We start from the raw sequence: 287,626 nt of genomic DNA on the forward strand, positions 1-287,626 counted from the left end.
TCATAACCTGGTCCATTGATAGATATTAGAGGGTCCGTTTTATTGGGTGGGAAAAAATTACATCTTCATTTCAATATAATTGGCTTTCTTTGTAACCCTGTGTATTTTACTTTATGCATTTAAACACATTCTTCTGGGTTGGGGTCCATAAGCTTCACCAGACTGTCTCAGGGGTCCACGACCCAAAAAAGATGAAGAAGTCTTGGACTAGCTGACGTTATGGGCCCTTCAGCTCCATTCCTGTGATCCTATGAGGTCACTGGATGCTGTGGGGTATAAGAATTCCTTTGGCCCCATCTCTAATCTCTGACTTTTTCATCCCTCCATCCTCTCCCCAAACCCCACTCTCCTCATTTCTTCCCATCAGACAAGTTGCCCTGTCTCTGGGATTCTTCTTCACAGTGCCAGGTGGGATAAGAAGAGAGCCAATGCGTAACGATGACCCTTGGAAGGGAGGAGGTCCCTGAAGCTGAGGACTGTGGCATCTGGTACAGATCACACAATTTACTTTTGTTGTTTTTATTTATTTATTTAATAAGCAGCAATTGTACACGGACAGGTGGTCGGGAGGGCAACAAGTAGAGAAAAGGAGAGGAAGAGGATGGGGCAGTTATAGGTGTGAGGCAAAGGGTGGGAGGGAAGGCCGGAAGCCCCCAGCTGGCATGACCCCTTCTGCCCCCAGCAGTAGTTCTCCCTCAGTGGGGTGGACCTGAGGCCCTCCCAGACGGCCACTCTCAGGCCCTATGAAATGGTCGCCCTCCAACCTGGGGACGTCTGGCTGCTGACAGGAGAGGAGGGTCACTGAGGGGAAACCGTAGGCCTCTAGCACCGGGGGGCGGCCCACCCCAGGGGCTTCTGAGACAAGATCCACATCAGAGAAAGCGACCAGGGCCTGGGTGGAGTCGCAGGAGCTCTTCTCCAGCTCATCTGCAGCTCCATAAGCCAGGGGAGCAGGGAGCCCTCCCTGGGGGCGCAGGCGCTGCAGATCCTCCCTGAAGTGGGGGTTGAAGAGCAGGTAGAGGAGGGGGTTGAGGCAGGCGGGCAGGGGCAGCACCACAAGCAGGACAGACTTGACTGCCTCTGGGGTGACCGGGAAGAGGCTGAGCATGGAGGCAAAGCTGAGGAAGGCCACGGGACAGTAGAGGAGCCCGTCGGCGAAGATGAGCCAGGCCACGTGCCGCACCATGGCACAGTCCCACACAGCGTCCAAGTAGTCTCCCCGCGGCAGGTCACAGTACAGTTTGATGTAGGCCCCCGTGATGACGAGGAAGCAGAGGGAGTTCATCATGACCAAGGCCACAGAGAAGCCCAGGGCCGCTGGACGGCCCTCGGGAGGGGTGTAGGGCAGGCAAAGTGGGGAGGCCCCATACTCACCCACCGAGGCCAGGGGCAAGGCCGCCGCCAGCCCCGCCAGGACTAAGCAGCCCAGGGCACCAGCTCGGACACCGCCCAGTGAGGGGGACTTCCCATACACTCGGGCACAGGAAATGGAGATGCTGCACAGGACGGCGGCCAGAGTGAGCAGAAGCACAGAGGCCTCGGAGGCGAAGACGGCCAGGAAGCCTGTGGCCCGGCAGCCCAAGCCAGTCTCCCACCGGGCCCCGTACTGGGCAAACTGGCCATATGTCAGAGTGTCCACGCAGGCCAAGAGGCCGCAGGAAATGCCCGTCAGGGTGTTGGCACCAGCGATGGCTCCCACCACAAACTTGACAGGGGACAGAGGGGCAGGCCCCCCTGCGAAGATGGCCAGAAGGACCAACCCATTGCACAACACAGAGAGCAAGACGATGGCCCACACAGCCAGGCGGATCCCCCAGCTCTCCAACAGGTGTTCACACGGCTTGAAGGGGCCTGTGGGGAAAATCAAGCAAGCAGTCAACCTCTAGACCTAAGCCCTTTTATGCAGTCAGTCAGACATCCAATAAGCATTTATTAAGCACTTACTGTATGCTTAAGGCAGTCATTTAGTAGAAATAACTCCCAAGTACAACTCCCCTCTTTCTATAGATGTGCAGGGTACTGGGGGTAGGAGTCGGGGTGGACAACACTGAAGAAGAAGCTCCCAATATGATAGAGGAGAAACAACCCCTACCCACAGGCAGTTCCCAGTCTAAACTGGGAGAGACCCAGCTCCTTTCCTCCTAGTCTTCAGGGAGGAGAGAGAAGTCAGTCTCTGCCTTCAGATACACCTAAGGCTTAGGATCAGAGATCTGGAACTGGAAGGTACCTTAGAGGTCACTCCAGTCCATCCTCAAAATGAGGTTCTGTGAGATTAAATGACTCACCCAAAGACAAAGGTATTCAGAGGCAGGATTTGAACCCAGGTCCTCTCACTGCAAACACAGCATTGTATTTCATCCTGTACATCAGGATCAAATTAGACAATATCTGTAAAGCACTTAGCCCAGAGCCTGGCACACAGTAGGTGCTATATAAATGCTAGCTATCATTATCAATCATCATTGCTTCCACAGCCTCTTTTTACTGTACTCTGAGACTATGGAAGCTATTATAAAATAACAAATAGGATTTGGTTCTTCGACATCTCTTTTTTTCCTCCTTATGAACTGGGGCAAAGGTGGAAACTGAGGTAGCAGGGAGGTGAAACTTCCATTTGCTACAGGAGCCAGAAAGAACAGCTGTTTTTTTTCCTCTTCCATTAGGATACATGTACCACCCTCACACCAGCACTAGGAGGCGCTGTGCTGCCAAAACCTGAGAGCGTTGCTCCGTCTAAAGGCATGAGCAGAAACTTAACCTGGCAGGTGGACCAGGGGATAGTAGGGAGACGACCACATGGGGAGAAGGTTTAGGAAGCAACTTGGTCCTGAGGTGGCCGGCAAGGGGAAGCAGGCCACCGAGTTTAAGAAGAGAGCAAGAGTAGGGTGGGAAGATGGGTATGGGGTGGACGACAAGAGAGTGAAGGTGGCTTCTGGGACTTAAAAGATTATCGAGCAGTTCTGGCTCCAGACATCACAAGCTTGGCCTGGGTGGGGAACTGGCACTCTATTCCCAAGGATGGGGACCTTTTCTTTACTTTGAGCATCTTAAAAAATTGCAGTGGGCAGAGGTTGAGAAAAAATGGGCTTTAATTGCAGGAGGAATGATTTCGGGTCGATTTAAGGAGAATTAGAGATGCAGTACAGTGGTAAGCCCATTAGATTTGGAGATGGAAGCTAGGCTTGATTCCCAGGACTGCCATTTATTACCTGGGTAACCTTCTGTGGACCTCAGTCTTCTCATCTGTGAAAAGAGGGGACTTGTACTTGGGAGTTATTTGTACTAAATGACTGCCCTTCCAGGCTGGAATCCTTTGTTTCTATGTGTTACCCAGAGATCTTGTGGGGCCATCTCTGGAGAGCTTTAGGAAGGGAGATGACTGAACTCTTTCCAGGATGATTTGAATGTCATACAACATGAATGTAAGGGAATGGTCTTGATGACATTTTAAATGTTTCTTAAAAATTCCATGATTCTTTATGAGTTAAAACATAGACAAAGATTCTTGCCGTAGCCCACCTTCTGCAGGGGTCCTTCTTCCTTGATCCCCCAAGATGCCTTCAGATTGTCTTCCATCTTCTTTGTACATGTCTTGAATGTGCCTAATTATTTTCCTGTTAATCCTCCATTAAAATGGACGCTCCTAGAGGACAGGGGCTGTTTTTGCCTTCCTTTGCCTACCCCAGCACTTAGCACAGTGCCTGGCACATAGTATGTACTTGATATATATTTGACTGACCAAGAATATTGTATGAGTCTGTAGCTGACATTCCATCTCTTCCCAGTGGAGGGTCTTAAACTAAGAGAGCCCGAGTAATTATGAAAAAAAAATCACTTGGCTTCCCCTCCTAGACCAATGAAATTAGGACTCCTTCCAAAGCATAATCTCTGCTCATCTTGAGTGAGTAACCAGTGGTTTGTTAATCCAAAAGAGTCACTGTGGACTCTCTACCATTCTTCAAGGTAAGGGTTCAAGACACAACCTGATAAAAATGGACTACTTAACCTTTTGAGTGTTTTTTCTGGGAGACGCTTAGGAGAGGTATGAATAGATAAATAGATGTATATGTTTGTACATATATATTTATTTATATAATCAAATGCCCAGGAAAGCAAGTCTGACTAAGGCCACTCATTCAATCAACAAGCATTTATTAATGATTACAATGCTGCCAGGCACCGTATTATACCCTAGGAATAAAGAAAGGCAAAAATACAAAAATAGTCCCTGCCCTCAAAGACTTTGTACACTAATGGAGCTTATGTATGACATATTTACATGTAACATAATTACATATTAGGAACACACAATTTCCTTTCACCCCCTTTCCTACTACCATGACAAGTTTCTTGTCTCACCTGGGCTAGGACTGCACTGGATGCTTGCATGTGGCTTGGAGTCTTCCACCTCTAGCTGGAACTCATCCAGGTCAAGATCATCTGGGATAGGAAAGAAGACGGTGTATTAGAGCCCTAGGCTTTAGTATTAGTTGAACTTTTTCTCTTCATCCCTTTCAAACTCTGTTGCTTCAAACCCTATTTACTTCTACAAAGTCTTCTTGGATTAATTCCACTCAACACCTCTCACCCCAGGGACTCTAGCATCCCCAGCCCATTCCCCTCATTCATTTCTATCTTCAGGCATATCAACATCTCTCAATTAACTGAATTATTTATTTCCTTGGTTCTTTCCAATAAGTGTTAAGCCCAGACCAGTTTTATTCATCCTTTAGTATTTGCTTAGCCCTCCCTACCAATGACCCTTAATTCAATTCATCAAATGATTCTTCTTCCAAGACTTTCACTTTTGTCCCTCTTTTCTACCCCTCACATATGACCCACATTGGTTCAAGTGCTCACCATCTTTTGCCTGAGCTATAGTCCCCTAACTTGTCTTCCTTCTCCAGTCCATCCTTCACACTGCTGCCAAAATAATATTCTTAAGACAGACCTGACCAGGTTACTCCCCTTCTCACAAATATTCAGTGGCTCCCTATTGCCTCAAGAATGAAACATAAACTCCTCAACCTGGTATTCAAATTGTTCTACCACTTGGCTCTCAAAAAGTCTTAGGCTCTCAGTCTAGTCTTAGTTCATCTTACTTCTCTTGGGGTCCTCTCCATTCCAGCACAAATGGCCTAGTTGCTGGAGTGGAAACATACCATTCCCCACCTTCATGCCCTTATAGAGGTGGACCCCAATGGCTAGAGTTCACTCAGTTCTTACTGCTGCCTCTTAGAATTCCTAGCTTCCTTCAGAGCCCAGCTCAGGTAAAATTCCTAATCAGGATCTTTTCTTTTTATCTATATTTTTTTTAATTTTGGAGGCAATGGGGATTAAGTGATTTGCCCGGGGTCACATAGCTAGCTAGTAAGTGTCTGAGGCCAGCGTTGAGCTCATGTCGGCCTGACTCCAGGGCCGGTACTGTGTCCACTGAGTCACCTAACTGCCCCTAGCATCTTTCTTTACTCAACATTCACCTCCACTTCCATCCCCACTTGCTAGTTCTTGTTCCCTCTTGAAATGACTTGGGGTATAGATTTTGTATTTATTATTTATTTGAGGTCATATTGTAGACCAACAGGAGAACATACGCTCCCTGAAGGCAAAGACTCTAATTTCATTTATTTTTGTAATATTTTAATTTATTTTGTACATTACATTACATTTAATTTTTGTTTGTGTATTTGTATCCCCAGGGCCTACCACAGTGCTTTGCACAATTTCTGTTGTTGTTGTCTATGTCTAGGATCTCATTGATGTGGGAAACTTCCTCTGCCAGATTAAGCTAGTGATTTACAGTCTTAGAGTTGCCCAGGAACTGAGAGGTTAAGTGACTTCCAGAAATTTAAGTCTGCTTTTCAGAGGCAGGATTATCCACTCTGGCCTCTCTATTCACAATGACACTGCTGATAAAAATCATGATAATAATAATAGCTAGCATTTATACAAAGTGTCCCCAAAGCCTACATTCGGTCTGAAATCTTTAAAGCACCAAGGCTTTGAGGACACCTATTATCTCATTTTATTCTCACAACAACTCTACAAGGTGCATGTTATTATTATCTCCATTTTACAGATGGGAAAACTACAGTTGAAAGAGTGGTTGAGTGACTTGCCCAGGGTCACACAACTTGAAAGTGTCTGAGGCAAGATTTGAACTTGGTCTTCCCGACTCCAAGTCTGACATTGCACCACCTGGCTGCCTCTAGTTGAGAGGAAATGAGTAGACCAAACATTATCCACGAGATGTCCGTATTCCTCTCAATGAAGTATCTGAGCAAGTCTACACTATCCTTAGGGAGATGCTTACAGAATCCAAACAAAGATTCAGTGCTCTGTAATTTATCAAGGTGTCCAGGGAAATAATATCAGAAGTCACTGTGTCCCTTGGGAGAATAAAGTCTGCCTTTAAGAATGAAAGTGAACAGCAGCTAGGTGGCGGCTGTGGATAGAGAAGTCAGGAGGACCTGAGTTCTAATCCGACCTCAGACCAAACACTTGACACTTACTAGCTGTGTGGCCCTGAGCAAGTCACTTAACCCTAATTGCCTAAAAAAAAAAGAATGAAAGTGATGATGTCTGGATTTTGTGTTGGTCAGACCACATCTGGAGTATTTGACTCCAAGTGCTCCGTTTTTATAAGGACAAACTGGAGCGTATATAAAGGAGGGCTATCAGACTGATGAGGGGATTCAAGACCATGTCATGGAGGGGATGGCTGAGGGTGCTGGATGTTTAGCCTAGAAAAGAGAGGACTTGGGGGAGATGGGGTCCACTGTCTAAAAATATTTGAAGGGCTGCTGAGTGAAAGAAGGATCAGAATTTTTCTGTGTTGCTTCAGAGGGCCAAACCAGGACCACTGGCTGGCAGTTCTGGGGAGATAAACCTCAGCCCGGTCTAAGGAAGAGCTCAGGGTCACACAGCTAGTAAGTGTCAAGTGTCTGAGGTCAAATTTGAACTCAGGTCATCTTGACTCCAAGGCTGGAGCTCTATCCACTTTGCCACCTAAGGAAGAATTTTCTAACAATTCAAGCTGTCAGAAAATTTTAAATGCTATTTTGAAAAGTAGTGTTTTTTGTGTCACTGAGAGTGTCCATGCATAGGCTGGAGGGCCCTTTGTCAAGTGTGTTGTGGAGGGGACCTCTGCATTGGCCCCCATAGTCTTGAAACTTCCTTCCAACTCTGAAGACTCAGCATGAATTTAGGGGTAGGGTTATATTGAATAATATTGTCAACCAGTGTAAAATATGAGTAGGAAGATAAGTCCACTGCAAAACAAAATGCACTGTGTGTTTGAATATTTAAGAAAAGGGGATTTCAAACATCAGTAGCTGCAACTGCGGACTGTCTATGGCAGGGCCCCCTGCCCATCTGTGCAGAAAGTTGCAAGTGTTTGTCTTTGTCTCTCTAGCTGAGTCTCATGTCTCTGTTCTATGTAAGTGGGTCCAGTTACTCCCTCCCCCCACTTCTTCCCAAGCAGAAGGAGCTGGCTGGAGTTAGGGAAGAATTTTCGTCTATTTCTATGCCCTGGTCTCCTCTTCTGATCCGTCTATTAGTAATCCATTAAGAGATCCCCAAATTCTCTGCTTGTTGGGGAGTCAGGGAGGTGCAGGCAAAAGGCATGTCCTGAGTCCTTGCCCACCCTCATTTTTCCCTCTCATTTTTCTTTTCTTCCTCCCTGGCGCCCCCCCCCCCCTTGCAATCTTGCAATGGGCTCAGCATCCTTTGAAGCAAAAATGCATGAATGAAACACAAGAGAGCATAATGGACTTCTGCAGCTGGGAAAGTCACAGCCTAGGTGTTAAGTAGAAACTCCTCCAACAGGAAGGAAATCCAACCTGGCTGCATGACAGCTCTTGGCTCTTCTTCCAGAGACTCATTAGCTCTCCCAGGAAGCTCCAGGCCTTTGCCCCAGCTCCCATTACAGGCAGCAAGGAGCCCAGGAGCCTGAGCCCCCATTGTTCTACTACAGAACTTAGAACTGGTGGAAAGTTTCCCTCAGGGAAGGAAAGTTTCCACTCGTCTTTCCAGCCCCCTGAGGGAGTGTATACCAGACATCCGGAAAATCCTCCCGTGGACAGCCGTCTGCTGGGACTAGAGCCAGAGAGGCTGGGCCCCTGCCTGACAAGGGTCCTGCCCCCCTGCCTCCAACACTGCCCAAGGAGGAACTCTGAACTAACAGCAAAGGACATTTGAAAGTGCTTTCCACACCCTTCCTATCTCTGTCTCTCTCTGTCTCTGTCTCTCCTCTCCCCTCCTCTTCTCTCTCCTCTCTGTCTCCCCCTCTCTCAACAATCTTCATAATCATAAGTTATGCACCAGTACATCCTCTTCAATGAAAAGGCATTTGTTTCTCTTAAATCATCTTATCTCCCATTTATTCTGCCGAGCTTGATTTCTTTTTCTTTTTTTCTATCACAAAGAGAGGGGAGAGAGGTCCAAAAACAAAACAAAACAAAACTCAAGAGAAAAAGTACCATTTCCCCTCCCTCCCGAAGCTCCCTGCCACGCAGCATCACTTACCTCCCAAGGGGGAGCACTGTCTCAAGTCATTGAACAACCGGCTGAAAAAGGCCTGACTTTGATCTCAGAGACCAATCCATGAAAAGGTTCTGAACCATTCTCTTCTCCCAAGCTCCCTGGCCCCACCCAACATTTCCTTTCATCCCAACTACTCCAAAGGCAGAGTTCTAACTTGCCCTAAAAGGCTCTCACTGTGATCACCATCCATGGCATTATCACCATTATCTCCGGTAAGAATAGTCACCATGAAGTAAAGTCAACTCCAGACGATGCTTGATAAGGAATAGGAGGAAAGGGCACAAATCATCCCAAACAGCAAACAACTGGCTTTTTTCCCCCCTCCTATTTGGCTCTGCAATATATTGTATGAGATAAGGGCTTGTCGTTTGGGTTTTGTCCTTTTGGGAGAGGGAACAGGAAAGTAGATGTAATTTAATTCACTTGGCTCTGGCTGAGGCTATAATGAGTCTATTTTCCTTAAGTATGCAGACTAACAGTGGTGGGAATCCTGCCTGATATGGTGGGAAAGGCTGAAGGTTTGGAATCAGGGGATCTGGGTACAAATATTGGTTCTGCTATTAACTACCTGTGTGACTTTCCCTTGCCCTCTCTGGGCCAGTTTCCACATCTGTAAGATGAAAGAATTGGACTAGAGTAGGGTTAATTAACTTTTTTTTTTATATGATGGACCCCTTGGGTGCTCTGGGAAGCCTATGGACCTCTTCTCAGAATAATGTTTTAAATGCATAAAATAAAATACAGAGAACTACAAAAGAAATCAGTTAGATTGAAACACAGTTATCAAAATATTAAAGACTCTAGGTTAAGAATCCCTGAAGTAAATGGGTTTTTAAGGTCTCTTCTAGCTCTGAATGCTGCAAAACTGCTTTCAATGGAAGGCACCCTGGCATTCAGCACTGGCAGTAGCTAAGCCACACGTGGCTAACTGAGACCATCGTGTAGCTCTTCTCTTTTGGGGTAAGGAAGGGGAGCGGGCACTGTCCCCCAACAGGACACAGTCCAGTGATTCCTCTCCAGATTCTAGAGCAGCCTTCCCCAAATAGTCCTCTCTGGCAGGAGCCTCCCTCTCTTCCTTCAGCATATCCTCTGACTCATTCTCCTGCAGCACAAGTCCCATCTCCAGCTCCCCAGGTCACTCACAGTGGCTCTCTGTATGACTGCCAAGGAGACCTGGGGGCCTCTTCATGGCCTCTTCCTCATCCGTGTGACCGTCCTCAGCCTCCCACTGACCAGAAGCCTTGAAGTAGCCGGCACAGGTTCGATAAGCACAACACTGATAGGCATAGGGCACCTCCAGGACCCTGAGGAGGAAACAGTGAGGACCTTGGAAACACTTGGCCAAGTGTGGATCCAGTGACTTCTAGCCCAGGGACCCACTAGTCATCAGCCACCTCCAGTCTGATGATCTTCAGAGTGCCTTGCTCATGGTATGTGTTTAATAATTAGCCGTTGAACACCATAGGATCGATTGGAAGCTGAGCTCCCAGGCATTATGGGGTATTGACTTCCAACATAATAGAAAGAGTTCTGGGTTTGGAACTGAAGGAGCTGAGTGCAAAGCCCAGCTCTGCCACTACCAGTGTGACTTTGGGCGAGTTACTTCCCCTCTCTGGGACTCAAGTCTCTCATCTGTACAATAAAGGGTTGTACTACATGACCTCTAAGAACCCTTCCAATTCTGAATCAGCAAACCTGTGGATTTAGAAAGCTCAAAGGTCCTTCTGTTCCTCAAAGGTGAGGTAGGGAACAAGGAATGACTCTCCTTATTATCTATAGAAACAGGCCTAGAGGGGAGAAGTAATTTACCATTGGCAGCGCAAGGAAGAGGCCTCAGGAACTCTCACCACCCTACCCCCAGTCTAAAACTCCATCATGGTATTTGGGTAGGTTACAGATGGAGGGGCATAGAATTCTCTCAGCTCCCCTCTACCTTCTCTCTCAAGGGACCTTACCTCTCCATCCCTGCCCTCCTGGGCACCCCAGAACTGGACTTTGCAACCTCTGCAGGCAGCTTTGTTTGGCTTCACTGTGTAATCAGTGCCCTGAAGGTACCTCATTAATTTGTAGCAGACAAGACCTGGGCCACGCAGACTGCCCTACCCTGAATGGAAGAGGCCTGGATGTCATTAGCACTGAGGGACTGGCTTTCAGCATGTTTTCTACTCATCTGTTCCTGAGGCTCTCACTCTGATTCCAAGGACTCAGCCATGACCAGTGTGAGGATGGAAAGCATGAGAGCACAGAGCTGATGGGACATCAGGGAGGGCCCCCTGGGTTTCCCCTTTAGGGCAGCTCTGAGCCTCCCAACACCCAAGAGTGCTATCATCCCCGAGCTGGTAATCAATAGGCAGATGGTAAGGAGACAGGAAGGAGAAAAGGAGGGGAAAAGAGATGTATATGCAAGCCTTCAGTGGGTCTTAAGGAGAAATGATCGAGTACAATGAGCCTTTACCTACCCCATCCATCTCCTCCCATCTCATGCAGGCTCAACCAAGACCCAAGATGTGACAAAGATCACTTAATCACTTAACTTAATCACATAATTCTTCTAAGTTCCAGTTTCTTCACTTAAGAATAATGCTAATAGTATTTATACTACATACTTCATAGGGTTGAAACAGTATATAAATGTTATTAATATTTCCAAATAATATTTTACGTTTTCTCCAATTACATGTTAAAATAATTTTTTAACATTTTAAAAAAAGTTTTGAGTTCAAATTTTATCCCTTCCTCTCTCCTCCCCCTCCCCCTCACCCACATAGTAAGCAATCCAATATCGTTTATATATGTTCAATCATGTAAAACTAAATGTTATTAAAATTAATAACAAAAGGCATCTTTTTAGGCTCCTGTTATTCCCTATCCTCTCCAGGAAACTTCCAAACCCCAAAAAGGGGTGAGATGATAAAAGAAATCTGGACAGGAAGAAACTCCTTTAGAGTGGATTGTATCTAGTTGTAACAAGCTGTGTGACCTTGACCAAATCATTTTCCCCATATAGATAGGCCTCAGTTTGCTTGCTTGTAAAATGAACTAGATAACATCTAAGAAGCTTTTCAGCTCTGATGTTCTTTGACTCTTCGTGAGAATTCTGGCTGTCCTCGGTGGAAATTCCTGCCCTACTGGGAAAGAATCAGGGCCTCTCACCTCAGCTTGGGGAAACTGTCCTTGGAGAAGGCCTCAGAGAGGGACGGATTGCCTTTGAGCTTGAGATGTACCAGCCCGCTGAGCCCAGCCAGCGGGAGCGTGGCCAGCTGGTTGTTCGTCAGGTCCCTGTCACGGGCAGAAGGAAAGATAAGCATCATGATCAGATGCAAGACTGGGAGACAGCTGTGAAATGAGCCTGGGGAGGAGGGCTGTGCTGAGGGAGGGTTAGTGTGACCCCCCCCTGAAGTTAAATGCTGGGGAGAGGGCTTTGAAAATGGGAGTAAGGATTTACTCTGAGCTGTCTGCCGCCCTCACCAAAAGCCATTTAAAATGCCCCCAACCCTCCACAAAGGCTCAGTAGGGATTGAGGAGCCAGAGACTGAGAATAAGAGGTAGCTAAGGATCGGACAGAGAAGGCTGAAGGGCTTGGTGAATATGTCCTTCCCGAAGCTCCAGAATCCTTGGTCCTGGGGCATGTGGTTGTTTAGCTGATATAAGTCCCCTGTCCTCAGGGTCCAGAGACCCGTTGGAGGTTTCCCATCCTTCCCAGGAGAGCCCAAGCTAATTGGAACCACTCCTGGTGAATGTCTTCTTTTTTCCATCCCGTTGTCCTGGCTCTCGTCTTGCTTTTCTGTCAGAACAAGAGGTCACTGTCTGTGGTCTCATCGTAGGCCCTGATCTGAAGTCAATGGTCTGGGAATCCTTGTGCACTGCAGCCACTTTCAGAGGCGAACCAAGTTGAGAGCCAGGAACACCCATGTTATTGTACCAGAGAAACCCAGGGGGCCAAGGCTCCAAAGCAAACACGGCAACCACAGGCTGTGTCTGAGAGGCTGGCTGGAACCGTGGGAAGAGCCTGGGGGCCTGGGCTTTGGTCCTGCTGCCACCACTGACCTGTGGTGTGTGTGCCCTTGCACATGTTACCTCTCTAAACCTTAGCCCTTCACCTGCAGCAAGAAAGGATGGAATACCTACCGTGGCCACTTCACAGGGGGAGGGAAAGCACTTTGAAAAGTAGAAAACACCTTAAAACTCTGAGAGATTGCTATTGTGCCTGGTCCAGAAAGTCACTTCACCTCAGCCTGATAGGGCCTCCATTTGTAGGTGACCTCTAAGGTCCCTTCCATGAATAATGGATTATCTATGGAGGCAGGGTGGTACAGTGGAGAGGTCAGCCCTGGCTTCAGGAAGTACTGCCCCTGTCCCACAATGGCTAGATGATTCTGGTCAGTCCGTCAATAAACATTTATTAAGCGCCTACTATGTGCCCTGGGTTATGCCGTAAGTTTGCTGATCTGCAATATGGAGGGAATTTCCACACTGAGCTACCTACATAGATGAAGACCTGGGTCTAGATGAGTGAGTGAGACAGATAGAGATAGAGCCAGAGCCAGAGAGACAGAGTCAGAGAAAGAGAAAGAGAGAGAGAGAGAGAGAGAGAGAGAGAGAGAGAGAGAGAGAGAGAGAGAGAGAGAGAGAGAGAGAGAGAGAGAGAGAGAGAGAGAGAAGCAATATGGCATAGTGGGTAGAGTACTGGGTTTGGCAACAGGAAGATCTTGGTTCAAATCCTACCTGGGACCCTAATGACCTGTGTGATCTTAAGTAAGTTATTTAACCTCTCTGGGCCCTAGTTTTGTTGTCTATAAAGTAGGGGGGTTGAATTCAACTCTTTCTTGCTCTTTTATGAGGTGAATTCCTTACAAGTAGAAATCATTTCATTTCCTGTCTATTACATCTAGCACAGTGCGGGGCATATAGCATACTTAATAAGTGTTTGGGTGGGTTGATTGATCCTTCTTTAGAACTTAAAGCAGTTTACAATGCAAAATGAAGTTTGGTTTTATTAAAATGAAAATTGTATTATTCAAAATTCAAAAAATTAAATGTGATAAAGAAATATAAAGAATTATAATTTCAAATCACTCAGGGGATAAGTGATTAACATTTACACTTTTGAAATCATTAAAAATTAAAACTGCACTAAGACTTTTGGGACATGCTGTGTAATTAATTAAAAATATAACTTGCAGTGTTCACTTCAGCAGCACATATGCTAAAAAAAAATGCACCTTCCAAAAAAAATAATAATAACTTAAAGCAGTTTATCAGAATGATGGCCTCCAGTTGTCTCCCAAAATGGTATGCCTTAAGCTACCATCCCAACCAGTGGGTCTCTAGGGAGTGTCCCTCTTTGGGATGCTTTGACTGAGCTCCCACATAGGCAAAAATGTATCCATCTCTCAGAAGAAACTCAAGCAGGAGGAATCCTAAATGCATTAAGGGTTTTTTGGTGGGAGGAAGGCAGAGAAGGGTGAGAGAAGGCAGATGTTTACAATGAGGATTGGTACTGTGGAAACTTTGGAAAACAGTCACAGATATGTTCCCAGCTTCATAGAAGGGCATCCCACTATTCATCTTGCCTTGCTTCCTGTCAGAGGGGCTGTGCACATGAATGATTAGGCAAGGAGCTCTCCACTCTGTGATTCATGATCAAACATTTCCAAGTACTCCCTCCCTGGGGCATGCACCCCCCCCCCATTCCCTGGGTCTGATGGACCGTCTTTAAGTCTTAGCTTCTACCTTGGGGAACCAGAGAAAGGGGAAAGTTGGGTACTCACAACTTGACCAGGGAGTGGAGGGTTACAAAAGCTTCAGGGTGGATGAATCGGATGACATTCCAGCTCAAGTCCCTACAGCATCCAAAGGGAATAGTGGAGGTGAAGTTAGGAAAGGTATTGAAGCTGTTATCTATACTGCTGCTGACTTAGTTTCCCCATCCAATATTCTCGTGGTTCTTCATAAGACTAACTGCAGCCTTCTAAGGTAGGAAGGTATCACTTGGCCCCAGGTTCATATCTGGTCCCCCAAGGAACAGAAGAAGCAGTAGCTAGGCTCAAAGCCCCATAGACCCTGGGGTAATGGGCTGAGAAGTGGTTTGGGGAATCACCTATATTGCTAGCACAGGCCTGCAGTTCAGGAGCATGTGGGTGGGAGAATGTGTTAGGCAGTCTCTAATTGTCTCAGTCTCTAGAAGTAAGAGAAAGTATGTATGTATTACATGCTTATATATAGGTGTGCATATGCACAGATATGTCTATGGGTGTATATTGTACGTGTGTAGATTTTATCTAGCTATGCATGTCCCCATATATGTATTGAATGTCTATATATACATATGTGTACACATGTCTGTATAGAAATGAGTACATGTTTATGCATACATATATGTGTATATATATACACAGACATACCATCTGTATATAAGGATGTATATGTATATATACTTCGCATGTTTATATGGTATCAGTTTACAGGGGTGTGCATGCATACTTATACTATGCGTATGTACGCTTAGGGGGTGGGGTACAGTGACTTTCACCAGAAGCATATTACCCTTCCTGAGGGCTTCCCAGGACATCCTATAGTGCAACGAGGTATAGGGAACTATCTAGTACTCACAAGGCTGGAAGGGCACTCAGCTGGCTGAAGGTGTCAGCACCGATTTCCCACATCTGATTGTGCTGGAGGCCTCTGAGGCAGCAAGAGAAAATAGGGTGAGAAAAGAAAGGGGACAGTGGGGAGGCTCTGGCCCTGCTCCCCACTCCAAGAGGAGGGAGGAAGCTCCCCATTTCTCCTGGCATAGGAAGAAAGGGCCCAGCCCGAGGAAGTCACCAGGATTAAGTGGAGCAGATGGGTATCCGGTTGCCTTGGGTAAGTGGGTCAAGAAACAAAGCCACAAAACCACCAGTGTGGCCCAGAGGAATCGGCTTTCAGAGCTCCCACTGGGTCTGGATCCCAGCCCCATCCTTTCTTTGTCACTAGACCCTCCTGCTCCCTGGATGAGGCATCCTCCCCAGATACCTGAATCCATTAGGCCACCCCACCCACGATTAGATTGAAGTGGGAGTCCCTTGGATTAACTGACCCATTAAAATGCCCCCCTGGATCCGCAGCAATCTTTCCCACTTTCAAGGATTTGCTGTCTCTCCCCTCAAGTCCTTGGATCAGTAGTGTGATTCCTAGGCTCCTAGAATAATTGGATTCTACAGGCCAGTAGACAAATTGGGAGCCCCTTCACAGTCCTTGGACTCTAGGAAAGTTGTCTCCAAAGCGTGTTCCAGCCCTGGGGGGCTGTGGCCTGACCTCAAGGGAGCCGTGGTATGAGTCCATGGGATGTATAATCGCATCCGACCCTTCTCTAGAGAGCCAGTTTTGAGGCTGGTCTCATGACTGCACCTATTCTTCACCCATGACAGTCCAACATGCTTCCGCCTCGCCCCTTTCTACTTTGGTACAAGCTACCAGCCTTCCTTCTTCTGGACCAGGCTTTGCCCTTCTGGGAAGCTGTCCCACAAGCCACAGTAGCTGTATGGTTACCATTGGAAACATCCTGTCACCATCCCCATAGGCCTTTCCCCCTCAGCATACCCACCAGGAAAATAGAATACATTTTACTTATAAAGATACATGATCAAAAAGTTTGGAAACCGTCGTTCTACAGGAGGAGTGGCTGCCGCTGGGGAGAAGCATCCTGGTCTTGGATGAGAGAACGGAGCTGTCTCTGGGTTCTCTCTTCGCCTCTACTGGATCTACCCCATTCCTCCCTGAAAGCCAGGGGTCCTGAAGAACCCTCTGGATATGATATGCAGGGAGCCTCAGAAATGCTGGGGAATCTCCTTTCCTGGGAATTTTTAAGAACAGGATATACTTTCTCCTTCACAACCCCCCCTCTTCTCAAACCACACCCTGATGCTGATAGCCATATGGGACCGGGATGGTTCAGACCTGAATGGAAGCAGAGAGGGTAGAAAGGGTCAGGCCCAGAAACCCTGTCAGCCTGCAGGCCAACTTTGTGCTTACAGAGCCCAGAGACTAACTCCTAAAAAAGTTACATTTCTCAATGAAATTTCAGGCTGTTTCCTAGATTTGGCATGGCCCTCTTGTAACCCAGCCTTACAGAGCCATGTAGACACCCTCTCCCCAGCTTCTCCCCCTTCTCCCCACAACATTCCCCCATTTCTCTACCTATCTATGCAGAGGTGAGAATGATCCAAAGTTCAACTGCCAACCATGCTCCTCAGCAAAGTCTTCACCTCATTCTTCAGCTGATAGAGTAGCTCTTCCCTCTCACCTCATGCCCTTTTCTTGCATTTATATATTTCTGTTGATGCTATTTGTGTATTTGTCTTGCCCCCCTCATCCTAGCCATCCCCCTCAACCAAGCCATCAGATCGCGGGGGACAGGGACCATGCCTGCTCCTTACTCTGAATGCCAAGTGCCTCCTCCAGGACTCTGGACCCTGTGTATACCAAAATGCCTATGAAGGCAGTGACAACAATGATAATACCTCCCACTTTTGCAGGGCTTGAACAATTCTGAGAAACATAGAAATAGGTGACGTAAATCTCCCCTTAGCAAAAGGGCACTGCTAGATTCTGGCCCTTTTTGCCCTGTTCCTCCAGACAGGCTCTGGGAAGCCAGCTTGGATTGCCCAGCCTCCCTCCTTCTGACTCACATTTCTTCCAGTTTCTGACACCTGCGTAGGCTGGGCAGCTCCTCAATTTGATTATGAGAGAGTTCACTGCGGGGAGGAAGGAAAAAGCCAAGACAGGAGGTAAAGCAGCAGGCTGTGTGTATGGGGAGCAGTACTGGAGGGACAGGAAAAGTAGATCTGGGGGAAGGGCAGTGGAAGGGTACTGTCTCCTCTAGGCAGCAAGGAAGTCAGGAGGTCCCATGTTGGACATCAATTTCCTCCTTCACTTCTAGGAAGCTGACATGATTCTCCCACCCCTCTTACCTCTACCAAACCTGGATCCCTACAGCCTGGCCAGGAGAGAATCCAGCATGGAATTTCTCCTGTGAGACCTGGCCCAGCTTTATTGACTAGGGGCTGGGAAACACTGGATAAGGGGAGGGGATAGGGGCTGGAGAGAAGATCTGCATGTGGAGCAGAGGATGGAGAGGCACTGAGAAATGGAAGGAAAGAAACTAAGGGAACTAGTGGACAGAGGCAGGGACTACCCAGGGTGGGAGAAAATGAGCAGAATTAGCATTATGTCACCTGATGCAGATTTATGCACTTAATCATCTTTCCAATGAAGGGTTCTGGAGCCGTCTGCTCAGACATTTTTGGTAATAGGGAACCTAACCAAATGCCCTCAGAGCCAAAACCAGATTCGAGGAGAAAGCAAAACTCCCTTTGGCTTCAGAGCTAGCAGGGCTACACAAGTGTCCCTGGGGTGTCATGGGAGATTTATTTCCCTTGTATAAGTCCAGCTAAGAAGGAAAGTCCCTCTTTAGCAGATCTCAGCAGGGCCTCCATCAGGGGCACCATCTGACCTAGTGCGACAGGAGTAAGATGGGCATTTCTAAGGCCGCAGGGAAAAGAGGACTCTGAGGTCAGGGCTGGGGCAAGCCCAGGAGCTACTCACAGGACTCGGAGTCTGGGGAGCTGTTGGCACATCCCCAAGGGGAGCAGCCGGATGCCTGCCCTTGTCAGGGTCCTGGGGGGAGAAGACAAATGGTGTTGGCACCTACCCAGAGCCCATGACTCCCCATTTCCCTCCAACTTCACCCCACAGCTTCCTCTCTCTGGATTCCTGGGTCTGATGCTGATGTGGGAGGACAGAGCCAACAACAGAACCAGGCAAGAGGCAGCAAGAAAGAGACAAAAGTCTGGGGGTCTGGTTGGGGGGAGGAGAAAGTACAGACATCTTTGTTTGGGTGAGGGGTGGGAATGATCCAAAGTTTAGCTTCCAAGTTCTTTAAGAAAGTCTTCCCACCCATTCCTCAGCTGACAGAATAGTTTTCCCCTGTCTCTCATCTCATTCTCTTTTTCTGCTGATTGCATGTGTATATTTGTCTTGACTCCCCTCCCCCTTCCCCTCACTCCCCCACTGCTACTGAACTATTAGGCCACTTAGGACAGGGACCATGCAGGACTGGAGCAGGCTGGGGTGGGGAGTGGGGGCAGGAAGCCAGGCACCAGAGGACATAGAGGAGGGAGCATGCCATACTTTGGTCATATTGAATGGCCCCTGAATAGCCAGGAACCTCAGAGAACATTTACCCTTAGCCCTACCCTGTCTCAGGGTCTGGTCTTCCCCAAGAACAAAAGACAGATACACATCCTTGGCAGAGCCTTACTTCTCTGGGAGGGCAGTTGAGAGCATTGCTATCGAGCTCCACTGAAGGCCTTCTCATCCTGGAGCACCTCTCCACCCCTGAAACCCCCTCCCTTCATTGATGTATTCCTCCTAGAACCATCATGTGGAGCAAGGGCCCAGGCCCACCATCTTTCATTCCTTTCCTGGCTCTGCTTCTCATTCTCCAGACTTCATCAACATTTCCCCTCTTCCCCTTTGCCAACTCTCTTTTATGTACTGTCTTCTCCCATTAGAAAGCAAGTTCCTTGAGAGAAAGGACTGTTGAGGGGGCAGGGTTTGCTTGTATTTGTGTACCCGGTGCTTAGCACAGTACCTAGCATATAGTAGGCACTTAATAAATGCTCATTGACTTGGTTTGGCAAGGGGTGGGAGTCGATTTGGGAATCAGAACAGGGCTTGTTAAGAGGCAGGAAGAGGAAAAGCTTACATACATAGGAAGAGGAGAAGGTTACATACGTAGGGAGAGGGCAAGGTGGGGTAAAAAGTAGGGTTAGGTTGGAGAATGACTGTTGGCACAAGGGATGTTGTATATTCTAGCAGAGAACCAAGGCCAAGGAAATTGATGTCAGTTTCCCATTTGGGGAGCTTTCAAGTAGAAAACAGAACATAAGAAGCCTTCTCCAACCCTTCTTTCCTCTGTTAATTATTTCCTATTTATGCTATACATAACTTGCTTTGTATATATTTGTTTGTATGTTCTCTCCCCCATTAAGTTGTAAGCTTCTTTTTTTTTTTAAACTTGATTTTATTTTATTTTTTTTAGGCAATTGGGGTTAAGTGACTTGCCCAGGGTCACACAGCTAGTAAGTGTGTCAAGTGTTTGGTCTGAGGTCGGATTTGAACTCAGGTACTCCTGACTTCAGGGCCAGTGCTCTATCCACTGCGCCACCTAGCTGCCCAAAGTTGTAAGCTTCTTGAGGGCAGGGACTGTCTTTTTTCTCTTTCTGTGTCCCCTTAGGGCAGTACCTGGGTATGGTAGGTGCTTAATTAATGTGGATTGGTTTATTGATTAATTGAGAGAAGAGGCAGGACAGTCTTGTAGAAAGAGCTTGGAAATGGCCAGGTTTAGCCTCAACCCTATCATAGACAAGCTGGGTGACTGTGGACAAGTCCTTCCACCTTTCTGGGTCTTACTTTTCCCACCTGTATAACAGGGATCAGGCTTGCCATTCTTAACTTCATAAGGCTGTTGCAAGAAAAATAGAATCAATCATCAATCCATAAACATTTATTAAGTATCTACTATATGCCAGGCACTGTGCTAAGCAGTTGTAGAAGCAAAAGCCCTACAGAAATATGAAGAAGGCAGTCTGGCTAACCATCTGCTGCCTCTGGCACACGAGTTGCCCCATGGCTTTTGAGCAAAGCAAGTTGAAGGATCAGACTAGGAAAATTCATCAGATGTATTAAGTGAGAGAACAGGATGGAAGCCCTAGCCCCACATCCTGCCTTGTGTGGCCAACAGTGGCAAGCATCCAGAGAAGTCCTGAATGGCAAAAGGTGTAAGCGCCAGCCCATGGAGCCAAGCGTCACCAAGAAGGGACCTCTCCTCCAGCTCAGCTGGCTCCAGGCCCACCTGGATGACCAGAGTCAGGGCCAGAAGTCAGGGGCGTGTCAGCCAGGGAGGGACCAGACGAAGGCCAACTAGAAGGGAATGACTTCATCCAAGAATCCTAGATTTAGAGCCAAAGTTGGGAGGGGAGGGAATACAGCTACTCACAGGATCTCCAAGCTGGTGGTGCCTTTCAGATCAGGCAACTCCCTGATATCAGTTGCACCATTCAGTGACCTAGGAATGAAGAGCAGAAACCTCTAAGGAAATGGTTTTGGTGGGCTGGCAGGCAGGGGTCAAAGTGGGTTCTCTGATAAGGAGAGGGTTGAGAATCCTTCTTGTTAATCCCTCAGACCTTAGCCTTCTTCCTCCAGGGACCCACCTTCTAAGGTTCCCAAAGAACCTTCCTTCAATCTGTCCTAAACCAACCATAGCCAGTAGGGTTGGACCCAGAAACTCATCTGCAAGGGAAGCCCCACACAGCTGAACAAAATATATCCAGCTAGGGTCAGCCCACCCCACCCAGGATAGGAAAAAAGGGAACAAATAGGAGAAGAGAAAATGCTGGGGGAATTCCTATGCATTTTGACTAGGAAAAAAAGCTAAACAAAGCAACATGAAAACTGGATTTTTTTTTTAAAGTCAACAGCTCAGGTACTGCTGACCAAAAAGCTAGAATACTGGCACCAACAAAAATGGGCTCATATGGGAGGTCCTCCAGACATCTGGTACAAACAGGGGGTCCTGGGAACCCCGGGTACAAGTATTCATTGAAGCCAAGAAAGAATCAGATTTCCTTAGAACTGCTCTGAACTCTGTACCTCCCTGCCCAAGCTCTATCTACAACATTTAAATGGGAACTATGTATTCATTCATTCATTCATTCATGCAAAGAACACTTATTATAGACCTGGTAAGTATAGGATAACTGTACTAAGTGCTTGGGGGAATGCAAAGAAAAAGAGATATTGTCCAGGCCCTCAGGGAGCTTACAATCTAATATGGGAAGATAAGACATGCCCACAGAGAACTATAATGCAAACTGGAATATGGTAAATCCCTGTAAGAGAAAGATAAAGAGTTACGAGATTGATAATTGGAGAGCAAGTACTGTCTCATTTTTGTATGCCTCCGCATAGTACCTGGCTTATAGCAGACCTTATTAGGTGTCTGTTGATTAATTAAAGTAATTTATAGCAAGTAATTTATAAAAGAAGTCTAGAGTTTCATTTATTTTGTGATTCAAGTATCACCTGGAACCAAGAAGATCCAGTGTAAGATTTCATCAGGCTAATAAGTTTTCTGTAATTACGTGCAAGGTATATCCCCTTTCCTGATATAATAAAAACAACAACAAGAATGAACATCTATGTGTCAATTTGAGATTTGTAAAGCACTTTCTACCTGTTTGATCATCACAACAAGCTTGTGATGTAGCTGCTATCGTCGCCATTTTACTGATAAGGAAACTGAGGCTGGCAGAGATGAAGTGACTTGCCCAAGGTGACAGAGCTGGTAGTATGTCTGAAGAGAGATTTGAACCTAGGTCCTCCTGACTCCAAGTCCCACTCACTTATCTACTAAATTAAGCTGCATCTGCTATAAAATCACACTAAACATCTGCTTTAGGAGTACTGATCTTTTCCTTGAACCTGATATTCCTAGGGAATCATGCTCCTGACATGTAGAACAGATCTCCTGATTCCTGAACCTAGGAAGTCGGAATGATGGCGCACTGCCTGGAATTAATTATAAGTCTCTTTCCATGAGAAGTATGTGCCTCTGTCTCCCAAACCAAACCATAAACTCTTTAAGAGTAGGGGTGAGGTCTTATCCTTTTTTGCATCTCCCTCAGTATCGTCGTATATAGATTAGAAGCTCAATAGATGTTGGTGATGATTCTAATATGATGGACTAGGCCGTGTGGAGCAAAGACTTACAGAAGAAGTGGGAGCTGAGCTGGGTCTTAGGGAAAGGGTGTGGAAAAAGCCACGATGGGCTTTCTCTAGGATGCCTTCCCCTCAAAGGCTACCTAAGTCAGGAGAAGAAGATCAACTTTTTTCCGAGGACTCCAAATGATCATTGACTTTGGCCCCAAAGAAGCTATTTCTTGCCTGATTCCAATTCAACACATGGAACCAAGGAAGGGCTATATCTGTGCATCCTCTGTATAACCAGGAACATGCCAGTAAAGTTTTAACAACTGTGTCTCAGATAAAACCCCACCTATGCACAATACACTTTTAAGTTTAATCGGCATTATTAATATTTTATCTATCTCTTTCTTAAGTCTGGGCAATCAGTAAACCAATAAATCAAGCTCTGATTTGTAGCAGTTACTGATTTCTAAGGTATAAATGCTCATGATGAAAATTTAACAGCATTTCTGGTGACTGGTGAAAAGTAGTCCCAGCACACCCCTGTTACAACCCACCAGGAATAGCAAATCCTGAGCCTGCTCTAAGAACTACTAGGCTCTTGTTAATAATGATAGGAATAGTAACGATGAGGAGGAAGAGGAGGACACTGCTGATAACTAACTTACTAGGTATGGGTACTGTGCTAAGTACTTTAAAATTATTATCGCATTTGTTCCTCACAATGACCTGGGAGGTAAGTGCTACTATTATCCCCATTTTATAGGTAAGGAAACTGAGGCAAACAGACATTGTGACTTGCCTAGGGTTAATATAGTAAGCTATTTAGGCTTGCTGAATCTGGATTTGAACTCAGGTCTTCCTGACGCCAGGTCCAGTGCTCTCTCAACTGTACAACCTAGTGGCTCCACGTTGCCCAGTACCTTTCTTTATATGCTGTCATACAAGGACATACCATACATAACAAGGTTCTGATGACAACTGGTGAAAAATTCACTGAATGGACATATTTCCTGTTCTGGAAGACAGGAGGTCATTTCACCCCTTTTCAGATCTGGAGAAGCTCCAAAAGGTAGAGAGACTCTTGGGAATTCAAGACTTATCTTGGAATGGGATCTTACTAATTCTGCAAGGAAATTCTCCTGTCACCTAATCAACAGGACCTTTGTCAAGAAGAATAACAAAATCTTAGGGAAAGCAAAAGGGGGAGAGTGGAGATATGTCCTAGCTATCCCAGTTCACTTGGACCAACTTACAGCGTATGAAGCTTTGGCAGGTACTGAAAAGCTGACCGTCCCACAAACTGGATTGGGTTGTCATAAAAGTGGCTGGAATGAGAAGATTCAAAATCCCAGTTCAGCTATAGAGCCACACCAACTCCCCCCAAGCCCTTTTACCCAGGACTAACTTGGTTCTCCCAATTTTTTCTCCTACCAATCCAATGGGAAATGAGTTCAGAGAGACTGCGAGGACACAACCTTTCTTGTTGTTTCTTTTTGGGATCTCTGGAAAGGTAGTTCTACCCCGACCCCCACCCCACTTCCACTACCAGGAAAAAAAAAATCCCTGACTGCCCAGAAGAGTGCTGACCCTTACATAGTCTGCAGTAATGGGTTCCCCACAAATGCCTTCTCAGGAATGGCCTTGATGTTATTGTTATGGAAACCCCTAGGAGAGAATAAACCACAGACAGTGAAGAAATGAAAGAGAAAATTAGTACAATGAGAGAAATGGACAGTCCACTTAGCTTTGTGTTCCTGGAGCAGAGCACTACCTTTGGTGACCTTTTAAGGTCTCTTCCAGACTAAACTTATGAGTCTAAGATCCTATGACCTGTTTCTGAGCCTAAAGACCTGAAGTTCGAATCTTGCCAAAAGCTCTTCTTTGTGATAAACTAAGTACCTCTCCTTTTCCCTGAGGGGTATGTGAAGAGAAGGGTTCAAGTGCCTCAAAACTTAGGCTGTCTTTGAAGAACTTATAGGCAATGAGGACTTATCCAGAACTGGAGGCAAATGCTGAGTTCAGATTCCATATGTGGGGTTCTCTCTCCATCAGAGATCTGGGTATTTTTCAGGAAGCATGCATGAGTAAAAAAGAGTGCAAACATGGCATCAGGGCCACTATGGTTTAGGGGAACTGGGGAGGGATATTTTCTAATGATGATTAAAAAGACTGTCTGAGGACCCTTAAGTACATGCAACTTCATGAAGAAGAGTAAACCAGGTTAGGTTATCATTTGCATGTGTGATTATGGATAGATCTGTGGAAGAAATGAGGCCAGTGGTACCAAGGTAGCTCATTGCCTGAGCTTGGAGCCATCCAAAATGAGCTCCCCCAGCTTTCTTCTCTGACAACTGAAAATCTTTCTGTCCCTTCACCTTCCTTCTCTTCTGCTCATGTATCAATGGAAGAAATGTCCCTTTGGTTTTCTAAAACTAATCTCTTCACCAATACCTTTGATCTCTTCCCCCCACTTCATTCCTAGAGGGCCTTGCTCTATCACTCATGCCCTCTTTCTTCCCTCTTCAACTTCTCCCTCTTAATAGCTCCTTCCTCTCTGCCTGCAAATATGCTTGGTTATTTGCTCTCCTTAAAAACAAAACAAATTCTCTTCTCCATTGGCTTTGGTGATGTGACTCTCTCCAATTTTCCTTGTATGTCCATAACCAATTCTTTTCCATCTCCTTCAGAGACTTCTCTTCCCTTTTCTGCCCTCTAAATGCGTGTTCCCCCAGATACTATCCTGAGTTTACTCTGTCTACATGCATTCCTGGAGAGAGTTCATCAACTCCTATGGCTTACACTCTCATTTTAAGGCAACGACCTCAAAATCTTCATCTCCATCTTGTGTTACTCCCTTACCTTCTGTGGTACATTGCTACCTGGATGCCCTGACATTAGCTCAAATTCAAAATGTCTCTAAATGAAATAAAAGCTTATGGATTGGTTGGTTGTCTTATTTCCTGCCTCTCCTAAACCAGTTCTTCCTCTTGATTTCCCTATTTCTGCTAATAGAACCTTCTCGTCGTCATCCAGATTCATTTTTGACTCTTTCCTCTCCCTGGCAGCATGAAGCCCAGCTGTGGTGAGGGCCCTGAGGCAAAGACCACGCCATGTATCTGGGGGAAGAGGCAATCCAGGGCCAGGGAAGGCCAAGAATCATTTCTTTTGATGACAAACACAGTAGAAATGCTTCAAGCCAGGCTAATGAGGTCTGTGAGTACTTATTCTTAAGCTTCAAGGGAAGAGAGGCAACTTTAAAGGAATGTATATGGGGAGGGGATGAAGAAGACTCCTAAACAGGAGCTCCCTCTGCCTATGTCCCAAACCCTCTGAGACAGCTGACCTCTCTCCTAAGAACAGAAGACCCATGGAAACCTACAGAGGCTCTTACAATTCCTGGAGTCTGCCAAGGGTCCGGATGGCCACAGGGAACTCCAGCAACTCATTATAATTCAGGTCTCTGGAAGGCAAAAGCAGAGCAGTTATTAGAGGGCAGGCTTAGCAGGGCATGTTAGGGTTCTGGAGAAATGGAAACTTGGCTCCGGGTTCAACCAGAGAGATGGGTTTTTCAACCTTGAGGATCCAGCTGCCAACGTCTGGAAACAAATTTTAAAATATTCACACTCCATCCTGCTCCCCAAATCACCAGGCGTGCATTTTTTTTCCCTGTAAAGAGAGACCATCTGGGGGGAGAGGGAATTCACTGAGAGAAGCTAACTTCACCCCAAACGGCCCTGAAATCAGAGGCTAGACTCCAGCAGACATTGTCCTATTCCTGGAGATGGAAAAATGGGGAAGGGGTTGGCGGCAGTCTTTCATTTCAATGCCCTGTCTCCAGGTCGACCATGTCAGGAAGAACCATTGCTCCTGCTAGAAGTTTCTCTTGGCATTCTCAGCCTGTGCTGTGGTCCTATTATAGAAAGTGACCATGTTGCAGGTAAGATTTACATTTGCCTTTATCTGTGTGAAATTCCTGTCGTTTCTCAGTGTCCTTAATCTATGACCCTTTTTGCTCAGGTCCCTACCCTGATGTCTTCTCAGTAGTTAGAATGCTCAACCTCTTGTCCTTCTTTCCCTTTTCCTACCCAGAATCCAGCCCCAAAGCTCCCGCCCCTCACCCAGTTCTTCCGGCAGAAGACAATGAGTCAGAGGTCCCCAGTGAAGTCCAGGCGCTCGGAGGGGGCTCTCAGGAGTGAGTAATGAATGGCGAGAGGAGGAGGAGGGTCAGCGCCAGTGGCTGTCTAGAGCCCCTCAGGATGACACCATTCTTCACCTTCTCAGGTCGACCTCCTAAAGCCACACCCACCCTGATGACTCAAAAAAGGCTAGAGCATTGGGACCACGTGGAGGCCCTTTAATTACAGGGCACCTTAGCAGGTTCTGTGGGTATAAATACCATGTTAACACAGCGATAATGACAGACTCCTCCAGATTGCTGGGTCATTACATTTAATAGTCCTGCAGGTAATTCGTGGCAACCCTGCACCAGGGCTGAGAGATTCCAGACAAGAATTTGACAGCCAGCCAAGGCTGTATCATTGTCCCCTAACTCCCTCCTCACTAATTAACTTATTACCCATAAGAGTCCCTCCCATTCATGGATACCCATTGCATAACCCCTTCTACTCCCTTGTTCTTTACTGAGACCAGCTCCTTGCTTCGTTATATTTCTGAACTTAATTTCCAAGCTGAATATTTCATGGTCTGAGAAGGGGAAGGGACATCATACAGCAGACGATGGTGGGTTCGTAGAATGTCAGAGCTAGAAGGGACTTTTGAGGTCATCCTATTCAACTTACTCATTTCACCTATGTAGAAATTAAGACCTAGAAAAGCCAAACGACTGCCCCAAAGTCACACCAGCTATAAGAACAGATTCTCTAACTGGGAAATAAATTCACTGTCTTTTCTATTACCTCATGCTGACCCTGAGCCTCAGGAAAGGAGCTCTTATTGCAGCAGGGTGATTAATATTAGACAACAGAAAAGGACTTTTCACACTACCACAGGTGGCTGGAGACTAGACTGGGTTATTGGGTTACAGGGTGGGGAAGATGAGGAGGAACAGGAAATCCCTTTTCTTAGACATCGGTATGCTTTGAGTTGAGAGCAGTTGAACCTGGAGACAGAGGCATGGGGAAGGAGAGCATTACTGGTGGTCAGGGACCTGGAATGAAGATCTGCTTTGCTCATTGTGTGGTAAGAGCAAGTTAATTCAGTTCTCTGAGCCTCAAGTGTCTGGCCCCCTTCAGAATGGGTATAACAACTCTTGTTCTCTGCAATAAGTTCATGGATTTGTTGTAAGGAAAGTGCTTTATAAAGAATTGTGTAAATGTCAATGATTATTATGGTCCTTTCTCTGAAATTCTGTGATTCGTTGATTCCTAAGTCTTCAGGTAAATCCCACCTAATAGCAACTTCCGGAGAGACTTTGGCAAAGATGGCTGTTCATGATTTTCCCCTAAGAATGATGATAGACAGGACAAAAAGGACCAAAATTGCTAGAGATTCTCCCAAGAAAATTAAAGCTCACTCCAAAAGACAATGAATGAATGGAAGAAGAGCTGGTACAAGGGGAAAAATATGAAGAAAAGTGATTGCCCCCAAATAGCCTGGCAATCTAAATAAATTCAAAAAATGCTTAGTTAAATTCACAGACGACAGATTCATAATTTATAATGGGAATGTAAGATATTTTGGAAGAGTTGTCTCTAAATTGTTGAAACTGACCTCAAAGAGACAACCATGTCCTCTGGCAACCTGTGCTCTGGCACCTCTATGGTGATAGAACCCAGTATGGAGGGGCCATAGGACTGACTCTCTGGGGCAAGGCTGATGTTCCTTTTTCTTAATCATTTCATTTGATCCTTGCTGCAATAACCAAACTAGATAATTCCCTCACTTTCCTTTGTTGTTATTGTTCAGTTATTTTCGGTCATGTCCAACTCTTGGGGTTTTCTTGGCAAAGATACTGCAGTGGTTTGCTGTTTCCTTCTCCAGTCCATTTTACAGATGAGAAAACTGAGACAAACAAAGCTAAGTGACTTGCCCAGGGTCACACAGTTAGTAAGTGTCTGAGGACAGATTTGAATTCAGGAAGATGAATCTTCTTGACTCCAGGGCTGGCACTCTATCCACTGCGCCACCCAGCTGTCCTTCCTAAGCAGGCGCTTTTCCAGTAGTAACCTTATAGATTAGCGGGGAGGGAAAAGATTGAAAAAACAACTTAGCAGAAAGTTGGGATGGACAAAGAGCACATAGTGGAAGGATGTTTGTACATATAGTTAAGAAACTTAGAGAATGGAAATTATCTGCAAAGAATTACACTGGCTGTCCCTCATTCCTAGAATACACTCCCTCCTTACCTAGGCCTCATAATACCCTTCCTTTCCTTTATGAAGCATCTCAGCACCACCAACTACCTGCAGCAGCTGATCCCCACACCTGTCAGTGCCTTCCCTCCTAGGCTACCTTCTATTTTATTCTCTTTGTTTATTCTCTTTGTATTTATTCTGTATACACTTTTATAGGTATTTGTTGTCTCCTCCTTTAGACTCGAGAATAGGGACTATTTTATGTTTTGTATTTGTACCTCTTGCATCCTGTTTGGCACATAGTAGGTGCTTAATAAATGTCTGTTGATTGATTGATTGAATTGCAGACTGCAAACAAATGAGATAGCCTGAATTAGCCCATCCAAATATCTACACTGGTTCAATGCCCTGGGTAATCTTGAAAACTCTCCTTACCTTGATGTTGTATAGGCATAGCTTCAGATTAAGCTGGTTTCTCCAGGCAGCATTTCCTAAGACAGATCCCTATCTTTGCTTAACGGTTCTCCCCTATCTCTCTACCCAGCCAGAGTAGACCCTCCCAAGCACAGAGTCATAGGTAAGAGCAAACAGTTCCTTTCCAGGGAGAACACTCAGTGGAAGCTGCTTGGAATACCACCAGAGACACCTGGACTCCTCTGGTTGATAGCGTTGGCTTAATAGAGCTGCTCCTCTTGGGAAAAAACTGAAACACAGTACGGGAAGCTGCTGGGGGAATGTCCCCTCCTGGCAGATGGTGCGGCTGCTTGCCTCCCTTCCAGAATGTTTTACAATGTCCTGAACGCCAACTGGAAAACTGATTCACCATTTTATAGTCTATTATCTTTAATAGCCCAGAATCAACCCAAAGATGTCGAAGTTAATTGTTCTGCTCAGTTCCCAAGAGTTCAGTGAAAACAGGAAAAGGTCCAAGCAAGGAGAATCTGGCCATAGAGAGAAACCAACCTTCTGACTCCCTGCACAAAACACAGCCTGCATCTTATGTCCACGTGCTGCTAGCCCTTTACACTGTGTTTGGGGCCATTTAGCCTCATATACAATCAAAATGATTCTTAAGCCTATGTGTTACAAAGACAATCAGAGGATGTGTTCAAAGTACATTCTGAGACTCACTTAAAGCAAAGAAACTCACACCCCCTATGCAGAAACTGGTTGTGTATGTGGGGCAGCTAGGGTGGTACAATGGATAGAGCACTGTCCCCATAGTCAAGAGGACTTGAGTTCAAATCTGGCCTCAGATACATATACTAGCTGTATGACCCCGGGCAAATCCTGATTGGAGAGAGAGAGAGAGAGAGAGAGAGAGAGAGAGAGAGAGAGAGAGAGAGAGAGAGAGAGAGAGAGAGAGAGAGAGATTGTTGTGGTCCAGACGTGTGATTCCATTGGAATTAAGGAATTAACCCTTGGTGAGGAAACTCCTACTTGTAATGAAGATTGCCAACTATTCTTTACCTAACAGCCTTAGAAAGTTGCCTGATACACTGAGAAGTTAATTGACTTGCAGAAGGTCACACAACCAAAGGGTGATAAAAAATGGGGCTGGAATGCAGGGCTTCCTGAGTCCAAGACCAGCTCTCTATTCCTGGCCACTCTCTGCAGAACCTAATTATCTTGAAGTCCCGTGGAGTATGTGTAGATATTCAGAGAGTCACAGAATGTCAGAGTTGGAAAGGGCTTCTGTCCAACTCCCTCAGCATATACAGCAAGTTGATGGGAGAAGCATGATTAGAATCCAGGTCCTCTGAATTATTTCATTGCATCATGTAGAATTTCCTTTCTTCACTTCTTAATTGGAGACTTGGCTGGCTATGAATTGAGAGGAATTCATGGTAGAATATGAAGGGGGATGAACGTTTAAATAAGTTCATAAGCAAGGGAGCTGTGAAGGGAAGATGGTGGAATAATGGGAATTAAGATGTAGCTCATTCTGTTTGTATTTCAGAATCAAGTACATAATTAAGGTTTGAGGTTGTTAGTCTTATTTATGGGCATGTAGGTGGCACCGTTGCACCTGGAGTCAAGAAGACTTATCTCTGTAAGTTCAAATCTGGCCTCAGACAATTACTAGGTGTGTGACTGTCGGCACGTCACCCTGTTTACCTCAGTTTCCTCATCTGTAAAATGAGCTGGAGAAGGAAATGGCAAACCACTCCAGTATTTCTGCCAAGAAAACCTCAAATGGAGTTGTGAAGAGTCGGACACGACTGAAATGTCCGAACAAGAAGAAGTCTTATTTTGGTGTTATTCATAGCTCTTCTCCCCACTTATGTAAAAAAGCAGAAATTCATGCATATATTGGGTTTTCAGATGCAGCAAGGAACAACAGTTATGAAATTCATTACCTAGCCATCTGTTTGCGCTATTATTCTCATGGCTGATTACTTGTTTTGTGCCTTGGTTAGTGGTATCAGTACTAGAATATATAGGGCAAGTTGAGTTTCCTAGTGTGACTTACAAAACTTGCTGTTGAGTCATTTCAGTTGTGTCTGACTCTTCATGGCCCCGTTTAGGGTTTTCTTGTCAAAGATACTAGAGTGGTTTGCCACTCCCTTCTCCAGCTCATTTTACAGGTAAGGAAATTGAGGCAAATAGGGTTAAGTGACTTGCCCAGGGTCACACAGCTAGTAAGTATCTGAGGCCAGATTTGAACTCATAAAGATAACTTTTTCTGACTCTGGCTTGGTGCTTTATCCACTGTATCACCTAATTGCCCTCTTGCAAAACTTAAGATACTCCCATAGACTTGTGAATAGATTAGAATATTAATATTTGTTTGAAAATAAGTAATTAAGAAACAATTAGCTTTAAGAATGAAAATGTAAGCAAAACAATTTATTAATTTACTAATAGAGCTTCTCTGTTGTAGACAGATAGGAATATGTCTTGCACCTGGGGTTTCCTCATTCAGACCATATGCTCTTGCCAAACCTAGAACAAAAACTATGACAGGCAGCTTTAAACAAACTCCAAAATGGTCTACGCAGGGATGATTCATTGATAAGGATAGTAATTAATAATATTTTTACTAGTTTAAAATTGAGACCCAAAGTTCCACTTTCCTTTTATTCTCCTGTGTGCTGCTTTGCTAACATCTGTCAGATAACAAGGCCGTTAACTGCTACTCTACCTCAAACATGGATTTAGAAACATAGATTCTTAGAATGGAAGATGGTGTTGTTCATTATTTTTGAAGAGGATCAGTGACATCACAGGGCGATGTCTTGACTTGTGCATGAATTGGATTTAAGTGAGGCAGAGTTGCACAAAGTCATCAGCCTCACTATCTCTTCCAGAGTCATCAAAAGTCAAGATAACTCAGATTGCAGTGGATGACCTTGGCATCTTTGACATCTGACCAAGTTGTAAGTGCTCCACAGCAACTTCTTCAGCTGCCTTCGTGGCCGTTGGAACAAATTGTTCTCATCCACCCATTCTGCCAGGGGAAGTCTTCACATGCTTGTGGTAGACATCCCCCTAAGAAGGAAATGGCAAACCACTCCAGTATCTTTGCCAAGAAAACCCCCAATGGGGTCATGAAGAGTCGGACACGACTGAAATGACTGCACAACAACAACAATAAACTCATTGACAGGTTTGGGACCGGTTGGTTACCCCCTGGTTTAGCTCATCTGCCGAGATGATTTATCGGGATTACAGGCTCATAGATCAACAGCTGGCAAAGACCTCAGAGGCCAAACAGTTCAGTGCCCTCATTTTATAGATGAGGAAACCCGAGGTTCATGGAAGTTAAGTGATTTGCCCAGGGCTATACAGGGAGTAAGTATCTGAGGCAGGATTTGAACCCAGGTCTTCTCACCCCAGCGCTATTGCTCTTTCCTTAGAGGTCATTTTGTCCACTTACTTTCCCAGGACAGAAAAAAACTTTCTCTACAACAACACCCCTAACAGGCAACCACTCAGGCTCCGTCTCAACATTCCATCTGCAATATTTGCTCCCTTTACAAGGTTGTCATTCAACTGCTGGACAGTTCTAGCTATTACAAATACTCTTGATGTGGAGCTAAACGGAGGAAGCCTAGTCCAGAGTATAGGGAGCTGGCCTCAGAGTCAGTTAGATCTGGGTTCAAATTCCGTGTGCGCCTAGGAAGGTCACTTAGTCCCTCAATGCACCTGGTCACCTCTCTCAAACTTCACACTGCAGAGCCGATGCCTATGTGCATTGGAATTCCTTAATGGGTTCACTCGAGTTCATTCTCTAGGAAATCACAGGTCTGATGAAAAACCCAAAACTGGAAATCTGCCTTCCCTTAAATTCCAATATTGATCTTAATTCTCTTTTCAGCGGGAAACACAGAATGAATTTATTTCTTCTTCTACATGACAACCAGTCAAAGGATCCAGCTTTGAGCCTTAGAAAACCCACTCAGCTTTCTAGGCGTCAGCGTCTTTTCAGAATTGTTTCAGGGGACCTTTGTCTTCATTCCTAGAGATTTCACCTTGTGCTAGATTCTAATTTTTCCTGTGCTCTACTTCACAAGGCTGTTGTGAAGAAAGAGCTTTGTAAACCTCAAAGCACTTGTAAATGTGAGTTATTGTAATAATGGCAGACATTTATGTGTTGCCTCCAGGGCTGCAGCGGGCTTCAGATACACTATCTCATTTAATCTTTACTTTGGTGAGGTAGCTATTTATTAGCCCCATTTCATAGATAAGGTAAATAAATCTAAGAAGTGAAGTGACCTGATTAGAGTCACACAGCTAATCGTTGTCTAAGGCAGAATGTAAACCCAGGTCTTCCTTACTCCAAATTCAACATTCTATCCATTACTGTTGTCATTTAGTCGTTTTTTGTTTTTTTCAGTTATGTTCAACTCTTTGTAACCTGCCTGGAGCGTAGTAAGCACTATATAAATGTTTTTGTTTAGTCATTTCAGTTGTGTCCAACTCTTCTCATTTATTTATTTATTGATTGATTGATTCATTCATTTATTTATTTATTTATTTATTTATTTATATTTTTGGCGTTGGGCAATGGGGTTAAGTGACTTGCCCAGGGTCACACAACTAGTAAGTGTTATAGGGCTGAGGCCAGATTTGAACTCAGGTCCTCCTGAATCCAGGGCTGGTGCTCTATCCTCTGCGCTACCTAGCTGCCCCTGTGTCCAACTCTTCTTGACCCCATTTGGGGTTTTCTTGGCAGAGATACTGGAGTGGTTTGCCATTTCCTTCTCCAGCTCATTTTACAGATGAGGGTCACACAGCTAATAAGTATCTGAGGCTAGATTTGAAGTCAGGAAGATGAATCTTCCTGACTCCAGGCCTGGCACTCTATCCACTGCACCACTTAGCCCCCTTACTATCTATTACTAGTGGTTCTCAAGGTTTTGGGACCGCTTTATAGAGGATTCTCCAAAAAAATTTTTGTTTCTGTCAGTTATCTCTATCAGTGCTTACCACATTAGAAATGAAGACATCTTACTATTATTACAAAAATGTTTTTTAAATCACAGATCTTCTCAAATGGTATTGGAAACCCTGGACCACACTTTGAGAATTACTGCATTACACCATGTCTGACTCCCACCCTCAGCCTCAAAGCCCTTTGATCTTCTAGTTCCTCACCCTTTGGATTTCATGATCTATTGTACCTGTCCCCTTTCTTCTGTTGCTAGCAGTGTTTCTAGGGGCCTGGTTCCAGCACCCATCCCCTTTCCCTTCTACTCCCTGACTCCCTGCACTCCAGACCACAAGAATGTATTTGCTAGCATTTACTTAAAAGGAGAAAAGGGAAAATACAAATTTTCAAATATGGCCACCATAATTGGACATTAGATGAGGTCTGATCAGTGCAGAATACAATGGGACTATTACCTTCCTTGAGTTGAACATTGCTTTGCTACAAATGTAGCATAGGTTTGCTTTGTTTTATTTGTTAGTAATCTTGACACAGGGGCAGCTAGGTAGAGCAGTGGATGGGAGTCTTGCCCTGGATCTGGAAGACCTGAGTTCAAATCTAGCCTCAGATACTTACTAGCTGTGTGATCCTGGACAAGTCACTTAACCTCTATTTGCCTCAGTTCCTCATCTGTAAAATGGGGACACAATGGAGAAGGAAATGGCAAACAAATTCACTATCTTTGCCAAGAAAACCCCATTGACTTGTAGGGTGTCACATAGAGTTGGATGCAAATGCACAACAATTGCCTCATTATGTTGCTAGTTCATATTGAGTTTGCAATCAACTAAAACCTTCATACTTCTAAAATATGACCTGCTGTTATATGTTCGTGGTAGCATTCAATTTGAACAAAATCGGAGTAAGCAATGTCTTCTCTGTCTTATAGTTGTGCAATTGATTGTTTCATCCCAAGTGCAGAATTTTATATTTTCCTGTCTCTGCTAACCTGAATGACCTTCAGTCTAGCAAGGGTAGAACAAACATGAGTAAGTGAATAGAAACCCAAGAGAAAGACAATCACTAAGAGAAAAGAGAAAGATGCTTATTAAATTCCATCTTATTTATTTTGGTCCATAGTTCCTACCTGTGGAAATCCCTTTGGGTCTTTATTCTGACATCTAATGTACCACCTATTCCTCCTAGCTTCATGTCCTCTGAAAATCTCACAAGCTTGCCAGTAGTATTTCTATTTGAGACAGTAATAAAAATGTTGAGCAGGTAAGGACAGGGCCCTGTAGCATACTAGGAACTTCTTCCCTACCCCCCAGGTTAGCATCAATCTTTTATTAATCAACACTTATTCTCAGTCAGCTTTGAGTCACCCAGCTTAGGCTTCTTCATCTTTTTTACAAGTTTATCATTAGAAACTTTCGTGAAATTCCTTGATGAAATCAAGTTACATCATGTTTACAGCATTCCCCACTTTATTTCTTTTCATTGCCCCATCTAAAAAGGAAATGAGATTAATTTGGCATGTTTTTTTTTTCTTAGTGCATTTATGCTTGTTCATAATGGTTACCATGATTAAGCCATCTTGGGGTTCAATATAGAATTTATTGGTCTGTAGTTTCCAGGACCCACCTTTGTTCTACTTTTGAAAATCATTACAATCTTTGCTTTCCTTCAGTCTAACAGGCAACTCTAGCATTCTGCATGATTTCTCCCAGGTCACCAAGAGTGGCTCCACGAACTTCTCTTAACACTGGGATCAGGGCCTGAAGACTCAGTGCAATCAGATGTTTTCTTATTATTTCTTCATCTTTCTCATAGGTTCCTATTCTCTCTTACTCATATTTGTTCCGGCCTTTCTAGACTAAAGATCATTCAAGTTGATAGAGGAGAAAGAAGGAAAGTATGAGTTGAGTAGTTGTGTTTTCTCTGTCATCTGTTCCTTGTTGTGATGATCAAATAAGATAATAATTGGAAAGTGCTTAGCACAGTGCCTGGCACACAATAGGTGCTATATAATAATGTTATTTTTTAACAGCATTTGGAAGTGCTCAAAAATGTTGACTATAGCAACCCATCCTTACTCATTCTGTGTTATTATTGTCCCTATCTTCCCATAAAATAACCATAGAGAATCCATTTGTAAGGTACTGCCCATGTGTTATGTGAATATTTTGGTTGCTGAAGGGGACAAAAAGAAAGAACATTTGCGTAAGAATGCTGATAAAATCAGCTTGAGAAGAAACACAAACTCTAAGAGAGAAATGCTTGGGAAGAGACTGGACTAAAAGGACTGTTTGAAGGCGGAACACCGACTAATTTAAAGATAGTGGCAGTGCATTGTGGTTTTTTAGCTCATTGACACACGAATGTTTTCAGAATTTTGAAGGTTATAACTGAGAAATTATAAATCAAATAACTGTTGAGGCCTATGGGACAGTTATATAAGGATTGTTGGCAACATACCTGACAGAAAAAAAATTCACATCATAAGTTAAAGATGGACCACTGTTTATGAGGAAGCTCTGATCTGAGGCATAAAAAGGCAGAAGAAAAGGAGATGACCAGAGGAAGACAGAAGTTGATCTCAGTCTAATTCTTTTGTTTTTCAGAGAAGGATGCAGGTCCAACGATTTGCCCAAAGTGACTTTCAGATCACAAACTGCCAAACCAGAATTCAAACCAGGTCCTCTGACTCCTGATCCAGTATCCATTCCACTACCCTCATTGCGAGACAGTGTGATGCAGTGGGAGGTGCCTTGGCCTTGTAGTCAGAAGATTTGATTTGATCCCAGGCTTCGTTAATTACTCCCTCAGACCTTAGACGAAGGATCAGAGCCAAGAGTGGGGAATCTGAGGCCTGGAGGCCACCTGTGGCCCTCTAAGTCCTCAAGTGCAGCCCTTTGACTGAATCCAAACATCCTTCTAAATCTCAGTTTTCCACATCTCTAAAATAGAGATAATAAAATTTGGATGAAGACATAGGTGGCATACTTAAGGAATTTGCACCTCATGCCAAGATAATAGGAACAGCTAGTCCATTGGATGACAGAGCCATGATTCAAAAAGATCTTGACAGGCTAGAACAATGGAGTTTAATAATACTTCAATGGAGCTGTGATCTTATTTCATAATTACTCCTTCCAACAGTGTATATCACAACCCACTGATACCTTCTCATTTTGTGTCATTCATGTCCATGTCCTCTTGCAAATCCTCTACAGGGAACAGTATGTTAAGGGTTTTCCTCTAGGTTTCTTGAAGGGCTCAACTCTTTTGAGTGATTATGGCTCTTGTTTAAAGACTCTACAATGTTTAAGGTGTAACTGGTGCAATTAACACAATTGTCATCTGATCAAATCAAATGGAAATAACATATATGAAATGCTCTGCAAACTTTAAAAAACTATAGTCCTGAAAATAGGAGCAAAAGGAAGATCTCTCCATCTATAGGGAATGCCTGTTCCATTTGGATTCTACACTGGACTTTCACCACAACGGTGGCAAACAACTTTGACAAGCATAGTCTCCCTGTTTTATGCCTCACTGGATAGTAATAATCAGAATATTGCAAAACCAAGTATCTTTGTGTTGCTTCTAGCAAGAAATCTTTAAAGATTTTAATTCATGAACAATAAAATACTATTTTAAGAAAAGATCTTAATTAATGGACCGGAGACGCCTTGCTGCATTTCACTCTACCCAAGCAAATGCTTTTTAAATAGTTAACAAAAGCAAGCTCTTTGGGGCTCTTATAGTTTCTCAACGCTTCAGTCAATTAAGCAGTCATAAAAACGTAGACTGCTCTGGAATGTCATTTGCAAAAGCTCACCTGAATCTGTTAAGATGAAATTTAATAGAGATAAAATAGTAAGTTCTACATGTTTTTTTTTTAAATCAATCTCCAAGTACAAAATGGAGGAAGCATTGGCTAGGCAGTATTTCCTGAGAAAAAGATCTGGGAATTTTAGTGGACTACAAGCTTAATATGAGTCGATACAAAAAGTTTTGGGTTTTTTTGTTTATTTTTCTTTTCTTTTTTTTTAGACTGGATCTCCTTATTATACCCAGACTGGAAATATAGTAGCCACTCAAAGACCCATTCCCATTACTGAGCAGCTTGGAAGCTTTGAGTGGCTCCATTTCTGACCTGAGTTAGTTCCACCCTTCTGTGGCCCCCAAGCTCTCAGAGGCTAACCATATTGGTGCCCAACTTGACTAACTGTAGCTCAGAGTTCCAGAGCTTAAGTGACCCACCAAGCTCAGCTTCCTTAATATCAGGGATTATAGGTATGGACGCTGCTGTTGTTCCATTGTTTTTCAGTCACGTCCAACTCTTTGTGACCCCATTTGCAGTTTTCTTGGCAAAGATACTGGAATGGTTTGCCATTTCCGTCTCTAGCTCATTTTACAGATGAGGAAACTGAGGCAAGCAAGGTGAAGTGAAGTGTCTGAAGTTGAATTTGAACTCAGGTCCTCCTGACTCCAGGTCCAGCACCCTATCCACTTTGCCATCTAGCTGTGCCTACGGGCCGCTACTCCCAGTATATACCAAAAGCTATACTGGCACTGAAAGAGGCATGGCTATCAGAATGAGAAAAGTTCCTCTAAACTTCATCTTCCACGGTGGTTAGATTATACATGAAATACTGTGTCCAGTTCTGAAGGCCACATTTTACACAGCTTATTAGAGGAGAGTAACCAGGACAGTAGAATACTCCCCACTCCATGCCATGCCATACCAGAATCAGATGAAAGAACTGGGGATGTTTAATTTGGGGAAGAGAAGTCTTGATGACCATCCTGAAGTATTTGAAGGGCTGCCCTTTGGAACAGGAATTAGACATGTTTGCTCAGTCCCAGAGGACAGAGCCAGGAATACTCTGCAGGAGCTGCAGAGATTTAGGTCTCTTCAGGGAGGTGGCTTAAGCGAAGGAAAACTTCCTAACAATTAGTGCTGTCTCAAAGCTTGAGGACAGGGAGTGCTTTTTCACTGACATTCTTTAAGCAGAGTGTGGATAATCTAACCAGGTATTTAATAAAGACAGTCCCTGGTCAGGTTTGGGCTACATTAGCAGATCTTGAAATTCTATGAATTTTCTTTTACTACCCAATTCACAAGGTGATGGCAAGGCTCAAATGAGATAATGGTTGAAAAGGGCTCTTAACAATAAAAGTATTATATGAGGTGAGCTATTATTAAGTACTAAATTTAGTACTAAACAAGTACTTAAAAAGTACTAAATAAAATATTATTATTAAATACTAAATTATTAAGTACTAAATTAAATACCATTATTATTAAGTATTAAATTTGTGGTAAGGAAGCAATGATAAGGAGACAACTCTGGGTGTTATGGCTGGCTGATCTCCCCCCTCCCCCCAGTCGGGAATGCTTTCTCTCCTCTGCTCTGACTACTGACCTCCCTGGCTTCTTTTAAATCCCAGCTGAAATCCTACTTTCTATAGCAAGGCTTCCCCAACCCCTCTGAACTCCAGTGCCTTCCCTCTATTGATTATTTCTTATTTCTCCAGCACATAGTTTGCTTTGTCCATATTTGTTTGTATGGCATCTCCCCTATTAGATTGTAAGCTCCTTGAAGGCAGGGACTGACTTTTGATTCTTGTATCCCCAGCACTTAGTACAGTGCCTGGCATGTTGTAAACGCTCAATAAATGTTTATTGATTGATTAAGACTGTAGCTGCAGGGCCCCCTTCACAACATCAATACAATCTGCCTTGAAGCCAGAGCAAGAAGCTTGGTTTGGATCCATCCATATCTCTGTCATAGTCTTGTAATGAAAAAGCTCCCTGGGGTAGATTAGCACCAAGTGTTGTAAAATATCCCCCAACACACAGGGTAGGGCAAGAGGAGACTATGGAATTCAGGAATTCTACAAAGAGTGGACTCCCAAAGCCAGTAAGAACTTACCTGCTGGGACAAACAGGTGAGGATGGAAGAAGAGAAGCAGACTATAGAGTGTAGAACTTTAGAGTTGGAAGGCTCTCTAGAGTTCGTCTAAACCAGCCTCCTCATTTTACAGATGAGAAGAAAACTGAAGCACTGAGAATTTCAGAGACTTGTCCAAGGTCACAAATGGCAGTCTTGGAACTAGCTCTGATGCCCTGACTCCCATTCCAGTAGGCTCCTAGAGGGGCTGGACCATTTTTTGCCTTTGCATCCCTAGTATCTAGCAGCATGGAGTTGTGGGTAGGTAGCAAGTTGACCTTGAAGCCAAGAAGACCTGAGTTCAAATCCTATCTTTGACATATCACTAGCTGTGTGACCCTGAAAAAAATTACTTAGCCTCTAAAGGTGATTGATTGATTGATCAAGGATGCAAGCAGATCTTTAAGTCTGTAAATTGCATTGGTAGTAGGAGGTTTCCAATGACAACATAATCAAAGGTCCACTCCCTACCTTATTGCACCATGCCTTTGAGTGTCTTGAAGAAACAAAAATATGGGTATAGACAATGCTCTTGTGAAGAGTGCAGCCAAATAAGGCAGGAAATAAATTGTCATTTAAAAAATACATTTCCTTAGGGCTGCACCTGAGGGAACTGTCCCTAGCTACCTCTTCCCTCCCTCTCAGTCCCATTTCCTCTTGTCTCTGAACCAGCATGATGGGATGCCTTTGAGGTCAGAGAGTTAATACCGAAAGCTGCAGACCCTCTGGCCAGTAGGGGAGGATGGGATAATGGCATTGCAGGGGTGACCTTGGCTCCCCCTGGCGCCAGCAGGATGAGAAAGAGAATGTCAAAACAACTGTAACTATTAATAACTCGTCATGGTCACCAAGCAGAAGGCAAACTCAATGGGTGGCTCAATTTTCTGCCTGTTAAAAGTCATTAGCGGTTCCTTGAGGGAAGCCAGGAAAAAAAAGCCTTTATATGAAACAATAAATTCCTCCATAGGCCACAAAAACCCCACAAATTTGCAGCTAATAAAGCCACAAAGGCATGATGATTAGGAACTGGAGGGGAAACAGTTTCTCATGATTACAGTCTCAGCAGAGGGCTAGATCCTAGAGGCAGCATGGTCTACAAGCTAGGGGACTTGGGTTCTAATCCTGGCTCTCCTACAAGCTATATGACCTTGGATAACAGTTGCATATTCTACGTCCCAAACATGTTTGTTTGTAAATTGAGGGTTCAAATAACAAATTTGGATTTTAGTGTTGTTCAATCGTGTCCAACTCTTCATGACCCCATTTTGGGATTTTCCTAGCAAAGACACTGCAGTGGTTTGCCATTTCCTTCTCCAGCTCATTTTACAGATGAGGAAACTGAGGCAAAGAAGGTTAAGGGAGTTGCACAGAGTGACACAGCCAGAAAGTGTCTGAGGCTGGATTTGAACTCAGGAAGATGAGTCTTGCTGACTCCAAGCTGTGTTCTCTATCCACTGCACCACCTACCTGCCTTACTAATAAGAAGACTTGCAGTTGAAACCTCCTACATGTGTTGTCTTTCCTCCAATTAGAACATAAGCTCCTTGAGCGCAGGATACATCTTACTTTTTTCTATTTGTAACATTTGTATCTCTAGCACTTACATAGTGCTTCACATATGTAATAAATATTTCATGATGTTTTTATTCATTCATAAGACATAATCTCAGATGGTTATGACATTATAATACTGTGGCATGTGTATTACAGATCAGATTACAGATATTTACAGTTAAATACAGATAATTAATATATCCAGTTTGGAAATAAATGTAAACACTCCATGGGATAGAAATAAATTTTCAGAAATTGTAATGGAAATATATTATAGAAGGCACTATCTTAATTAGATGGCTAAATATTTTTTTAACTTAGTCAGCTTTAACATACACACACTACCAAAAGCTGACAATCAACAAAGAGAAAAATATTCATTTAACGGGTACCTCACCTATACAGTAAAGCATGAATAAAGGCAGCTAGGTGGCACTGTAATGGATAGAGTGCTGGGCTTGGAGTCAGGAAGACTCATCTTCCTGAGTTCAAAACTAGCCTCAGACACTTACTAGCTATGTGACCCTGGGCAAGTTACTTCACCCTTTTTGCCTCAGTTTCCTCATCTGTAAAATGAGTTAGAGAAGGAAATGGCAAACCACTCCAGTGTCTTTGCCAAGAAAACCCAAATCAGGTCACAAAGAGTTGGACATGACCCAATAACAACAACAAAAGCATGAATAAGAAGTGTCGTGGTATAGTGGATAGACAGTTGGCCTTGGAGTCAGGAAGACTTGACCCATACTGGGTGTGGTCAAGACACTCAGCCTCTCAATGCTCAATACTCTCAAGGCAACTCTATGACTATTCATTGCAAAGAAAGTGCCAACCGACGTGGGTAGAAGGAATTCCCTAATCCACGAATTCACTATACAAATTAAATCACAGGGTCAGTTCCCATCCCAGACCACAGATGTGATGGAATGGAAAGAGCTTTGCACCAAGAGACAGGAGACTCGGCTTCTACTCCCTAGTCTGCATTCCTCAGGAAATGGTTAAGAAGATAAATGAGGTAAGAGATGTGACTGCAGTTGAGAAAGACAAAAAAAGGGGGAGGGTTATTTTTAAAGTTCATTACAAATACAAATGGTTATTAGCTGCCTATTAACTTGATTCCTGGAGTAGGCCACCCTTCACTTAAAGTGAGAAGAGGAACACCAGAAGATTAGACCACAGTCAGAGGGCCTGGACTCCACTCCCAACACTGCCTGTGTGATCTTGGGAAAAATCACTTAAACTCTCTTGGTCTTACTTTTTTCCTTCTGTAAAAGAAGATTCTATTTAGGAAAAACAACAAAGAGTAGGAAATACATCTGTAGAGACATCTGTAGAAGGAACTTTGCAATTTCCGATCCTAAGGGCCTATGATCTATTTTCTAGGAGACCCTGTCTGTCCTACCATGCTTAGCCTCACCATCTTGTGACATCACAAAGGGTACCACCAATTAGGATGCCCATCTTGGTGACCTGGTCTTGTAGGGATCTACTTGGTTTATTGGGTTGAGAGCTATTCGGGTTTCTGTTAGAAGAGTGTGGATCAGGTCAATTGTGCTTCACTTAAGAAGTCTGTACATTATTCCTTTCTCTTAGGTTATTTTCCCCTCTACATCCAATGGAGCTGCTGGCAGGGAGGAAGGGGTGGTGGGAGGGGGATGGATGGGACAGAAAGTGCTCTCAAGGAATTGGGGGGAAAGAGAATATTTTCCCCCTTTTCCTTGGAGAGCAAAATATTGAAGCATAAAAAGTCGGGAGAGAGATTGACCTCTTCAGTGTGAATATGGGGCCAAGGGTTCAGTGTTGGTGAGTAAATATTTAGAGGAAGGGTGGAGGACAGTAGGTGATGAGGTTCAGGCACTGAGAGGGATGGAAGAGAACATAATTCTCTTCACAATTCTGATTCCCCATCTATAAAGTGGGTTCAGTACCTGAGCTCTCTGGAATAGTCTGAGAGTGGATAGTCTGAAAGCCCCAGATAAAAGGAGTAATTGGTGGTACAGTGGATAGAGTACCCAGCCTGGAGTCAGGAAGACTCCTGTTACTGAGTTCAAATCCAGCCTCAGACACTTACTAGCTGTGTGATCCTGGGCAAATCACTTTACTCTGTTTGCCTCAGTTTCCTCATCTGTAAAATAAGCTGGAGAAGGAAATGGCAAACCACTCCAATATCTCCACCAAGAAAACCCCAAAATGGGGTTACAAAGAGTTGGACATGACCAAACAAGAGCAACAAAGCTGACTAGCACCATGACAGCTCTGTAATTAAACTTGCACCAGCTCCAGCAATCTGCGGGTCCTCACACTCATTGCTAGAGGGTTCTGGGGGCAGACAGTAAGGGAGAAATCAGCTGAATTTGCATAAGGTGAAGCCTACTGGGATCAATAGTCCTGAGAGAAGGGAATGTTCCCATCACAGCCATTGAGTTTCATGGAAATGGATCACTGGGTGAAGAGCATGGTATTTGTGTCATGGGAGAAGGCTTCACATGGAATGTACATTATCATATTATAAGACAGCATTCTATAAATGCCTGCGCAGCCATTATTTTTTTCCCAGTGCCCTCACACAAAAACTGCTCCCAATTTAGAAAGAGAGCTGGGGCCAGGCTTCCTCTGTTCTCACTGGGGCTGTGGGTTCACTCTTTAAGCAGGGATGGCCCCGTTGCCAATGTGGTTCCAACTGGGCTGGATTTGTTTAACAAGGCTATAACAAGGCCCTCTGACCCGGGAAGAACGTTGATTAGATAGATGTGCGCCACTGCTGTGTGGACATCATCCCAGACGTCAAGTTGAGAAACGGACATCAAATTTCCAACCCTGAGGTGGGCCCTTTGGAATGGAGGTGGGATGAACAGGGCTGGGGATTATGTTCTGACCTTTTTGTCCTGATCTCAGCATTAGACAGTCTTGGGAAAAGCCAACATTATTGAGCAATAGCACTGTTTGGCAGGAAAGGTTAACCCAAGACCATTTCGTTAATTCCCCTACTTCTGTACACAGTGTAAATAGTAATTGTTTCTGTTCTGGCCAGAAACCCCGAGGGTCTTCCCCTCCCAGATGGCTTTTTTTTTTTTGCCTAGGCAAACTAGGCTATCTTTTGCCTCATTTCTTACCTAGCCTTAAATCATTGAATGGGTGTTGCCTCAGACAAACTGAGACCTGGGAAAGACCTTAGCTTAAGAAGGCCAAGGTCTCCCCCTGCATCTGGAACCATCTCCAGCTCTCCTGACCTACGTCTTGGCTCTGGACTCCAATGATTCTGGAGGAGACAGTGAGGCTGATGACTTTGCACAGCTTTGCCCCACTTAAATCCAATTCACTTGCAAGTCAAGACATCATCGTCATGATGTCATTGGTCCTCTTTCAGAATGAAACAACACAATTCTCCCCACTCAGACAAATTGGGAGTTGGGGCAGAGCCCACAGAGTCCTTGCTAGACTAGAGCTTCCTGGAAGGAGGACTCTAGTATCTTTACCGCCCTCTCTAGTGTTTCCCAATGTAGGTTACTGAGAAGTCACGAGTCTAACCTAATAGTTATCAAACACTCATTTATTTAATACTTAGTAAGTATTTGTAGCTGTGTGATCCTGGGCAACTCACTTAACCTTGCTTGCCTCAGTTTCCTCATCTGCAAAATGAGCTGGAGAAGGAAATGGCAAACCACTCCAGTATCTTTGCCAAGAAAACCCCAAATGGGGTCACAAAGAGTCGGACACGACCAGACAACAGCAACCAAGCTGACATACAGCCAAAAGTTGTATACAGAGGACTGTGCTAGGTATAGGGGAAGATTTAGATGAAAGATGAACTTACCCTCTGGGAACTAAAGCCAAGTAGGTAGATAAGACACAAACACATATGACTGTCATATACAATATTACATAATAAGTGCATGTAGGCAAGAAGGCCACAGATGTCATATTGGGAGAAAAAAACATTAGACTTACCAATAATCAATCAATCAACGAGTATTAATTAACCATTGGCTATATGCCAGCCACTTTGCTAGGTGCTAGGGATACAAGTACAAAGAATTAAACAATCCCTGTATCTGATGAGCTTACATTCCAATGGGGTAGGCAAACATATGTAAAAATAAACAGCACAAATACAATTAAATATAAAATATAATAACTGATAAATATTAAAAGGCAGGAAACCAGGTTCTTATTCTCCATTCCACCACTGATTAACTGTGTAATCTAGAACAAGTCATTTAACATGTCTAGGTCTCAGTTTCCTCATGTAGAGGCAGCTAGGTGGCTCAGTGGAGTCAGGGCTTGGAGTCAGGAAGACCTGAGTTCAAATCCACCCTCAGCTACTTCAGGCTGTGTGACCCTGGTCAAGTCATTTAACCTCTGTTTTTTTCTCTTTCCTCACCTATAAAATGGGGATCATAATACCACCTATCTCCCAGGGTTGACATGAGGATCAAATGAGGACCAAAATTTATAAAGAGCTTAGCACCATGCCTAGAACATAGCAGATGCTATATAAATGCTATTATTATTTTTAGTAATATTTTATATTTCCCAATTAAACAGACAATTTTTAAGTTCATTTTAATATTTTGAGTTCCAAATTCTCTCTCTGCCTCTGCTTTTCCCCCTCCTTAAGATGATAAGTAATTTGACATAGATTATACATGTGTAATCATAAATGCCATTATTATTAATTTTGTCTGCCTTGAGGCAGGGGGCTGGACCAATTGATCTCTTAGGATCCCTTCCAGCAGATCTATACGATTCTATGTTCTTTGCCTACAAGCTTGCATCTTGTGGATGAGCTAGCTGCTTTCCCAAAGTGTCAAAAGTGAGGGGAAGGTGCAAACAGCTGGAATTAGCATTGTCTTCTGCTTTTGTCAAGAGCAGAGCCAGACTGGCATCCTTTTGCCTCCTCACTGCTCTCTCCTCTTTCCATCTCCTGTTTTTCTCATTGGTCTTCTGGAGGACCTTCTCTATAACCCCCACCCTTCCCCAGAAGAAATGGAGGTGGGTGTCCTTCCAAGGGCTATCCAGGAAGGGATAGGAGTGAAGAGGGAGAGATAACATCTAGTGATTTTTTTCAGTTCCTTTCAAAAATTTGGCAATTTTTGAATCTGACAATTATTAATCATCTACTGTGTGCAGAACTGTGTGCAGGGTAGAGGCCGAGATAGACTTTAAAAAAACTTAGATAAGATATGGTAGCTGCCCTCATGAAGCTTACCATCTCACAGCTAGGTCCTTGAGTGAGCTCAAATGAGCTTCCTCCCCTCAGATGAAAGGAAAGTCCTGTTTTCTGTCTGATCACCACCTTTCTAGGCTCATTTCTCAAACTGAACAGGTCCTAACCCTGTTTCAGGCTGAGAGAGGAGGTGAAATTTTCCCCTGGGCCAATGACTGGCACAGATTTCTTGGGACGGACTGGAATGATTCTGGGGAGAAATAACTGCTCATTCCCTAGCCCCACAGCTAGGAAGCGCACCAGGGCTTTCTCTCTAGGGTCAGTATCCTTAAGTGGAGAATTGTGTTCCTGTCTAAGATACTTTGGGGAATCAATGCTGTTTCTATTGTCAGAGGAACATAAGAAACATTAGTGTGCTTAGCCCCAGTTGGAAGGTGGGTGGGGGTGGGCATATGTGTCTGTGTGGTATGTATGGTGTTATACGTGGGTGTCCTTTGAATGAAGCAGTATGTGGTATGCATGTGTCTGTGGTATGTGTGTGGTATGTGTTTCTGGGAGTCTGTGTGTGTTGGGTGTGTATGGTTTGTGGAGGAGGGTGGTGGTTGAGTGTATGTATGCATGTGAGGGGTGTGTGCATAAGCAGAGGACCCCTTCCAGCCTCCTCCTAGGAGCCAGTGAAGGCACCCACCAGCTATTCCACCTCAGGGTGGGTGCCTTCACTGGCTCCTAGGAGGAGGCTGGAAGGGAAGCCAAACCGCAGCTTGGGCCTCAGGGGTTTGATCTGCCCCTCTTAGAGTTGGGGTGAGAGATGTGTGAGTAGTAGAGATGTTAGAGCCGGGCCCAGAGGAGAAGCAAAGACATGCTCATGTGAAAGGTTTCAGGAGGGATAACTGAAGGCAGGGAGAGGGGAGAGAAAGGGAGAAACAAAGAGAGAGAAGGAGAAAGGGAGGAAGGAAGAGAGAAGGAGAAATAGAGTGAGAGGGAAAGGGAGAGGGAGAGAAGGGAGGGAGGCAAGGAGAGAGGGAAAGAGAGAAAAGAGAGAAAAAGGGAGAGAGGGAGGGAGAGAGAGACAGACAGAGAGGGGGGAGGGAGGGAGAGACAGAGACAGAGAGATGGGGGGGGAGGGAGAATGAATTGAGGTTAATTGGGCAACAATTAAAAAGTGTGAACATTGTTTCTGCTCCCTTGGCACATCTGCTAGGGTTGCTGAGGGCCCCAGCAAATGCCCCAAGCAACCTGGAAAAAGGAGCAAACTTTCCCTTTTTTCTTAGAGATCAAAAGCACTGAAGCCTCAAAAGCTAGGAGAGTGATTGGCCCCTTAAGTCAGTGTGGGTTGGGGTGGAGATGTGGGGAGGGTAGGTTTAGTGAGGGTTATGGACTGAAAGATTTAGAGGAAGGATGGAAGAGATGATGAGGTTCAGGATCAGGGATGGGGGAGAATGCCATTCTTCTCATGGAGCCTCTACTTCCCCATCTGAAAAGTGGGTTCAGTACTTGAGCTTTGTGGGAGGGAGAGGAGAGAGGAAAAACAGAGAGAGAAGGAAAGAGAGAGGGGAGAGAAGGGAGGGAGGGAGGGACAGAGACAGAGAGACAGACAGAGAGAGGGGGAGGGAGGGAGAGAGAAGGAGAAATAGAGGGAGAAGGAAAGAGACAGGGAGAGAAGGGAGGGAGGGTGGACTCATCTGAGAGCCCCAGATGAAAGGAATAGTGGGGTGATTGCTCTGTAATTAAACTAGCACCAGACAACTAGAAGCAGCAATCTAGAGGCTAATTGGGAGAGATTAGGCAGTGGGCCCCAGATGTTAAGAAACAGCTGCTGCGGGGGGCTTTCTGAAGTTGCTGTCCCTCATCCAATATATGGCCCGCCTCCTTCCCCTCCCCCCTCTTCCCACCCCCCCCACCCCCCATCCTCAGGACAGCAGAGAAATTGGGATAGGGATCCTTCCTGCTTGTCTAATGTCAAGTGGTCCCTAAACACTTCATTCCAAGGAATTCTGTTCTGAGAGACAGGGTGGCTACTGGACTGCTGAGGGAATGGAAACCCAAGAACTTTGGCAAGGTACCCCAGGAAATGAAGAGCTCTGATGCTGTTCCCCTGACCCTTGCCTCATTTTCGTCTGCTGCCCTGGGCCCACTCAGTCCTAAAGGCTCCGGGATGGAAGAAGATATAGGTAGTGCCTCTTCTGCCTCTCCAGCTTTGGGCTGAGCTTCCGAGAGCTGAGAGAATCACAGGATTTCTAGGTGGAAAGGACCTTGGAGGTCAGCGACCACATTCCCCTCACTTTTCAGATGAGGATGCTGAGACCTGGAGAGATGGAGTGAATTCTTTAAAGTCACACTTCTAAGCAAGGAGCAACACTGGAATTACGACTAAGGTGTTATGACTCCAACGCCATCTTGACTCTCCTGGGTTTCCGTGCTCAGGGCTTGTCCCGACCGCTCAGGAAAGGGGCACAGGGAATTTGGTCTCAACCTCCTACTTCTTCCTTTCCCTATCACCCCAGGCAGAGATGAAGTACAGAACAGGCCTGGCCAAAATAAAACTCCCCTGACTTGTTGAAGCTTGTCTTTCAGCCTTCACTGTTTCCAATCCCTGAAAAACCTTCATTTCACAAGTATGAGAGCAACTCAATTTTACGTCTTAGGTGGAGGATGCTGACCTCCTCCACTCTAGGTTGAAGGAATGACTATTGTTCTGAGTCTCTGTCCAGCGTTAGGACACTCCAGGCGGGGGAGCCTAGGGCTCTCTCCTCTTCCCCTCTCTCTAGCAGGAGAGGTCTAGTTGTGGGGTGGTATGCAGACTCCCACAGGGGAACAAACAAGAGAGCCAGATGAGGTGGGGGAGCTGCTCCAAGAAACCCCACCACTTCTTTTAAGTATGACAAGCCCAGCCTGGTCTCATGGGGTTGGCGGACAACCAGAAGAAAGGATAGGAAGACCTTAAATGAATTCCATGCAAATGATGTGCAAATAATACAGTTATTTTAAGAGTCAACAGCTTAGGCCCTTTTTATAGCACTGAATGGGCCATCTTTCATTCAGCACTTTACCTTTTCTCTTAGCATCAGCATGGTTATTCCTCCCCCACCACCAGCAGCCACGCCGAGTCAAACAACTCTTCCCAGGCTGGAAAACTGTATTATTGACTGGTCCCTCTCTCCATTCTCTCCAGACAGATAATCCCAATTCCTGTAGCTTCTCCTTGCCAGTCCCTTTCTTTGGTAGAAATAGTTTCCATTATTTCAGTTGGCTTCTGCTGGAACTGGGAATAACCCTGGTGTACCATGCTTCCCTACTGCCAGGCTATCTGGAGATGGCCTCCGAGAGATAGCAATGGCAAAGATGTTGGGAAGCTTTTGGGCTCAATGAATGGAGCCCAGTGCTAACTCAGTTCAACTTGCTCCTCACTTTCTTCACTCCCCCCCTCCCCACCCCCGCCCAACATGGGCTGGAGCCCAGCCTCTGCCCAGGCACTCACAGTGTCTCCAGATTGTGCAGTCCCTCAAAACTGTTGGTACCCAAATGCTGGATTTGATTGTTGTGAAGATGCCTATAAATAGGAAGGGAAAAAGAGGTGTCAACATGAAGTGTGAAGTTCCATTTGCCTAGGGGAAGGAACAGAGAATAGAAAAGGCTGGGAAAATGGTATGATGGACATATCCATAACCCTTCCTCTATCTGTACCAAACAGGAGGGGTCCTTAAACAGGAGATGGCAGAGGTGGTAGAGAGGAGAGGGGTTATGAGTAGTTAAAGATAACCTTCCCCCAGACACCAAGACAGAAGACTTTGTGATTTTTTCCATGGGCCCATCCGATGGAGGGATTTTCTTGAAAGTGACAGCCTTATAGGTTGGGCTGACAATGCACTTCCACCTTAAAAAAGGAGAAGAGACTCTGACCCAGGCCCCTCCCACATTTGTCCATTTAGAAAGCTGAGATGCTAGATAGAATACAACCTAAGGTTCCCTCTATGGAGGCCTGCTCTCTCTAGCCACCAGCCTGCCCTGCTCAGTACCCGTGGCATCCAATGTCAAGGATTATGAACGTGAAACTACAGAACAATTCAAGACAGTCTATAGTTAAGTGCTGAGCTATGTGGGACAGACTGTAAGTTCTGTAGGAATTCAGGGAAGCAGGAGATCAGTGCTTGGAGCAAACCTTCTGGAAATGAGCCTTGATATGTACAAGCCCAAAGGGAGAAAGGAAGATCATTAATCTAGGCAGACAGTGCTAGCTCTTTCTCTCTGTCGATTATCTCCTGTTTATCCTGATTACAGCCTGTCTACACACAGTTATTTGCATGTCATCTCCTCCATTAGATTGTCAGATCCTTAAGAGCACGGACTGTCTTTTACTACTGCATCCTAGTGCTCAGCACAGTGCCTGGCACATAGTAGGTGTTTCATAAGTGTCTACTTGTGAAAGCTGAAGCATCAGCTTGAGGATAAGAGGCAGAAAATTATACAAAAAAGGTGGCAGTGGTCTGAGTTTGGTTTTTTTGACTAAGATAGTAGACGAGACTGCAAACTTTGCTCATTCCTGAAAGAAGGTCTTGATAGAGAGAGGCCAGCCTCATTCTGCGCCAGCACTGTGACAAAGGACATGAGTGGCACCTTCTGCCTACAGAACCCTGCATGTGGACACTGGAGAAGGCTGGGGACAGAGGTAGTTCAGAGGAAGGGGGGGAAATGGTTTCTGTCTTTGGGGAATTCTCAGTCCAATAAGGAACCAAGAGCTTAGTAGGGAGGCAGTTTCTGGCCTTCCAGTTGGGGAACCAGTCACATATATAGCCTCTTTTCACTTTGGCCTCTCTGAAGAACTAATGATCCCCCTCTTCTTCAACCTCCTCATTTAGCTTTCAAGACACTGAAATGTTCTAGGTTGTTCTTAACACTGTCATCACAATGGACAGCAGCTCATAGGAACGTAGATTTAGATGGAAAAGGGCTTCAGAAATCATATATGTCCAACTCCCACATTTTACAGAGAAGGAAATGGAGGCCCAGAGAGGCAGTATGGTGTATGGAAAGAGCACTGACTTTGGACGCAGAGAACCTCAGTTCAAATTCTGGCTCTGCCAGTTACTAACTGTGCAACATTGACTGTACCACCGAAACCCCTCTGGGTCTCAGTTTTCTCATCTATAAAATATAAGTTAGACTGAATGGTCCCTAAAGTTCCTCTCAGTTCTGAATCTATGGTCCTATGATCTTCTCCCGCGTACCTAACCATTCCTTTGCTGGTGCCTCTTCTTTCTCTAGCTGTCTACATGAGAGTGTCCCCAAAGGTTCTGTCCTTAATCCTCTCCTCCCCACTGTCTACACTCCTTCTGTTTGTCTATTCATAACTTCAACTCTTCCTTCTAAGAGGATGACTTAGGAATCTATAGTCCATTCCGGACCTTTTATCCACAGTACAGCCCTGTCTTCTTCATCTCTTTAGAGGACATGGTGGCTCCACTCAGATCTTCCTTCATTATCTCAAGTTCAGTGTGTCCAAAACTTAACTCCCCATTTCCCAAAGTGATATCAGTTCCACAATGCCACTTCTTTTTCTCTAGTGTAGAGGTTCTGGCCTCATCAACTATGCTCCTCAGATTATCTGTCTCTCAAATGGGCCCAAGATCCAGCCATCACTCCCCGGCCCTGACCCAGTCCTGGGCTTGCTCACAAACATTGGCTTTTCTGAGTCAGGCACCACCAGAAGTGTGCGGTCATTGGAAAGAGCCACTAATGGCAGTGCTCTGGGGCCATGTTCCTTCAGCAATTAGCATGTGTGGGAAAGCAATTACCCATGACCTCCAAGCCCTTAGTAATTGCTCTATGAACTTACCAATCACTCAGAGCAATTAGTTGGAAACTAATTTGTACTCTAAAGTTCCCATTGAGAAGGCAAAATTAATCCTGAGTCCCCAATTCCTGCCAGGAATGCTATCTCCCAGGTAATTACTCTGACAGGCTTTGCCATGTAATTAGGAAGGATGACTTTGCATTGCTTCTTTAGGCTTGGTAAGTAAAGAAGATGAATTTGCCAGATCTCCAGGATGGAGCCTTGAAAAAGCCTCATTTCTCACTCAAACATTGTTTGGATGTAGAGAGAAAGAATTCTTCCTTCACCATAAAGCCTCATTTTGAGGCACCTAGGTGATACAGTGGGTAAAACATGGGGCCTGGAGTCAAGAAGATCTGAGTTCAAATCCAGCCTCAGATTCTTAATAGCTGTGTTAGTCACTTACCCAATCTCAGTTTCCTCAACTGTAAATTAGGGATAATAACAATACCTACTTTCCAAGGTTGTTGTGAGGATTAAATTACATAATATTTATAAAGTGTTTAGCACAATGCCTGACCCATAGTGGGGCTATTGTTCAATTGTTTTAGTCATGTCCAATTCTTTGTGACCCTGTGGACCTCCGTCCATTGGGTTTTCTTGTCAAAGATACCAGAGTGGTTTGCCATTTCCTTCTCCAGTGGCAGACAGAGATTAAGTGACTTGCCCAAGGTGACATAGCTAGAAAGTTTCTGAGGCTGGATCCACTAAGCTATCTAGCTGCTCATAGTAGGGTTAGCACTTAATAAACGCTTATTTCCTACCTTCCTTCCTTCCATAGAAGAGATTTCATAGTTCATCTACACATCCCAGGTAGGAATTTACCCTACACACACACACACACACACACACACACACACACACACACACACACACACACACTAGAGAAGTATCAGGTTTCATTTTTTAACTTATGCCCAGATCAGTTTAGTGTGATTATTCTTTCTCCTCAGTAACTGAATTAGACTCTGGCAGCCAAATGTTAGTGTAATGCTATCCTTCTGCTTGGGTAACTCTTGTCTTTCAAGGAGCTCAAAGCATTTAAAAAACTTTCCTTTCATTTGTCCTCATAAAACAAAACAAAACCAAAAAAAAAAAAACTCCCCATAAAACCTCTCATTTGTCTTCACAAAAATCTGGAGGTAGATCAAGAAGGTGATGGTTCTCATCATTTAACTGAGGGGAAACTGAGTCTCATACAGCTTAATTGACTTACCCAAGGTGCCATGATGCAATAGTTGAGCTAAATACTAGTTCCCTGAATGAGCTAGAACCCAGAAGTCTGTTGCCTGGCCAAAATCATAACTACAATTTAGAACAGAGGTTCTTAACCTGGAATCCGTGGGCTTTCAAAAAAATTCTTTTGAATAAAATATATAATATAATATTGTCTATAATATAATAGATTTCAATAAATATTTATTATATATTATTATAAATATGTAAATATTAAACACAAATAAAAATAACCATATTTCCATTTCCTTTGTTATCCTATATATTTTATTTTGTGCATTTTAAAACCTCATTCTGAAAAAGGGGGAATAAGCATTTCCGGTCTGCCAAAGGGCCCATGACACAAAAAGGGTTAAGAATTCCTGTTCTATGGCAAACTCACATGCCCTAGCTCAAGAATAGTTCTCCAGGGTACTAGGAGGGAAAGGAGTTACTTACAACACCACAAGGCTGGTGAGATTCTGGAAGGCATAGTCGGGAATGAAGCCGATTTGATTGAGGGCCAAGGTCATGGCCTGCAGGGAGCGAAGGTTGTTGAGAGCCCTGATGGGGATCTCTGTGAGGGCGTTGTCATCTAGCCACAGATGGCGGAGGGAGGAGAGCCCCTCGAAACTTCTCTCGGGGACCACAGAGATGAGGTTGGCATCCAGACGCCTGAAAGGAACAGAGTGGAACAGCATGAGTAAAACTCAAATTCATGGTAGCATGCAGTAGCTAGCAGGTCCAGCTCTGGGTCTGACCAGTTGGATAAACCCAGTTTATGACCCCAGGAACTTCCAACCTAAGGCAGACAAATAGCAGAATATCAGAGACAAGAAACTCATCTCCCAGGCTGAGGATGCTGCCTGCTGTAACAACTATCACCTCATGATGTATGAACTGAAAGTATCCTCATCTCTGCCCAGCAGCCTCTATCTGGGGACTTGAGAAAAATGAGCAAAGACTACGTGAGGGTGAGGGAGAAGAGGGAGAAGAGAAAATAACAGAGTAGGAAAAAAAAAAAGCATGTTCCAAAAATCAAGGAGCGTCTGTTAAGTACCTACTATGTGCCAGGCATTGTATCAAGTGCTAGGGATACAAAGAAAGGGGGGGGGAAGTCCCTGCTCTGAAGGAGCTCACAGGCAAATGGGGAAGACAGTTTGCAAATAACTATGTGCAAACGAGATAGAGACCGCGCTTAGCTAGAGGTGATCTCTGATGGATGCTAGCATGAAGGAAGGTCAGGAAAGGCTTCTTGCTCAGAAGGCAGGGAAAGTGGGATGGGCTACCTGTTACAGGTCTTCAGCTGAAAGGCTGAATGACCCATTTTTTGGTGAATTCTTTTTCAGGCAAAGGTTGGACTAGATGGCCCCTTCCAATTCTGAATACAGGCAACTCGGTGGTGCAATGGATAGAATGCATGTCCCCAGAGTCAGGAAGACCTGTATTCAAATCCAGCCTCAGACACTTACTAGCTGTGTGACTCTGGACAAGTTGTTTAACCTCAGTTTGCTTCAATTTCCTCATCTGTAAAATGGGGATAATAATAACACTTACCTCCCAGGGTTATTGTAAAGAACAAATGAGATAATAATTGTAAAGCACTTAGGACAGTGCTTGGCACATAGTAAATGCTATATGAAGTTAACTGTTAATGTTACTACTACTAGCTGTGTGACCCTGGGAAAGTCACTTAAACTGTCTGCTTCAGTTTTGTCCTGTGTAAAAGGATGGTGCTAACAGTACCTACCCCTCAGTAGGTAAGAATCAAATGAGATAATAACTATAAAATGCTTAGCTCATAGCTTCTGACTGGCACATAGTAAGCACTATATAAATGTTTTTATTCAATCATGTCAGGCGTGTCCAACTCTTTAGGACCCCATCTGGGGTTTTCTTGGCAGAGATACCATCTAATATATAAATGTTAGCTATTATGTAGCTAGGCAGCTAGGTGGTACAAAGGATAGAGTGACAGGCCTGGGGTCAGCTAGACTCATCTTCCTGAGTCTATCTAACCACTTACTAGTGGGGTGACCCTGGGAAGGTCACTTAACCTTGTTTGCCTCAGTTTCCTCATCTATAAAATGAGCTAGAGAAATAAGTGATAAACCACTTCAGTATCTTTGCCAAGAAAATCCCAAATGGGGTCACGAAGAGTAGGATACAACTGAATAACAATTATTATGATGATATTCTGTGATCCCAAGAGGGAGTGGGTGAGAGGGAAACATCAGACATTTGTCCCCCAACTGTCCTGTTCCCTGAATCCAGTGAGTGTGGGATAACGGATGGGAAGACTGATTGTAGTAGATTGATGAGAAGTTCCTTAGTGACAAAGGCTGTAAAGATGCTCCATTTTTCAGATAACATTATGCTGATTCCATTAGGCCCTGAAATGATCCAGGGCTTACTAAATGCAATTCACAGTCACTCGAAGGTGTTGGCCAAGCAGTGTACACAGGGAAAACCAAGTAGAAGAAGAATCCACATTACTCAGGGTATGGCATGCAGATAGATGGACAGCTTACAGAGTTATTCCATCAGTACTTCTCTCTTGGATAGATGAATAACAATCTGGGTGCATAATCGACTAGGATTAAGAGGTCAGGCTAGATCAAATTGGGAAGACTGCACAGGACTTTAAAAAAAAATCCCAAGCAACTCAATGATACAAAAGCTTATCCTTTCAACACCAATATTCTCCTACTGGTTTATAATTTGGCTATGAGCCATGAAACACCATGTCTTGGAAGACTCATGCGTAGTGGACTGTAGTCAGCTTTTGCACGTTATGGGTGATGACTTGAATGCCAAAAGTAGTATGAATGACAACATCTATGGCATGTGAGATCAGAGAAGGAAGTGGGCTAACATATGTCGAAGGTGAAAGATTACAGATGGGAAGTTCTGATGCTAAGCTGGCATTCACAAAACAGTAAATGAATCAGAGTAAAAACTTCAGTGAGTGAATTGAGTGGAATAAAGTGGACAAGAATCACACTGGAAACAAGGATGTGGGTGACCTACAACTCACACCAATGAAAGGAATTCCCTCATTGATGAGATCTCAAATCCATTGAAGTGTAGGAGGCTTAAAGCCTGTGAGGCTTGTGTCTGGCCAAATGAGCCCTAAAGATTGTGTGTGTGTGTTGTGAAGATTTTTGTGATCTAATTCTCCCGCTCACAGATCACAGAGTAGCCACCAGGAAGCCTAAGGGCAGATCTCTGTCAGCTTAGAGTAGAGGGTGAAGCAGGCATAGAGAAGAGAGGGTGAAAAATTTAAGAGGACCATTTCTCCTCCCTGGTGTGGCTGTTCCACTTCCAAGATGCAATTGTTCCTAAAGAGTTGAGAGGTTGGACTACCTTGAGGCAATGGGGATGGTTAATCAGTTGGCTGAATATTCAAATGTAACCTTCTTGAGGGCAGGGGCTGTTTTGTCATTTCTATATTTGTATTCCCAGCACCTAGTGCAGCAATGGAGATACAAAGTTATAGGCTTGCTATTGTAGTTTTTCAGTTGTGTCTGACTCTTCATGACCCCATTTGGGGTTTTCTTGGCAAAGATACTGGAATGGTTTGCCATTGCCTTCTCCAGTTCATTTTACAGATGGGGAAACTGAGGCAAACAGAGTTAAGTGACTTGCCCAAGGTCACACAAGCTAGTAAATGTGTGAGGCCAGATTTGAACTCACGAAGATGAGTCTTTCTGCCTCCAGACCCAGCACTCTACCCTCTTTGCCACCTGGCTGCTAGAAATAACCATTTGTTGAATTGAACTGAACTGAACTCAGCTGAAGAACCAGTGTCACCAGACCAAGGTCTCCAGTGGCAGCACCTGGGAAGTCACCAGTACCAGAAGATGAGCACAGACAGTCATCAGGCATCCTGAGCTATTGTTCTGTCTACGCGGAATTTCATCCCACCCATACTGTCACCATAGTTTCAGAAGCAAGAACTGAGCAGTGTCATTCAACAAAATATACTCCTTTTTGACAGTCCATCCTGAAAGGCAATAAAATATGGCATTATCCTGGAAAATATAGGACATACGCTTGCTATATCTATAATCTGGCCTGGTGGCCTGCAGGTGACTCCCCAAAATTCACACTTACAACTCTCTCCATCCCCTGAGTCAAGTATAACAACAGTCATAATAGTCAGCATTTATATGTAGCGTTAATTAAGGTTTACACATTGCCTAGTTTGATTCTCACTTACATCCACCCAGAAAAGTAGTTGCTATTATTATCCCTGTTTTATAGATGAGAAGACTGAGATTTAAGAGGTTAGAGTGCAAATTTCCTAAAAAGCCCTTAGGTATATGTCCCCTGGCCCCTTGGGAACATCTTGCCTCAGCTTCAGCTCACTACCAGGGGCCTAGACTCCTTTCTTTTATTTATTTATTTGTTTATCTATTTATTCATTCATTCATTCATTCAATAACTCATTTATTTATTTATTTGGGGTGGGGTGGGGTGGGGGGAGGTGAGCCAGCCTCCCTGGAGCAGAGAGGCTTGCTGTCTTTGGCTAAAAGCTCCTCCCTGCAGGCAGGAGAGTCTATCCAGACAGAATCTCACTTGGCAGGAAAGAGAGAACAACTATGCCAATTAAAGCTTGAAAAAAAAAAGTCAGCAGCCCCCAACAGCTCTTCTCTTTCTTCCGAGTGGGCTCCTGCTCCTTAAGTGGTTCCTGATTATGATTCCTACCTGTGGTAATTGGGCAGATTTACAGGGACCCCACAGGCCAGTGCTGGCTTGCTCAGGCCCCAGGGAAGCATTTTAACCTCTGTTCTGCCAGACTCCTCCTTCATGATTCCTTAGCGTGGGCCTGAGAGAGGGAGAGAGGGAGGGAGGGAGCAAGCTCTGGATATGGGGGCCCCTCTATCCCCGCTCAGCCCCAAGGCGTAGCTTGCCATCATAGTGCCTAGCCACATAAAGGCTGCCGCATTAACCAAGAAAGGCAGGCAATGTGGGGGCCACTTTGTTAGAGAGGAACTCTTCCCAAAGCTCAAATGAGGAACTGGGAAGGGCAAACTGAAGCAGAAGGGATTTTTGACTAGACAGTAAGAAGAAGAAACTTAGTGAGTATGAGCAAGAGAAAGAAGGAAGGAAGCCTCTGCCAGGCACCTCACAAATACTATCTCATTTAATCCTTACGACAACCTTATGAGATAGGTGCCGTTATTACCCCATTTTATAGTTGAGGAAACTGAGGTTAAGTGACTTTCCCAAGGTTACACAGCTAGTGTCTGAGGTCAGATTTGAACTCAATTCTTCCTGTCTCCAGGCTCAGTGCTTTTTCTACTTTGAAAACTAGTAGTGAAAACTCCATACCCTAAGATATTTGAGGAAGGTTTAGACAGTCCTCTCCAAGAAATCTGGCTTGCTCAGGCCCCGGGAAGCATTTTAACCTCTGTTCTGCCAGACTCCTCCTTCATGATTCCTTAGCGTGGGCCTGAGGGAGGGAGGGAGGGAGGGAGATCTGCTTAGAGACAGGGGGACAGAACTCATAGCTTCTTGAGGTCTTCCAATCTTTGATGAGTTCTTCCTTCTGCTCTTTTAAAAATGTATTATACCATTTATTATAGCACCATTCCCCCCCAACCCCGAATTGTAAATCTGTACTGTTAGATGTTGATTGGCCTACCAAAGCTATCAACTATCTTTATGTCAGTCATAAGAATGATAAAAATAACAATAATAGAAATATTGAATAGAGTGCCAGGCCTGGAGCCAGAAAGAGTTTAAATCCCAGCCTCAGACACTTACTAGGTGTGTGATCCTGGGCAAGTCACTTAACCTGCTTGCCTCAGTTTCCTCTTATGTAACATGAGCTGGAGAATGAAATAACAAACCACTTCTGGTACTTTTGCTAAGAAAACTCCAAATGGGATTGTGAGGAATTGGGTACAACTGAAAAACAACTCCATAACATAACACTTTAGCATGTGTTATTCTGTGTGAGTCTTGTTAGAAACTAGTAAATTAGTTAGTGAAATAATTATTCCCCATGTGCAGATGGGGAATATTGACAATATGGAACTACATTGAAGAGGCTCAGTGACTAGGCAAAGTCATACTTCTACTTTACACATCCTATGCCAGGGTGCTTCCAGAGGGGAAAATTTCATCCATATATGTTTAACTTTGAAATGGGGAAGGAAAAAGATCTCACACTCATAATAAACCACCATCTGAATCAGTCATAGTGTACTGTCTCATAGTGTATTGTAGGATAAAAGTCCAGTGGAGACAAATAAGAATGTATCAAGGAGGAGTTATACCATTGTCCTTTTACTATTTTCAGCCAGAATTTTGCCATGGGCTCCATAATTGAAAGAAGGCAATGTGGCCTGAATAAGTCAGAAGTACATGACTGGGGGCAGCTAGGTGGCGCAGTGGATAGAGCATCGACCCTGAATTCAGGAGGACCTGAGTTCAATTTTGGCCTCAGACATGTAACACTTACTAGCTGTGTGACCCTGGGCAAGTCACTTAACCCCAATCGCCTAAAAAAAAAAAGTACATGACTGAAAAATGGAAAAATGAAAAGGGATCTGTTCTCCAACCTGTCATCCACCGGGCACTTCTCATCAATCTGTTAAATGAGTCACATTTCATAACAAGGTATCCTAAGACCTCCCCAGACTCTATACTATCCCGCTTTGTTCTCTGACTGGCCTCTACCAATCCTCTGGGATGAATAAGGAGTATGAGTGGCCATGATGTCATGAAGGTGGAAATTCTGAACACCAATGATGCCCCCAGTCCTTCACCAGAGCAAAGATAACTGAACTGAGCACAGGTTAGCAAGAATGATCAATTACAACAGGAAGCTGCCCGATGGAATGCTTCAGCCCACCATTGACCAGCTTGGGAAACTCCTCCTTGGCCTGGCCCTTTCCTCACTAACATCTCCCAGTTCAGTGGCTTCCCCAGCAGAAGCCTCAGAGTGATGCAACATCTTGCCTCTGCCACCCCTGCTTTGACTAAAACGAATTATGGGATTGCTTCTTGGCAGTTGCCCTTGGCAAGTTTTGTGCCAATTGTCCCCCTGGGTGAGGGTTGCTACCTACAGAGATAAAGCTGATTTCAGAGGGTGAATGAGAATCAGGCTGGTACAAGAGGTTTGCAGTCAGAGGACCTGGTTTGACTCTGGCTCTGCTACCAGTTACCTGCTGGACCTTCGTGCAGTTACTTCCCTTCTTTCTGCCTCACCTATAAAATGGGTAGGGAGGACTGTGAAGATTCCTTTGGACTCTAAATCCTTTGATCCCATGAAACTAAGACACAGGTAGGGGAAGGGACCAACCCATGGTTCCATGGTCAGGGGACGAGCTAACCTCACTTGGGTCGTGGGTCCAGTCTCCTTTCTCTCCCCACACCACTGGCCTTGCTCTCTTTCTTTCCATGGCTCCTCAATACTTGGACCTCCCAGGCTCTAGGAGTTGGACCCAGAATTGCAGCCCGTTCCTCCCCCTCACCATATTTCCCAATACAAGAAAAAGAAGTTATGGAGTACTTGGGAGGGAAACTGCTTATTGGCTTAGGTGAGGTGGGGGTAGGTAGGAGGGAAGGGTGAGGAAGGAGGGAAATGGTGAAACTGGAAAATAGCAGCCAGAGTTAAAATGGTTGGGTTTTTTTCTTTTTTTGGGGGGGGGTGGTGAGGGAGTGAAAGAATCCAGGTAAAAGCCGTTGGTTGCCTGAAGGGACCAACAGCTCTGACCCAGTGTCTGCCAGGTGGAGAGACAGCTCCTGGCAGACAGCACGCTGGCACCTGCAAATCAGGAGTGAATCCTGAGGGCCTTCTAAAAGGGGCAGAAAGGCCCCCTTCTCCCACCCTGCACCTCTGCCTTCCATAGCAAAGTCCAGCTCCCAGCACTGAAGCTGCTAAGGTTTCCAGGGAGGTGCTTAGGAGGTGGGAGGCATCTTGTCCAGAGCTCATGGGATTTAAAGTTGGAAGGCACCTGAAAGCTCACCTAATCCAAGTCCCTCATTTTACGGAGGAGGAAAATGCTGCTTCGCTTACCTGAGATCACACAGGTAGCAAGAGGCAGTGCTGGGATTTGAACCCAGGTCCTTCCACTGACTGCAAATCCTGGACTCTTGCCACGACATGACAACAAATCCTTCCTGTCTCTTTTAATGGAATGAACCAGCAGATTCTCACTTTTTCCCAGCCTTCCTACCAAATACCAACATTCACATATAAGCCTTGGAATAACATAGCTTCACTCTTTTAAGTCTTGAACCCTGGGGGTCATACACCCCCAGCAGTGGCTAGACCTGAACCCAGATTGTTTTTACTTTAAAATTTAATTATTTTTAATTAGCAAGCCTTTATTTTCTCTCAGTCCCAACTCTCCTTCCCCACTGAGGAAAAAGAAAAAAGACAAACAAAACAAAATCACATATTGATGATGTTCAAAAATGTATGTCTCATTCTGTATCTTGAGACAATCACATCTCTGCTCAACCTAGGTCATCCTGAATATAAAACCCTATGGTACAATGCCTAATGATAATAAGGATTTCTTATTTTCATATAGCGCTTTTCAGTTCCCAAAGTGCTTTCATCTATATCATCCCATTCAATCCCTATAACTTCATAAGGTACATAGGACAAAGTCATTCTCATTTTAAATATTAGGGAACTCAACTCATTGAAATCAAAACCAGCAAAATATTCTTATGTTTTTCCTATAGCATATAGGTGATCTTCACCTGGGGCGCATCCCTCCCACTGGTCATGCTGCAGGGGAGAGAGTCATTGGCAGTAGAGTTGAAAAGAAGTTTAGGCCTCATTCATTTACTATTAGTCAAGATTGATTACTGTATTTGTTCATTCAACAAAGATTCATTAAGCCCTTCCTTTGTTCAGAACACTGTGATGACCACTGGGAAAGACCAACATTTTAGGTAAAAGATATGGTCTCTTCCTTAGATTTAAAGTCCAGTCCCCTCATTTTACCAATGAAGAAACTGAGGCCCAGAGAAGTAACTTGTTTAAGGTCCTGCAGCATGTAGAAAGGAGAAATAAAGGAATTGAGAAGATGCCAAACAGACAAAACACACCTACTTCACAGATTTGCCAAGGCAGAGAGAAAGAACCAGTATTTTGGGGCAGATAGAGGGCTGGCCTTAAGGACCAGCGAGAGAACTGGTAGGATGTGGTTTAAATGGGCCTCTCGATGCCTCAGATGGCACTGTAAGACCACAAGCTTCAGAAGAGTTGGTGATTCTTTGTTGGTGGACCGAGCATCTACACTGGGGGTTCTCTATAACGAAGAAATCATGGCTCTGAACCAGAACAGCAAAGAAAACAGTAATGTCCAGAGTTAGGGGGATGAGGCAGCAAGAAGACAGAATCATTAGAGAGCTGGGCCTGGAGTCAGGAACACCTTAGTTCAAATCTGGCCTCAGACTAGCTGTGTGAGCTCAGGCAAATCCCTCAATCTCTGCCTGCCTCAGGTTTCTGAACTCTAAAATGGGGAGAATAATACACCTACCTCCCAGGATTGCTGTAAGGATCAAACATGATAATAATTGCAAAGCACTTAGCATAGTGCCTGGCACATAGCAAGTTCTATATAAACGTTAGCTATGATGATGATGATGATGATGATGATGATGATGTCTGACTGCACTGTCCCCAGGTGAGACCATAACTATATTCTGGAACCCCCATTCTAGAAAGAATATGTATCAATTGGAGATGTTCCAGATTAGGATGACCAGGAAGGAAAAAACTTTGAGTTCATACCATATGAGGACTGATTAAAGGGGGAAAGAGAAGGGAACAAGCATTTACTAAGCACCTACTCGTACTTAGTACCATCACTGTACTAAGTGATTTTTTTAAACAAATATTATCTTGCTTGATCCTCACAACAACTGTGGGAGGTCGGTGCTATTAATATCCCCATTTTAAAGTTAAGGAAACAGAGGCAGGCAGAGGCTGAGACTTGCCCAGAAAGTAGGAACGTTTTATCTGGAGAAAGCAAGATTTTGTGGGGACAGGGACGTGAAAAGTGTCTTCAAATATCTGAGGGTCATTCGTATGGGAAAAATGATGATCATTATTTTGCTTGGCCCCAAAGGGCAGACAGAGCTAAGAGCAGTCATGGACAGGATTTACAAAGAGGCAGATTTAAACTTCATGTCAGGAGACACTTCCTAAAATTAGAGCTGCCCAAAAGTCACGCTATGCCCCAAGGACGCAATGGACTTCCTTCGTTTTTTCGTTGTTCAGTTGTTTCAGTTGTCTCTGACTTGTCATGACCCCATCTTGGCAGAGACACTGGAGTTTCTTTCTCCAGTTCATTTTACAAATGAGGAAACTGAGACAAAAAGGGTTAAGTGACTTGCCCAGGGTCACACAGCTAGCAAGTGTCTGAGGCTAGATTGATCTCATGAAGATGAGCCTTCCTGACTCCAGGTCCAGTGTTCTATCCACTGCACCAGCTAGCTGCACCTTCCTTCACTAGAGTCTTCAATAAAACCTGGATGACTACTATTTTGGTATGCTGTAGAACATATGATTTGATGCTTAGAGAAGTCAGCCTCTGAGGTCCCTTCTGACTGATATCTGTGATGCCAGGACCGCATATGTGTACACACGTATGAGGAAAAATCCCTCACCATCGTTAGGAACGACATTGGGGAATGAATCCATTGGTGCTTTCCCCGGAGGGTCAGAAATTTGTGACGCCTCCCAGGTGGAACCTTGATGAAGTAGAGAGTGAATGGCACCTGAAAACAAACATAGGCCTCCTGAGCTGGGTGCGAGGAGCTGAGGAAGGGGGAAGGAACAGAACATTCTTTTAAAAATAGCTCGTCGTCTACATCATCCTCTATGTTTACAAAATGCTCCACGTCCATTGTTTCATACACTGACTGGGGAAAGAGTTCAGATTATAGGCAGAAAGAGGGCCACACTAGGATTTCCCCAAGGTGACAGGAAGAGTCTTGTTGCATGAGAGTGGAGCTAATCATGACTGAATGAAGGCTACCCCAGGATACGATTCCAGGGCTCTGTTCCCTGTCCATGCTGGGTTCTGCAACTTGGTTTTTGCCATACTGGCAACATTTCACAAATTGGCTAAACAACCCCCAAAACCTTAAGAGCTCTATTTACAAAGAACAGCTTTCTTTCCCTTGGCCTTGTTTATCTTCAGACAACTCAGCAAAGCCTCCTCATTTCTATCCCTTTCTTGGAACTGAAGGCCTATTTTGTGTTTGCACGTGAGTGTGTGTGTGTGTGTGTGTGTGTGTGTGTGTGTGTGTGTGTGTGTGTGTGGAGGTGGGGCTGAGGGAAACTGAGGTACCCTCCCATCTTGATCGCCATTGCTTTGTTTTAGCCCAACTCCCCTGAAGGGAAGCAATTCTTTAATAATCAGAACTCATCCTTGAAAAAAAAACCCAAGGATTTTTCCTTCCTTCCCATCCTAAGGCTGAATTCTGGGTGGCAGTTTAAGCAGAGGATGACATCATCTTGAATAATAACAATAGCTGGTATTTATATAACCCTGTAAGTTCTATAAAATGCTTTATATACATTAGTTCCTTTGATCCTCAAAATGATCCTGTGAGGTAGGTACTATAGGTTTTATTACCTCCATTTTACAGATGGGGAAACTGAGGATCACAGAGGTCAAGTGTTCTTGCCCAGGGTCAAATGTAGGGTGTTAGAGGGGAGAATTGATAAATATTTGATAAATAAAATATAAATTGTATAAATAGTATGTATAAAACGCTTCATAAACATGAAAGCACCTTATAAGTGCTATCAATTGTTATTAGCATGTTATTCATACTTGTTTTCATGTAGATGTGTGGCCTTGGGCAAGTTCCTTTATGGAGCCTAGTACCCTGAATGTGGCAGAGGCTCAATAAATGTTCGAGACTTTATTCAGAGTAGTATGGTAGAAAGAACACTGGACTTGGAGTAAGAGAACTGGGTTTCAATTCTGGCTCTGGGGGCAGCTAAGTGGCACAGTGGAGAGAGTACTGGCCCTGGAGTCAGGAGGACTTGAGTTCAAATCCAGCCTGGGACACTTATTAGCTATGTGACCCTGGGCAAGTCATTTAACCCTTATTGCCTTCCCTGCCCCCTCCCCCCCCAAAAAAAACTCTGGCTCTGCCCCTTAAGTTTTTCTGTGATCTTGGGTAACTTGCTTTACCTCCCTACACCTTGGTTTCCTCATTTGTCAAATGAAGGAGTTTGGTCTAAATTATTTCCAAAATCCCTTCCAGATCTAAAATCTATGGTCCTAAGATCTACAGTCCTTCCAAGGCCTGCTTCCTCTTCTATAAAACAAGAAGATAAGACTAGAGAATAATAATGAGCACTGGTATAGCTCTTGAAAATTTGCTAAATACTTTACATGTTAACTCATTTGATCCTCACACAATCCTGGGAGGTAGGGGCTATTACTGTCCCCATTTTACAGATGAGGAAACTGAAGCAGGCAGAGGCAAAGCTAGTAAGTCTCTGAGGTAGGATTTGAACCCAGCTCTTTCTGATTCCAATTCTATGCTCTATCTACTGTGCCATCCAGCTGTGTCTAAGAACTCTTTATAGTGGGACAGCTGGGTGATGCAGTGCATAGAGCTCGGGCCTTGAAGTCAGGAGGACCTGAGTTCAAATCCAACCTCAGACACTTGACACTTACTAGCTGTGTGATCCTGGGCAAGTCACGTCACTTAAACCCGATTGCCTCACCAAAAAAAAAAAAAGAACTCTTACAGCACTAACATTCCGTAGTTCTACATCCTCTTTAAATGGTCTTTGGTCTATGTGCTGTCACCCACCCATTAGACTGGTTGTTCTCTTAGTAGGGCTAACCGTGTAAGTTTGCGGTTTGATTGAAGATGGTCAAGGCAGGAAGTCCTTCTTACTGTTCAGTCATGTCTGACTCTTCGTGACCCCATTGGGGTTTTCTTGGCAGAGATACTGGAGTGGTTTGCCATTTCCTTCTCCAGCTCATTTTACAGATGAGGAAACTGAGGCAAACAGGATTAAGTGACTTGCCCAGGGACACAAGACTAGTAAGTGTCTGAGGCCACATTTGAACTCAGATCCTCCTGACTCCAGTACCTGTGCTCTATCCACTGTGCCACCTAGCTGCTCTACACACACACACACACACACACACACACACACACACACACAAACAATCTGTCAAGGTGCCTGCAGTTCCACCATTGTTGCTTTTTCCTTTGGATCTGAAGACTTGAAGTCCTCAAGAGTCCCCCATTAAAATGCTAATATTTCGGGGAATCATTTTTAGCTACTTTGATAGATTCTTCCCTCTGGCTTCCATGGCATCATCCCCCTTCCCCCTTACCACCACCACTCCCAATGGGACAAGAATCTTGCCTAGAGATTGGGAGCAGGAGATCAGTCAAGCACAAACTAGTCAATAAGACTGGATGCTCCTTGAGGGCAGGAAATGTAGTCCTCCCTAAGACTTGGAACTCCCTAATGGCAGGATGGAATTTCCTCCTTTTCCTGGCCCTGGTGTAGTAGAAAGTGTGCCAGATTTGTAGTCATATGACTTGGGTTCAAATCCTAAGACTTCCACTTACTACCTGTCTTACTTTGGACAAGGCACTTAATGCCTCTGATGGGGCTGAATGGGATGGCCACTAAGGTTTATTCTAGCTCTAACTTTGTGATTTCTGGCTCTAGCTAAGAGCTCTGCCCACAGAGAACACTCAGTTTACTGAATAACTGAATCACAGGTGTGTCCAGCAGAGGGGAGCTAGGCAAAGGCTTTGGAAGCTGCAGGATTTGCTGAATCCTGTTCAATGAAAGACTTCTATAGTGTTAAAGCAGGAAGGAGTTTATAAGATCAAAGATTTGTAGGATTACAGATCCCAGAGCTGCAAGGAACCTCAGAAGTCATCAAGTCCAAATGTCTCATTTTACAGTCGAAGAAACAGGTTCAGAAAGGTATTGTTCAAGGTCAGAAAGGTCATAAGAGTTTTAATGGATCTCAGAGGTCATCTAGTCCAGGACTTAAACTTTTTCCACTTGCAACCCTGCATTTTGGCAACGTTTGTTGGCATTGAGTGGCATGATGGCAGGAGTAGTGCAAAGTGCACATGCTTTGTGTTCAGAACAAGGCTGCAGTGAAGTTGCGTGACGTAACACGGGCAAAGGATGCCAGAAACACCTCAAATTCCTTACACATTTGATTTTTAATTAATTTTTGGTCTTTGCGCATTCAGAAACCTTTTACTGTTGCCAAATTTTTCATGACCCCACATGGGGTTGCAACCCACAGTTTAAGAAGTGCTGACCTAGTCCAACCCCTTCATTTTACAGATGAGCAAACTGCAGTCCAGAGAGAATAGATGATCACTATACAATGAGTTTGGGATAAAAACTGGAATGTGAACCAAAGACTGTCAATTCCCTTAGGACCAGCTTTCCAGGGTTCCACAGAGGACAAAGCCTTCTCTCTGTGTATCTGTGTGTCTCTATGTCTCGGTTCTCTGGGTCCCTCTCCAAACTAGCACACGCTTCTCTGGCACTGACCTTTAGTTCGTCCAGCTTCTTCAAATGCTCATCCCACTCCAGAGTCAACATCTGGGACCTATTGCTGAAGTCCCAGCTGTGTCTTACCACATCTGGAACCCATCATTAGACTCCTCTCCTGGGAAGGATGTAAAATAAATCATGCAAGGTCCTCATTGCCGGGCTGGAGGACCAGAGCTCAGGGTCTCCTAGACAAACTATTCCATGCTTTCAGAAAGCATGTTATAGGTACTACATTCTGGGCTTCACAAAAAAAAAAGTGGTTTATGTGGCCAGGGATTGAAAGTCCAGTTTCAAGTGTGAGTACAAGTGTGAAAAGCAGATTAGTTAGCTCTTGTAATCCATATTCAAACTGAGAAAAATCTACCTCTTAATGGCCTTGTGGAACAGATCATGTAACTCCTCTGGGCTTTCCTCATTTGTAAGGGAATCAGACTGGATCAGTGGTGTCAGAAATGCAACCTATGGGCCACATGTGGGCAGCAACATTCACCAATGAGGCCAGAACCAGATTAAAATGTCATCAGGAAATATTTAACAAAATAGATGAAAACACAACAAAACATAGATAATGTTAATAGGCAGTTTTCTAAGTCAACATACAGCCCATGGGCATCTTTATGTACAGTTTAGTGGCTCCTGTTTCTATCTGAGTTTGACACTGCTGGCTTCTAAATCTAGTCTTCTGAACTCTACGTGGGACAATGTTTGTTCTGTTCTCATTCCCGTCTTACCTTCCTTCTTTCTTCCTAGAGACAGGAGATGATCTTAAATTGTCAGGGGAAAGTGATTTCATTAGGTATGATTTATGCCACCTAATAAGGTCCTTCCCCTCTCCCTGTCAGCTTTTCAACAGATCAAAGGTGGGATATTAAAATGCAGGCAATTGCAACTAGGTCTCCAGGCTATGCTAATTCACAAACAACCCTTCTCCCCTCCATCTGTCAGAAGAATTAATGTGTGTGCAAAAGCCCAGTGAGGCAGAGAAAGGTCTTCCTTTGTCTACATCAAAGGCCCAATACCTGAACACTCGTCCAAGCTATTTCTTGTGTTTTAATCGGTGGCAATATATAAAAATAATTATCCGCCCTGTGGGAAAAGGCTAAGTATGTGTAGTCTTTATGAGCTTCCCCTTGAGACCCAGATCTGATGATTTGGGAAGGTGGCCAACTGAGTGGGTAATGATCCAGGAATCCTGAGGTGGGGGAAGGGGACTGTAACAGGTCATATTTTCCACCCCCCAGCTTTAAGTGTTTGGGGGAACTGTGGAGAGTTTCTATTTGGATCCCAAATATTGAAAGCATTTCTGGGGTACCCCTACTCACACCAGTCTGACCTGGACTACCACAGCAGCTGGAGTTGGGACTGTGGCTGCTCTGGGCCTGGACTTCTGCCCCTGGCCAAGGATGACTGTGGTTGGAGGAGAAGGAGGCAGTTTGGGGGTTTTCCCAATCCGCCTCTTGGGAGAGAGAATCAAAATGAGGAGGTTTGGGAAATGGGAAGTGACATTCCAATGTCATTAAAATGCCAAGATGTTGGCACTGTGCCCCTTGTCCTAGTAAACATTTTGGTGTTAGGCATCAGGTTGAAAGACGTTACATGTAACTTATTCAATACCTGTCAGGAGCCCTGGAAAAAAAAAAAAAGTCCATGGGAGAGGGTTCAAGGGAAGAGAACAAAGTGGGAGAAGGTGAGGTGAATTTACTATGTCTGAACTGCTATCTCTGACCCACCTTCTCAGCACTAGATGAGACTTCCCAGTCTTGACCTGACTCTTCTCCATCCCAAGTTGCTTCCAGGGGTCCCCAGAATTAACCTGGGCCCTTGGTAAGCTTCAACTTGGTAGGACAGATGCCTTCTTACCTGGACTTTGATGTTAGATTCCCTACTAGCCCTCCCATAGGCCTTTGCTATCTCCTACCTACAAAAAGAGGTGAGACTTTGTTACTTCTATTTTGAATCTGCCCACTCCCCAACCTTCTGGTTTAATAATATACTCCCAAATCAATTCTCAACACCTCAGCTTTGGCATAAAGGCTTACTCTTCCCTGGTAATTCCTCTCCTAAAACCCCTACTATCTCAACAAAGTAATTTTACAGGACTCTCCCATGTTGTTTCCTTCTGGGCCAATATGTGCATCCCCCTCCTTCCTTGACCCTAAATATATGATCTTCACACTCCCACCTTTTTGCCTTTCCTTCAGGTTATTTCCTCCATCATGAGATGCCTTTCTCCTTTCTTTATTCCCAAACCCTGTCCTTCCCCTCTTCCAGAACATACTTAAAACTCCAAAACTCCCTTTTTCCAAAGAGGCTTTCCAAACTACCCCCACTTAGCTCTGACCAGTTTTTCAGTTCTGTAATTAAGACTTGTCAGTCAAATGATTAAGGAATATTGACTGACCTTGTACTATGTGGTCAGCCCTATGCTATGTGCTGTGCGGCTAAAATAGTACTGGAGAAAGGCCAATGGACGAGGAGAGTGGGTGTGAGACTGGCCCCAGAACTTGTCCGAATACTTATGGGGAATGCAGCTACAGAAGCATGTGCTGTGTTCAGAAGGATTGGACTAGATAAAAGGGGCAAGTGGAGTAACACCACATGCCTAGAAGATGCATTCGTTGGAAGATGGTGGACAACATCTGGGTGACAGTCAATGGAGAGAGAAACAGAAGGAATCTCGTGGTGGAAATATACTATGGACCACCAGAATAGAAGGATGCAATGGATGATCATTTCAGGAAATAATAATAGCTAGCATTTACATAGCCCTTTAAGGCTTATATATCTATATAAGGCTTATATATCTATATCTATATCTATATCTATATCTATATCTATATCTATATCTATATCTATATCTATATCTATATCTATATCTATATCTATATACACACACACACACACACACACACACATACATATATGGCTTATATATATGTATGTGTGTGTGTGTGTATACACTTTCTATATATAAGGTGGCCCAAAAGCTTTAGTGTAGTTTTAAGTTTTAATAGTTTAAAATTGTTAAGGCTTTTGAAACACCCTATATCATCTTATTGATCCCCACACAACCAGCGAAGTAGGTGCTATTATTATTATCCCATTTTACAGATGAGGAAATTGAGACTGAGGTCGGTTAAGTGACTCACTCAAGATAACACACAGGCTGGATTCAGCTTGTACTGGCTTAGGAAAACCAGTTGTTAAATTTTCCTTGTGAGCAATCAGCAAATGCTACAAACCAGGGTTAAATTTATTGTTTTGTTGATTGACTTAAGCAAGTGATGGAGAAAATGTTAATAATGAATATTAAGCCTAAAGTATGTCAGGCATACAAGTATGTGTATTTGGGGCTTCTTCCTTCCTTCGTTCCTTTCTTCCTTTCTCCCTCCCTCTCTCTGTCTCTCTGTCTCTCTCTCTCTCTTTCATCTCTCTGTGTCTCTGTCTGTTTCTCTCTCTTTCTCTCTTTCTTTTTCTTTCTTTTCCAGAGAGACAGTTGTTAATCATTTTTCATTGTCAATCACTTACAGCTAGCTAGTAAGTGTTCAAAGCAGGATTTGAACTCAGGTCTTCCTGATTCCAGGTCTTCCTTCCACACATGAAGATCTTATATAGTGATGGCAGACATCTCCTGAACTATTCAGACATCTCCTGAAGCCTTCTCTGCTCCAAGTAGAGCAGCAGATAAATTCCTGACTTACTTTAATGATCATTTTATTCTTTAAAATATGGAGGCAGCAGCAAGAGGAACTGGTATTCTGGACCTGATTCTGTGACAATGCTCCCCAATAAGAAAGAAACATTTATCAAAAATATAAGGGAGAGGGATGTTGAGAGGAAGCGATAGCTCCAGCTTTGAGTTAAGTGATAGATAAAGAGGGCACAGCTAAGCCCGCCCATCCAAAATTTGAGGAGAGTTGATGTCTGAAAGTTCAGAGAGAGAAGAGGCAGGGTCCCATGGCCTAAAACTCTTCAGATGAGGTTACACTAAGAATTTCAAAATGCTGATGGCACAAGCACCAATAATTGTGAAGAAAGTGAATAGGGGCATTATGTCAAAGAGACTGATCTGGAACTACAGAGAACTCACCAACGAGCCCAGAGGTTTCAAATGCGCATGCAGAGTGTAGAAGGAAGAGTGGATGAATGAGCAGCCACAGCCTTATACGAACAGAGCCAAGAGCCTGAAAACTCAGAATACATTGTGGTTGATGTTGTAAAGTGAATGATTCTCCCCCTTTTTCACGTGAGAAAAATGAGGATTCCAGAAACCAAGAGATTTGCTCAAGGTCACACCGATTGTAACCCAGATCTAGAAACAAAGTCATCCGACGCTAAGACCTTTGTTTTCCCCACTATAACTGCTGTTTCCCTACCAATGTGGCCTACATATCCATTGCCACTTAAATCCTATAAACTACAATACAGGTGCTACAAAAAGGGTAGCTAGGTGGTGCAGTGGATAGAGCACTGAGACAGGAGTCAGGGAGACCTCAGTTCAAATCTGGCCTCAGACACTTTCTAGCTGTGTGACCCTGGGCAAGTCACTTAACCCTCTTAACCATCTTTGCTTCAATTTCCTCATCTGTAAAATGAGCTGGAGAAGGGAATGACAAAACACTCTAGTATCTTTGCCAAGAAAACACCAAATAGGGTCATGAAGAGTTGGACACAACTGAAAACAACTGAACAACAAATACAAAAAGGGCAGCTTTTGTTGAAGCTGTGTTGGGGAAAAGAGAAAGATCAAATAAAGGATTGAAACACCCTGTGTTGATGGAGCCATGATAACAGACGACAGAGAGAAGATAGAGCTACTCAACATTTTTTTCGGCTTTTTTTTTTCTAATGAGAAAGATCTTTGCCCTGGCAAAGACAGAACAAAATGAGTAACTGGGAGTGAAAAATGAAGGTAAGTGAGGAGATGATCAAAAGGCACCTAGCTTCCCTCAATGAGGCTCCTTAACTACAACTTACAGTTCCTGAAAGGATTTGTGGTTAGGATTATTTAACCACTGTCTTTGATCTTTGAAAAATCTGGGCAATGTGTCATTGGCCTGAAGATAGGAAAATGTCCCAATTTTCCAAAAATGTAAGACAATAGAATTCTTCAGGCTATAGGCCAATGAGATTGATTTTTATTCCTTGCAAAATTTTAGAAAGTGTTATTAAAGAGATGGCTAATGAGTGCTTAGAACGGAAAGCAGTGATCACTAAGAGCCACTACGGGTTTATCAAGAAATGAGGTTGACCTCATTTCCTTTTTTTGTTAGGATTACCAGACTGCTAGATCACCAGGATGAAATAAATACAGTATAGTTAAATTTTGCCAAGACTTTGTAAAAGCCTCTCATCATATTATTGTGGACATTTTAAAAACATGTAAGCTAGATGACAAAGGTAACTGGGTGACATAGTGAAGAGAGCATGTGGCTTGGAAATGGGAAAGACCTGAGTTCAAATCCTGTCTTGGATACTTACTAATTGTATGATGCTGGCCAAATCACTTAACCTCTCAGACTCAGATTCCTTATGTGTAGAATAAGGATAAAAGGCAGCTAGGTGGTACAGTAGAGAGAGCATTGGGCTTGGAGTAAAGGAAGACATCTTCATGAGTTCAAATCCTGCCTCAGACACTTATTAGCTACGTGACCTGGCAAGAGTGACTACTTAACCCTGTTTGCCTCAGTTTCCTCATCTGCAAAAATGAGCTGGAGAAGGAAATGGCAAAACACTCCAGTATCTTTGCCAGGAAAACCCCAAAAGAGTCAGGCACAATTGAAAAATTACTCAATAACAAAAACTTCATAGAGTTGTTGTCAGGACTAAATGAGATAATATGTACATAATTGTTAGCTATTATTAATACAGTTTGGTAGATTTGGAATTAGTTGAAAGCTTGGACCCGAAGAGAAATGACTACTGGATTAACATTAACTTGGAGACTTACCTCTAATAAAATCCCAGGAATATGCAATCAACCATGTTCTGCTCAACATTTTTATCAATTACTTGGATCTAATAGTATGCTTACCAGATCAGAAGGTGACACAAAGCTGGGAGAGAGAGCTAATGCATTGGATTACATAGACAGGATCCAAAAGGATCTTGAAAGGCTAGGATGATGAGCTAATTCTAATATGATGAAGTTTAGTCAAGATGAATATAAAATCTTATACTTATAAAATCTTATACTAAGGCTCAAAAAACCAACTTTACAATGAGAGGATATAGTAAGGCAGTAGCTTGTGGATTGCAAGCTCAATATAAGAAGGAATGTGGCATGTCAGCCAAAGGCTAATTAAATCTTAGGCTGCATTAAGAGTCATCATGTCCAAAAGTAGGGAGGTGATGGTCCCATTATGCTCTGCCCATATCTGGAGTTTTCAGTGTCACATTTCGGGAAAGACATTTTGAAGCTGAGCAGATACAGAGTGACCAGGCTGGTAAGGAAACTTAAACCCATGACATAGCAGAATCTTTGAAAGAATTGGACATTTTTGACCTGAAGAAATGAATATTTAGAGTTAGTAAGTGATGATAGCTGTCTTTAGACATCTCAAAGGAATTAGATAAGGGATAAGGGATTAGATTTGTACTTCTCAGCCCAAGAAGGCAATGCTGGGAGCAACAGGTGGAAATTTCAAGGAAGCAAATTTTTACTTGATTGAAGGAAAATTTTCCTAACAAGCAGAGTTCTCCCCAAAACTCAGGATGGATAGTGGCTTTCCACCACTGCCGGTGGCCCAGTGGATAGAGCATGGCGCTTAGAATCAGGAAGACTCACTTTCATGAGTTCAAATCTAGTCTCAGACACTTACTAGCTGTGTGACCCTGGACAAGTCAATTAACCCTGTTTGCCTCAGTTTCCTCATCTGTAAACTAAACTGGAGAAGGAAATGGCAAACCACTCCAACTCTCTGCCAAGAAAACCCCAAATGGGGTCATGAAGAGTCAGACACAACTGAAATGACTGAACAACAACAAAAGTCACTGGAGTCCTTTGAGTAGAGATTGGATGACTGTTTCTGAGAGATGTTCAGTTACGTGTAAGACTAACTGACCTCCAGGGACCCTTTCAGCTTTGAGATTCTGTGATTTTGTGAGTCAGAAAATAGGGATTAGGGGATCTATACTGATAGCCAAGGCCAAGTCCAGTGCTGAAAAGGCTTCATGAACCCAAAAGGCTGGGTGATTTCATGGGGAGGACAAAGGTCTCTTCCTGCTACTAGGGATAGGGGAGGGAGGGAGGGAGAGGGACACAGGATGTGCCTTTGGGGAACACAAGCTAAAGCCCCACAGTGAGGGACAAGTTCTCACCCTTCAACTTGGAAAACAGAAAACAGCCAAAAGATCCTAGGTCCACTTCTCAGGCAGCATAAAGAATTGGGGGGACCCTTCCCTTTAGTGGAATCTGTCTTTTTTTCATGACAGAGTCAACTAGAGTCAACTCTCCATTCCCAGTACTGAGTTAGGAGCAGAAATAATCAAACCCTATTGGAGATAATAATTCAAATTATAATAAATAGACAGACTTTATGTAGAGCTTCAACATTTGCAAAGAGCTTTATTTATTATTTCATTTGATCCTCATAATAAACTTATGAGGTATGTCTGTTATTATTATTCCCATTTTACAGATGAGGAAATTGAAGCTAAGAGCAGTTGTGACTTGCCCAGGATGACGCAGTTTGTAAGTATCTAAGACAGGATTTGAACTCAGGTATTCCTGACTTCAATGTCATCTGGCTGCCCAATACAACTAAATCAAATAAAGTAATAGAATATTAATACTAAATTGGTACATTAAAATGTTGATAATAAAATATCAATAAAATAAACAAACATAATTTCCCTTTTTGGTTCTTGATTGTATTACATGGATTTGGGGATTTTATCTTTTTGTTTGTTTATCCAATAGCAAATTCACCTTCCTCCTTACATTTTACTGGGGCAGCTGCATAAATCAGTGCAGTCTTTAAATACACACTGACTACATGATGGAAAGAACACCAGCCCTGCGACCTCCGTTTAAAACTCACCGATGATATTTACTGCTTACATGCCTCTGAGCAAGTGTTTTAATGTCTCCCTGCCTCAGTTTCCTTATCTTCCTTATCTAGTCTGACAGGATCAGACTAGATGGCCCCTCAGGTCCCTATCAGCTCTCAATCTATTTCTCTCTATGTGTTGCATGCACCAAGGACACATACATGCGCATCCCTTCAATAAGCAAACATGCCAATTCCCTCAGTGTCTCCGGGCTTCCACTACCCATTGCAGATGAGAGTACGAATGTCTCTTTTCTCCTCCCTTCCTATCGCTGCCCACTCCAGTGTGTAGGTACTGTTCAGGCCCCTTCTTAGCTTCCACAGACCAGGTGGCAAGTCTCCTAGGGCTGAGTGCCCTTCAGAGCCTTCTCCACCCTGAATGGCTCCAGGTGGTTCAATTGCAAACAAGCCGCAGAAGCGGATAAGCCCAGATGTTTGGCTGTCTAGAGGATCCCGAAATAGCCCTCAGTGGGAGGACCCTAAACACAAGGTGAGCTTCTCTGGGAGAGGCAGAGCATATAGATGGGGGAGGGGAGAGGGAGGAAGGAAGGAAGGCAATGCTTGAGAACTAAAGCGTTTGGTGGCTATGCCCTGGTTTTTTGCCCTAATTCCTTTCTGAAGATGCCTTTGAAAGTCCCCAGAGAGCATATCAAGTGACCAAATTCCACAATCTGCTGAGCGCCTAAGGTCTTCCCCTGCCTCTGTATGAGCCTGACCCTTACCCAAATCAGACAGATAAAGGAATCTTTTCCTTCTCTTTAGTGTCTATGAAGGAGAGGGATAGTGGCTCAGCCCCTCCCCAACCCCAGTTACTCTTAGGGAGCAGGCTTTGATGTTAGAGTCCAGAGATGGAGCCTCAGAGGGACAGGGGATACAGGATATCTTGCCAATTCCTCCTTCAAAACAATATTTGAAGATTAGCCAACCCAAAATGTTTTTAAAGGAGATCTCCCTTTGGGGGTGCTCTGGACTGGAAGTCAGGAAACCTGGGTTCTTTTTCCAGCTATTTCCACCAATTAGCTGTGCACCTTATTCTATTTCCTTCCTTTCTCTAGACTCCAGTTTTCTTGTCTGTAAAATAAGGGAGTTGGATTAAGCCATTTCCAAGGTCCCTTCTAGCCCTAACCTTCATGGGCCCAATGGTCCCTAGAGAGTAGCCATCAGCCAGCCAGGCTCCAGCTGTCCCTTAAGAGCCTGAGGTCGAACCTGCTCCTTGCCCAGGCCTGTAGGACCATTCTATACTTCAGTGAATGTGCTGGCAGCAACTGGTGCTCTCAACTGGTGGAAAATTACTTGTAGACATGAAAAAAAAAATCCGCCTCCACTCTTTCAGACCTGGCTTTCCTTTCCTTGAGACTGGCAGAGGAGCTGGAAATGACGTGAAGGAAGGTGAGGGGGGCTCTGCTTATGCCCGCTGGGGAGGTCTTGGCAAAGCCATTTTCTTTTATGCACACATGCTACCTTTACTTTCCTCCTTCTCTCTCTCTATCAGGTCCCTCCCCTTCCCTTTCTATCTTCTCTCCTCTCCATTCTTTTCCTTTCAATGGCTTTGAAGCTAAGGAATCTTAGGTGTTTTGATTTTCCCTTAGAAAAAGTCAGAAATACGGGGCAGCTAGGTGGTGCTGTGGATAGAGCTCCAGCCTTGGAGTCAGGAGGACCTGCGTTGAAATCTGACCTCAGGTACTTGACGCTAGCTGTGTGACCTTGGACAAGTCACTTAATCCCACTGCCTAGCCAAAAAGAAAAAAAAAGCAAGAAAAAAGTCAGAGATGCCTTGGACTAAGGTTATCTCATTCATTCCCTTACCTCATCTAAACCATCCCAGACAAGTGGAGGTTTCCTCAAAGAAGATTATCTGTCCTGGCTCCGACGCTCAAATGGTTTGTGACACTGAGCAAATCATTTTATGTTTCCTCAACTGTAAACTGGGCATAACAATATTTGCATTATAAGTAAGATCTTTTATGCCCCTTCCCCTCTTTTTAATCAGCCCTTTATCATTTGTATAATGAATCAATAAACATTTATTAAGCACCTACTATGTGCCAAGCCCTGGATAAGTATGCGTAGTGATTTCTAAGGGTGAGTGATCAAAATTGTCTCTAATATGTGCATGGAATTATCTTTTTATCATACAAATTAGAAAAAAAGTAGTTAAAATATTGTCTTGGGACCTTAGGACAATCTCTCAAGAACAGATTAGATAATATGGCTCAGTTTTACAGGGCTGTTATGAGGAAAGAGCTTTGTAAATCTCAAAGTGCTATAGAAATGTGAAAAGCCAAATGGATCTATATTTACTCACCCCTGAACTTTGTATTTAATCTCCCACCTCCATGCTTTTGCACAGGCTGTTTATCTCCTGTGTCTGGAACACATTCCCTCCTCGCCTCCAGTTCTCAGATTTATTTCTCCCCTTAAGGTTATAGACACACAATGTTCAATTTGCCTACTTTTAAAAATCTCAAATGAGAAATATAAAACTTAATTCAGTAAATACTAAAAATAATAAAAGGCCACTTAGTGCAACCCCCTCACTTTACAGATGAGGAAACTGAGGTTCAGAAAATTGAAGCAACTTGTCCTAGGGCATACAGGTAGAAAACGTCAGGTCTTACATGTGGTATTCCCTCAGTAAAATGTAGTCGCGTTGAGGGCAGGTGTTTTCCCCCACTTTGCCTCTGTATTCCTAATACCTGTCTCAGTATAGGGGCTTAATAAATGCTTGTTGGATAGGAAAGAATTGGAATTAAAGTATTGCCATAGGAGTGAGCCTCTTTCCAATGGAGATCACCTGTTCTAGTCCTTCCCCACATCAACACATCAGATCTACCAAGGTCCCTCCGGCTGCAACAGAAACTTGATTCTTCTGTGTAAAGTGCAGTCATACCAAACACGATGGATAGGGGCAGAATCTGGACTTCTGATTTAATTTATATAGGGAACTCCCAAATGGACAAACTCCCTCTACTAATGCAGGTCATCACCTTCTCTGAAAGTCTAGAAGAATTGTCTAGAGTACTGGGAAGTAAGGTCTAGGGTCACATAGCTAGTATCTGTCAAATGGGACTTGAACACAGAGCTTCTTGGTTCTGAAGGCAATATCTCTATCTACCACACCTTACTTCCTCTTAGGATTGGACAAGAACAGGCCAGGAGAGTAGAGGTGGAAGAAAGAAGGACCTAGTAGGCGAATGCTACGTTGATGTCCTCACTTTGGATAAAGGCTCATAGGCAAGTCCGATCTGGACCTCAGTTTCCTTACCAGTAATAGGAGAGGTTTGGAGTAGACTGTCTCCCCAGGGGCTAGGGTCCTTTTGGATCCATGGAAGTAGCAGGAGCTTTGGGTGAGGCTCAGTGAGGCTGCTGGACCCAGTGAGAGACTGAGGAGAGGTGGACAATGGAAATGGAGGCTGTGTGGGATGGATGTTGAGGTGTACAGTCCCCCCTAGGCAATACAGAGGTCTCCCCACTTTCCAGATGGCTTATTTAAGGGGAGTTGGGGGAAGTGGGAAGAGACTTACCAGCAGCGACCTGACCACCCTAGAGTAGAGCAGAGGAGTCTGAGGTGTCAGAGTAGGAGGAAGGATGAGTTCCACTGTGCTGTTATAATCTGGGGCTGCTGTTCTTATAATGGAGTGGATACTCCATGTAGAATCCAAAGGCTACTGGGCTGGAGTTCTGTAGGGTCCAGCCACCTGCTTCCAGGCAGGTCAACATCCAAAACATTTTTAAGATCTCCTGGAGATATAGAAAGGGGCTTCTAGGAACAGAGAACTTTTCTTTGGGGATATCCTAAGAGCCAGCTGGGGGCAGACCTGGAGGGGCTACATTGCTCCCCATGTCCATTTTTCAAAAATTCAGGCCTGCTGCTGCTGTTAATTAAATAAGTTAAATTAATAATAAATGTTTTAAAATAAAATAAAAGCCCTTGTGTAGGGCTTTTATAGTATCTAAAGACTTTCACTTGCACCACTTCATTTAGTCTCACAGTAGTGTAGTGGTGTGAGGGGCTGAGGTACCCATAGGGGGTGGGAAAGGCAGGGAAGATTCTAGGTAGCACAGTAGATAGTGTACTGGTCTTGGAATCAGGAAGACCTGAATTCAAATTCCTACTCAGATACTTACTAGCTACAAGACCCTGGGCAAATCACTTAACCTGTGTGCCTCAATTTCCTCATCTGTAAAATGAGGATAATAATAGCACACACCTCCCACAGCTGTAGTGAGGCTCAAATTAGATAACAATTGTAAAGTGCTTAGCAAACCTTAAAGTGCTATAGAAAAGGGAGCTATTATTATATTGTCGTTGATCAGTCGTGCCCAACTCTTCATGACCCATGGGGTTTTCTTGGCAAAGATACTGGAGTGGTTTGTCATTTCCTTCTTTGGTGGATTAAGGCAAACAGAGGTTAAGTGATTTGCCCAGGGTCACACAGCTAGTAAGTGTCTGAGGCTGGATTTGAACTCAGGTCTTCTTAACTCCAGGCCCAGCACTCTATCCACGGAACCGTCTACCTGCCCTAATTATTATTATATTATCGTCCCTATGTTACAGATTAGGAAACTGAGACAATCCTAATGAAAAGGCCCAGACTGAATGGGATCTTTAAAATGAAAACACAGGCGTCAAGAGAAATATTGAAGGGTAAATAGATTTGATCAGATGGGAAGATCTATATGAGAAAACAAATTGACAAAGAGAAGTGCTTCCTTAGCCACTCAAAAGGCTTAACCATGTGGCAGGGTTGTGTCTAGAATTCCGGCCCTCCCCACTATAGCCCACGGCTTATCACAGCTTCTAGCTACCCCACAGACTGTTGGACACTTGTCTTAATGTCTTCCAGGATCATAGAATCTGACCTTCCTGGTGATGAGAAGTCTCTCTCTCTCTCTCTCTCTCTCTCTCTCTCTCTCTCTCTCTCTCTCTCTCTCTCTCTCTCTCTCTCTCTCTCTCTGTATTTCTCTCTTCTCTCTCTCCTCTGTCTCTCTCTGTTTCTCTCTGTCTCTATCTCTCTCTCTCTGTCTCTCACATACACACACACACACAGGGTCACCACCTCCTCTAGGAAATTTCCTTGTTTCACTCTACTTGGCTGTGAACAGTTCACTCTGCATCCTTTCAGTATTTGTGTGTGGACTGCTCTACATTCATTTGTGCTAGGGAGTCACTGTCTTATAACCTTGTCTCATGTACAAATGCACAAGTGAGTGCATCCTATTTCTCCCCAAAGAGTAGAAACTCCATGAAGGCAAGGATTGTGTTTCCTCTATCATAAAGCTCTTAGGTGGAACCTTAGATGAAATCTAGTCCAATCTCTTCATTTTATAGATGAAGAAACTAAAGATGGTGAAAAAAAAGATGAAATGACTTACCTAAAGTCACACAGATAAGTGGTGGAACTAGAATATGAACCTGGGTCGTCAGATTCTAAGTTAACCTATTCTTTCTGCTGAATTGCACTTTCACAGCAGGATTGAAGCTCCCCAGCAAGCTGTGGTTTCCACATCAGATAGAGTTTTCTGAAGGGCAAGCCCCCAGCCTAGCTCATCAGACTGGAGGACTCTGAGGTCAGGAACTCTGTCTGTCTGTCTGTCTGTCTGTCTGTCTGTCTGTCTGTCTGTCTGTCTGTCTCTCTCTCTCTCTCTCTCTCTCTCTGTGTGTGTGTGTGTGTGTGTGTGTGTGTGTGTGTGTATGTGTGTCTCTGTCTCTGTCCTCTCTCTCTCATTGGGACATTGGGACTGTCTCTACTATCAGACTGGGAATTCCTGGAGAAGGGACTACGTCTTTTCTTCTTGGATCTCCAGCATCCCTGAGACAGGGCCACACACACTGGGTAGCTCAGGAGTTCATTGGCAGGTGGCGGTGGGGAATGGAGGTTTGGGAACTGCCTTTCATCTTTCCCCAGGTGGTAGCCCTACCCTTTGGCTCTGCATCTGGGCACAGCTGCCCATGTGGGCCCAAAGGACTACTGTGGCATGGTGGCCAAATCAGAGCTTGTTAGCTCCCTACATACCCAGCCCCAGGGCCCTCCTACCTTGCTCAGGCCCAGACCTGTTGGGGCTTCATGGGACTCCAGGGGTGGGGGAGGAGGGTAGCTCAACTACAGAAGAGTAATCTGGAACTGGGGGCCTATTCTGAGCCTTGGAACCAAGGACAGCCTGGGTAAGGGTTAAGGAAAAAGCTGAAGAGGCCTCCATATCTGTGCTGGGGTGTCTCCAGTGAGAACAAGTCAACACTCTGCTCCTGGGTGGCCTGGTCTCTACCAACAACCTCCCAGACCAACGGCCAGAGCCGAAACAGACACCCATTTGGGTATGTGAGCTCTGGCCCACTGTGGACACTTTCTTGGCATCTCAAAGAAACCAAATTACCCTGTGTACTGGTTCCCACCCGCTGCAGGGGGCTGCCCTCATGCCTGCTGGGCCCCAGAAGGAGCTGCTGCCCCAACCATATGTAGTAATCAACTCCCGGAACCCTGGGGTGATCCAAATAAAGTAGCCTATAATCATGGAGTCCAAAATAGCCCTGCTGGGGAGGACAGCCCGCTACCCCGCCACCTCCCAAATCCATCCCCCGCCAGGGGCCCCTTTCTCCAGCCCCAAAACATCACTGGGGCTTCAGGACCAGTCTCAGGGGTTGATGGATGCAGGCTAGCAAGCCAGTTAGATAGCACCTACCACTCCCACCAGGTCACCTTCAAAGCCCTGGTACAGAACAGGACAGCCAGAGTATTTCAGGCACAGACACCAGAGGCCCAAGGCACTGGGCAGAGTATCCAGGAACTCAGACCCTTGTTCCTTCCTACCCCCTCACCCCTAAAGAAAAGTATGAACAAGGAAGATTTCCTCCAGGGCCCTTAGGAGATGAGATACTCAACTGTGGTCTGGGGGAGAACGGTGCCTATAGGCAGCTTCCCTTGCCTACCACCTTCAGACATCTCTCCAATTGTCCCTCTAACTTCTTCTCTGTTTCTCAACTCCCCAGGGTCAGGGAAATGGTCTTGTTCATCTTAGTAAAGTGCTCTACACAACTCCCCCTCCCAGCTTCTGGTGAATCCCCTTTCCAAATTAATAATAATTATAATAACTAGCATTCAAAATCACTTTAAGTTTTGAACAGCATTTTACAAATATTGTTTCATTTTATCCTCACAATCCTATGAGGCAGGTGCCGTTATCCCAATTTTACAGATAAGGCAGATAGAGGTCAAGTATGCCCACAGTCACATAGCTAGTTAAGTGTCTGAGGCAGGATCTGAACTCAGGTCTTCTTGATGTCCAGGACTCTATCCATTACACCACCTAGCTATCTCATACTTAATTTTGTATATTGTATATCCTTATAAGCATGTGTTATCTACCTTGACAGAATGTAAGTTCTTTGAGGGAAAAGGACTGTTTCATTTTTGTCTTTATATTCCTAGCCCTTAGCACAAGATTTGGAGCATGGTAGGTGCCTAATAAATGCATGTTGATTAATAGTAGGTATGTAGAAAAGAGCTCTGCTTTTATAACAGAATCTTAGAACTGGAAGGAACACCAGCCTTGAGGACAAGGACTATCTGCTTGTATTTGTATACCTAGCACTTAGCACAGTGCCTGGCATACTGTAGGTGTTTAATAAATGCTTGTTGACTGAATGACCGATGTCAGAGGTCAATGAGTTCAAATCATTCTTGAACAGGACTCATTTCTACAACACCTCCAATAAATGTTATCCATTCTCTGTTGGAAAACCTCTAATAAGGGGGGAAATCCACTACCTTTAGAGGCAGCCTCTTCCAATTTTGGAAACATGCCTTCGTCCTCACCAGAAGTCTATAAGCCAAAGAAGGCTGACCAATTATTGGGGATAGTCTTAAGAAACATCAAGAAATGTTTGTTGAACTAAGCCTATAGTAACCAGGCTTAGTCTTATCTTAAGTTGGGCTCTCCGTGTTTCACTTTCCTGGAAGGATGGTATTCTATCTGGGGTCCATTCCTTTCTCTCCTTCCAGGGCTCCTTCCAGGTGTCTTGTGGTTCTTCAGTCCCCATCTCCCTACAGAGCCAGAAGAACCCCTCTTCCTTCTTTCTCCTCTAAGGAGGTCATCTCTTGCTGGGCTCTTTAAACTCCTGTTCTGAGGGATTCTCCAGGGAATCAACTTTGAAGATTTTCTAAAGTTTCCTGATCCCCTCAGATTTCTCTTGTTATCTTCAGGGTCTCCAGCTGGGCACTTCACATAGCAGGAAGGCAGTGGTGTAGTAGATGGCACTGGACTGCCAGGACATCTGGGATGGATCCAGGTGACCAGAGAGACAAGTCAGTTCCATCTCTAACAAGCCATGTGACCTCAGACTTAAACTATCAGTTTCCTTTCTCCATAATGGGGCTAATGAATGTTCTACCTTTCAGGGATTCTGGAAAGATAAAATAGCTAGTTGATGGACTGGTGCTATTAGAAATGTTTTTTTTTAAGTGTCATTTGTAATAGATTACTATTCAGGCTTCCTTGCACCTTCAATATGGAAGGGGGTTGGGGCTTCTGGAGGTTCTGATCAATATTGGAGGTTCTCTCTGTATTCATTCCAATAGTCTGACCCCCTCTTTGCCTCCCCCTACCCCCCAGGGTGGGTTTATGAGGGTCCAGGAAGAGCCAGGATGCTCAGAAGTCACATCTTGTTCCTAGAAACTCACAGATCTAACATATTACCTTAGCATCCCCCCACTCTTAGCCAATAGAATTTGGAGCTTGGACTATAGAAAGCAGCTGATTCCCACTCAGTCTCCTTGGGAATCCTCTTGTGGTGATGAAATTTCCTGGGTTTGAAGGTAAGGGTCTAACTGCCTCTCTCCCTTTTGAAGGAGTCAGTGTTCCCCAACTTCCAGACTTCCAACTGGGAAGCAGATGGAAACCCCTCTGCCTCCCTCCGGGGATAAGACCTACTTCCTATGGACTTCCAGTCCCCAGCTTTACAAAATCACCAAGACAGGCCCCTGGCATGACTCGGTCTTTATCACCAAGTTCTAATTTCCTACCTCATCCCTCTTCATTGCATTCCTAGGTGGCCAGAAAGAGGATGGGCTCAGATAGGACTTTTCCCATTGTACAGAGGAGAAACGAAGGCACAGAGTGATTAAGTTGTCTGTCAAAGGTCACACAGTAAGATGGAGAAAGGTTAGTGCTACTACTATTACCTTGAGTTTTTAGGGGGTCATAAGGTCACAGGATCATAGACTTGAAGCCTGGAAGGGAGCTTAAAGTTCATTAAGTCCCACCCTCTCATTTTCCAAACAAGGAAACTGAGGCTAAGAAAAGTTAAATCACTTCCCCAAGGTCATACAAGTAAGTGGCAGAGCCAGAATTTGACCCAAAAGCTTGTGACAACTAGATAGTGCAGTGGACCAGAGTTCAAACCCAGCTTTAGACACTTACGAGCTGGGTTACTCTGTGCAAGTCACTTAACCTCTACCTACCTCAGTTTCTTCTTCTGTAAAATGGGCATAATAATAGCACTTACCACACGGCATTGTTGTGAGGATAAAATGAGATATTTGTAAAGAGCTTTGCAAATCTTAAAGCATTATTGAAATGTTAGTTGCTCATGACTAATGTGGAAATATGTTTAATATGATTGTACACGTATAACCTATATCAGATTGCTTGCTGTCTTAGGGATGGGGGAGGGAGAAAAAAATTGGAACTCAAAAATCTTATAAGAGTGAATGTTTACATGTAATTGGAAAAAATAAAATACTATTAAGTATGGGGAAAATAAATGTTTGTTGTTGGTGTGATTACTGACTACTATCATCACCCTGCCTTCCAGCTCCTTCCCACTGCAAATCCAACATGGTGTCCCCAAAGGCCATTATTCTCTCAGTCTCTGTATCTGTGTCTGGCTTTCTCTCTCTGTCTTTTTCTCCCTCCACCCCCACAGACATCCCCCAGGTCTTTCCTCTCAGCATCCAATGCCCAGTGTGTTTCAGATTTGCCATTTGGGGTGAGGACAGAGGGGAGAACTGGGGATTCTAACTCTGGTTTTGCACTGGAAGCCCTAGCTGTTCTCCATTAATTCCTCCAGCAGGGCAGAATATTTGCTGGATGTATGTGGTTGTCCTTTGCAATGATGCATTCCCCCTTCAAAGTGCTCTGGATTGCTCTGTTTTGCTGGTTTCCCCCCAATTCTGCCACTGTTTTTTCCAATTCCTTTCCTGAGACTTTCTGGCTTGGCTATTCCACAACTACCACCCTTCCCCTCCCCCTGACCCCAGCCCCAAGTATCTGCTTTGAGTTTCCTTGGAGTTCTTACTCCTCTTTTCCACATGGTCTTTCTCCCCGCCTTTCCTCCCACCCTCAGCCTGACCCCCTCTATCCAATTCCTGTTTGTCCTCCCTTGTTCTGCTGAGTTCTCCTGGTTTCTCTCGGCCTGAGCTCAGCTCTGGCTTTTGACTGGTATTGCTGCTACCAGAAGACATGTGTGCTCTAGGGAGAAGGACCAGGGCATCGTGAGAAGCAGGGCAATATAATAAATAAACCTCTGGACCTGGAGTCAGCAAGACCTGGGTTCAAAACAATTTCTAGGCTATATGACCCCTGGCAAATTACTTATTTCTCTGTGCCTTGTTTTTTTCATCAGTAAGGTAAAGAGTTTGGGCTTGATGGCTTCTAAAGTACCTTTTAGGGGCAGCTAGGTGGTGTAGTGGATAGAGTGCCTGGCCTGGAGTCAGGAAGACGAGTTCAAATCTAGCCTCAGACACTTACTAGTTGTATGATCCTGAGCAAGTCACTTAACCCTGTTTGCCTCAGTCTCCTCATCTGTAAAATGAGCTGGAGAGAAAATGGCAAGCCACTCCAGTATCTTTGCCAAGAAAACCCCATATGAGGTCGCAAAAAGTAGGACAGGACTGAAACAACTGAACAACAAGGTACCTTCCAGCATTAAATCAATGATCTGCCAGTCCAGGTGCTAACCCAAACAAGCTGGAAGCAATATCAGACTGGGACCAAGGACGCTTGTCATTCAGTGGCCATTTCCCACCTCCCCCACCATCTTCACTTTTTCTCTGCACTGAATCCTGACTGCTGATTTTACTTCTTCTCTGGGATGATGGGAATAGAAATCTAGAATACTGAAACTAGGAGTGTTCTCAGGGATAGATGAGTCCAGGACCATTACATTACAGGTGAGGACACCAAGTCATTTGCCTGAGGTCATGCAGCTAAGAAGTGTGCTAGATGAATCCATTCTCTCCAACTGGATTGGAGGGAGAGTCCCAGTGTCCTCCATTCTCTTCCTCCCATATACAACTAAACATATGGTTGGAATACTAACGTCTTTAGACAACTGCCTGAGTCCATGTCTTACTCTGACCTTCCTTCGGCCTAAAACTACCTGTTCCTCTTGCCATGTTGTTATCAAGACCCAACTCCTACCAGAGGCCACTGGGATATGGACTTCATAACTGGAAGGAACCTTGGAGCTCATGGAATCCAACTCCCTCAGGAGTAAGTAAGTGCCTTGCCCAAGGACGTAGGTTACAAGGCTGGGTAGTTGGGCATGTGGCCAGGAACCTGTAGAGTGACTTAGATCCTTTGGGGAGTGAGGAAAGGGAGGGGGTAGCAAAAGTGGTAGCCTAGCCCCATATACTCCGCTTAATGGTCTGGCCTTTGGGGAACATGACTGATTTGTTCTGGCAGACTGCCTCATTCTAGTAGGTAACCAAGACGTTTATGTTAAATGTCTTCTCTGTCTCTCAGTTTCCATGGTGTCACACGACTAAGGGCCTGGGTTGGAAGAAAATTGTAACTCATAGGTGGACCATCAAGTGAGGATCTAGAAAGGAGGAATAAAGGTCACCCCTATTGCCTACAAAAGGGTACCGGTAGGATCATAGGATAATAATGGCTAGCAGTCATATAGCACTTTCATGGTTACAAAGCACTCTATAAATAGTATCTCATTTTATCCTCGCAACAACCCTGAAAGGTAGATGCTATTATTGTTCCCATTTTACGATGGGGAAACTGAGGCAGACAATGGTTAAGTGACTTGCTCAAGGTCACACAGCTACATGTCTGAGGCTGGATTGGAACTCAGGTGTTCCTGACTCCAATTCAGGGCAATGAGAGCAATCACCTAGCTGCCTGGAAGAGACCTTAGAGGCCATCTACCTCCTTTTACAGATTAGTAAACTGAGGCCCAGAGTAGTGAAGTGCTTTGCTCAGGGTCGTGCAGCTAGTGGGTGTCAGAGGCAGGATCTGAACCCATGTTTTCTTGGCTCCGAGATGAGCACTGTACCCATTATATCATGGTGCCCCTCACATCTCAGTCAGGGCAATGGGAGCAATCATATTCCATCCATCTGCCTGTCTGCAGGCCTCCTGAGTGTGATCCCTTTCCCTCTGCCCCTCCTTCCCAACTCCTCCCCTGCCAAATCTTACCTCACCTCTGAGTTAAATAAACAGCAATTCAATCTCTGTGCTCTCTGGCATGGGGGACAAGAGGGAAGAGTCCCTCGGGGGAACACATCCTATCTCTGCCCAGCCCAGCCCTGACTAGGGGCCTTTTTGGGAATGGGTAAGGTAGGAGGGAGGGAAGTAGGCGGAGTGGGGGGGAGGCTAATTATTTCATTTTCACATCAACAACTAGCAGCTAATGAGGGTTCCAGCACCTCTGTGAGGTCTGGCCCTGACCCAATGAGAGAGTGGGAGGGAGAGAAGCCACAATTCTCTGCTCCACCTATGGGTTCTCATCTACCAGGAAGCTGTAGAGCAGCTCCCTTTGGATGAGGGGAGAAGGCGGGGGAGATTCTCAGAAAACCATTTAGCATTTTGTTTGAAGCTGTCCCCACCTCAGCCTGAGGTAGAGCTGGGCACAGAAGGTTCCTCGAAGGCAGCAGCTCCAGGAATTCCAATGGTTCCTGGAGCACGAGCTGGTGGTGGAAAAGAAAGGCCCTTTGCTCTGGGGGTGAAGCCAGGGACGAAGGATGCCTGAGAGCCTTCCACAGGCCATGCTGACTTTGGGCCGTTTCTCCCACCTCCCAACCCCTTCTTTCCCTCTGCAGCCTGTGGGTCAGAGCAAGGATTTCAGGGTGCTGGGTGCAGTCCAAATGAAAGAAGCAGATGTAGAAACCTAAGCAGTTAAGGCTGAGGAAATTGTAGATAGTGGAGCCATCCAATGGGGAGAAGGGAAGACCAGGGCCAGCTGATTGCAGCGGTGAAGTCCCAGGAAAGCTGCCGGACAGAAAAAGGCCGTTTGCTACTTCCGCGGAGACCAGAAAAAGATCAAGTGGGGCGACATTGCAATGTGAAGGATTTGAGCTAGTGGCCTGGCAGGGTTATCTTCCAAGACAGCCCCCCAGTTCCTCAACAATAGCCTGGGGGATTTAACAGTTGGTCAGTAAACATTTTTTAACAGCCTACTGTGTGCCAGGCACTATGCTAACACACTGGGAATACAAGAAGAGGTGAAAGAGGGGTTGAGATTGAGAGTGAGGACAAGTGGAGCAGCATCTCTCAGTGAGACGATCAGAAAAAAGTGGAAAGACATAGTAGGAAAAGTGATGATTTGGGGAGTCAGAGAACCTGGGTTCGAATCCTGGATCTTGTACTTAGTAGCCATGTGACCTTGGGTAAGTCTCTTCTCTCTGGACCTCAGTTCCCTTCTCTGTAAAGTGCAGGAATTGTCTAGATGATGTAAGGTCTGTTTTAAGTCTAAAGAACAGACACCCCATTAGCACCCTGATCACCACTGCCAACAACAACCCACTAAGCTGAATGAGGACCATTCATTCCCTAAGGCAGGGGGAGAGCTAAAGTCTTGAAACACAGATCATTTCCTCCTGCCTGGCAGACCCCTCTTAGGTGGTGCAGTGGATAGCACTGGCCCTGAAGTCAGGAGGACCTGAGTTCAAATCCGGTCTCAGACACATGACCCTTACTAGCTGGGTGACCCTGGGCAAGTCACTTAACCCCAATTGCCTTAAAAAAAAAAGTCTTCCCTTGGCCTTAGCTACTCTTTCCCACCTGAGACAATGCCTCAGTCCTCCTCCATTCCAGGCTCACTCAGCTGGGGTAACACCGCTACTCTATAACTGGCTAACCCATTTATCACTGTCTTTAAAGTTAGAAAAAGGTCTCAGACATCATCAAGTCCTCCCTTCACCTGTAAGGAAACTGTGGAACACAGAAAGGAAAGTGACTTGCCCAAGGTCACACATATAGTAATGCTTTCCTAGTACTTTAAGATTTGTAAAAGACTTTTCATACATTATCTCATTTGATCCTCCCTGTGAGGTGTTGTTATTGTTATTGAGTTGCGTCCGACTCTCTATGACCCCATCTGGGGTTTTCTTAGCAGAGATACTAGAGTGTTTTGCCATTTCCTTCTATAGCTCATTTTACAGATGAGGAAACTGAGGCAAACAGGGTTAAATGACTTGCCCAAGGTTTCATAGCTAGTAAGTGTCTGAGGCTGGATTTGAACTCAAGAAGATGAGTCTTCCTGACTCCAGGCCCAGTACTCTTTCCACTGTTGCCACCCAGCTGCCCACAGCTACCTGGGAGGTAGATTTTATTATTATTTCCATACTATACATTGGGAAACTGATACAAAAGAGAAGATGACTTGCTGGGGGTCATACAAGCTAGTAAGTTTCTGATGTCAAATTTGAACTCAGGTCTTCCTGACTCTCAGTCCATCCTTGTACCTATTAAGCCAGGCTGCTTCAGAGCTGTGGGATGCTGATACTACAACGACTCCAGATTCTTTCCAAAGAACTAGTGAGTCCTTCCTACAACTGAGCTGGTCCAAGGCCTTACAAGTTAGGATAAGTCCTGAGTTTAAGTATTATTCTCCCATCTCCCTCCCCATCAAGAAGGGAAAACAGAATAGCCCAGACCCTTGTCTGCTCCCCAGAAAGCCAGCTCTGCATGCCATGCCCAATCCTGTGTCAGACACATACCCTGTCCTAATGAGGGGTGGTAGTTCTAGAATTCTGGGGATGTTACCAAGATCCCAGGCTCTAAACAACTGATGACATTACGTTGTGCACGAACAAGGGTGGTGAGGGCTGAGGTGGTGAACGGGGTGGTGTTATTGGCTAGTGACTCAGAGCTGGCTGGCGGAACATACTGAGGGCATGAGAGAAGAGAAGTCAAAGGCACCATGTCTAGAAAAGAAGGAAGCATCAGCAATTGGGACAGTTCATAGCATCATCGGTTGAGAGCTGGAAGGGACCTCAGAGTTGACCTCCTCATTTTATAGATGAGGAAAATGAGACCAAGACAGTAACTTGTCCTAAGTCCCAGCGGTAGCAAGTGGCAGATCTGAGTTTCCAACTGAAGTCTTCTGCCTTCAAATCCAGCCTAGACACAAGCCAGTTTCAGGTCGAATTGAGAATCTAGGTCAAGGACTCTTAACCTTTTTCTACCCTGAACCCTTCTGGTAGTCTGGTGAAACCTATGGACCCTTTCCCAGAACAATTATTTTAAATGCAGAAGATAAAATACAAAGGATTACAAAGGGAACCAATATAGTTATTAAAATTCTTAACCCCAGAATTTTAGAATAAAAGTTGGAGAGTGTGGCATAGACACATCCAGAAACATGAAGTCCATGCCTATAAAACACCAGCCTTACCTTCTGCCAGTTTGGAGCTTCCATAGCTGGACAGGGTCAGCTATGCATATTATCCCAGGGCCCCAGCAGCAGCCACACAGAGAAAAAGCCCTTTCTTTTGGCCTCACAGGATTCTTAGCCCTAAAGAACAGGTAAGAACAATCTCTGCTTTCCTAGCATTCTTGCCCAGGGTCTGAGTTAGGACCTTGGGTTAGCAAGCATCCTCACAGAGGGAGAACTGGGCTTACCACACATTCTGTACGCCTCAATTTCCTTTGCTCTGAATACTAGGGATTCCTTTGTAGGGGTATGCTGGAGCAAGCTCACAGGCAATTGTGAAATTTTCAATGTAAGTGTTTATACCTCAAAAACTGGCAAATGCGACAAGTCGGGGCATGATTTATTATTTTGTTGATTGTCTAGAAGATTTAAGAAAGTGGAGAAAATGTTAAAAATGCAGTTTAAAAGTGTGTTGTGGTACTTTTCCCCCCATGGAGCCTGTTGTTAAACATTTACCAGCACACTACTGCCTTTAATTTAAATTCCCTGCTAGAGAATAAATTCCTAGAGAATACTAGTAAATTGACGTGACTCTTGCGTGTCATTCCATTCTGACTCAAATGCCCCCAAATCTTCTCTTGTCCCTGCTAATCTGGCCTGGTTCCTCTCTCCTCTCACACTTCAGGCCCAATAGGGTCTGCACAGGAATTGGCCCAACCTGGAAAAATGATGGGTTGGGCTTATTCCAGACTACACTGAATGGAGCTTCAATGGGAGGAAGGGGGAAGGGGAAAGAAAGGAGGATGATTTCAAGGTTTCCGTGGATGAAAAAAGGGGCCAGTTAAGGACAGAGTGAAAGTGCCCTCCTGGTGCAGAGGGTAACCCAATGTCTCCTCCACACACATGAGGAAGGAGACAAGGCAGGGGCACATCCAGAGCTCTCAGCCCAGACCCAGGGGGTGGGTAGGGAGGAGGGAGGGCAGACTTAGCTGAGCAAACAGTGAGTCCTGGTTCTTCCTTGAGGCAGCAGTCTTGCCCCACCCCACCCAACCCCCCTAAACTCCCCTGTACCCCCAGGCTCCCATGGCAGACTGCTGGCTCAGACCGGAGCCTCTGCTCTGGTGGCCCCACATCAGGAGGTCCCATTCCCACAGTCCTCCAGGGGGTTTCATACCTTCCCCAAAAGACACCACACACACACACACACACACACACACACACACACACACACACACACACAGTGCCACACTCACTGAGAATAACCCCACTCCCCACTGAAACCAAAGCTAGGAGCAGCACGTGGTGGGGGGTGAGGGGAAGAAGAAAGAGGAGGAAGAAAAGGAGGGGGGCCCAAAAGGCTGCAACAAAGGCAAAGCCTGTGACTCAGGCCTGGGGAAGCTGACGGCCCCAGGAGACCGAGTCTGCAGAACTCTGAGTGTCGGCACACTAATGACTTACAGAGACTGGAGGTTGGGCAGCTCCCACAATGCCTCGGCAGGGATTCTACTCAGCTGGTTATTCTGCAGCATCCTATAATTAGAACAGAAAAGGGTCTTTAACACACACATACATGGTGCATGGCACCATGGGGTTCTCCTTCCCAGGCCAGGTCCTTTCTGTCTCTTCCTAGGGGCCACAAGGAAGCCTCAGGCCTGGCTCCCCTTCCTCATTAGCTGAAAGACAATAAGGCAGAAAGATTAGCTACAGCATAATGAGGTTAAGAGGGGCCAGCGGTGTGGCTGCAGAAAGGCAGACAGTCTCTCCCACTGTGTAGCTCTGTAAAGGATATCTGGGCCCCAGGTTGCAGTTGGAGTTGGGTGCTTAGGAACAGGAAAGATATTCTATAAGTCGGGCTGGGCTAAGGACCAGCACTCCTAAAGTCTTGCCTCAGTTTGACCTGGAAGAAGAGAGACAGATCTCGATTCTCTTCAGCAAGACTTAACTTCCCCATTGGTAAAACTGAGAGAAAGAGGTTTTTTTCTAGGGAGTTAGTAGAGGTGAGACCCCTGGGTGAAAGATTCCTTTTGGGAGACCTTCAGTCACTGCTGCTGAAAGAGGTCTCTGGGTGCAGATCCCTGTAAAAGGCATGGGAGATAAGGGAAGGAATGACACAGAGAAAGGTGGAAACTTCTACCCTCAGGGTAGACGTTATCTAGTTAAGGGGACCAGATAATTGGATGAAATTAATATTTTAGGGCAATGAGAGTAAGGTGGTATAGCGCAAGCAGAAGATGTAAGGTGAATATGAAATAGTCCTTTGAGATTGGGTTTCTTCCTAAAAGACCAGCTAAGGGAAGAGTAAGAAGAAGCGGTGGTTGAGAAAATGGATTGAGAGATACCTCCAAGAAAGTCAAGGCTGGAGGGAGAGAGATCATAGACCCCAGAATATTTACAGCAACACTTTTTGTCTTAACAAAGAACTGGGCGGAGCCAAGATGGCGGAGTGAAAGCAGTGACTTGCTTGAGCTCTCCTCCAAACCCTTCCAAATACTCATTAAAAATGGCTCTAAACAAATTCTGAAGCAGCAGAACCCACAAAAAGACAGAGTGAAACAAATTTCCAGCCCAAGACAACCTGGAAGATTGATCAGAAAGGTGTATCGCGCCAGGCTGGGAGGCATCGAGGTGTGGGCGCGCAGGCCGCAGCGAACCTGGAGCAGGCCTCAGAGGACTGAATCTCAGGCAGCTGTGGCAATTTCCAGACTCCTCAATCCACAAATGCCAAAGACAACTTAGAAGGTCAGTGGGAAAAGTCTGTTTCTGTCAGTGCTGAGACAGGAAGTTGCGGTTTCAGCTCCACTCCCCAAGAGCGTGGCGTGGCGGGGGGGGGGCAGCTGCTTCCCGAGCTTCTGGCCCACAGACTGAGGGGGAATCCAGTGGCTGATCAGAGAGGGACTGCAGGGATCTCTTTGCCAGTGCTGAGGCAGGAATCTCTTGCTTTGCCCCTGTTTGGATCTGGGTCACAGTTCTGGGTGGTGGTCCTGGGGTGAGGAAGAGCACTGGCATGGTGGAGCTTGTAGTGGCTGTAGAGAGGAACCCCTCCTCACAGTTACAAGACAGAAAGGAAGTACTTGTGGTCACAGGCCAGGAAAGGAGTAAACACCTGCCCCTTATCATACTACCTTGGAAGAACTGAAAATTTACAGGTCCCTACAAGTATCTCTGAAAACAGCTATACAAACCCCTGAAGCTTGGGACAGTACATTCTCCACATTGGAAGCAGACTCTTACCTTAACAAAGAGTTTAAAACTCAAGTAATTGGCTGGGATCATGAGCAAGCAGTGCAAAAAGAGTCAGACATAGAATCTTACTTTGGTGAAAAAGAAGATCAAAATATACAACCAGAAGAAGACAACAAAGTCAAAGCTCCTACATCCAAAGCCTCCAAGAAAAATATGAATCAGTCCCAGGCCTTGGAAGAGCTCAAAAGGGATTTTGAGAAGCAAGTAAGGGAAGTAGAGGAAAAACTGAGAGTGATGCAAGAAAATCACAAAAAACAAGTCAACAGCTTGCTAAAGGAGACCCAAAAAAATACTGAAGAAAATAACACCTTAAAAAATAGCCTAACCCAAATGGCAAAAGAGGTCCAAAAAGCCAATGAGGAGAAGAATGCCCTAAAAAGAAAAATTGGCCAAATGGAAAAGGAAGTCCAAAAGATTACTGAAGAAAATACTTCCTTAAAAATTAGAATAGAGCAATTGGAAGATAGTGACTTTATGAGAAATCACAACACAGTAGAACAAATCCAAAAGAATGAAAAATTAGAAAACAATGTGAAATATCTCATTGGAAAAACAACTGACCTGGAAAATAGATCCAGGAGAGAGAATTTAAAAATTATTGGACTATCTGAAAGCCATGATCAAAAAAAGAGCCTAGACATCATCTTTCAAGAAATTATCAAGGAAAACTGCCCTGATATATTAGAACCAGAGGGCAAAATAGAAATTGAAAGAATCCACAGATCTCCTCCTGAAAGAGATCCCCAAAGGAAAACTCCTAGGAATATTGTAGCCAAATTCCAGAGTTCCCAGGTCAAGGAGAAAATATTACAAGCTGCCAGAAGGAAACAATTCAAGTACTGTGGAAACACAATCAGGATAACACAAGATTTAGCAGCTTCTACATTAAAGGACAGCAGGGCATGGAATATAATATTCTGGAGGGCAAAGGAGATAGGATTACAACCAAGAATCACCTACCCAGCAAAACTGAGTATAATCCTTCAGGGGAAAAAATGGTCATTCAGTGAAATAGAGGACTTTCAAGCATTCTTGATGAAAAGACCAGAGCTGAATAGAAAATTTGACTTTCAAATACAGGACTCAAGTGGAACATGAAGAGGTAAACAGGAAAGAGAAATCATAAGAGACTTATTAAGATTGAACTGTTTACATTCCTGCATGGAAAGATGATATTTATAACTCATGAGACCTTTGTCAGTATTAGGGTAGTTGGAGGAAAAAAATTATATGTATGTATATGTAGATAGATAGATAGAGGGCACAGGGTGAGTTGAAGATTAAGGGGTCATATCTGGAGAATAAAATTAAGGGATGAGAGAGGATTATACTCGGAGAAGAAGAAAGGGAGAGGTAGAATGGGGTAAATTATCTCACAAAAAAAAAACAAGAAAAGTCTCTTACAGTGGGGGAAAGGGGAAGGTGAGAGGAATGAGTGAATCTTATTCTCATAGGATTTGGCTTAAGGAGGGAATAACAACACATTCAATTGGGTATGGAAATCTGTCTTACCCTACAGGAAAATAGGGGAGAAGGGGACAAGAGAGCAGGGGGATGATAGAGAGGAGGGCAGATTGGGAAAGGGAGTAATCAGAAGTAAATACTTCTGAGGAGGAACAGGTCTAAAGAAAGAATAGAATAAATGGGAGGGCAAGATAGGATTAAGGGGAATAGAGTTAGTTTTTCACAACATGTCTACTATGGACGTGTTTTGCATAACTGCACATGTACAACCTATATTGAGTTGCTTGCCTTTTCAATGAGGGTGGGTAGGGAGGGAGGAAGAAAGAAAATTTGAAACCTAAAGTTTAAAAACATATGTTTAAAAAAATGTTTTCACATGCTACTGGGAAATAAGAAATACAGGAAATGGGGTACAGAAGTCTATCTTGCCCTACAGGAAAATAGAAGGAAAAGGGGATAAGAGAAGGGGAGAGAGACAGAAGAGAGGACAGACTAGGGGAAGGGATATTCAGAATGCATGCCATCTTGGGGTGGGAGGAGGGGGGAGATGGGGTATAAATTTGGAATTCAAAAACTTGTAGGAGTGAATGTTGAAAGCTAAAAATAAATAAATTTATATTAAAAAGAAAAAGAAAAAAAGAAAACAAAGAACTGGATGCAAATTGGGTGCCTGTCAGTTTGGGAATGTCAGGACAAATTGTGCTATGTAAGTATAATGGAATATTATTGTTCCATAAGAAAAGACAAATATGAAGAACTCAGAGAAACTTGGAAAGATTTGTATGAATTGATGCACAGAGAGATAAGCAGAAGAAAAAGATAATCTACATGACCACAATAACGTGAGGAAAACAACATGGAAAGATATCAGAACTCTGATCAATGCAGTAACTGAAAGTGACTTCAGAGGACTGAGTACAGTAAGCCTTCCTCTTCTCTGCAAAATAAGGCATTATGGTGTCTGACTGACCTAGCCAATGGGCTGGCTTGTTTTGCTCAGCTGGGCTCATTTGTTACAAAGGTGGCTTCCATTGGGAATGAATGGGGTGGAGTCATGGGAAATGGCAGTGATGTGATAAAGAAAAAAAGCATCAATTAAACATTTGTTTCTTCAGAAAATTTTAAAAGAAAGTGAGCCAAAAAAGAGAGGGAAACTGGGCCTATCACTCCCCCAAGGATATATAGGGAATCGAGGAAGCTCAAAGTTGGAAGGGACCTTGGAGGTCATTGAGGACAACTTGTATTTGGACAGGAATCCCATCTAGAAGATCCCTCACAAGGGGTCATCTGGTTTCCACTTGAAGATCTCCCAGGAGAGTAAACTCCTAAAGTAGATCATTCTACATTTAGACAATTCTAATTATTAGGAAGTCTTTCTCATATCCAGCCAAAACATGTCTCTCTTCACCTCCCACCCATTGCCTTTGGTTTCTGTCTTCTTGGGCCAAACAGAACAAATTGAATCCCTCTATCCCATGACAGCCCTCTAAATATTTGAAGATGGCAATCACGTTCCTCTTATGTCTATCTTTTTTTGTAGGCTGAACACTCCCATTCCTTCCAATGATCTTTATAGCCCTAGTCTCCATCCCTACCACCATCTTGGTCACTCTCTCCTGGACACATTCCATCATATCAATGCCTTTTTTCAAATGTGGCACCAAGAACTGGATACAGTACTCTAGATGTGGTCTGACCAAGGCAGAGAGAGGGCAGTAGAGGTATCATCTTCCTTGTTCTGTACACTTATCATGCAGCCTAAGATTACTTAGGCTTTTGTGGCTGCCATGTCACATGATTAACTTGCTTTGGGTTTGTAGTCTAGGCTGGAATTTTTTTTTTGGACAAACTGCTGCCTAGCCATGCCTTCCTCCATTCTGTATTTATAAAATTGATTTTTTAAAAAATTTCACATGTAGAATTTTATATCCCTGATAAATTTCATCTTACCAGTCAAGTCAACAAGAATTTATTAAGCACCTCCTATGTGCCTGGCACTGTGCTAACTGCTGGGGATTCAAAGAAAGGCAAAAACAGTCCTTGCCCTCCAGGAGTTTACAATCTAATGGGATGGTTGGAAGGAAAGACACAACATATAAACAACTATATACAAACAAGATATATACATGATAATTTGGAGATATTCTCAGACTAGGCACAAAACAAGCCGTATTTAATAGTCGTAGTTTCACATAAAATTGTCCTTTTCTGTTCATTGATATGATGGAAATGTTGGTGTGTTGATGTTAGTTCATATTTTTAAAGGAAAAAATTTTAAATAGAATGTAAGCTCCTTGGGCTCAGCACTGTTTTCATTTTTGCCTTTTTATCCTCAGTGCTCAGGATGCTTCCTAGCACATACTTCCTAGATGGAACTGCTGTTGAGTCATGTTAGCTGTGTTCGATTCTTTGTGACCCTGTTTGGACTTTTCTTGGAAAGGACATTGACAAGACACAGAAGGTAACCAGAATGATGAGGGGAAATGAAACCATATCATTTATAGGAGGGAATTTTGGAGGGTTGGCCCCCAAAACAGAAGACTTAAGAGGGATATGACAATTGTCTTCCAATGTTGAAGAACTGTCACATAGGAGAGGGATTAAGTTACTTTGTTTGGTTATCAATGACAGATTTAGAATCCATGCATAAAAATTACGGGGAGACAGATTTTTGGCTCAGTGTAAAGAAAAATTAAAGCACAGCTAGGTGGTGAAGTGGGTAGAGTGCTGGGCCTGAAATCAGGAAGATGCCTCTTCCTGACTTCAAATCCAGCCTCAGACACTTACTTGCTGTGTGACCCTGGGCAAGTGACTTAATCCTGTTTGCCTCAGTTTCCTCATCTATAAAATGAGTGGAGAAGGAAATGGCAAATCACTCCAGTATCTTTGCCAAGATGAGGTCATGGAGAGTTGGACACAAATGAAAAATGACTGAACAACAAAGGGAAAAGTCCCTTAGAACATACATATGTTCAGAATCTGTGATATTGTCAGCATAGAGCACTCCCACCATCTACACAAGTGTCAATCCCTCATTGGAGCCTTCCATCCACCTATCATCCTCTATTCCTTCTGTCCTTTGTGGCCGAATCTCCTAGAAAAAGCCAGCTACAATAGATGCCTCCAGGGCAGCTAAGTGGCAGAGTAGATAGAGCTCTGGTTTTGGAGTCAGGAAGACCTGAGTTCAAATCTGACCTCAGACACATGACACTTACTAGCTGTGTGACCCTGAGCAAGTCACTTAACCCCAATTGCCTTGCCAAAGAACAGGAAAAAAAAAATAGAAGCCTGCCACTTCCTCTTCTCTCTCTCTCTCTTCTTAACCCCTTACAATCCAGCTTCCACCCTCACCATTCCACTAAAACTGCTCTCTCCAAGCCACCAATGATCTCTTAATAGCCAGATACAATGGCCTTTCCTCAGTCCCCATTCTCTTCAACCTCTCTGCAGCTTTTGACACTATTGGTCACCCTCTCCTGCCCCACTAACTTGGTAGGGAACAAGTCTTGGACTTGAGGTCATGAGAGATGACCTCTGTCATACCCCTAGAGCACCGCAGCACAGCGTCTGCCACATAGTGGACAGTTAATCAATACTGGTGTGATTGAACTGAGCTTGACTCTTAATTCAGAAATTTACTAGCTGTGCAACCACGGGCACCTCTCTGAGCCTCAGTTTCCCCATCTCTAAAATAGGGATAATAGCACCTGTATTGCCTTCCTCAGAGTGTTTTAATCAATGTGCTAAAAAAAGGCTGAGCTATCATTATTTCTTATACAGCAAACTGTGGCAAATGCCTGAGAAAGCAGGGATTATCTACCAGGACCCACCTGTTATTTAAGAAAGAAGTGCAGGTGAGGCAGCTAGGTGGCATAGTGTATAAAGCGCCGGCCCTGGATTCAGGAGGACCTGAGCTCAAACCCAACCTCAGACACGTAATACTTACTAGCTGTGTGACCCTGGGCAAGTCACTTAACCCCATTGCCTAGCCAAAAAAAAAAAAGTGCAGGGGAGTAAATGAAGTAGTGAGATGGTGTCTTTAAAGTTCTATGTAAACCCTAACATGCTGTTTTCGTTGTTATCTCTATCACTTTTCTCATGTGGCAGTTGTTAAAATTTGAAGACAATTGTCATATCCCTGCTAAATCTACTTTTTGGGGGGACTAAACCTCCAAAATTCCTTCATATAAATGATAGGCTTTCATTTCCCTTCATCATTCTGGTTTCATTTCTATGGCCTTATTCCATCTTGTCAAGTCCCTTCTAAAAAGCGGTGCTCACATTTGAACACACTACTCCAGATCTGATTTGACCGGAGCAAACATCACAATGTGATGACCACCTCTCTCCTTCTGTTTTCTATTAATACAGCCTAGATTGTACTTAGAGCAACACAGAGGAAGCCCTAATGTGACACTTGATTGTATGTGCCCCTTCTCCTCATTCCTCTAGCTAGGTGACACAGTGGATAGGGCACTGGGCCTGGAGTCAGGAAGACTTGAGTTCAAATCCAGCCTCAGACACTTACTGGTTGTGTGACCCTGGGCAAATCACTAAACCTCTGTCCACCTCAGGTTCCTCAGCTGTAAAGGGGGGATCATACTAGCATCTACTCCCCAGAGTGTTGAGGATCAAATGAGATATTTGTAAAGTGCTTAACACAATAACTGGCATATAGCAGGTGCTTAATAAATTCTTATTCTCTTCCCCCTTCCTTCTACCATACACCCGAATGGAGAACAAGCTCCAGAAATGAACTGATGCACTCCCCAACCCTGCCAATAGACCGGAAACATTGCTTAAACAGATCCTCATTGAGGTTTGGAAAAATAATTCTATTTCCTTCTCCTATCACTGCTGTAGGACCAGGAGCAAGAAGGCCCCAGAGGTCCATCTCCACATGAGACATGGGCATGCCCAGAGAAACCCAGGTTACACTTGGCAGGAGCAGCCAAAGAGCAGATGAGGTGAGACTGGGTCAAACAAACCAACTCTGCACCCTTGTCAGCTCGGCCATCTAAGCTTCATACCTACTCTAGTGTGATAAAACTCCCTCCTTAATTACCTCAATTAATTAAGATAAATTAATTACATTAATTAAGCCAAATGCCTAAATAATGGTCTATTTATACAATGGGATATTATGGAGCCACAAAATATGGAACCTACAAAGAAATACGGAAAGACATATATGAAAGTGATACAAAATGGACTCCACACAGACACACTGACTAAAGCTATATTGTCAAGCATAGAAGAAAACAAAGAAGGAAGGAAAACAGGGCCAGAGCGAGGCCTGGAAGGGAGCCCAGAACAAAAACATCTTATTTGTTTGTTTCTTGTTTGTAGATTCTTTTACTTCTGCCTTTTTAATGGCCGGGAGGATTCTAGTGAGATTATTGCCCTTTGTTTTATATGTTTATAATTATGTTTTGTGGAATTATTTTATAGATAATAGAGCTTATAATTTTTAAAAGACCCAACTTTTTAAAAAATTCACCTAGATAAAGAACAAAACAAGAGGAGATTAGTGGACTAGAATGCTCTGAAAAACTGTAAAGATCCTTTAGTGACCCCAAATTTGTCCTAGAAACAAAGGCCCATCTTTTTAATATCAATATGCCAGTACTGTTGTATGACAGCAGAGATATACAACACAACAGCCTTGGAGGAATGGAAAATGAGCATCACACAGAAGGCCACAGAGAAGCACAGGGTGGGTGTGAGCTGGATGCCACAAAGACCTTTGAGGGAGAACAGAAATAAAAGGTATTATCAAGAAAATGTACAATGAAAAAGGGAAATGGTTGGTTGTGTGGCCAGAGAGAGGGATGCCAGGTGGAGTGTTCCACTGGTCCCCTTGCAACATCAGGGGAAAAGGAGGAAAGCCTCCAGCACATTGCGTGGACCGCCTTCAGCAAAACCTATGGGAGGACATGGACAAGAGAGGCACAAATGAGTAAGCATGGATGGGTTCTAGGGAACAAGGTTACAATCTGAAAAATTGGAGGGGGTTTGTTCATGAAAGTAAGTAAGAGTATTATATAGGGTGCTCCGAAAGTCTTAGTGCAGTTTTAAGATTTAAGAAGCCACACTAAGACTTTTGGGACACCTAGTGTATATTTCTAGCCACCAGGTCACATCTAGCCAGATACTCAGTAGGTGCTAAATTTTTTGCCCCTCCCCTGCAGTGGCCCTGTAGTTTCTATCATTTCTTTGCACAATCTGCATCCATCACTAAGTACGGGCTCCTTAAAAATGACTCTTGTGTAATTTCTGGTTGTGATGAGCTGGTGCTAAATTGCCATCCCAAACTCCATTTCCATAAACAAATCCACATGACTCAGATATTTGTTTGCTGCTGACCTATTGATGTATTGTTGGCTGAGTTCATGTGAACATCTCCCACAGAGACATTTGGGTTCCTCTCTTGAATCTTGGAAATTTCAGAGGCTCCATTTGGGCTCCATTTGACAGATCCAATGGTGTGTGCCTTTACCACTGTTCAATGAAGTGATGTATGCTTGTTTCAAAAGTATTTCTACAGATTTTTTTAAAAAACCATTTATCATGTAGTCTGACAATATCTATCAATCTTCTTCCTCTTTTTTTGATGACAAAGTGTTTGTCTTTCTGAGGAGGAGGAGCCCTGGATTTCATTAATAGTTATACATTTTTTTTGTTAGAGTATTTTCCAGGTCTGTTATGCTCCATTTTATATTTCTGAAAGAGTTCATTAAGACTGATACTGCCTAAATTTCAATTACCTTGATTGTGTTCTTCCTACTGAACTTTGGCTTCAGGACACCTATAAGTCTCTTAACGTATTCAACCATGCTAATATAGAAATATGCTTTGCATGACTTCATATGTATAATAAGTATCATATTGCTTGCCTTCTCAGTGGGTGTGGATGAGTTGGAGGGAGGGAAAGAATTTGGAACTCAAAAAAAATTTTTTAAATAAAGCAAATAAATAAATAAATAAATAGGTGATTAGGTTGTTTTTTTTTTTTAAAAAGAAACCATATCCAGCCATGGCTTTCTCCTTGATAGACTTATGCTCAGTGTCTCTTGCTCAGAGGAGACCAAGGTATTTGTAAGTATTGTCTTCATCCATTGGTTAATTTGATGTCCAGATTCATGCTCAAAGCCATTGGTTTCTATGTTTCCTTGGCGCACATTGAAAATTTTATACTTGAGTGCAAATGACATTTTGATATAATTGGAAAAACACTCCATGCTTGTTCTAAAGTATTTTTTACACTTTCTGTCAAATATTGTAGGAGGATACATTTGTTCATAATGGCTGTATCAAATATCAGTTTTTACAAATTGCTTTGATATAGTTGGCAAACTGGATTCATGCCAAGAAACTCAACAGGGACTTTCTGAAGTTCCAGTATAAGTATTCTCGTCTCCTTTTTAAAATCACTTGAAACATTTTTGTCATATTTCATTATTAGATATAATTTTTGAGGGGCAGCTACATGGCGCAGTGGATAGAGCACTGGCCCTGAATTCAGGAAGACTTGAGTTCAAATCCTGCCTCAGACACATAACACTTACTAGCTGTGTGACCCTGGGCAAGTCACTTAACCCCATTGCCTAGCAAAAAAAAAAAAGATGCAATTTTTGTGCTTTTGTTATGTTTCGTTATTAGATACAATTTCTGGAGCTCACATTAAGTGAAGAGTTTCTATAACCTCAAGTTCTTCAACTCTTCATATTTTAATAGCTGCTTTATTTCAACAAATCTAGGTTTAGGAATAAAGTTATTATCTCTGCACTCGCCAGCAATACGTTGTTGTATGACTTAGAGTGGAGATGAACCACTTTGGTGAAAAGCAAGCATGAAGCCCTTATCTATAACTGGTAACATCTGTTTCCGATTTTGTTATGATATAACACTAGAACAATATGAAGGTATTCCTGTCTTCAGCCCATTTCACACACCTTTACAATTTGTTGGCCTTAGGAGTCAGTGCCACCTGGACTGAAGTATTTTCAGCAAGTGGGACATCTATCTTTCTGGTTTCTTCTGGTGTATTTTGCCTTCTGATGAGTACAAAGGAGTGCCACTTCACTTTGCTATCTTCTGTGTCAATATGATCATTGTGATTGTTTTGAAGAGAGCCAGGCCAAAAATCTAGATCTCCTCATCTTGGACCCTTAGGGGCAGTTGCATCACACTGACTGAGGTGCTGACCTAATCAGCGATGTCACCAGAGCCTAATTCACCAGCATTTCAGGATTCCTTCCAGGCTTCCACATCTACCATAAAGGATTCACAACCCATGAAGCCTCCACTGTATATCTCCTTAAATAGCTAGAATTCCCCATTTTGCCTGTCTCTCCCTCATAGAACAGATTAATAACAATTAGTAGTAGTAGTAGTAATATTTCATCTGAGCTCTCCATAACTGCAATGAAAATTTAAAATGTCACATGGAATGAGGTCTGAATACTAGGAATAAAGGAGCTAAGTCCAGAGCTGGTTCCGAGTCGGTTTTTCCCCACCTTCCAGATCCCTGTCAAGTATCTACTTCCTTGCTCCTAAAAATCTAGTACTGGATGGAAATGGAATTGGTTTGAGTTGCCTTAGAAAGGATAGGAGGCTTTAAATCCTGTATCCTCAAGTTCATAGATGGGGATTCTCTATCCCATTTTTCTGTCTAGGTCTCCTCCATACCATCCCTAGCCTCCTGACCCCGAGGTCACGCTGGGAAGGCAAACAGGAAAGCTGCAGAAGGCTGAGGTCCCTACTGTTCTTCCCCCTTCCTTCTCCCATACATTCCAGGAAAATACAATCAATGTATGATTCCACTCCGTAATCCTTTGGCTACATAACCCACTGCCTCATGAGGAGCAACCACCTGCCAATGAGAGACTTAAGAATGGTAGAATGGCATCAGTGGAATGGGGATGTCTCAGGGCACCATGCCTGGGTATCTGTCACCTGTTTACCTTTCACAGGGTTGTCAGATTGAGAAAGTATTAGCCATGTTGAGGATGGAGCCTTCAGGTGTCCTCAAGAAGGGGGGGAGCTCTAGAGTTAGTGTTTCCCTAGAGAAAGGTTATCCTTTGGTAAGCATCTTAGCCCATAGGGTGAGGCATTAATATGAAGATAGAATAAGTCAGAAAATCCAACAGGAGAAAGGAGCAGGAGCCTGGAAGCATACCCCAGAGCCCAAGGCAGAGCTAGAGGAAGAGCTCTGGACGTAAGAAGGATGAGGAAGGAACTTCTGTTTCTTTGGGAATATTGCATTCTGTTCCAGGGGAGGGGTGTGTAATACACAGGGCAGTTGGTAGGGGTTAAGCAAGGGTTAATGGCCTAGTACCCTAGAGATAGGAAGCAGCTAGGTGGCTCAGTGGATAGGGCACTGGGCCTGGAGTCAGGAACACCCTGAGTTCAAATCCAGACTTAGAAACTTACTGGCTGTGCGACCTTGGGCAAGTCACTTAACCTGTTTGCCTTAATCCACTGGAGAAAGAAATAGTAAACCACTCCAATATCTTTGCCAAGTAAACCCCATGGACAATATGGTCCATGGGGTCACAAAGAGTCAGACACAACTGAATGACTGAACACATACACATTATAGATAGCTACAGCTGTTCATTGCGCAAGGATGGGGAGGAGCCAGGCAGAAGCAAATCCCTAGAACATTACTGCACACAATGGTGGTCAGAAGTGGGACCCAGAAAGAGCTGAGCTGCCACCCAAGGAAGGCGGCTGACAGCTGCAGGCTGCGGCACTGTCGGCATCATTTCACAGAAGTCAGCATCGATGAGGGGTCTGGGAAGCCAACGAGAGATGCTGATCAAAACGGAGAGGCCAAGTCTAGGTATGGAAAGCAAGCCTAAAGCAACGTTTCACTGAATGACGCTTTCTGATGGAAGGCTGGCTGTGCTCCTTCTGCTTCCTCTAAAAATGATGCTGCCACCTGGGCTGGTGTCAGCACAGGGGGAGGAGAGGAAGGCATGCAGGAATCTGACCAGTGGCGTGGTCATAGTGTGGTAGACAGAGGGTGAGACTTGGCCTGCTTTCAGATCCCAGCCCTGACACTTACTGGCTGTGTGGCCACAGGAAACTCACTTGCTATTTCTGAGCCTCGGTTTCCTCATCTGTGAAATGGGGATAATAAATAAATAAATAAATACGCAAACAAATAAATAAATAAACACGCAAACAAACAAATAAATAAATAAATATGAAGCGGTACATGAATCAACTGTAAGATACAACTTAGAATGATGAAAACTAAGCACTGCGTAATTAGAATGATCAAACTTATCCCCAAAAAAGAGAAGAAAAAAGGTACCTCCCTCTCACCTTTGTAGAAGTGGAGACCTATGGTTATAGAACAATGGCACATACCATCAGTCTCTATTAATTGCTTTTGTTTTGTTCTTTTTTCTTCTTTGTTCCAAGGAATGGCTCCTTAGAGAGGGGCCTCAGTTTCCTCAATTGTAAAATAGGGGTAATAATAGCACCTACCTCCCAGGTTGTTGGGAGGATAAAATGAGATAATAAGCACAGTATTCGGTATGCAGCAGGTGCTTAATAAATGCTTGTTTCTTTCCTTCCTATAAAAAGAAAAGATATTCACATGGTGAAATGGATTTCTGATCTTATCAATCTTTCAGATCTCTGACCCATCCACAACTGCCATTGTTGTGTATACTTCATCCATCTCCATTCAAAAGCTCATCACAAGGGGGTCCACCCAACATGCTGGAAACCCTCCTCACTTGCTCTCAACCCTGGGAGAGGCTCAGGAGAGCAATTCTGGTTGGCGGTCCTCATCCCTCTTTCTTTCACACACTTATAGATCCTCAGTGGTTACAGGTTACAACCTGATTCCCATCAGTTGCCACCCATAGGGTACGTGAACCAGCCTCAATGAAAGAATGAGGAGCTCTGAGGAAGAGACAGGAGAGGGGATGTCCCAGGCAAACCACTGCTTCCACAGTGACCACTACCCCTCCTCGGACCCCAGTGGAGACAGCTCAGGACCTCGAATCCAAGAGCCCCAGACCAGCTTCCTGAAGCCATCAACCAGGGACTTAACCTTTCAGAAGATGTGACCTGGTAGCTGTTTCTGTGGGTGCTGCAGGCCCTGCCTTCTCAGCAGCTATAGCCACCAAGGACCTGGATAAGACACTGGCACTGTCAAATGTTTCAGCATCAGAAATGGACATGGTTTTAAACGATGCTTTAAAAGACGCATTAGTTAGCCACTGCACCCTAAGGACCATGGGACCTGTGCATCTGACTTACACCTGAAACGTCCTCTGTGTTACCTCCCCCATTAGAAATGCGAGCTCCCTGAGGGCAGGACTCGCTTTTCTATTTGTATCCCCAGCACCTAAAACAGTGCTTGGAACATGGTAAATGCTCCATAAGCGGGTTTTTTTTTTTTCATTCATTCACCGACCTGCCATGTGACTCTCTATTGCCTTCTGGGTGATGATCATCTTTAGCTCTTTGGAGTCAATGAATGTTTTTCCAGCTCTCATTACCATATGGCAACACCAACAAAATATATGTGTTAGAAATATGGGCCTTCACTGTTTTGGAAAACTTGGAGTCAGCTAGGTGGTACAACGCATAGAGGACCAAGCCTGAAGTCAGGAAGACCTATCTTCCTGAGCCCAAATCTGACCTCAGACACTTCCTAGATGTGTGACCCTGGGCAAGTCATTTAACCCTGTTTGCTTCAGTTTCCTCATCTGTAAAATGAGCTGGAGAAGGAAATTGCAGACCACTCCAGTATCTCTGCCAAGAAAATCCCAAAAGAAGTCAGGAAGAGCCATACATGAGTAAAATGACTAAACAACAAGAAAGCATTGAGGATAGGGGACTCTTTCCTTTCACCCAAGAGGCAGTGTGGTTCAGTCACAAGAGCAATGACTCTGGAGTCAATGGGCCTAGGTTTGAAGCCTACTTTTTACATTTGGTACCTGTGTGAACTCAGGCAAGAATGCTAATACTAATAAGAGCTAGTTTGTATATAGCACCTATTGTGTGCCAGGCACTGTACTAAGGGATTTATAAATATCACCTCATTTGGTCCTCCACAATAACCCTGGGAGGTAGGTGCTAGCTAGTATGATCCTCATTTTACAGTTGAGTAAACTGAGGCAAACTGAGGTTAAGTGACTTGCCCAAGGTCACACAGCTAATAAGTGTCTGAGGCCAGATTTGAACTCAGGTCTTCCCAAGTTCATATCCTTCCTATTTCAGGCCCACTGTCCAGTGGGCATGAAAGTTTATCCTTATGTCTCACCTCCATTTTTGACTCTTCAGGACCTCAGAGGCATTTAGATAGGGTGAGTATGGGATCTCCATTTCTAAAGAGTTTAAGCAAGAGAATAAATTTCCTTATCCCACTCCCTAATCCTTCTAGGTTGGATTAAAGGGAATCCCTGGAGACAGAGGGGGTAAAACAGGTTGGGCTGTAGAGGGCCTGGCAAACCCTGGAAAGGATGGGATGTAGGATCATGGGATTGGCCCCAGAGAGCCAAATTCCACCGGGATGCTTGAACTAGAGCTCCCACCCCAAACCTCGCCCGGCCCCACGGCTCCTTCAACCAAGAGCTCTGCTTAGGGAACGGGGGTAGGCGGGCAGGCTGCGGTTTTGCTCAGTGCCTTTGATTTATTGCCTAATTCAGGCGAAGAAGAAAGGCAGCTCATCTCTAAGCTGGAGATTTAGGGAAGAGACTCGAGCCTCACATCTTCTAAAAGCCCAGCCAACAGAGCCCCACTCTCTAATCCCGGGGTGCAGGCCTCAGCCTGCCACCAACCCTCGCCAACCCTCCAGTTTGCACTGCTGCGGTTGGGTTCGAAATGTCCCCCCCAGGCATTGAATGTTTATTGGGAGGGAGACAGAGACAGAGAGAAGCAGTAGACCGAAGGGGAGAAGAGGTTACATTCTCTTTAAACAGACACACTGAGGATCAGACAGTGTTCCAGAGGCAGAGAGAAGTCTCAAATCAGAAAGTGGAAGACTAACAATGACTGAGGGGCAAATACAGAGAGAGAAAGGACTGGGTCGTGTGGGAGGAGATTGAGAACAGAGACAGGGAGAAACTGAGGGCGAGTGATGATCAAGAGTGAGCCTCGGGAGCAGAGAGATATCCAGACACAGAAAGAGAAAGACTAGAAGACAGAAACAATGAAAGCAAAAGAGATAGAGATTGAATCTGATAGAAACGGATATTGATGGAAACACATCAAGAAAGAGAGGGTGGGCTGTGGAAGTGGTCAGTGGCACAGGGCGCTGAACACAGAGGTAGAAGATTCTAAAGCTGGGAACCGTGGAGAGGGCAGGAGAAGGGAACAGACACCACTGCGGGAGAGACCTAAGGACTCCTCCTCCTTTTTGGTGATCACTCCCCAAGATCCTCAGTGTCCTGGCAGAATTCTACCCTGGAGGATAACTTCTCCCTCCTCAGAGAGCTCTGTCACCGGAGACGTGAGGCCGTGCCGCCATCTTTCATATTTGCCTGCCACAAGAACTTTGAGATTGGGACAGGCTTATAGGCAGTCTGAGCAGAGCATTCAATGTAACAATAAAAATTTGATTGCTCTATATAAAGCACCAAAGAGAGAAGAGAAAACAAAACCAGTTCCTGCCCTCAAGGAACTTATTTTTTTTACTAGGGGCATACAACATGTTGAAGAGATGAAGAAATGCAAAATCATTTGAGGAAGGAGAGAGGACTGATAACCAGGGGGATCAGGAGAGGGTTCATGTAGAACAGAGGGTCTTAACCTAGTCCATGAATAGATTTCAGAGACTCTATATTTGTTTAGTATCTTGATAAGTGAGTTAATTAAAAATTAATTTCTTTTGCAATCCTGTGTATTTTATTTTATGCATTTAAAATATTATTCTGAGATAGGGTCTTTAGGCTTTAGGACATTTCCAAAGGGATACAAAAAAACTGTTAAGAGCCCCTGATATAGGAGGTAGCAGCCAAGCTGAGCCTTGAAGGAAGTGATATGAATTCTAAGAGCTGGAGATGAGAAGGGAGTGTGCTCCAGGCATGAGTAGGGATAGTTTATGCAAAGACATTGAGATGGAATACCAAGTAGGGCTATTTGGCAGGAATGTAGAATGTGTGAAGTAGATTAATGTGAAATAAATTGGGAAATGTTGGGAAACCAGATCATGAAGTGCTTTAAATGCCAGAGTAAAAAGTTTGTATTCTACTGAAAATTTTTGAGAAGGGAAGTGATATGGTTAGATTTTAGGAAGATTGCTTTGACATGTGTGTGAAGGATGAATTGCACAGGGGAGAAACTCGAAGAAGGGAGACCAATTAGGAAGCTAATTCCGACAGTCCAGTTTGGAAATGATGACAGCCTGAACTAAGAGAGAATGGGGAGGTATGCATGTAGTAGAATGGACAAAATTTAGCAACAAATTGAATGTAGAGAAAAAGGAAGAGCGACAGAAAAAGAGAGAAGGAGAAGTAGAGGGGGAAGGGGACGGAGAAGGAAAAAGGGGAGAGGAAGATAAAGGAGTGAGAAGGGGAGAGGGAAAAATTTTCAGCTTACAGGCTGGAATAGAAAGAGATGGTCTCTTGATTTTTCAGTATCTAAAATCGGTCATCAGATCAGTTGCAAGGAAAAACCAGACGGAATCACTGTGGCTGGGAAATACGAATGTTCTATGTCTCCTACTAAAAAATAACACCTACAATGAAAGGTGAAAGTAACTTGGATGACCAAGGCAAGAGAGGAGAAGCGTAAGAGGAAACAAACAGGCTTTTTTCAAGACTCTGAAAGGACATGATTGATTATACTAAGAATGAGAACCCAACAAACTTCCTCTCCTTTTGACGATAGAACCAGGGTAATTGGGCTAAAATTATAGTTAGAAACATTGAGGTTAGACCTCAGATGGAAGAAAGAAAGAAGGAAAAACAAGCCAGATTTCTTCTGTTCAGAAACATTCTTAGCTTCTCTTTAGAGGGGAGGGGAACGAGGTATAATTGAGAGAATCCAGGTTTGTTTCTGGGCTCAGCACTGATACACGTGAGAAGATACAGGTGCAAAGACGGTCCCCGATATGAAAGGACTTATCTCCTTTAACTAGCAATACCACTACTTAGCATGTAACGTAAGGGAAAGAAAAATAGTGGAGAAAGGTTCCCAGATACACAGAAATATTTTTAGCAGTCTTTTTTTTTTTGGAAGTGGGAAAGAACTGGAAGGAAAGTGAGTTCTTAGTGCTTGAGGAACGGCTGGACAAATAACAGTATATGAATGTGTAAGGGGTGGGGCCATGATTAGGGCAATCACTGATCTGTTGATCAATTCCCAATCAATGTTAGGAGAGCATCAGGGCTTCCAACTTCTGAACAGGAACATTATTGACTGAATGTATAGGGAGTATGGAAGAGCCTTTATTTTGGCTCTCAGAGAAAAAGGGTTTTCTATTTAAAGGATTATAAGGTGTGATCAATTGCCTGAAGGCACTTGAGGGGTACTTCCTAAATCAGAGGTATTTAACCTTTTTAGAGTCTCAGATCCCTTGGGCAGTCTAGTGAAGCTATGGACCTCTTCTCAGAATCATGTTGGGTTTTGTTTTTGGTTATATTGTATTCTTATTATTACTGAAAGATGCTAAATTTGTATTAGAGGCTTCTGAAAATAAAGATGTAATTTTTCCTATCCAAGTTCACTGACCCCCCAGAAAACTATTCTTGGATTGTAAGTTAAGGACCCCCATCACAAAAGAATGTGACCACGGCCACTATTTCATTCTGATTGGATTTCAGAAACTAGGGCTGCCTCCTATTGAGTGAGTGACTGAGAGCCAACCACTCTGCCTTGTGTGATTTGTTGGTCAATCTCCCTCTTTCTGTGTATCTTCAGGACTTCCTCTTTGCCTTTTCTCTTTGCACCTACTTCTCTGGTAATGCAGTGGGGAGGAGGGGGAAGGAAAGAGGGTGTCTTCCTTCCCACAACTCCAGAAGCAGTTGATGTTGCTTTGTGATAGAAAGACAAGGCATTGGTAGACATATGCTTCGCATATGACCTGAGAAGGGAGCTCTGTTCTGAACCCTGACCTCTGTCTCTGAGCAAAGCAGATTTTGAATTCTAAAGAAGCATTTTCACTGGTGTTCCCATGCCTGGAATTCTCTTCCTCCTCATCTCCATCTCCTGTTTCCCTGGCTTCCTTCAAGTCCAAACTAAAAATCCATCTTCTATGGGCATCCTTTCTTGGTCCACTTTAATGCTACTGCTTTCCCTCTACTGATTATCTCCAATTTAGCCTGTATATATCTTCTTTGCGCATGGTTGCTTTCATGTTATCTCCACCATTGGATTATAAGCTCCTTGAGAGAAGAGACTGTCTTTTACCTCTTTATATCCCTCGCACTTAGCACAGCGCCTGGCACATAGCTGGTGCTCAATAAATGCTTATGACTGATGGAGCATGATCTAGCCTTCTAGCCAGGAAAGGAAAAGAAGATTTCTTGGCAGTGACAGTTTGGGGAATTGTCTCATGGGTATCCCCAACTCCAGAGCTCTGGAATTAGATTTTCTAGAGAGATTTCCTGAAGCAGTGTGCTCCTTGGAGCAAAAAGGAAATATTCCTTTTTGTATAATGTCCTACTTGAAGAGCCAGTGAACAACTTAAAGATGTAGCAGATCTGGCAGAAAGAAGATTCCTTTTTCAGTAGCCCCCAAAGTATGTTTAATTTCCAGTGAAGTCTAAGCACTATGGATTGGGAAGGGACCCTGTAAGACAGAGAGATTTCACCAGAATTTTAGGGTATTGCTCTGATAATAATCCTGAGTTTAATTCCCTTCTAGCGGAGCTACCACGTGATTTGAGTGGATTTCTTATCTGTTCACAGGTTCTCTCCGGTTTTTCATGCCTTTTGCATTTTCTATGGAGGCTGAATCAAAGGCTTTTCCATACTCTGTATGTATTCACCAAGTTCCTGTCCAGAAGCTGGGAGCCCTATTGCTCTCATTTGGGGAAACCAAGATGTGTCATATTTAGATACGTTTCTGAAGTACTCCAGGCAAAGGCATTATATCAAGGAAAGAAAATGACCCTCATGGATCATCCCTCAAGACCAGACCCTGTCCACATGAGCCTAGAATGCTTGAGTAGGCTGAGCCACAGATTACACATGTAAGAATGTCTTCAAGAAATGATAGGAAGAATTCTGAGAACTTGGAAAGACTTGTAGGAACTGGTGTAGATTGAAGTAAGCAGGACCAGGAAAGCAATTTACACAGTGACCACAATAATGCAAGGGAAAACAACACTACAAGACTTCATAGCTCTGCCCAGTCATGACTTCAAAGGTCTGATGGTGAAGCACACTTCCCTCTTCTCAGCAGATAGGTGCTGTAGAATAAGAAATACCTTTTCAGACATGATGACCGTGTTGACTTGTTTTGCTTAACTCTCTTTGTTACAAGGGAGAGTTCTGCTGGGGTGTTGGGGTGGGAGAGGAAAAGCGCAATGAACATGTATAAATATTTTTTTAAGACCTGACATTTAAAAAAAAAACTTCATTTACAAAAATTCAAGCTTCTTCAAAAATGTCAGATCATCATTCATGTTTGCTACTCTATACTCTCAAGCTGATTTGAATGCTAAAAGTGAGGAAGACACAGTCAAGGTCATGTATAATGGGAAAAGGAGGTGGGTCATTGTCCTGAGATATTGAAAGAGGAGGAAGCTGTCATCAAGTGGGCTGAATCTTCTATGGTTAACTTACAGAAAGACGGAATCAGTGGAGTAACAAGAAAGAGGATTCTTCCCTTTACCAAGGAAGGTATTGGAATATCAAGCTCTCCTAATGCACCAAAATACTAATTTATAGCTTATTAACAACCTGAATGACAATCCCTTGTCGTATGCACCCCTTATCTACGTATATGCTTATTCTTCTAGTAGACTGTAAACTCCTTTTTAAAATTATTTTTTGCAGTGCAAGGATCTAAGACATTTCCAAAGGTCTCATGATGGAAAATGCTATCCACATTCAAAGAAAGAACTATGAAGTTTGAATGCAGATCGAAGCATACTGTTTATTATTTTTTTCTTCTGTTTTGCTTTGTTCCCTCTTTCTTGGGGTTCCTCCTATTGATTCTAATTCTTCCTTACAACATCACTAATGTGAAAATATGTTTAATAGGAAAAATTTTTTTAAATTATTTTTTCTCTTTAAAAAAGCACAACCCTTTTTAAACTGTTCTCTTTATTCCCAAAAATGCCTCTTCTCCTCCCCTCCTCTGACAACCATCTCTTGTAACAAAGAATTTTTAAAAACAAAAGGAAAAAGAAAACGGTCCCTCAAAACTGTCCAACCCATCAATGAATCTGACAGTATATGCACTGTTCCATACCCATAGCTCCCAACTTTTCCAGTGAACAGAAGGAGGACATATTTTCATCTTTTCTTAGACCAGGCTTGGTAGAACATTATTTCCTTAAAGGTGAGGATTCTTTCTTGGCACATGACAAAGTAGAATCAGAGAAATTCAAATATTTGGCATCTCTGCCAATTAAGAGTCAAACAAAAATAAGGACTAAGAAACTCTGTAACAGGGAAGTAAGCAAAGGGGAAACTCAGATTTGGGAACACTGTTGGCTTTTGATACCGAAGTTCCACCTGTGGCTTGTTCAGGAACACTTGTCTGTGTATAATATGACATACACCTATACTTACAAGATTTTCAGGCTGTAGAGACCAGAAAATGCTTGTCCTGGGATGTGGGAGAGGTGATTTCCAGACAGACGACTGTAAAACAGAAGGAAAGAGAATATGAAGGGTTACCTGGAGGGAGGGGTGGGTTTTGTCAGTAATTACATTCAATTCTCAATTACATGGGAAAGGATTACAGTCTTGGATTACCCACAGCATCCTATCCCTGACTACTCAGCCTGGTTCTAAGATACTGACATGATCAAGAAAGGAAGCAGTGAGGGATCCAGGATCTGGGACAGACAAACAGCGATAGACACAGAAAGAGACAGACAGAGAGTGAGTATATATGTTAGGTATGTGGGTTTCCCCTATTGCATTCCCAAAGCCAATATGTGTATATGTGTGCAAGTAAGTGGGGGAGTATGTGTGCGTCCCGTGGCATTACAAAACCAAACATGGTAAACTCCATTTATCCAGAGGTCTTGGGGAAATGGGCTGTTCTAGTCAATTTAACATTCTGACTCACTGAGAGTTAGCATACTCACCATACAGGGAGTGCCAATTTTCAAAGAATACCAAGGAAAAGGCACTCAATGTGAAAACTACATTAAATATGATTGAATATTTAATGATTCAGAAGGAATTTATTGATCTTGCAGAACCTCTGAGAGATTACTGTGACCACAGAATAATAGACTGTTAGAACTGGAAGAGCCTCTAGAGATTGAGAAATCTAAACCCTGCATTTTGCAGTGGGGTAAACTGAGGCCTGGAGGGGGGAAATGGCTTGCCTAAGTAAATTCTTACTGCTTTAAAAGGTAGAGTTAATTTTTAAGTTGTTTTACTAATAATCATTGATAATAGCATCTTTCTTTTTATATTTATCATGAAAATTTTTTCCTACTGACCTTGTGGTTTCACTGATGTAGGAGGGTATAAGCGAGGAACTTCCTCTACCAACATAGACTGATACATTATCAGAAATTTTTTTTGGGGGGGTGATGCAATTGGGGTTAAGTGACTTGTCCAGAGTCACACAGCCAACATGCAGCAGAAGTGAGACTTAGAAACCATATTGGTGGGGAGAGGGGAGCTATATTGGGGAAAATGTAATCTGGTTATCTGAGTGCTCAGATGTAAAGATTCTGAATAAATGGGAATTTGATATAAAAGTGACCTTTGGAGGAACCATAGCTTAGGATCAACTCAGTTTAATAATTTTATTAACCAACTACTCTGTGCAGAACACTGGGCTAGGTGCCTAAAGAGACACAAAATGTAGATGGCACGTTCCTTGCTCTTCTTAGGATTCATTGAATCCCCACTCAGGCATTTAATAAATGACTGCTATTGGGTTGATTGAATGAATGAATGAATGAATGAATGAATGAATGAATAATATAGAAAATGAGGCCTTCTGCTATTCCCTATGTCATATTCTTTAGTCTTGCTTTCTCCAATTAGTTAAACATATTTTGTAATGAGAATGTAAGGTAAGTTACAGAAAGACTACTATTTTAGCTGTAAGTTGGACTAATGACCACTGGGGTGGCTTCCATTGTTATAGTTCTGTGATTCCATAAGCCTTATCTCTAATTATAATAATAGTTATTATTATAATTAATGATTATGACAATAATAAATAGCATTTATATAGCACCTACTATATGCCAGGCACTGTGTTAAGTGCTTTATAAATATTATCTGATTTTACTTTCACAACAACCCTGAGAGATAGGTGCTATTATAATCCCCATTTTTACAGATGAGGAAACTGACGCAAACATTGCTGCTCATTTTTGTTCACCACCCCAAAACGTCCTCTTACCATCTCACATCTTCATGACTTCCTTTAAGATAGCGGCTTGACTGTTCTCTTTAAGAGGTACAGTGAGAAAGTGCTGAAACTAGAGTTATAGACCTGACAACCAATCCCTTGCTCTGACACTTAGTACCTATGTGACCTTGGTCAAGGTGCTTAAACTCTTTGGGTCTTGGTTTCCTCAGCTACAAAATGAGGAGGTTGGAATATATGACTTATAAGGACCATCCTCGAAAATATGACTTATAAGGACCATCCTAGAATATATGACTTATAAGGACCATCCTAGAATATGACTTATAAGGACTATCCTAGTTTTAGAGTTTTAATAATACGACGTGATGCCTTCACTAGAAAACCCCCAGCCACACTCTTTTATCCTAAATCTCCTCTAATTCAACTCAACAAACACTTAATAAACAACTAGTATATACAAGGTATTGAGCTAGTTGGTGGGGAAGACTCTTGCCTATAAGGAAAGGACGTTCCACCAAGCCTGGTCTAAGAAAAGATGAAAATATGTCCTCCCTTCATTGGAAAAGTGGGGGGTTGTGGGCATATAATTTTACATATACTGTCAGATTTCCTGATGGGCTGAATAGTTTTGAGAGGCTATTTTTTTTTCTTTTTTGCTCTTTTTATTCTTTATTGTAAAAGATGTCTGTCAGGGTAGGGGGAAAAGATTATATTTGGAGATGAAGGGAACATATTTAAAAAGGGAATTAAAGGAGGAAAATTATTTTTAAAAGAGCTTATAGTCTACTAGGAGGATAAACATGCACACAGATAATTATGTAGCACAAAACATATATACAAAATAAACACAAGGTCATTTCTGGAGAGAGTACTAATAACTGGGGGAATCAGGAAAGGCTTCCTGTAAGAGGTGAGATGTGAGCTCATTCTCAAAGAGAGCTAGAGCATCTGAGAAGCAGAGAGGAGGAAGGGGAGCACTTCAAACACGAGAAATAGGCAGCCTGTGCAAAGACAGTATGGGAAGATCAGATGTCATGCACGAGTAAATGAAGCATTCCAATGGAGTTAGAAGGCAGAGCACACAAGGAGAAAGCACAGAAAATGAGTCTGGAAAGACAGGTTGGAGCCAGATTATGAAGTGGTTGGAAGGCCAAAAGGACAAGTTTGTATTTTATCCTAGAGATGTCAGGGAGGACCTGGAGCTTTCTGAGTATGGGAGTGTCTTGGTCTGCGCTGTTCTCTTTAGGAATATCCCTTTGGCTGCTATGGAGAGGACTGGTTGGAGGGAGGGGATTAGAAGCCGGGAGCCCAACTAAGAGTCTGCTACAATTGGCTGGGCAAAAAAAAAAAAGAAAGAAAGAAAGAAAGAAAAGAAAAAGAAACGTTAAAAAAAAAGGGGGGGGCAGCTAGGTGGCACAGTGGATAGAGCATTGGCCCTGGATTCAGGAGGACCTGAATTCAAATCCGACCTCAGACACATAACACTTACTAGCTGTGTGACCCTGGGCAAGTCACTTAACCCCATTGCCTAGGCCCCCCCCCCAAAAAAAGAAAGAAATATTACAATAGTCTGGGCAAAAGATGGCAAATGCCTAACGTGCCATCACCAGCGATGAAGAGAAGAACGGGAATGCTAGAAAAGTGGGTGTGGAATAGACAAGGGACACCTGAAATTAATCATCTGTGCTTTAACGTTCACTGGCTTATTTCTCAATGTCAAAATTATTTTCCAGCTATTTCCCTCTTGTAGGTAGGATAATCCCCTCTTCAAGTGGATTATCATAGAATTTCAGAACTGGAATAGACCTCAAAAACTGAGTCCATCCGATGCCCCAAGAAGACTCCTACTACAACCTGTTAAGCTGTCACCCACACTTAAATTAAAGACTCCACCCACTACCTCCTGAGGCACACCAATGCATGACAAGGGCACTTGAATGAAAGACTCTAATGTAGGGATAAGGGCAGCTGGGTGGCTCAGTGGAGAAAGCTCCAGGCCTGGAGTCAGGAAAAGCTAAGTTCAAAATAGCCTCGGACACTTACCAGCTGTGTGACCCTGGACAAGTCACTTAACCCTGTTTGCCTCAGTTTTCTTATCTGTAAAATGAGCTGGAGAAGGAAATGGCAACCACTCTAATTTCTTTGCCAAGAAAACCCCCAAAGGGTCACAAAGGGACATGACTGAAAATGACTAAAACAACAAGAGGGATACAAATTCTAACGTTGCAGGATAATATGCCACTTTCTCTTGAAGAATATGGATAATATATTTTTTAATAAAAATACTATGTCTTAGCATTAATAATAATAGCTGACATTTATAGAGAATTTTAATGTTTACAAAGCATTCTATATAAGTTATCTCATCTGATCCTCACAACAGCCCTGAGAAATAGGTGCTATTATTATCCCCATTTTACAGATGAGGAAACCAAGGCAGACAGTGGTTATGTGATTTTCCTAGGATTAAACAGATTTGAACTCATGTCTTCTTGACTCCAAAATCAAATGAAATCATTTGTAAATGCACAGCACAGTGCCTGGCACATAGTAGGCACTTAATAAATGCTTGTTCAGTTCTCTTCCCCCTTCTAATTCCCAGCTTTATCCACTGTGGCTCCTAGCTGAATGAAGGAACATATTCAGTCACCAGTATCATCTGCATTTCCTTTCTCTCCCAGCTCCTTCCCCCTCTTTCCTCTTGGCTGGGAATCCCTAGCTCAGATCCCCCTCCTGGAGGAAGCCCAGAGCTAGCTCCCCAAGGATGCCCTCTGCCAGGTCATAGTCCTCGGCCTCCCACTTCACCAGGCTTTACCTGCCTCCAGCCCACCCTCATCCCCAGCCATGGCAAAGAGTGGCTTGTACTCACAGCTCCTCCAGAAAGCGCAGGTGAAGGAAGAGGCCAGGCTGGAGCTCAGTGAGGTTGTTCATGCTCAGATCCCTAGGAGGAAAGCAAGAAAGCACAGGGAAGTGAGATCATTACTGCCATGGTCATTGTTGCTGTCTAGTCCACAACCCTGTGCCCAGAGGTCATCTCCAAACTCATGCAACCAGCATTCTAGCCCCCTTGATGGCCTCCTCAGATTCCTGCCCCTGGCTGCTGACTGGTAAGTTTTCATCTGATTTTGCCAAGTCCCAGGCCTACCATGCCTCTTCTTTGGCATTTCCAGGCTTCCTCAATTGCTTCCCCTCTCCTCCCTTCCAATTCTTCTCTCCCAGGAGTGGTCTTCTATTAGAATGTAAGCTTCCTGAGGGTGGGGACTGTCTTGGTTATTCGTATTTGTATCCCCATCGCTTAGCCCAGTGGGTGACCCTTGGTGAGCACTTAATCAATGCTTTTTTATTCATTCGTTCAGAGAGCCACAACAGGAGTTCCCATAACAAATATCACTACCTCAAATACTCGATGCCAGTTGGGTATTCCAAGCTATATGTCTTTTAGAAGCCAAAATGGACTGAGAGGCAGGACATCTTGAACTCATTTTTATGTTTTCTCCCTTTGAGGCTTCGCCCTCTCTGTGCCTCAATTTCCCCATATTCCTTTTATCCCATCTGCCTCAGGGTCATAGAAGAATAAGATCTTAGAGCTGGAAGAGTCCGTGGAGATCATCTTAGTCAAAATCCTCATTCTACAGAGAAAGAAGCTGAAGCTTAGAAAGGCCAAGCTATTGACCCAAGGTCACACAGCTAGTTGGTAGCACAATCAGAACTAGAACCCAGATCTCCAACACTTTCCCCCCACCCCACTGCTGTGCACTTGTGATGCTGATTGAGACTGGGACAGCAGAGGCATCTGAATTCCTTAAAAGGAAACGGACTAGAGAAACCAAAGATTACTCTGCTGTCCAGCACATATTCCTGTAAAAGACATGACTATTAGGGGCAAATTTCCAGACTAATCACTCTAACAGCTTTTTTTTAAGGGGGCTTTTTATCTAGAATACTCCAAGGGCCAGAGGATAGGGGTGAAGGAAGACTATTGGCTTCAGAAGTCATTCAAGCCTACCCCTTTCTCCTTCTAGGTTTTTCTGTGTCTCTATTTTATTAATGTTTATCAAAGCAGAGGTCCTGAATCTCCCCTCTTCCCAACCTCCAGAGAGCTCAGGGCAAATTATTCAGAGATGAATAATCTGAGAACCAGCTTCCATAGCAGGCTCCCAACTGAAATCACTCTGCCTTGGCTGTCTTATCTAAGATGGCAAACTGCCCCAGTCTGTGTGGCTCTTTCAGTGCCACCTTCCCTTTGACAAGCCCTATATGTGCTAAAATAACAATCCAAGAATCATAGATCTAAAGTTGGAAGGACCTCAGACCTCTGAGGCCAGCCACTTCAACCCTCTCACTTTACACATGAGGAAACTGGAGCCTAAAGAGATAAAGTGACTTGCCCTGAGGTCACATAGACAGTAAGTATCAGAGGCCAGATTCATACCCAGGTCCGCTGACTGCAGAGCCAGTACTCTTTCCCCTCTAGGCCCCTGCTTACCTCTCCCAGTTAGTACGATTCCAGAAGGAAGTTTTCAGAGTAAAAAAAAAAAATGCAGGTGACAGAAGAAGGTAGATGGGAGGGTCTGGGAAAAGAGTGGTCTTTCCAATGTTCTGAGTCCCCTAGGGATATGGGGGCTCACATTTGCTTACAGTCTGTGTTGATCTGTGAGCTGCATCTTCACATAAACCAGAATCAGGAGAGTGGGGCAATTTATGGGTATGAGGTAAGGGATGAGCAGCTTTTTTCTGTGTGCATTGTCATGTGTTCATCAACATTACAAGAGCCTTTAGATGCCTCCCAGCTTGAGCTCTGTTCTAGACCAACACATGGTCCCTGCCCTCAGTGAATTTAGAATCCAAGTCAGATACCCTAATGTGATTGGCCATACACGGGATGCAAGGACAGTACTTAACATGAGCAATAAAGGCATTTATATCTTAAAACAATCAAGTGTTCCTCCTATAAGGAGGAGCACATTTTTTAGGGATGGAAAGCTAAGGAGGTCACCATAGGAGTGCCATTCAACTCAAGAAACATTTCTTAAGCACCTAGTATAGGTGACAGAGAAGAAACTAAACAATTCCTGTCCTCAAGGAGCTTACATTCTCCAGAAGAAGGTTCAATAGATACACATACAGGTAGATATAACACAAAGTATGTAGTTACGGGAGCAAAGAAGAAATGCAGACACATGCATTAGGAATATCTGAAGGGGGAGGGAACATTTTTAGCTTGGGTAGATCAGGAGAGGCACCTAAGCTCAGCCTTAGAGGAAGACTGGGATCCTGAAAGGTGCTGATGATGAGGAGGGTATCAACCTATGAGGACTTCATGGAAGAGGTAGGATTTCAAGCTCTGCTTGATTTAGGAAATAGAGCACCTGGGAACAGTGGGTGGGTAATTGGGAGAAGGGAAAGAAAGTGTCGCACAAGAATGCCCACTGGTATTCTCCCTGGCAGAATTCTCCCTAGAGGAACAATCGGTGAGTGCCTATAATGACACATCTGGACACCCCTTAGCATCACACATGGAAGTGCCAAAGTCCCATGTACATATAGGAAGGGTATTTGATCTGTGTTTTTGTGTCTGAACTATGTGTCAGCGGTTGTTTGTCCGTGAACACCTGGGTGTGCAACTGATGTTTGTGTCTGTGCGTGTGCCTGACACATTTGGCTACCACGAAACCCTGTTTCAAGCTCCCAACAGCTGTTGCCCACCCTTTATAGCTCCCACCCACCTCCCCCGGGGGACAGATGTGAGACCAGTCCAGACCACCACTATACTGGTCTCCTCAGCATGTCTTGAATTTGCCTCCCTTCCCCAGAAATCCACTTTCGCTGGTGAATCCTGGCCTTGTCCTTTTCCCCAAGAACCCCCACATAACGTTTATTTTTGCTGCTCTCAAAGGCAGGCTGGAGTTAGTCTAGGGCGGGGGGTAGGGGAGAGAAGGGAGAGAATGCATTCTGGAGCTCAGCTCTGATCTATAAAAAGACTGTTTAGTCTCAAATGTTTTATCTTTGATAAGGCCTGGGCTCGATCTCAATGGTCTTTAAAGTAGGCATTCCAGGTCTGGGCAGGTTCGATCAAGAAAATCTGAACGCTGAAGTCCAAACACTCCTTTGTCTGAAATTCTCTCTCCTCAACAGGAACAAGATGGCCATCTTTGGGGCAAGATGGGGCCCCATTCTGGGAATCAGAGCATGTTTGAGCTGGAAAGCAACCTTGGAAATTATCTAATCCAAACCCCTCAGCATATAAATAAGAAACTAAGGCTTAGATTGTTTTAAGTGACTTGTCCAAGGTCACACAACAAATTAATTCTTGAGCCAGAACTAAGACCCATATTTCTTATTTCACAGTGGCTGCCTCTTTCCATGACTTCAACAAGAACAAGTCACATTTATGGGGGGCATGGGGGGACTGCACTCAAATCCCACCTCAGATACTAGCTGGCTGTGTGAAGCTGAGCAAATCATTTAACTCTTTGAGCCTCAGTTTTCTTATCTGCAAAATAGGGATAATAACTGCTTTGCCAGTCAGTGTGGCATGGTGAGTTGAGAAATAGCCCTGGAAGAAGACCTAGATTCCAGTTTGACCTCCACCACATGCTAACTTCAGGATCTTGGGAAAGTCATTTAACCTCAGTGGCACTGTCTAAGACTGAGTTACAGAGCAAGGGTTAGTCAATATTGGTAGGTGGAATTGTTTCGTCTCAGAAATCTCAGGTCAGATTTTTTTTTTAAAATGCTCCAAGGGTTGCTTCAAGGATTGAATGAGATATGTACAGGCCAGTGATTATTACCAGCAAATTTCATACAGCTGGAATTTGAACAAGTGGGGTGGAGAATAAGCATTTATTAAGCACCTACTATGTGCCAGGCACTGTGCTAAGTGTTTTATAAATATTAAACCAAGAGATACTATCTCATTTGATCTTCACAACAACCTTGGGAGGTAGGTGCTAGTATGATCCTCTTATTTTACAGATAAGGAAGACAGAGGTTAAGTGACTTGCCCAGGGTCATAAAGCTAGTAAACATCTAAAGCCTGTGATTTGAACTTAGGTCTTCGTGACTCCCGGTCCAGCGCAGCTTCTAGATGTTGTGACTGTATCACCTGTACTATACCCCCACTACACACACACACACACACACACACACACACACACACACACTGCCCCTAGAAGGGAAGCAGAAAGAGAAGGAAACAGGAGTACTACCAAGCTTTTGAGACCGGTCAACCCGAGCGGGTGTTCAGATTCAGCCCAGGTACAGCTCAAGTGTAAGGATGAACAGGGCAGACTCTGTGGGGCCGGGGAAGGGAGGGGGCTGGAGTGGTGGGACTACTGGAATTCAGGTTTGCAAGATGGAAAGCCTGGGGTCTTTTCTGTCTCCTCCCCCCCCCCCAGAGTCCCCCTCTCCCCGACGGGGAGATTGGAGGTGCTGCGAAAACGATTATTTCTAAATATTTACCCTGAACATTTCTCAACTTGTACACACAGGCACAGGAACCGGAGTTCAAGGGGAACGTGGGGCATGTGACTCAGGGTTCATAACTCACCTGTCCCTCCAGGGGCTGCTTCCTAAGCTTTGAAGTCGCGCCCCTTTCACAAACCCCGCTTTTACCTTCCTGATTAGCACGCTCATTGTTTTTTTTCAAAGAGGGGGAGCAGGGAGAGTAGATGGTGCTTCTCTTTCCTCCCCCCCATCCCCATCCTTTTCGCCCCCCTCCCGCAGCCCTTCAGATCCTGTGCTAAGACAACATGCTGGGCTCAGTGTCTATAAGGGGAGGAGCAGGGGAGAATGGATTTCAAATGGGGGAGGGGGCAGGGGTGAAGTCCCATTCTGCCCCGGCTATTTCACAAAAGGATAGGATGGGGGTTGGGGTTGCGGTTAAGGCTAAGGCTAAGGGGAGAGGGGAGGGGACGGTGGGGAGGGCTAGGAATGAAGGCTTCAAAGCGGAGATCCTCAAAGCTGAAGCCCTACAGTGCACCCTCACACACACACACACACACACACACACACACACACACACGCCGTCCCCTTTCCTCACTTCCTTCGGAACATAATTAGGACTGTGGGCACCCGGAGAGAGGGCTGTGTCGGCGAGCAGGGAGCTAGGAAGTCCTAAAGTATGGGGCTTTCCTTCTGGAAGTCTTGCTGGTGATTTTCATCCTTGTCAGATTGTATCGGATCAGAAGCCTTAGGATCGAATCCCACCTTTGCTCCTTATTTATTACCCAGCCCTGACAACTCTTCTGGGGTTTCAGTTTCTTCATTCTGTTAAAGTGAGAGAGTTGCATTAGAGAGGGTTTCTTAGGGTCCCTTTCATCTCTGAGTCCTATGACCCTAACTAGGGTCACTGTGAAGAGGGTAGACTGAGACAAACATTTCTGGCTCGTGGGTGTGCAGGGGATGTAGCAGAAAGAGAACGCAGAGGTCATCCGAGAGAGGCAGTGTCCTGTAGTGGAAGGAAGGCATTCCGGCCCCTGTTTATGGTGTCTAAATCTGGAAGAGACCACCTAGTCCAACCCCCTCAAAATATATAAAATATAACAGGGCAAAGGGATTTGCCTAAAGGGAGTAATTAGCAGAGGCAGGATTTGAACCCAGACCTTCTGACTACAAACCCAGTATTCTTTCTACACTCTTCCAGCTCTCAATCTTATGATCAGCTCACCTAATATCCCTATTTTCCAGATGAGGAAAATGAGAGTAGTAACTGGTAAAGCTCAGTCCTTGACTCCCAGGGTAACCTTCTTTCCATTCCACCAAGCTACCTTTATGTACATCTATGTCCATCGATGTATTTGCGTTTTGTATCTATCCATGTGGATATTCATGTGGGTCTATGTGTATAGTGGAGGTCTTCAAGCAAAGACTGGATGAGCCTTTGTATGTTTCCAGCCAGATGTCTTCTGAGGTCCTTCCTAACCTTCCTTGAAGCAGCCTACTCAAAATCTCCCCCTGCCACCTCCACACATGTCAAATGCTCCCCATTCTTAAAGAACAAAAACCTTCAGCCAGCCACACCATTCCCTCCAGTTATCGTCCTCCTGCCTGTGACTCTTACAACCTGTGACCTTGGCCATATCACTATTGATTACCTAGACTTAAGAAAGGGTTTACAATGCAGATTAAATGAAAAAAAATGCACCTACTTTTTTTTTCAGTGAGGCAATCGGGGTTAAGTGACTTGCCCAGGGTCACACAGCTAAGTAAGTGTCAAGTGTTCCATTTTTCTTAAGGTTTTGTTAAACATTTCCTAGTGCACCCCTACATCCATTCCCTTCTCTCTAGTCACACCACAATTGACCTCCCCCAGGACCTTATCACCTCAAGGCTCAATTCAATCACTACTTCCTTCAAAAAACCTTTCCTGACTCCTCCAAGTGTTAGATGACCCCCTCCACAAAAATTACTTTACATTTTTCATGTATCTGCTGTATTTACTTAGGTGTAAATGTGTCATATCCTCCAATAAAATGTACGCTGGGAACTAGCTCACATTTATCTTCACATGCCCAGAAAGCTAGCTCAATGCTTAGCACACAGTAGGTACTTAAATGCTTATTATTGACACATTAAATTGACTTATTATTGACTAATACAAAAAGGAAAACTGAAGCTTGGAGCCAGTAGCCACCATAACCAGTGCCAGGACTCCAGGGTTGGAACTGGGGGCATGGGACCTTCTACCAGACACCTTCCTTGTCTGGGCTAGATTTAGGTCTCACTTTTGGTGTATTTCCTAGTGAAAGAAAAGAGGAAATCTGAGAAGAATGTAGAATAAGAATTACTAGATGAGAGGGACAGTGACCAGAAGAAACCCAGGGAGATAGAGGTCTTTTAAGACCTGATTCCAAAATACACTAGAAAATGATTAGGCTGTTTCTAGAGAACTGAAACTCTAGGACCAGTGGCATTCCTGAGTCCTTGACTGGAGTGTATTTCTGAGCAAAATTCAATTCAATGAGCATTTATTATCATCTCTCTATGTCTGCCAGTCAATAAGCATTTAGCTCCTACTAGGACCTAAGGCACTGAGCTAAGCACTGGGTATACAAAGAAAGGCAAAAGACAATCTCTCTACTCCAGGAGTTCAGAATCTAAGGGGAGAGAAAACATGGAAACTAATATATACAAACAAGCTACAAGTGGGATAAAGAGAAAAGAAACGACAGAGAGAAGGCTAGAATTAAGAGGGTTTGGAAAAGGCAAGGCCTGCCAGGGACACAAAGGCAAGGCAAGAGTGACATTATCTATGACCTCTTCCATGAATGGGGGACATTCGACTTGGGTGGGGGAGGAGGGAAAGACAACATGTGCAGAGAGAAGCAAATACAAGGTAACTTGAGGAGGGTGCCCTGACAACTGGGGGGATCAGGAAAGGCTTTGCCTAGAAGTTGGCACCTGAGCAGAGCCTTAAAAGAAGCTAGGAATTCTAAGAGATGGAAGGGAGAAGGAAATTCCAGGATGCATTCCAAAACCAATTCAGTCCCTCCTCTCTAGTACATAGGCCCCCACCCCAGTTCCTGGGGCAATTTAAAATTGTTTTCAATTGAGGAATGGGGGAGAGGAAGGAGTTCAGACCTCTGTGCCTCAATTCACCTCGGACAGTTGCCACACATTGGCCACACCTTCAACATAAGCCTGGCTACTCAAGGTCAGTCCCTACAAGGCCTGTCTCAAACCTAATTTAAGACCATCTTTTTTCTTTCTTTTTTTTTTCCAGCAGTTTCTAGAGCACCAAAATCTTCCCCAGAAGAGACCAGAGCCACACAACTCAGCACAGTCAGCCACAGTCAGGAAAGGGGCCTGGAAGGCTGGCAGGAGAGGAGGGGAAGGGAAGGGAGGGGAGTGGAGGGGAGGGGAGGGGCAGCCCCCAGGCACAGGAAGGAGAAGTTTCTGGCTGCATGTTAGGAAAATGTTCTCAGGGCTTCAGTCCTGTGAAGCAACAGACCACCCAAGGGAGCTGGGCGAGGCCATGTCACCATAGCAGTGGGGAACAGGTTTGATAAGAGTGAGGATGCTGGGGGTGGGGGGTTGGGGGGTGGTTTGGGAACACTGGAGTACCACAGAACTGAGACCTCTCTGGGGAAGTCCCGGGGAGGCTGGGCCTGGGAGTCTCTCTAAGAAGTCAGTCTAGTTCTTGAGCCCATTAGGAAATCTTTTTTTTGTGTGTGCTCCTTTACAGAGGGGAAGAAAGCCACAGTGGCCTGGGCCTCCATCTAGCCTGCATTAGGGTAGTTATCTCACTGTGATCTGGGGGAGACAAACAAGAGGCTTTTAAGGCAAGAGGAAATCTGACACTGAAGAAAGGTAGGCCCATCTCTTGTCTCTCCCCACTCTGGGTTCAGTTTGTTCATCACTGACTGCAGTCAGGAAGAGACCTGATCTGCATTCAGAGACAGTCTCCACTGTTCATCTCCCGTGACACCCTGCTTTCAGGCATAACTTCACTCTGTCCAAACAGAAGGGGGAGGGGGAGACAGGGGTGGAGGGGGGGAGCAGGAAATCTCCCCTATTCTTAAAGATCTCCTTTGAAGAATCCCTCAGAGACATGAAGATGATCCCAAGGTCTTCCTTGCCTCAGCTTTCTTTTGCCAGTCCCTACGCCTCCTTGGAGGAGGGCCTGGTAGATTGCAATGAAAACCTTCTGCAGCTATCAGCTCCTCTCTGTGTGGGCATGGGTGAGGCTGGACCCACCACACTGGGCAACAGTGTGGGGGAGGAGACGGAGCAGGAGGGCTCCATGTGCACATGGTAAGAGATCTGAGCTCCGACTGCGATTGCGTAGACTAAAGATGCTTCCTTTTCCCCAGAGGACAGAATCAGTATTACATGACGCCGGGAGGTTAGATGAAGGGAGATTAGATAGGAGAGAGGATTAATAGACACTCAACAGAGTCTTGTTAAATCAAAGGACTTAAGAGCTGGAAAGGACACCACATTTTAAGCCCCAAAAGGTAATAAATTGGAGAAGTAAATAAAGATCAGAGAGTGTTATATTTGAACTTGCATTCACCCCTCCCCTTATATGTATAGGAGCCCAACCTTCTAAGCCCAAGATTGAGAACTGGAGAAAAGAAGCCTGCAGAGGGATTGTGTGGCCTGGCTTTGCCCCGAGTTCCTCTATCCCTGGCAATCAATCTACTTCTACTGCAGGGAAACCACATCAGCCTCATTACCTGTGGCATAGCCATAACCCAATTACACATGAGGGTTGGTCCATGGGACACGTTTTTTCCCCCCTTCATGTTTCTCTGCTTGTTTCTTCACTAATTTTGTATTTAGTGTCTTGGAACCTTGGTGGTGTTTTTAATTTGAATTGATCAAGGAATCAGACTTCTTTTTTTTCCGGAATCTGTTTTGTTTGGTAATTATACATTAGTATAATTATTTTCCAGCAGGGCAGTTGTGAATCCTATTAGCATATCTTTTGTCCTTAATTTAATCTATTTTGCTTTGGTTATTTTGCCTCAGAAGAGGATTTTACCTTTCCATTCTGGAAATCACATTTTGTGTTGCGTTTTTATCTCACAGTGAGCAATTTTTTTTTAGGCAAAGAAAATTTTATTTCATTTTCTGATTGTATACTAGAATCGTTCTTCCAATGGTTACTCCAGAGAGTCCAGTTTATTTTCAATATTATAGTTTTTTATATTTCTTTTATTTTCTGGAAGTTTAGAGAGCTTATCCAAACTAGCTTGGCTTCATACCTTACCTGAAGTTAACATGAAACTCTTGTCATGCATTGTGTCTGTGGCTGAATTTCATTAATGTGCTAGATGTTTATGAGTCAGTTTTGAATGCCTACTGTATGAATAGCTTTTCCCTATAAATTGATACATGAAAAAGTTATTGAGACTCTGTTCATGGTTTTGAGTTTCTAAGTGTTGCTTTGAAATTTTGTTATGCACAATAGGTTAATTTACTATAATCCTGCACGTTTATTGTTTGCATTAATGTTTTAGTATTGATATTGCTACGCAGGGTACAATCTCTAAGAAAAGACAGATATGGCAGAATTTGAGTTCCATTGGCAAGCATTTACAATTGAAAAACTGGAAGTCTCCTGGTATTAGGGTTACATTTTCACCTTAAGAATGGAAATATCTTGGGGCAGCTAAGTGGTGTGGTAGATAGGGCACCGGCCCTGGAGTCAGGAGGTCCTGAGTTCAAATCCTGCCTCAGACACATAACACTCACTTAGCTGTGTAACTCTGGGCCAGTCACTTTTAACCTCAATTGCTTCACCAAAAAAAAAAAAAAAGAATGGAGATATCTTAAAGATATGTATGCAGAAATGTGAAAGGTTTAGAAGTGTTCAATTAAGGCCACAAATCAGGAAGTTTTTCTAATTCTATTATTCAGTTGTGTCTGACTCTCCATGACCCTACTTGGGATTTTCTTGAAAAAGATACAAGAATATTTTGCCATTTTCTTCTCCAGCTCATTTTACAGATGAGGAAATTGAGGCAAATAGGGTTAAGTGACTTGCCCAGGATCACCCAGCTAGTAAGTGTCCGAGGTCTGATTTGAACTCAGGAAGATGAATCTTCCTGACTCCAGACCTGGCACTGTATTCACTGTACCACCTAGCTGTCCTTTCTAGTTCTACCTGAGAGTTTTGACCATGGATACATATATATATATATATATATATATATATATATATATATATATATATATATATGTAGAGAGAAATATAGAGATATAGATAGATGGATAGATAGATATAAGGAACTAACAGTAGGCGGTTGCTCCTGAGAGGAAGAACTACTGAAAGGGTAGAAGGCCTTCCTACATCAAGACTAAAAGTCACAGTCAAGGCTAGAAGGAGCACTTAACCTGTAAAGAGAGCTGAAGTCTTGCCCCTTGTGGTAGACAAATACTGTAGACCAAAAGTTGGCATCTTCTCTGGAAAAGAGCCATGTCTGCCAGGAAAACAGTGTTGGGTGGGTTTGTTTGAAAAGCCTAGAGACTCAGTATAGGGAGGCAAGATGTTACAAGAATCATATTCAAACTTTATTGATACTGCCATTCAGCATAAAGAGGAAAACCTACTGGCATTACCCTCATATCAGATGATCTCCTTCAGAGATCAGGGCAGAGAGGAGCAGTAGAACCAGAGAAGCCTGCAGCAACACACCAAGGTAGAAAACAACCCTGATCTGCCTAAGATTATCAGATGCAGAAAACCACAGAGAGACACATTATGTGAGGTAAAAGAGTTATTTCTGAGCATGGAACAGCTACCTTCTGATAAGGTGGGCTAGGGCTCTGAATACTGGACTTGGAACCAAAAGTAAGGCTGGTCCACTAGGTCATGGGTTCAAGATGCCCTGGATTGTCTATTAAACAGCCAGTGGTTTTCAGTTCTGGATCTGTGGAGTGGATGCTATCAGATTCTGTGTCTGAGGAAGACAAAGACAAGGCTGCTTGCATCTGTCCAGTTGGATTTGACCAGTTTGAACACATGTCCGAAGGCATCCTGGATGTATCAACTACTTTCCAACAGCTGATGGAGAAAGTCATTGGTGGTATGAACTATCTGGAGGTACTGATGTACCTTTACAACGTCATTGTCTTTGGAAGGATATTGGAAGAATATAAAAAAAAAGAATAATGAAAGTTAGATTGACTTGGGGAAGCTGGTCTGAAATTGCCAATTGACAAGTGCCAATTCTTCAACTTTGTTGGCCACAAGAGGCAGAGCTAAGATGACGGAGAAAAGGCAGGGACTTTCCTGAGCTCTCCCAAAGTCCCCTCTAAACGACTATAAAATAATGCCTCAAAACAAATTCTAGAGTAGCAGAACCCACAGAAGGACAGGGTGAAACAATTTTCCAGCTCAAGACAACTTAGAAGGTCAATAGGAAGGTCTGTTTCACTGGGGTGAGAGTAGAGCACAATGCAGAGCAGGTGGTAAACCAGAAGCAGACTTTGGGGGCAACTAAATCTGCAATAGCAGCTTCTGGAGCTCTCAGCCCACAGATGGTAAGGGGGTCAGACCCTCCTCACAATTCCAGGGCAGAAAAGAGTGCTTATGGTCATTCACAGACCAAAGCACAGACCAGGAGAGCAGGGATCACACCTCTCTTTAGAGCATACCACCTTGGAAGACCTGAAAACTTACAGGTCTCCAGAATTAGCTCTGAAAACAGCAGCATGAAAAACCTGAAGCCTGGGACAATGCCCCCTCTATCCCAGGAGCAGAGCCCAACTCTGACATAAAGTTAAAAGTCAAATATGTTAGCCACATCATATCCCAACAAGGTGTGAGCACAGATCTGGAAAACAGAAGCCCTCTGAAGTAGCTACACCCACATGGTCTTAGAGATTTAAGATCTTTTCAGAGATCTGATGGTTATTATCATAAAAATTTTAAGAACTATGTGGCTATTGAAACATACTTTTCCACATTTTCTTTTTCTTTTTTTTTCCTGTGTTTTCTTTTACAACATGGCTAATATGGAAACATGTTTTGCATGACTTCACATGTATGATCAATCTATTGCTTGTCTTCTCAAGGGGTGGGGAAGGGGCTAGAGGGAAAACATTTGGAACTCAAATCTTTCAAAAATGAATGTTAAAATTTTTTTGATGTGATTGGGAAATATTTAATAAAATAAACCAAAAATATATTTTAAAAAGATTTCTTGGGGGAAAAAAAGAATTGTGTCACTATTGCTAATGACCTTTTTCATGCATATGTGACTGAAGAGATGCAGAACCAAAAATGTATGAAAGGCAAAACTGTCTTAAAAACCTACAAAGCCTTTTGGAGATAGATGAATAGACAAATAGAAAAAGCCTTCAGACATTTAATCAACTACCTTATCCATACCATGAGGCTGCCTTACGTAGAACCAAGCAAATCTTTTGTTCTCCACATGGATACCAGCATGGAAGATTTCAGAGCTTTATTATCCCAAGAGAGCTATGCTGAGACAATGACAGAAGTGGGAGCTGTGCAATGGAGTGTGGTGTTAGATGCTGATGGATCCAAGGCCTGGAATAAAGAAGCAACTAGTGCAACCCAAGGCATACTGCCCAATAGCCACAAGTATCTTATATGATGACTTTAAACATATGAGTCAAGAAAGGACCACAGAGCAGGTCAGAAACAGGTTTTACCAGCCCAAGATGGCAGCAGATATCACCAAGAAGTGTGTCACGGGTGCCAATGTATATAAAACAAAGCATTACCAACTCATGCTGCGTTGTTAGAAGTTAAGAGTACTAGCAAGCCTTTGCATTGTTTTGTATTGAAATTTTATCTCTGGAAGGAGAGAGTAAAAATGGAAGTCATATCTTAGTAGCAACAGATGGTTTCACCAAGTGTGCATAAGCAGCATACTCAACCAGAAAATAAAATGCATCCATGGTTGCTAATGTGTCATGACAAAAGGATTTTTCAGTCTATAGATTCTTTGACAGGATCCCCTCTGACAAAGGTAGAGACTTTGAGAACAGAAGGAAACATTGGCTTTGGCAGAGATTAAAAAGTCAAGAACTACACCTTACCATCCACAAAGAGATCCACAGCCTGAGTGTTTCAACCACAAGCCATTGAACATGTTGGGACCTCTCCAGCCAGAAGAAAAACCTCCACGTAGACATGTGTCATTTCTAGTTCATGTATACAGTTGCACCATGAATAATGCTACATTCTTTAAATTATACTTGCTCATGTTTGGGTGGGAGCCCAAACTCATGCTTTGGATTTCCAGGTGAAGGAAAGGATACAAATAACCATACTCACTACATCTTCTGGTTGGGAGACAGCTTAAAGAAGCCTATCCATTAGCCATGGCTTTACTTCAGAACAACTGTGATAAAAACAAAAGATGATATAATGCTAGGGTACATCGTTAACACTCCTGACAAGGACAGAGAGAGTTCTATTTAGCAACCTTGGAATTCACACGTTAGCTGACTGATAGAAAGTTAACCTACACAAAATTATAGAGAGCCTAGGCAACATGCCTGTTTACAGAATAGCTCCAAAGAGTATAGAAGACCTTATCAAGATCATCCACCATAACTACTTATTGCCCATTTTTGTTCAGTCATTTCAGTCGTATCTGATTCTTTGTGACCCCATTTGGGGTGTTCTTGGCAAAGCTACTGGAGTGGTTTGCCATTTTCTTCTCCAGCTCATTTTACAGATGAGGAAACTGAGGAAAACAGGGTTAAGTGACTTGCCCAGGTAAGTGTCTGAAGCTGGATTTGAACTCAGGAAGATAAGTCTTCCTGACTCTAGAGCCAGCACTCTATCCACTGCATCACCTAGTTGCCTATACTTATTGCTCATACAAGAGTTAATTGTACTTTCCAATGAGCAAGTGGTGAGAAAGGATGGACATTTACTTTGTCGGATATTGAGCAAAAGAGGTCATCTACTAGTACAAAGACTAAACCAGATATGGGTGTAAATAGTGATGTTTCCTATAAAGGACACTACATGTACTATTATAGGACAAGAGAATTAAATCTAAAGAAAACTCCTCTCTTGACTAGAGCTATGAAGGCTCCTAAGCTACGGACATGACCCTCAGATTACAAAAATATTGACAGCCACCGTGCTCTTGTTGTAAGTAGGCATATGGAAACTTATTTATGATGATAGTGACGGACTACATATACCATGTACTATCTCAAATATAGGAGGGAGCAGAGAGGTCAACAAGTGACAAAGAGAATTAGATCCTTCCAAGTAGTCACTAGACCAGTACTTCTCAAAGTGTGATCCACAGAACCCTGGGGGATTCCCAAGACCTGTTCAGGGAATCCACGAAATCAAAACTATTTTCATAATAATACTGAGAGATGATTTGTCTACTAAAATATTCCTCCCTTTTCCAACTACATTTCTGTGTAAGGCCAAATGTTCTTCATATACTTCAACTAAAACAACATATCACAACAGAGTGAATGCAGAAGAAGATAGGAGAATCTAGCTGTCTTCTTTTAAAACAGACATTAAAAAGACTTGCAAAATTATATAAAACAACACCACTCGTTCCATTAATTTTTTGTTTTAAAAATACAGCTATATTTCTCTTTTTAAAAAATGTTACTTGTATTGATATGTAAACTTTGATATTGTTATTTTAGATGAATTAATAGATATTTCAAAATTTTAGAAGGAAGGAAAGAAAAGAAAAGGAGGGAGGGAGGAAGGAAGCTAGGAAGGAAGGGAGAAAAGAAGAAAGGGAGAGAGGGAGGAAGGAAAGAAGGAAGAAAGGAAGGGAAGGAAGGAGGGAGGGAGGGAGGAGGAAAGAAAGAAAGAGGGGAGGGGAGAGAGAGGGAGAGAAGGAAGGAAGGAAGGAGAGAAGGGAGGGAGGAAGAAAGGAAGGAAAAAGATTAGACAAGAGGAATAGGAAGAGAGGAAAGAAAGGAAGAGGAGACTTAAGAGAGAAGGGACTTTCCAAAGGGAAGAAGGAACTTTCCAAACGTAAAAGGTTTTTTTAATCCCTGAATCAAGTGACTCAGGGAAATTTGCCTGAAGGCTGGGAATGGACCGACCACAGGAAGGAAGGTCCTTTCTGATCAGAAATGCCAGACTTTGGGAAATTATCCTTTGGAGCCACAGGAAGCAATTTCAGGTAAAGGGCCAACCCCTGCTCCACCTATGCCTTTTCATTTGGAAAAGAGGAAATGTGGAGACCAAGTTGTGCCAAGGGTGTGGTTGGCGTGACCATAGCGATGAGCTAAGGTGGGGAGTAAGTGCAGGGATCAGGGACTCCATTCTGAAGCAAGGGAGCAGTCGTGCAGGCTCTGAACCCCAGTGGGACCCCTGCCTAAGGGACAGATAGACTAATGGGGCTATTTCAGGCTGTTCCTGCATGAAACTATTTGATTCTGAGAGGATTGGGAGGGTGGGCAGGATTTGACCTGTGGTATGTCTGAAACCCACAGTCATGAGCTATTTATTATGAGAGGGTGCTGCTGTGTACATGGTACTCTCTGTTTTCCCCCGCTGAGGGATTATTTATGACACTCCAAGGACAGATATCAGGAAGGAAAAAGGGTCCTCCCCGTGTGAGCTGTCGCTTTGCCCGTGTCTGGGGCTTGGCTAGGGTTTCACAAAAGCCAAGTGTGGCAGAGAGATTGCGTAACGTGTGTCTCGATCCCTTTTCCATGCCTCTCTCTCCCTTGCCAAGCCCTGCCACCCACAGGCAGAGAAATTAAAGAGATCCAGGCCTCTTGGGTCCTACCTCCTGGGCCTCGGCTTCAGCAATAGTCAGGGTGGAGCCCTGCCAAGCGAGTGGGGCAAAGTCTGCAGGAAGGTTTGCAGCCCACAGTGAACCTGGACTAGGAGGAGACATCGGTCTTCCTAGCCTCTCCCCAACAGAGAACAATCTCCTGGCTCACCTTGTTCCCCCCATTCTGAGCTCCCAGCTGGAGTGCCCTTTCCTAACTAGACTGGGAGAGCCGGAAGAGACCTCAGACATCGCCTTATGTAACCCTTTCATCTTACAGAGGAGGAAACTGAGGCCCAGAGAAGGAGAGTGAATGGCCTTCTGTTGCATAGCTAGCAAACAGCAGAACTGAAATTCAAACCCAGCAGGGAAAGCACTGGATTTGGCATTAGAAGACCTGGGTTCAGATCCTAGCTGGACCTCTTATGATCTGTGTGACCTTGGGAAAATCACTCCATCTCTCATGGCCTTGGTTTTTTCATCACTAAAATGGAACAATTGAACCAGATGACCTCTAAAACTACTTCCAGCTCTCAATTTCAATGATTCTATGTCCAATGACCTTTCTACTACACCCTGCTGTACCTTGCCAAATCCCATCTATCAGGGCTCAGGTCAAATCCAGCTGATTTATTAAACTTTCCCTGGCTCTTTAGCCCATGGTGGTCTGTCTCCTCTCTAAACTCTCATCACCTCTTGTTAAAGAATGGAGCATACTTGTGAATGTTTGGGAAGAAGGAATAATTGGAGAGCAATTAATATTTCTCCTTGAGTTATTCATTCATTAGGCATTGATTAGTGATCACACATAGGTATGTGAATGGTCTGCCAAGACCTGGTTAGATGTTGATAGCCACTTCTGATTGACTAATTAATGATAACATGAATTTAAAAATAAACCAGTAAGTTAAACCCAGATATCAGGAGGCTGACTTGGTTCCTCACTGAAAGACTTTGGGGAGCCACTATCCTAGGGCTGGACTCAGAGATGGAGCAAGCATTTTGACAGCATACCATGAGTAATAAGTTTCAGGGGAAAACTAGCCTTCAGCCATACACTGGGCAGATATTTTAAACTCTCATTTAAAAAAAAAAAAGATTGTGTACTAGCATCATTTGTTTTTATATCACCTACATTTTTTTTTGGTGAGGCAATCGGGGTTAAGTGACTTGCCCAGGGTCACACAGCTAGTAAGTGTCAACTATCTGCTCTGAGACGGCATTTGAACTCAGGTCCTCCCAACTCCAGGGCTGGTGCTCTATCCAATGTGCCACCTAGCTGCCCCTGATCTCTGTATTATTCCACACCTCACAGTCTGCCCCCTCCTCAAAGGGAAGGAAGTACCCTCTCATATCTTTTCTTTGAGGCCAAGCATTGTCATTATAATTTCAGGTCATATAGCATCTGTCTTTCCTTTAAAATTGCCATTCTAAAACCCATCTTGACTCAGATTTGTGGAAGGACAAGGCTAGGAAAAGATAAATGTAGCCTGTGGCAGCAATGTGGAAGAATATCAGATCTAGAGTTAGGAAGACCTGGGTTTGAGTTCTGATTCTGCCCCTTATTAGTCGTGTGACCTCTTTATGCCTCAATTTCTACATCTCTAAGACAGGGAAAATATTTTAAAATATTTTTAAAATTTAGTATCTACTTCACAGGATTGTTATGAGGAAAGTACTTTGTAAATCTTAAGGGACTTTTTTTTTTATTAAGCACCTACTCTGTTCAAGGCACTGTTCTAGAGACTAGGGATAGAAAAACAAAATGAAAAATAGTCTCTGCCCTTAAAGAGCTTACATTCTAAGGGAAGAATAAATAAATCAGGCAAATATTTACATGAAAATATGAGGATGAAAAGAGCCTCCCTAAATAGGCTGGGGGCTCCCTGAGGGGTAAGTACTATACCTCCTCAATCACATTAAAAATGCCTAAAGTCAGATTGTACGCCTTCCCCATCCTCAGGGAACTCCTTAAGGATAAGACCTCTACTTCCTCTTTCCTCTGCTTCTGCCCACTTAATTTGCCAGAACCTGAGACAGGATTCTGCCATTTGGGTTGATCTGTCCATAAAAGTGACTGACCTTCCTAGTATAGTGAAAGAGTACTGGACTTTGAGCCAGAAGACCCGGATTCAAATTATGGCTCTCTCCCTTACCAATTGTAAGTCACTTTACAGCTCTAAAGCTCAGGTTCCTTAGCTGTAAATAAAGGATAATGATATTTGTACTACCAACCTTGGGATTAAGAAAGGAAAGAAACCAGAGCCTTGTCATTTACACAAAAGTTTCATCATGCCTGTACATCATAAAGGCTTTTGTTAAAGAGGATAACTGGAATTCACTAGACATGGGGAGCATTAAATAACATTTTTTTTAAAAAAATGAAACTGACTATCTATTAACAGTCAGGAAATGATTGCTTACAGATGTGATAGTCATTTCGGAATCAGCTGTCTGTGTGCAGTCAGATCATCGACTGGTAGAACAAAGGTCAAAGTAAACACCACATTGGAAGAAAGGATAGAGAGGAGAAGACACGACATGTGATTACAGCTGCTCCAGTCCCACCTGTTTAAACAAGCTATCAGCTGAAAAAAAAAAGGAAAAAGGGACAAAAGTAAAGACAGTGGCTCTTTCGCTATTTCTTAGTGCAGAGTAGTCACCGCAGTGACGATGGTTAAAGCGTCCAGAAACTGACTCAGCCAGCAAATTGTCAATCTCTGTGCCAACGGCCGAGGCACAGCAGCTGAGGGCAACATCATTTTGGTGTTCGGGTTCACTTGCAAAATAGAAATAACAACAACAGAGGAGAAAATGAGACTGGAGAGAACTGGAAATTAAATGTGTGATCCACAAAAGCATTTATAGATAAACTCTGAAGAACAACAAGCAGAGATGAAATGAAACACATAGGTCAGGGTCTTTGATGGTGGTCTGTTTCACTAGTAACAGTACCTGCCAGCCAACATGTTTGTATGTTACTAGTCTCGGTACCCAATGTACTAGACTGGGAGCCTCCTAGATATTGGATAGTACTGGTACATTGGAGAGTAGCCAACGTACCGACTGGGAGCCTATTAGACTGTATCCTAATAGATTGTAAGCTCTATGAGGGCAATAACTACATCTTATCTGAAATGTGTATTCCTACTAAGGAATTAACACAGTGCTCTGTACACAGTAGGTGTTTAATACATGTTTAAGTGAGTTGCATGTAAATAGCAATGGAACTTGCGAGGTAGTTGGCAAAGTCACTGGATCTGACCAAAGACACAGAAGAAATCTATGTCAGAGATGGCGCAGTTTTAAAGGCACTTGGGGATCAATTTTGAAGTTATTTAATGGATCAGAAGATTCCAAAAAGAAAGGAAAAGATTAGAAATTACTTCTACCGTGCTAAAAAAAAAGTTTAAATGCAACTAAGAAGACATTAAACTACTGATCCCTATAAAATTCTTGAGTGTCCTTGGGAATCCTTGGTGAAAACTATCAGAAGCTACCAGCCTGGCTTTCCCAAATGGCTTTCTACAGGAGACCACATTTTGGTCACACACTCGATTAAGAGTTACAGAAAACATGTCATCTCACTCTGCGCTTATTCACTGATTTAAAAAAAAAATGAAAATGAAGCTTTGAAAACTCTTCTCAGACAAAACATCTTCCATTCATCTATTTAAATTATATGACTATGACAAATGCTAAACTACTAAGTATTGACATCAATACTTCAAGGACCCACACTTTTGTTGGTGTGGGTATTCTGTCTAGGGAGGCAGATGAAAAGCTCCCTATGGTTTAGTAAAAAGTCTTCAAAAGTCAGTATGGCAGAGAAACTCATCGCCCTATGGTCAATCTGGCAATGATCTTATCTGAATTTAGCCAGGCAGACCCTCCCATAAGAAAGACACAATCTGTCTCCCAGCCTGTACTTGAAGCCTTTCTGGCTCCAGAGAATTTGCCCCAGCTTCCACTTTGCCATTGCAGAGGACTTAACATCAAAGAGGGCTGTGAAACAGAGAGACATTCACCTCAATTGTTCACCAGTGTCATGAATAGGGCTCTTCATAAAGTTCAAACAAAAGAATTCTGTATTGATGACAAGGTTCTACTATTTGAGATGACATTGCATTGATTGCAGTGAGCCCTAGAACACTACAGATCTTTCTCATGGAATCCACAGCAATGACAAAGAGATTGGTTTAACTAACCATCTACACCAGAAAAAGCAAGCGGATGAAAACATACTGCTCAGATTATGACATGAAGTTGGATGGCCAACCCATTGAATTACGTGTGTGTGTGTGTGTGTGTGTATACACACAGAGTATACAGGCATATGTGTGTGTGCTTTAGGAAAACGAAATGGAAAATTAGCTGGGCCCAATATTTAGTAAAAAAAAAAAAGAGCTCAGATGATTGCATTTGCGGAATATCACAGTATTTTGAGTTATACCAAACTTCCCTGTGCTGTAAATGCCCAACTTTTTCACTTCAGTATTCTCCTAAGATTGCTCTGCAGATAGAAATCATGGAACACTGTAATCTCCAAAGAATCAAAATTATAAGTAATCCAAAAGTGCAATGGAAAAACACATGGTGGGCACAAGGAGGCGTTAGCAAGTTACCGCCGATGACTTCATTGCCAGGAGAAGCGTGAAGGACACTGAGGGCGTGGAGAGCTGGAAAAGGAAGCGTGCCGTGTGCTGGTCATGTAGCAAGAGGGAGAGAGAACAAATACTCAGCCTGACTGCTGTGGCCTGGTGTAATGGAAAGAGTTAGGAGTTTCCAAGTCTTAGAGTCAGGAGACTTGGGTTCAAATCCCAACTCTGATTCTCAGTTGTGTACTTCTAAGCCAATCACTTAGCCTTCTTCTGTAAAATAGAAATAATGCTCTTCCTACCTGCTGTGTGAAGAAATCATCTTATAAACTCCAAGGAACTACATAAAATGTTAATTACAGATCCTATCAACAGAACCTCAGGGAAGGCTCTGAGCGAGTTGGGTGCATCACCTTTGGAAGGTCTATGGAAAGACACAGACAAGATGAGACTACGAGGAGGGGCTGTGCTTTTCACCCATAGAAGGAAAACTGATGAGATCACAGATCCCTTAAATGCATCAAAGCGCCTACTTCCCTCACGGGTTGTTGCAAGGATAGCTCTTTGTGAACTGCAAAGCATTATGTAAACATGAGCTATTATTATTATTATTATTACAGCCAGAAATCCACCCTCCCTCTGCCTTCCCAGCCCAAGGAGGGGAGCTGGAAGGAGACAGGTGGGGCAGGTGAGGACATCCAGAGAAAGCGGAGGAGCCCAGAAAGTAGGATCTTCGCTTTGTGCTGAGATCACAGCATCCGCTGTGCTCTTTGTTTAGGTGAAGCTCCTACTCCTGCGGTCTTTACTTTACTGGATAAACAGACAGACAGGAAGGGGTGTGTCCAAGGGAGAAAGCTGGGGGGATGGGGAAAGGGCCTTTTTCCTGCAGGGTTCCTCTCTTACCTCACTGAGTGGCTCATGCCTACTGTCCTGGCTGGCTGGTCTCCCTCTCCTGTCTGTATGCCCCTCTTCTCCCTTCATTTCTCTTCTCTTTCTAGCCCCAGTTTCTAGATTTGGAAAAAACAAATTAACCCTAACATACCAAGCTACAAAGGCCCACCCATCAAGGCAGCCTACCAGAACATCCCAACCAGTCATTTCTTTTCCAGATTGGGCTAGCCCATTTGACCATCCTGGGCTGAATCTGGAATTTCCTTGAACGTCCTATGAAAATTATAGGCAAGGTCACATGCAAAACCAGAGACCACGTTGTCCCCTCTGCCCCCAGTGGAATTATGGAATATTAAAGTTATGAGAGGAGTCTAGAATGTTCTCTCATTTTAGGGATGAGTAAACTGAATCTCAGAGCTAAGGCAACTTGTTCCATGTTTGATCTGACAGCTACAACACAAAGCACCTATCCCTTTCTCCTTTCTCCTCCTCTTACTCCTATGCCATCCCTTCTCCTCAGTCTCTTGCTCAATAGGAGGACAAAGGTAAAAAGGAGCAGAAGATGGCGGCAGAGACTTAGAGAGCAATTATGGGGAAATTAAGCTCCATTCCAGGGGTGTTCCCCATCCATTGCACCATCTTCAGGTTCTCTTCACCCATAGGCTTCCCAAGGAATAATACCCCCCTTGATATATACCTCTGTATACATGTACACAGACACATACATATACACAAACGCACACACTCGCACAGACACATACACACACACACACTCCAGGTTCCTATCACCTCATCACTGCTGTAATATCCCCTCCCTGAGCACTGGAGCTGATTAACTAGTACCTGCTACCTTTGTAACAACACCAACATCTATCAGTATTCTAGAGATAGAGATTATCTCTGTTCTAGAGATAAAGACTAGACTTGTGATTGAATTCATTCATTCCTCATCTCTCCCAGACAAGGAAACTCCTTCCACCAATGCAGGTTGGCACCTTCTCTGCAACATGAAATCTTAAGAGAGTTGTCCAGAGCACTTGAGAAGTAAAGTTATTTGTGTAGCTGAAAGGAATTCAAGATTGCCCACTTCATGAAAAAAATCTCCACCTGGAACCTGGAAGGCAATAATAATTAATAATAATAATAAGTATTTTACAATGCTTACTATGTGCCAGGCCCCGTGCTAAGCGTTGTATAATTATTATCTCATTTGATCAACACAAGCTGCTACCCCACATGACTTCTGTTGTAATTCAGTTAAGTGTAGTCAGGTGGCATAGTGGGCAGGATGCTGGACTTAGAGTCAGGAAGGCCTGAGTTCGAATCTTGCATTGGACCCTGACTAGTTGTGTGACTAGGGATAAGTCTCTGTGACTCAGTTTTCTTATCTGTAAAATGAGTATAATAGAACAGGGTTTCTATGAGGAGCAAAGTGAGATATAATTTATGTAAAGTGTGTGCTGTGTTGGGTAGCTAGGTACAGCAGATAGAGCACTGGGCCTGGAGTCAGGAAGACTCATCTTCCTGAGTTCAAATCTGGCCTCAGACCCTTACTAAATGTGTGATCCTGGGCAAGCCACCTCAATTTTGCCTCAGTTTACTCATTTGTAAAATGAGCTGGAGAAGGAAATGGCAAACCATTCCAGTATCTTTGCCAAGAAAACCCCATATGGGGTCATGAAGAGTCAGACAAGACTGAAAAACAAGTGTGCTATGTAAATGTTTATTATTATTATTATTTTTATTATTATAGCTCCAGGCCCTTTTCTCCCCCTGAACTGGTACTGGGATTACAATAAACCCGTGGATGAGAGGTCATTCTGGCCATCTTCTTCCCCAGGCAGGACTCAGCCTCCTCTCACTTGCCTGCCTCATCAAAGGCCCCTCCTTCTTGGGTAACAAATGCCAATCACCTTCAGTCTCCATCAGAAAGTTCCTTCTGATGTTTAACATCCTTTATGCTGCATGCAGTAAGACTGAGATTACCAGAGGAGCCAGAAACTTGAGGTCAGAGACTAGATACTCAACTGAGATAGAAAACAGGAGCCCCAGCCTTTCTGCACTGCTGGGCTAATGTATAGGGCGTAGAACTGGTTTGGAGAATATGATTTCTTTCTGGGAACCCAGTGGACCTGAGTTGTGACCCCAAAGGTTGGCATGAATGCCAGTCAGATCTCGGCCATTTCCAGTCCTGGCCTGCATCTGGGACAACAGTGTAGCTTGGGAGCCCCTGGTGGGCAGAAGGGGAGCCTGTCTGGGTTTCTGATTGGCTGGAAAAGGACTGGGGAGAAGGGAACAGGAGGGGAGGGAGTACTGGGTCAGTCCCAGGACTGATGAGGCAGCAGCTGCAGCCTCTGGCGCCTCCAAGTGACCACCTGCTGTGCCACTGATCTCCCCATCTTTTGATCTCCTGATCTTCTGATCTTCAGCCAGTGTCCATAAGCCAAAGGCCAAGCATTCATGCCCCCGATGGCCCTCTCCAGGGAATCACTCAAGACTTGAACCAAGTCCCCATTCTCTCCTGAGAGGTTTTTGGTGTTTTGAGAGTCATTCTGTCCTGCATTAAACCTGGAACCAGGATAAACACACAATCCCTGGCAGTTGCTTAGTGGGGAGCACATTGAAGCCTCTCTCCTGCCTGGAGGCCATGAAGCATAGTCAGGAGCCTGGACAGCAAACACTTTGCCCAGAGCTCAGTTGGAATCTTCACATGGCACCTTTGATTACAGGTGTCTCTATGCATATAGCTCACGTGGAAGGAGGGAGGGAGAAAGGAAGGAAAGAAGGAAGGGAAGGAGGGAGAAAAGAAGAAAAGAAGGAAGGGAAGGAGAAAAGAAGCATTTATTAAGCACCTACTATGTGCCAGGCGTTGCACTAAGTGCTTTATAAATATCTCATTTGACAGTAGGCACTAGAAGGGACAGAGAGCCAAGGAGGGAAAACAGACAAAGAAGAAGATGTGGTTCTCAGTCTCAAGGAGCTCCCATTGATGAGAGAGAACCACAGGAATTAGACACAAGGGAGAAAAACAAGTTCAAACGAATATGACTGGGCAGAGCGAAAGATATACATATGAGCAAAAACACTACATGGATTGAATGGCTCAGGACAGGTGAAGATTTCCTGTAGCAAGTGAAGACTGAACTGGACCAGGGAGAGTTGGTTTTGCCTAGGATGTAGGAAAACATCAGAACTAGAGGGAAACGAGCTGTAGTTTCAGAGTCTGAGTTGGTGGGGGGGGGAGAATGTAATTGATAAGGGGCCTTGACAGTCTGGATAGAGAACCTCTTGGAAAAGCCTAGACTATGAGTGAAGGAAATCTGGGATGGTCCCTGGTCCATCCTCTCTCTTAGCCGGATCACCAGTGGGAAGGGAAATAGTTCTTGAGAGCCCCTGCCTAGCACTTAGCCCAAGTACATGTTGCTTCTCTTTTCCTCCACTAATGGTCACCGTCCCTCAGCCTGACATGGCTGGTGCCAAGCTGAGCTAGAACCAGAACCCCTGATGTGACCTCAGATGTAACTCTGAATAAGAATCTGGTTGAGGACACCAGAGATCCTGAGTCACCTAGAAAGGTTAAAGGAACAGAGTCCAGAAAAGTGAAACAGAATATCTGGGAGAGAGCTTCATGAGGAGGGCAGGAGTCAGCTGCTGCAAAACGAGGATTAGACCTGAAATAAAGAGACTAGAGGCTAAACTTTGCTATTAATTTACGTTGTGACCGGGGCAAATCGCTGTATCTCTGAGCCTTCATTTTCTTATCTCTAAAATGAAGGGATTGGATTTGAAGATTGGAATGGTCCTTTTTATTCTAATAGGATTCCATGACATCCATTCCAGCCAGAACAAGAGGGAAAACTCTTGACTCTGTACACAAGAGATTCTATTTAGACACCAGGCAGAACTTCCCAGTGATGAGAAATCAGAACAAAGTTCTAGAAGTTGTGACATCTGGAATTAACTTAGCCCCCACCTGAGCTTAGCAGGGAGGCAGGTGACTGGGCAAGATGATTTCAAGAGGGCCCCCTCAGACAGTAGAGTATATAGCAGAAAGAACTGGGAGTCCAGAAAATTGGGACCCCCTCCCCCCTTATTGATTAATTAGAGCATTGTATCACCTTTTTGGGCCTGTTTCCTCACCTGTAAAGTTAGTGGATCAAGTGACTTTTTAGAATGGATATTCAGTGATTAGCTCTAATCATAATTCTGGCAACCTAAACTTCTAAACCCAGGCCCTCTGAGGAAACTCTTCACCCTCAGGTCAAGCAGTTAGATCTGTAGGTTTCAAGAACTTTCAATTCATGGCAGGGCTGGGGTGGGGGGGAGGTTCAGCATTCAGAGAATTAACCCAAGTATTTTACCCACCCACTTCCTCAAGACTTGTCTCTGTGAAGATGAATAAGTGACTCTCAATAGATCTAGCATATCTCCATTTCCCCTGGGGAATACAGACCTCTTACCCCCCCACTTCCCTGATCTTGTGCCAGTCTGGCCCATTAGGGCTAATGCTTTCTGGCAGGTCCGGGCCAGGCAGGCAGAGAGAGGAGAGGAGCACCCTGGGCTTCTGCATTCAGGAACAGGGATCAGGCATGGAAGTGAGAGCTGGCGGAGCGTCGGCTGGCAGGGGGGAGGTGGGCATTCCTCATTCCGCCTACTGCACATAGTTAATGGGGGGCCTTGTTCTGGACTGGGCATGGAGCCCTTTGGAGGTGCTGGAGGGGGACAGGCTATGGAGATGAGAGGGGATGGGCACTGCCCTGGGAATCTGTGTCCGCCTGGCCCTAAGGTCCCCAGAGTCCCACTAAGAGCCCACTTGGAATCCAGAAGACGTGACACCATGGCATCCTTTTCTTTAGGGGGTACACGATAGTTGCCTTTAGGTATTTGAAAGACTGTCACGTGGAAAGGCCCCCAAAGAGCTGACCAGAGAGCAATGGGTGGAATTTTCAGAGAGACAAATTTAGGCTTGGTGCGTGGAAAAATTTCTTAACATTGAGAGCTATGCCAAAGCAAAATAGGCTGACTCAGGAGGAAGCGCAGCCCCTTTCCCTGGAATCCAGATGGCCACTTGTCTGCTTGAGGGAAAGGGGAGGCCTGTGCAGACACAGGTTAGAATAAATGGCCTCTGAGGTTCTCTTCCACACATGTTTCCGTGATTCTGTGGACTTTCTCTTCAGTCCTGGGTTTCTTGGGATCTTCAAGCCCAAAACCAAATCCTTGTCACCTTTTTTCCTTTAACATTCCATTGTTGTCCATGGACAAATATATTTAAAGAGGACACTTACGTCCTGAACAGTTAGCCTCAAAGTTACCCAGCAAGTCAGGGGCAGGGGAAGAATTCCAACTCAATGGCTCCATATTCCAAGTCTATTGAAGGACAAGGATGGAGGAAAAGGGGAAAGGGAGGATGGGACATGAAACCAAGGACCTGACTCATATGGCATCTTAAAGGGACCTAAAAGTGCAGACGCTAGCCCTGGCTTTCCTTTAGTGTACAACAGATACCCTTCGAGCTCTAATGCTGATTTGGGGGACAGGGGATAAGTTGCCAGGAGGCCAAAGCTGTTTCTCAGGAGCTCCAAAGGTCCTGAACTGGCATAGATTGAGGGCAGTAAAACCCAGAGAGGAAAGTCTGTGCTGGCTGAGGCTGGTGGGAGAAGCAGGTGGGATGTGACCAGAATTCTAAGCTCTATTTAGAGGCAACTCCATGATGTAATTCATAGAGGGCTGCAGACGGAGACAAGAAGACCTGAGTTTGAATCCTGCCTCACTTACTTGCCGGCGCAACTGAACTTGCTCCGTGCCTCAGTTTTGTCTTTTTTTTTCTCCGTTTTTCTCTAGAGAAAATAATAACACCGACCTCCCTGGGTTGTTGTGAGGATTAGATGAGACACCCTGCATGCACACCTGCCCCTAGGGCCTAACCTTCCCTGCTCAGGATTCTCCCTTGTTACTGACTAGTGAGATACCTTTGATAACCCTGGTCTTAGCAAGGGCTCCATCCACCCCGTCTTCCTGGCCTGGCCTCCATTGGCGCCATCTGGGTCCATGCCTGGACATGCAGTTGTAAGCCTAGAAAATTCTCAAATCCACTGACCCCTTCAGCAGCTTGAGTACCCATCCCACCCTACCCTAGATCCAGATGAGCTCATTCTCCCTCTTCCCATGGGCTGCCAATCAGCTCCGATGCTCCCAACACAAGTCAGAGGAGGGAAGAGTTGGCTTCTTTTTAAGCCCAATGCCTAGTTTCTTGTTCAGCTCATTGCCTGGTTTCTCTTTAAGCCCCAACGCAGGCAGCACTGTCGAAGAACAGAGCTTTCCTCCTCCCTCCCTGAATTCCACTATCTCCCAGTTCAACAGTTACCAGATCCGTGTCTCTGTCAATGGGGAGAGGGCAGGGGAGGGACAGAGGGTCCTGGGAGAGAGGAGATAGCCACTTCAAAGTCTCTCCTTTTCTCTGTCAGAGCCCCAAGGGGCAGGAGGAGGGACAACAGGTTTCTCTTGGCTCCAGCGGGTTCTGAATTGGGGACTGTTCCTGGCCACCCAAAGGAGGGAGTGTGTGTGTGTTTTCTGATGTCAGGGTGGGCCCCCACAGGGTCTCTGGCCCTGTTCTTCTTCTTCACTTTTGTCCTGAACAATAGCTGTCTTGCTTTCTCCCCTTATCCCTGCAACACAAAGGGAGGGGATCAGCTTACATCTCTTCCTGCTAAATGCTCACAATTCTTGGACACTTGATCCTCTCCCACCCTCAACCCCCGACACACACTCCAATGGGAGACTGCCCCAGATTTGGAGGAGACCTGGGGCAGGGAGAGAACAGATTCCCAGCAAGATAGGGTGAAGCAGAGGCACCACCATGGCTCGCTACCCTGTCCTCTGCCATGCCTACCTGTGTAATCTCAGGTAATCCAATTAGCTTCCCTGGACCTCAGTTCTTTCCTCTGGAAAATGGGGTGATGGCAGACTACTATGGCCACTATACTCCCATAACCTCTCCATTGGACTACCACAGTGGATAGAGCTGGGCTCAGAGTCAGGACAATCTCTGTTCAAATCCTGCCTCAGAAAACACTTTCTAGCTGTGTAACTTCGGGCAAGTCACTGAACCTCTCTGTTTGCGTCACTTAGCTCATCTATAAAGTGGGGATAATAATAGCACCTGCCTCCTAGATTGGTGTGAAACTCAAATGAGTAAACACTGTAAAGTGTTTAGCATAGTGCCTGGCACACAGTAGGCACTATGTAAATGCTTACTCCCTTCCTTTCCCTCTGCTGAAATAACCTTCTCTTCCATATTCAATCTTCCACTCAGATTGTTTCACAGCATGTTTTCCACTATGCCACAAGCCTAACTGATAACCCTAAAGCAAGGAGCCAACCATGCCACTCCCTCCCTCAATAAACATCAATGACTTCCGATTATCTTAGACACAAATACGAACTCCTTGGCTTGGTTTTTGAAGCCCTTTTCTTCCTGGCTCCAACCACCTTTCTGGGCTTATTTATTACTCCCCCTCTATTCACCCTATGGTCAGCCAAAATGTGTTTCTCCTTGTTTCTCCCACTCAACATATCAACTCTTATTTCTCTGCCTTTGCCCTGGCTTTCCCCTGTGCCTGGAATGCCCCCGCCTCCTCATTTCTGCCCCCTTAGGATCCCTAGTTTCCTTTTTTTTTTTTTAGGCAATTGGGGTTAAGTGACTTGCCCAGGGTCACACAGCTAGTCAGTGTCAAATGTTTGGTCTGAGGTCGGATTTGAACTCAGGTCCTCCTGACTTCAGGGCTGGTGCTCTAGCTACTGTGCCACCTAGCTGCCCCCCCCAGTTTCCTTTTAAACTCAGCTTGTGCACCATCTCCTATGAGAGGCCTTTCCTGACCCCTCCTCCCAGCTGCTAGCACCTACCCCTCAACCTCAACTTATATTCATTGTTCACATGTGTGTATTATGTATGTGTGCGTACATATGCTTAAATATACTTATATGTCTACAGAATGTAAGCTTCTTGAGGTCAGGAGCTGTTTCCTTTTTGCCTTTGTTTCCCCAGAACCTAACACAGTACTGGTACATAGTAGATACATAATAAATGCTTGTTCATTGACTAAAAGGCTGAGACTCAGAGTGGCCCTTTTATATTATCTATAAGCATCCCCTATAAGCAAAGTCCTGGGCTAGGCACTAGATGTAGGTAAGGGGGAAGGAAGAGCCCTAGTTCCTGCCCCAAGGAGTTGCCAGTCTAAAGAAGAAGAAGAATGATGATGACATTTCTATACCATTTCCAGGTGTATAGCAGAAGATGGGATATGTCTCCAGGATACAGATATTGAAACATAGAAGAATAGACACTTGACCTTGATTTCATTACTAGGGAGAACCTCCCTCCCTTTACTAATGTAGTTTGGCACCTTATCAACAATCGTATTCATCTTTGAGAGTTGCCAGTGAGAGGTTAAGTTACTTGTGGAAGATCCCATAGCCAGTGTATGTCCAAAGCCAGATGAGCCCAGATGGTCCCTGCTTCAAGGACAGGTCTCTGTTGTCTACACCACTCTTCTAAAAGTAATAAAACCAAGTAGAAGCTGTTTGAACTTTTCAAAGGGCTTTTCTAGATGTTATCGCACTTGACCTCCCCAAAAGCTCCAGGAGGTAAGCAGAGCAGAGATTATGGGTATTATCCCTACTTGACAAGTGTGGGAACTGAGGCACTCCCTTAGTCAGATGAAGCTGGGTGCACAAGGGATGAAGAATTGGGAGTAATAATATTGATGGGTTCTATAAAGTCTTTCTAGAAGAAAGATCTTCAGTGCCGCTGACCTTGTCTCCTATTACCAAGGTGAAATTGGAGCTTAATTTAGGGGAGTTTCTAACCCCCATTTTTCAGAAAGAGGGGAAATAGGATCTAGGTTACAGGGTCCCCAGCTCATTGTGTGACCCTTGGATGATCAGGGTTATTTTATCCCACCCCTCCCCATTTCCAAGCAGGCCACTACCCACCATGGGCACATAGGAACATTGCCCAATAGGGGTGACAGGTGATGGGTGACCAGATCCTCGGGGTCAGGCTACAAAGCTGCCCTTCTCCCCCTGGAGCTCTGCCCTCCTGTTGCAATGACTTCCAGCCTAAGAACCACATCTAAATCCCTGGCATTCTCACAAAGACTCTCATCATTCCCTCAGCCCGGACGCTCTCAAGAACGCCCCCCCCACCCCCACCTACTGACAAAAGCAAATAAGCAACTGGGGATGGGAATGGGAAATTAGGACACCAAGATCCTGCTCTCAGCAAGGATCTTCATTATTTGGAAGAGGAACAGCTCCTCTTCAAACCTCAGTTTCTTCCATTGTCTTTCCAAAGCATTCCCAAAGGTGATGTCATCACAGATTATCAAGAAAGGAGCAGAGCTGTTTGTGTGAGAAGTGTAAGAGACCCAGTATCATTCTAATTTCTGGGCCTTGACTCAGAGCATTGTAAGAGCAGCTTGGAGCAGGGAGTAGAGAGCTGGCCCGAGAGCCGGGAAGTCTTGGGTTCTAATCTCACCTCTCTCATATACCATCACACACGTATTCTGTCATCTGACTACTCCTCAGCTATGTCTATACATATCTGTAATAGTTTTTATTCTTCTTGCCTCCTCAATGGGTGGGGGAAGGGGAGAGAATGAGGAATTGAAAATGAAATAAAATTGATTTTTTTTAAAAGACTATACATCTATATCTGTTTGCCATCTCAGGGAGGGGGGTGGGGAGGGAAGGACAGGGGAATAGAATTTGGAACTCAAAATATTTTTTTAAATGTTTAAAAATATTTTAACGTGTAATTGTGGGGGAAATATATACATTAAAAATTATACAACGCAGAGCGGGTAGTGACCTACATTGATGGACAGAGGTTCCTCATGTGGGAGTTCCTTATGCCAATGAAATCACAGATCTAGTCCCCATTCCTAATACCTGGACCTCCTACTTCAAGCAACAAGAGGCCGAGGGTCACAGTGGAAAGAGTGTCAACATTAAAGTCAGGAACACAGGGGGTTTAAGCCCTGCCTCCAACACATCCTGGCTGGGGGACCCTGGCAAGTCATTTACTTTCTCATCACTCTTACCCAGAGGTGCCCAACACAGGCCACCATGCTCCTGAGTGGGCCCTGAACTAAATAAAGATGTGATTGGGACATATTCAACAAAATAAATAAAAATTAGATAGAACATGGAAAATATTACATTTTAAAACTAAGTTCATAATGCAATTAAACAATTCTGTAATGCTATAAGTTGCAAGGCAGATGGTGACTTTCATTAGTAGAAGGAGGCATTTCACCTGGCAGTTCCCTATGCCAATGAAAACTCAAGTGTAGCCCTGATCTCTACTCACAGCTTACTTACAACTGGACTAATCCCTCCCCTTAGCTAAGCCAAATCAATGAACGTTTTATTAAGCACCTACTATGTATGTATTAGGTGCATAATAAATGTTGATTGACTGATTGATGTGTCAGGCACCGTAGAGAGGAGTGAGACATAAGAAGACTGGAAAGACAAGAAGAGATCAGATTATGAAGTGCTTTAAATGCCAAATAGAAGATTTCATAAAAGATCCTGGAAATAGTAGGGATCCACTGAAGTTTATTGAATGGGTGGGAGGAGGGGATGACAAGGTCAGACCTGCCCTTTAGGAAGATCACTTTGACAGCTGAGTGGACAGTAATAGGGAAGGTGGGAAGAAGGGAGGAAATAACCAGTTCAGTCTTAGACACATTGAGTTAAAGATGTCTACAGGACATCCAGTTCAAAATGTCTGGTAGGCAGTTGGAGATGTGAGCCTGGAGGTCAGGAGAGAGGGCTGGACCAGTAGATCTGAGCCATCTGCATTAGCCTAAGTCCAGTGCATAGCTCCTTTCTGAAGCCTTCCCTGCCTGCTCCACCCCTCTCCCTTTCTGAGTGTCCATTGCACTTGTCTCTGTCTCTCACGAGGCACTAAGGACATCCTGCCCAGAAGGATCTCTTCTCATCCACCCAACTAGACAAGAAGCTGTTTGAGAGCAGCTTTGTAAGAACCCATTCTTGTGTTTTTCCTCCAGCACTTTACAATGATCTTTGGTTACTTAATAAACATTTTTGGACATTGTTGATTCTCTCTTCTCATGAGGTTCCCCAGGCACAATTCCCCTGTTTCCCCTCTATATAGAAGGAGGAGGAGGAGGAGGAAGAAAAGCTGACAAGGAAGAAAAAGAAGAGGAAGAAGGAGGAGGAGGAGGAGAAGCTGACGAGGAAGAAGATGAGGAAGAAGAAGAAGAATATGAGGAAGAAGAAGAAAAGGAAGATGTGGAAGGAGGAGGAGGAGGAAGAAGAAGAGAAGGAAGATGAGAAAGAAGAAGGAGAAAAAGAAGAAAAGGAAGATGAGGAAGAAGGAGGAGGAGAAGAAGGAAGAAGAGGAAGAAGAAGCCGCCTTTATATAGCACTTCAAGTTTGCAAAGCAGTTTACATGTTCTCTTATATCCTCACAACAACCCTGTGAAGTTGGTGCTATTCTTATCCTTATTTTACAAATTGGAAAACTGAGGCTGGAGGAAATTAAGTGACTTACTCAGAAACACATAGCTAGTGTCTGAGGCAGGATATAAATTCAGGTTTTCCTGCCTCCATGTCTCATGTTCTATCCATTGTGCCTCCTAACTGCCCAGATTTTTCTTCCCTTCAGCACTACATCCCTACTTGTTCGAAGCCTGCGGAGGACCTCCCTCAGCCTCCCCTACCTGCTGTTTAGAGGGCTGGAGGGCAGAGTACCAAACTGCTTCCAATGCCTTCCAATGCCTGGACTTTCAGCTTACCCCACTTTACATCTGCTGCTCTGCCAGAGTTCAGTTCCACAAAACAAGATACCTTGTACTGGCCACCCCCTGGTTTCCCACTTACCCTCTGCTCTCCTGCCTCCTTTTGTGTGTTGTCTCCCTCCATTAGATTGTAAGCTTCTTGAAGGCAGGGACTGTTTTTTTTTAATTAATTGTATCCCCAGAGCTTAGCACAGTTCCTGGCACACAGTAGGTGCTTAATAAATGTTTACTGGATTACAGGACAAGCTGAAGTCATAGAGGTACAAAGGCAGACACATGATGGATCTTCTCCCCATACTCCCCCCCCTCAATTTGGATTCAGGCTCTAGTATGGTACCCTAACTAAGATACCTATAATCCTTTGGAGGAGCTTAGAATTCTTGTGGCTTTGGCCTGAGTATGGCAGAGTAAGGGTTAATCGAGGTTATGGACACTAGGACACTACTAATGTGGCATATATCTAGTGGGAGGGACCTGGCCAGCTCTTCTGGGGCAAAGGGAAGCAAACGTAGCTGACCTTGGAGTCTGGGGCTGAACCTACCTGGTAGCAGCCTTATTAGTATCCTGGGAGTACCTCAAGAAGAGTGGGATAGGATTGCAGCCCGTGATCAGAGAATAAGACAATTAGATCTCAAAAAGGACCTCATTTCCCTCATTTTACACATGGGAAAATTGAGGCCAAGAGAGTTTAAGTGACTTTTCCAGGTAAGAAGCAGGATTTGGAGGCAGCTAGGTAGTGCAGTGAATAGAGCACCGGCCCTGAAGTCAGAAGGACCTGAGCTCAAATCCGGCCTCAGACACTATAATACTCAGTAGCTGTGTGACTCACAGTCACTTAACCCCAGTTGCCTCACAAAAAAAAAAAGCAGGATTTAAACTCATGTCTCCTGATTCCAGAGCCAGCATGCATCCTGTTATACCACAATGCCTCGCCTATGGCTCTAGGCCTCAGCTCTGTGTCTAAAGGCTGGTCACAAAGGGTACTTGTCTTCAATGGGCTAGAGAGAAATCAGGCCATAGGATGGGCGAAAAGGAGACTCCTTGTCTTTCCCAAAGACTGCCTCCTCCAGGCAGCCCTAAGGAAAAGATGGAAAAGATGGTAAAAAGCGGGTGAAGGGGCTGGGAGCGGGAACATGAAAGGAAGCCTCATTTCTGTAGGTGCCCTGTCCCTGAGCAGCTGGCCCCAGCCCCTGCCTGTTGCTCAGGTTGGCATAGCTCTGGGGGGAGGGGCAATGTGCCAACCTCTGAAAGCTCTCCCCCGCCTGCCATGCCCTCTCACCGCTTCCAAAATAACTCTCTTCTCACTGACCAAGTTTGGCTTCTCTGGTGTTTTTCTCCTCCTGGGGCCCAGGCTTTCATGTCTAGAGGACAGAGAGGAGAAGACTAAACCATGGGAGGGGAACGGGCATCACACGCCCCCTTTTCGTTAAAGTGGGTGCAACTGGAAAATGCTTTTTCAGAAAATGGTCAAAAAATTTTTGGCAACTGCCTCCTCCTCCTCTCAGATTCAAATTCTTTATTCTTTGTATCTTCCTTGAGGAACCCAAAGCACTCAAGTATGCCTTGTCCTCGTCCTCCTGATCCCCAGCCTACTTCTCCCCATACAGAGAGGGTGAGTAATTGTCCCAAGGTCACACAGCCTTAGAGGGCAGGATTTAGAGGAAGACACTGCCCTCTGGAGGTACTACAACATGAAAGAGACAGGAGCTATGGGTGACACTCAAAGTCCAGGATGTGGGGGAGGGGTGTCCCACAATCCTCAGGATTTCCATTTTTTTGAGAAGAGCTGAATTCTACAAATATATGCATTGACATAGAATGCCAGACTTTTACAGGCTGAAGAACGTCTCCTTTCCAAAAGGCAAGGAAAAGTCTTTCCCAGTGCCAACCCTGACTCCATGTATTCAGGCATGATCAGGTGGAAGGTAGGGGAAGAGACAGGAAGAAAATAAGTTTTTCCCTTATCTCAGCATCCCTAAACCTGGGAAACTCTGATGCAGAGCCCTCCTGAAAGTCTTCTGTCCAGTGAGCCAAAGGGTTAATGGGAGGGTGGGAGGGATCAATGCCTCCCCCCCCCCCGAAGGGAGTTAGAAGATGCATCAGCCCCCCTCTTGAAGAGAAGAGATCTCTCCAACCCATCCCTAACACACCTCTCAGGAAACAGAAGGGGGATGCTGAGGAGGCAGAGTTCAGAGCAGGGGTGGGGGGTGGGGGGTGTCCCAGAAAAGTTGGCTTCTAAACCTGGACTCTTGCTCATTTTTTCTTTCATCTCTGTTCCCTCTGGAGAGCATGTCTACCCCACCCCCACCCACCTTTGGGGTAGACAAGCTGTGAGCACCAACCAGGAGAGGAAAAGGGCCAATGCCAAAATAAAGATGCCAACCTGGGGACAGGGGGATAGGGGGAGAGAGGGGAGGGAAGCTGGGCCTCAAAGTTGAAAGCTCATAGGATAGTGGAGGAAGGGGCCTGGGGTGGGGATGTGGGGAATGGGGGGGGCAACTTTGTTCTGAACCAAGCTTTCTTCTCCTCCGCCAGCCACACCCCACCCAACCGCACCCCATGCCTGATGCCAGAACCAACCAAGAAATTTCCTTTTTCTCTTGCCTAGGGCTTTGTTCCCTGCTTTTCCTTTGAACTAGGGTGTTGGCTCCTCCTCACCCCCCTCCCCAAACCTCCTCCACTCCTAACCCTCCCCTGGGGTCTGCCCTCTGATGAGCCCGAGCCCCCAGGCTTTGCTTTGGAGTGAGGCTGGCACAGGAGATACCCCCCAGGGACCCCATTTCTTGGAATAACTCTCCCCCTTGTTTGCTCCTTCTCTTCAGAGCCCCTAAATGTCTCTGACTAGCTGCTCCCTCAATTCCCCTGATAGGCTTTTCTGAGACACTGTCCAGCCAATGGGGGTGTAGGGAGCAAGGCCCGGGGCAAACATCTAACCTTAGGGATAGATCAGAGGATCATAGCATGTTAGATCAGGAAGAGACCTTGGAAAATATCTGATGCAACCCATTGATTTTTATAGAGGGGGAAATTAAGACTCGGAGTGGTTTACTCAAGGTCACACAAGTTATAAGCAGCAAACTGGGAATCAGAGTGGCTCTGGGTATGGTTTGTCCCATATTCATTTACACTTGACTAGACATCCTTTCCTATGGGAGAGGGAGGAGTCCTCCTTCAGGCAGGGAAGGTTTCCCCTTCAGACTGGAAGTTCCCTGAGGGATTGTGTCTTCGCCTCCTGTATCCCACAGAGCATCTAGGACAGGGCTCCAGGGGTGCTCAGGGCACCCTCAGGGCAGGACTGAGGAGGTAGGCTGAGGAGAGTGACATTTTTCTCCTGCCTGGGAAGCTGACTCCAAGGTCAGGGATATCCAACTGAAAGTGTGTTTGGAGAAGGAAGAGATAGAGGTAAACTTGTCCTTCTACTGCCAATGCTCAGCACAGAGCCTGGCACACAGTAGGCCCTGCATGAATACTTGGTGATTAAGTGATTGAACTTCCCAGACTTTAGGACTACTTACTCTGCACATGCCCTAGCACCGAGGACAGGGCTCTACTTACTGGGGTGGGGAAGAAATGCCCATCTTCAGAAATGTTATCCTGCTAGAGAATGGAGCATTCAGAGGGGATGCAAAATGAGAAGCTAATGGTTTGTGGAGATCTAAGCTCCATCTTTCCAATCCAGATGAAACAGGACAGACGGTGTCATATGTATTGGGCGTGAGTGGCAAAGTTCAGGTTAGACACAAGGAAGAACTTCCTAACTCTTAAGAAGGATTCTTATCTCTGAAAAAAATGTTCAGAGGAGATGCTATAGCATCTCTTCCTCTCAAGGTCTTGACAAGTAGGAGAAAACCTCTTCCCTGTAGGCTGGGTTAAGTATGGCTAGAAAAAAAATAATCCCCTCAAAGTCGAACTTGATATGGAATGATATGGTCCTCCAAGGGTTATGGAGATACTTCTCCTAAAGGTTCTACAAAGGTCATCCAGTTTGTTTTATTTCATCATAAAATATATATTCCGTGAGATGAGAAATAAAAGATTCCCCTACACACATACACGTAAATATCTTTCCCTGCCAACATCAATTCTGGGAAGAACACTGGATCTGGAGTCAGAAAACTGGAATTACGTCCATACAATGACACTTGACTAGCCTCTCTTGACTACGGGCAAGTCACCTCCTAATGGAGGGACTCTGCCCATGAGCAACTTGGGTTTCCTCATCTACGACATGGTAATAATCATGCTTACACTGAGAGGCAAAGGGGTATAGTAGATGAAGGGTCAAGATGACTTGGGTTCAAGTCCTGCTTCTGGGAATTGATACATAAAGGCTATGTAATCCTGGGCAAGTGACTTAACCTTTTTGTGTTCTAAGCAACTCTAGCACTACAAGTTACAGAGGCGCTGATCCGCTCTGGTAGAAAGAATTTCCTCACCTGGAAGTCCCCCATGTCAGTGAGATCATAGATTCAGTTCTTCTCCATACCTACTTCAGAGGTTTCTTGCGAAGTTAGCACTTTGTCAACCCTGAAATGCTATTTTCAATGCCTCAATGATCAGGGACTGAACTTCCTTATCAAAAATGCTTCCTCTAGTGTTTCGCCTTCTTCAAGATCTTCAAGGACCTATAAGCCCATAATTATTTTATCAAGTATGGACTAAAATAAATGCCCCACAACTCATTCCTCATAGAGCTTCTCTCTCTCCAGAAGAGATCTCTGAAGTCACCAAATTCAACCTTCTCATTTAACAGAGAGAGGTTAGGATTGGACAATCCAGTAACTTGTCCAGGGCTATATAGGTGATTGGTGGCTGAGGCTGCATTCAAAGCCAGATCCTTTGACCCTGGAGCCAACCCTCTCTCCACATCAAACTGCCTCTCCCTGGTTCAATTCACTTAGCATTCATTCAGCCCTACTCTTATGCCAAGGTGGCTGTTCCACCCATCCTTTGATGCCCCTACTGTGTACAGAACAGACACCTTAACCAATCAAAAAGCATTTATTAAGCACCTACTCTGTGCCAAGCACTGTGCTGGGCACAGGAAACACAAACACAGCAGATGAAACAATGCCTCCTCATAGCAGTGGTCTTTATCTTTGAGAGCTAGAAATTTAAGAGACGTAGTGTTGTGTCTTTGAAGAATCAGGAAATGACGTGTGGGACATTGCGGGGGAATCTACCATCAGCTTATGGATAATCACAGTCACAAGTCACAGCCTTTTTGGTCTTCAGTTTTCTCATCTGGAGTAAACTGTCTCTAAGATTCCTAACAGCTCTAAAAAATCAAAGTGTAACCGAACAAGAGGAAATGGATTGAAATAACAGCAAGAATTTAAAAGACATTAGAAGAATTTCCCAACAAGGAGGTCCATTAGTTACCTTCCAGGGGCAAGGAACCTTCTGCCTCGAGGCCACATGTGGCCTTGTAGATCCTTGAGTGCGGCCTTTTGACTGAGTCCATGTTTTTCAGAACAAATCCTTTTACTAAGTTCGGATTCAATCAAAGGGACACACTTGAGGACCTAGTGGGCCACATGTGGCCTCGAGGCTGCAAGCTCCCCACCCCTTTGGGTTTATTCCAAATGCGAGAGCTAAACAGGGAGGATGGAAACCAGCACTTACTAAGCTACTTTTGTGTGCCAGGCACCACGCAAAGCACTTTACAAATATTACCCCATTTGATCCTCACAACAACCCTGGGAGGTAGGTGCTTTCATTATCTCCATTTTGCAGTTAAAGGAACTGAAGCAGACAGTGGTTAAGTGACTCATTCAGGGTCATACAGCTCAGTAAGTATCTGAGGGTGGATTTGAACTCAGGTCTTCTTGACTCCAGGCCCAGAGCTTTATCTACTGTGTAACCTCACTTCCTTTAAGTCTAGAAGTCTCCCCTGTATACCATTTAGAAAAGGCTAAAACACATCTTTCTCTACCCCTACACCAAATCTGATGCTGTTGCATCTATGTAAGTGATGCTTGGGGAAGGACCATTTGATTTAGAGTCAAAAGACCTAGGTTCAAATCCCAGCTCTGCCACTGAGGGACCTTTGATATGTCATTTCACCTTCAACTTTTTCTTTTTTTAAATTGAGGAATTGGACAGGAGAAGCTAACATCACTTCCAACTCCAGACTGCTCAAGTCCTTCAACAAAACTAAACTATCCCCTCTGCATCCTGCCCTGTTCCCCACCACCACCAACAGGCTGTTATTTGTTCATCTGGCGAGGGCTGAAACAAAGAAGGGTCCTATTCTCCAAACCTGATACCTCCAAGCAAGCCCAAGCAGGGACAGAGAAGACATGTAGCGATAATTCTGTGTCCCCTTTCTCTCCCAGATTCTGAGGGTTCCTGTTAAATTCCAGGCACTGTCTTGGAATCTGTCATCTCTTTGGGAGAGAATTTCTTTACTCTATGATCCAGACTGGAGCTAGCTGAGATAATCTGTCCTGAAACTTCAAGTCAACAGGGACCAGTCAGGAAAAAAGATCAAGGAAAACCAGTTTCCCCGAGCACTGAGGACTAACATCATTTGGAAGGTTTAGGGAGTTGGTAGAAAAAAAGCATCCCAGTGATCCCTAGTCCCTAAGTAGAAGTGTTGGCCTTTCCATTCCCGGTGTTCTTAATAAGAAGGAGTCACCTGGTCCCTGCCCATGTGGGTTAAGTTGGATTCCTTGGAGGAGGGTAATGATCAAATGGAGCTCTAGGAGAGAGAAGGGGCAGAATGCCAGAAGCCCTCAAAGAAAGGTGCTAGAGGCCTGGCATGGGTGGCTAGCAACCCAACTAGCTTCTGCCCTGAACCCAGGACCTTTGAGAGATCTCAAAGCCTGCAATTCTCAGGCTGGAGAAGTTGGGGGTCAGGGGGCTTTCTAAATCTCTCCCCAAAAAGACTGGGAGGCAATGGATAGGTTTACTCCTCCCTGGAGACTGGCTCTGATCATCTCCCCTGCTGTCCAACTTCTAGGAATTGCTCAGCATGGGCACCTCAGCTCCACTGACCTTTCAAAAGCCCTGGGGACCAAAGCAATCTGGAAGTAGGAGGAAGCATCTCTTTTTGTCAGAGGATCAGAGATCTAGAGCGCAAAGATCATCTAGTCCAGTCCCCTTATTTTACAGGAAATTGAGATCCATAGTAGTGAGGTGATTTGCCTGATGTCATACTACAGGTAAGTCTCAGAGGTAGAATTTGAATTCAGCTCTTCTGACTCTAATGCCTGTGCTCTTTCCACTATACCATGGCATTTATTCTACTAGCCACCTCCTGCATCAGCCAGGAGGAACTATGGAGGAAGCTGACACCCACACCCCAATACCAGACCTACCCAAATCTTAACCAGTCTTCCCAAGAGTCTTTTTCTCTCAACGCCTTGGACTTTCCCAATTTTACCTGCTGTGGAAGGAGTCTGCTAGAGCTCTCTGGAAAGGAGACGAGGATCATTTCCCCAGGACTTCGGAAAGAGTGTAGAGTGGAGAATAGACATCTAGCCATTCGCTCCTACAATATCCTGGCCCCATTACTGGACAAAGCCAATCTTTCCCCCTTCTGTACTTACCACTAAGAACCAGAGCCACGGGCAGGGAGGCTTGGGGGCAAAGCCCCTTTTCTCTCCAGGTTGTAGGGTACTTTGCAGTTGGGCTGAGGTGAGTTACCCTTAGCAGGCTCTCCTTCACATCCCCCTCTTCCACAGGCTATCTCACCCCAACTCAGATGCTAAAAATGGTTCTCTGGTTTTCAACCTCGTTGTCTGGCCACAAATTAGTGTCTCTGAGGAGGCCTCCCCCCTGGGACACAACTGCAGAGAGGCCCTTGGGAGAAGAAGGAGGACCAGGGTCAGAGGGTGCCCTGAGGGCCCCTCTACCAAGGAAACAGGGATTGAGTAACCCTAGTGCCCTGGGTTAGCTCCATAAAGTCTGTCTCCTTGCCCTGGACAACTGAACAGATTACCTTGCCCTTCACTCATCAGACTCCCACCCCATTCAAGACAAGCAGCCTTGCCCTAAGTTACCTCTCTATCTCTTCCCCCTCAAACCTTGTGCTCAAGAAATGAAAATAGTGGCTCAGTCACTATTCATGCCCCTCCAGACCAGAGTCCTGGGTCCTCTTGGCAGCTACAGCAATGCTGCTTTCCCTGATATCCAGTTCCCACTCTGCTCCAACCTCCTCATTTCATAGAAAGAAAAAACAAAAGCCAGAGAAATGAGGTGACTTGCCCAGGGTCCCCCAGGTAGTAAGCATTAGGGATGGGAATTGAACCCTGGATCAGAGCTCTTTCTATTACATTGCGCTATCCTCTCCGGAGAGGGAGCTCATGGGATCCAGGTGCAGGACCATTACTCTGAACCTTAGCCAACTGGAAAAATCAAAATTTAGGAGCGCAAGGACACCTTGTTTTTGCTAGCTTAAGCTTTGCCAAACTTGAGAAGCCAGCTGGATTCCCAACGTACATCTGAATCTCTCCCAGCAGGAGTAGAGAATTCTGCTGGGATTCAACAAGTAGCTTGGAGAGAGAGGATAGAGTGGGGGATGCCTCAGTGAGGATGCCCCAGGGCGCACCCCTAGGACAGAGGGGACATCGCGGAGTCCTTGCCCCAGGCACCGAGAGCAAGCGACTGCCTGGCAGTGCCCCTAGGGCAGGAGTGGCGGAGCCAAAGAAGAAAGGAAGGAAATGAGAGCCCAATACTCACAGGTACGCCGTCAGAGGGTTCAGGTTCCCAGGCACCGTGGAAAGTCCCACCTCGGAGCAGTCTGCCGACAGCATGATGCCGTCTTCTTCACAGTGGCACGGCGCCGGGCAGGCAGGCGCTGGCCCCAGCTGGGGGGCCCCTCCGTAGCACACGACAGCATAGAGGCACACAGCCCAGAGCGGGGCCAGGGTGGGCATCTTGGCGCCCGGCAGGTTGAAGGGCACCTGGCGGGCACGGCGGGCAAAGCTCCCTTGCCCTTTCCCTCTCCAGAGCCCAGCCAGCCTTCGGACCCTGGGCGGTCTCTCTCCCTGTCGCAACAGGAGCAGCCCCGGGCTCGGCGACAGCAGCGGAGGCAGCGGCTGTTCGGAGGGCGCAGCGCGTGGGGACGGCGCAGTCAGAGAGGGGCAGGCATTGCTGAGTGATCTTCGTTTCTGGAGTTTCACGGGTTGGGCTTGCCAAGGGAGAGAGACACAGGCGGAGGAGGAGTCAAGGAAAGTTTCTACGCTCTGGCTCGCTCATCTCTCCCTCCTTCCTTTCTAGCTGGCAGGAATTTCATTCAAGAAAAAAAAAAACACGAGAAAGAAAACCAAGGGAAACTCAGGAAACCGAGTCTAAGCGACCTGCACTTGTTTGTAGACAGTCATCCAGGGATGGGAGGGGCAGAGCGCGGACCTCAGCCAGGAAGATGGGGTGCAGCCTATTGGAGGGGCAAGGGCTGATTGGAAGGGGGGGCTCGGTGAGGGGGCCATTGGGCACCCTGGCGCAGGATGTTAAGGTTTAGACCTGGAAGAGACATGGAGGAAAACCGGGACTTTGGGCGAACTTCTCCTCCTCTGTAGTGTAAAATGTAGGGGTGCTTCCCAGCTGTAGGGCTGTGATCATATGGACCGACTTTGTCTTAGCTCACATCTAGCTCTTCTCCACCGTGCCTAGCAAGGTGCTCTCAGCACACAGTAGGTATGTACAAATAAAGATTGCCTGCCTTGTATCCGAATGAAGTCCATTTTACGGAAGAGGAAACTCAAGCCCAGAGAGAGGTGTGACTGTGTGAGGATCACACAGGTAAGGCCAGAGTTGGAATCCAAGTTCTCAGACTCCAAATTCATCGAACTGGAGAGGAAGGGAGAATGTTCTCCTGACACTGTAGGGATGGGGAGCCCTGAAAGGGGTCACTTCTCTTCTAATCCTGTTTAATCCTTTGTAAAATGGGTGGTTTGGGGAGCGAGAGATGTTTGTACACTGAAAAAAAAATAGATTTTTGTACATTGAAAAAAATAAAATGAAGTGGAAACAAAAAGTGAATGAGTTGGCCTAGATGATCCCTTCAGTCCTTCCCACTTTTAGCATTCTAAACTTGTGGCAGATGCTGCAGTTTTCACAGGGGCTGTAGCTGGCCAAGACCAGAACCCCTCTCATAAAGGAGATACCCTTGATGCCAAATACTGGATTTAGATCCAGAGATAATTTAATCCAATTCTTTCCTTTTACAGGTGAGAAAACTGAGGTCCTGAGTGGGGAAGCAACTTCCCATATGTCACACAGAAAATGGCAGAGGGGATTTGAACCCGGAGCTTCTTCTGTTGTACCTTAGTGCCTTCCCTCATGACACCAAAGGAAGCAGTCGTAGAATCATAGGTTTGGAACACGAAAGGACCTCAGAAGTCATCTCATTTAGTTCAATTATTTTACAGATGATGAAACTGTGGCCCAGAAGGGTTGAGTGACTTAAGATAGGATGAGTAGTAAGTAGCAGAGCCAGGATTTGAATCCAGGTCCTCTGACTCCAGATCTGGGGTTCCAGTGAATTGAGGCATTGACTCTATGGTGCAGCTTTTCAAAACATTTACACATTCCCTTTTTCCCCATCCTCTGAGAAATGGAAGATCCCTTCCTGTTGCTACTTCTGGGCTACACTTTATATCCCCCTTCCCCACCACCCTGTGCCACTATTCTACTTCCCCAGGAGAGGAAAGGAAAGAAACAATCATTTATTAAGCACCTATTATTGCAATTTGGTCATATCTGACTCTTCATGACCCCTTTTTTTAAGTTTTCTTGGCAAAGATACTGGAGTGGTTTGCCGTTTCCTTCTCTAGCTCATTTTACACATGAAGAAACTGAGGAAAATAGGGTGAAATGACTTACTGAAGTGACTTACTCAGGATTACATAGTTAGCAAGTGTTTGAGACCAGATTTGAACTCAGAAGGATGAGTCTTCCTGACTCCAGGAAGACTGCACCATCAAGTGCACCGTCTAGCACCTACTATGTGCTTAAAGACATAGAGAGACCCCTTCCTTGTTCCTGGAGAATCCTAAATTCATTGGGCTCAGGGTGTTGGGAGAAGGTTAGGGAGAAGCAAGCAGGGTGGAATGTCAGTTAGCTTGGGCAGACTGAGCTGAGTTAAACTCCAAAAAACAACAAAAACAAAACAAAATAAAACAAAACAAAAAACAAAACAAAACAAAAAAGCTGATTGAGCTCCACCTAGGGGCTTAGGTCTTCCCCTACAACCTGGTTTGAAGACTTACGGAATCTCCATTTTTTTTCAGAGAGCTGCTGAGGGATTTCTGTAAGGGAAGCAAGGAGAAGCCTGGGTCTCTGACTCCTAAGTTCTCTTCTCAGTTCAACCACAGGAAGCCTTTTCCACCTCCTCCTCCTTTTCAGGGGCTATGTGACCCTCTGAGGCCCAGTTGATGGGATTGAGAGGAAAAAGGGGAGATTGGTAAATGTCCTCACTTTCCAATGTTGTTAGGCTCATCCTCAGTGCTGAGGTGGGACCTGGGGAGAAAGCCCAAATTCCAACATACTCAGCAGTAGAGTGAACAAACAGTATCTTTTACATTACCCATGTTGCAGCCCAGACTTTCTATCTCACCAACCTCCTTTGTCTCCATCCTCTGGGAAATAGATCCTACCTTCTTCCCACATCTCTAGGACACACTCTCCCACCCCACTGCCATCTCCCCCACCACCCTGTGCAATCATTCATTCTACTTCCCAGGGGAGGGAAGAAAGGGAACTAGCATTTATTAAGCACCTACTACGTACCAGGCACTATGCTAAGCTGTTGATCCTCAGAACAACCCTTGGGGAGGTAAGGGCCATGACTACTCTTATTTTACAGTTAAGGAACCTCAGGCAGACAGAGATTAGGTGACATCCAGGGTTACACGGTTAAGTAAGTGTCTGAGGTTGGGTTTGAACTCTGGACTTCCTTACTCCAGGCCCAGCTCCATTGTTCCCCTGCCTTCCAGGTAAAAGGGAGAATAGGCAAGAGGAACAACTCAGAGTTTCTATTACAGGATCTTAGAGCTAGAAGAGACCTTACAGGTCATTGAGTTCAGCCACCTCATTTTATAGATAAGAAAACTGAGGCACAAAGAGCCACTCAACTAATAAGTATCCAAGGCAGGATTCCTAGCCAGGTCTTCACGATTCCAAGTCCAATATTCCATATACCATGTTGCCTATTGAATGCTGTCTGACTCAGCCTCCAGAGTTCCAACCCAGAACTCTAGGAAGAGGGAGTTGGAAAGCCTAGCCAAGGAAGGACTGGGAAGCAGAGAAGCTGACCCTGCATGCCCAGGGAGATCTGTAGACTACACTGGATAGTTCTCAGTTTATTATGGGGTTACCCTCACCACCCCAGATTCCTAACCAATCCACTATATGAAGACTAAGGGACTTCAGTATACGTATTGACTTCTTCAATCACCCTAACTATTCAGTTCCTCAATCTACTAATTTCTCATGACCTACTCCTCCACCCCACCCCAGACATATGCAAAGATAATCACATCCTTTATCTTGCTCTCACCCACAAATGCACCACCTCCATGTCCAGGAATTCTAAAAACCCCTTTATCAGACTGTAATCTCCTAAATTTCCACCTCTCCCTCTGCCTTCCCATACCAAACTCTACTTTTCATCCACATTGCAGCCTCCAATCCCTCAATCCCTCAGTTTACTTTCAGGCTGTTATTGTCACACCAGCCATTTTCTTGTCTTTTCCCCATCTTGACCCTCTGGTGAACCAGTTCAACACTAAAATGTCATCTTCTCTTAAGCCCTTGGTCCCCTTATATCTGTAATTGCGCCTTGCCAAACCTCAGCCTTGGATCACTCCCATCATCCATTGCCTTCCCTTCTACACAAGTGCTGAAAAAAGGTGAAGAAAATCACACAACCTTTCTGACTGGGTCCACTATGAATTTACTTTACATAACCTCAACTGGGCCCTTGATATTGCTAGGTAATCCTATATATCTCCCTTATCAACACACTATCTATCCCACTGTCCACAGTAGGTCTTCAAACTTTTTCATTCCAGATTGAAGATCCACACTGAAGGTCTACAGAACTGTTGTGCTGACCTCATTGTTGTATGCCTGTGAAACCTGGATAGTAAACCAGTGCCATGCCAGGAAACTGAATTGCTTCCATTTGAATTGTCTTAGGAAGATTCTGAAGACCACCTGACAGGATAAAAGACCAGGTCCTTTCTTGAACTAAACTGCCAAGCATTCAAACTCCAGTGCAGAGAGTACAGCTCCAAAGGGCTGGCCACGTTGTTCAAATGCCAAACTCACCCTTGCCAAAAAGACTACTTTATGGAGAACTCACACATGGTAGTCAGAAAAGGCGATACAAGGACACTCTCAAGGTCTTTCTTAAGAACTTTGGAATTGTGTGACATGGGAGACACTGGCACATGATCTCCCAGCATGGCATGCCCTTATCAGAGAAAGTGTTGTCTGTGCTCTATGATGGAAGCAGAATTGAAGTAGCTCAAAAGAACTTTGAGATGCACAAACTTAGAGAATCCATCCCAGATGTTCACATGGACTATTTCTGCCCAACCTGTGGCAGAGCACTCCGGGCTGGTATTGGTCTGATCAGCCACAGTCGGACACACTGTAACTTGACTCTAACATAGTGATGTCATTTTGGTCCTCTTGGAGAACCAAAAACCATCCAGCCATCCTTTTCTCCCTAGGTTTTTGGAACACCACTCTCTCCTAGTTCTTCTCCTATCTGACTGCTTCTTTTCAGTCTCCTTGTCTGGATCCTCATCCAGATTGTGCTAACCATAGGTGTTCCACAGGGCTCTCTCTGAGCCCTGTTCTCTTCTCTCTATATATGACTTCACTTGATGATTTCATCAACTATGGATTTAATGCTTATGAGTCTCAAATCTACCTATCCAGTCCTAAACTCTCTGCTGACCTCCAATCTGGCATCTCCAACTGCCTTTCGGACATCTCAAACTGGATGTTTAATAGACATCTTAAACTCAACTTGTCCAAAACTGATCTCCTCTTTCTCCTTAAACCCTCCCCCTTCCAAATTTCCCTTTTACCATTGAGGATACCACCATCCTTCCAGTCTCAGGATCACAACTTAATCGTCATCTGACTCCTCATTTTCTCACTCCCGTATCCTATCTGGGTTGCCAAGGCCTATTGATTTCACCTTTGCAACATCTCTCAAACATATCACCTTCTTTCCTCTGACACTACTACCACTCTGGTACAAGTCCTCATTATCTTATGCCTAGATTATCGCAATAGCCTGCTGGTGGGTCTACCTGCCTAGTCTCTCCCCACTCCGATCCATCCTCCATTCAGTCACCAGTCATTTTCCTAAAGTGCAGGTCTGACCATGTCACCCCCCCCCCACTCAGTAAACCTCAGTAGCTGCCCTTCACCTCCAAGATCAAATACAAAATCCTCGATTTGTCATTCAAAGCCCTTTATAACCTAACCCTGCCACTCCCAGCTTTCCAGTCTTCTTACCTCTCATACCCGGCCATCTCCAGTCATCCTGATCTGTATCTGGCCACTGGACCCAGCTGGCTCCGGAGGAGAAAGTGAGGCTGTTGACTTTGCACAGCCCTGCCTCACTGTAATCCAATTCATTTGCAAGTCATGGTATCATCTCTCTGATATCATGGTCGTCTTCAAGAATAAAGGACAAACGGCAAGAAACAAACAAACCTCTTATCCCCACTGTGTACATCCTTTTCAATGCAGTGATGCTGGCTGCTCCGAGAGTAAGACACTCCATCTCTCTGCTCCAGACGTTTTCTCTGCCTGTCCCCCATGCTTGGAATTCTCTCCCCACTCTTGTCTGCCTCCTGCCTTCCCTGGCTTCCTTCACATCTCTACTAAAATCTGACCTTCTACAAGAAGGAACAACCCCTGTAAATTCTACTACCTTCCCTCTGTGTAGATTAGTTTCTGTTTAATCTGCATATAGCTTGTTTTGTATCTATTTCTTTGCTTGTGTCTCCCTATTAGATTGTAAGCTCCTTGAGGGCAGAGATTGTCTTTTGCCTCTTTCCATATCCCCAGCACTTAGCACAGTGTCTGGCTATAGAGTAGATCAGGCCTGCACAACCCATACATAGCCTGTGGGTATACCAAAGGATTTCAGACGGCCTGTGAAAAATGTAGAGGATGCTTTCCTCTAGATATTTCTAGGGCCACCCGAAATCCCTTAGGCTACCACAGGTTGTGCAGGCCTGTAGTAGGTGCTTAATGCTTGTTGACTGACTGATTTCAATGTCCTGAGAATTGTGTGGGTTTTTTCTCCTCATTCAGTCTCCCTGCCAATATGCAGGCAGACTAGGGTCTTGGTCTCACAAGCATGAATCTGTTCTGTGCTCCTTTGAAGGAGTCCTACATCCTCTCCCTTGACCCCTAATCCCTAGATCCTTTGTCCTATGTCAGCATCTCTACCCACCCCCAGCAGGCTGAGAAACAGGAAAGCCATGATGTAACCTTGCCTCTGTTTTCTCTGTCTCTCTGCTGGGCTTTCTGGTTGGACCAGATACCCTCTGAGGTCTCCTTCCAGCTCTGAATCTATGATTCTGTAATGCCCTTTCCTCTCAAAGCTGTCACTTCCAGCCAGTCCAACTCGTGTGTGCCCAGCCCTGTTCTTGGTGCTATAGGGGGTCCCAAAGCAACATAAGGCCTGCTCCCTGCCATCAAGGAGCTCATAGTCAATAAGACATAGGTCTCCACACCCTCTCCCCCTCCTCCCTTCCCAACACTAGCTCTAAGAGCAATAATCAAATCAATCCTTCCAGTCCGAGAAAGTACATTGGCTCCAATCTCCATTCTCTCTGGCTTTCCTGTCCAGAACATTTGTCCCTGGCCATCCCACCCTAAGCATGTGTTGCCATCTCATTAAATTGTAAACTTCTTGAGGCAAAGACTGCTCTGCTTTCTTGAATTCATGTCCCCAGCCCTTAGCAACAGTGCCTGGAGCACAGTGATTAATAAATTCATTTCCATTCATTTTTTCAATTAGACAGCCAGAATAGTTTATCCATAGCATGCCGCAGATTGAAACCCTTTACCCTTCATACGCTTCTGTGTGATATCCTGATGTCCAGTCTTTCAGACCCCATTGTGGAAACACACGCAGACCTACTCAAATTCTAGTGTGTCCTAAACTCTCTCTTCCCTCACCTCCCAATTTCCTTATCTTTCTCTTTCCCCTTCTGCCTCAGTTTCCAATCCTTTCCCTTTCCAGAATCCTCTCTCTTAGCTCCTGTTGCTGAGGGTGACAAAGGAGGGCAGGTGCCAAGAGAATGTGGCCAGCGTGGCCTGATCTCCATCCTCCCATAGGAGCAGCCAAGCCTCTACCTCCTAACCTCGCACCACAGCACAAGACTCTCCCCCTCCCACCCAGGCTCTCCTAGCAGGGAACAGAGAGTCCAGATGAGTGATTCTGGCTGTGGGTGGTCCCCAATGATGTCGGCGGGAAGATGAGGCAAATTGCATTGTCTCTACCCCTGGTAACATCTGTGGAGAGGAGAAAGAGGGATACCCCATTCCACAAGGAGGGTACTCCCCTCTGCTCCCGCTGGGATACACCTAGCCTAAAGGAAACACTGAGGACTGAGAAACCAGGGGTCTGGGATCTTGGGCAAATGGGGCAAATGAGAAATTCAGGAAGCTAAGAGCAGAAGGATGGGAATACAGGTGACTGAGACTGAGGGATGGGTGAAACTGGAGGAATAGAGGGAGATGGGGAAAGGGAGAGGGAGAGGGAGCAGCTTTCCTACAGAATAAATGGGGACCAAACAGGGAGAGAGATGGGGACTCAATGAGGAGCAAATTACCATGTTCAGCCCTTAGAGAAAGGTGGGGAGTTGAGGCATGTAGACACCTCCAAGGGTGTGCCTGCTGGAGTCTGCTCAGACTAGCTTCTGAGAACCAATTGTTAAATTGTCAGAAATCCACTTCAAATCAGGGTTTGATTTATTGTTTTGTTGTCAAACACATGGCTTGTAGGTGGAGTGAGGCCCAAACCAGATTACACTGTAATTGGAGCAGTGGGTAAAGCCTTGGAGTCAAAAGGACCTGAGTTTAAATGTGACCTTAGACACTTGACACTGGTTGTGTGATCCTGGGCATGTCACTTAACCCCGATTGCCTCACCAAAAAAAAAAAAAAGGATATGGTACATAATAAACTGTAATTGGAAAATATTTAACAAAATAAAGATACCAGAGAACATATATAATGTTAATCTCTGGTTTTCTAAGTCCATCTGCAGCCTTCATGGATCCTTGTATATTTAAGTTCAGTGCTCTCATTTCTATTAGAGTTCGGTACCTCTGGTCTAGACTTAATTAATAATAATGTTAACGATACAGAAGAAATTTTAAAAGTATATCCTGCTTTTTCTGAGAGATGATTGGTAAACATTTACCAGTACACTCCTGAAGCTTCCTCTAACCTCAGAAAGAGAATTAGATTTGGAGTCTAAACCTAGCAGGGCTACTCACTACCTGAGTCACCTTTAGGCAAAGTGTTTCCCTTCTCTGAGCCCCAAATTCCTTACCTGTAAAAATGAGAGGAATGGTGTCAAATTTAAATAGAACTGGATCTCTGGTAATCATATTGACTTGGAAAGCCAAAAATTAACATTATCTATGCTGTATTGGATGGGCAGCTAAGCAGTGCAGTGCACCGGGCTTAGAATCGGGAAGATGCATCTTCATGAGTTCAAATCTGGCTTTAGACACTTACTAGCTGTGTGACCTTGGGTAAGTCATTTCACCCTGTTTGCTCAGTTTCCTCACCTGCAAAATGAGCTAGTGAAGGAAATGGCTAGCCACTCCAGTGTTTCTGCCAAGAAAACCCCAAAAGGGCTCATGAAGAATCAGATAGGACTAAAACGGTGGAACAGCAGCTGCATGTTGTATTGCATTTTAATTTATTTCATTAAAACATTTCCCAATTACATTTTAATCTGGTTTGGGTTGCACTAGGGAGTTTTGCAAGTAGAGAGTTTGATACCTCTGGTCTAAATGATCTCAAAAGTCCCTCCCAGGTCTGTAACTTATGATCTTATTAAAGACTGGGAGACCAAAGCACTAGGCTGTAGGAATTTATGGGAAAGTAGGAGATTAACTGATTGGGGGCTAAGGCAGTGGGGGATTGGGAAGAGAATAAGAATTCATATAATGACTACTACATGCCAGGCAACTGAGTACTTACAAAGAAAAAAAAAATCTCATTTGAGCCTCATAACAACTCTGTGAGATAGGTGCTATTATTATCTCCATTTTATAGTTGAGGAAACTAAAGCGAACAGAGGTTAAGTGACTTATCCAGGGTCACACAGCTAGAGATGTCTGAGACTGGATTTGAACTCAGGTCCTCCTGACTCCCCAGGGCTCTTTACCCACTGTACCACCAGCTGTGTCTGGGAGTTAGAGCAATGTGCTAACACCTGGAGTTAGAACAATGACCATTACTTGCTTTGTATTTTTGACACCGTCATTGCTTGAATTTCTAGATCTCAGACCAAGCCTGTGTTTGAAACTGAACTCTTGAATACTTGTTATTGGATTCTTGGATTTATCATTAATAATTATTAGTAATTGATTAATTGGAACTTGTTAATTGCAGACAGATGTCAGTAATATGTGAGATAAGCATCATATGAACACTGGGGACTAAGGAAATGGTGGGGGGGTGGGGAGAGGAACAGGGCTAAGAGGCTAGGGCGTAGGGAAGCCTGCTTGAGGTACTAGAATCTGGGCTGCCCCCCCCCCCCGAGAAAGAACTGGTATGGCAGGAGGAGAAATGTGCTTCACCAGCTGGTTTGGGGGTCAACAGGTTAGGACAGGGCCCAAGTCCATCTCTAAGAGTCACAACATCCGCCTTCCCACACCAAGTGACAACAGACCATTAGAATAGATAATCCCTAATAAAAAAACAATTCAATAGATAATCCCAATGTCGCCCTTCAGGGAGAGATGTGTCACAGGAACACTAGACAGCTGCATCTCAGTGGCCTGGGTCAGAGGTCTCGCAGACACACCCTAGCAATTACACAGAGAGATGTCATAACGGAGACACATCCCTAGACAGATAGCGCCCTGGCCCACTATAGTTGGGAGCCCACAAACACAAGGCACTGACAGGATTCAAACATGGCATATGCCACTAACAGGTAACAAGAGAGACAAAGGCCTCAGAGACGGGAACAGAAAGTCTAGCTGAGCCCTCAGGAGGAGCGCTGGCCCGTCGTTCGGAAGCTGTTCCATAGACGGACATCACAATCACACTTCATACGTGCTAACATTTAAATAACCGAGGACTCTACTGGTACGAGTAAAATGTCAAGAGCATTTGAGGAAGGCCCCAGTATATTAGATGGAACACCACACGCGCGCGCGCACACACACACACACACACACACACACACACACACACACAGAGAGGAGGATTTACAAGAGGTCAAGGACCAGGTTGGGCAGGTATGGGCAGTTTCAATCTGAATCAGTAGAAGTCAGTTAGAAGTCAACACACATCTTTGAGATTGTAGATCCACTGAATATTAAAATATTAAATCACACTTGTCTCATAGAAGGCCATACTATTTTTTATTATTGTTATATATCTTCAAGTAGCCACTAATTCTTCCCTTCAGCAACCCCATTTGGAATCTCCGATTTCCCCAGCCCTCCCCAGCTCCCTGCCATTCCCCTTCACTCAGAAATAAGAATGAAGCATAAGGAACCCTTCCTATTCTCTTTTCACTCGACTACTTCCTGGCTCTGACCCTTCTTCTAACCCTAGTGTGGGCTAAGAGGGGAGTTGAAGAGAAGATGACAGAATACACCCAGTCTTAGTTTTTGATCATCTATGTTTATTTGCAGAGGCCCACGATTTCATAGTCCTGTCCTGGAGACTGGACATGGAGACCACCCCCACAGCGGGGGAGCAGGCCAGGCCCCTGAGACTCATCCGCACTGGCCAAGCCAAGTTCAATCTGAATCCAAAGCAGAAGGGCTCCAAGACTCTTTAGCTCCTGGGCAGCTGCACCCCTTCCCTTAGGCTAGCTCATTGGCCAGGGCACTGCCCACACAGCTGTAGAGGTAAATGTACTGATCCTAGGGGGGAAGGGAGAGGGCAAAGAGCCTGAGCAGGAACTGTGTCTAGGTGGGCAAAGCCCAGGGTCAGAGGAAGAACTCGGGGGCTATCAGTTTCTTAATTTGCAAAATGAAAGGGGTTGGGCTATGATTTTTAAAACCCCTTTCTTATCTTTAAGGCTCTATCAGGTCTTCCCCAGAAGCGTCTGTCTCCAAAGGCACCCAGCAGAAGAGGAGCAGAGGCGGTCAGCAACGCCACCTGGTGCCCACACTCAGCTGCTGGTACGGCTCTTGCCCTTACCCACATCCCAGAGACGGTGCCCGCCCACTCCCACCTCTCACCAGCGTCGGCGTCATAGAGCCACAGGCCCGTGCCAACTGCAGGACCACGCCAAAGATGTCCACCGAGCCCCAGAACTTTGCCTGCTCCAGCAGCCTCTCCACAGCCAAGAAAATCCCCAGCTGGACCCTTCCTGAGCTGCGATGGGGGTGCGGGGGCAGGAGAGGGAGGACAGGAAGCCATTGATCCGGACACCTGAACTGGGCTCTCACCTGGGTTCAAATACCCAGTGCCTGACACATAGTAGGCTCTTACTAAATGCTTGATTGACTAATATCCCTCTGAGGCAGGCGAGTAAGGACTGCCTTAGGACAGGCCTTAGCACATAGGAAGGACTTGACAAACACTTGTCAATGGATAGGTGAGAAGGGGACACTGGGTACATGGGACCCGCTTAAGAGATGACAATAATTGAGGCCCTGAGAGGGTAAGGGGATTTGTCCCAGGTCAGGAAGAAGACCTACCATCTCCCTTCCCACCCTTCCCCCATACACCCTGTTGTTTCTCTTTGGTACCTGGAGTAAACAAGTATTGTTTTTGGCTTCTTTCTGTTGACCTGTGGGTAGCACTGATCCACAGCTGCCAGGAAGGACAACAGGACCTGGGCTGGAGGCTCTTGCCCACTTTCCCAGCTTGGGAACTGTAGCAGTCGCACCCCGAGTTCCTTTTCTTTCTTTTCCTGGGGACCCAAGGGAGTGGGGCAGGGGGGGAAGGCAGAATGTGATGGGCCACACCATCAACTAGAGGCCTCTCCTTCCTTCCCTCCTTCCCCACTGTGGGTAATTCCAGAAGAGCAAGTTTGGGAGCCAGATCTGGGCTGCCTCCTCCTCCTGGATCCCCCAGGTTGATCCTCACTTCATCCCCATTGTTCAGGTACTTACATGTTTGATGTTCAGATGAAGACAAAACCATCCTGCCATGTCACTCTGTACCACACAGCGGACAGTCAACGTCTTGGTGCAGATGGGCTGCTCCAACGCCGGGCACCATTCCTGCATATATAGTGCCACCCCAGTGCCCACTCATGGGGTTGCCTAATGCCTGCTACCCCGGCCCCTGCTAACCTGGGTCCCTTGCCCCCAACCTCCACCACGGTACCACCCTTCCTTCTGCTTTCCCCACCAAGCCCCTCACCTCATTCTGAGTATCCAGAGGGCGCAAGGAGACTAGAACATGGGCACCATGCTTCCACACCAACTGCCAGAACTCTTCTGCCTTTGCAGGACCTGCCAGTGCTACTTGGTCTGGGATGGAAGATTTCCCCTGTGGGAGAAGCTGACTGAGGCTATTCCTGGCACTCCCAAGAAACTGCCAATCTTATACCAAGGTACCTCAACAACCTTGGGTACCCCTGCCTCCCCACCCCCAATCATGAACCCTGAAAATGCAACATAGGAGCAAGGAAGGAGGAGAGAGGAAAGGGGGCAAGGGTCAAGAGCGAGGGAAGACACAGGGCAACATCTCACTGGAAAGAACCAGGGCTGAAGAGAGTCAGTGGGACTCTGCTCCACTCTCCTATGCTCATCTGTGAAGAAGAAGGAGAAATGATGGTTAGGAGCCTGTAACTCCCCAAGCTCACTGAGGCAGGGAGAACTCAACCAAGCCAAGTCAATGCGGCATCAGAAAGAGACAAGGCCTGAATTCATACCCAGCTTTCCTATTTACTAACTATGTGACTTCACTCAAACAAGTCACTTTGCTTCCTCAGCCTCAGTTTCCTTATCTATAAAATAAAAATCATACAGTCTGTACTCCTTCAGTGCTTTCCCCCAATACTTCATCGTAGTGTGTAAAGTGACCCTCAGTTCTCACAGTGCTGATGGGAACCTGGTCCTTGGTCCTACCAAACTGGGAATGCTCACCTTCGAGCATGGATCTGGGAGGCGTTTTGTCATCTGATGACCAAGTCCAGCTAACAAGAATAGATTTTACAAAGAAACGATGGAAACTGTGCTATCATTCCAGGTTGCAAAATTGAGCACCTACACCTATAATACCTAGAAAGAGGCAATCTAAGTGGCCAGAATTACACACCAGAAACTTGCTATCCTTCATGAACTAATAGACACCAAACCTCATACAACAGGCCCAAACTTCAAAATATCTTTGAGATCTCACCTCATGCTGTGTCAGACTCTTTGTGACCCTCTATGGGCTTTTCTTGGCAAGGGCACTGGAGTGGTTTGCCATTTCCTTCTCCAGTAGTTTAAGGCAAACAGAGACACATGGGTAGTCTGAGGCTGAATTTGAACTCAGGTCTTCCTGACTGCAGGCCCAGTGCTCTATCCACTGAGCCTTCTATCTGCCTCAGTCTCACCCCTGGAGCATCATGACAGACAAAACTGCTCCCCACAACCTCCTGAATAACATGGACGCACAAGAACGCAGACATACTGAATGCACCTAGTCTCCTATTGATGGGAGAGGAAAAGCTCTCCAAACACAGAAATCTGGCTGAAGTCAAGAGCCTGTGGGAAAGAAACCAAGGCCATGTCAGTCCAGTCACCCTGTCCCCACTAGAACTGTCTCCGAGATGCTTTCAGTGAGTCCCCAGAAGATGAATGTATATCCCCAAACTTATTCAGTTACAAAAAACAACCATTCCTCCCCCTGTAAAGTAACCTGGCAAACATTAAACACAAAATGGTAAGGTAGCGATCTGTCCCAGGATTACTCTGAGTGAACTACATCAAATATAACATAAGAAGACAACAATAACAATAATAATGGACATTTATATTTCAAGTTTGCAAAGAGCTTTAAATAAGTTGTTCCCTTCGAACTTCACAATATCCCTGTGAGGTAGGTACTTACTGTAGGCATTTCTGATCCCATTTTACAGATGAGGAAACAGAGGCTTTAAAAGTCTAAAGTGGTTGGATATGGTGGTACATGCCTTAATCCCTGCTACTAGAAGAGGCTGAGGCTGATGGACTGCTTGAGTTACAATTAGTTAAGCCAATTGAGTATCAGCATGAAGTCTGGCACCAGAACAATAAGTAACATGGGAACAGGGAGCCAACAGGTGATTTAAGGAGGGGCAAATCAGCAGAGGTTGGAAATGCGGGTGTGAACGCTTCCAGGCTGATCAGCGTTGGGGGCAAGCCTGTGAGCAGCTGCTATACTTCCAGACAGGGAAGGAGGGAAAGCAGGAGGAAGGGAATGAAGGGAGGAAAGGGAGGAAGGAGGGAGGAAGGAGGGAGGAAGGAGGAGGAAGGAAGGAAGGAAGGAAGGAAGGAAGGAAGGAAGGAAGGAAGGAAGGAAGGAAGGAAGGAAGGAAGGAAGCAAGGGAAGAAGGGAGGAAGGGAGGGAGGGAGGGAGGAAGGAAGGAAGGAAGGGAGGAAGGAAGGAAGGAAGGAAGGAAGGAAGGAAGGAAGGAAGGAAGGAAGGAAGGAAGGAAGGAAGGGAAGAAGGGAGGAAGGGAGGGAGGGAGGGAGGAAGGGAGGGAGGGAGGGAGGAAGGGAGGAAGAAAGAGAGAGAGAGAGGGATGGAGAAAGGAAGACAGGTTGGCTCAATGTGGAAGAAGCTAATCACCAGTGGATTGGCTATCTAGTGATAAACATTTTTGGCCAAAATGATTCACGTCCCTGGAGAAGGTTGTTATCTGTATTAGTAGAGAAAATACCCACATAGATGAAATCTCAGGCCTTGTGCTGAGAGGATCAAAAAAGATAACATATGTAAGAGAGTTTATGAAGTGTAAAGAGCTGTATAAGTGAGAGATGTTATCATTAAGAAAGTCCTGCAGCTAGGTGGCATGGTGGATAGAATGCCAGGCCTGGAGTAAGGAAGACCTGAGTTCAAATGTGACCTCAGAGGCTTACTAGCTGTATGACCCTGAATAAGTCAGTTCATGCTGTTTGCCTCAGTTTCCTCATGTGTAAAATGAGTTAAAGAAGGGAATGGCAAACCACTCCAGTATCTTCACCAAGCAAACCCCAATTGGGGGGCAGCTAGGTGGCTCAGTGGATAGAGCACCGGCCGTGGAATCAGGAGGATCTGAGTTAAAATCTGATCTCAGACCAGACACCTCTTGACATTTCCTAGCTGTGTGACTCTAGGCAAGTCACTTAGCCCCAAATGGTTCAAAAAAAGAAAAGAAAAAAAAACTGCTAATGGGGTCACAAAGAGTCAGATATGACTGAAACAATTCAACAACAACAAATCTGTTTAACTCTGTCTGTCTTCTGGCTCCAGAGTTCTGTTCTCAGCCAACCTAGCTCAAGGATCATGCTTAGTGTAGGAAGTCAGGCTGGTCCTTCCCTTAAGTAAAGCTTGGCTCTTTCCCCTTTAGCTAAGCTCACAGAATGTTAGAGGTAGAAAGGGTCTTCAGTCATCTCTAGTACAATGTCTTCATTCCACAGATGAGGAAACTGAGACTCAGCATGAAGTAACTCTAACTCAGTTCAACGGACTGCACTGACTTACCACACCCAGTCCCATTTTTTTTAGCCCCATGTCTCCTTTGCGATGGTTCCTGCCCCAGCTAAAGGAACAAACTGCCTTTCTGCAAGGGGGGGAATCAAAATTGATGCCCCGCCCACCCAGTAACATAGGGCATCCCCCACCCAACTCCTGCAGCTAGCTGGTAAAGGGCAGGCCTCAGAGTATTTGAAGCTGAGGTTAAACTGATACCTCACTAGAGTCCGATGAATACATTCCAATTCTCCAGGCCCAGTTGATGGTGCCTCTCCCAGTTCCCTGGGGTCTCAAAGTCAGGAATCATTTTCAGATGGGTTCTCCACCCCTGGTTTATACAGAAGGGAACGATCCCCTCTTGGCTAGCACTTTATAGCCACACTAATAACACGAACAGTTCACACCCTGCAATCAGGGATGGGTCCCCTTTTCTCAGAAGCATAACCCCTTTGACTCACAGGGAAGGAGAAGGGAGAAGGTACTGCCCACCGGATGTCGGGCTTTACCCTGGTCCTTGATGGCTTCCAGAAGGAGCTGGGGAGAAAGGCAAAGGGCACAGGCTCATGTCGCCAATGGCACCATAACCACCAACACGGATGGATAGTAAGAGATGCTCTTGGGGAATGGCACCAGCATGTGGCTGAGGGAGGGCCAGGGATACCCAAATCTCACTTCATATTCCCTTAGGAAGCCAGCGTTGGAGTTGGCCAACTTCTTGGCATGCTTCTGTGAGAAGTTCTTCACATTGATGGGCCGGGAGCTAGGGGAAGAGGGGAATACAGTAAGATGCTGGCTAGGGCCACTTTGCCTTCAGCAGGGCAGCCCAATGGAGGAACAGAGTGGGAAGCTTCCTCTGTCCCAGCACCCCCCTGGGCACCTCCCCCTCAGCCAGAGAGCGCTAGGAGAAGAAGAAGGGTCAGCACTTACACAAGAGACCCAGCTGGCTCCTCCATAATCTTCTCCAGCAGACAGCTGTGCAGAAAGATGTACTGGGCCTGGTGACAGGAGAGTCCAAGCTAGTGATTTTCCAGGTGGGACAATTAGCAGGGTTGGGGGGAGGGAGAACCTCAGGGAGAGGGAGAAGGGAATTGGGCACATCCTCGGTGACCTACGGAAATCTGAATGTTAGATCTGGAAGGAACTTTAGGGACCTGCTGGTCTGTGCAAAGAGTCTAGAATTAAAGGCCCCGGGCCCAAAGCTAACTTCAGCCAAATCACTTAACCCCCCTGCACTTTAGTTTTAGGGGGGAAGATGGACTTAGCTGGCTTCTGAGATCCTTTCCAGCTCTATATCTCTGATCCTACAAATGTCAATGTTTTACAAATGAGGAAACTGAGGTCCAAAGCCACAAGGCTGGTAATCAGGGGTAGGATTAGAATGTGGGCCTTCTAACTCCTGGGGTTTTTATGTCCTGAGGACTATAATGAGCCTTTGTAGAACCAGGCCTAACATATTAGATGCTTATTAGACCCATATTAGACACTTAGTAAATATTTGGAAAGCCTCCTGACAGAAAGGTGATAGACTCAAGGTGCACATTAAGACAATTTTTTGGACGCAACCAACAGGGGGACTTGTTTTACTTGTCTATGTGTATTTGTTACGAGGGTTTCATTTTTCTTTTTCTTCAAGGAAGGAAAGGTAGGAAAAAGATATAATGGATTTTTGCTAATTTGAAAAAAATAGTATTTAATTTTTTTTAATATTGGAAAATTATTGAAAGTTACCAGTAAATAAAATAAAATCAGATGATTCTGCCCACCTCAAAATTCACTAAGACTTTCCTGGGGTGATCACTTGAGCACCCTCAAGCCTGTCCACTGCAGCAGCCATTTGCCTTTCCTCTCCCCCCACCCTCCCTCTGCCTCCTTCCCTCAGCAGCCCAGGCTCACCAGGGTTTGGATCATGAGGGGCCGACTTTGCCGCAGGGTATACACCGTGTGCAACACATCCACCATCTGTTCCTCTTGTAGCTGTTGTAGGAGCCGAACCAGGGCCACAAAAGTGCCAGTTCGGCCCACACCGGCGCTGAGGGGAGTCCCAGGTGAGCAGAGCCCCAATCCCTCCTCAGGGCCCCAGGCCTCTAGTGGCCTGCCCAATGGGCTGGCCTAGTCTGACTTAACAGGAGGTAAGAGGGGCAAAGGGGGCAAATAGGAAAAGGGCACTGGGAGGAGAAGAATGGAGGCCAGGGTAAGGACAGGGAATACGGGTCTTATTTGGCTTTGTACAACTCCTCCCATACACACATACAACGTTCACTCAAACACACAGCACCTACCACGGTGTCCAAAGTATAATAGGAGAAAGAAATTTGTAGAATGATTGGTGGGGGGACAGTGGGGATGAAGGGCAGAAAGAGGCAGGGATGCTATAATAAGGGCTGGGGACTAGAGGAAGTGGGGTGGGAAGTGAGGAGGCACTGGGGAGGAGAGCTGGGGACCTGGAGATGCTAGGGTCGTAGGTAGGGACTGGGAAGACATATGGTGAGGAGGGGACCTTGGAGAGCCACTGAGGGAGATCAGGGATGGTGACAAGGAGGCTGATCTGGGCGAAGGACAGAAGTGAATATGCCTCCATAGGCCTCCAGCCTCTTCCCATCAGAGGCAGCTCCTCTTCTTCCCGTCACTCACCTGCAGTGCACCAAGGTGGGTGCCGTGCTAGGTGCAGCCTGAATTCGCTCCTGTACCAACTCTGCAAAGCTGACCAAAGAACTGGGGGCCTCAGGAACACCATGGTCTGGCCAGGCTAAGAACTGCAGCTGCTCGATCCTGCGTTCCTGCTCCTGGGAGCCCTGAGCAGGTGGGGGGGATGGCTCTTTCTTTTTCCTACTGCTCCCCAGGGAAAGGTTGAAACCTGAACTTGGCCTGAGTTGGAAGCCGAGGTGAAACCTGCCTCTCACTGAGGGTAGGGCCAGGCTTGGGCCATTCACCTAAACTTGGGAAGCCTTCAGCCACTGGCTGTCTCCAGGCTAATTCCCCTGCCCATAAAGATGAGGAGACAAAGGCAGAGCATCTGGAAAGGGTGAATGAGTCTCCCTCAATGCCCTTCCTAAATACTGATCATCAGAGCTGAGATTCGCAGGATGGGGATGGGACTTGGGGCAGGGGGCAAAGCAGACAGATGCCAAAGGCACAATATTCAGGGAAGGACAATCATGGGCATTTCTCTTTTACATATATTTTAAATGACAGAAAATTCTGCTCTTTGGTAGTTCTTTATTTTACATAATGTGTATTATACTGAGGTCTCAAAGTCTATAGTGAACAGTAATCAATCCATAATGAGCACAATTTTCAAACCTGTCCAAGCCCATAGAAATGTCTTCTCTCAGCTCTGTTTTTCAAATTTCACCTCTTCCAAGAAATGTTCCCTAATTCCACCCAATTTCATTCGTTTTATTTACCCTCCCTCACTTGGTTATTGTAAGGATCAAAAGAGACATGATATGCAAAATGGTACACAGATGGCTGCCACAATGTTCGTTGGCTAATAACTCCAAACTTGGAGTCAGAAAGATCTGAGTTCAAATCCAACCATTAGCTGTGTGACCCTGGACAAATCACTTAACTTTGGTCTGTCTCAGTTTCCTATCTGTAATATGGGAATAGGGGCAGCTAGGTGGCACAGTAGATAGAGCTCTGGCCTTGGAGTCAGGAGGACTTGAGCTGAAATATGGCCGTAGACACTTGATACTTAGCAGCTGTGTGACCCTGGGCAAGTCACTTAACCCCCATTGCCTCACCAAAAAAAAAAAAGGCAAAAAATAAAAATAAGATGTGAATAATAACACCTACTTCACCAGATTGTTGTGCGAATCAAATACACAAAATCTTTTGTTATTGTTCAGTCATTTTAGTCATGTCCAACTCTTCATGACCCCATTTGAGGTTTTCTTAGTAAAGATATTAGAGTGGTTTGCCTTTCTTTCTCTAGCTCATTTTACAGATGAGGAAACTGAGGCAAACAGAGTTAAGTGACTTGCCTAGGGTCACACAGCTAGTAAGTGTCTGAGGTCAGATTTGAACTCAGGCTTCCTGACTCCAGGCCTAGCACTCCATCTGCTACTCCACCTAGCTGCCCCAAATCTTAGGGCTAGATAAATGCTAGCTATTTTTATTGTTTTGCAAACCTTAAAGCTAAAGATAAATGCTAGCTATTATTATTATTATTAATAACAATAAATATTTTGCAAAAAACTTCAGGTGATGACTATTATTATTATAGTGCTTTTCAAACCTTGAGGTGCTAGACAAATATGAGGGAGGAGGCAAGAGGAGAAAGCAGATGAGGAAGAAGAGTACCATCCCCCATCCCCATCCTACCCCTGCCAAGGTCTGGCACATGCACCTCCTGTACTGAAAAGGATGGTCTTTTGTGAAGTGTATGTGAGTAAACTGAGTATGTCCAGTTGAATTATTCCTTTTTCTGGGCATAAGGCTCGACTAAAATATCTTTTAGGAGAGTTTCCCCCTTTCTTCCTTCGGGAGGAAAAAGTGCTTCCTGGGTGCCAGGCACTGTGAGGGACGGATGCTAGAACTGAAAACCAAGATACTGAGGCAATGAGAAAAGAGGGATGGAGGTGGGAGGTGGGAGCAGTGACTAAGCATCTGGTAGTTAGTTCACTAAACCCAGGGTGCCAGGGGGCTTAGGGACCAAGAAGTTCAGGAATCTCAGGGCTTCTCCTTGGGCTTTAGAGCTCAGTTTGGCTTTGAGACCAAAAGAAGAAAATATGGGGTCAAGGGCCAGTCCCCTAGACCTATTCCAATAACGATCCTTTACATCTTTCCCCAGGAGACAGGGAACTCCCCGAGAGCAAGCTCTGTGTTTCTTCTTCCTTTGACTTCCGGTCCACTCTAGCACCTATCCTATTCGACATTCACCACAGGTCTTGGAAAGCTTCTGTGTGCAGTACCCAGAGAGCGCCAAGACTCTGGGAAGAGGGGTGTCTCTAAAAATAGCATATAATTTATTTAATCGTAATTCCTTAAAGCTTGTAAAGCACTTTACACGTGTTATCTCATTTGAACCTCACAACAGTCTTGTGAGGTAGGTACTATTGTTATCCCCTTTTTACAGAGGAGGAGACTGATTTTGTGAGAGATTGACTAGCCCAGGATCACACAGCTAGTATGTGTTTGAGGCAGGTTCTGAACTCAGGTCTTCCTGATTCTTGGTTTAATTTTTTATCCAGTGTCAAAATTCAGAGAAGAAAATGAGGTCAAATGGGGCCTCCGTGCTCCTCCTGCTCCCCTCCCAGGGATGTAAGGGGCATACATAAAGCAGCAAGGTGCTTTGAGATCCTCAAAAGGAGGGGACCCCTTATTATTCTACTCGTAATTAGTCCCCTCCTCCCTCACACACAACCCTGCCCTGGGGGACACTCACATGTTGCACCTGGAATTCCCTGCATGTCCAGTCTTCTCCTTTCTCCTCTGCCACGAGGCGGACGATGATCTGGCCATAAGTGACCGGTTTGGAGTCTACTGGCCAGTAATGCTCACACAGGACCTAGGAAACAAAGGAGACATGAAGGAGGAGGAAAAACTGAAGGATGGCAGTAAGGACCCAATCACTCCCCACCTATCACCCTTCCTCCAATCTCCCAGATCTCTATCACTCTTGCCAAAAAGGACTAGCCCTCCACCCCTTTGCCCACGCTGTGCCTTCTCCCTAAAAGGCCCTTCCTCATCTCTTTTCACCTATCAAACATCTATGACCAAAGATTCATCCCAGAAGTGGTCCTAGAAAACCAAGTGGCCCATATCCATGATTTTACTGATGAGGAAACTGAGGTTAAGTGATTTTAAGTAATCTGACCATACAGTCACACAACATCACAGACAGGAAGGAGCAGGGCTGATCTCCCAATTGCCAAATCCAGTGGCCTTTTCTAAATTTTCATCCTTCTTGACCTCTTGGTAGCCTTTGGCATGTTGGTCCCCCTCTTCTGCTGCATACTCTCTCCTCCCTGGGTTTTCGTGACACTCCTGTATTCTATTTCTCCTTCTACCTACCCAACTTCTCCTTCTCCGTTTCCTTTGCTGGATCTTCATCCAGGTCAAGCCCATTAATTCTGGGTACTCCCCAAAGATCTGTCCTGGGTCCTCTCTTCTTCTCTTTCTATGACATCTTGATTAGTGATATCGTTGGATGCCATAGGTTGAATAATCACTTCTACATAGACGATTCCTACTCAGACTATACAGACAAGCTAACTGCTCTCTGCTCCAGTCTCGTATTGCCAACTACCTAGAAGATATCTCAAACTTAACGTGTCCAAAACAGGATTTAGTCTTCCCAAAATAACCCTCCCCTCTTCCAAACATCCCTCTTATGGGGAAGGAACCACCATCTTCCCAGTTAGCCAGACTCACAAACTTGGGTGTCATTCTCAACTCCTCACCTGTACTCTCCCCAGATACCCAATCTTTTGCCAAATCTTGCATTTCTACCTTCACAACATTGCTCCTATGTGCCCCCTTCTCTCCTTCAACACTGCCACCACCCTGATGCAGCTCCTCATCAACTCCTTCCTGGACTGTCACAACAGCCTGCAACTCTCCTTATCTCCACTCAGCTGCCAAAGGGATTTTCTTAAAGTACAGTTCTGACCATGCCATTCCCCTACTCAATAAATACCAAATTAACTCCCTATTACCTCTAGGATCAAGTAGAAAATCCTCTGTTTGGCTTTTAAAGCCCTTCACAACCTGTACCTTTCCTATTTTTCCAGTCTTTCCTCCATGTACTGGACAATCCATTCACATACTTGCCCTTGCTGGGCCATCACACTTCATCTTCCTCCTCTCTGCCTTTTTACTAGTCATTCCCAAGCCTGCAATGCTCTCTCTGTCTCTCCTCTCCTCTGCCTACTGACTTCCCTGGCTTCCTTCAAGACTCAGCTCAAATCCCACTTTCTGTAGGAGGCCTTTCCCAGCTCCCCTGGCCAGTGCTCCACTGCTGGGACCTTCCATTTTTCTGGATAGATCTGGCACATTCAAGTTTTTGTATGTTGTTTACCACATTAGAACATGAGCTCACTGGGGGCAGGAACTGTGTTTTTGCCTTTCTTTCTATCCCCAGGGCTTAGCACAGTGCCTAGTACATAGTACACCCTTAATGAATGTCTGTTGCCTTGTCTGACTGGGATTCAAATTCAGGTCCCCTGACTCCATATCCAGAGTTTTTCTCACTGTAAAATCCTACTCATCCAAGGCGTCATCTAACAGCTCTTCCACATAAGGACTGGTTAAAAGAATCAGGAGTGTTTGGTATGGAGACTGGGAAACTTGAGGGACTCGAAACATGACTTTTCAACACTGTTGACTAAGTGAGAGGCAGCTTAGTAAGTGAGGCAAGAGACCTGGGTTCTACCATTGACTAGCTGGGTGGTCTAAGAAAAGCCATTTCGTGTCTCTGGTTCTCAGTTTACTCCTCTAAAATGGTGGGAGAAGGGGGAAATTAAATGGTCTCTAAGGCCACTTCTGACTTTGACATTCTAGGATTCTAAGAATGAATCAAGCTATTCCCTTAGTCACTCTCTCTATACCGATCCTCTATTTCTCCCTCCCTGTCTGCCTTCTCTGCCCCTTTTGTGCCCAAAAGTAGAGATGATGTGGATAAAAAGAACATGGGGAGAGGTAAAAGGGGGTGGCTGGAGAGCATCAATCTGGAAATGAGGATCTCTGGGACCTACTTCCAGACTTTCTGGGAAGCTTCAGGGAAGACCTTGTCCTTCTTTGAGCCTCAGTCTTTCCATTCCATGAAGTGGGGAGACTTGCCCCACGTCCCTGTCTCCTCTACCCTGGCCATAGGGAAGTCCTGTGGAGAAGGACTTCCATCCACAGGCATGATATATAGGTCAGGCTTATTAAGAGAAAGGTATCTGTGCTGACACCCAGTGGTAATTTCAGGCAACTACAAGGTATGCCTACTTACCCGCCCATTCTCCATGCCCACAGTCAACATGACGATTGTGTGGACCTGCTGCTCCCACACCAACCGCCAGAAATCTTCCATTGTCTTCTTGAGTGGGCCCTGAGTGGCAATGAACTCCTGTGGTCGGGTATAACCCTGAGGGGAGAGGACAGAGCCGCATGAACACAGGCAAGGGGGTATAAATGCCATCCTTATGGTGAACCCCCCATAAATACAACATGGACATCCCCACGTGGATCCCCCAATAGCATTTATGTATATGTGTGTGTGAATATGTGAAGACATGAATATATAGATATATGTATGTGTATGCATATACATACATACAAATGCATGTATGTATATAACCACAAGGCTCAAACCTGGAAGGCTGGCTTCATAGACACCCACATACATACTTTCATTTATATCCCATTGGGACAGAATGGGCATCATTCATGATAGGGTAATAGCAAGGACAGGAACACCCCACAGATAATCAGAGTACAAATATGTGACACCAGGACATGCATATAAATAATATAGGCAGACATAGGAATATGCCACATGGATAAAAATATTCAATTGAATATAGGCAACCAAATCACACAATCCACAAATTCCCATAAGCAGAGAAGCCTATCTCAACAAAGACAAGTCCATCAGGCATGCTGCAGGGACAGGAGCCCTCACAGATGGACCTGCCACACAGGCAGACGGACAGAAAGCGCTAACCGGGATGAAGTTGGCATTGATGTAGTCAGAATGAGGCTCATCATCCAGAAAAGTCAGCCTCACTCGAGAATGATCATCTAAGGGGGCAAATTTTGGACATTTAGTGATAGGATAATGAGCCCACCCACTTCACCCCTTTGCCATCCTCAACTTCAGATGCCATCCCAAGCCTTTTAGCCGCTCCCCCTTGAGCACTTCTAACTCCTGCCTGGCACTCACAGGGAAGCACATGTGGGTAGCGATTCTTGATGGCATTAGCAGGGTTCTCTGCCTCCACTTTGGGCAGCTCCTTGCCAACTTCCTTTAGCTCCTATGGATAACAGGTGGTCAATGAGCTGAACCAGGCATTGCCTTACCTTATCCTTCAGAAAAGGGTTGTGGGGAAGGAGGGGGTGAGCCTGTCCTCCCACCTGGGACTGTGAGCTGTCATGAGGCTCTGAGCAGAGTAGGGGCCTTACCTCAAACTCCCGGAAGAAATCATAATGGGAATTGACTTTCTTGGCCTCATAGCTCTGTCGGAAGTTCTGCCTGAGAATTGGCCGGTGGATGTTCCTGAGGGCAGGGGGAATCAGTCAGTCAACCACATGGCTACCCTGCAAGGGCCTATCCTGGACACTAGGAGAAGATTAGAATCCTAAATAAGGAAACTACTTGGTCCCTGTTGTTAGGGCACTCCCAATCTTGTGGGGAAGGAGTAAAGGAGAGGAGAAAAGGAAGAAGGGGAAGGAAGGAGGAAAGGAGGGAGGGAGGGACGGAGGGAGGGAGGGAAGAAGGGAAAGGAAGAAGGAAGGAGAGAACAAAAGAAGGAAGGAGAGAAGGAAGAAAGGATGGGAGGAGAGAAGGAAGGAAGGGAGGGATGAATGGAGAGGAGGAAGGAAGGAAAGAAGGAAGGAAAGAAGGATTTATTAAGCACTTACTATGTGCCAGGAACTATGCTAAGCACTTTAAAAATATATCTCATTTGAGCCTCACAACAATCCTAGGAGGTAGGTGCTATTATAATCACCATTTTACAGTTGAGGAAACTGAGGTAGGCAGAAGTTAAGTGACTTTCACTCAAGGCCACATAACTCTGGACTCTAGTCTGAAGTCAAATTTGAACTCATGTCTCTCTGACTTCAGGCCCAGTGCTCTAACCATTATACTATCTAGCTGTTTAAGGGAAGAGTTCTTGATCAAACCAGAGATAGGGAGGATCACAGGAGATAAATTAGGCAGTCTTGATTACTTAAAATAGAAAAAAAATTTTAACAAAATCAAGAAAGTAAAAATTAAAAGTACTCTGTTAATTAGGAAATCCTTTGCATCAAATTTCTCTGATAAAGGTCTTATATTCAAGATACTGAAAGAATTGATTCAGATCTATAAGAACAAGAATCATTCTCCAGTAGATGAATGGTCAAAGGATATGAACAAGCATTTCTCAACAGAAGAAATGCAAGTTTTAAAGAACCATATAAAAATGCTCTAAATCATTAATAAAAGAGCTGCAAATTAAAACAACTCTGAAGATCCCCCTCTTGCCCATCAGATTGACAAAGATGATGAAAAAAGAAAATAGTTTTCGGAGAGCACATGGGAGGGTAGGTGCTAATGGGTAGGACCATTTCAAAACTATAATCAAGAAATCACTCAACTGTGATACCCTTAGACCCAGTGACACCACTACTAGGAATATAGCCCAAAGAGATCAAAGAAAGAGGGAAAGGATCTATACACAAAAAACATTCATTAGGAGGACTTTTTATTGTAGAAAAATACTGGAAATTAAAGGAGTGACTATTAATTGGGGGATGGTTGGACAAAGAATGGTATGTGAATGTAATGGAATATTATTGTATTATAAGACATGACTAAAGGGATGGATTTAGAGAAATCTGGGGAAACTTACATGAACTAATGCAGAGGGGAGTGAGCAGAATCAGGAGAACAATTTACATGACTATGATATTGTAAAGAGAAACAACTTTAAGACAAGAACTCTGAAGACTTTAAGATTTAAGAGCTGTGCTCAATCCAGTGACTAAGAGTGATTTCAGAAGAGAGAAGACAAAGCAAGCTACCCACCTCTTGACAGAAAAGCGATGGACCCAAGGTACAGAATGAGACACATATTTTCAAATACGGGCCAGTCTATGGATTTGTTTTGCTTGTCAATGTTAACTTTTACAACAGAGAGCTTTTTCTGGAGGGGGAAGGGAGAAGACTTATGGGAGGGGAGAAGGGTTAATGATAATGATGCTAAAAAAGAAAAAGAGTGGGTCAATGAAACATTTTCTTCATGCACAAAAGAACAGAAGTTCAGAGAGAGAGACACAAACAAGCAGGACAGCTTTAGAACTAATGTGCTATTTTAAATAAGTTTCATGTAAAAGACATTCACAGTTACACATACAACCCTCTTTCTATTCTTTACATAGGGGAATAAATGTTCCTATTTGTCGATGTTTGTCAAGTTTATGACAAGAAATTAAAATTAAAATCCAGAAAAAATGCCCAAGAACTTCCCTAAGTCAAGGATGGGTATAGTTTGATGAGGTCTACATCACAAAAGATGCAAGAGAACCACTTGGATTTTGAGTTAAAAGAGCTGCCAAAAATCCTCTCTTCAAAGGTGGGGCAAGCAAACTCAAAGCTGAAGACCAGAAGATGGCAACGGAGAGCAGTAATCATTCAGGAGGGACGTCTAGCTGGATGGATGGGATCCCTTGAGGATATTAAGCGGCCTCCTGGAATTGAATTGTGAATTGCCCTAAGCACTTGTATCCAGTGGCCATCTGGGTTCTTCTACCCATGTTCAATAATGTGACGGAGGATATGCTTCCATGTGTATGGGAGGAGTCTTTCTTATCTCTTATCTTGCCCTGCTGTTTGATGAAATAAATGTCTTTTCCTTTGCATTAATGTGTTTTCTTCTGTCCTACCAAACATTTTTGTCCTACTTGTATTGAATTGGCAGTCCACCAAAGCCCTCAATCATTTTCAGATAAATTGCCATTGAATTTGTGAAGTTGTTTTTTTGAACCTAAGTAGAAGACTTTACCTTTCTCTCTTTTACATTTCACCTTATTCAATTCAGCCCAAGATCTTTGGGGATCTTTAAACTCTAACATCTAACATATTAATTATCTCTCCCAACTTTGTGTCATCCACAAATGAGATGAGGATCTCTCGTATGCCTTTCTCCAAGTCACTGATGGAAAGACTAAACAAGCAGGAAAAGGTCTAATACAGATCCATGGTGAACTCCACGGTGGTTCTTCTAAGTTGACGTGGAATTCCTAATGACTGCTCTTTGAGTGTGAATATTCAATCAGTTATGAATCCATCCAAAAGTGGTGTGGATAGAGCACTGGACTTGTCATTGGGAAAGATCTGAATTCAAATCCCAACTCTGGTTCTTCCTAGTTATATGACCACAGGCTAGTCATGTAATTACTCTGAGTCTCCTCATCTATCAAATGAGGAGATTGGACTCAACGACCTCTAAGGTCTCTTTCAGCTCTGAAGCTGTGATCCTGTGGTCTATCTCACATCTCTTCATCTTCTCCATAAGAATTAAATAAGATACTTCATCCATCCAGGCAGGCTTATCTGGAAATCTCAGCCTCACCCAGGGAGCAGGGGACCAGGAAATAACACTTACGTTTGGGTGTAGGGTGTCATCTCTTGGGAGAAATAATTCTTTTCTGCCCTAAAAAAGGAAGTCAGCTGAGAAAAGACCAGACAGCTGGAGTAACACCCACCCCACTAAAGGAGATTTCATTCTTCTTCAACCACCTGATCCCAACACCCATCACCAAGTCCTCGATCTCTGGAACTACAGTTGGAGTCCATGGGGAGCCCCTCTACCCGTCTCCCCTTCCGCACCCTCTGCCGCAAGGCCTACCTTTTAACCCGCATACGTCTGCAGCACAGCAGGCCTAGCACGGCACCCAGGGTAAAGAGGCAACCTGATACAATGCCTGATGCTACCAGGAGTGGCATCGATGCCCCTGAGACACTGGCCCGAGGCTCTGGGGAGGATGAAGGAAAGGATGAAGCTGCCTAAGATGGTATACTCAGCCAACCACCAAAATCAAGGCATTTTCAGCTAGCTCACCCTGAGGGCGACCCCAAGTCCTCCTATCTGAGTCATGCGAACACCTGAGGCTCAGAAACTTTTAAACTAATAAGCAGCCTACCCCACCAGCTCCAGATACTAAGATTCCTTTCTGTCTTCCTCTCTACAATGGAGGCCAGACGGCATCCTGAATGGAGCTCAAGAGCTCACTTCTGTCCTGTCCTCAACTCGTGAATATACGCCCTCTCCTTCACTGGCAACCAACCATGAGATAAATAACAGGGTAAACAGTCTCATCTGAGCCAGGGATTCTAGAACACTCAGAGACCATGAAATACTCAGACCTGGAGGAATACGGAGAGAGTGACCATAGTCATGGGATCATTAGGTGATAGATTTTGAGCTGGAATAGACCTTCAAGGTCATAGAGTCCAAGCCCCCACCACCATCACCATTTTACCATTTTGAGGATGAGGAAACTAAGCCACATAGAGGTTAAGTGACTTGCAAGATTTGAAACCTGGCCTTCCTGATCTTTCCCTCTCTTTAAGCTATTAGAGTTTAAAACTATATTAAGACTTTTTTGTGTATAATATATATTATATACAATAAAACATATAATATACTAGTCTCTCTTCCCCTCCCTCCCTTCTTCCCTCATTCCCCTCCTTTTCTCCCTCCATTCATTCTCTCTCCCTCTATTTTTCTCACTCCTTCCATTCACTCTTTTGTCTGTCTCTCTGTATCTCCCTTTTGCTCTTTCGCCTTCCTCAACTTTACCTCTTTTTCTTTCTCCCTCTATTCATTCTCTTATCTGTCTGTCTGTCTCTCTCTTCCTCCCTTCCTTTTTACCCTTTCATCTATGTAATAATACATATTGGTAGTAAACATATGTGGGAAATGCTCGTCCTAGCCTCTAACCTCAATCTTATACTCTCGTGCTAGAAATGAGCCACATAAGGAGAATCTACAAATGCCCGCCTTCCCTCCCTCTCCTAGTTGTCAAATGCAGCTGTAACAGATAAGATGTTCTCACCTCCTGCTTACCTGAGAAGGCTGTAAAGGAGACAGTAGGATTGACCGAGTCTGAGCTGGTAAAGGCTGCAACACTGAACCTGGGGATTCATTCAGGGTTCAAGGGGAGAGTATGAATTACCCAACCAGGAGACTCTGAACTAGAAGATAACTGAGCACTTGGGATTTCCCAGGGCCATGGGATGCCACCTGTCCTCTGCTTTCTTGGGTCAGGCTCCCCCTAACTTTTTTTCCATCATCTCTTCCCAGGAGGGCAGGAGCAGCTGGCAAACTTCCAGAGGCCAAAGAACAGGCAGACCTGTGTTGTTTGTGAATCAGCCCAACCTAATCGGCTGAACCAGGCTCTCTCCATGACCGCCCAGCCCCTTCCGCATCAGCCCTCACCTATATTGGGCATCTGGCTTGAGTTTCCCATTGCAGGTTTGCTGGGTTTGGCCACAATCCTCAGTGCCCACAGGCACTGTCCAAGAGCGAGGCATTGCCCAGGGGCCTGGGCGGAAGGGGGAGGGCAGCAAGACAGCCAAATAAGAATCAAGTCCTCTGTAGTAATGGTCATACCAGGTGTGGGAGATGGCTTCCTGGGATGGCTGTATCACTGGGAAACGGGAAAGTAGGAAGAAAGAGGGCGTCAAGGAAATGCATAGGAACACTGACGACTTTCCATAAAGGGGTTGTTTTCCTCTCCACAGACCCTCTCCTCCTTACCTTTCCTTTTTCAACCTATTACCTCCTCTCCCCCAAAGGAAACTCCCCGTGCTATGTCTAAGAGCACACAAGCATGTGGCTAGACTGATCACCTCTACGAGTTCAGACCCTCTCCTTCAACCTATATCTCACGTTCTTTCCCATAGCTATGTCCACATTTCTTTAGTACTTGTGCTTTGAGGTTCCTCAGCCTAGTACAAGCCTGCTAATACCCACCATTGAACGCTAAGTCTAAATACGGACTTGCCTGGTCTTGGGGTAGTCCCCTCCTTCCGTCCTGCATGTCCCTGCCTCGGGATCACAGTCCCACCGACCCTACCCCACCCCGGAAAGCTAGACAACATCTCCAGGGCTCCACCTCATGCGCAGACACTCACATGAGGCATTGGTGGTGGCAATAACACCATACCATTGGATCCGTCCGTTATCCTCACCAAACATGTCCCGTGTGATCACCACCCCAGCACCTGCCGCAGACTCCAAGTGAGGGGCAGCTGCCATCTCCGGGGGGTGCCAGGCTAAGGGCCGAAGTGGGAAATGGTCAAGACCCGACCTCAAGAGAGGGGGAAGGGTACAGAATAATAACACCAAGAGAGTGCCTAACTTGGAAACTGTTGGCAACGGTCTTAAAAGCTGGATCTTAAGACAAAAGGTGGACAGCCTGTGGAAGGAATTTGAGCTCACAGGCCCTACAGATATAAGGGACCTTCAAAATCTAGATCAGAATTTGTTTTGTTTGACTATACATGTTTGTAATAGGGCTTTTGTTTTTCTTGTTTTCTCAAGGGGGGGTGGGGGAAGGAAAGGAGGAAGTGGGCAGAAGAGGTGGATTTTCATTTGAAAATAAAATAAAATTTAATTTTTTAAAAAATCTGGGGGCAGCTTGGTGGCACAGTGGATAGAGCAGCAGCCCTGAAGTCAGGAGGACCTGAGTTCAAATCCAGCCTCAGACCCAAACACTCGACACTTGCTAGCTGTGTGACCCTGGACAAGTCACTTAACCCCAATTGCCTAAAAAAAAAAATCTAGACCACGCTAATATGGAAATATGTTTTGCACAACTTCACATGTATAATTAATATCAAATTGCTTGCCTTCTCAAGGAGGAGGGAGGGGTGGAAGAGAGGGAAGGAGAGAATTTGGAACTCAAAATTTTTTAAAATGAATGTTAAATTTATAACATGTAATTGGGAAGTAAATGAAATAAATAAAAATATATTAAAAAGAAAAAAATCTAGCCCATGCTCCTAATTTTACAGATGAGGAAAAGGAGGTCTAGGGAGGCTGTAGTAAAGCAGGTGACAATCAAAATAGCTGGTAGCCAAACCTCTGACTCCAAAGCCAACACTCTTTCTGCTATACCAACCACACAAGAGCCCAGAAGGAGGGCCAGGGAGAAGACAGTAATACCTAGTCCCTAGAATTTCCATCCTGCATGGGACAAGTGACTCCAAAGTTCCCTTTCCGCCCATTGGTTTCTACGATGATGTTCAGTGGCCTGGCACTGGGAGGGGGGAGAGAGAGGGAGTCTGGATTGTGCAGGCAATGTGTGCCTACCTTCTGGAGAAGTGGTACACAGCACAGTGACCGTCTGACTCCATAGCCCATTTCTCCCCAGCAAGGTGAGACTAAGGCGGTAAGAAGCAGCAGGTGTCAAGCCAGGGAGCCGGAGAGCATTCTGGGAGGTGTTGGCACTGAAGACGGGTTGTGCTTTCCCCCCAGTCCCCAGCTGCTCTGCCACTACCAGACAGGTACCTGCTTCTCCTACAGGTACTGTCCAGTTCAGTGCCAGGTGGGTGGCCTCGGATTGGCACTGCACATCTTCCACTGGCCTGGGCTCTGTAGGGATCAGATGTTCATCATCTTATGGCCACTGATGCCTAAGTAGCATCCCCCAAAGAACTAACTGGATGTCCACATGCAGGTGGGTGATAGATCTTCCCATCAAAAGGAATAGAGAGATTAAATAACTGTTACCACATCGAAGGATGCATCCCACAAAGAGAAAGAAATTCTAAATTGGGCATCACTGCCTACCTTGAAGAGCACAGAGGGCAATGCCAGTCTGAGAGGCATTAGCATGAACCTGTATAGGGCATCTGTGCTAACTCGGACTCAGCTGCCCCTGCCCAGCTGCCAAGATACACAACCTACCAATGAGCAGCACTATTGGACTGGTAGAAGCTTGGAGAGGCCCAGCTTGACACAGCACGGAGAAGAAGAAGGTATGCCCAGGAGTCAGGCCCCTTAGGATGAAGCGGGCTTGGCCCAGGGACACAGGTTGCCTGTGGAATAACTGTCCAGACTCTAAGAGCTGGGCCTGGCATTCCTCCTGCCCCCTTGGGACAGCAGCCCAAGTCAAAGCCACCATGGCACTGGCCCCTTGCATGGTCACTGACAGCTCTTTGGGCACCAGTGGGGCTGTGGGCAGAGAGAGAGAGAGAGAGAGCAGGTCACCCAAACATGTCATGGTACCAGGTCCTCCCCTGAGAACTCCAATGTCCACTGCAGCCTCTAGCTCCCTCCAGCCCTAGGGGACCTTAGAAAGACAAGCAAGAAAGAGAAACAAAGGCACAACTAATTTTGAGATGAGACTAAGGCATCCTATCCCCGTCTCAGCCACCCTTTTCTAACCCAGACTGGAAGTACTTGTAGTGGTCACTTCCCACACTAGACCAGAGATATGGACAAATACTTAGGCAGAGAGGAATGACCCAGGGGGCCCTTTGGGCACAGCAAGACCCACATGCTATTGCCTTCTCTCAGAACGTCTTCCATCTACTTTGTTTATATCTTGTTGTCTTCCCCCTTAGAATGTAAGGTTCTTGAGGGCAGGGACTGTCTTTGTGGTTTCCCTTCTTAGTATCCTTAGCACACTGCCTAGCATAGAGTAAGTGCTTAATAAATGCTTGTTGACTTGGCTTGACGTGGTTCCCCTCCTCCCCTTCGTAATCTCTGATTCCTTCCACTCACGGGTCCAGCTGGTGACGTTGGCTGCTGCAGAATGGTGGGGCCCAGCTAAAGAGACAATCTCCACCCAGTACTTGGTGCCTGGAGTCAGACTGGAAAAACTGATATTGTTCACCTCAGGTCCCACAGCCCTGGTGCTCACTGTAGTGCCTTCCTGGCGAAGGGTGACTCGGTGGCCATCCAGGCTCCCAGAGGCCTGATCCCAGGACACACGTAGCCTGGTTGGGTCCTCACTGGTCACATTTACCATGGCTGGGGCCAAGGGAACTGTGGAGAGAGCAGAATGGGGGCAGAGGCCACAGAGAGCAGGGAAGGAGACTGAAGTTGTAAGCCATGATCTTAGAGCCCCTTCACAAAAGCCTACCCCTCCTCCCCAATCCTCAAAAAAAAATCGGCTTAAGGTCAGAAGAAACTTGAGCAAAGAGAGTGATCGGCAGGCCTGTTGTTCTTCTTGTCACATCATGGCTAGAACTAGATTAAGCAGGGCTCAGAAAAGCTGCTCAGGGATGAGATTCAGGTTGGGTCCAGAAAGGGACAAGAGTCCCGGTGGGGCTGAAGGACAGTCTCTGCTCTCCTGTTCCCTACTTGGCCATAGGAATGCATATATGTGTGTATATATATGTATATGTGTATGTGTGTGTATATATAGTATACTCAAAGTCTTGCTGTAGCAGTCTAAGTTGGGTTAGGAACCATCTGACTTAGAACCGGGGAAATGGACTGAACGACCTCTGAAATCCCCCACCAGCTCTAAAATTCTATGATACTCTCTCCATCTCCTCAATGCCTCTCTGCCATCACAATAAGCATCACTCTCCACTTCCCAACATACCCCAGAATGAGTGGTCTAGAAACATAGCTACTCACGAGTCCATGAAGTGAGGTTGGGAGCCCAGGCCTGGTAAGGCCCCCCAATGCCACCAGCCCTCAAAGTGTAAGCTGTTCCTGGCTCCAACCCCCAGAAGGTGTAGTTGGTGACATTTCCCATGAGGATAACACGGTGAGTGGCATTGCCCAATGGCAGCTGGTACAAAGTAAGCTCAAAGCTCTGTGCTCCACTTGGTTTCCAGGACGCAAGTAGGGCTGAGACCTCGGGACTGCCCACATTGAAGAGAGTCAGGTTTACTGGTGCCTCAGGATCTAGGAAATAACCAGTGTGGTAAGCATCCATGGGCAATGCCCTGCAATAGGAATGATGCAGCATGTCCAGGAAGCCCCACAGGGACTCTTGCAGATGGCAAAGAAGGTATAGGAAGGTGTAGGAATTCAAGTAGTTAGGATGGGGGTGTGGTACCCAGGGGATTAGAAAGAATGCTGGACAGTGGATAGGGCACCTGCCCTGAAGTCAGGAGGGCCTGAGTTCAAATCCGGCCTCAGACCAAACACTTGACACTTACTAGCTGTGTGACCCTGAGCAAGTCACTTAACCCCAATTGCCTAAAAATAAAAAAATAAAAATAAAAAAAGAATGCTGGATTAGGGATGGGAAGCTGGGGTGGGAAGGATAGGGGCACCCGAGTTCACTCACATGTCCAGGCTGTGGCATTTATAACGTCACTCTCATCTACACCCCGCAGGGCCACCAGTTGTACCATGAACTCCACGCCTCGGGGTAGCCGGGACCAGGAGAAGCTCTGAATATCAGAAGAGAGTGCTTCTTTTCCCTTCAGTCCCAGAGGTGCTAGGTGGTACAGCCATAACCGGTAGCCATCCAAGGACCCAGGAGGTGGGCTCCAGTGGGCAGTCAGGGTAGAAGGTTTGCCTTCACTTCCCAGGCTCAGGTTGGCAGGGGTAGCAGGAACTACAGACACAGAGAAGGAGCAGTTACAGAATGCCTCCTTACCATCACCACTATTACAGAGCATACAGAAAGCCAGGAAATAAAGCAAGCACACTAGACATCATATAGTAGAAGCCAGGACAATGAAGAGCTAGGAACTCACATGTGCAAGTATGTGCCTTCTGGGTGGTAGAATTAAGGTGCCCAGCCCAGGCCCAAACTGACACGAGGAAGCAGGAACCAGGGGTGAGGCCCGTAAGAGTCAGACTAGTTTGCTTGCTGCCCACACTGAGGAAGCCTAGAGTCTTCTGGGTCCCTTTTTCCTGCCAGGAAGCCCTGTACCCATCCCTCCTTCCTTCTGGAGATACCCATCGGACATCCAGGCTGGAGGTGCTGCCCCTGCTTGCGACTTCCAGTGACTGTGGAGCCCAGGGCCCTGCGAGGATGTAAGACCTAATGATGAAGACTGGACATATCTACTGGCCATATAACCACTGAGATCTCTCGCTCTGCACATCTCAGGGAGTGACTGCCTGGGTTCCTGATCTCTGTCCTCCCACAACACAGCGTGACTGAGCAACCACCCTTCCTTACCCACAGATGCCACCATGATCCATCCCATTATGCCACCCTTCCCTCTGACACTACCTTATCCTGATACTCACAGGTATGCCCCACCATGCTCTGAGCGGTGACCCCTGAGGGTAAGATAATATCGACTCGGTATTGGGCACCTGGCACCAGCCCTCGGAAAGTGACGTGGGTGGCATTGGGCAACACAGAAACGTTGGCAATGACATCTGGGGAGCCCTCGGCATAGAGCAGTACCCTGCGGCCTGGCTCCCTTGATGCCTGCAGTCCGGCTAACTGGAGAACCCCAGGCTGGGGCCTGGCCTTGGAATCTGGAAAGGCTGCGGTAAGGAAACAGCCCCAGGCAGAGTTAAGATGGAGAAAAGGAGTAGGCTGTGTGTAGTGCCAGCCAAGCCAAGCTGTGGCTAGCTACGAAATTCAGGATAAGATCTCTTCGCTCTGTCAAGTTCCTATGCTTTGGTATTTGGCTTCGTTTCACTTTCCCCTCAGCTACTCACTAAAGCCCTTTCTGGGGGAAAAACATCTTTGTCTCTGCTGAACTAAGGGAAAAAGAAGGCTTGTCTATACCTTGGCCAGAACAGCAAATAACAGCTCATGCTTGCATAGCATTTTCATGGTTATAACAACCTGACTTCATGAGTTGTTTTATCCCTATTTCACAGATGATGAAATTGAGTTTTAGATGAAGTGATCTGCTCAAAGTCACACAGCTAAGTGGGACTAAGAGTTATAACTAGAACCCAAATCTGCTCACCCCCAAACCGATGGCTCTTTGTACTATGCCATGCTGCCTGAGGGTATCACACAGGAAATACAAAGACATGCCTGGGAAAAAAGCAGGCCAGATGGTTCCTTGATAATTTACTGGCACTGAATCCCAGACTGTCTGGGTTAGGGCTTCCTGTCCCTCCCTGGCTCTCCTGGTATACCTGGATGTCACCAAAACAACTTACCTAAGTGAACAGCCAAAACCCCTCCACCCCTCATCCAACGTGGGCAAAGTTGGGTTTAAAAAAACAATAAAACTTTACCAAATCAAAACCTTTTCTAATCCTCTCAGTTGTTAGTACTCTCTTCGGCCTTAAAATAACTTGATTTTTCTTATCTGTGAACATTTCATTTCTGTCCCTTCCTCCCCATCAACAGAATGTAAGTTCCCTGAAGACAGGGAACTTCCTCCTTCCAATCTTTGTCTCCCTGACACCTAGAGGAGGGCACTGAAGATAGGAGATATTAAATAAACATGTTGAATTGAATTGACATACTAATAAGGAGTAAGGAAATGAATACATAACCCTAGAGAATTAAGTACAAGGGTAGAACTGTTCATTGGTTAACTCTGGTCTGGTTGTCTCCCCTGGGGACAAAGCCCCTTCTCTTTTTAACCCTTGCTCCCCAATGTCTTCCCCTCCCAATGGGGGCAAAGAGAAGTGACAGCTTGGAATGAGTTGTCTGCTCTCTCCTGTGGGTCTAAGGCAAAAATTATGGGCTAATTTTCCCAATCAACTCTTTCTGAAAGTTATTTGACAAATTAAAGATTGAGGGACCAACAGGGATAATAATAATAACAATTACACACACACACACACACACGCACAGGGTTTCACAGTCTACAAGGGTTTCCTGACAAGCCTATGAGATGAGTAGCACAAATATTATAATATCCATTTTATAGATGAGGAAACTGAGACTGGCTAGTGAGCTAAGTCATCTTATTTTATAGATGAAAAAGCAAGTACTTTTTGACTTAGTAAAGAACTGGAAACAAAAAGAATGCCCATCAACTGAGGAATGGCTAATTAAATTGTGCTATATAAATGTAATGGATAATAGTGTCTGGTAAGAAATTAATATGGGGGGCAGCAAGGTGGCACAGTGGATAGAGCTCCAGATTTAGAGTCAGGAGGACCTGAGTTCAAATCCAGCCTCAGACACTGGACACTTACTAGCCATGTGACTTTGGGCAAGTCACTTAACCTTGATTGTCTAGAAGGAAAGAAAGAAAGAAAGAAAGAAAGAAAGAAAGAAAGAAAGAAAGAAAGAAAGAAAGAAAGAAAGAAAGAAAGAAAGAAAGAAAGAAAGAAAGAAAGAAAGAAAGAAAGAAAGAAAGAAAGAAAGAAAGAAAGAAAGAAAGAAAGAAAGGAATGAATATGAAGAATTCAGATTGGCAGAGGAAAACTTATATGAACCGATGAAGAATGAAGCAAGCAGAACCAGAAAATCAACATCAGTGTCTATGAGTAGCACAAATGGAAACAATGACAACATAAAGAAACAAACAATGTTGCATAATTCTAATGGCCAAATCTGGCCCAAAAAAGAGATGAGAAAATGTAGGTCCTCCCTTTCTTCACAGAGGTGGGGGACTATGGGTGTGGATCAGTGTATGTGCTATCAGATTAGAGTGATTTGTTGTTGAATTTTGGTGAACTGTTCACTTCCCTCTTTTTTTATTCTTTTGTTAAAAGGGAAGAGGGGAGGAATATATTTGGAAATGAAGGGGATGTAAAAAAGAAATATCAAATTTTTTTAAAAGAGAGGCAATATGATATAGCAGAAAAGATACTGGCTTGGAGTCATGAAGACCAGAGTTCAAATCCTGTCTCACACAATCACTAATTCGAGAGTCACTATGCTCTCAACCAACTCCCTAGGACTTATCTTCTAAGTCACAGTCTGGCTGGGTTCTGAATCAGTGAAGAAAATTTCTGCACTGCTGTTCCCCACATTGACTAAGAAATCTTTTGTGCACAGATGATGAAACTGAGATTAGCCAGTGACAGAATGTGAACCCAGGTCTTCTGGCTCCAAGTGCATGAGCTCTTTGCTTTATGCCACGCTCCCTCTAGATAGTTGGGAGGAGGGAACACAGAGGATGGAGTACTTGATCTGGAGTCAGGAAGACCTGAGTTCAAATCCAACCTCAGGCACTTCCTGTCTGCCTCAGTTTCTTCATCTGTAAAATGGGGATCATAACAACACCTACTTCCGAGGGTTGTCATGAGGATCAAACAAGATAATACTTTGACACTACGCCTGGCATACAGCATGGGTTTGGTAAATTCCTTTCCCTTCCCCCACCCCTCCCCTCTAGGCATTTAATACACAAAGATTTGAACTGTCATACTTTCATATCTAACAAGAGACATGTATCGTTCAATCCAATCTGGGGCGCTGGTTCTATCAGAACGGTGAAAAGCTCAGGTAAGATGATCCAGGGTTCAACTAAGTGTTACCCTCTTCCTTCCTGGAGGAACCTGGTAGGTTATAGCCTTCCCGTCCATAAATGCCCCACAGGCATAGACCAAGAGCAGGGGCGGGGAACCTGCAGCCTTAAAGGCCAAGTGTGGCCCTCTAGGTCCTCAAGTGCAGCCCTTTCACTGAATCCAAACTTCACAGAACAAATCCCCTTAATAAAAGGATTTGTTCTGTAAAACTTGGACTCAGTCAAAAGGCCATACCCGAGGACCTAAATGGCCGCATGTGGCCTCAAGGCTGCAGGCTTTTCACCCCTGGCCAAGAGGATCCCAGGGACTGGAGACCCAAGAGGCCATGGATAGCCCTAGATAGTAATGCTGATGCCCATGAGCAGTGCCTGGAAAGAAATCATGCCTCAACCTCTACCCTCTACCTTGTGCCCACGTGCATAAACTTACACTCTAGCCAGGCATCAGCCTGAGCTGAGGCACCGTGGGGTCCGGCTAGGGCTGTGAGTTCCAAAGTGTAGTGGCCAGCAGGAAGAGGGCCTGGGAAGGTGGTGTTGAGAGCCTCAGGTCCCAAGGTACTGTTCCTCTCAACCTGCCCACTCAGCCGTAACAGGTAGCCATCCAGGTGCCCTGGCCCTGCCTGCCAGCTTGCCGAGAGCCCAGGGGGCCAAGGAGTCAGCAGCAAGTCAGAAGGGACAGAGGGATCTGTGGGGAGAAATCAAGGAAAAGCGCAGAGGAAGAGAAAGGTGGAGGGGAAGTAGAGGGTAAGAAAGTAGGTGCTATGTTTTAGGGGGGTACTGGATACCCTCCCATCTGAGTGCCCCATTCTTTCTATGTCCAGTGACCCATCCAGATGTTGGCAGCTCCACATGACGTGTGTTAGAGAAGAAGTGGGCTCTTACAGTTACTGCAGGTGAAGAGCATCTGGTTAGCTCGAAGGGGAGGTCATACACTCGTATGCCCTTTCATTGCGGGGTACTGAGGTGCCCACTTCCGGGGACAGCCTGGCAACTTGCCCCAGAACTGTTTCCCTAGAGAGGAATGGCCAATGTGCCTTTCTTGCCCTGCTCTCCCAATAGCACTCACAGGTCCACGCGGTGGCATTGGGTCCTCCAATGTGGAAGAGGCCAGAAGTAGCATCTAGTGACAGCTGGTAGGGAGTGCCCATGGAAAGGTTATAGAAAGTGTGGTTGGTGGTCCCCCGCTGGGCCACAGCTGTGAGGATAGCACCATCCAAGAGATCCAGAAGAGTCAGATGAAACCAAGCTGCCCCCTCAGCCCTGCTCCAAGAGGCTTGAAGGGCGCTGGTCCCCATGGCAAACAACGCTAAATGTTCTGGTGGTGTTGGAGCTGAGGGGCAGAGAGAAAAATGGTTAATCTCAAGAAAGACCTGAGGATCCCAGACCATAAGAGCTAGCATGCCCAATCCCCTCATTTTACAGATGAAGAAGCTATGAGAATTTAAGTGACTGGCCCAGGATCACACAGCTAATGTCTGAAGCAGGATTCAAACTTGGTTCTTTGTGACTTCAGATTCAGGACTCTGTCCACTATGCCACCTAGCTGTCTAAAGAGTTAGGAAATGGGGGCAACTAGGTGGTGCAGTGGATAGAGCACTGGCCCTGGAGTCAGGGGGACCTGAGTTCAAATCTGGCCTCAGACATTTGACATTTACTAGCTGTGTGACTCTGGGCAAGTCACTTAACCTCATTGCCTACAAAAAAAAAAAGAGGAAATGAGGGAAGGTGGCACTGAGCTAGACGTGGAAGAACAGAGAAACTAGCTTCTCTCTTGAATACCCTGTCCAGGAGGTTCTGCCCTGCCTGCCTTCTCCTCACCCCAACCTCCAAGTACCCTGAGGACATAACTGCAAAGGTAACTCAGGATACTCTCCTTACTTGTCCACTGACGAATGCTGGTCTTGGCATAGAGGTCACCAGCCCAGGTTGTGACCCATAGGGCATATTCACTGCCTGGCAGGAGACTGCCAAAATGGCAGGAGAGAGTTCCTGGAGTCACCGAGATGTTCCACGCCAATGTCTGAGACTCCAAGTGGTAAAGGAGAAGCTGGTAGTCATCTAGTTGTCCAGAAGCAGACTCCCAAGTAGCCTCTAACCTAGATGGGCTCCCAGAGTTGCGGAGTGTCAGGTTGTGGACAGGTGAAGGTGCTATGCCAGGGACAGAAAAGGAAATGTCCAGTGGGCTGCTAAGGGAGTGAGAGGGAATGTAACCATCTCCCCTCAATTCCCAAAATTCTGTCCAGACCCTAAATTAGATCATCCTACTAAATCTGATCCCTGAAAAACTGCCCACCTGCCCAGTTCCTCCCCTCTACCAATTCACTTGAAGGTGCCCTTTGCCTGGTTTCCTTGTCTCCCACTGATGCTACTCACTCGTCTGAGCTGTGAGGGTGATAGTGGAATTCTGGGAGCAGGGTAGCAGCACCGTCACCTCAAGCTGGTAGTGGCTCCCAGGGATCAGGTCCTGGAACTGGAAGCCACTGGCATTGGGGCCAACCTGGAGCTGCAGCTTCTCCAGAGGGGCAGAGAAGCCTAGGCGGGTAAGACGGAGAACATAGCCCCGCCCAGCTGGGACTCCAGTCCCCCAGTTCAGGACCAGGCTCGCCGGCTGACCTTGACTACTGACGTTCACCTGCAGAGGTTGTCCTGGAAGAGGAGAATAGGTCCACGGGATCACAGAATGTTAGAGCGAGAAGGATCGTGGCAGCACAAGATTCAGAGGTAGAAAGAACCTTAGAAGTCGACTCATCCAGCTCATCTGTTTTACACATGGAAAAACTCTGGCCCAGAGGGGAAAACTGATTTGCCTGGGATCACAGGGCCACTGGCAGAGGAACCCAGATTTCCTGCCTTTACGCATAGCACCATGTGCCCTCCGGTGGGGGTGTGCCCCTCCAGCCTTAGGGGAGGCTAATGCCCGCGCAAGAAAGAAGCCAAGAGGGAGAAAATACAACCATCGGAGAGGGTAGGCGGAGCAGAGGGCACTGAAGACATGGAGAATACCAGCTGATGTTGGAAACTGTCCCACAGCCCTTTCCAGGGGCTTATTTGAGCACCTACCTCCATGCTCACTTTCTGCGGGCACCTCTACCTGGTTGCATCCATCTTCATCCTGTAGGAAGGAGAATCGTTGGGACAAGTGGCCCAGCACCCAGACTTCTCAGTTGGGATGGGACAAGAGCAGAAGAGAAGCTAAGCAGACCAGTCCAGAGGCAAGGAAGAACCTCTCGGCAGTCTCTGATGCCCCTGACACAACCACTACAGCTCCCAAAGGGGCACTCAGAGTTTCTAAGGCAGTGGAAGGAAGATCGGTCTCTGGTCCACCAGCAGCCAGTGCAGGAACAGCCGCTGGGCTAACCTAATGCAGACCAGCTGTGGGGTCGCAGAGAAGGCGGCAAGCCCAGAATCGCCCCCGTGGTCCGAGCCCCTCTTGCCACCCCAGTCGTGCCCACCTTACCTCTGCGAAGGTTCCCCTGAGCCAGAGGAGGACAGTGAAGAAAAGCAGGGGCCTCATAACCAAGCATGAAAGGGATAGTTAGGAGGCCGTGGGGGTGGAGCCAGCCCCTCCCATCCACCCACCCACCAGCCTCCCCGCCCAGCCTGTTGGCCGAGAGCCGGAGGCTGCATAAGCCAGAAACAGGGGAGCTGTGCCTACCTAAGGCTTGGCTTTGAGAGGAGGGCAACAGGGCTGCTGGCTTGAGGCCAGGGCAGTGGAGAAGGTATGGCACACAATGAGGACAGCAGGAGCTCCCCCATGTCTAGCCTCATGTCTGTCCTGATCCTCTTCTCCATCCTCAATGCCAACCCTAACCCTTTCCCTGATTTCTTCCTCCTCCCTTTCCCAATCTCTCTCTCCCCCCCAGTGGGGTAGGCTTGCTGGAAAGGCATGCAAGCCTGCATAAGATAGAGGCATAGATAGAGCCAGGAGGACCTAGGCTGAAATCTTACTTCAGATGCTTGCTCGCTGTTCAACCCTAGGCAAGTCATTTACCCTCTCGAGGCCTCAGTTTCCTCATCTGTAAAATGGGTTCTACGACCTCCGAGGCCCTTTCCAGCTTTAGATCTAGAATCCTCTGAGTTAAACAACCTAGGTTCAAATCCCTCTTCCAAACGTGACTGGCTAAATCATTGTGGGCAGGTCAGCCTCCATGAGCTGATAATGATTTTGCTAATTGGCTTTTTCATAGAGTTGTTTGGGGGAAGGCACTTTTTTAACCTTAGCGTTTCATAGAACCGATGGTGATATGGGTATATGAGCATAGTGTGAGCGGCCCACATGGGCAAGTGATGGCAGCGGAAACCAGTGAGGTGTGCCATCATTTTCTTCTGCATTGTCCAGAGTAGGCACAGGCTCCAGCCTGCATGTACGTGTGTGCATATACACTTCTGTGGGCAGGTGGAACATTGAGTCACAGAACTGACTAATTTAGAAGCCATCAAATTTACCCTTCCATTTTACTGAGGTTAAGTAGCGGAGCTGAGATTGGAATCTAGGTCAGGGTGTGACAGGGAAGGAAACAAGCATTTATTAAGCACCTACTATATACCAGGCACTGTGCTAAGTGTTTTACAAATATTTTCTCATTTGATCCTCACGACAACCTTGGGAAACAAGTGCTATTATTATTTTTAATTTAAATTTAAATTTTTTTATTTTTAGGTAATTGGAGTTAAGTGACTTGCCCAGGGTCACACAACTAGTAAGTGTCAAGTGTTTGGTCTGAAGCTGGATTTGAACTCAGGTCCTCCTGACTTCAGGGCCGGTGCTCTATCCACTGCACCACCTAGCTGCCCCTATCGCCATTTTACAAATGTGGAAATTGAGGCAGACAGAAGTTAAATGATTTGTCCAGGGTAGTGTGTCTGAGGCTATATTTGAACTCAGGTCTTCCTGACTTTAAATTATAGCTCTATGTACTAGCTGTGGTTATGATCATAGAATCATAGTGGCACTTTTTTGGGAGGGAGTGAGGAAATCAGGGTTAAGTGACTTGCCCCGTGATCATAGAATCATGGAATTATAAACCTAGAAATGAAAGGTTCCTTCAAAGTCATCTGGTCCACCTCTTCATTTTACAGAAAAAGAAATCGAAGCCCATAGAATTTAGATGACTGGCCCAAGGTCATATGTATAATAAAAGACAAAGGGAAGATTTGAACACAGGTCTCTGATTCCAAACCCGGCACTTTTTCCACCATATACTCCTCTGTGTTGAGGAAATGGAGTGAGGACCCTTACAAAATGGGGTTGGTTTGGTGTGGTAATCAAGAGAACCAGCATGTTCCCTGGAGGTGGGGGTTTATATCAGCAGACCTTGCCCTCCACTCCCCCAGAACTGTAGAGCCCTTCAACCTGGGGACAGGCTATGAAGAAAGGGGATGAACTTGACCTGCTAGGGGCCCAGTGCCCTCTAACTCATTCCCCTCTCAGTCACTGCTGCCCAAACTGCTTCCTCCTGCCCCACACAGCCCCCATCTGGCTGGTGCCTGCAGAGGTCAGGCCTGGGTGATACACACCCACCCTAGAACCAGAAGAATGTCAGTGAATAGGAAAGACAGGGTCGTGAGGAAAAGTTTGGCTTTCCTACAGCCAAAGTGGGAGCGGTGGCAGGGGGTGTAGATACTGGCTGTGAGATGGGGAAAGCGGGGATAGGGGAGGACCGGGAAAGGAAAGGGATAGGGAACAAGAGTCATATCCCGTGGGACATGGACATTCTGCAAGGACCAGGGCATCCTAAAGGGAAGCTAGAGATAGCTCCACCGTGGTTTTGCCTTGGCCTCTGGACTCCCCCTCCCACTACCAACTAAGCTGGGGGGATGCCCTCTCCCCCCCCCGAGTCTGGCCCCAAACCTCAGAGCCGCCGCTGCTGCCAGGCCCCTGGATAAGGGCCTGGAAACTTAGGAGTTGCAGACTCATCAGATTTTCCAGGCTCCAGGCTCAGGGGAATGGGGCTGGTGAAGGGGGGAGACAGGGAGGGAGGCCGCCGCGAGGCCAAAGAGGAAGCCTGCTAACCTCATCCCATGCTTGGGCCCCCATACCCAGCCAGGCCTCGGTTCCCCCCCCTTTTTTTTAAAACAGGACTTTAAAAGAGAAGCAAAGTAATGGAGAAAGAGGATGATAGCAATTGTACTTGGACGATAGAGCAGGCTTGAATGGGACCCTGAGCAGGGGTCTCTGGGCCACATTGGAAGAGGACCCTCATCCGAGCAGGGAAAGAGGACACAGATGAAGGGCAGCACAAATAAATGCCAAGCCCAACACTTGTGGCACAGAGAGCTTGCTCATTCTCCCTCTGTGTGTGTGTGTGTGTGTGTGTGTGTGTGTGTGTGTGTGTGAACATGACACAGGCACCTGGCTTATTGTGCTGTTTCTGCTGCCTCCATGATATCTCCAGCACTGCTTTGATGGGGGTGGGGGGAAAGGGGGGAGGGAGCAGTGCCAGGGCCTGGACCCAGCACCTGCCTGTGAGCCTCAGGAGGCCAGACCCCAACAGAGAGCAAAAAAAGAAGATGACAGGAGACAGAAAACAAGCCCCGCCCATTCATACAGCAAGCAAGGTCCTCAGGGGACCAGAAGCTATCCCTCTCTCAACTTTGAATCTTTCCCATGAGTCCTTCCAGGATCTCAAAGCACTCCGCTGGCTGCCATTCAGTGAAAAACAGCCAGGATGTAGCGGCACGGTTCTGGATCCCTAGGTAGCTGGGGGTCCTGGCTCCCAAACATGAGTCTGACCTTACTGCTCCCAGCCAGCTGTCCAGCCTTGGCTCTTGACATTCTGTCCAGGGGTCCTTCCTCATAGCCTTGATCTGGTGATTCAGGAATCCCCCCACAGGAGGAGGGGGAGAAGAGTCAGTGAGAAGGCTAGAGGAGCTTGCAGTACCAAGTCCCACGCCCTCTGGGCCTTCCTCCTATTCTGACCTGGGGTAGAGGATAAGAGGGCCTGAGATTTGTGTGTGTGCCTGTGCTGTGCTTATGGGCATTTATATTTGTGTGAATGTGTATATCATGTGCAAGGAACTACATGCTGGAGTACATATGTACATATGTCTGACAATGTATTCATGTGTGCGTGTGACCACACTGAAGTGCATGTCTGTAAGCAAGGATGTGTGCACATGTGTGCTGAGCATGTAGGAAGATTTCCTGCGTTTTATGTGTACATAGTATATCCATGTGGGCTCTTCGCATGTACTTATATCTGTAGCACCTAGGACAGAGCCTTGGCACGTAGCAGGTGTTTAATAAATACTTGTTGGTCTAATATGAGTGTGTGCAAGTGTGTGCTCATATAACGTGAATGTATGGGTAAGGCGTTGGGCATCTCTGTCCCAAAGCTATCTGAAACTCACCATGTCCAAAACAGAGCTCATTCTCTTTCCCCCTGGAGCCCCCCCATCTACCAAATTTCCCTGTTTCTGTGGAAGGCATCACCCATCTTCCAGTCTCCCCAGCTCTGAATACCAGTGTTATCTCTGTCTCCCCACTCTCCCTTACCCCATGTCGATCGCCAAACCTCGCCATTTCTACCTTCATCCGCACTTTTCCTCCTGACCCCTTCTTTCTAATCACACGGCCCCACCTCAGCCCAGGCCCCTACCCCTCCCCACCTGGATTCTTCCAATGGTCCCCTCCTTCATTGTTCCCCCATCTCTCTGTCTCTTTCTTCAACCACTCCTCTCTGCAAGAAACTCCAGTGCTTCCCGATTGTCTTATGTTTACAAAACACAAATGCTTGCATTTCTCAAGATGGTCCCCACTGATTTTCCCAGCCTTGCTTCTCATCCCTCTTCTTCCCACTCTCTACAATCCAGCCCAAATGCCCTTTTCACGGTCCTCCCTCCATCTACTTTTGCTCTGGGCAGTCTCTGATCTTGGAAGGCCTGCCTTCTCACCTGTGCTTCACAGACTCTTTTCATTCTTCCAGGACCCAATCCCAGCACTCCGTTCCACCTGAAGTCTTTCCTGACCCACCCCCAAAACAGTTAGTGCCCTCCCTCCCAAACTACCTCTATTTGTTCTGAATGTTTTATTGTAATATGCACATATTGTCTCCCCTATTAGAATGGAAACTTCTTAAGAGCAGGAACCATTTCACTTTTTTTGTCTCAGATCCCCAGCACATAGGCCAGTGCCTGGCACATCTCAGGTGCTGATTGATTGACTAATTGATTCCAGGGTGTGTATTTGTATGTCTGGAAGAGTTGAGGCTGTGGATAACAATGTGCCAAATTCTGGGGATGACAGGCTTGCCTTGGTTTTGTCTGGGTGAGGGGTCTCAGCCTGAGAGGGAAAAGGGGGCAGGGATACTGAGGCTGTTTCTAGCGCTGCCTCAGTCCTCCAGCTGAGTCACCCAAGGCCAGCAGAGGGTACCAAAGAGCTTGGGCACTGGCTTAGCCCAGTGTTGGGGGAAAGAGCCCCTGAGAGGCTTAACCCAACTCCCTGGTGATCTTGGGTTTTGCAAGATCCCTCTCTGTTCAGGGGAGGGTCAGACACTGGGTGGGGGAAGGGGATACCCAGATCCACAAGGGAAGGTGGGGTTTGGAGGAGAAAAGCTGGCACCACCACCCCCAGCCACAAGAGGGCATAGAGCACAAGCCATGGAGTCCTAAGCTCCCTCCTCTAGGGGCCAATGTTACCCCACCCCTAGCATGGCCCCAGAGAGGTGCCCAACTGGCCTGGGGAAAGGCAGACTCCTTGTGGGCCCACCCAGCCATACTCACGGTCCCTATCACTGGGTCTTTCCTGCTCCAACCATCACACCAGCAAGACAAGCCTGGGCGGGCACAGGGGGGCAGGAGCAGCTGTGCCCAGGCTAGTCCAGCCTCTCCACCCCTAGGACCTGGTGGGAAGGGCAAGAAGGGTGGGAAGCAGGGAGAAGATGAGGCAGTTCAGAAGTAATAAGCCTGGACTCTTGGCATCTGGAGCTGCTATATTGGAGAAACTGAGGCTGGGGGTAGAGCAGAGAGGGAAAGGGAGAGGAAAAATACAGGCCTCAGGAGTCCCAGGCCCTACAGCCAAGCCAGCCCCTGAGCTGTCCTTCTTAACCTCACCTCAAATCCCATGGGGTAGCTGGCACCCTCTGTCCCTAGGGCTGGCGCCAGCCTGCAGAAAAAGCTCCCTGTGCTTTCCCTTCCCCAGAACCCCTGGTAGGGGTTTGCCAAAGCACAATGAATGCTGGGAACTCTGCAGAAACCCTCATCTCCCCCATCCCCAGCTCCCCTAGGAAGGGAATTGGATAGTTTCAGCCCCAGGGGGTCTTGGAGGGAGGAGGGTGAGTCAACTTCACCTAGGCCAAGGGCAGAGTGAAAGGACACAGCCCCTCTGGCCTGGGCAACTCCAGGGACATCTCTTCCAAGCTAAAAGACCCATTCTCCAGATGGAACCAAGGAGGACTGAGGGTTCTAACTCCCTTCTCTCTGAAATATTCCCAGATAACTTTGGAAGGACTGTTTCATTCTTAGCACTTGTGTCCCCAGCATAATACCTGGGCACATAGAACATGCTTAATAAACGATGGTTTATTCATGTGCCATGGGCAACTCACTCCCTGAAGTTAAGGTAAGCAAACTGTGCAGCCTGGTTTTGTACAGCACACAGGAAGTGGGCTGGATTTAGCCCAGGGGCCATAGTTTGCTGACCCCTTATCTAATCCAACCCTCCCCTCATTTTATAAGTGAATAATGGAGAGAAATGAAGTGATTTCATGACTGTCAGGCTGCTAGTAGTAGTAAGTGGTAGTGCTGGGGTAGAAACTCACTCCATTCAGTATTCCAAGCTCCGAGTCCTCTGCTCCCACCCTCACTGTTCTAAGTTGAGGGCTACTAGAACCCTAGTCCCACACTAGGAGGGTGAGCCCAGCGGAGACAGAAGGGCAGATTTATCCTGCCCAGGTGTCTAAGTATCCAGGGGAATGAAGAAGGCTGAGAACAAGAAGGACAACCAGAGACTCCCCAGGGGAGCTAGGATACACCAGGTGCAGCGAGTGGATCTTCTTCTGCCGGAGCAGCTCCCTCCCTCCCTCCCACCTATCCCGCCCTCATCTCCCCAGGAGGCCCCAGGACCTGAAGCTGCCCGCCCACGCACAAACCACCGGCCAGCTGAGCTGGTGGGGACCAGACTGGGGGTTCAGCACCATGGAAACACGCAGGGGGGAGGGGAGACCTCGGGTGAGGATGGGGGGAACTCGCAGCTTCCTCCTCCCCGCCCCCACTGTGGCATCCTAGCTTCCTGTTCCTGATTACAATCAGCACCCTGAGGAGGTGGCCCCTTCTCCACTCCCCTTTCCCCTCCCCAACCCTGAGAAGCCTGACTGGAGCAGATTAGTAGGACGGTAGATGTGAGGAGGGGAGACTCCTAGGACCAGCCCTCCAGGGCTAGGAGGCTCTCCTTTCCCACCTAATCCAGGGGCAGCGCTCGAGATGTGGGATCATAGAGGTTAGAGCTGGGGGGACCTCAGAGATAATCTTTCACCCCCTTCATTTTATACATGAGGAAATGAAGATCTCTAAACGGGAAGTGACTTGCCCAAGGTCACAAAGATAGCAAAGAAAACATGGTCCTTCAAAAGGCAAATCCCAAAGAGGGACAATTAAATGAACAGAGCATTGGATTCGCAATCAGAGCACCTGAGTCTGAATGCTGTCTCTGTTCTGTTCTCTAGATCTTTGTCAGGTGGCAGTCCCTCTCTCGGACTCAGTTTCCTCCCCAGTAAAATGAGGGGGCTGAACGATTATCTCCAAGAGCCTATGATCACTCCCTACTCCCCCCCACCCCAAGCAGCGCTCCCCAGCACAGTTGCCCCCCCCACCCCGTTCCAGCACCTATTGTACCTCGGTTCTTTGATGCTGTCACAGTTTGATGGCTGAATCAGAGAAGTGGGAGGAAGAAACAGAGGGTGGGGGTACCGAGGAAGGGTTGGGGAAGGAAGGGAGGATGCCTGGGACAGCATAAGGTAAAAAAGACCTGCAGTGAACATGAACAGGTTTGCATTGCTGACCGGCAAAAGAACCAGGAAGGTAGTGGAGAACTCCAGGTGTGTGGGGGCAGGGCTGGGGTGGGAAGAAGACAAACAGCTGGGTCTCCCTCTCAGGGAGCCATTTGGACAGCTAGGTAGGCAGGAGATTGGAGAGCTAGCTGACCTTTGCTGAGGCCAGAGGTTTCTCTTGATCCATAAGTCTTCTGAGATGGTATGTGGAGGTGGGAAGGGGTTGTCAGGGAGAAATGTAAGCAGGGCTGGGAAAAACACTCCTATGCTCATTCTCTTTTTTTGGTTAATCAGCTGAATTGCCTGTCTCCAGGTCAGAGAGAGAGTCACGGCGAATTTTGTGGTAGGCTCAGGCTCTGGTGAAGCTGTGTTAGGTTTTGCCGCTCCAAACTCTGGGGTCTTCTCCCTGAAACTGCAGAGCAAGGATAGTCCCACTCTTAATGGGTAACTCATATCCTCTCTGATGTTCACAAGGCCTCCGCTTGTCTGTGAATTCTGGAAACTAGAAAGGGCGAGAGATGTATGGGAGAAGGCTCCCACCAAGGGATGCTAGGTGAGTAGAGGGAGATCTGGACAGCAGGGTAGTTGGGGAAGCAGGATAAAGGCGAAGGGTCAGGAGTGGCAGTGTCCATGCTAAAAGGCAGCCCACACCGCCCGGAAATGAAATTGATCAGGAAGGAGGAAGAGAGGAAGATCTTTATAAACCATTCAGCCCATGTAAGTGGAAGTTATTAGTGTCTTTCAGGGAGGGAAGATGCTCCAGGAGCAGGGTAAAACATACTGATGTACGGTAGAAATAATCCTGATTTGTAATTAGACCTGCTATTGAATTCTGATATTGCTATTACTCCCTAGGAGACCCTGGGAAAGTCACTTCATCACTGTGACCCTCAATTTCTCCATTTGTTAAACAAGAAAGTTGGACTGAATTATCTCTGAGGTCTCTAAAGCCCATGAAATTGGGGAAGCCTGTCAGGGACAGTGCTTCCCTTTCCAGGAAATGGGTCACAGTCACAGCATCTCGATTAGATGGACTCTGAAGTCTCTTTCAGTTCTAAATCTCTGACCCCCACATCCTACCCCAGTGGTCAGAGATAGCCTTTTGAGGGCAGAGACTCTGTCTTTAAAAAAACAACTCTACTTACCAAAAACGTAACAAAATGCTCTGCCCAGAGAAGATACTTAATAAATATTAGTTGAAAAAAAATTTGCTGAATTTAATTAATCTTATAGAAGTTAGAGCTGGAAAGGACCTGAGAGAATATCTCACCCAACCCTATTATTTAACCAAGGAGGAAACCAATGGGTGAAGTGTCTTACTCAAGAGCCTATAGCATTGGATTTAAATGCATTGCTTTGAGTTGAATTCCTGGGAAAGTGGAGAAAGGAACACCTGATGTCAGGATCGCCAAGTGGCCCAGGCAAACGGGCACCCTCCCCCTTGTGGCAGTGACAGTGGGCGCAAGGAGGGCAGCATGTGGTTGGGGTGTGCGTGGGTGGTAGGCAAGGAGGGGCTGAGGGAGGAAGCTGGCTTCCTGAAGCCTTCTTAGCCCTCAAACAGACAGACAGCTGGCAGGAGGCAGCCCGGGGGGACACAGCTACTCCAGTAAGTACCTAGAAGGGGGATGTGGGGAGGTGGGCAGTGGGAGCCCCTCAGTTCTGCACAATGGCAGCTATACGTGGTAGGAGGGCATTGCTGGAGAAGGTGGAAGAGGCAAGGGTTATACCATCCTAGGGCTGGACTAGACAGGACAGTGGACACAAATTTCCAATAGCCCCCAGAGGCCACGAGGGCATAAAAGGCTGAGGGGTCTCCCAGGAAAAGGATAGGTAAAGTCTTCCTCCTTCCCAAAGCCCAGATATGTGTGTTTCTATTGATCCCATCTCCCTTTGCCTTCTCTTTTTTCCTTCTCTCTGATCCTAGAAGTCCAGCTGCCCTCTTTATCCTGAGTCTGACCAGCTGTGGCTGAGGCTCTGGGAAAGGGGATTGCCCCCTAAAGAGCAAAAAGCCAAGGTACCTCCCTGTCCCCACCCCCACGTGTTCCCAGCTGTGTTCTGCCACATGCTACAATAGATTAAAGGCTCAGTGAAGCCATTTCCTGACAGTTACAAAGGCAAGAGTTGGGGAAGGAGAGGAAGAGGAAGGAAACACCCCCTCGGTCTTCCTCCCTGGACAGGGACCCCAGAAGCCATAGCAGAAGCTGGGAGGGGGCATTGCCTATAGTTAAAGGGGGCCTGAGTAGGCATGTTGGGTCTTCCACTCCACCACCCCTTGGAGTACATTGAGAGATAGATATGCCTGGGTCCCCATCTGATTCCAACACTGTGATATGCCTATCTGGAATCTTGGGTGCCACCGGTACATCCAAAGAGAAAGCTACCTCCAACCTTCTCCCTTCCTCTCTTTTCTTTTCCCCATTGCAACCTGTTTCTTCTCTTGCTCTCTGTTCCCTCTTTCTCTTAGCTCCCTATTAGGAGCCTTTATGATCATATACATATGTATATACACACACAAATATCATATATATGTATATACATATATATACATATATATATATATGTATATACATATATATACATATATATATATATATATATATATGTCAAACCCAGCTCTCCTCTCTTCCTCCTCTATAGACTACTATCTCTTCCATCCCCTCACCAAAGTCCCTCTCCCCTTACCCTTTGACAATTCATCCTGGGCCCTAAAAGGCTGCCCTTCCTGCCCTCTAGATAACCGCTGCTCCCACCCCGGAAGTGCAACCAGCTCTGGGGGGTAATGATAACACCACCATGAGAAAACGGACAACAGACTTGGGCAAAACCACAAGCCCCAGCCCCTGGCCTGTCAGTGCTCGCCCTCCTCCCCTGCTCAGATTCCTCGTTCTGGTCCGGCAGGCATGAAGGCCTCCTACCCATCACCCTAGTGACTGTCAGCTGTGGGGTGGCTGTGTCTTTCAGATGGTCACCATGGCTGAGTGAGCCTGCTCTGGGCCCTTACCTTGGCCCCCTGGGCCCCAGCCCAGCATGGTCCAGGCCTGTAGGGACTGCTCCCGAGCTTATCAGACAGCTCTGCCACAGGGGACAACCATGGCCCAGGCCCCTGTCCCCAGCTCTACAGCCAAGAAACACATCAGACTGCAGGAGAGGTGAGGCCTGGTGCAGGTGCGGGGAGGAATGATGGTGTGAGAAAGGGGGTTTCCCCTACTCTGTCCCTTACCCCAGAACCTCAATTCCCTCAGCCCTGATCTCCCCAAATGTGCCCATCTCCCCTCCACATCATTAAAAACATACCTCATCGTTCCAAATCAGACTCTTCGGTACAGAGCAGACCATAGGACTGAATCAATATGGCATCCCAGACGTTCTCATTTGTATGCATTTGCATGTCTGGGACATGGGGTTTCAGGTTACTCCGTACCCAAGGTCCCCCAGACTCTTCATACTTCTATAGGCTCAAGTTTGGGTGGCCTAGCCTGAAAGAAAAGGTTGCTGGGCTCTGACAGGAGCATTTCTCAGGATATCCTCAACAGAACAGACCCTGAAAGGAACTGGCCTTGGCCTCCCTGGTGTTGGGTGTAGATAGAGGAAGGAGAGTTGTAGACACGGAGAAAGAGGAGCAAGGCTAGACTTCCTCAGAGGCACTAAAAGAGCACACACTAGTTGGCATCTTCCATGGAAGAGGGAGAAACAAGAGCTTTAGCCCCAAAACACTCCAAGTGCCAGACTGACCTCTTGGGTGAGTACCCAGGCCATTCTAGTGAGGGCACTAGAGAACATGCCAATTCAAGAGCCGTTAAAGGAAATGGAGAAGTTTAGCTTGGAGAAGGAAAGACTCAGGGGGGACAGGATAATGATACTTAGACGTGAAGGCCTCCCATCTGGAAGAATTAGCTTTATTCTGCCTGGCCCCAGACAGGAGCAACACATGGGAGTTTCAGAAAGGCAGATTTAGGCCTCCTGTAAGGAAAAGCTTCCCAACATTCAGGGTTGCTCAAAAGTAGACTGGGCTCCCTTGGGAAGGAGTTCCCCATCATTGGAAGTCTTCACTGAAGACTGGACTCATGCCGTCCCCTTGTCAGGGATGTTGTAGGAAGGCTTTTTGTTCAGGTTCAGGCTGGATCCCTTGGAGATCTCTTCCAATGCTAAGATACTGGGACTCTATGACCCTGGAATTAAAAACCATAGAGAATGGCCTCCCCAGCTGTGACCTCTGGCTTTGCTCACAGGAGAGGCTCCAACGTGGCTCTGATCTTGGATGTGAGCTCTCTCGGGGCAGTGGAGCCCATCTGCTCAGTGTCTACACCCCGAGAGCTCACTCTCCACTTCTTAAGGACCGCTAGGCACCCCCTTACCCGCTGGGCCCTGCAGCACCAGCCACCCAGTCACAAACAACTGGAGGAAGAGTTCTCGGTAAGGACCCTGGGGCTGTCCCTTACACCTCACCCCATTTGTCTCTGAATCATACCACAACAGGGGGATGCCAGAGGTTGGGGGAGCTATTTGGCAATGTTACAGTTGTTTATGACATTACAAAAATTGAGGACAAATTTGTGTCTTTCTGTGGCCAGGAGAGGTCAGCAGAGGAGTCAGAGGTAACAGGAAGCACTCCCGAGTTGAGGTAGACGTGGCAGTAAAAGGTTATAGGAAACTTGGGGATTCTCCGGTGCCTACTCTTCTAACTGTAACCATATCTAACTTTATATGCTAATATCAAAAATAGGAAATTTAATCAACTAATTAGCTAGGCAGCAAGATGGATGTGGTGACAGGACCTGGGCTTGCAATTGACAAGACCTATGTTCAAATCCTGCATCAGATATTGACTAGCTGTGTGACCTTGGGCAAGTCACTTAACCTCTGAGACTCAGTTTCCTCATCTGTAAAATGAGGGGATTGGACTCCATGGTCTCGAAGATCCTTTCTGGCTTTAAATTTATGATACATGATCCTATGGGAAAAGTGAGCCACAGAGTGGAGGATTTGGCAGGGAGTGCAGTGCAGGAGTTTCAGCTGCTCACATCCTTCCTCCTCACACTTGCCAGAAGATTCCCCCAAACTTTGTCAATCCTGAAGAACTGGACATTCCTGGCCATGCCTCTAAGGACCGATACAAGACCATCTTGCCAAGTAAGAGCCACGCCAGGGAGCAGGGGAGGTGGGGTGGGAGACCTCTCTGTGGGGCTAGAGAAGGCAAGGCCCGGAGAGCAATTTAGGGGTGATTAATGACACTTGGGGTCATTCAGTCGAATGATTTGCATCTTGTCTCAGCTGTGAAACCCAGGGTCAAGCTGGAAGAGGGGTCGCTGCCACATTCCTCCCTCCACAAGAGAATGGTGGAATGGAGGAGGCACATTTGGGAGAAAAAGTGGCAGCTAGGGGTGGAGGAGGAAGGGCTGGAAGGGAGAAGGCACAGCTGGGGCAAAGGATACTGTTAAACTAGAGAAAGCACAGCTGGGACAGAAGATATTTTCTAGAATAGAAAAGGTGCAGCTGGGATGGAGGAAATAGAAGAGGTCTAGGTGGAAGAGAGGAAGCACTTCTGGGATAAAGAATCACTCGATAAGCATTTATTAGACTCTTACGTGCCAGCTGAGCACAAAGAAGCGTGGTGGGATTTGAGCTGAGTTTTGCAGGAAGCCGGGAGGGAGGGGGAGCATTCCAGGCATGGGGGGCAGCCATCGAAAATGCCTGGATTCAGGAGTTTTTATGTGCAACGTAGGATGGGGAAACTAGATTGTAGAATGTGTGGAAGAGAATGAAGCCTATGAAGGAGACTAGAAAGGTAGGCAGGGTCCAGGTTGTGAAGGGTTTTAAATGCCAAATTAGTTACTTTGATCCTGAAAGTGATGGGAAACCATTGGGGCTCATTGAGTGAGGGATGGTGGTAGGGGAATAGGACATTGTCATACATGACCTTTGATACCTGAATGGATAATGGACTGGAGTGGGGAGAGACTTAAGGCATGAAGAACAATTAGGAAGCTATCTCAATAGCCAAAGCAAGAGGTGATGAGAGCATGGGTTAGGGCAGTGGCTGTGTGAATGGTGAGGAGAAACCTACAAGAGATGTTGGCAAAGATAGAAAAAATGAAATCTGGCAACAAATGAGATGTGTGATGTGAGTGAGGGTGGAGGGTCAAGGATATCGTGCACCCGAGTGACTAAGAGGATGGGGGAAAGTACAGTTGGGCTGAAGGGATCCTATCTGGTATGGAGGACACCCAACAGCAGTGAAGGAGACATAACCTCTAGTTATGGAAGATGAACAACTGAGAAGGGAGGGAGCTGAGGAAAATCAATCTAGCCCCACAGATTTTCAATGAGATTAGGGGATTGGGGTGACACTGGGCTCTAAGACATTTGAATCTTCCATCTCAGCTGGATGTGAAAATCTGTCTCCAGGGAACAGGTAAGCATCAACCCTCTTTCCAGTCAAAGCCTTTACTGCGCACAGCCTTAACCAATGCTCAGCTTTCACTCTCTCCTTCTCTCTGTGACCTTAACCACCTACAGAGGCCCGACCTGGTAATTTCAACAGCCTAAATTCACCACCATACCAATACCCAGAGGAGAATTTTCCATTCTAAGAATCTGGCTGCTACTCCGTAGCTCAGGGGGGCTTGGCTAGCAAAAAAAGCAGGTAGGAAGAGAAAGTCACTTAAGTAGAGAGAAAGTAACACGGAGCCTAACTCAAGCCAAGCACAGAGGTGCCAGGGTGGGCAGAAGGACCTGGATAACATGAAGGCAGAGACAGGTTCTTTCTGAGCTCCCCCTCTCCCCAAAGCCTTCTGATCAGGAGAGACTGGGCAACAGGAGACTTGTGTCTGATCCTCTTCCTGCTGAAAGCCACCTTGACCGTGATGCTCATTGGTCATAGTTTCCTGACTTTGAGCTGGAAGGACCTCAGTTGATGATAAGGTCATTGGATGAGCAAAATGAGACCCAGAGACATGAAATGATTTTCCCCAAGGTCTAACAGGTAATTAGTGTCAAAGCCAGAATTTGAACCCAGGTTATCTGACTCCCAGTCTAACACTGCCTTGATTCGTGTCTCCACAACCCTGCTTGTGTTTGTTTAAAAAGAAAAAAAAAAATTGTTGGACCCTCCACGGGGGGCTTACATCTGAGTCAAGAGGCCTAAAGTCTTGTCCTGATTCCTCTTCTGGTTTGCTGTGTGACCTTGGGCTAGTCACTTCTCTCTCAATCTCAGCTCTTCCATCAGAAAGACATTCTTGCTTTACAATCTCTGCCACCCTTTACTACCTTTCCATTTCCAGCTCAGTCTGTGTCCATATTACTTCACATCTAAGCTACTCCAAAAACCTCCTAGCTGGAGTTTTCCTTCAGTCTCTTTCTTCTCTAATCCATCCTTCCCACTATTGCCAGAGTGATCATCCTAATTCCCAACTCACAGAGCACTTCCCTGCTCAAAGACTTTCAGTGGCTCCCTATTACCTACTGAATGAAGTCATTCCTCATTCAGCGAGCATTCAGTAATAATGCTGATAATGAGCATTATTCTATATGACCTCTATCAATTTTTTTTTCTCTTAGATCCCCAAAGCCGTGTCTGTCTTGGGCGGGCGCAGAGCCAAGAGGATGGGGATTACATTAATGCGAACTATATCCGAGTAAGTATCTTTTGCAGCACCAAAACAATCCCATTGCCAGGCAAGGGTTTCTTGGGTAATTTATATCATTGTAATTCAACTCAACAAACATTTATTAAACACCTACTTCTATGTGTCAGGCATTGTGCTAAACTCCAATAATTAATAACAGCCATTTGCATTTCTATAACATTTTATAGTTTGCAATCTGCAGGAGGAAGTTCATTCTCAAACATAGGCAGTACAGAGAGTATTGCCACCATCTTACAAATGAGAAAACTGAGGCTGTTTGGCTAAGTGAGTGGGAGGAGCTAGGTAGTGAAATGGATAGAATGCTGGGCCTGGAGTTAGGAAGACTCATCTTTCTGAGTTCAAATCCAGCCGCAGAGCCTTACTAGCTGTGTGGGCAAGTTGCTTTGCCCAGTTTGCCTCAGTTTTCTCATCTACAAAATGAGCTGGAGAAGGGAATAGCAAATCACTGTAGCATCTCTGCCAAGAAAACCCCAAATAGGCTCATGAAGGGGAGGACACAACTGAGATGACTGAACAACAAAACAACAACACGTAGAAAGTGTCAGAGTTGAAGATCTCACCCAGACATCTCTGCTCTGAGGTCAGCGCTCTTTTCTGCCCACTATGTTAATTCTCTGGACCTTGGGGATCAAGAGCTCCTCACAGAGCGGATCGCCCTTGGGTGAATCGCAGAGAGGGCACAGAAAGCTAGAGATAGAAAGGATGTTAGGTATTGTTGATGGGAGTTCTGAATCTTTGGGTGTCATGGACCCCTTTGACAGTCTGGCAAAGCCTCAGAATTCGACCTCAGAATCGTATTTTTTATTTTATTTTTTTCATATTCTTAATTAATTGAAGGATGTGCTAAATTTCAGTTAGAGGTTAGTGAAAATGAAGTTGTACATTTTCTCCATCCAAGTTCATAGACCAAGCCTTGAGACTCCATGAACCCCAACTGAAGAAGCCCTGATCTAAAAGAATGTAAAGGCAAGGGCTATTTTTATTTCTTAATCTCCATCTGCAAAGCCTAACATAGTGCCTAGCATATGGTAGGCATTTAATGAGTATTTGTTGATTAATGGGCCTATTCCAGCTCTTCCATTTGACAGCAAATGAAACAAAAATTCAAGTCGACTTCCTCTGTAAAATGATGAGGCCAGACTGAACCAATGTTCCCCAAAATGTGTCCTGTGGAACCCTAGCTCACATGCATGGAAGCTTTGGGAGAAAACATGGTTGTCAGAGATGGTTTCTATTCTGAAACACTAAATATGAACATATAGATATATAGATATGTATGTGTGTGTGTGTGTGTGTGTGTATATATATATATGTGTGTAATGAAGCCAAAAGTATCAGCTAGCCTGCACTATATATGTATGTATATAAACATATACATATATATATATATATATATATATATATATACAGAATATATATATAATATATCCACGATGGAACATTGTTGTTGTTGAGTCATATCCACCTCTTCATCGCCCCATGGACAGTAGGTTTTCTTGGCAAAAAATACTGGAGTGGTTTGCTATTTCCTCCTCCAGTGAATTAAGGCAAACAGAAGTTAAGTGACTTGCCCAAGGTCACACAAATAGTATGTGTCTGAGGCCACATTTGAACTCAGGTCTTGATGACTCCAGGCCCAGAGTTCTATCCACAGAGCCACTTAGCTGCCATAAATACAACATACAAATAACACACACACACACACACACACACACACACACACACATATAAAGTGGAAGGAAACATTTCTTCCTAAAGCATCTCATTCCAATTATGTATAGTTCTAACTGTTAGGAAGTATTTTTTCCTGACACCAAAATTAGTTTTTGCCTCTTTGCAACTTCTACCTGCTCCTATTCTACCCTCTTTTTTCATATTGTTCAGTTGTATCTGACTCTTCATGACCCCTTCTGAGGTTTTCTTGGCAAAGATAATGGAGTGGTTGGCCATTTCCTTCTCCAGCTCACTTTATAGATGGAAACTGAGGCAAACAGGGTAAAGTGACTTGCCGAGGGTCATACAGCTACGGTCTGAGGCTGGATTTGAACTCAGGAAGAGGAGTTGTCCTGGACTACAGGCCCAGTGCTCTATTCATTGCAGCACCTAGCTGCCAATTTATAATAATAGAAACATTTATATAGCTCTTTAATTTTGCAAAGCGCTTTACAAATAGCATCTCATTTTATCCTTACAACCACCCTGAGAAGTAGGTGCTATTATTATCTATTGTCAACATTTTTTAAGTGAGAAAAATAAGATAAACAGGATAAGTGATTTGCTTGTGGTCATAGAATTTGTTAGTGTCTGAACCTGGATTTGAATTCAGGGCTTGCTGACTCCAGGGTCAGGACACTGTGCCACCTAGTAACCAGTTTATTCCAATCAATACCCAAACAGGAATCCCCTGCATACCCAGCTCCATTGCTTTGGTTGATTTTATGATCCCCAAAAGGTCCCTAGTCTTTAAGACTATAAAATATTGCATCTATATACAGTGGCCACGATAGCTAATCCCCCTTATTGTGACAGGAGGCTCCCACCTGCAGCCACTCAGAATGATGACAGTTAATGACTCTGGGAGTCTTCATGGGGAAAAAGCCAAAGGCAGTGGAGAGCAAGCCTTCCTTTAACTGCAATGACAGCTTGTATTTGAGTTACCACCTATATCCCCCTTCTCTCCCTGAGGTTATGGAGGGACAGGAATAAGCAATTATTAAACACCTACTGCACAGTGCCAGGCCCTGGGCTAAGTGCTTTACAAACATTATCTCATTTGATAAGAGCTCCTACATTGCAGGTGGTACTGGAAAAAAAAAACATTGCTTTTGAAATTCAGCCCTTAAGGGGTGCCCTTTTTTTTTTTGCCTACCCCTCACCACTCCCAATTCTCGAGCCTCAGTTTTCCCTGACCTCTATATCCCATCGAACAAAAGTGCTCAAAGCCTGGGCACAATTTGGTGAGAAAAGGATTCTAGAGGCTAAGAATCCTCCAAAAATTGGGCAGCTGGTAGCTAAGGAAACTGAGAGAAAAGACTTCTATTTCAGCCTCTGGGAGTGCCCTACTAGGTATGGCTTGTGGTCAAGGCATCACGCCAGAAATTTCCTCCTTGATAAACCCATAGTACCTTAAGGTATGGAACCCTTACCCCATCACACCACACATCCCTCTAGTGTATGTGAAACCTACTGCCCTCTAGTGGTTCATAAGAGCAAGGGCATCCTTTTGCGATATTAGGAAAGAGAAAGCCATAACTGATAGGCCAGGACAATTTAGAGGGGAAACAATGTCTGCCTATTCATAAATTGAGAGCTGGGAGATACCTTAGAGATCATATAATTACCCTTCTCCCCCATTTTACAGAAGAGGAAACTCAGGCCCAGAAAGAAAACTTGCCCAAGATTATGCAGGTAACATGTAGCAAAGCCTGGTTCCATAGCAGATATGCTGAAAAATATGTGGGATCTGGAGTCAAATGGCCCAAATTCAAATCCTAATTCTACCAACATGCTTCCTGTGTGAGCTTTGCCATATCACTTTGTCAATTTTGGCTTCTGTTTTCTCAAATGTAAAACGAGAAGTCTTTATTAGATGTCCTCTGAGGTCCCTTCCAGCTCTAAACACCTGACCCTATGACCTAGATGATTTAATGGGAAATCAAATATCTCATAGCATCTGTCTCTGGTAGCTCCTCTAGTCAAATCCCGCTGAGGAAATTTGGGCCCAGAAAAGTGACCCAAGGTCACACAGGGAGTAAATAGCAGAGCCAAGATCAAACCCAGGTCTTCTGCCTACAACTTCATTGTTTCCATAATATTTAACGACCTGGTTCCTGTTTCATGGGATGCAAAGAGTGAATGTTGCTCTGCAATTCGGCAGTAGCAGCAGCATACTCAAGGACAGAAAATGAAGTATCCCAGAGCTATATCCTCCTTACACTAAACACTCCATCACTTTGCCTTTGCAATTGCCATCCCCCAGGGACTCTGTCATCATCCCTTGTTTCGTCAAACTCAGATTAAGCAGGACCTTCTATATGGGGATTTTCCTGATCTTCCCAGCTCCTGCTGCCTTCCCCCAATTTCCATGTATTTTGTATGTAGCCAGCATTTATTGATTGATTCATTTATCTATTTATCCATCCATCCATTTATTTTTTCATTCATTTGTTTATGTGCATGTTGCACATAATTACTTCATTTCTGTCTTTGCTCCACAGCTTAGCATAATATCTGGCACACAGTAGGCACTTAAGGAATGCTTATCACTCATTGATTGATTGGAAGGGAGGGGGAGGAAGGTGGATTTTGAAGGCAAAGAGAAGAACCTGAAGACCTTGCTCTGCATTTTGATGCTAAATACATAAAGTGTAACAAAACTAAAATATGCATATGTCACGTAAATTGTGAGAGGGTTGTGGGTGTGGGTGTCTGTCAAGAGTTCTGGCACATTTTTTTTATGAAAGGGCTGCAACCTAATGTCAGGGTGTCTAAGTTCCAGGCAGAGGGAGTTGGGGAGAGTTCCCTGAGGTTCTTACTCCTTACTTTGCTCCATCTCCCCAGGGCTATGATGGCCGTGAGAAAGTTTACATTGCAACCCAAGGCCCCATGCGTAACACTGTGTCTGACTTCTGGGAAATGGTCTGGCAAGAGGGGGTACCCCTCATCATTATGCTCACCCAGCTTCAAGAGGGCAAAGAGGTAGGTGTCTGCTTTCCCCAGAAAAACTATTCCTGAGCATCTCAGAGGACCAGATTGCAACAGACACAGGCAGTTGGGAAGAGGCGAATTCCCAATATCAGTTAGACTAAGGATGGATTACAATTGGTCCTCCCCAGTAAGATGGAGCAGCGGCAACCAGTACCTCAGGGAAGGAACTGTCTTCTAACTGTAGAAGAGCCCTGGAAAATCTGCCTCTGTTTCTCCAGTCAGAATATTGCAGGATCCTTTCTCTGTCTTCCTTGCCTTTCCCTTGCCCCTCCTCCACCTTCCACAGGGTAGGGACAACCACTTGGGGGTAAAGTTTACGCCTTAACACTTATTCTTAGTAACAGACCTGGTCCCGGACTCTCATCCAAGGGGAGAGATAGCCTCTGCAACATAAACTCCCTATCTCTCATCCCCTGAAGAGGCAGTTCCTGTCTAGAGCATCCCCTGGATCTTGCTGACAAAACTGCTCCCCTCTCTCACTCCTATCTCCCTTCCACCTAGAAATGCGTTCACTATTGGCCTACAGAGGAGGAAACCTATGGGCCATTCCAGATAAGGGTCCAGGATGTGAATGAACACCCAGAATATATCGTCCGGCACCTTACCATTCAGGTATAACAACTGTTCCTTAGAGATATAAAGCCTTTAGCTGAAACCTCCCCACCCTATGGTACTTGGAGACCCTGAAAAAAATAGACCTCCTCCATAGAGTGTAAGGCCTTCCCCATCCCAGTCCAAAAATGTGTGTCTCGTTATGCATTTTGTATCCATCAACTCTCAATCAGGAGGCAAATCATGTGGTTCATCATTGTTGCCCTGAAATCGTGCTTAATCATCACATCTGAATTTTCAAGTCTTTCAAAGTTGTTTGTCTTTTTTTTAAATTTTTTTTAAATTTTTTAGGCAATTGGGGTTAAGTGACTTGCCCAGGGTCACACAGCTAGTAAATATCAAGTGTTTGGTCTGAGGCCACATTTGAACTCAGGGCCTCCTGACTTCAGGGCTGGGGCTCTCTCCACTGAGCCACCTAGCTGCCCCGTTGTTTGTCTTTTTGATGTTGTTATTGTATAAGTTGTTCTCCCGGTTCTGCTCACTTTGCTCTGCATCCGTTCATATGGTCTTCCTAGGTTTCTCTGAAACTGTGTCATTTCTTACAGCACTGTAGTATTCTATTCCAGTGAGGTAACCTGATTTGTTCAGCCATTCCCCAAATCAATGGGTGCCACCTTCCTCTCTGACCTTTTCCAGTAACTATTTTGAGTCAAGGTGCATCTCCCAAATCCTTCATCAGGACCCAGATGCAAAAAGAACTCTTGAGCCTATAGTCGACAAAACCCTATACTATGTATTTAAGGCACAAGAGAGAGAACAGACAGCGATCCTGCCTTCAGGCAACCTACAGTCTCACCTTTGCTTTGACATTCAGTAAATTCATGATCTTGCAAATGTGGACCAGTTCAGATCACAACCCATCAATATATCCTCATTCTGCGTGACTCATGTCTGCCTTTCTGTAAGTCTTCCTTCACAGAGGATCCGTTCAAAGTACAGGAGGCCTTGTTCTGGTCTTTATGGATAGATGCCAGTGTAACACTCAGGCTGCCTTCCTGTTATCCCTCCTTCACCCCATATGATTGGAATGATAGCATGTATTCCATTTCTCACAAACAAGTTGGTAGTGAGCGGCGGCCATCTCAAACCCACCATGAATGTTTCCATTGCCCTTTGAGTCACCTGCAATTGGGATTCTTCTGAAACATGGTGTTCCATGATTTGCAGTCAATAAGCAAACCACATGATAATAAACAATAGAATAGAATTGCTGCTTATCAGTAGTGTGTCATAATTGTTGAGGTGGATGGCTGCTGTACAAGGAATTTGCCACTTTTATGCAGCTGTCCCCAATTGTTATGTATCCTTCTGGGCTATTAGGAGCTTCTGCTGATGCTGGCGATCAAACAGGGTTTGATGCGGCTGCATTTGCGATGGAAGGTAGAGAGGTCAGCAAGCGGGAAGAGAGAATAAACGGAGCACAGGATAGTCACTGTGCTATAGCCGGTATAGAATACTGAGGGGTAAGTATAAGAAAGGAAGAGTGACTCTCAGAGTCACTTCTGCATTCATAATGTTCGAGGGAGGAAAGGTGTCCACGTGCAGATCCTTGGAGCTGATTCTATGTTGGGCACATGGGGAATCCATCATAAGGCCAGAGCATTTGCAGGTCCTGGGTACTAGATTTGCTACCCAGAGAACATTCTATGGGAGTTATGATGACCAAGCCCTGGCAGACAGAACTATCTGGTTGTCCCAGTTTGATCTCTGCATAGGAAAAGAGAGCACTTGAGGAGAAATGAGGGACCTAGTCCCTGAATGTGAGCGTGATTAGTAGCAAGTAGAGCGTGCGTATTCTAGTACCAGGGTGAGAAGAGGATGGACTAAGGTACAGGCTGTCACTAGGAATTAGAAGAACAAGAGATAGGGTAAAAATGCTTTGAAGAGACTTTAGACTACCCTGGCATTTGGAATCAGAAGACCCGAGTTCAAATCCCATTCCTGCCACTTATTTTTGTGATGTTGAGCTCACCTAACCTCTCTCAGCCTCAGTATCCTCATCTGTAAAACAAAGGACTCAAACTAATGACCACCTAGGTTTCTTTCAGCCCTAAAACCAGGATCTAGTTTCCCTGTTTCTAACAAGGGCTCCAAGCATCCTTCCAGTCATCCAAGTTTGCCACCCCTATGTCATCCTCAATTCCTCATTTTTCTTCACCCCATATAACCAATCTGTTTCCAAGTCTTGTTGACTTGGCTTCCATAATGTTTCCCACATCTGTCCCCTTTTCTCCATTCATATGGCTACCTCTTGCCTGGACTATTTCAATAGTGTCCTAATCAGCCTCCCTGCCTCAAGCCCCTCCCCTTTCCAATCTAAAGACTAATGCCAAAGTGACTTTCCTAAAGGACATGTCACTCTGCTATTCAATAAGTTCTAGGGACTCCCTCTTAGCTCTAGGTGATGCAGTGGCTAGAGTGTAGAATTGGAGTTAAGAAAATCTGGCCTGAGCCTTGGGACCCTCAATTTCCTCATCTGTGAAATGGGAGCAAGAATTGCCCTTAAACTTTCAGGGTTCTTTTGAGGATTGAATAAGATAGTACACATTTGGAAAATTAAATTTGGAAAATTAAAAGTGCTTTATTAATGTTAGCTATTATTATTATCATTATTAGGATCAATTCAATAAAGATTTATTAAGCACCTACTATGTGCCAAGCAAGAAAAAGAAAGACGTTCCTGCTCTCAAGGAATTTGAAATCTAATGAGGAAAGACAACACACAGAAGGAAGCTAGAAAGGTGTGGGGATTGGGGGGAAATGACACCAAAGGGATCATCTTGTTCCATAGAATTGAGACCAAGCGGATCAATACAAACTCATTTGATTGGCATGTAAAACCCTTCACAATTATGACTCCAACTTATCTATCCAGCCTTATTGTTATTGCTCAGTTATGACCTCATTTGGGATTTTCTTGGCAGGACTACTGGAGTGGTTTGCCATTTTCTTCTCCAGCTCATTTTACAGATGAGGAAACGGAGGCAAACAGAGTGAAGTCACTTGCTCACAATCCCACAGCTAGGAAGTGTCTGAGTGCAGATTTGAACTTGGGAGGATGAGTCTTCTTGACTCCAGGCCTACTGCTCTATCCACTGTTTCATCTATCTGCCCCACATTGCCTAGGTCTTCTTCATAATCCTGCGGTCCAGCCAAACTGGTCTTCTCTCTGTTCCCATCACATAACATGCCATCCTGTCTCCAGCACAAGCTGTCCTCAGTGCCAGGAATGGCGCCTCCTCTTCATACCCCCTCCCTCATCCCTACACCCACTCAAATGCTGCTTCCTACACAAGACCTTTCCCTGAAGTTACCTTGTATTTACTCTGTATGTATGCTGTGCATACTTATAGGTATGTGCGTTGCTTTCCCTGACAGAATGAAAGCTCTTTAGTAGGTTCCATTGCATTGCTCTCTATCCCCAGGGCCTAGCACAGTGCCTGGTATGTAATGGATGCTTAATAAAGACTTGACTGATCCACTGATCAGCCTAGATTCCAAAAAGCAGATACTGCTTGTCCGTGTTTTGTCCTCATAGCAACTAGGGGAAGTAGGGAGCTGGGAAGGGGAGGTGTATCATCACCTCTAGTTTACCATGATCAGGGAACTAAAGCCCAGGAGACAAAGTGACTTGTCCAAATTCATATTACAAATCAGTGGCAGACCTAGGACTAAAAAGCCAGGTCTCCTGGGAAGAACCCATGTTTGTACCATTGATCTATGCTCTCTCAATTCCCTAGCTCTCTGTCCAACTCTTCAGCAATTCTTTTTTTTTAATTTAATATTTTATTTTTCCACAATTACACGTAAAAACTATGTCAAACATTTGTTTCTTAAAACTTTGAGTTCCAAATTCTCTTCCTCCCTCCTTATGGAAAAAGCAAGTAGCTTAACATAGGTTATACACGTTCAGTCATGCAAAACATTTCCATATTAGTCATGCTGTGAAAGAAAACCCAGACCAAAAAAAAAAAAAGCTCCCAAGAAAAATAAAGTTAAAAAAAAGTTTACTCCAATGTACATTCAGACTCTGTTAGTTCTTTCTCTGGAAGGGGATAGTATTTTTCATCATAAGTCCTTAGGAATTGTCATGGATCATAGCATTGCTGAGAATAGCAGATATTTGCGGCTGATCATCGTACAATATTGCTGTTACTATGTACACTGTTCTCCTAGTTCTGCTCACTTCGCTTTGTATCAGTTCGTGTAAAATCTACCCAGGTTTTTCTGAGAACATCCTGCTTATCATTTCTTACAGCGCAATAGTATTCTGTCACAATCATATGACACAACCTGCTCAGCCGTTCCCCAATTGATGGATATCCCCTCAACTTCCAATTCTTTGCCACCATTAAAAGAGCTACTACAAATATTTTTGTACATATAAGTCCTTTTCCTTTTTTTAATTTTTGGGGGGGGCTAGGCAATGGGGTTAAATGACATGCCCAGGGTCAAACAGCTAGTAAGTGTTAAGTGTCTGAGACTGGATTTGAACTCGGGTCGTCCTGACTACAGGGCCAGTGCTCTATCCACTGTGCCACCTAGCTGCCCCCTTTTAGTTTAGTTTTTTTTTTATCCCTTTGAGATACAAACCTAGTAGCTGTATTGCTTGGTAAAACAGTATGCATGGTTTTATAGCCCTTTGGGCACAGTTCCAAATTGTTCTATGGAATGATTGAATCAGTTCACAACTCCACCAGTAGTACATTAATGTCTCAATTTCCCCACATCCCCTCCAACATTTGTCATTTTCCTTTTCTGTCACACTAGCCAATCTGATAGGTATGGAGTGATACCTTAGAGTTGTTTTAATTTGTGTTTCTCTAATCAATAGTGATTTAGAGCATTTTTTCATATGACTATAGATAGCTTTGATTTCTTCATCTGAAAACTGCCTGTTCATATCCTTTGATCATTTATCAAATGGGGACTGGCTCTTATTTTTATAAATTTGACTCAGTTCTCTGTTTGAGAAATGAGGCCTTTATCAGAGACACTTGCTATAAATTTTTTTTTTCAGTTATGATTACTGTGTATTCCCCTTTATCCTGTCCTCTCTCTCCTTTCACCCTGTCCATCCTCAAAAGTGTTTTGCTTCTGATTACCACCTCCCCCACTCTACCCTCCCTTCAATCACCCCTCCCCCTTCTCTTATCTCCTTTTCCCCCTAGTCTCCTATAGGGTAAAAGAGATTCCCATTCCCAACTGGGTGCATGTGTTATTTCCTCTTTGAACCAATTCCAATGAGGCTAAAGTTCAAGTGCTTGGGCCTACCTCCCCCATCTTCTATCCCATCTTCTCCTGCACTGGAAAAGCTCTTTCAGACCTCTTTTATGTGACATGATTTACCCCATTCCATTTCTCCCTTCCCCTTTCTCCCAATGCTTTCTTCTTTCTCACCACTTAATTTTATTTTCTAGATAGCGTGCCATCATATTTAACTCACACCCCTTCCTTCTGTCTATATATACTCCTTCTAACTTTCCAAGTAATGACAAAGTTCTTAAGAGTTAAATATCTTCTTCCCATGTAGGAATGTAAACAATTTAACCTCATTGAATTCTTTATGATTTCTCTTTCCTATTTACCTTTTTATGCTTCTCTTCAGTCTTGTATTTGAAAGTCAAATTTTCTATTCGGCTCTGGTGTTATCATCATGAATGTTTGAAAGTCCTCTGTTTTGTTGAGTATCCATTTTTTCCCCTGAAGGATTATACTAAGTTTTGCTAGGCATGTGATTCTTGGTTGTAATCCTAACTCCTTTGCCCTTCAGAATATCATATTCCAAGCCCTCCAGTTCTTTAATGTAGAAGCTACTAAGTTTTGTGTTCCTGACTGTGGCTACACAATGTTTAAATTGTTTTCCTCTGGCTGCTTGCAATATTTTCTTCTTCACCTAGGAGCTTTGGAATTTTGCTATAATGTTCCTGGGAGTTTTCATTTTGGCATCTCTTTCATATGATCAGTGGATTTTTCAATTTCTATTTTACCCTCTGGTTCTAGAATACAGGGCATTTTCCCTTGATGATTTCTTGTCTGGGCCCTTCTTTTTTAATCATGGTTTTCAAGTAGTCCAATAATTCCAAAAGTATCTCTCCTTGATCTACTTCTCAGGTCAGTTGTTTTTCCAAAGAGACATTTCACACATTTTCTTCTATTCTTTGTTATTCTTTTGACTTTGTTTTATTGCTTCTTGATGTTCTATGGAATCATTAGTTTCACCCTGCCCAATTCTAACTTTTAAAGGATTGTTTTCTTCACTGAACTCTTGTACCCCCTTTTCTATTTGGCTAATTCTGCTTTTTAAGGAATTCTTTTCTTTGGTGAATTTCTGCATATCTTTTTCCATTTAGCCAATTCTGCTTTTTTAAGGCATTCTTCTCTTCACTGGGTTTTTTTGTGTTTCTTTTACCATTTGGCCTATTTCTGTTTTTTAAGGTGTTATTTTCTTCAGTGTTTTTTTTTGTGCTGCTTTACCAAGCTGTTGACTCTTTTTTCATAATTTTCTTGCTCTGCTATAATTTCTTTTCCCAACTTTCCCTCTGCCTCTCCTATTTGATTTTTAAAATCCTTTTTGAGCTCTCTCAGGGCCTGAGACCAATTCACGTTTTCTTTGTGGCTTTGGAGGTAGCAGTTTTTATTCTATTGACCTCTTCTAAGTTTGTGTTTTGATATTCCCTGTCACCACAGTAACTTTCTATGCTCAGGATCTTTTGTCGTTGTTGTTTGCTCATTTTTCCAGCCTATTTCTTGACTTTTAGCCGTACATTAAAGTTGGGCTCTGCATCTTGGGTGGAGAGGGCATTGTCCCAAGCTTCAGGGTTTTTGCACCGCTATTTTCAGAGCTAATTGTAGGGGTGTAAATTTTCGATTCCTCCAAGGTGGTATGATCTAAGGAGAGGTGTTTTACTACTTGCCTGGCCTGTGCTCTGGTCTGTGAGTGACCATAAGCACTCTTTTCCACCCTGGCACTATAACCAGGGTCCTTGCTCCCCTGCTGCCACGAGCTCTGATGTGCTAGCGCTCTTCCTCACCCTGGACTGCGACCCAGATCCTAGTATGGATAATGCGATAGAGTCCTGCACCCAGTGCCAGCAAAGGGACCCCTGTAATTTCCTTCGGACAGTTGTCCAACTGCCTTACTATCTGTGGGCTAAGAGTTCCAGAAGCAGCTACTGCCACCACTGATTCAGTCGCCCCCAAGGCCTGCTGTTGGTTTGCTGGGGTGAGGTTTGTGCTGGGGCAGCCTGAACTGGAGTGTGCTCCAGCCCCACCCCAGTGTGACAGACCTTTCCTGCTGACCTTCCAACTTGCGCTGGGCTGGAAATTTCTCTTACCCTGTCCTTTTATGGGTTCTGCCACTCCGGAATTTGTTTTGAGGCATTACTTAAAGTTGTTCTGAAAGGAATTTGGGAGAGCTCAGGCAAGTCTTTGCCTTTTCTCCGCCACTGCCATCTTAGCTCTGCCCCATTGCCAGCAATTTTAAGGAGGGGAAAAAAAACAGGACATTGAAGGCAGAAGGAAAGCAGGTAGCACCGACCTCCTGGCCTATGGGTCCTCCACAGTAATAATGATGTTTGACTCATTACACAAAGCCCCCTCCTCCTCTCTACCTCTTAGGATCTTAGGTTTAAGCTCCTAAAGTCAGTCTTTCCCCATCTCCCTAATGATTAGTGTTCTCTCCCTAAGCTGTGTTAATGCCCCAGTACCATGTAAGCTCCTTGAGGGCAGGCACTGGTTCCATCTTTGTTTTCATATCCACAGTGCTTACTTAATGCACACTTGTTGAACTGAATTGTCTATTTGGACTTCGTAGTCCATGTACCTGCACCCCTACCTCCTCTCACCTCTTTACCTCATCTTAGTATCAGGAGGAGTGCCGTCCAGTAAAGCACATCCTCTTCTCTGCCTGGCCTGATCACCAGACGCCAGAGTCATCTGGGCCCCTCTTACACCTGGTGGATGAGATAGAGGAGACCCCAGGCACAGCAGCCAACTCTGGGCCGATTGTGGTCCATTGCAGGTTTGTATCACTCCCTCTTCCCAAACCCTCCCCCCCCCCAGGTCTACCCCAACCCCCTGAGTTAAATACATACACAAACACACATGTACATATGCTGTTCTACTGGGGCTTATTGCTCAAACGCGTGCAAAATGAGGCCACGTGTTGCCTTGATTTGGGAAACTCTAAAAGGGTGGGGAACCTCCAGCCTCAAAGCCACATGTGGCCTTCTAGGTCCTCAAGTGTGGCCTTTTGACTGAATCCAAACTTCACAGAATACGTCAGTCAGCTGGTCAGATGACAAAGTGGATAGAGTACTACTGTTACTGTACTTGGAATCGGGAAGACGAGTTCAAATCCACCTTACAACCTGTATGACCATGGGCACAACCTCAGTTCCCTTGTCAGAAAAATAGGGATAATAATAGCACCTACCTCAGAACTGTTGTGAGGATTAATGAGATCATATACATGAAATGCTTTGAAAAACTTAGGACACTAACTAAATGCTATCTATTATTATTTGTTATCTATTATTGCTATCTATTATCATCTGTCTATTAATGCTATCTATTAATATAAATAACCTGTCCTGACACTGAATACAGAACACTGGCCTAGATACTGAAGGGAGATCTGGGGAAGAATGGACATGGAGAAGTGGTCTCTATCCCAAGTGAGCCCCTATTCTGGGGGAGAGAGACTAGGAAAGGGGGGAGCTGACAGCCTATAGAGTCTGTGAGCTCCCAGACAGGTGACACATGAAGGCTTCCTAAAGGAGATGAGGTATGAACAAAGCTGACAAGAGAATTGAGTACTCACTCGGTGGAGGTGGGAGAAGAAGAGACTCAAGTAGGGAAGACTGGAATGGAGGAGGCATAGCAGGGATAGAGGGTTGGGGGAGGTGGGTTGGAAATATGTCTGGGATAGAGAAGGTGCAGAGCAAATAACATGACTAGCTGACATTTATTTAGACAAGGTTTTAAGGCTAAATGGCTTACCCATGGTTACACTATTACAAGCAGGCTTTGACCCCTGACTTCTTCTTTAAGGAAACACAGATAAATGAAGAAACAGCCTACCAGAAAAGCATGAGAAACTGCCAGTTGAGGCAGAGCCCGGGCTTATCAGAAAGGAGGATGGCTGCATAAGAAGGGCTAAGTGGTAGAAGAGGCATCATAGGGACCACTGGAGGTTTCTGAGTAGATGCAATTTGTTTTTTAAAAAATGGCAGCAGGAAGAGGGAGTGTGCCTTGTGGCCTTGGATAGGTTTGGATTGTTGGCATGCTAATAATTACCACCCGCCCCCCCAGGTTCTTGACTCCTGCAATAACTACTCATCTGCCTCTTCCTAGAAGAGATTTTCTTTGGCCCCTACAGTTGCTGTGGCCCCCACCAGTGCCCCAAAGTGGTCTGCAGCATTGATTTCTTCCCCAGTTCCCAAGAGAACAGCACTGATTTACAACCCTATCAGCCTAGAAGTAGACCCCTTAGCCCAAGTGACTTCTACCTACCGTGATCTCCTTGTGACATACCCCATTTTGTTTTATCTCCAGTGCTGGGATTGGCCGGACTGGCTGCTTCATTGCCACACGGATTGGCTGCCAACAACTGAAGGCTCGAGGGGAAGTAGACATCCTGGGCATTGTATGCCAGCTTCGGCTGGACAGGTAAGTTGAAGCTCAAGCTAAAAAAGTCCCCATTCCTGTAAATATCATTCAAGCACCAGTGTCTTGAAAGAATGGACCCCTGCTGCTGGGGAAAACAAAAAAACAAAACAAACCAAAAAAATTTTATTTTATCTAGCAGAGTATACATTTTTGCTTGGGGTGAGGGTATCAGAATTTCAACTTGGATCACATATGTATGGATTTAATTGCTCATTTAAAAGGATTTGGCATTTGTATAAAAACATTTTATAAACCCCCTGGCCTCGGAGAGTTTGGGGGTTGGGGGTTCCTCCCCAACCTAGGAATGGGAGAGAATTAAAAATTGAAGATATGGAGACTAAATTGTAGGAGGACACCTGTGGAAAATATATCATGAAAGTTTGTCATGTCAAAAATGCACAAATAGCCAAGTCTCAAGAGCTGATGGAATCAATTTGATTCACCAAACAGTTATTAAGTGTTGTACAAGGCACTATGGTGAGTACCCAGGATACCAACATGCCTCTCCCAGAAACTTCCTGCCCTCACTGAGCTTCCTATCTAAAACTGGAGAAAGATACACAGACAAATAACAATGCTTAAAGGCAAAGCAAGGGAAGGACCAAGCAAAGTGCTGTAAGCATTTTAAGGAGAGAGAGATCACTTTCCTCTGCAAAGAGGAAGGAGGGGGAATGTCAGGGGAGGTTATATGGGCCTTGAAGGAAAGACGGAATTTTAACAGATGGAGAGCATAGGAGATCAGATGTACAAAGGTCATGATAGGGCAGAGTAATCCAATTAGCTGCTAATTGACTCTATCTTACTCCCCAGATTGATCTTCCTCCCACCTATCAGACCCCTCCTTTTCAGTGTACTTTGCTAATCATCACCCCACCTTTTTCCCTTAAAGATGAGTGCCCCCCACCCGTTTTCTCTTAGGCCCTCATCTATCTACATTCTATCTTCCTCTGATCTTGTTAGCTCCTATGAGTTAGATGACCATTTCTTTTTTTAAATTTTATTTCCAATTCACACAACAAAACAAGCATTTCCATAACAGTAAAATAAAAAAGATGATTGCACATGAAATTACAAATCTACCATGTACAACTTGCTATTCCTTCCAAATATACAACAAAATTATCATACAATTTTTTTCTTTTATATATATATATTTGAATTTATTAATTTTTAGTTTTCAACATTCATTTCCATAAGATTTTGAGTTTTAAATTTTCTCCCCCTCCCATTTCTTCCCCCCATAACCAGATGGTGTAATTTCTTTTTTCTTCCCCCACCCCTGCCCCAGAAATGGCTACCACTAGACACATTATATATAGATATATATAAATATGCAAAATTATTCCATACATACTTCTATTTCTCTGTTCTTTCCCTGTGTGTGGATGGCATCTTTCTTCATATATCCTTTATTTTTAATTTGTGTATTTATTTTTCCCCCTGAGGGCTGCTCCAGGTTCGCTGAGGCCTGGTTTTTGCCTGCCTGCCCATGCTGAACTGTGCTCCTCTCCCAGCTTAGTGCAATAGACCTTTCTAATCAACCATCCAAGTTGTCTTATGTTGGAAATTTGTTTCACTGTTTTTTTTTGTGGGTTCTGCTGCTCTAGAATTTGTTTAGAGCCATTTTTTTACAGGTATTTGGAGGGGTTTAGGGGAGAGCTCAAGCAAGTCACTGCTTTTACTCCGCCATCTTGGATGTGCCCCATTCCATGGTTTTCTAATTTGTGTATTTATAATAGTCAAGATGTCTTAGTCACAAAAAAAAGATTTCTTAGTCACTCTCAATAATTATTTCTATACAAATGACTCCCCAATCAATAGATCCAGCCTTGATTTCTCTCCCAAACTCTAGAGCTGCATCACCAAGTGCTGCTGGACATCACCACCTGAATATCCTATAGGCATCTCAAAGTCAACGTGTCCAAAACAGTACTCATTATCCTCTTCCTGCTGAATCTGCCCCTCTCCAGGGGCTATTTCTGTCGAGGGCACCCCCATCCTTCTAGCCACCCAGGTTCAAAACCCTGGAGTCATCCTCGACTCTTCTTTCTTCCTTACTTCCTTATCAGTTGCCTTGCTTCGTCAAGCTTACTTGAGTCTAGACATTGCTCCCATCCATTGCCTTCTCTCTACTCTGTTGTTAACTAGACCAGGGTGGGGAACTTGCAGCCTCGAGGCCACATGTGGCCTTCTAGGTCTTTGGGTGTGACCTTCTGAGCTCTGGGTAATGCAAGATGGGACGTCTACCCAGAAGGGGTGGTTCTGAAGGACAAAGAGTAGACACAAGTGGAAAAATTAAGTTAAAAAAATTCATTCAGGGAATCTATGACTTGTAAACCAAAGAAACCAGCTTTGAGTCTTAGACCAGAACCCCATACGGGACAGAGCAGGTTCCCAGTGTTTGGAAAAGATAGAGAACTGGAGCTTTTGGAAGCCTCCTGACATCGTCTCTGCTCTCAGCATCAGCTTTGTTGTTTCTCATTCCAGGGGGGGTATGATCCAGACCAGTGAGCAGTACCAGTTCCTGCATCACACCCTGGCCCAGTATGCTGCCCGGCTGCCAGAGGAACCAAATCCATGACCTTCTGGGACCTGATAGAAGAGGTGACATAGGTCATAGAGCACCCAGACAGAACCCAGCCAGAGAGGAGGAACTTTCTCCTTAAAGGCCTAGAATTTTGTATTCTACCTCCATCACACCCGTGTCCCCAGGGTCTCTGACCCTAGAAGTGGCATTGCTCCTACAATGCCCCAAGTTTTCCTTCTCCTCTCATGTCCCTGAGAATGACCTGGTATCTCAGATCACTAACTCGCTGACTGGCAGATGGAGGAATGGGGGAGTTGTGGGTGTCAGAAAGGAGGTCTTTGGTGACCTAGAAGCCCAATCCCTGGACCAGAGTGGAGAGGTGATCCTCCTCCTGCAGCCAGAGAAAGCTGAGATGGAAAGGATAAGACCAGAAGTACTAGGGCTTTTATCTTACCTTCTTCCCTTGTCCTCAGTTTCCTAAAATGGACAGCAAGGACCTATGTTTGTGTGCCTATTTCTCAAGCCCACAGCCTGCTTCAAGCTCAATGATTTGAGTTGTCAACTGCAGCAAGCCTGAAGGAAAAACCTCAGGTAGTCCCACCTCCTCTGGCAAGCTACTTATATGCCCAAGTCTTCTCTTCTATGACGTGGAGGCAATGCTTCTTTGGACCTCTAATCATAGACCTTGCGGTCTGGAGATCTAAGGACAAAAGGAGCTTGGGGAAATTCCTGGCAACTATTTCTTCCTCATTATCCTTCCTCGGCACTGGAAAATAATCCTCAACCACCCCTCCACCCACTCCTTTTGGGAAGCTTTGTAACACAAAGGAGTACTATACAAAACCACCCATGCAGCACTCAGCACATACAATAACAATCAGCCCTGAGATGGCTAGTGATGTTAAGCTCTTTAGGTGAGATCTTGATAAAGCTTTCCAAAGTCCTAGAGATGCTTCCCTCCTCTCTCCATCAACCAATCTGTGTGCATTGGAGATTTCCTGTGAAGGCAAAAGACTCCAGTTCTCTCCCTGCATCCCCATGTTGGATCTTAGGACCACAATGCCCAAGACATGTGGCGTCCAGCCTGAAACCATCCTGGGGGTGAAGGGGAGGTGAGGAAGAGAAGGGAAAGAGGAAAGTGAAGATAAGTTCCTCTTAAAATGTCTGGAGAAGTATCTTCTCCCTCTCTGACACCATCCGTAGCTGCCATTCACCAGGTAAATTTCTTGAGGGTAATCCCACCAAAAAACTGTAAGCCCCAAAAGATCCACTCCAATAAAGCAATAAAGCATTTAAGTGCCTCTTATGTGCTGAGCACTGAGCTAGGCACCGAGGATACTAGTACGAAGAATGAAACAATCCCAACTCCCTGGAGCTTAACTTTAATAAAGGAGACAAGCACATATATAAATATATACAGCATAAATATAAAAGTGAATAAACAAATATATGTTGATTACTTAAATAAAAATTGGGAAAATCATTAAGGCTTAATGCAGAGATGTTCAGTCCAAACCTAGAGATGGAAAAAGGCTTCGATGCAGCCAGGTAGTATAGTGGGTAGAACGTGGGACTTGGAATTAGGAAGACCCAAGTTTGACTTCTGCCTTAGACACCCAGCTATTTAACCTGGGGTAGATCACTTAACCTTTCTGTTTCCTCGGTTCAGGTTCCTCATGTGTAAAGTGGGAATAATAATAGCACCTACCTTCCAGGATTGTTGTAAGGATATAATGAAATAATTGTAAACTACTTAACACAGTGCCTGGCACATGGTAAGCACTATATAAATGTTAGCTATTATTATTGGCTACTATGAAGCTGGGAGGTAGAAATGGGCTAGCTTTAGGTCCCTTTCTTCTATCCAAAGCCCTTGAGGGCCAGTTTGGTTCCAGATACAATCTAGGACTTGCTGCCACTCTAGTGGACCTGGTATCAGACCTAACTTCCTCTGAGGTCTGAATTCTCAAACCAATCCAACTTCCCAGGTGCTCCAGGACTAACTGGGCACCACATCCCTGAAGAGAGGGGATCAGATTAGAGGCCTATAAACCCTCCTCTCCAACCTAAGCATGGAAGGAGGTCTGACTTTTGTTCCATGACATCTATCAATCAATGTGGACATGGTAGTACCATCCTTGGGTCCCCAGGGAGCTGATCCTCAAGGAAGGTGCCTATTCATGCCCCGTTATTCCTCAAAGAATAGTGTTAAAAGATTTTGCTTGGCCTTTCTGGGAAATTCTTCACAGAGCATAGGCTTTCTGAAATGCTCTTCTTTTCTGGCCCTTGCAAGCTAGGTGCATCATTGTGGATAGATGAAGCTGGGGGCAGGTCTCTCAAGTGCCTGATCTTATCCCGAGCTCAGAGCCAGCAGAGAGAAGTTAAGGGGATTTCTGTGGCGGCTTCTCTTGTCCCCACCCCACCCCTCAATCAAAGGCCCTACCTGCCTTTTACCTTCTGTCCCCTTCGAGGACTAGAAACAAGAAAGCTCTGAGACAGTGATAAAGTAGAAAATTAGAAATTTCTTGAATTACAGGATTTCTTCCTTACTACATGAAAGAAATACTTTCGTGCACAAGTAGAAAGTTTGCCGTTGAGGTTTACTTGTCCATCATGTATATGTGATGGGGATGGAGTTACGCTGGTCTGGGTCTCTGTGGCCAAAAGCATGCATTTGTGGGATAGAGGCATCCAGGCCTAAGAATGCCACCTGGAGGCAATCCCTGGACCTGTTAGTACCTCTGCTCTGGTCACTGGAGTTTCCTAGATTATGGCAGAAAAAGCCCTCAGTATTTAGCACAGATCCTTCCCACCCTTCTTCTCAAGTCTATTCTGTTAGGGCTCATCATTTTCCAGGAAACATTCTCCAGGAACTCTGAAGGACTCGGGGTATATCTGTACAGAAGAAGTAGAATTCTGGTGCCTGAGAATTTGTACAGCCTCCTCCTCCTCCTCCTCTCCACCAGAGCAAGGGAATAATTCTTTCTGGGAGCAGATGCCTTTCTGGGAGGTCACTGTGGTATAGAGGAGAGAAATGGATTCAAAAAGACCTCATTTCAAATCTCACAATCACTTAGTACCAGTGTGGTCATAGGCAAGTCTCTAAGTATTCATTTCTTCATCTGTGAAATGAGAATTAAAAACACTTGTACCACTTCCTTCTCATAAGGTTGTGAGAGGAAAGTATTTTGTGAACCTTAAAGTGCCATGTAAATAGTCAATAAACATTTATTAGGTGTCTGCTATGTGCCAGGCACTGAGCTAAGTGATGGGAATAAAAATATAGGGGAAAAAAAAAAGGCAGTCCCTGCCCTCAGGGAGCTTACAATCTAAGGGGAGAAGATACAACACAAAAAGCTGAAAAGTGGGTGTGGGGAGGGGTAAAAGAAGAGAAGATATGTGGGACATATTGGGGTGGTTCAGGAGGACTAACACCTCTGGTGTGAGGGCTTACTGAACCCTTTTCAGAGCTGCTCCTCCACCTTTGGTGTCCACCTGATTCACTCAATTCTCACCTGTGGCTCCAAGAAGCTGTAGCATGGGTAGCGACCACACCCCAGTAAACCATCTAGGCAGGTGAGCTAAACCAAGTTGAGGGTAACCGATAAGCATCAAACCTGTCCACGAGTTAGGGGGATGTCTACCCCACACTTGTGAAGACTCCCCTCTCCTCTCCTCCTTGGAATGAGTAGATGAGGATAAGTTGTTCCAACGGCCATGAAGGCACCTGAAACAGATGCTATGGAGATTACAGCTTGGTCAGAAATTGAAGATGCCAAGGAGGTTATCCCCTGCATCCTGGGCCATCTCCAGTTGTCTTGACTTCTGTCTTGCCACTGGACTTCTATGACTCAGGAAATGAGAGTGAGGCTGACAACTCTGCACAACTCTGCCTCACTTAGATCCAATTCAGGTGCAAGTCAAGACATCATCCTGGTGATGTCATTGGTCCTCTTCAAAACTAAAGAAGAACAACAACTGACCTGGGGGGAAGGTGGAGAAGTCAGAAAAGTCCCAGGTGAGAAGTGAAGAGAAGTCTGACCAGAGCTCTCTCCTTAAATGGAAGGGAAGAGAGGAAGGGAAAACAAGAGGATGATTAGCTCATTGGCTTACTAACTCTTGTTTAATTGAATTCACTGGTAGGCTTTTAGTCAACCAAGAGGCTACCAGCAGGAGGTATTTTTCTTCCACAATGAGCAAGTTGTAGCAGGAAAGGAAGCACCTGGATGCTCCATATCTGGTCTCTCCAGCCTTTGGCCCTTCTTCCATTTCCTATCACTGCTTGCTCCTATCTCTGGAAAGGTAAGCAGATGTTACCCTTTCTCATCTCCTTTTGGGAAGGAAAGACTCCTCACCCCTGAAAGCAGAGAGATGGTATAACCACCACCACCCTTTATTTCCAGAAAGCCTCCTAAAATTGAATTTCACTTAGATAATTTAGACTTCTCAAAGTTTAGGGGTCAGGACAAGCAAGAAGGGGCTGGCTAATAAAGAAGCAGAGAGAGGGATACTGGGGAAAGATAGGGTCATTACAACCATAAACATTATTGACTTCTTCAAAGTAGGTACTTCAAATTTTCAGGGACATCTGAATGGTGAGTTAGGGGATATAGGCTTAAGTCTTCAATGTGGTCCTTCCAGTTTGTGACCTTGGACAAGTCTCTGGCCTCGGTTTCCTGATGTAAAATGAGAAAATTGCACTAGATAATCTCCAAAGTCATTCCAGTTCTAAAAATCCAACTGGCTCACTTGGGAAGATGAGTCTCATTCTTCCCTGACTGAGGTGTTTTCAGAAGGGCAGAGACCAGAAGGAGGACAGCTAAAGATTACTGAGGTTCTGTTGTTTTGCTTCACTTTAGCTAAAAAGAAAGATCTTGAGGGCAGTCTGATTTTTGTTCCAGGCACAATGATGGTCAATTAGATGAGCTTTTTAGAATGTGTCCATAAGATTTTTGGGTCAGCAGACAAAGTGTGGCTTAAAAGCAAAACCTCTAACCTTGGCCCCAGACGAAGGAAACACTGCCTGGGAACTGCCTTGAAATATAAGGCCTGGAAAAGCAATTGAAGCATGGGGCTAGAGTGGTACAGACAGCCCAGGAAGATGCAGGCTGGTCCAGCAAATGTCTAACTTAGCTGGGGGAGGGGTACCCTTCCACAGGACTATTTTGGGGGCTGTAACGGTTGGCAGGCCAGGCCTATCTACATCCTGGGCACCTCATGATGGAAACTGTTTATTTCTTAACCAAGCAGATAAACGTTTTCCTTCCCCTCATACAAACCATCTTCCCTGGAAATCCCCTGTTAAAAATTCTCATCAGCCAGACCTCCCCCCTCCTTTTTTTTTTAAAAAAAAAAAACCACAGGGACACTAGCAAGAATCATATTAACCATAACAACTATATCCAGACCAGAGTCTTTCTTACAAAAGTGGGTTGCCTCTACAGGACACAGGAAAGAGAGGTGAGGAAATAAAAGACCAAAATGAGGCTATCTGTTGCTTCTGAGGGCAATTTGTACAGCTGGGGCTCAGCATCTGGTGCCTGTATCCCCTGTGGGCACACAATAATTTATTTTCAACTGGTGGCAACTTATACCCTCTGGTTCTCTTCCCAGAATGTCCCCTTCCCATCACTACTTCCAGCTACCAAGAGTACCGACTTTCCTCTCTCCCTCTCCCAAACCCGACTTCCTTACATCGCTAGGATTGGAGGATTTAGAGCTAGAAGGAACCTTGCAAATCTCACCCCACCCTCTCATTTGACAGATGGAGATACTTTGACCCAGAGAGACAAAGCATGCTGTGTAAGGCCTCACAGGGAGTAAGGAGAGTCCAAGATCAAACCCAGGCCCAGTGACGCCAAATTCAAGTCTCCTTCAGTATATTATGGCGCTGCCGCCTTCCCCCCACTATTCCTCCTCCCTGCTCCTCACACACACTAACACACACTCCAAAGCTTCCCTGAATGGCTGACCTCAACCATCATCAGATCAAGTGAGCTAATTTTGTAAACATTCTCAGATGTGACTCAGTGAGGCCATCCAAGATGGAAAGAAGAACCTTGGCTGCCCTTCCTGGGGATAGGGGTGAGGGACAACAGAACAAGTGGTTTGTGTGTTGATTAAGGTGATTGGAAGACCCTTCTTACCCTCCTCCCCTCATCCCTTTTGACCTCAACCTTTTCTCTGCACAAAAAAACCCAACATGGCATAATGCAAAGACATCTTTAGATGTCAGGAAGACCTGAGTTCAAATCTGACCTCTGACACTTACTATCCATGTAACCAGGGACAAATCATTAAATCAACAAGCATTTATTAAGCTCCTACTATGTGCCAGGTGCTGCTAAATGCTAGAGCTAAGCATGTAACCTCTCTGACCCTCAGTTTCCTCATCTGTAAAATAAGAGTAATACTGTAATTAAAGTCCTCGCCTTAATGCTTTGTACAGTGCCTGGTACATAGTAGGCTCTTAATATATGTTGATCGATTGATTACTTCATTGTACTATGGGAAGGGTCAACTAATAATTATAGTAATAATGACTGCTAGCCCTTATATAGTGCTTTAAGTTTCGCAAAGAGGTTATGAATTATCTCATTTTATCCTCACAACAACCCTGGGAGGGAGGTGCTATTATTAATCCCCTTTGGCCTTGAAAAATTTAAAGTGCTATCTATTAATGAAAACAACAAGCCTTTATTAAAGTTCCTAACTGTGTGCCAATACAATGTGAGACAATTGTCTCATTAGCCTTTAAGGTACCTACTGTGTGTCAATACAAGTGAGACAAACTGTCTCACAATGAGCCTTTCAAGGTGCCTACTGTATGCCAATAAAAAAGTGGCACAAAATGTCAGCAATGATTATTTCCAGTGACTAAAAACTAGGATGAAGGAGATAGATACGAGATGGCGCTGATAATAATGGGAGGATAGGCCTATTTCTCTAAAATGCTTCCTCCAAGATACATTCCCCCAGCTGCCCACCCTCATCCCCAGTTTACATAGTCTGGTTTTCTCCTTTTTCCCAGTACTCTTTCCCCCTCCCCCTTTACCTGAGGTTCATACCCAAGGCTGGAAGTGGGGTGGGGTGGGGTGCAGGGCCTGTGCAGAGAGGGGGAAGAAAGGGGAGCTGGAGGAGGAAGAGGAAGAGGTCTAGGGATGGGAGGAAAGGAGGGCAGGAGGAGGAAGGGGGAGAAGGGATTAGAGAAGGATCAGAGGAGGATCAGAAGAAAGAGGGATAGCAGCAGCTGCAGGATGAGGGGGAGAAGGATGGGAAGAGAAGGAAGGGGAGGAGGAGTAGAGGAAAGAAACAAGGTCAGCAGTGGTGGAAAGTGGAGGACATGGGGAGGGGGAGGAGGGATGGGAGGATGGATAGGAAGAAAGGAGAGCAGCAGGAAGGAGGACAAGAAAGGAGGAGGGATGAGAGGAAGGATGGGAGAGGAGAGCAGCAGTAGGAGGAGTGACAGGGGAGGGGGAGGAGGGCGGGGAGGAAGGATGGGAGAGAAGGTGAGCAGCAGCAGCAGGAGGGACCGGAGGGGGAGGAGAGAAGGAGAGCAGCAGGAGGAGGAGGGCCAGGGGAGGGGGAGGAGGGCCGGGAGGAGGAGCGAGGAAAGGCAAGCAGCAGCGGCGGCGGGAGGGGGAGGGCTCTGAGGCCACACCCATCGGCGGGCGGGGAGCGGAGAGGGAGCTGCTGCCGCTGCCGCTGCTGCTGCTGCTGCCGGGGCTGCTCGGAGGGCCGGGCGGGCAGGCGGACAGGCGAGTGTGCAGGCGGCAGCAGCTCCAGGGCCGCGCGGGCAGGCAGACGGACGGACGGACGGACACGCGGGCGGGCGGGGCTGCTCGGCGGGCGCCCGCTGCACAGACGGACAGACAGAGCGAGCGGCCGGGCCGCTGCCGCGGACTGACGGACGGGCGGCGCCGGGCGGGCCGGGGCGGCTGCAGCCGAGCCGCCGGGTCCCCCGTGGCGGGCCGGGCGGGCGGGCAGGCGGGCGGCCCGGCTCGGGCCCGGAGCAGAGCGCGGCGCAGGGGCGGGCGTGCGGGCGGGGCCCGCGGCTGGAGCCGCCACCATGATCGCTTTGTTCAACAAGCTGCTGGACTGGTTCAAGGCCCTGTTCTGGAAGGAGGAGATGGAGCTCACGCTCGTGGGGCTGCAGTACTCGGGCAAGACCACCTTCGTCAACGTGATCGCGGTACGCGGCTGGGGGCCCTCCGCCCTCTGGGGGTGGTGGGGGGGCATGATGCGGCGAAAGCCGCCGGGTCCTCTCCCGGCAGGGCTGGGGGGGGGGGGTTCTTAGTGAGCCCCACGGGGGGGCAACCCCTCCCAGCCGGAAGAGGAAGAACAGCCCCGAGTGGGGGAGGGGGAGATGTCATCCTCGTGGGGCCCCGCGGGGAGGGGGGAGTCGAGAGGCTACTTCCTCCGACCCGCGTGACTGGTTGCGGGAGGGGTGCCGCGAAGCACTGCTGGGGGGACATCTGGGGGGACAGGGGCTCCAGGACTCGATGCCCTCCCAGAGAGGGTCCCGGCAGCAGCAGCAGCAGCGTCCTGGAGCCGGGCTGGAGGCCGGGAGGCGGGCGAGGAAAGGGTTAAGCCTCTCCCCAAAGGGGAGGATGCGCTCGCTGGGTGTGTGAGCTGAGGCTGCAGTAATGGCTGCGGCCTGTACGGCCTGCATCCCCCGGCAGAAGCCGAGCCCCGAGCCAATCCCAGCGGGGGGCTCGTGGCGGCCCCCAACGGCACCCCCTTCCCCAGGGACTCGGCCCCAGGATTCGGGGGTGCCGGGGTTGGCTGGGGGTGCCGATTCGATGCGGGGGGGGTCAAAAGACCCCCCCCAGGGACCTGCGGGGTCCTAGGTGACTTCCCCCTGACCTGCCGGTCAAGTTCCCCAATCTGGTAAATGACAAGGCTAATAAGAAGTGTCAGCATTTCGGGGTCTGTGATCTGGATCCTCGGAGACAGATGTCATCACATCAGGCCTGGGGTGGGCGGGGAATGGGAAGAAGAGCAGGCAGGCCTCTAGAGAGTCACATGAGTTTACTCTTGTGTTCCCAGATGCTCTAGAAATAACCTCTGCCCCTTCCCCACCCAGTTCTCCCCGCGCTTGGGCCACAGCATTCCTCATCTTCCAGGTCAGCAGTGGGAATACCCTTGGGCATGGTGATCTGTAGACCTGACAGCCCACCCTGGCCTTCGCCTTCAGGGACCCAGCAGCCCACGCTTCCCTCCCCAGATCTATAGTTCAGGACCTCCTGCTTAGAGCCCGGGGTCATTCAGGGACCTTTGACTATTGCAGACTGGGGGACAGGAAGCCTAAGTAGGGGGAGTCAAATTTTCGAAGAGAGTTAGTGACTGTTTTCTTGGGGACACAAAGGGTGGTAACCAGAGAGGCCTGTTCCTACCGTGAATGGGCCAAGTGGTTTGAGATTGCTGGTGAATTTGGTCTAGTGTTTGTTTTTGCTTGCAAGCAGTGAGCACCTAGGGGACAAATCTAAAGTGTGCATAGGATTTCTAACAATAAATTGTCTGCAGATACCGCAAAATGAAAGTTGTATAATAACATCACGTAGTAGAAAGAGAGTTGCGTTAGGAGCCAGAGAAGTAGATCCTGCTTTCTATTGTGTTGGTTAGCCTCAGTGACCTTGGGCAGGTCTCTGGGCCTCAGTTCCTTATCTTTGAAATGAAGGACTTGAAAGAAAAAATGAGGAGCTTGGACAAAATGATCTCCAAGGTCCTTTCCACTTCTGATCACTTGAATTCTCTAGGTTTGGGGGTTGATGTGATGGGTAGAATGCTGTGACTGTTTGCTTTTAGGCCCTTCGTCCTGAGAGAAATCCCTTAAATGTGAGCCTGAGAGAAGTTGATGCTATTCTGCGCTTGGCCTAGGAGCAGTGTGGGGTAGAGGGGACAGACAGCCTTGGCATTAACCACAGTCCCTTGCACGGGGCTCCTGATGGAGTATTAATGAGGCCATATTCCTGGAAAGGAATCGTTGGACATAGAAATCCATCCATTGCCCAGCTGTATCCTAGTGAGCATTACCACGCCCACTTCCTTCTAAGTAACAATCCCTGTAACCATAATAATAGCTGATAGCACATTTATCTACTGTGTGATATGGTGTTGCTGTGGCCCTGGAAAAGCATCTTTTAAAAGGTCCTCTGTCCTGGGCTGGTACCATACCCAGTGATGGGAGAACCCAGGAATCCTGAATCCTAGCATCCATATCAAAGATACTTCTGGGAGACCCACAAGGTGCTTATCTGCTGGGCTGCTCTGCCCTCCTTGATTCAATTCAAACATTGCAGACCCCAGGAGGAAATGGCAGATGAACTTGACCATCTTTGAAGGGAAGCCCTAAAAAACACCAACAAACTTGTAACTTGCCTTGCTTCGTGACCTCATAACTTTCCCCATTTCTCTCTGAGTCACTTCTGTCTGCTGTGTGAACTTGAATTGGGAATGACCTGAGCACCCAGCAGGCAGTCAGTGGTAGTCATAGTAGGGCTAACAAAAACCAAGGAGCTTTTGTACAGCTGGTGAGACTCTGAAGTGGGGTGCCCCCACCTCCATTCATGGCCCAAAATGAGTTGTTGAGACAAACAAGAAACTGAGTCAGGCACTCAGGGGGTGGGATGGCAGGAAGCATTTGTTAAGTACATACTATGTGCCAGGCACTGTGCTAAGTGCTTTTACAAATATCTTTTCATTTGATCCTCATAACAATCCTGAGATGTAGGTCATCCTGAGAGGTTTACGGTCAGGGAAACTGAGGCAAGCAGAAGTTTAAGTGACTTGCCTGGGGTCACATAGCTTGGAAGTATCTGATGCTAGAGTTGAACTCAGGTCTTCTTGACTTCAGGCCCAGTGCCCTATCCACTGTACCACCTAGCTACCATATGGCTTAGCTTCCATCCCTTTTAACTGAACAGGAGAGGGTAAAATTAGGGGTGCTTGTTTTCTGCTGATTCAGAATTCCCACTTTTCCCCAATATCCGTATTCTGCTTGATTCTTGTGCACTTTATCTGGAGGCTGGGAGTGAGCCACAGAATGTTTCCTTTTCCTTTCAGGGTTTATCTCCTCAATTCTTAGGAGATGAGAACTCTTCCTGTCTCCACAGAGAAGGAACTGAAAACTCAGACTCCCCAGAATGTTAGAAGTAGGAGGTACCTTATTGATCACATAGCCCAGACCCTTATGTTGGAGATGAGAAATTGAAACCCAGAAAGGGAAGCACCTTGACCGATGTCCCAGTGTCACTGTTGTCACTATCGGGGCTTTCTCCTAGTTTGTAGGAAAGCCCATTGTAAAGCCTCCTAAAGGTCAGTTGCTTTATCCGTGTCCCTTTAGCCGCTTCTTACTGATTCACCCTCATGTACACAGGCGCTTTAACGTTTGCAAAGCCTTCACATACTCCATCTCACGCCGCTCACCCTTTGAGAAAGGAGCTATTGTTCCTCTTTTTCAGAATGAAGAAACTGAGACCAAGAGAGTTTAAGTGACTTGCGAGTAATCCAGCCTGTCTGAGGTAGGATTGGAACTCTGGGCTTCTTGACTTGTGGCCCAGTGTAAGACCTAGCTGCCCCTTGATTGGACTTTGGTACTGAGGCTCTTTTTATAAACTATGTGACCTTGGGCAAGTTACTTCCCCTGTTCTGGTCTTCAGTTTCTTGATCTGTAAAATAAGGGAGTTATACCAGGGGACCTCTGATGGCCCAGCTCTAAGACCTTCTTTTTCTTTTCTTTCTTTCTTTCTTTCTTTCTTTCTTTCTTTCTTCTTTCTTTCTTTCTTTCTTTCTTTCTTTCTTTCTTTCTTTCTTTTTTATTTATTTTTTTGGTGAGGCTGTTGGGGTTAAGTGACTTGCCCAGAGCTGGCACCTCCTTTTTCTTGGCTCCCATCTGGGAAGGTTTCTGTCCTGAATAACCTTACCGGGCCTGGTCTTCAGTCAGAGGAGGCCCTCAGAGCCAAACTTGACCTCAGGACTTGAGTTTGCATCCTGGCTCTGAGTGACCTTTGGAAAAGCACTAGGTTGGACCCAATGACCTCCGAGGTTCCATCCAACTCTTTATCATTATGCTAGCCAGCTACCTTGGCCATCAGTCCTAGAGGGGCAGAGCCCTTTTATAAGGAAATGAGAGCCCCTAGGTTAGCCTTAAGGAGACCTAGGGACTTGGGAAGGGTTGGGTGGAGCCAGACTTCTGTCTAGAAAGGAAAATGGCCATATTCAAACCCACTGGGAGTTTTCCTTCCTCACTCTAGCTCTCAGCCTCTTCTTTGAAGTGCTGTCTCCCCCACCTGCTCCCTAGCCACTGAGGGCCCTGCCTTTTTATTTCCTTTTATTTTCTTGTGTTATCTAGCTTGGATGCCCCATCCTTTGGCTTACCAGGGGGCAGGCTGGGTTTTATAAAGAGCACTGTATTTGGCTTTAAAAGAAAGAAGGTGAAATAAACTGGCTTATAGTCCACAGGCCCCTGGTCTTGAGAGACAGTATAATAGAGGTGGGAAGCCCCCAGCTGAATTCCAGGCCTGATACTTTGTAGCTTTAGAGGAGTCATTTCATTTTGCTCAGTTTCAGGTTCTTGCTCTGTAAAATTGGTAGAGTAATAACTCTAGTGTAGGCAGTTAGGTGGTGAAGTAGATAGAGTGCTGGGCCTGGAGTCAGAAAGACTCATCTTCCTGAGTTCAAATCCAGCCTCAGACACTTACTAGCTGTGTGATCCTGGGCAAGTCACTTAACCTTGTTTGTCTCAGTTTTCTCATCTGTTAAATGAGCTGGAAAAGGAAATGGCAAACTACTACAGTATCTTTGCCAAGAAAACCCCAATGGGATCGCAAAGAGACACTTCTGAAATGACTCAAAAACAACGGGTAACTGTAGTTAACTCACCTCACAGAATTGTTGTGAAGAAGAAAGTGCCTCATAGGAGCAGCCAGGTGGTGCAGTGGATAGAACACCGGCCCTGAAGTCAGGAGGACCTGAGTTCAAATGTGACCTCAGACCAAACACTTGACACTTACTAGCTGTGTGACCCTCGGCAAGTCACTTAACCCCAGTTGCCTAAAAATAAAGAAAGAAAGAAAGAAAATTTTTTTTAAAAAGTGCCTCATAAATGCAAAAGTGAGTTGTTATGATGATCCTAGAATACCCTAATTGAGGATTAGAGGCTGACACTAGTTAGGGGGTGAAGCATGGTGGGTGTGGGGGGAAAATGCTGGTTTTAAAGTCCCTAATTGTGGAGTCCTTGGGTGCACCTGATATGCCACGTTACATGTGATCTTGGGAAGTCACTTAACATCTCTGACTCTTAGTTGGGCAGCATACAGAGCATGGGTCTGGAGTTAAGATGTCCTGAGTCCAAATGTGTCCTCAGACCTTCCTAGCTGTATGTGCCCCTGGGGAAAATTACTTTCTGCCTCAGTTTCCTCCCCTATAAAATAGGAAACATAATGGTATCTACCTCTGAGGGTTGTTGGTAAGATCAAATGAGATGATATTTGTAAATATTATCAGTTTTCTCACTTTCTTCATGGAGGGATTGGACTCGATCTCAGAGGTCCCTTCCAGCTCTAAATCTGGGATCATCATGTCGATGTGGTGATATGCCCTACTAGACTCACTTTGTAGGAAGGGATGTAATGTGCCTGCGTGAGTCCAGCTCATATCTTGGCCCACACCCACAGAAGAGCCACTGCTGCCATCTTTCCTCTGAAGCAAACCCATGTTGTTAAGTTTCTGCCACCATCATGTTCTATCTGGCCAACCATCCCAGCAGTATTCTGGATACAGAAGTGTAGGGACAGGTAGCCATACCCACATACAGTTCCCACTAAGAGTCAATGAAGAGGCATTTCTTTACACTTATGTGAGTGTTGTAGGTGCCACACACAGGTGGAAAAGGGAGCAGGAAGAGGACAGATCACTTAAAAGACAGGGTAGTGTAGTGAAAAGTGCCCTGAATCTGAAGTCAAAGACCTGGGTTCGAGGCCTGCTCTGTCAGTTGCTATCTCTGTGTGATATTAAACAAGTGGACACCTCTCAGAGGCTGGACGGAGTAATCTTTCAGGTCCTTTCCAGCTCTTATCCATGATTCTTTGAAAGTGAATGGACAGCTGGAGATGGAGAGGATTGTTTGCTGATTGCCAATCCCAATTCTTGACTCCCCTGCCTGGAGTGAGGCACAACCATGTGCTGTACCCTGGGGCCTGAAAAGAATCCGGGAGAGGATGTTGTAATGAGGAGCTAGAACCCTCGGGTTCAGTTCCCTGTTTTACTCTTGATTTTGTGTGACCTGGAAGTGAGAATCCCAGGCCTTGGGCTTCTGAGGCTATCTGGTCCAACCCATGCTAAAAAGAAATCCCCACCATAACGCCCACCAAGTGGGCATCCATCCTCTGCTTAAAGACCTCAGCACTAATTAGTAATGCCTTTCAAGCTGTGGCAAGCCAGCCTCCCAAGGCTGCGGCTCCTGAAAGATAAAGAGACCTATCCCACATCTGAACAGGGAAGTCTTTTCTGCTTCACTCGTTCCTGCCTTTTTTGAGACCTATGGCCAGCTTAGAGTCAGAGGATCATAGGTCTAGAGGTGGAAGGACTATTAGAGACCATGTAGACCAGTCCCTTCATTTAGCATAAGAGGAAACTGAGGCTCAGAAAAGTGCACTCATTTTTCCCAGGTCATCTGTCTTTAAAGGGTCAGAGAATTTCATTTAGGTTGGATCACACCAGAGAGGGCGCCTAGTCCAATGTCCTCACTTTATAGATGAAGCAGACCCAAAGCCGAGCGGTGACCAGGTCACATAGATAATAAGCAGAGGTAAGATTTGAACCCAACTACTGTCTCCAAACCGGGAGATTGCCTCATCAGTCCTTGGGTCTTTAGGGGCTGGCAGTAACCCAGGGCAGCTAGCTGACTCAGTGAATAAAGCACCAGGCCTGGAGTCAGGAAGACCTGAGCTCAAATCTGGCCTGTGTGACCCTGGGCAAGTCACTTGATCCTGTTGACCTCAGTTTCCTCATCTGTAAAATGAGCTGGAGAAGGGAATGGCAAACTGCTCCAGTATCTCTGCCAAGGAAACCTCAAACGGGCTCACAGAGAGTCAGGCATGACCAAAACCAACGAAACAGCGACAACAGAGGCAGCGTGGAGATGTGGGGGTTATCCAGAAGGGAAAAGAGAAATGATGAAGCAGTTTACAAGTAGTGACAGAAATGGAATCACAGCAAAGTCCCAGGTGTCCAGATGAATGGGAGTGAGTCATCAGAACATGGGGGAACCAAAGTGTTAGATGTGGCAAAAGTCAGAAAGAGATTTGGAAATCAAGGCAATAATAAAAACCAAAGCTGTCCGCAAAGTGAAGGGGAAAAAATTGGCTTGCCTTTCCAACTGCTATGTTCTGAGAGTGTCACAGTTACCTTCCCAGTGTTAGTTTGGTTCAAGCTAATGTGAAAACTGCTCCATATTCCTTGATGGGGGAATGATACAATCTAGACATACTCTAGGGGAACAGGAAGAGCCAACCTGGAACTCCACTTCCATCATGGACATTCTACATTATCTGTGGGTAATCCAGAGCAAGCTGAACTTTTCCCTGGAAGAGAATAGGCTGAGGTACAACTTGAATGGTTTGTCTAAGGCTCTCCACTGCGCTAATGCTAGGAAGCTGTTGTCCTCCAGCCCCACTGAGAACTAAAGGAAGAGAAGGGTTTCTGTTGCATTTTATGAATAACAGTCAGAGACAGTATATAGATGGACTTCAGTCAGGAGATTCAGGAAGTACTAATTCAGGCACTAACTAATTAGCTGTATGACTATAGGCAAATCCCTAACTTTTGGGTCTATTTCCTTATTCGTAAAGTGGGAATAGTAACTCTTATACAAAGGGTTGTTGTGTGGAAAGTGCTTTACCAAAAAGGGCAACTAAGGAAGGATAAATCAGAGGAAGAAAACTGTAGATGAATTTTATTAATGAGTGTGGATGTAGAGATTTGAAATAAAATCTTAGCAAAGAACCTGTAGTAATATCCAAAAAAAATTATTTGCTGTGACCAAAGGATTGGGGTGGGGGGTAGACATTAGAAAAGCAATTGGTATAGTTAACCACAGAAATAAACCTTAAAACTCTCCACAAATGGCAATTATTAGAACTCTGGAAAAACTTCCTGAGAGTAGTCCAATGTGAGAAACACAGAAATTGTTTTCTTTCCTTGGAGAGGTTTAAATATGGGCCGAGCACCTGGGTTGGTTCAGGCACCACCCATATCTGAGGACAGAGGACAGACAGCATAGCCTGTGAGCTTGCCTTCAAGCATGAGAAGTCTGGAATCTGTCATCCTGATTTTGTCAGGCCCGGAGGGGATGATTTCTTTGGACTGTGGCTGTAGGGGGTAACTCTAATTCTGACTCTTCTTCCAGTCAGGACAGTTCAATGAAGACATGATCCCAACCGTAGGCTTCAACATGCGCAAAATCACCAAAGGGAACGTGACCATCAAGGTGAGGGTTCAGGGAAGGCCAGAGCCTGAATGCAGGGTGGGGAGCAGGGCCCGAAGGGGAGGGCATTGACAGGTAAGAGTAGCTGAAGGACAGTGGAAGGAGAAGCCTCCTTCATTCCCTTCTGGTGCTGTAGGGAGACCTGGGGCCCGAGGGCAGAGGAGGAAGTGGGAGAAGGAGTGCCCATTCTGTACTGGCACTGAGGAGTTTACAAAGTTGAGTTAAAATCTGGCCCCTGACCTCATGTAACACGCAGGCTAGTAAGGACACCCACTTGGATGCACGTCCCGTGTGTGTTGTCCCTTCCATTAGAAGGGACGCTCCTTGAAAATGGGGACTATCCACTTTTCTCCTGGTGTTCCTAGTGCTTACCTATCATGAGTGCTTAAGAAATGCTCTTGGATTCATTTATAATACTAAAAATTGCTGCACAAGAAATACATTAGAAAGGTACGAGGGCCGGCGGGAAGAAGTGGAAGGGAGACCTTGGAGGTGCAGGTGTTGGTGGGATAGGGAGAGAAAAGTGGATCCAGGATGCTGGGGTACATGCTTCCTGGCCCTGAGGCCCTCTGTCTCTTCTCCCTGATCCCCAGCTCTGGGACATTGGAGGCCAGCCCCGTTTCCGTAGCATGTGGGAGCGATACTGCCGCGGAGTGAGCGCCATCGTGTAAGTATCAGGGCCCAGGGCCCTGCGTGGCTCTCCACTGCACCCTGTCCTCATTAGATCCCTCTCCTCAGCTGGGTTTTTTGTCTGCCCCCTCACGAGGGCTTTGTGGCATCCTTCACGCAAGGACTAGATTAGGGTAAATTGCTTGGCGCTTTCAGTGGGACCTAGTCAAATGCGGAGCTTCCAGGCCGTGGGTGGGGTATGGCTGAGCCTCATCTCTGCTCCACCCCACCTTGACCTGAGTGGACAGTGCCCTGACCACAGTTCCCTCCTCATCACAGGGAGTTGGTGGGAGAAGGAGGTTGTCGGTCCTTGATTTAGGGCCCTGGCTTTTTTTTTAGTCTTTAGCTTCTCCATGTTTCAGCCACTACGTGGTATTAAATCACCATTTCCCTCCCATATGCACAGGTACATGGTGGATGCCGCTGACCAGGAGAAGATCGAGGCCTCCAAAAATGAGCTACACAACCTATTGGACAAGCCGCAGCTGCAGGGAATCCCGGTCAGTGAGCCAAGGCTGGAGAAGGAAGAGCGTGGCCCTGAGTATAAAGGATGTGGGACACACCAGGATTGGTGGTGGGGATGGGCGGACAGGCTGCGCCAGGAAGGGTGAGCTGTCTGGGCATGATGGCAAGGGCGAGGCAAAGGCTCTTTCTGTAGAAGCATCCTCACTATGGCCTCTGCTAGGTCCCTTCACCTCGATAGACAGTAACCAAGAACCCCACCCCCCTTCTCTGCCCAACAGGTCCTAGTGCTGGGAAACAAGCGAGACCTCCCTGGTGCTCTGGATGAGAAGGAGCTGATTGAAAAAATGTGAGTATGGATTGAACTCTCTTTTTTCAGCGCAGGGGCTCTTGTTAGAGCAGGAAGGGACTGTAAGGACCAGCCAGTCCAATCCTGCTCAGATCCTTACAGATGAGGAGCCCCACTGAGAGAGGCCAAGGAGTTTGAGGCCGATCCTGGTGGTCTGCTGGAAGATGTTTCCCCTCTCCTACCCCAGCTCTTCTGGTTTTCTTTCCTCAAATATCCTGAAGTGCGGCACAGCTTCATGTTGATGGTAGAAAATTTCTAGATAGGTATTTCTAGAAGTCCACAATATTTTGGGACTTCCCTGTTATTTCAGATGTAAAAATTTTCCCCTTAAAATCCACAAGTACTTCTCCCAGAAAAACTCCAACACTTAATATCCAACATTCACATAAGTGGTGCATTGGAAGAGCCTTTAGAGATCGATTTCCACTTTGCAGATGAGGAAATTGGGGCCCAGGAGGGTCAAGTGAATGGCCTGAGATCACACTGACAGCTAGAGAGAGAGCGAGGTCTAGAACCCAAGCTTGCTGCTCCCCAGGCCTGTACTTTTCCCAGCACTCCCCACCGATCTCTTTCTGTCTCTTCCTAGCGCCCCATCCAAAAAACACTCCCTGTATTTTCTCAGGCTTCAGTTTCTGCTCCAGTGCCCTGAGGAGTAGAGACCTATTCCCTGACTCAGCCACAGGGTGGCACCCAATGCTGCTTTTCTCAAGGCCTCACAGTGCCCAGAGTCCCTGTTCCCCCCCCACCCCCTCCCCTTCTAGCTCCTGGCCGAGCTGGGTGGACCCCTGAGTGTGAGAAAAGTCTGTTATTTCCCACCCCTAGGAATTTGTCTGCTATCCAGGACCGAGAGATCTGCTGCTATTCTATCTCCTGCAAAGAAAAGGACAACATCGGTGTGTAGATTTGGGGCTGGGGGTAGTATGGGAGGGGGATTACACATACCTGGGAGCCAGATAGAAAAGGAAACCAGTGTGTCAGGGCTCTATCATAGGCCTGGCACACTACAGCCTGCCCAGCTCCAGCCGCAGCATTGTGGCGCTCAGATTCTGTGTCCTCCCACCAGACCTTCACATCCTCCTGTCACCTCTAAAAGCCATGGCTTTCTCCCTGCTGGCCCTGCAGTGGCTTTTAGTCACTAGGAGGTCAGAGGGTGGAAGCGCCTGTCCTGTAGCACGAGCCGTGTGCCACCCCAGTAGCCATTCAGTGCCCCGACCCCTCCAAGTCATCCCCAACCTTCCCTGTGGTTTGGGTCTTGTCCCCCTAGAACCCTCTCCGGTCATTGTCCCTAACCTGATGAATCTTGTCCTCCCACAGACATCACCCTACAGTGGCTTATCCAACATTCAAAGTCACGAAGAAGCTGAGACAGCGGTCCATCCCTCCCCGCTAGACCAGGGACCGCCATCGTCCAAACCTAAAGCCGCATTCCCCGCCTGTCCCTTCTGTCCCCCTTCCTCCTGCCCCCTGCTCAGTGTGTGCGGCCGGGGGGACTCTCCAGGGACCCAGAGTCCTGTTCTGCTGAGGTCTGAACTCCTGTTTTTATTGTAAAGAATATTGGTCCCACCTGGACCCGCTAACTTCTCCCCCTCCTCCGCCCTTTGTTCCCTTTCTTCCTGATCCCCGAGTCCCTCTCCCTGACCTCGCACCGCCTCTCCAGCCCAACACTGTTCAGTTACTGTCCTGTGTGTACAGTATATATATGTATATATATTTTAATTTTTTAATTTAAGCAATGACTAAAATCAACCATATGATGATGCCAGGGCCAGCAGGGGGTTAGGAGAGGTGGGGGGGGGAGCATAAGGCTTGGGAAACAGGGAGGAGGCTGATGTCCTGGGGCTGGACCCTGGCCCTGGTGGCCATCCTGCTCCCCTCTGCTCCCAACCTTGTGGGATCCTCCCCAACTCCTTCCCTCCAGGTGGGGAGGGGCTAACAGGCACAGACCAGTTGCCAAAGACCCATCTCTCGGGCACTGGGGCCAAGATGCCAGCATTCTCATCGCGGCTTCCTCCCCCGGCTCCAGCTCTTGGGCAGCTTGGCCAGCCACCAGCGGCGTGTGCCCCTGCCCCTGCCCCTGCTCCCACCTGGGCCTCCCCAGCTCTCGCCCCACTCCCTTCTGTTCTTACTTTGCAGACTTGCACAAGGAGAGAGCTCAGCATGGGGGATTTGGGTTCTTTGGGGTTTGGTTTGTTTTTATTTAATGAATTGTAAAGTGGCATTTCTCTTCCCTTTTTTTACAACACTTTCTGGCTCACATTGGATTCCTTCTGTTGGAAAATGACTCTTGTAACTGTACAATTTTTTTTGGCCTCCTAATAATAACGAGAATAAATTAACAATTTTGTGTTGGGGGGTTTTTTGCTGCCACTTTTTTCCTCTAGGTGTGACTTAGTGTGAGGCAGACACTTGAGCACACAGGTCGGTTGGAATGCAGAGAGACATGCTTAGACGCAAGCACCCTACGTTCCCCTCCCCAAACATTGTCAGTGCTTGGGAATACCTGGGAGTCTCTTGCTGGCAAGGTCTAGTGGGAAGAGCAGTATCTTTGGAGCGAGCACCTCGGCTCAAAAGCAGCTCTTGTCACATACTGCCTGTGCAGCTTCGGGCAGCTCAGTTCCCCCCTGTCTGAGGCTCAGTCTTCCCATCTGTGAAATGGGCAGGTTGGACCAGATGATCCTGAAAGCGCCTGCTAGCTCTTGATCAGTGACCCACCCAGCGATGCTTTTGTGACAGTGAGATGTCAGCTGCTTCTGAAAGAGAGAACCTTTTAATTCTCTGCCGTTTGTGTTCTCTGGCTTAGTTCTACAGATCTGCTGCCAAGAAGTTAGGGGTGTTTTGTGAAGAGCAGCTCATGGTCCATGTCCTCATCATGCTCAGAGCAATGCTTACCTGTCTCCTCTCTTCCAGACCAGAGCCAAATCCCACCGCCTCTGCAGCCAGGAGACTGTGGGAAGCAGACTCTCTCCCTTGGGGCTCTTAGCACTTGGGAGCTCTTGGGCTGCCTTAGGATGACTGACTTGAAATCAGAGCCCCTTCTTCCCCGGGACCACAGAGCTGTCTCCCAGGGGGTTCCCTACTTGGTGTTCTCCAGGCCCAGCTTTATGCCTAGTCAGGCTTTCCAGATGAGGGTTGGCCAACTCACACACACTCTCTCTCTCTCTGTCTCTCCCCCCCCCCCACCATGCTCACCCTTCCTTCTGAGGTTATTTATAAAAATAAAGCCATCTTGACCTATTTTTACCTAGTTAGCTCCTATGACCTTCCTTTTCCCTGTGTACCTTAGAAAAATAGATTGGGGGGGCAGTTTGCAAAAACTCACTTTTCTTTGGGAGGCCAGTAGAATATCACTCACTCTACCCCCTAGTCCAACCATACCAGCCCGAGAAGGAAGTAAGATGCAGTAGATAAGAGTGCTGGGTCTGAATCAGGAAGAACTTGAGTTTAAATTCAGCCTCACGCACTAACTGTATGACCCTGGGCAAGTCACTTAACCTCTGCCTCAGTTTCTTCAACTATAAAATGAAGATAATGATAGCCTCTAACTCCCAGGGTAGTTGTGAGGATCAGATGAGGTCTATGTAAAGCTCTTAGCACATTGCCTAGCAAATATTAGGTGTTTAATAAATGCATGTTTTCTATCTGATCTAAATGTATCACCTGGGTTATCCTCTTCCCTGGCACCCACCCACACGCAGACCTGGTACCCCTGTAGAAGAGTCTTAACTCCCTACCCAACACAAGACTTCGAGCCATAAGGGACCTAGGACCAGCATCCTTATTTACAGACAAGGAAACAGGCCCAGAAAGTTCCAATGACTTGTCCAAAGTCATACTGGTAGTAAGTAACTAAGAATGAAGAGAAGAATAAAGAGTAAGAAACAGGAGCCCCAACCAATTCAGTGTTAACTAGAAAATTGTCTGAGAACAGACCAGGCAGTGTATACAGCTGTGTATGCAAATAGCATGCAAATATGCCTGTGGGCCTTCAGAATTATGTCAAGCCCTTGGACAGGATGGGGAAAACCCTGGTGCAGCTGAAGCCTGCAAAGCCGCCTCAGAGCAAGGAGAGGGGTGGGTGAGCTGAGTCCATCCCAGGGCTTTCCCCCCTCTGCCTGGCACCGGCAGCAGGGACGCAGCCACTCAAACCCGCTGCACATAACAGTCTGGGAGGGCAGGACCTCGCCAGCCCCCGTTCTTCCAACCCTGTTCCCAAGTGTCCCCGCCTCGTGTCCCCTCCACCCCCACTCCCCCCTAACTCTTACAACTGCCAGGACCTACCCCTCCTCCACTCCCCGCCACCACCAAACCCTGGACATCGCAGCGAACCGGATCCCAAAGCAACAAGCTACACATTGTTTGCCCAGCTGGCCTGGGCCAAGAAGGACAGCAGCTTCTTTCCCAAGCCCCTGGCTGGCTAATCCTGCAAGCTGCTCACGTAGGCAGAGCTGGGGGGCAGAGGAGGCAGTACTCCTCACCTCCTGCTGCCCTGAGCTGGCCAGCGAGGAGGGCACCCAAAGGGTTGTTCTAACAGAAGGTGCTGCTCTTCCCGGCCTCCCCCAATTCCCAGCTCTTTTCCCTGAGCTTTCTGAACCCTTATTTCATTTTACTTTCCCCTCTGCTTCCCAAACTAAGCCACCTCCTTTCAACAGATGAGATCAGTCCCCTGGTGAGACCTGAGAAAGGATAGGGGGAGGCCGAGGAGGGAGACATCTCCCATAGATTCAGGAAGGAATCTTCTCTGGCCAGTCCTCCCCACCAGCCTGACCACGTCGTCCTGCTAGCACCCCCCATCCCATCTTAAGTTTCTCCAAACAAAGCTGGGGGCTTCAGTCACCGTGGCAACAGGTTTGCAAGAAAGTGGTGGGTGTCATTCCTCAGCACAAAGGGCGGGCACATGGCAGGGCTGTCACCTAGCAACTGCCTCCCTCTCTTGGCGGCGTCACCCGGTCCCGGGGGTGGATGCCAGGGAAAGAAAACAAGGCAGCTAAGATTCCTAGGAGGAGTGGGGGTGGGAGAGGCCTAGGCATGGGATCTGAGGGGAAGGGGAGGCTAGAGACCCTCCATCCTGACCTCCCAACTTGGAAGCAGCCCCTAGAGTATTCTTTTGCGACGTCTCTGGGGATGGGCTGGGAGCAAGGAGGTTGGTCAGGGAAGCAGGGGTGGTTCTGAGAAAGGTTGGATGGTCCAGGCCATTCCTCACCTGCCCCATTCTTCTGGGAAATGAACCAAGACTGAGGGTGGACTTGATGTCGGGCCCAACCTCAGGGTGAAATCAGAGGAGAGGGTCCCTAGAATCATAGACCAGACCTGGAAGGGTTCTCAAGGACCACCTCGTCCAACCCCCTCATTTTACATATGGAGAAACTGGAAGCCCAGAAAAAATCACGCAAATGCTAAGTGACAGAGACAGGATTTGAACCCAGGTCCCTCTGATTCTAGAACCTGTGCTGTCTTTACCCTGTACCACTCTGAGAAGGTTCCGGCAAATGGGATTAGCACTGAGATGTAGAATTGAGGCCCCAGGCCTAACTAGCTTCAGCAATTAGATCTTCAGTCTCATCCCCATCAGAGGCTGGACTGGATGCAAGGTAGGGGAAGGAAGGGCAGTTCTCTAAATTCTCTATGGGCAAACATCCCATTCTGAAACACTCTCCCCCCCCAACCCGAAAAAAGTTGTTCAGGGAGCCAGAAAGGCCAGGATAGAGACATGGCTTGGGAAGTCCCAAGGCTTGGAAAGAGAGAAATAGATTTACTTCACAGAAGATGGGCCATGGGGAGGGGAACCTGGTGGAAGGGCTTAGTAAGAGATGGTTTGGACCTGTCAGCATCTTTGCTCTCCAGGCCAAAGATAGAGATAAAGCCTCTAGGCCTTTCCATAAAGAAAGCAGTAACACCCTCCCTTGACATCAGCGGTGTCCAGAATGGAAAGCATCAGAGGTGTTTCTGAGCTGATTGCATGGGACCCCATCTAGCCCAGGCTGAGGGAGGCTGAGCAAGAAAAGTTGGATGCTGCCAGAGCATAGCGACATAGAAATCACAGCCAGGGGTGGAGGGGTCATTCTAGCTAATTTATTGGTTTCTTAGACAGGTTCTTCTACAGGTCAGAATTTGGCAGGGGGACTGGGAACAGATTGCACCTGGGGTCACCCTAGGAAGAAGAGAGACAAGAAGGAAAGAAAGAAGAGTCACTGGGGAGGGGGCATCCAGAGCTTAGAAATCTCCAGCCCAGGCAGGGTGGTGCTCAGAAGAGCTGGGATCACCCAGCCCCTGCCAAGTTGGGCTAGCCCGAGTGGAGCCCCCTTTTTTCTGAATGTAGGGACACAGGGTATGTGGATATATGTGTTTTGGCAGAGAGAGAAAGTAGGGCTAAAAGCACGGGGGCAGAGAATTATCCTGAAGGCAGGCGGGGGGAAAGCTGGGATGTAGAATTGGGATGGGGTCAGCAGGCGAGACTCCGGCTCCTGTAAGGTGGAGCTAGGAGGCTAAGGGAATAGCGGCAGGTCTACCCACCCAGCAAAACTGCAAAGCTGAATGCTCTTCTCCACCCTGGGTCAATAGTGGGGAGGGTGGACTGCCCAGGAGGGCCATTGGTGGGGAAGGGGTCTTTGACATCCCCAAACTTCTATAGGATGAAGTCCATCTTTAGATGGCAAAATGGGAAGAAAAATCTGAATGCACCCCTGGTCTGGAGTGTCCCACCTCCCACCCACCCCCTAGCTCCAGCCAGGACTCAGCATGGAGTACCCAGTGCCAGAAGAGGGGGTGACTCCCTGGGCTTGTGGAAGTAGATGGAGGAGGACATCTCTGTCTTGAGCTTGCTGTCCGAGCCGTCAGCAGAGGCGGCTTCATCTGCCCCACACTCATCACAGCAACAGCAACAGCAGTCCAGGAAGGCCTGGCCTAAGGGCTTACAGAGGCACAAGAGGAGAACGGGGGTGACTGAGCCTTTGAAGAAGATGGAGAACTGGTTGATGAGGCTGAGGAGATCTAGGGTCTGCCGGGACAGCTCTGTGGAGAGATAAGCCACCACGATGTTGCAAACGTTTTCTGGCAGGGTGCAAAGGCCGTACACCACGGTCAGGCCCACCACGGTGCTGTTCAGCTGTTTCTCACACTGCCCGTGTTTGCTCGCCTGGCACTCTGGCTTCTTCCCTGGGGTGCTCCGGATCCGCCGGGTCACCAACTGGCAGGTGACGGTGAAGAGGATGGGCAGGCAGAAGTAACAGCCAAAATACCACCACATGCGGGCATTCTGATATGTCATCACCAGGGAGTAGAGGGACTCAGGCAGGCCAGGCGAGGGCTTCATGATGCATGAGTCCACCATGGTGCCTGCTGTGAGTGAGGGCTCCTGTGCCAACTGCCACAGCAGGACCTCGGGCACAGCCAACATCATGGAACCCACCCAGATGACCGCCAGCTTGGCCACAATTGACTGGCACTGCTCGATGAGTCTGGCCTTGGGCAGGGGACTGGTGGCTGCATGGAAGCGGTCGATGCCCAAGGCACAGAGGCTGAAGGTCGTGACTCCCAGGGAGGATACCTGAAGACAGATATAGGGAAAGAACAGAGTTAGGACCAGGCATAGAGATAGCAGGAGAGCAGGGAGTGAGACATTGTCTTGGCCAAGACCAGAGGTGGATGCAGCTAGGCCTAGGAAAGGAAATTCTTGGCTTGACCCCTGGGGAAAGGGTATAAAGAACCAAGAAATGCACCCAGTGTATGCCTCTTCATCCTCTCTTCCTCCTCCCCTCCCCCTTACAACCCGGAGCAATGATGACCTTTACTTTCACCTATGACATAACATTTTTGGTATCAGTGATGATGATTCCAGTGGGCTTGTCCCAGATAGTCTTTATTACAATGTTATGGACGTACAGGAGCAATGGGTGGATGTAGCAAAGAGGTGAACAAGGGATTAATAATAGGGGAAAACTAGCCAAGGGCTGCCTTGGGAGGTGGTCAGCTCCTCAAGCAAAGGCTGGATGAGGACCACCTGGCAGGGGTATTGTAGAGGGCATTTTTTTTTTTGGTACGTAGATTGTACTCAGTGACCTCAGCACTGGTAGACAGTAGTGAGAATTTTCAGGAGACAAGGTACAACCAAAGTCACTCTATAGTGTCATTATTACAAAGAAATCTGATGTATTCAACTAAACTGACATATAAACTATTCTTCAACTCTGAAACTCTGTGATTCTGCACAGTCTGTACATGGCACAGCAGAAAAGACACTCTTGGAGGACCTGGGTTCCAATCCTACCCCTGATAGTTACCACTTCTATGACCTTGAACAGGTCACTTATCCTCAGTGGGTCTCAGTTTCCTGATCTGCAAAATGAGGGCATTGGACTAGAGTGGCCTCTGAGGCCCCTTCCAGCTCTGGCTCTGTGATCATGCAGGCTGAAGACTGTAATGCATCTTCTTAAAATTTTTCATCTCCTCAAGTAGACAACACAGAGCTCTGCACACAGTAGGCACTCAGTGAGTGTTTGTCCTTGTGCTATTGTACCCTGCCCTTCCCCCCAACTGTGAGGACAGAGCAGTCTGTCTTGAGGGCCCTGGTTGCCAATGGGAACAACATGGTCCGCGGATGGACAAACACTTGTACACACACCCTCCCTCCTTCCCCCAACACCCCTGAAAATGTCAGTATCCGGCCCTGAGGGGAAGCGGAGCTCCCCTCCAACCAAGCCTGCTTCTTGTCCCCATCACGCTGTCGAGTGCCCAGGAAAACAGGCCTGTGTGCCAAGAGGAAGAGGCCAGAAGCAGCAGGGGGAGAAAAGGCACACTGGAGCACAAAAGAAGCACAAGGGCTGTCCAGAGCTATCAAATAATGTCCGGACACACTCAGGGATTGTGGACAGATCTCCCTCCAGTCCAAATGCCTTGCTCCTCTAGAAAGGGAAACACAATCACCAGCTTATTAGGCCCTGTGCTGTACCCCCCCAGGCAGTGAGCATCCTTTGTGAGCGCTGGCCAGCCCCTCTCCCCACTCCTGCCTCAGTTTGGGGCACAGGCTTAATGAGATACAGAGAGGCATCTGGGTTCAGGAGTAGAGCTCCAGTCTCACTCTCTGTCTCTGTCTCTGTCTCTCTCTCTCAGTTCTCTCCGGCCTTTCCATCTTTCCACGAACCCCAATCTGACCCCTAACTGCCTCATCTATCCCTACTCCAGTCTTGGGAGTGACATCCTAAGATTGTCCAGATGATGGGGCAGCGAGGTGGCACAGTGGAAGTTAGGAGGACTTGAGTTCAAATCCTACCTCAGACCAAACACTTGACACTTTACTAGCTGTGTGACCCTGGGCAAGTCACTTAACCCCAATTGCCTAAAAGCAAAAAAAAAAAAAGACTGTCCAGATGAAACAGACCTAGAGAGGTCATTTCGCCCATTCCCCAGCCTCTCTCTATGCAGGACTGCCTTTTACCCATCCAGGACCTGGGGTTCCCCAGTCAGCCAGCCAGTCAAATCAGCACTAATGCAGTGAAAGGGAGTAAGGATAGGGAAAAACAAACAAACAGAAAAACCTAGGCACACCTTAAAAATAAATGTGGCTTCCAATGAGTAAGGAACTTTCACTAAAATAGAAGGACCACCCCACCTCCCACCCACCCACCTCTAGGCTTGTATTTCAGGACCCTGATCCATCCAAATGAGAAGGGCTGGGGAAGGCTTTCGGGGCCACTATTCAGTGGTTTGGTGGGCCTGAAAATTGTTTGATTCTGTCCAAATACAGACCTGCCACAGCTTTCCAACATTCCCCATGCCCTGAGATCCCCTGGCCCCTACCTCTCTGGAGAAAAAACCTGGGCAGGAGGGCCAAAGTCACTGCAGGACCCTGGGTCCTCAGCACCTGCCAGGAGTTCAAAGGAGTTGCTTGGTATAAATGCTAGCTTGTTTGTACATGTCAAATGTCTACATAATGACATCAGAGTGACTTTGGCCTCATCCTGTCTCACAAATGTTTACTGGGGTCTTTATGTGATGTTTTGAGTCAGTCATTTCTGCATCCGAAATCTCCCAGAAGGAAATTATCACTTAAAATCATTGAATTAGAACTGAGTTAGAAGGAATCTTAGAATCTGGCCCAATCCCCTCATTTTATAAAGGAAGAAACTGAATCCCAGGGAAGTGAAGAGTCTGCTCAGGTTCATGTAAATAATGGCAGAGCCAGGATGAGATTCCCAGGTCTCCTGACTCCCAGGGATCTGTGGGGAATTCCAGTAAAATGTAAGTTCCTTGAGGGCAGGGGCTGTTTTTTTTTCTTTTTGTCTATGCCTCCCCACCGTGCCCTGCAAAAGTTAATAAATGCTTGTTTAGATACAGCTAGTGACACAGTGGATATAGCCCTGGGCCTGGAGTGAGAAAGAACTGAGTTCAAATCCAGCCTCAGACACTTACTAACTGTGTGACTTTGGGCAGGTCACTTAACCCACATTTGCTCCAGTTTCCTCAACTGTAAAAACAGAAATAATAATAGCACCTACCTCACAAGGTTGTCATCAGGATCAAATGGGATTGTATTTGTAGAAAGCACTTAGCCTAGTGTCTGATACATGGTAGGCACTATATAATTGGTTATTCCCTTATTCTCTTCCCTTGTTGGACTGGAATTGGGCTCTCATTTGTGCTGTGTTGAGGGGGCCCCAAAGGGAACTGGTTTGAAAACAGGGAGAGAGGGTGGGCAGTGAAGAGGCAGAGAGGATGGGATCTCTGATGAAGAAGAGGAAGAGAGAACAAGGGACAGAGGGAGTTCCCGAGTTAGGATGACGGAAAAGGAGAGAGGGTGCATGAGGGTATTTGCGATACTTTCAACACTGAGAAATCAAGAAGGGAAGGCAACTGTTCAAGTACGCACCAGGGAAGGGGATAAAGCCAAACTGGACCCTGGGCCACTGCAATGCTGCTCCCATCAGATGTCTTACCCCTAGCCTTTCCTAGTGCCCTCCAGGGACAACAGGAGGCATCACTACCACCACCACCACCACCACCATCCCATTTCCCAAGGAAGGAGGGGAAAGAGGTACCAATGAGCAGAAAATGGCCAGCTTACATACACACCTCCATCTGAGGGCAAGAGACCTTGAATGTTTCTAACCATCACAAAAACAACACATTTATTTAACACTTTAAATTTTGCAAAGCTCTTCCCTCCCAACAACATGGTAAGGGAGATAGTACAAGTACTATTATCTCTATTACAAAGATGAGGAAATTGACTTGCCCAGGGCCACACGTGGCTTGCATGTGTCAGAACTAGCATTTTGAGCCATCTCTGGGGCTCTGTCTATGCTATCATGCTGCCTTGGGCCCCTACTAGTTTGCCTGTCCACTTCCCTCTCCTTCCCCCAAATCTTCCACTGGATTGGCACCCCAGCCCCCGAGCCATCCAGGACAGCCCCACTGAGGGCCACAGCACGGACAGGCAACGGGCACCTCACCTCCATGAAGGGCACAGCCCGGCAGGAGACATCACCCAGCAGCCTCTGCTTGGTGATCTCATTGAAGATGACAACAGGCAGACAAAAGAAGAGGACCAGGAAGTCCCAGAGAGCAAGGCTAGCCAGGATGGAATTCCAGGCGCTCTTCAGGTAGTAGCTATGCCACACGATGCACATGACTGACAGGTTGCCAACGATGCCCACGGCAAACACCACCAGTGCCAAGAACATGACCGCATAGGCGCTGTAGGAGCTCTCCGTCATCGGGTAGAGGGGATTCTGAATCTGCAGCCTCCGCCCAGGGGTGCCTGTCAGGTTGCCGTAGGGCTCCTGTCCGCTTTCGTGGGCACCCCCCTCCTGGTCTGGGTTGGGGCTTGTAGGCACCGGGGGGTTGGTGGGCTGTAGAACAGCGGGATGGATGGGCCGAGGATATTCAGCCCACTGCTCAGGCATGTACTGTTGCACCCCCTTCGATTCATCATCCTCCGTTCCCCTCTTGGTCCGCGCCCGCTCTTCCTCTACTGTAGTAAAGCGCCTTCTAGAGTGCAGGGTAACACCCGGGAAGCCCTGGAGCCCGGCGGTGGACACAGCAGCCAGAAAGAAGACCAGGAGCCACAGCCAGAACATGGTGAGAGATCCAGGAGAAGATCTGGCCCAGGCAAGGGGAAAAGGGGGCCCCCCAGGTCCTGTGCCCCAGAGGAAGAGAGGCGGCCGGCCGGCTGGACTGGCTGCAGCCGAGCATCTAGCATCAGCTCCTAGTTCTCAGCGATTGAAAACCTCTCCCCACCAACCCCCTTTTCCTTCCCAGGCCAATGGGCAGGGCCAGGCCCTCTGCTGGAGACCACTGGTTCTAACAGCTTCAACAGCCTCGAGGGGAAAGGAGAAAAGGCCACTTAGTCCACCAGTTGGCCCACCCCAGAGCACCCAAAGACTCGCCTTTTGTCCTACCCAAGATCCTTCTTTTCTGCTTCCCTATTCCCCCTTCCCATCCATTGCCCAGCCTAGCCAGGCTCTTTTTCTGAGCTCTCTGGCCCTCCCTTTGTCCCTGTCCTCCCATGACACTTGTTTCTAATATATTCCCATGCACGACCTCACAGGAATGAAGACCCTCATGCAACAAACAGATATGCATTATGTTAGGCACTTAGAGGTGAGTTAGAGAGGAAATAGAAGGTTTATATAAGTAATATATAGTCCTTACCCTCATGGAACTTATAGTCTGTTAGAGGAAATGATACATGTATAAATAATCGTTTGTTGTTCAGTCATTGCAATCATTTCCAACTCTTTGTGACCCCATTTGCTTTGGAGTGGTTTGCTATTTCCTTCTTCAGCTCATTTTACAGATGAGGAAACTGAGGTAAACAGGGTTAAGTGACTTGCCTAGGGTCACACGGCTAGTAAGTGTCTGAGGCCAGATCTGAACTCAGTAAAATGAATCTTTCTGACTCCAGGCCTGACATTCTATCCACTGCCCCACCTCACTAGCTGCCCATAAATAACATATTGCAAAATAATCAATCAATCAACAATCATCATGCTTTTTTACGGTTCTATTATTTGCCAGGAAACATGCTAAATACTGGGGTTACAAATAAAAAGTAACTGCCCTCAAGAAGCTTACATTCTAAAGTAATATATGGTAAGTATGTATGGCAGATGCAAAGTGCCATGTGAGGACAGAGGGGTAAGGAAGTACATTTCTTTGGAAAACTGTCCCATCTCTTTACTGGAGAACTTGCAGAGCAAGAGGATTGCTATCTTGCCTGGGGAAAGGGAGAAGATAGAAGAAAAAGGACTTGGGCAGGTCCTCTCCTGGTGACATAAAAACAACCAGACACAAACAGAAGGAAACCAAATACTCCCTCTACCTCCACCCACAGAGAAGGTGAGGAAAGTGTCTTTGGTTATAGATGTTAGAATTTTAGGGTTGGAATGAATCTAGGTCATCTAGTCTAACCCATTCATTTTACAGGTGAGGAAACTGAGGCCCAGAGGATAACAGTGTCAAAACTGAGACTGGCGCCCATCAATTGGGGAATGGCTGAACAAGTTGTGGTATATGAATGTAATGAAATACTATTGTTCTATAAGAAATGATGAACAGGCTGACTTCAGAAAAACCTGGAAAGACTTGTATGGTCTGATGCTGAGTGAAATGAGCAGAACCAGGAAAACATTGTACGCAATAACAGCCACGTTGTGCAATGACTAATATTGATAAACTTAACCCTTCCCAGCAATACAAGGATCTAAGACACCTACAATAGCCTTGTGATGGAAAATGCTATCCACATGCAAAGAAAGAACTACGGAGTTTGAATGCAGATCAAAGTATACTATTTGCTATTTTTTTCTGTTGTGTTTTGTTTCCTCTTTCTGGTGGTTCCTCCTATTGGTTCTAATTCTTACTTACAACATCACGAATGTGAAAATATGTTTAATAGGAATGTGTATGTATAGCCTATATCAGATTGTGCACTGTCTTGGAGAGGGTGGTGGGGAGGAAGTGGGAGAAAAAATAAACTCAAAAGCATATGGAAGTGATTGTTGATAAATCAATAAATTAATTTTTAAAAAACCCTGAGACTAGTAACCTAAGCTTCTGGATTCCTTAAACAGGTCTCTTCCCACTAAACCATTCTCTTTCTTCCTGAGCTCAGTCCCTTTGCTCTCTGGTCTTTGAACACTTCTCTTTACCTCCTCTGAAAGTCCTGGCAAGCTAACCAATGAAAGTGTCCCTTGAGGACATCTCAGAGATATAGGTAGACAGTAGCTATTGGGGCTGCTCAGCTGTGTTGCCAGGGCTGGGCTATCAGGGCCCTTGGGGCAAGAGGACAAGGCAAGCAGCGGGCGAGGAGCAGAGGCCTCTGGGTTACATCTAGAGCCACTGGACACATGAAATGAGGGAGGAGCCAGAGTCAACAGAAGGCCAGCCCTGAATTAGGAGTCCCTGGTGTTCTGTTCCTTCCTGGTCCTCCTCTCCTAGACACACACACATACACACACACCCCAGACACTGGCTTCTACCCAGAGCAACCCCACTCTGTCTTACAGTCTGGGTATTCCCCTTTGGCAGTCTGGGGTAGTCTCTGGACCCCTTCTCAGAATCATGGTTTCAAATGCATAAAATAAAATACACAGGATTACAAAGGAAGCCAGTTATATTAAAATATAAGTTATCAAATGTTATATATATAATCAATGGATGCTATACACACACACACACACACACACACACACACACACACACACACACACACACACACACACACACACAAAGTTCAGACGGCAGAGTAAGAGCTCCTACTCTAGCTGGAGAGAAGAGAACCAAGGAGTCCTGCTCTCTGACCCCTTACAGCCTCTGGACCTGTGTGATCTTGGGCAGCCAGTTTAACCTCTTTGGGTCTCTGTTCCTACATAGATAAAATAAAAGGGCTGGATTCAGTGATCTCTAAGATCTCTTTCAGATTTAAAGCACATGGCATTTGCAGAATTGGGACCAGAATCTTAATACAAACTGGCTTTTAAGAAATAGCCTATCCTATTCTGGGAGGTGGATATTGCCCTCTTCTGGGCAGATATGTGACTATAGTGTGACTACAAGGTCCTGGCCCTGACCCTTATTTCTCCTCTGAACTCTCAGCAAACTTTTTTTTTTGCTCCCTATTATCTTTTCATAATGTGCCCTGAGTTGCTGTTATTTGTACACCCATCTTACCTCTCCTGTTCCACTACAACTTTTTTAAGTTAAATTTTAAATTTAACTTTTTAAATTAACTTTTTAAATCAAATTTCAATTAGGCAAAAATCTGCCTCCAGCCACCTCCCTCCCTTCTCCATCAATTGAGATTTTAAAAAAGAAAGAAAGAAAGAAAGAAAGAAAGAAAGAAAGAAAGAAAGAAAGAAAGAAAGAAAGAAAGAAAGAAAGAAACCCTGTTACGAATATCTGGTCAATCAAAAAAAAATTCTCCTATTGGTCATATAAAAAAAAAAAGTCTGTCCGTACTCTGAGTCCATCATCTCTTTGTCAAGAGGTAGCATGTTTTATCATGAATCCTCTGGAATCATGAGTGGTAGTTGAAATGATTGGAGTTCTAAAGGCTTTCAAAGTTGTTTATTATTTTTCAATATTGTTATTATTGTGCAAATTGTTCTGATTCTGTTTGCTTCACTTTGCATCAGTTTATACACATCTTCCTGGGTTTTTCTGAAACCATTCCTTTCATCATTTCTGCCAACACAAGAGTTACATCACATTCCTAATACCATACTTTGCTCTGGCAGCTAGGTGGCCCAGTGGATAGACAGCCAGGACTGGAGTCAGGAAGACTCCTCTTCCTGAGTTCAAATCTGGCCTTGGTTCCTCATCTGTCAAATGAGCTGGAGAAGGAAGTGGCAAACCACTCCAGTATCTCTGCCAAGAAAACTCCAAATAGGGTCACGAAGAGTTGAATACAACTGAAAAACAGCTGAACAACAACAAAAAACTTGTTCAGCCACTCTCTAGTTGATGGGCATCCCCTCTGTTTCCAATTCTTTGATACCACAAAAAGAGTTGCTATAAATATTCTTGTACATATGGGCCCTTTTCTTTTCTCTTTTATCTTTTTGGAGTCTGGAACTAGAAGTAGCATCACTAGATTGAAAGGTTTATACAGTTTAATAACTTTAGGGTCAGAATTTCAAATCACTTTGCAGGATGTCTGGAAGATAACTTTCTGTAAGGTAAGGAGGCCAGTTTCACTCTTTTTTGAGAACTTCATACCTTTTGGCCACTTATCTACTGGCAAATGCCTTTTGGTCTTGTATATTTCCTTTTGTTGTCAAGATTGGTCAATGATCATATTAGATCAAGAGTTCTGTTATGCTTTTTTTTAAAATTAAGTTTAATTTTTTTTGTTACATTTTAAGCTGCAAACTCTCTCCCTCCCCCTTCCCTGCTCTAGAGAAGGCCACCATTTGACACAGGTTTGTAAATATATGCAAAATCATACTATGAGAGGCAGGTAGGTGGCCCAGTGGATAGAGCATTGATCCTGGAGTCAGGAGGACCTGAGTTCAAATCTGGCCTCAGACATTTACTAGCTGTGTGACCCTAGGCAAGTCACTTAACCCTGATTGCCTCCCCTCCAAAAAATTTTTAAAAGACACTATATGTACCTCTACTTATCAGTTCTTTCTCTGTAGGTTCTCAAGCATCTTCCTTGAGAAGTCCTTTGTAATTGACTTGAGTATTTATAGTACTCAGAATAACTTGGTTTTTAACGTTATTAGGATATTCCTGGCTCAGATTCTTAAAATCTGGCTCGCTTGCATTAGTGGCACAAATGCTTAGATTCCTTCAGAGTCTGGCCCATATGGTGGATCTTTAATAAACCTTATCTTTGGCTGGAAAAAAAGAAAAAGAATATTCCTATCTCCAGACTCTGTCCTCTCTAAAACTATTCTTCACACTGACCAAGTAATCTCCCTCTGGCTCCACTATGACCTTGTCATTTCTCTCCCCCAAAACTATCAGTGGCACCCCATTGCTTACCAAACCAAACGATCAACTCTTGATTCTGGTATCAAAGTCCTTCCAAAATGTGGCTTCAAGTTATCTTTCCAGTTTTAGCCATACCGTTCTGCTCATCTGCTCGGCATCCCAGCAAGAGCAAAAATGATGTGGCGATTAAGTCAGAGATTTACAATCCTGGCTCTGCTTTTGTGACCTTGGACAAGTCACTTAACCTCTTCTAAACAGGAGTAGGCTAGTAAATGTTTAACAACTGGATCTCTAAAGGAGAAGAAAAAGGTACATAGACATACTTTAAGTTTAACCTGTATTATTAACATTTTCTCCATCACTTTAAGTCTAGACAATCAACAGCACGATAAATCGAGCTCTGGTTTGTAGCATCTAGTAGGTTTCCCAGGTGTAAATGCACACATTGAAAACTTCACAATTGGATAGGCTCCAGCACACCTCTGCCTCTAGGCCTCAGTGTCCTCATCTGTAAAATGGGTGACCTCTGAGGTTCCTTTCAGCTGAACATTGATGATCCTGTTATCCCGTCCTCTCCCATCTCTTAGACTTTGCTTTGGCTGAACTTCTGTCCTGAATGTTCTCCCTCCAACTGGTCAACCTCTCCACTCCTTTAAGCCTCACACAACTCAGGCATGTCTACTTCTCTGACTCTTTCAATTGAAAGTGATCTCTCTTTCCTTAAATTTCCCACAGAACTTTGCCTGGATCTTTTCTTTACATTTTTTTCACTTTTCACAGATGGCACCGTACTTACCTTCCTGTCTGTTGTTGTTCAGTCCTGTCCAACTCTTTATGACCTCAGGTGGCATTTTCTTCGCAAAGATACTGGAGTGGTTTGCCATTTCCTTTTCCAGATCATTTGACAGATGAGGAAACTGAGGCAAACAAGGTTAAGCGACTTGCCCAGGTCACACAACTAGTAAGTGTCTGAGGCTGGGTTTGAACTCAGGAATCTGTCTTCCTAACTTCGGGTTCGGCACTCTGTGCACTATGGCGCCACCTAGCTGCCCACCCATTGCTATAAGCTCCTTCAAAGGTAGGGATTTTTAAAAAATCTACATATCCCAGAACCTAGGACAGGTCATACATGGGAGAAGTTTAAGAAGTGCTTATTGAATTAAATTGAATTGATTCCCCCTTAATGCTAGTGCCTTCCCTCTATTGATTACCTCCAATTTATCTTGTGTATATCTTATTTATACATAATTGCTTGCATGTTGTCTTCTCAATTAGGCTATAAACTTATTGGATTGGGGGGATCTTTTTTTCCCTTTCTTTGTGTCCCTAGTACTTCCTGGCACATAGTAGGCACTTGATAATGTGTGTAGACTGAATGAAATGACTGAATTGAACTGAATAGATTTGAATGTGCATGCCCCCTCTGCTGGCTTGAGCTGACCAGGCCCTGTTAAGCCATCTGGAGCCTGAGATGCCACTAGGTGGTAGCAAATGTTCATTGACAGGGAAGGAGAAAGGCCTCCAGTGGGAAAACTGCTACTGAGTTTTTCTCATCTCGTTTAAGACAAGGAGGATGTCTCTCAATGAGATCTCCAGAGGGGTCCTAAGGAGAGAGTACAAAGTTGTAGATATAGGATCATAGATTTACAGCTGGAAGAGGCTTTAGGCACATGTTATAGATGGGGAAACTGAAGCCCAGAGAGTTGAGGTGATTTGTCCAAGGTCACAGAGGTGATAAGAAACAAAGTCAGAATTTGAACTCAGATCCTCTGTCACCAAATCCAGGAGTCTTCCCTGTAAAACAATGCTCCCTATATGGAAAATATATATGAGCTTCCAGATATGGGACCAAGGTTTTGGTGAACAAAGTTAGATTCCTAATGGGGGTCCTTAGATCACTTAGGAGGGTCTATATCTCAGACAAGACTTTGAGAATGAAAACAAAGGCCTTTCAGAGGCTCATTCCAAAAGGACGACATTCTGAACGTGTCAGAATCTAGCTTCCAAAAAGCAGTGATTCTATGGAAGAAAGTGATTTCCAGACTTTCTTAGCTTCTGGAAATGTCCCTTCAAACGGCCTCCAGGAATTCCCCACTCCTGTCCCAGGGAGTTTCCCTGCCTTGGCTGAAGAGGAGGTGCTCCTGATGGGACAGGCCCAGAAAAGAGGCCCAGTTGTTCTTTGGCATTCACCCTGGGAGAGAACCTCTGGGCAGATGTGGGGAAGTTGCTCGGGATGGGGAAGTTTGTAACAAAGTCCTTGACCATGCTTAGGTTGGTGTTAAAATCTGAGCAGGACTATGACTGGATGAGTGGATAAGTAGGGTTGGGAATACAAGGGAGGCAATTCTCAAAATGTGGGGCTGCCATGTCTAAAATCATGGGTTGGATTCATGACCTCTAAAGTCCTTTCTAGGTCACATGATCACATGAACCTACTATGTAGGGAGAGTGGAAGCAATCTGGGACATGGAATGAACATAATGATAAATGGATTCAGTGGGCAGTCCAGTCAAACTGGCCTCACATTATTCATCATACGTGACACTCATCTTCCCTCTTCATATCTTTGTATTGGCTGTTCCCAGAGTCTGGGAATCTGGATTCTTTTGCTCTTTCTCCCTTTCCTATTAGAATTCCTGGTTTCCATGGAAAGAATTTTTAACCATACAAGGTACAGAAGCAATTGCAAAAGACGAAATAGATAATTTTGATTACATAAAATTGAAAAGTTTTTGTGTGAACAAAATTAACTCAACTTGGATAAGAAGGGAAATGAATGGGAAAAAATCTGCATCAAATCTCTGATAAGCATCTTATATCCAAAATATATAAGCAACTAATAGAAATATATAAGAAAAAATCCATCCCCCAGTTTAAAAAATGTTCAAAGGATGTGAACAATGCTCAAAGAAGGAATTTCAAACTCTCAGTAACTATGTGGAAGAATCTCCTGAATCACTATAAGTTCAGTTGTTTTCAGTCGTATCTGACTCTTCCTAACTGCATTTGGGGTTTTCTTGGCAGAGATACCAGAGTGGTTTGCCATTTCCTTCTCCAGCTCATTTTACAGATGAAGGGTAAATGACTTGCCCAGGGTCACACAGCTACTAAGTATCTGAGGCCAGATTTGTACTCAGAAAGAAGAGTGTCTTCCTGACTCCAGGCCTGGCACTCACTCTACTGCACCACCTAGCTGTTCAAATTACTATAAGAGAAAAATAAATCAAAACAAATTTAGGTTTTGCCTCATGCCTAGCAAATTGACAATAATACATGACAAGAATAATCAATGTTGGAGTATTTGTAGAAAGACAGGAACACTAATACATTATTGGTGGAGCTGTCAACTGGTCTAACCATTGTGTAAAGCAATCTAGAATTATGCTGGGGAAAAAAAAGATGTCTAAAATGTCCATCAATCTGAAAATCCCACTGCTAGGCATATACTCCAAGTAGGTCAATGATTAAAAGAAAGTCTCTGTATACCTCCAAATACTTACAGCAGCCCTTATTGTAGTAGCAAAGAAATGGATTTAAAGCAGATGCCCATTGATTGTTTCATGCATAATGAACAATATGAGGCCAGTTTGACAGATTGAAGAGTGAGCATTCCATTGCCCAGAGTGCTTCGACTCTCCCTACATAGCTCCTGTGATGGTGCAATTTAGATCCTGAAGGGACTTTCGAAGAGTTAAACAAAGGTAGAAGATGAATGGAGTCGAATTTTACTGTGCTGTAAGAAATGATTGATATGAGGAATAGAGAGAAGCCTGGAAAGACTCACCCTGATACAAAGCGGAGTAAGTGAAAACAATATATACAATAGTAAATGAAAGAACAATGACAAAAATCAAAATAAAATGCTACGCTATTATAATCAACAAACTTGGACCTAAAAAAGAGATAGGAAAAGGCATCTTCCCCCCCCTTTTTTTTGCAGAAGTGGGGGATTATGAGAAAGAGGAAGAGAAGAAGTATTTACTAATTGCGTAATTTATTAATTGGGCACCTATGTGGCACAGGGATCCTGAAGTTAGGAGGATATGAGTTCAAATTCTGCCTTAGACACTGACTGGCTGTGTGACCCTGGGCAAGACACTTAACTCTGTTTGCCTCAGTTTCCATCTTTAAAATGAGCTGGAGAAGGAAATGGCAAACCACTCCAGTATCTTGACCAAGAAAACCCCAAAAATGGGGTCATGAAGCATTGGGTATGACTAATTGACTGAAAATAACAAAATGTGCTAGGCACAGAGGTAAACACTTAACAAATATTATCTCATTTGATCCTCACAACTACCTCAGGACATAGATGCTGTCATGATCCATATTTTATAGTTGAGGAAACAGAAGCAGACAGAAATTAAATAACTTGCTGCTAGTAAGGCAGTATATAAACTTGGATCTTCCTGATTCCAAGCCCAGCACTCCTAGTCCATATGCCACCTAGTTGCATATGGAACGCTGAATATAATGTTTAGTTTTGCTGAACAGGTTTTTTTCTCCTTTTTATTCTTTGTTACATGGGATGACTCTCTGGGAAGGGAAGGGGAATACTGGTAAACATAAGTGATGTAAAAACAAATCAATAACAAATTATTTTCTTAAATCCCTACTTGCCTTCAAAAGCTATCTTCTAATGAAGTCTTTCCCATTGCTCCCTCCACCCTATCCCTTGATACACTCTTCCCACAAATTACCTTTTCATTTTTGTGTCTACGTAGTATCTATATATTTCCATGTCAATGTTGCCTTCTGTAGTCCTTGTCAGATAGAAGGTCTTTGAAGGCTGGAATCGGTTTTTGTCTTGTTTCGTTTTGTCTTTGCATCCCCTTACCTAGCTTTGAGTGTGGCACTTAGTAGGTGTTTAATACATGCTTATTGATTGATTGATTGATTCCTGGAGGCCCTGGAAAGAGCTCCTGTTCTCAGGTTCCCTACACTCCTAATAAATGCTCTAATTCTTAGTGGTTGAAAATCAGGTGGAGAAGAAACAGAAAGATGTTCCATTGAAAAGAACAGAACCTGGGCCCCAGGAAGCAGGAGCCTGGAGATTGGGCTCCAGTTTGCTGGCCACTTAATGCTAGACCACTTGGCTTCTCCCTACACCTAATACACCTTTATAAAAATGGGGTGTAAATATAACACCTGTACTATCTATCTCACAGGGCTGCAATAAAGATAAAATGAGATAACAGAAGTCAATGCTCTTTGAAAAGCTAAAATGAGGCTGAAGTGTATGGCTCTAGTATTGTTTACAAATTTGTATTAAAAATATCCTCTTGGGGAAAGGAAGAATTTATGATCAAACAAGAGATAGAGAACATTATGAAATGTAAAATGGATAATTTTGATTACATTAAATTAAAAAGGTTTTACACAAGCAAAGTCAATGCAACCAAGATTAGAAGGAAAGCAGAAAACTGGGAAAGAAATTTTACAGCAATATTTCTGATAAAGGCTTCATTTCTCAAATATATTAGAGAACTGAATTAAATTTGTAAAAATACAAGCCATTCCCCAATTGATAAATGGTCAAAGGTGGTTTTCAAATGAAGAAATTAAAGCTATCTACAGTCATATGAAAAAAAAGTTCTAAAACACTATTGATTAGTGCAATGCAAATAAAAACAATTCTGAGGTACTACCTCAAACCTATCAGATTGGCTAACATGACAGAAAAGAAAAATGATAAATGTTGGAGATGTGGGAAAATCGGAACACCAATGCATTGTTGATGGAGTTGTGAACTGATCCAACTATTCTGGAGCTCAAAGGGCTATAAAACTGTATACCTTTTGATCCAGCAATACCACTACTAGGTCTGTATCCCAAAGAGATCATAAAAAAGGGAAAAGGACCCACATGTATTCATAGCAGCTTTTTGTGGTGGCAAAGAATTGGAAATTGAGGGGATGCCTATCAATTGGGGGATGGCTGAACAAGTTGTAGCATATGAATATAATGGAATGTTATTGTTCTATAAAAAATTTTGAGCAGGCAGATTTCAGAAAAATCTGTGAAGACTTACCTGAACTGATGCTGAGTGAAGTGAGCAAAACTAGAACATTGTACACAGTAAAAGCAACATTGTATCATGATCGACTATGATAGACTTAGCTCTTCTCAGCAATACAATGATCTAAGACAATTCCCAAAGACTCGTGGTGGAAAAAGCTAACCACATCCAGAGAAAGACCTATGGAGTCTGAATGCAGATAGAAGCACACTATCTTCACTTTTTTTTTCTTTCTCATGGTTTTTCCCTTTTGTTCTTATTTTTCTTTCACAACAGGGCTAATGTGGAAATATGTTTAACATGATTGTGCACGTATAAACCATATCAGATTGTTTACTGTCTTGGGGAATGAAGAGGGAAAAGATGGAGGGAGGGGGGAAATTTTGGAACTCACAATCTTACAAAAAATGAATGTTGAAAACTATCTTTACTTGTAATTGGAAAACAATAAACTACTGTGTGTGTGTGTGTGTGTGTGTGTGTGTGTGTGTGTGTGTGTGAGAGAGAGAGAGAGAGAGAGAGAGAGAGAGAGAGAGAGAGAGAGAGAGAAAGAGAAGAAATCAAATAAATCAAATAAAAGTATCTTCTTGGTATAAATTAGCCCGTCCCTCTGGAAACTTCCCCACCTAAGAGAGAAGACTTGCTCCCTGCCACAGGGAGCCCCAACCTGCCCCTTCCCCCTCTCCCAACTGATTCCATTCAATTAATAGACCTTTATTTGGTTCCAACTACTAGGTGCTTGAGGTTACAAAGGCGAAAATGAAACCCTCAGGAAGCTTACATTCCATTGATGGGAGAGACAGAACCCCAAGAAGCACAGACGACTATGCAAACACATACTGAGCAGAACTGAGAGGTCTTCGATTGGCCCAGGTGGGGGGGAGGGGCTGTAGTGATGGGGAGCCTCCTGAGCTGGTTGGGTTGGTCTGAGGTGCCAGGGAAGACAGTATTAAGGAGTGTTTGGAATGAGGTGAGGGACTATTTATCAGAAAGGAGAGGAAGAGGGTGTTCTGGGGGAAAAAAACAAAACTAAAGGACAGGAAGGAGGAAGACTGGGGATAGAAAGTTCCAGAGTTGCCCCAACTGCTCTGGCAAGTACAGGCTTGTTGTTGTTTAGTTGTTTTCAGACCTGTCCAACTCTTCATGACCCCATTTGGAGTTTTCTTGGCAGAGATACTGGAGTGGTTGGCCATTTCCTTCTCCTGCTCATTTTACAGGGTTAAGTGACTTGCCCAAGGTCACCCAACTAGTAAGTGTCTGAGGTTGGATTTGAACTCAGGTCTTCCTGACTTCAGGCCTGGCACTCTATCTGCTGCACCACCTAGGTGCCAAATCCAGCCTAAAGAGTTCTCAACAAGGGGTTTTTGGATAGATTTCAGTAAGTTCATGAACTAGGATGGAAAAAAATGTTTACATCTTTATTTTCACTTTATTTTCCTTTGTAATTCTAGGTTTGTTTTGTTCTCTTAAAGATGTTATCCTGGGAAGTTGTCCATAAGCTTTACTAGACTGTCCAAGGTTACAAAGGCGAAAATGTCCACGGCACAAATAAAGGTTAAGAACTCCTGACCCGGAAACTGAGGAATAGGGTAGGGGCTGAGGAGCTAAAAAGTCTCTACAGACCACTAAACCCTCCAGGGGAGGAGGCCTGGGAATTAAAATGCCAGGATCCTTGGCACCCTGGTCCTGCCTTCAGTTCAACCTGGCTTTATTGTGGCCAGCCCACAAAGATAGGTGAGAAAAGGAAAATTCCACAGGCCTCCAGGAAGGTGGAAGCTGAACTTCTCAGGGAGGTCCAGGGGTCTGGTCCAGGCTGGGATCTCCATGGTTCTTAGCCCCTAGGGATTCCAAATGTGGTTGGTTGAATGAGTTGTTGGTCTTTTACTCTCCAGTAGCTTTGAAAGACATATTAAAGGTCCTATTATGTGCAAAAGTGCTTAGTAAATAAATAGGGCAAATATCCCAGGCTACAGGTATGGGAGAGGGAAAAGTGAAAGAAAATCAAACCATCTCTCCAAACCCATGCAGTGCAGAACAGAGGTGGTAGCAACCATGGACTCTTCCATAGATTGGATCTCCTGGGGTGCACATTACTAGCTTGAGGGGTGACTAGGCAGTTAAGACTTCTTGTCCTGTCAGAGGCTCAAAAAGCCCTCTGGAGCTTTCTGCTTCCAGATTTCACCCCACCACCATCCTACCCTATTGTTCAACCTTAGGAAAGAGCTGGGATGGGAAGGAACACAGAGTACCCAGGTCAAAAGCAGGGCCCCTCCCCTAGATTTTAGTGGGGGGATTCATTCCAACACTCTATTCCCATCCATGGGAGACTCCTCAGGGGGAGCCAATTACTCATTGCCAGGTACCTTAGCTATGTCCTTTTCTCCCTCTTGCCCTGATGCCCTGAGAGAGCCTGCCAGCCCAGAGCTCAGCTAAATGGAATGCAGTAGGATGGGGGAGGTGTTAACCCTTCAAGGGCCAAAGTGGACTCTTTGGTGGCTTTCAGATGGCAAGGAATGGGGTTGAGGGAATGTGAGGGGGTTACTATCCATCTTTAAGCTCTCCTATGCCCTTCTTCTTCCTCTCCTCCAATGTTCTGAGATAAGGGGCCTCTGACTACCTCATTCTCCTTTTCTTACTTCCCTAATCGAACTTTGATTAGGGGACATAGGTCCTGGTTTCTCCTTCCCTAGTTGAGAAGCCAATATCTGGCCTGGCAGAGCATGTGGCTCAGAGAGCTGATGGGTCTTGTTCAGTCCCTCAGTCCTCCCCCAATCCACTCAGGGTGTCTTCGGGCTCCTTCTAGCCCTATCTTTTCCCACCTAGTTAACCACCAGGGTGTGTCCCGGACGGCCCAGGGTGGATGGCACATTCTGTGCCTGCTGGGCCATCCTATTTACACCTAAGGGGAGGGAGTTGGGTTGAAAAGAAGGTGACAAAGGTTATTGACTATACCTCCAGAGAAGGGGAAAAATCCTGGAGGAAATTTACCCTATGCAAAGGAGGGAGGCTCTGGTTAACCGCCTCACTTGTAGTTTCAAGGCTATAGCCCTACCTATCTTTTTCTTGGGGAGAGGTTAGCCCAAGGCTCTAGGTGGGAGACATTTGGCCCGCAGTTAGGTGGTTAAGTCTTTTGCATACAAATACAAACCCCTATTTTCCTCATTTCCCTATTACTGTCCAGGGCACCCACAGTCTTGGTCACCCAGGATCAAAACTTCAGTGCCATCCTTGACTTCTCACTCTCACTGACATTACATATTCAATCCATGGCCATATCCCAGCACACCTCTCCTATAAATACCTTTCCATTCACAAACTTATGGCCCTAGTTCCAGGTATCATCATCTCTCATCTAGACAATTGTAAAAATATATTTTTTAAATTTGCCTAGCCCTTTCTTCTTAATTTATTTGTCAATTTACAAGCATCTATTTTCACTCCCTCTCACCTCCCTCAACTTTGGGGTAAGGGGAAGAAAAACAAAATCCTAGGGGCAGCTAGGTGGCGCAGTGGATAGAGCACTGACCCTGAAGTCAGAAGGACCTCAGTTCAAATCCAGCCTCAGACCAAACACTTGACACTTACTAGCTGTGTGACCCTGGGCAAGTCACTTAACCCCAGTTGCCTAAAAGTAAAAAAAAAAAATCCTACTAACAATTCGTTGTTGTGTCTGACTCTTTGTGATCTTATTTGGGTTTTTTGGTTTGTTTTTTTGGCAAGGACACTGGAGTGGTTTGCCATTTCCTTCTTAGCTCATTTAATAGATGAGGAAACTGAGGCTAACAGGGTGAAGTGACTTGCCCAAGGTCACACAGCTAGTAAGTGCCTGAGGCCAGATTGGATTAGGTATTTTTTGTTGTTGTTGTTGAAGTAGTTAGGGTATATAACAAATATGTAGTTGAACAAAACAGATTTCCACAATGGTCATGGCAAAAAAGTGTATATCTTGGGGCAGCCAGGTGGCGCAGCGGATAGGGCACTGGCCCTGGAGGATCTGAGTTCAAATTTGACCTCAGACACACAACACTCACTAGTGTGTTACTCTGGGCAAGTCACTTAACCCCAATTGCTTCACACACACACACACACACCCCTTAAAAAAATGTATATCTTGTTCTCCCAATCGCTTTTGGACTGGTCTTCAAATTTCCCCCCCACTCCAATCCATCCTCCACTAGGCTTCTTAACTCCCTGCCAAAAATCTCTGGTAGCTCCCCATGAAATCCAGAATGAAATATGCAGTCTTTGGTTTGGCTTTTAAAGCTCTTCATAACCAGACCCTTTCCTGCCTTTCTAGTCTTCTTACCCTTTCTTTTCTTTCATACACTCTACATCCCATTCAGTACTAGTCAATAGTCGATAAATATTTATTAAGTGCCTACTTGAAAGGCACTGTGCTAAGCACTAGGGATAAAAAGAAAGGGAAAAAAACCCAAACAGTCTCAGCTCTAGAGATAGTGGTCTAAGGAAAGAGACAACAAACTGCTTCATACAAGCAAGCTATATACGGGATAAACTGGAAATAATCAACAGAGGGGAGGTACTGGGGGTGGGGGACGTAGCATCTACTATTCGTCAGGCATCATGCTAAGCACTGATCTTTTTACAAATATTATCCCAAGTGATCCTTACCACTGCCCTAGTAGGTAGGTGCTATTATGATCCTCATTTCACAGTCAAGGAAACTGAAGCAGACAAAGGTCAAGTGACAGTCCCGGTATCACACAGCTAGTAAGTGTCTGAGGTTGAATTTGAACTTAGGTCTTCCTGACTCCACAATCAGTGCTCTATCCACTATGCCTCCAGCTACCCCTACTAGAATTAAGGAGAAATCTGGACACTACACTACATTCCCTCATTCTGTATCTTTTCACCGACTCTTCCCCCATGCCTTGGATCTGCTCATCTATTTGCTCCTCTCCACCTCTTAGTTTTCTGGACATTCTTCAAGACTCAGCTTGAATCTCACCTACTGCAGGTGGTTTTTCCCATTCCCATCACTGGATCATTGTCTTCTCTCAGAGTGTCTACTTTGTACATATCTTGTATGTGCTGTGCATTGGTAGTTAAATATTGTCTCCCAACTAGAGTATAATCTCATATTGTTTTTGCTTTTTTTTTTTGTATTCCTGTCACTTATCACAATTGCCCAGCACACAGTAAGCACTTAATAAATGCTAGTTGCCTTACTACTCTTGACTAGCAGTGGCACTATCAATCCTCCTCACCCTTATTGCTGCACTCCCACCCCAGGTAATTAAGGAAAGTGTCCTACTCCCCAAGGTGGTCGGGGTCCAGATTTACAATGCTAATTTACCAGCTGTTCTTGATTCAATTCAACAAACATTAAGTCCCAGTGCATTGTGTTAACTTCAAGGGATACACAAACTAATTCAATCAATCATCAATAAGCATTTACTAAGCAAGCATTGACTTAAGCCCTGAGTGTAGGAAGAAAAACAAAAAGAATGTAATGGAGAAGACATATCGCCCAGAGGAGATGGAGTAGTTGGAAGATAAGGCACTAATCCAATCCAAATCAATCAACATTTATTAAGCAACCATGGTCAAGAAAGGTCTCCAGGAGGAGATAGGGTTTGAGCTGAGTCTCACAGGAAGCCAGAGATTCTAAAGAATCTGAGATCAGGATGGAGTGCATCCCAGGTACTTGGGGATTGCCAATTGGAAGACGTTGAGATAGGAGTTGACAGAACATCCTGTTTGAGGAACAGCCAAGTAGGTCCATATAAACATGGAGGGGAAAGATACATGAAAAGACTGGAAAAATAAGAAGGGTTTAGGTTGTAAAGAGCTTTAAATGCTAAAGAGAGGAGTTTATATTAATTTCTGAAGGTGAGCCATTGGAGTTTATTGAGTAGAGACTTGATATAATCACACCTGTGCTTTAAGAAAATCACTGGAGGATGGATTGGAGTGGGAAGAGTCTCAAGGCAGGGAGTACATGGGGTGAGAGCTGATAAGGGCCTGAACCAGGGTGGTGGTTGCTCGAGTGAAGAGGATGCATCTAGGAGAGATGTTTTTAGAGAAAGAAAAGACAAGATTTAGCAATTAACATTATGTGTGGGGTAATAGAGAGGAGTTGAGGATGATATCAAGGCTGGGAATTAGGCAGGAATAATGGTAGTGCCCTTAATGGTAATAGGGAGATTTTTGATAGAGATGGTAGCTTACTGTATGCCAAGCACTGTACTGAGTACATTACAATTATCTCATTTGATTCTCATAACCCTGGGAGGTAGGTGCTATTATTATCTCTATTTTACAAATGAGGAAACTGATACCTAGAAATCAATTGACTTGTCCAGAGTCACAAAACCAGCAAGTGTCTGAGGCTGGATTTGAATTTAGGTTTTCTAATTCCAGCCCTGGCTTTCTATCCACTAAGACTGCAAATGTCTAATTTGTGCTAAATTCTGTACTAGGCAGAGAGGATAAAAAGATCAAATCAGAAAACCCATCTTCATTGTCTAGGAACTTTTATTCATCCAGGTTTATGTTATATTTGCATAGATAAGTAAGTGGAAGATAATTGAAGGAGAAAGCATTAATTTCTAGGAAAATCTGGAAAGTGTTCTGGTAGGAGTCCCCTAGAGCCTGCCCCCAAGAAAGAAAGGATTCTGAAAAGGATGAGAAGGGAGTGAATTCCAGGCATCCCATTGGATGCCTTGTGCAAAAGTTTAGAGACAGAAAATACATAAAGGGCCAAGTTCTTGGAACAGAAAATAGGGCGGGTGGGCTTGAACATTTGACATAAAGGACAGAAAAGGAGCAACATTGTCAGGTCTGGCTTTTGGAGGAAGGTGGATTGGTGAAGGATTGGAAGCAAGTAGAACTAGGCTGTTATATTAGCTCAAGTGAGAGTTTATGAGAGCCTGAATTAGGGTAATGGTAATATAAGTTGAGAGAAAGATACCACTGAGCCCTTGGTCTTGAGGAGCTTACAAACTAGTGCAGGCAAGCAGGCAGTGTGAAATATACACAAATGATTATGGCAGACTGTATTCAGGAGGAGCACTTTTGGGGACATAGACAACGGTTAAGTGAGATAGAGGGGAGCTATGGGGCTTTGAGAATGTGGATGATGGAAAAATCTGGGAAGACTTGTATGAATTGATGCAGGGTGAAGCTAGCAGCGCCCAGAGAACAATGTAACAGTAATATTGTAAAGGTAATCAATTGTGAAAACTTAGTAACTAATCAACACAATGACTCAACATAAATACATAATGAAACATGCTATCCACCTCCAGATAGAGAGCTGATGGACCCAGAGTACAGATTGAAGCATATTTTCTTCTATTTTGTTCTTTTTCTTTCTTGATTTTTTTTTTTGGTGGTGGTAGGGGAACGTAGCTAATGAGGAAATTTGTTTTGCATGACTATACATATTTGTAATGGGTTATATTTTTTCTGCCTTCTCAATGGGCAGGGGAGAGGAAGAGAAGAAAGAGAGAATTTGGAATTAAAAAATGATTTAGGTTTCTCCCCTCTTCAACTCTAAGCAAACAGTAAAATAAATACAACCACCAGGAAGTCTAGCCCTGCTTTTCTTACATCAATGAAGAACAATGGATTTAACACCAGAAATGTGAGTGTAGGAAACATCTCTGACCCAAAACCTTCATTTGCCCAGCTATGCACCCTTCTAGGTGGGGGAAGGGAAAGAGGAGGAGTAGATTAAACCCTCTGCTGCCTTTCTGTTCAAATTGTAGAAGAGGAACCAGTCAGGTTAAACCAGTCTGATTAAATCAAAGGCCAAAGGCTGGTTTATATCTTGGGATGCATTTAAGGAAGGTCTGGCCAAGGCCCCCACCTCTCTGGTTCTCTTTGTCAAGTGATCATTTGATAAGTATAACCTCTGGATAAGTTTATCTCAGGAACAGGCCACAAGGATCATCTTGTCTAAGCAACTCATCTTACAGGTGAAGTAACTGAGTCCCAGAGAATGTTAAGTGGCTTGCTCAATGACCTACAGGTAATAAGTAGCAATAAGAGATTTGAACATGCATCCTCCAACTGGCAGCTGGGTGGAGAGGTGTTTGGGCCTGAAGTCAAGAAGACCTTGAGTTCAAATGTGACCTCAAACCCTTGGTAGCTACGTGACCCTGGGCAAATTACTTAACATGGTTTCTGGTGCACAGTCAGTGCTAAATAATGTTAGCTATTATTATTATTATTATTATTATTATTAGAGGCAATATAAACTGTCCCATCACACATTTCTGGGAACCAAGAGCTAAATGCTCTTTTTTCCATCTATATTTACTAAGCCGTGTAACCTTGGGTGAATCATCTAACTTCTCTGGGCCTCAGTTTCCTGTCTGTAAGATGTAAAATGTAAAAAATCCTCTAGCTCTGATTTTCTACGATTCATTTCAACTAATCGTTTTGAGCTAACAGAGGTAGAGGTAGTAGCTGACATGGTAGAGAAAGAATGAATGACTAAAATATAAATATGTGTGAATGTATATGTATGTTCTTTGTATATGCCAAGTGGATATATATGTGCACATATGGGTGTATATCTAGTTATGTAGTTATACCTTAGACATGGTATGGGGCACCAATCACTGACTTGAAAATGACCAGTTTAGGTTCAAATTGTGAGAGTGTTACTCAATGAATAGTTGTGACCTTGGGCAGGTCACTTCTCTCTGGGCCTCAGTATCCTCACCAGTAAAATGAGATTGGACCATATGATCTTAAATTTAGGATCATATGTTCAAAGCTGGAAGGGACCTTAGAGATAACCTAATTCAAAACTCTCTTATTTTCCCTCTTTCCTTCCTTCTTTCTTTTTTCCTTTCTCTTTCCTTCTTTTTCCTTCCTTCTCTCCTCCCTCCCACCTTCCTTCTTTCCTTCCGTCCTACCTTCTTTCCTTCCATTCTTTCTTCCCTCCAGCCTTTCCTTCCTTTCCACCTCCCTTCTATCCCACCTTCTTTCCCTCCCTCCTTCCCACCTTCCATCCTTTCCTCCCTCCCTCCTTCCTTTCTCTTCCCTTCTTTTCTTCTTTCCTTCTGTCACTGAGCTAGCATTTA

General features: G+C 45.4%; 5 protein-coding genes across 12 annotated transcripts; 2 read left to right on the forward strand and 3 right to left on the reverse strand.

Moving 5' to 3' along the window:
• Nucleotides 1-503: 503 nt before the first annotated feature.
• On the reverse strand, nt 504-162,763 carry LGR6 (leucine rich repeat containing G protein-coupled receptor 6). The gene is made up of 18 exons (XM_021003225.2): nt 162,318-162,763; nt 119,983-120,054; nt 115,337-115,408; nt 93,375-93,446; nt 54,170-54,385; nt 50,144-50,215; nt 25,688-25,756; nt 23,890-23,961; nt 23,550-23,621; nt 20,585-20,653; nt 18,130-18,201; nt 17,214-17,279; nt 15,157-15,228; nt 14,316-14,387; nt 11,698-11,823; nt 9,688-9,848; nt 4,360-4,440; nt 504-1,851 (listed from the first exon to the last, which is right to left on the reverse strand). The coding sequence occupies exons 1-18, from the start codon at nt 162,512-162,514 to the stop codon at nt 611-613; spliced, it is 2,874 nt and encodes a 957-aa protein (XP_020858884.1). The 5' UTR covers nt 162,515-162,763; the 3' UTR covers nt 504-610.
• A 10,712-nt stretch (nt 162,764-173,475) lies between these two features.
• LOC110219620 (receptor-type tyrosine-protein phosphatase V-like) lies at nt 173,476-215,998 on the reverse strand. Of its 6 annotated transcripts, none has more exons than XM_021003143.2 (34): nt 215,781-215,988; nt 204,562-204,613; nt 203,875-204,147; nt 203,380-203,649; nt 202,568-202,831; nt 201,932-202,186; nt 198,350-198,595; nt 197,848-198,120; nt 197,433-197,705; nt 196,772-197,044; nt 195,908-196,171; nt 195,089-195,355; nt 194,492-194,773; nt 193,312-193,452; nt 192,614-192,824; nt 192,242-192,309; nt 191,021-191,147; nt 190,778-190,825; nt 187,590-187,683; nt 187,351-187,441; nt 187,132-187,208; nt 186,418-186,552; nt 183,865-183,987; nt 181,110-181,270; nt 180,372-180,507; nt 179,406-179,473; nt 179,151-179,238; nt 178,937-179,012; nt 175,526-175,584; nt 175,194-175,322; nt 174,941-175,051; nt 174,575-174,738; nt 174,062-174,197; nt 173,476-173,740 (listed from the first exon to the last, which is right to left on the reverse strand). In XM_021003143.2, exons 1-34 carry the CDS (start codon nt 215,820-215,822, stop codon nt 173,681-173,683), a joined length of 5,337 nt encoding a protein of 1,778 aa, XP_020858802.1. In that variant the 5' UTR covers nt 215,823-215,988; the 3' UTR covers nt 173,476-173,680. The 6 variants fall into 6 exon arrangements, 5 of the variants coding, with proteins under 5 accessions (XP_020858802.1, XP_078012547.1, XP_078012548.1 ...); XM_078156421.1 differs by lacking the exon at nt 215,781-215,988 and adding an exon at nt 208,235-208,351; XM_078156422.1 differs by lacking the exon at nt 174,062-174,197 and having other exon boundaries at nt 215,781-215,995.
• PTPN7 (protein tyrosine phosphatase non-receptor type 7) lies at nt 214,004-239,133 on the forward strand. 3 transcript variants are annotated; one of them, XM_021003147.2, is made up of 11 exons: nt 214,004-214,092; nt 215,448-215,635; nt 216,716-216,899; nt 217,532-217,616; nt 220,044-220,120; nt 224,693-224,830; nt 225,341-225,451; nt 233,317-233,474; nt 235,010-235,123; nt 237,611-237,727; nt 238,124-239,133. In XM_021003147.2, the coding sequence occupies exons 2-10, from the start codon at nt 215,514-215,516 to the stop codon at nt 237,702-237,704; spliced, it is 1,083 nt and encodes a 360-aa protein (XP_020858806.1). In that variant the 5' UTR covers nt 214,004-214,092; nt 215,448-215,513; the 3' UTR covers nt 237,705-237,727; nt 238,124-239,133. The 3 variants fall into 3 exon arrangements, with proteins under 3 accessions (XP_020858806.1, XP_020858805.1, XP_078012551.1); XM_078156425.1 differs by adding an exon at nt 214,411-214,500 and having other exon boundaries at nt 214,045-214,092; nt 237,611-239,133; XM_021003146.2 differs by having other exon boundaries at nt 237,611-239,133.
• Nucleotides 239,134-245,632: 6,499 nt separating this feature from the next.
• ARL8A (ARF like GTPase 8A) lies at nt 245,633-257,964 on the forward strand. The gene is made up of 7 exons (XM_021003084.2): nt 245,633-245,841; nt 254,059-254,139; nt 254,730-254,803; nt 255,212-255,305; nt 255,549-255,616; nt 256,439-256,509; nt 256,931-257,964. Exons 1-7 carry the CDS (start codon nt 245,719-245,721, stop codon nt 256,978-256,980), a joined length of 561 nt encoding a protein of 186 aa, XP_020858743.1. The 5' UTR covers nt 245,633-245,718; the 3' UTR covers nt 256,981-257,964.
• Nucleotides 257,965-261,663: 3,699 nt separating this feature from the next.
• Nucleotides 261,664-267,860, reverse strand: GPR37L1 (G protein-coupled receptor 37 like 1). The gene is made up of 2 exons (XM_021003244.2): nt 267,061-267,860; nt 261,664-263,159 (listed from the first exon to the last, which is right to left on the reverse strand). The coding sequence occupies exons 1-2, from the start codon at nt 267,685-267,687 to the stop codon at nt 262,347-262,349; spliced, it is 1,440 nt and encodes a 479-aa protein (XP_020858903.1). The 5' UTR covers nt 267,688-267,860; the 3' UTR covers nt 261,664-262,346.
• Nucleotides 267,861-287,626: the final 19,766 nt, after the last annotated feature.

This window comes from Phascolarctos cinereus, unplaced genomic scaffold, assembly GCF_003287225.1.
Source record: "Phascolarctos cinereus isolate Bilbo 61053 unplaced genomic scaffold, phaCin_HiC Scaffold_5;HRSCAF=322, whole genome shotgun sequence".
Classification (NCBI taxonomy): domain Eukaryota; kingdom Metazoa; phylum Chordata; class Mammalia; order Diprotodontia; family Phascolarctidae; genus Phascolarctos; species Phascolarctos cinereus.

Excerpts from the sequence above, each read along its gene's own strand:
- LGR6 (XM_021003225.2), bottom strand. The coding sequence starts at position 162,514 with ATGCCCACCCTGGCCCCGCTCTGGGCTGTGTGCCTCTATGCTGTCGTG. Across the intron at positions 15,229-17,213 it reads TGTCAGAAACTGGAAGAAAT|AGGCCTCCAGCACAATCAGA; the intron begins GTGAGTCAGAAG and ends TTGCTGCCTCAG. Across the intron at positions 1,852-4,359 it reads CCAGTGCAGTCCTAGCCCAG|GCCCCTTCAAGCCGTGTGAA; the intron begins GTGAGACAAGAA and ends TTTTCCCCACAG.
- PTPN7 (XM_021003146.2), top strand. The coding sequence starts at position 215,514 with ATGGTCCAGGCCTGTAGGGACTGCTCCCGAGCTTATCAGACAGCTCTG. Across the intron at positions 220,121-224,692 it reads TTAATGCGAACTATATCCGA|GGCTATGATGGCCGTGAGAA; the intron begins GTAAGTATCTTT and ends CCATCTCCCCAG. Across the intron at positions 235,124-237,610 it reads TGCCAGCTTCGGCTGGACAG|GGGGGGTATGATCCAGACCA; the intron begins GTAAGTTGAAGC and ends TTCTCATTCCAG.
- LOC110219620 (XM_021003143.2), bottom strand. The coding sequence starts at position 215,822 with ATGGTCTGCTCTGTACCGAAGAGTCTGATTTGGAACGATGAG. Across the intron at positions 179,239-179,405 it reads GAGCCAGCTGGGTCTCTTGT|CTCCCGGCCCATCAATGTGA; the intron begins GTAAGTGCTGAC and ends CTCTTCCCCTAG. Across the intron at positions 173,741-174,061 it reads GCTCTATGACGCCGACGCTG|GATCAGTACATTTACCTCTA; the intron begins GTGAGAGGTGGG and ends CTTCCCCCCTAG.
- ARL8A (XM_021003084.2), top strand. The coding sequence starts at position 245,719 with ATGATCGCTTTGTTCAACAAGCTGCTGGACTGGTTCAAGGCCCTGTTC. Across the intron at positions 245,842-254,058 it reads CCTTCGTCAACGTGATCGCG|TCAGGACAGTTCAATGAAGA; the intron begins GTACGCGGCTGG and ends CTCTTCTTCCAG. Across the intron at positions 255,617-256,438 it reads AAGGAGCTGATTGAAAAAAT|GAATTTGTCTGCTATCCAGG; the intron begins GTGAGTATGGAT and ends TCCCACCCCTAG.
- GPR37L1 (XM_021003244.2), bottom strand. The coding sequence starts at position 267,687 with ATGTTCTGGCTGTGGCTCCTGGTCTTCTTTCTGGCTGCTGTGTCCACC. Across the intron at positions 263,160-267,060 it reads GGGCTGTGCCCTTCATGGAG|GTATCCTCCCTGGGAGTCAC; the intron begins GTGAGGTGCCCG and ends ATCTGTCTTCAG.